Below are 288,358 nucleotides of genomic sequence, written 5' to 3'. Positions count from 1 at the left end.
ATTTGAATCAGCTGTATATAAATATATAAACATACATTGTAACTTTACGAAGGTTTATTCACGTACAGCTATCTAGCATACAGCGTCTACAGCTACATCCGAGGGAATGTGACCTTCCTAGATGCTCTAGTGATGACTTCGTAACTAGGCAACGATAAATAACAACAAAAGATTAGCCATACTGCTGTAGGTACAGTAGCTATGTTGCAGATTGCATTACATTCTCAGTACATAGTCATCAATCATACAAGGACAAATTACTGAGAGACACAAATTACTTAAAGTGGGTTTTTATTCATGAGCCTTTTGTCTTTTGTAAAACCTCGTTAGAATGACATAACTACCATGGACACAGCAGAGATGAAAGGTTAATTATCCTACTCTTTGATCACACTGTTCATGCCCGACTGTGCAGGCCAGGGGGGGGGGGGAACTACACTAGCATCAACCTTCCCGCGTTATAAATGATTCAGTCTGTCAAATTGTGTAAACATCCATACTTCATTTCAATGAATTTAAAATAAACGTTATTACATCCACTGCCTCAGCCTCTGTCCATCTGGTCTGACAGCACAGCAGTCCTGTGAAACATGATACCAAGAGCAGAGTTATGTTCATTGAAGTTATTGTAGGTGGGATCCTAACTTGAGATCTGTGTGCAAATCATGTTGTAATATCCGTGGGAGATTTCAGACAGATTTGTTGAAATGATTCAGCACGTCTGGCAGGCTCCAAATCCAACATCAACATAATTTCGTGACTTAGAAGTCTGTAAGAGAAACATATCAGACACAAGCGTGTTTAACATTCAATTGATATGTGCATTTACACAACAACAAAATCGTTTAAAACATTCCAGGAGACTTTGGGACCAGGCTGTGGCTTCCATGACGGATATTGGTATATAGTTTAGTCACATCTTTCACCAGCCGTTTCTGGAAAAGCACGAGGCTTCTCACCTCGGTGAATATAGTTGTCGTTCACACAAGAATTTATACAAGCATTTATACTTGGTTTGAGCCATTCCCTGGCCTCTGCACCTGTAAGGGGTTGGTGTAGGCAGTTTGGGGAAAAAAGATTGTTGTCATTGTGACCGTGGACGTGGTTAGCTCCCGATGTCCACTTTGCCACCATCTCCTCACCAACCAGTATAGGTAGTTCATTAGGGACTTGTTGCCTGTGCAGTCCCCCCCCAACCCACTGATTAGGGACTTGTTGCCTGTGCAGTCCCCCCCAAACCACTGATTAGGGACTTGTTGCCTGTGCAGTCCCCCCCAACCCACTGATTAGGGACTTGTTGCCTGTGCAGTCCCCCCCAACCCACTGATTAGGGACTTGTTGCCTGTGCAGTCCCCCCAACCCACTGATTAGGGACTTGTTGCCTGTGCAGTCCCCCCCCAACCCACTGATTAAGGACTTGTTGCCTGTGCAGTCCCCCCAACCCACTGATTAGGATTTGTTGCCTGTGCAGTCCCCCCCCAACCCACTGATTAGGGACTTGTTGCCTGTGCAGTCCCCCCCCAACCCACACTTTCTGAACCATGAACATTGAACAACTACATACTGTACATTTAGCCACATGCCACCAGTAGTAGTAGTAGTGGTTGATGTCAGGCCTCTCCTCCCTCGGGTACTTCTGGATCCAGGTGTGTTGAACTGTGACTATGGAGCCGATGTTGACATCTGTCTTCTCCAGAGCAGCGATGCTCCTCAGCAGTCCATCCTTCTCTAGTCTCAGGCTAATGACAACCTCGTTGGCTCTGTGAAAGAGATGAATTAACATTGTTTTGTCAAATGTTTCCCTCAATCTTTTTCTTAGGTTGGGCACAGAGGACAAACACAAATCAGTATTCAGTACAGGATGACCGTAGAAGGTCGATTCAGATATGGTCTGCAATTCTAGCGCATTCAGGAATGGAAACAGAAATTAAGCACATGAAAAAGTAGTTCAGCATAACATGAAATGTTTTGGATGACAATAGAACATATTTTGCTCTGTTTGAAGAAGAACGCAATAGCTATCGTCAGGTGGGGTCGTGGGGTTGTCCTGCAGGGGAGTCGGACATATGCTCCTGACTCTTCCTAGTCCTGATGAGGTCACAACGAGGGCAACACGCCTGACTCTTCCTAGTCCTGATGAGGTCACAGTGAGGGCAACACGCCTGACTCTTCCTAGTCCTGATGAGGTCACAGTGAGGGCAATACGCCTGACTCTTCCTAGTCTTGATGAGGTCACAACGAGGGCAATACGCCTGACTCTTCCTAGTCCTGATGAGGTCACAGTGAGGGCAATACGCCTGACTCTTCCTAGTCCTGATGAGGTCACAGTGAGGGCAATACGCCTGACTCTTCCTAGTCCTGATGAGGTCACAGTGAGGGCAATACGCCTGACTCTTCCTAGTCCTGATGAGGTCACAGTGAGGGCAATACGCCTGACTCTTCCTAGTCTTGATGAGGTCACAGTGAGGGCAATACGCCTGACTCTTCCTAGTCCTGATGAGGTCACAGTGAGGGCAATACGCCTGACTCTTCCTAGTCCTGATGAGGTCACAGTGAGGGCAATACGCCTGACTCTTCCTAGTCTTGATGAGGTCACAGTGAGGGCAATACGCCTGACTCTTCCTAGTCCTGATGAGGTCACAGTGAGGGCAATACGCCTGACTCTTCCTAGTCCTGATGAGGTCACAGTGAGGGCAATACGCCTGACTCTTCCTAGTCCTGATGAGGTCACAGTGAGGGCAATACGCCTGACTCTTCCTAGTCCTGATGAGGTCACAGTGAGGGCAATACGCCTGACTCTTCCTAGTCCTGATGAGGTCACAGTGAGGGCAATACGCCTGACTCTTCCTAGTCCTGATGAGGTCACAGTGAGGGCAATACGCCTGACTCTTCCTAGTCTTGATGAGGTCACAGTGAGGGCAATACGCCTGACTCTTCCTAGTCTTGATGAGGTCACAGTGAGGGCAATACGCCTGACTCTTCCTAGTCTTGATGAGGTCACAGTGAGGGCAATACGCCTGACTCTTCCTAGTCTTGATGAGGTCACAGTGAGGGCAATACGCCTGACTCTTCCTAGTCTTGATGAGGTCACAGTGAGGGCAATACGCCTGACTCTTCCTAGTCCTGATGAGGTCACAGTGAGGGCAATACGCCTGACTCTTCCTAGTCTTGATGAGGTCACAGTGAGGGCAATACGCCTGACTCTTCCTAGTCTTGATGAGGTCACAGTGAGGGCAATACGCCTGACTCTTCCTAGTCCTGATGAGGTCACAGTGAGGGCAATACGCCTGACTCTTCCTAGTCCTGATGAGGTCTCTCATTCTGCACTGATATGGGCAGTGACCATGTAACGCTTTTACAACATACAGAACGGCGCTGGTTATCAAGGGGCAAAGTATTGACACATTTTTTTTTTTAATTAAGAGACGAGCTTAAAGTTTTCTTTACTAAGAAAGCCTAAATTTTGTCCCACAAAATTAAAGTTATGATTAAGAAGTTAAGAAGGAGCTCTTTTCTGTCTGCATTAACAAGGACAACACACAGGTCTTTCCATCATTGATTTTTTTTGTGTGCAAATGAACTCAAGCCTACGGACAATGTCAAATGTGATCTAACGAAGCACCTGAGTGAGCTGGGTGCGAATTATGCAGGTAATTTCCCAAAACGGATCACACAAACAACTGGATTCGTTATTGCTTTCATGCCCTGGCCGCAAGTCCACTTACCGATATCTGAACAAGAGAGCCTCATCGAAATTGCAACAAGCGGTTCTGTGAAAATTGAATTTAATCAGAAGCCACTGCCAGATTTCTGGATAGTGCTGCGCTCGGAGTTTCTTGCCTTGGCAAATCGTACTGTTAAGACACTAATGCCCTTTACAACCACGTACCTGTGTGAGAGAGGATTCTCTACACTCACTATCATGACAACTAAATACAGGTGAGTTATGTGCATCCTTTCCAGCACACCCTTCTCATTAACCTGTAGTTATTCACAATTTTTGATGAACAAATAAGGTTTTATATGTAAGATGGTTAAATAAAGAGCAAAATGATTGATTATTATTATTATATTACTATTTGTGCCCTGGTCCTAAAAAAACTCACACTCATTCTTATGTTTAATAAATGTATCGTATTGTGTGTGTGTGGCAGGCTTACAATGATGGCAAAAAACAACATTTGACAGTGCCCTGATCCTGGTGCTAGAGGGGGTACAGCTGACCCTGGTGCTAGAGGGGGTACAGCTGGAGGTTGAATGTTTGAAAGGGGTACGGAACTATAAAAAGATTGGGAACCACTGTTCTCGTGCAAACCGGACAGGAGTGGAAAAGCTGCAGAATGTACTTCTCACCATGTGAACAGGGACTGTTCAGGGACAGGGACTGTTCAGGGACAGGGACTGTGAACAGGGACAGGGACTGTGAACAGGGACAGGGACTGTGAACAGGGACTGTTCAGGGACAGGGACTGTGAACAGGGACAGGGACTGTGAACAGGGACTGTTCAGGGACAGGGACTGTTCAGGGACTGTGAACAGGGACTGTGAACAGGGACTGTTCAGGGACAGGGACTGTGAACAGGGACTGTTCAGGGACAGGGGCTGTGAACAGGGACTGTTCAGGGACAGGGACTGTTCAGGAACAGGGACTGTTCAGGGACTGTTCAAGGACAGGGACTGTTCAGGGACAGGGACTGTGAACAGGGACTTTTCAGGGACAGGGACTGTTCAGGGACAGGGACTGTTCAGGGACTGTGAACAGGGACTCTGTGATAGTGAGTTGCCGGTATGACGTCTGCATGTAATACTTTGGCACATAAATTAATTGATCAAACATTTACTCATAAATGACCAAACACAAGCTCACTACAGTGTATCTTACTGTTCCCCTTCGCCGATAGTGTCCGTGTCATCATCATGGTAATAACTGGAGTCGTTGCTGCCTTTTTACTGGAATGTGAGGGTTTTAGTTACCGCTGCTGCTGCATCGTAAGACACACTCTTACATAAGACACTGTATCTGACACACTCTTACATAAGACACTGTATCTGGCACACTCTTACATAAGACACTGTATCTGGCACACTCTTACATAAGACACTGTATCTGGCACACTCTTACATAAGACACTGTATCTGACACACTCTTACATCTGACACACTCTAACATAAGACACACTCTTACATAAGACGATGTATCTGACACACTCTAACATAAGACACACTCTTACATAAGACACTGTATCGGATACACTCTTACATAAGACACACTCTTACATAAGACACTGTATCTGACACACTCTTACATCTGACACACTAACATAAGACACACTCTTACATAAGACACTGTATCTGACACACACTTATATAAGACACACTCTTACATAAGACACACTCTTACATAAGACACACTCTTACATAAGACACACTCTTACAAAAGACACTGTATCTGACACACTCTAACATAAGACACACTCTTACATAAGACACTGTATCTGACACACTCTAACATAAGACACACTCTTACATAAGACACACTCTTACATAAGACACACTCTTACATAAGACACTGTATCTGACACACTCTTACATAAGACACACTCTTACATAAGACACTGTATCTGACACACTCTTACATCTGACACACTCTAACATAAGACACACTCTTATATAAGACACACTCTTACATAAGACACTGTATCTGACACACTCTAACATAAGACACTGTATCAGACACACTCTTACATAAGACACTGTATCTGACACATACTTATATAAGACACACTCTTACATAAGACACACTCTATTATAAGACACACTCTATTATAAGACACACTCTATTATAAGACACACTCCTGCGTTTTGGATGAAACTGGGTGGCTGTAAATGCAGAAACACAGATTTTGTAGTCTCTCAGTGGTACTCCGAACACGACATGCAGCTCTTTGGGATGATAAACAGGCAAAATGACAGGTTTTGATAACATAGTAAACTGTAGGCTACAGAAATTAGACAGTTAATTATCTCATCCCCAGTTGGACAGCCCAGTCAAACAGTCTTCCCCTAAGACATTCCCTACCCAGAGTGCAGCCTGTTACTCTCATACTCTCCTAATCCAGCTGGACATGAACCCTACCTCAGATAGTTAATTACCTAATTAACACATTATATGCCTGTATTTGAGATAATCTGAATGTCAAGTACGTCAGTAACAACAGTAACATGAGAGAACATTACATCTGAGTGTGGTGAAAGGGAATAACCAATGACCTAATTATTCTGATTGTGTTGTTATGAACACCTCTGTTTTTAACTTGAGCTTTACTCACCTTTGCTCCTCTGTTGTGGGGAGGCTTGAGCAGAGAAATCACAAGCCTGCGGCAGGTGCGTCTGGCAAATGATCTCTCTCTCTTGTTCTAGAAAACCTGTAAATACATTGCAACCTAGCGAGTTTTGAATACGTTTTGCCATAAAACAAATTATTTGGCAGCTAGCTAGCTAACTTGAACTGAACTCACTTCAGTCGGATGTTTTGATAGAATACATTTATCACAGCTAGCTAGTAATGTTAGCTAGCTAGCTACTTGCACAAGCATTTCATGTAATGATGTGATGTTATCTAGCTAGAAGAAACAAGTCTAGAACAGACATTTGATCAGCTAACAAGCTAGCTGAGAAGCTTACACAAAATAATTTGTTTTATGGCCATCTCATCTGGTTTGCGCTTTGTGGGACTATCATTTGTTTTTAAACAGGACAATGGTGCAACACACCTCAGGCGTAAGGGCTATTTGACCAAGAAGGAGAGTGATGGAGTGCTGCATCAGATGACCTGTCCTCCACAATCGCCTGACCTCAACCCATTTGAGATGGTTTGGGATGAGTTGGACTGCAGAGTGAAGGAAAAGCAGCCAAGTGCTCAGCATATGTGGGAACTCCTTCAAGACTGTTGGAAAAGCATTCCAAGTTAAGCTGGTTGAGAGAATGCCAAGAGGGTGCAAATCTGTCATCAAGGCATTCTCTCAACCAGCTTAACTTGGAATGCTTTTCCAACAAAAAAAAGAGCTGTTGTGTGTGTATAGGTGGCAGGGAAGTCAGGCGCAGGAGAATCAAACTCAAATCAAATCAAATTTATTTGTCACATACACATGGTTAGCAGATGTTAATGCAAGTGTAGCGAATTGCTTGTGCTTCTAGTTCCGACAATACAGTAATAACCAACGAGTAATCTAACTAACAATTCCAAAACTACTATCTTATACACACAAGTGTAAAGGTATAAATAATATGTACATAAAGATATATGAATGAGTGATGGTACAGAGCGGCATAGGCAAGATACAGTAGATGGTATCGAGTACAGTATATAAATATGAGATGAGTATGTAGACAAAGTGGCATAGTTTAAAGTTGCTAGTGATACATGTATTACATAAAGATGCAGTAGATGATATAGAGTACAGTATATACATATAGGGTATGTAAACATTATATTAAGTAGCATTGTTTAAAGTGGCTAGTGATATATTTTACATCAATTTCAATCCATTTCCATCAATTCCCATTATTAAAGTGGCTGGAGTTGAGTCAATGTGTTGGCAGCAGCCACTCAATGTTAGTGGTGGCTGTTTAACAGTCTGATGGCCTTGAGATAGAAGCTGTTTTTCAGTCTCTCGGTCCCTGCTTTGATGTACCTGTACTGACCTCGCCTTCTGGATGACAGCGGGGTGAACAGGCAGTGGCTGGGGTGGTTGTTGTCTTTGATGATCTTTATGGCGTTCCTGTGACATCGGGTGGTGTAGGTGTCCTGGAGGGCAGGTAGTTTGCCCCCGGTGATGCGTTGTGCAGACCTCACTACCCTCTGGAGAGTCTTGCGGTTGTGGGCGGAGAGCCTTACGGTTGTGGACGTAGCAGTTGCCGTACCAGGCGGTGATACAGCACGACAGGATGCTCTCGATTGTGCATCTGTAGAAGTTTGTGAGTGCCTTTGGTGACAAGCCGAATTTATTCAGTTTGTCCGTGATGTGTACGCCGAGGAACTTAAAACTTACTACCCTCTCCACTACTGTCCCGTCGATGTGGATAGGGGGGTGCTCCCTCTGCTGTTTCCTGAAGTCCACAATCATCTCCTTTGTTTTGTTGACGTTGAGTGTGAGGTTATTTTCCTGACACCACACTCCGAGGGCCCTCACCTCCTCCCTGTAGGCCGTCTCGTCGTTGTTGGTAATCAAGCCTACCACTGTAGTGTCGTCCGCAAAATTGATGATTGAGTTGGAAGCGTGTGGGTAAACAGTCATGGGTAAACAGGGAGCACAGGAGAGGGCTCAGAACGCACCCTTGTGGGGCCCAAGTGTTGAGGATCAGCGGGGTGGAGGTGTTGTTACCTACCCTCACCACCTGGGGGCGGCCCGTCAGGAAATCCAGTACCCAGTTACACAGGGCGGGGTCTCGAGCTTGATGACAAGTTTGGAGGGTACTATGTTGTTAAATGCTGAGCTGTAGTCGATGAATTCTCACATAGGTATTCCTCTTGTCCAGATGGGTTAGGGCAGTGTGCAGTGTGGTTGAGATTGCATCGTCTGTGGACCTATTTGGGCGGTAAGCAAATTGGAGTGGGTCTAGGGTGTCAGGTAGGCTGGAGGTGATATGGTCCTTGACTAGTCTCTCAAAGCACTTCATGATGACGGAAGTGAGTGCTACGGGGCGGTAGTCGTTTCACTCAGTTACCTTAGCTTTCTTGTGAACAGGAACAATGGTGGCCCTCTTGAAGCATGTGGGAACAGCAGACTGGGATAAGGCTTGATTGAATATGTCCGTAAATACACCAGCCAGCTGGTCTGCGCATGCTCTGAGGACGCGGCTGGGGATACTGTCTGGGCCTGCAGCCTTGCGAGGGTTAACACGTTTAAATGTTTTCCTCACGTTGGCTGCAGTGAAGGAGATTCCGCGGGTTTTGGTTGCGGGACGTGTCAGTGGCACTGTATTGTCCTCAAAGTGGGATTTTTTAAAATTTAATCTGCCTGGGAGCAAGACATCCTGGTCTGTGACGGGGCTGGCTTTCTTTTTGTAATCTGTGAGTGACTGTAGACCCTGCCACATACCTCTTGTGTCTGAGCCGTTGAATTGCGACTCTACTTTGTCTCTATACTGACGCTTAGCTTGTTTGATTGCTTTGCGGGGGGAATAGCTACACTGTTTGTATTCGGTCATGTTTCCGGTCACCTTTCCCTGGTTAAAAGCAGTGGTACGCGCTTTCAGTGCCATCAATCCACGGTTTCTGGTTTGGGAATGTTTTAATCATTGCTATGGGAACGACATCATAAATGCACTTTCTAATGAACTCGCTCACCGAATCAGCGTATTCATCAATGTTGTTGTTGGATGCAGTGCGGAACATATCCCAGTCCACGTGATGGAAGCAGTCTTGGAGCATGGAATCAGATTGGTCGGACCAGCGTTGAACAGATCTGAGCGCGGGAGCTTCTTGTTTTAGTTTCTGTCTATAGGCAGGAGGCAACAAAATGGAGTCGTGGTCAGCTTTTCCGAAAGGAGGGCGGGGGAGGGCCTTATATGCAGGTGAACAGAAGGACTTGAGTTCCTGTATGTTGTTATGGTCACACCACGTCTCGTTAACCATAAAGCATAAAGCATACGCCCCCGCCCCTTCTTACCAAAAAGATGTTTGTGAAGAATGCGTGAAGAAACCAGCTGGCTGCACCGACTCCGATAGCGTCTCTCGAGTGAGCCATGTTTCTGTGAAGCAAAGAACGTTGCAGTCTCTGATGTCCCTCTGGAATGCTACCCTTGCTCGGATTTCATCAACCTTGTTGTCAAGAGACTGGACATTGGTGAGAAGTATGCTAGGGAGTGGTGCACGATGTGCCCGTCTCCGGAGTCTGACCAGAAGACCGCTTCGTTTCCCTCTTTTACGAAGTCGTTTTTTTGGGTCACCGGCTGTGATCCATTCTGTTGTCCCGGGTGGAAGGCAGAACACAGGATCCGCTTCGGGAAAGTCATATTCCTGGTCGTACTGATGGTGAGTTGACACTGCTCTTATGTTCAGTAGTTCTTCTCGACTGTATGTAATGAAACCTAAGATGACCTGGGGTACTAATGTAAGAAATAACACGTAAAAAAACTAAAACCTGCAAACGGCGCCGGAACTGAATGTAAGTTAATAACCTGGCTACATAGGGTCAGAAGGATAGTAGATGGGACAATAAATTAATTAATAACAATAAACGAAACATAACTCCAAACACTAAATGTAACTATAAACAAAATGGGTACGAGGACCCGTCGCACACCAATACAACACTGAATAACAAACAATCTCTGACATGAGGGGAAACAGAGGGTTAAATACACAACAGGTAATGAATGGGATTGAAACCAGGTGTGTAGGAAGACAAGACAAAACAAATGGAAAATGAAACATGGATCGATGATGTCGAGAAGACCGGTGACGTCGACCGCAGAGCACTGCCCAAACAAGGAGAGGCTTCGACTTCGGCAGAAGTCGTGACAACAGCCAATCCAGTAGGTGTTAGCCAAACAAATTATTAACTGCAATGGAAAAATAATGAATATGCTCTTATGGCACAATTTATGTTAAATTGACTTTTAGTTTGTTTTCATGCGTTTGCTGTTTGCCTACTGTACAATATGGTTTGACTCTAGTGCCACAAATCTGATTACTATCTAAAGACATGTTATTACACTTTCATTCTAAAACAACTATTTATTTTAAATATAAAAATATTTTAAATATAAATATAACATTTTGGGGATTGTGAAAAGGGCTTAATGAAATACAGTTTATTATTTACGTCAGTAACGACAGCCACTAGTCGACTTGTTCTTTCGACCAATCAATTTAAAATGTGTATTTTTCTATATATAGACACATCCTATGTGTTTTAATCAAATCAATAATTTCCCGGGAGCTTGTCTTGATGCTTTAAGTGTTTGATGAAATAATGAAAGACACACAAATAGCTAGGAGTCAGAACGCTTTTGATTGTGGCGGGCCCAGACTCAGACTTGCTGTGTTAAAAAGACAGAATGACTCACAAGCACCCGTTGTCTCTCTCTCTCCTCCCTGCTACAGCGACCACCACAGAACATCAGTGTGTATAGTGCTGTCTCTCTCTCCTCCCTGCTACAGCCACCACCACAGAACATCAGTGTGTATAGTGCTGTCTCTCTCTCCTCCCTGCTACAGCCACCACCACAGAACATCAGTGTGTATAGTGCTGTCTCTCTCTGTCTCTGTCTCTGTCTCTGTCTCTGTCTCTGTCTCTGTCTCTCTCTCTCTCCCTCTCTCTCTCTCTCTCTCTCTCTGTCTCTCTCTCTCTCTCTCTCTCTCTCTCTCTCTCTCTCTCTCTGTCTCTTTCTCTCTCTCTCTCTGTCTCTCTCTCCTTCTCTCTCTCTCTCTCTCTCTCTGTCCATGTTGCTGAAGCTGCACCATAATTACAGCCATTTCTGACAACAACAACAAAAAACATTCCCTATTCCCTCACAACCCTTGTGCTCTTGGGCGCTCTTACCCTTACAGCTTGATGGTGCTTCTACAAGGCTGCTATACTAAGTCTACTAATGAGGCGGCAGGGTAGCCTAGTGGTTAGAGTGTTGGACTAGTAACTGAAAGGTTGCAAGTTCAAATCCCCGAGCTGACAAGGTACAAATCTGTCATTCTGCCCCTGAACAGGCAGTTAACCAACTGTTCCTAGGCCGTCATTGAAAATAAGAATTTGTTCTTAACTGACTTGCTTAGTTAGAGTGATGGACTGTGTCATCCCCACAACCTCCAGAATTGATCAGTCCACTCAGACAGCAGCCAATCAGACTGGTGTCTTAGAGTGATGGACTGTGTCATCCCCACAACCTCTACAATGGATCAGTCCACTCAGACAGCAGCCAATCAGACTGGTGTCTTAGAGTGATGGACTGTGTCATCCCCAGAATGGATCAGTCCTCTCAGACAGCAGCCAATCAGACTGGTGTCTTAGAGTGATGGATGACCCAAATCTAGACCGTGTGTGTGTGTGTGTGTGTGTGTGTGTGTGTGTGTGTGTGTGTGTGTGTGTGTGTGTGTGTGTGTGTGTGTGTGTGAATATCTATTGATTGGCTCTGACACCCTCCGATAGACACGTCTGTGTCACATGCTTTGTTTTTCTCCGATTTCAACCTGCACATCAAATTCAACGGAGGCTTTTGTCTGATGTTTTGGACTGTTTGGTTCTTGAAATAATACATATAAATTGTAATAATCCTATTTTACACACATTTAACACAATAGAGCTTTGTTTCAACGTGCTATTTAGTAAAACATATATATTACTGTATATTCTCTGACGTGCTGTGATGTTTGTTCTGAAATGCAGGCAATACTAATTAATGTTTATAACACTGTGTCTTTATTGTGTGTAGGAAAGGGAGGGGGTGGGATTGTAGAGAAGGCAAACAAATATATAAGCAACATTGAAATTAGGATGACACTGAAAATAACCCAAGGATTACATAAATGACCCAGCTGCTGGGTCAATCCCCCCAACCCAATGTTCTGGGTTGATGTCACAACCCAACACACTGGGTTGTGTTAACCCAGCAGTCTAGTTCAGTGGAGGCTGCCGAGGCTCATAATAAAGGATGGTACGGAGCGAATGGAACGGCATGTGTTTTGATGTATTTGATACCATTCAACTGATTCCACTCCAGTCATTACCATGAACCCATCCTCCCCAATTAAGGTACCATCAACATCCTGTGGTCTAATTTACCCAGCAGTTGGGTTTTAACTTCATCAACAACTCTGCAGAGGATAAAGCAATAGTATTAGCAGGACACTTTGGAGGAAAGGTGCTCCCATGTGACAAAAAGGAATCGATGACAACACTTGTTGGTGTGTAAAGCATAAACCACACGTTCATTATTTAATTGATCTCCAACATGATTGAAACTACATTTATTGATCTCACATTATTTCTGTATTTTCTAGAGGTACGTGTAGTCAGGCTGTCTTCCTTCAGGAGTCTGTGGAGAAAATGGCTGCCTCACATCTCCAGCACTAAGCCCAGGACAGACCTGTGCTGGCAGCGCCAGAGGAACCACTATCAGGTCTTCAGATCTGCCAATCTGCCAGAAGCTGTTAAGTCAGCCAAGCTGAAGAACCAAGAGCAGCATCTCCTGCTGGTTCAGAGTGAGCGGTCTGTCTACCAGAAGATGGTTGCTGACTGCTAGACCACCTGTCAAGACCTGCAGTTGTCTCTGGGGCCCCTACTGAACCAGCAAGCAAAGACATCAGGATGAATTAAAGCTTTGATTTTGATCAACAAGTAAACAACATTTCCTCCTTTATACTGAAGACAGCAACCTCTCCCTCAATATGAGCAAGACAAAAGAGATGATCGTGGACTACAGGAAAAGACAGGCCGAACAGGCCCCCATTAATGTCCTCCTTTATACTGAAGACAACAACCTCTCCCTCAATATGAGCAAGACAAAGGAGATGATCGTGGACTACAGGAAAAGACAGGCCAAACAGGCCCCCATTAATGTCCTACTTCATACTGATCAGTAGCAAGATGGTCCCGAAGAGGATGGATGACGTCTTACATGCTCCCAACCAATTGTGCTATTTTGTTAGTATTTTACGTTGTTTGTAACTTATTTTGTACATAATGTTGCTAACTTCTGGACCTCAGAAGTGCGATTACTCATCACAAACTGGAAGAAGCCTTTTCAACAACATTTCCTTCAGAAAGGCCAGAGTGACCCTATGTAGCCAGGTCCCATCTACTATCCTTCTGACCCTATGTAACCAGGTCCCATCTACTATCCTTCTGACCCTATGTAGCCAGGTCCCAACTACTATCCTTCTGACCCTATGTAGCCAGGTCCATCTACTATCCTTCTGACCCTATGTAGCCAGGTCCCATCTACTATCCTTCTGACCCTATGTAACCAGGTCCCATCTACTATCCTTCTGACCCTATGTAGCCAGGTCCATCTACTATCCTTCTGACCCTATGTAGCCAGGTCCCATCTACTATTCTGACCCTATGTAGCCAGGTCCCATCTACTATCCTTCTGACCCTATGTAACCAGGTCCCATCTACTATCCTTCTGACCCTATGTAGCCAGGTCCCAACTACTATCCTCCATCTGACCCTATGTAGCCAGGTCCATCTACTATCCTTCTGACCCTATGTAGCCAGGTCCATCTACTATCCTTCTGACCCTATGTAGCCTGGTCCCAACTACTATCCTTCTGACCCTATGTAGCCAGGTCCATCTACTATCCTCCTGACCCTATGTAGCCAGGTCCATCTACTATCCTCCTGACCCTATGTAGCCTGGTCCCAACTACTATCCTTCTGATTGTGGCTGCTTTGTGTGATGTATTGTTGTCTCTACCTTACTGACTGTTGTGGCTGCTTTGTGTGATGTATTGTTGTCTCTACCTTACTGACTGTTGTGGCTGCTTTGTGTGATGTATTGTTGTCTCTACCTTACTGACTGTTGTGGCTGCTTTGTGTGATGTATTGTTTTCTCTACCTTACTGACTGTTGTGGCTGCTTTGTGTGATGTATTGTTTTCTCTACCTTACTGACTGTTGTGGCTGCTTTGTGTGATGTATTGTTGTCTCTACTGACTGTTGTGGCTGCTTTGTGTGATGTATTGTTGTCTCTACCTTGTGGCTGACTGTTGTGGCTGCTTTGTGTGATGTATTGTTGTCTCTACTGACTGTTGTGGCTGACTGTGTGATGTATTGTTGTCTCTACTGACTGTTGTGGCTGCTTTGTGTGATGTATTGTTGTCTCTACTGACTGTTGTGGCTGCTTTGTGTGATGTATTATTGTCTCTACTGACTGTTGTGGCTGCTTTGTGTGATGTATTGTTGTCTCTACTGACTGACCGTTGTGGCTGCTTTGTGTGATGTATTGTTGTCTCTACTGACTGTTGTGGCTGCTTTGTGTGATGTATTGTTGTCTCTACCTTACTGACTGTTGTGGCTGCTTTGTGTGATGTATTGTTTTTTGTGTGATGTATTGTTGTCTCTACCTTACTGACTGTTGTGGCTGCTTTGTGTGATGTATTGTTGTCTCTACCTTACTGACTGTTGTGGCTGCTTTGTGTGATGTATTGTTGTCTCTACTGACTGTTGTGGCTGCTTTGTGTGATGTATTGTTGTCTCTACCTTACTGACTGTTGTGGCTGCTTTGTGTGATGTATTGTTGTCTCTGACTGTTGTGGCTGCTATGTATTGTTGTCTCTACTGTGTTGTGGCTGCTTTGTGTGATGTATTGTTGTCTCTACCTGTACTGATGTATTATTGTCTCTACTGACTGTGTGGCTGCTTTGTGTGATGTATTGTTGTCTCTACTGACTGTTGTGGCTGCTTTGTGTGATGTATTGTTGTCTACTGACTGTTGTGGCTGACTGTTGTGTCTGTTGTCTGTGATGTATTAATGACTGTTGTACCATGTTGATGTATTGCTACCATGTTGCTGCTTTGTGTGATGTATTGTTGTCTGACTGTGTGCCACCAATGTTTGTACCATGGTGCTACCATGTTGCTGTTATGTTGTGCTGCTGCCATGTTGAGGTGCTACCATGTTGTTGTTATGTTGTGCTGCTGCCATGTTGAGGTGCTACCATGTTGTTGTTAAGTTGTGTTGCTGCCATGTTGAGATGCTACCATGTTGTTGTTATGTTATGATGCTACTATGCTGTGTCCCAGGACTCCCCGCAGGACTTTTGCCTTTCGGTAGGTCGTCATTGTAAGTAAGAATTTGTTCTTTAACTGACTTTCCTAGTTAAATAAAGGTTAAATAAATACAATAAAAATAAAGTATTTATGTTTTTAATAAATTTGCTAAGAATTCTTTACCTGTTTTCGCTTTGCTATTGTGTGTAGATTGAAAAGGGAACAAATTATTGAATCCATTTTAGAGTAAGGCTGTAATGTAACAGAATGTGCAAAAAGTCAAGGGGTCTGAATACTTTCTGAATGCACTTTAATTATTGTATAATACCTAATCTTTGTCACGCTCACTGGCCAGATGGTGTGGTGTTTAAGATTTCCCTTCACTGGAACTAAGGGGCCTGGACCATGAAAAAGTCCCAGACCATTATTCTTCTTCCAACGAACTTTACAGTTGGCAGTATGCATTTGGGCAGGTAGCGTTCTCATGGCATCTTCAAAACCCAGATTCGTCGGTCGGACTGCTAGATGGTGAAGCGTGGTTCATCACTCCAGAGAACGCATTTCCACTGCTCCACAGTCCAATGTTGGCGATCTTTACACCACTCCAGTCGACGCTTGGCATTGCGCATGGTGATCTTAGGCTTGTGTGGTGCTGCTCGGCCATGGAAACCCATTTCATGAAGCTCCCGATGAACAGTTCCTTTGACGTTCCAGAGGCAGTTTGGAACTCGGTAGTGAGGGTTGGAACCCAGGACAGATGATGTTCCAGAGGCAGTTTGGAACTCAGTAGTGAGGGTTGGAACCCAGGACAGATGATGTTCCAGAGGCAGTTTGGAACTCGGTAGTGAGGGTTGGAACCCAGGACAGATGATGTTCCAGAGGCAGTTTGGAACTCGGTAGTGAGGGTTGGAACCCAGGACAGATGATGTTCCAGAGGCAGTTTGGAACTCAGTAGTGAGGGTTGGAACCGAGGACAGATGATGTTCCAGAGGCAGTTTGGAACTCAGTAGTGAGGGTTGTAACCGAGGACAGATGACGTTCCAGAGGCAGTTTGGAACTCAGTAGTGAGGGTTGGAACCGAGGACAGATGACGTTCCAGAGGCAGTTTGGAACTCAGTAGTGAGTGTTGTAACCCAGGACAGATGATTTTACGAGTTTCTGCGGTCCCATTCTATGAGCTTGTGTGTTCTACCACTTCCTGGCTCAACTGTTGTTGCTCCTAGATATTTCCACTTCACAATAATAGCATTTACAGTTGACCAGGGCAGCTCTAGCAGGGCAGAAATTTGAATTACTAACTTGTTGGAAAGGTGGCATCCTATGACGGTGCCACATTGAAAGTCACTGATCTCTTCAGTAAGGACCATTCTACTGCCAATGTTTAGCAATGGAGATTGCATGGATGTGTGCTCGATTTTATATACACCTGTCAACAACAGGTGTGGCTGAAACAGTCGAACCCAATAATTTGAAGGTGTCCACATACTTTTGTATGTTAGTGTATCTACCTCAATTACCTTGTACCATTGCACAGGGACTCAGTACTGGTACCCCGTGTGTATATAACCATGTTATTACCTTGTACACCTGCACATTGACTTAGTACTGGCTTCAGCTCAGTGGGCTAACACCGTCTATAACAGAGCTGAAGGCTTCAGCTCAGTGGGCTAACACCGTCTATAACAGAGCTGAAGGCTTCAGCTCAGTGGGCTAACACCGTCTATAACAGAGCTGAAGGCTTCAGCTCAGTGGGCTAACACGTCTATAACAGAGCTGCCTCAGTCCTCCTAATGAGGTACTGTAATGTAGTAATTGTACAGTAGCTTTTCAAGACATTTTCCCGTGCGCAGGGATTGCTGCGCATGTCGGCTCAAGCCTGCACTACCTTTAAATGGCTCTTACAGTGCACTGTGCTACAATTTGCCTTGGATTGAATCCCGGCCTGGGTCCTGGCCTTAATTGTCAGGTCTATATTTGAGTTGAGATGTAGGCCGACCAGCACCTCTCCTACTTTAACTCCAGTTTGACAAGAGCATTTAAAAAAAAAAAATTCACGTGATACATCTGGCGTATGCCATTTAAAGCTACTGCTGACATTTAAAGCTACTGCTGACACACACGGTCCAATGAAAGTTTTCATTTAATGAAGAACAAACCGGGAAAGAGGAATAGAATGTCAGTGAAAGGTGTTTCCTGCTCATTAAAAAGCAACAACACTGTCAACTACTGAGGTAGTGCCGAGTGTGTGCGTGTGTTAGTGTGTCAGTTCTATTGTCAGTTCCACACTCACTGCTGCTGCTAGGATAGACTGCTACTCCAACCACCCTCACTGCTGCTGCTAGGATAGACTGCTACTCCACCCACCCTCACTGCTGCAAGGATAGACTGCTACTCCAACCACCCTCACTGCTGCAAGGATAGACTGCTACTCCACCCACCCTCACTGCTGCTGCTAGGATAGACTGCTACTCCACCCACCCTCACTGCTGCTGCTAGGATAGACTGCTACTCCACCCACCCTCACTGCTGCAAGGATAGACTGCTACTCCAACCACCCTCACTGCTGCTGCTAGGATAGACTGCTACTCCACCCACCCTCACTGCTGCAAGGATAGACTGCTACTCCACCCACCCTCACTGCTGCTAGGATAGACTGCTACTCCAACCACCCTCACTGGTGCTAGGGTAGACTGCTACTCCAACCACCCTCACTGCTGCTGGGATAGACTGCTACTCCAACCACCCTCACTGCTGCTGGGATAGACTGCTACTCCAACCACCCTCACTGCTGCTGCTAGAATAGACTGCTGTTCCAACCACCCACCCTCACTGCTGCTGCTAGGATAGACTGCTACTCCAACCACCCTCACTGCTGCTAGGATAGACTGCTACTCCAACCACCCTCACTGCTGCTAGGATAGACTGCTACTCCAACCACCCTCACTGCTGCTGGGATAGACTGCTACTCCAACCACCCACCCTCACTGCTGCTAGGATAGACTGCTACTCCAACCACCCTCACTGCTGCTAGGATAGACTGCTACTCCAACCACCCTCACTGCTGCTAGGATAGACTGCTACTCCAACCACCCTCACTGCTGCTGGGATAGACTGCTACTCCAACCACCCTCACTGCTGCTAGGATAGACTGCTACTCCAACCACCCTCACTGCTGCTAGGATAGACTGCTACTCCAACCACCCTCACTGCTGCTAGGGTAGACTGGTACTCCAACCAGCCTAACTGCTGCTGCTAGGATAGACTGCTACTCCACCCACCCTCACTGCTGCAAGGATAGACTGCTACTCCACCCACCCTCACTGCTGCAAGGATAGACTGCTACTCCAACCACCCTCACTGCTGCTGCTAGGATAGACTGCTACTCCACCCACCCTCACTGCTGCAAGAATAGACTGCTACTCCACCCACCCTCACTGCTGCTAGGCTAGACTGCTACTCCAACCACCCTCACTGCTGCTAGGATAGACTGCTGCTCCAACCACCCTCACTGGTGCTAGGATAGACTGCTACTCCAACCACCCTCACTGCTGCTGCTAGAATAGACTGCTGTTCCACCCACCCACCCTCACTGCTGCTGCTAGGATAGACTGCTACTCCAACCACCCTCACTGCTGCTGGGTTAGACTGCTACTCCAACCACCCTCACTGCTGCTAGGATAGACTGCTACTCCAACCACCCTCACTGCTGCTGGGATAGACTGCTACTCCACCCACCCTCACTGCTGCTAGGATAGACTGCTACTCCAACCACCCTCACTGCTGCTGCTAGGATAGACTGCTACTCCGCCCACCCTCACTGCTGCTAGGATAGACTGCTACTCCAACCATCCTCACTGCTGCTGGGATAGACTGCTACTCCAACCACCCTCACTGCTGCTAGGATAGACTGCTACTCCAACCACCCTCACTGCTGCTGCTGGGATAGACTGCTACCAACCACCCTCACTGCTGCTGCTGGGATAGACTGCTACTCCAACCACCCTCACTGCTGCTGGGAGAGACTGCTACTCCAACCACCCTCACTGCTGCTAGGATAGACTGCTACTCCAACCACCCTCACTGCAGCTAGGATAGACTGCTACTCCAACCACCCTCACTGCTGCTGCTGGGATAGACTGCTACTCCAACCACCCTCACTGCTGCTGCTGGGATAGACTGCTACTCCAACCACCCTCACTGCTGCTGGGATAGACTGCTACTCCAACCACCCTCACTGCTGCTAGGATAGACTGCTACTCCAACCACCCTCACTGCTGCTGGGATAGACTGCTACTCCTACCACCCTCACTGCTGCTAGGATAGACTGCTAAACCAACCACCCTCACTGCTGCTGCTAGGATAGACTGCTACTCCAACCACCCTCACTGCTGCTGCTAGGATAGACTGCTACTCCAACCACCCTCACTGCTGCTGCTGGGATAGACTGCTACTCCAACCACCCTCACTGCTGCTGGGATAGACTGCTACTCCAACCACCCTCACTGCTGCTAGGATAGACTGCTACTCCAACCACCCTCACTGCTGCTAGGATAGACTGCTACTCCAACCAGCCTCACTGCTGCTAGGATAGACTGCTACTCCAACCAACCTCACTGCTGCTGGGATAGACTGCTACTCCAACCACCCTCACTGCTGCTAGGATAGACTGCTACTCCTACCACCCTCACTGCTGCTAGGATAGACTGCTAAACCAACCACCCTCACTGCTACTGCTAGGAGAGACTGCTACTCCAACCACCCTCACTGCTGCTGCTAGGATAGACTGCTACTCCAACCACCCTCACTGCTGCTGCTGGGATAGACTGCTACTCCAACCACCCTCACTGCTGCTGCTGGGATAGACTGCTACTCCAACCACCCTCACTGCTGCTGCTGGGATAGACTGCTACTCCAACCACCCTCACTGCTGCTGGGATAGACTGCTACTCCAACCACCCTCACTGCTGCTGGGATAGACTGCTACTCCAACCACCCTCACTGCTGCTGGATAGACTGCTACTCCAACCACCCTCACTGCTGCTGGAATAGACTGCTACTCCAACCACCCTCACTGCTGCTGCTGGGATAGACTGCTACTCCAACCACCCTCACTGCTGCTGCTGGGATAGACTGCTACTCCAACCACCCTCACTGCTGCTGCTAGGATAGACTGCTACTCCAACCACCCTCACTGCTGAAGGGATAGACTGCTACTCCAACCACCCTCACTGCTGCTAGGATAGACTGCTACTCCAACCACCCTCACTGCTGCTGCTAGGATAGACTGCTACTCCAACCACCCTCACTGCTGCTAGGATAGACTGCTACTCCAACCACAACCACTGATGCTGGGATAGACTGCTACTCCAACCACCTTCACTGCTGCTGCTGGGATACACTGCTACTCCAACCACCCTCACTGCTGCTAGGATAGACTGCTACTCCAACCACCCTCACTGCTGCTAGGATAGACTGCTACTCCAACCACCCTCACTGCTGCTGCTTCGATAGACTGCTACTCCAACCACCCCCACTGCTGCTGCTGGGATAGACTGCTACTCCAACCACCCTCACTGCTGCTGGGATAGACTGCTACTCCAACCACCCTCACTGCTGCTAGGATAGACTGCTACTCCAACCACCCTCACTGCTGCTGGAATAGACTGCTACTCCAACCACCTCACTGCTGCTGCTGGGATAGACTGCTACTCCAACCACCCTCACTGCTGCTGCTAGGATAGACTGCTACTCCAACCACCCTCACTGCTGCTAGGATAGACTCCTACTCCAACCACAACCACTGCTGCTGGGATAGACTGCTACTCCAACCACCCTCACTGCTGCTGCTGGGATAGACTGCTACTCCAACCACCCTCACTGCTGCTAGGATAGACTGCTACTCCAACCACCCTCACTGCTGCTGCTGGGATAGACTGCTACTCCAACCACCCTCACTGCTGCTGGGATAGACTGCTACTCCAACCACCCTCACTGCTGCTGGGATAGACTGCTACTCCAACCACCCTCACTGCTGCTGCTGGGATAGACTGCTACTCCAACCACCCTCACTGCTGCTGCTAGGATAGACTGCTACTCCAACCACCCTCACTGCTGCTGCTGGATAGACTGCTACTCCAACCACCCTCACTGCTGCTGCTGGGATAGACTGCTACTCCAACCACCCTCACTGCTGCTGCTAGGATAGACTGCTACTCCAACCACCATCACTGCTGCTGCTGGGATAGACTGCTACTCCAACCACCCTCACTGCTGCTGCTGGGATAGACTGCTACTCCAACCACCCTCACTGCTGCTAGGATAGACTGCTACTCCAACCACCCCACTGCTGCTGCTGGGATAGACTGCTACTCCAACCACCCTCACTGCTGCTGGGATAGACTGCTACTCCAACCACCCTCACTGCTGCTGGGATAGACTGCTACTCCAACCACCCTCACTGCTGCTAGGATAGACTGCTACTCCAACCACCCTCACTGCTGCTAGGATAGACTGCTACTCCAACCACCCTCACTGCTGCTGCTTCGATAGACTGCTACTCCAACCACCCTCACTGCTGCTGCTGGGATAGACTGCTACTCCAACCACCCTCACTGCTGCTAGGATAGACTGCTACTCCAACCACCCTCACTGCTGCTGGGATAGACTGCTACTCCAACCACCCTCACTGCTGCTGGGATAGACTGCTACTCCAACCACCCTCACTGCTGCTGATGAGATAGACTGCTACTCCAAACCACCCTCACTGCTACTGCTAGGATAGACTGCTACTCCAACCACCCTCACTGCTGCTGGGATAGACTGCTACTCCAACCACCCTCACTGCTGCTAGGATAGACTGCTACTCCAACCACCCTCACTGCTGCTAGGATAGACTGCTACTCCAACCATCCTCACTGCTGCTGGGATAGACTGCTACTCCAACGACCCAAACTGCTGCTAGGATAGACTGCTACACCAACCACCCTCACTGCTGCTGCTGGGATAGACTGCTACTCCAACCACCCTCACTGCTGCTGCTAGGATAGACTGCTACTCCAACCACCCTCAGTGCTGCTGCTAGGATAGACTGCTACTCCAACCACCCTCACTGCTGCTGCTGGGATAGACTGCTACTCCAACCACCCTCACTGCTGCTGGGATAGACTGCTACTCCAACCACCCTCACTGCTGCTAGGATAGACTGCTACTCCAACCACCCTCACTGCTGCTAGGATAGACTGCTACTCCAACCACCCTCACTGCTGCTGCTTCGATAGACTGCTACTCCAACCACCCTCACTGCTGCTGCTGGGATAGACTGCTACTCCAACCACCCTCACTGCTGCTGCTAGGATAGACTGCTACTCCAACCACCCTCACTGCTGCTAGGATAGACTGCTACTCCAACCACAACCACTGCTGCTGGGATAGACTGCTACTCCAACCACCCACCTCACTGCTGCTGCTGGGATACACTGCTACTCCAACCACCCTCACTGCTGCTAGGATAGACTGCTACTCCAACCACCCTCACTGCTGCTGCTGGGATAGACTGCTACTCCAACCACCCTCACTGCTGCTGGGATAGACTTCTACTCCAACCACCCTCACTGCTGCTGGGATAGACAGCTACTCCAACCACCCTCACTGCTGCTAGGATAGACTGCTACTCCAACCACCCTCACTGCTGCTGGGATAGACAGCTACTCCAACCACCCTCACTGCTGCTAGGATAGACTGCTACTCCAACCACCCTCACTGCTGCTAGGATAGACTGCTACTCCAACCACCCTCACTGCTGCTGCTTCGATAGACTGCTACTCCAACCACCCTCACTGCTGCTGCTGGGATAGACTGCTACTCCAACCACCCTCACTGCTGCTAGGATAGACTGCTACTCCAACCACCCTCACTGCTGCTGGGATAGACTGCTACTCCAACCACCCTCACTGCTGCTGGGATAGACTGCTACTCCAACCACCCTCACTGCTGCTAGGATAGACTGCTACTCCAACCACAACCACTGCTGCTGGGATAGACTGCTACTCCAACCACCCTCACTGCTGCTGCTGGGATAGACTGCTACTCCAACCACCCTCACTGCTGCTAGGATAGACTGCTACTCCAACCACCCTCACTGCTGCTGCTGGGATAGACTGCTACTCCAACCACCCTCACTGCTGCTGGGATAGACTGCTACTCCAACCACCCTCACTGCTGCTGGGATAGACTGCTACTCCAACCACCCTCACTGCTGCTAGGATAGACTGCTACTCCAACCACCCTCACTGCTGCTAGGATAGACTGCTACTCCAACCACCCTCACTGCTGCTAGGGTAGACTGCTACTCCAACCACCCTCACTGCTGCTGCTTCGATAGACTGCTACTCCAACCACCCTCACTGCTGCTGCTGGGATAGACTGCTACTCCAACCACCCTCACTGCTGCTGCTAGGATAGACTGCTACTCCAACCACCCTCACTGCTGCTAGGATAGACTGCTACTCCAACCACCCTCACTGCTGCTGGGATAGACTGCTACTCCAACCACCCTCACTGCTGCTGCTGGGATAGACTGCTACTCCAACCACCCTCACTGCTGCTAGGATAGACTGCTACTCCAACCACCCTCACTGCTGCTGCTGGGATAGACTGCTACTCCAACCACCCTCACTGCTGCTGCTTCGATAGACTGCTACTCCAACCACCCTCACTGCTGCTGCTGGGATAGACTGCTACTCCAACCACCCTCACTGCTGCTGCTAGGATAGACTGCTACTCCAACCACCCTCACTGCTGCTAGGATAGACTGCTACTCCAACCACAACCACTGCTGCTGGGATAGACTGCTACTCCAACCACCCTCACTGCTGCTGCTGGGATACACTGCTACTCCAACCACCCTCACTGCTGCTAGGATAGACTGCTACTCCAACCACCCTCACTGCTGCTGGGATAGACTGCTACTCCAACCACCCTCACTGCTGCTAGGATAGACTGCTACTCCAACCACCCTCACTGCTGCTAGGATAGACTGCTACTCCAACCACCCTCACTGCTGCTGCTTCGATAGACTGCTACTCCAACCACCCTCACTGCTGCTGCTGGGATAGACTGCTACTCCAACCACCCTCACTGCTGCTGCTGGGATAGACTGCTACTCCAACCACCCTCACTGCTGCTAGGATAGACTGCTACTCCAACCACCCTCACTGCTGCTGGGATAGACTGCTACTCCAACCACCCTCACTGCTGCTGGGATAGACTGCTACTCCAACCACCCTCACTGCTGCTAGGATAGACTGCTACTCCAACCACAGCCACTGCTGCTGGGATAGACTGCTACTCCAACCACCCTCACTGCTGCTGCTGGGATACACTGCTACTCCAACCACCCTCACTGCTGCTAGGATAGACTGCTACTCCAACCACCCTCACTGCTGCTGCTGGGATAGACTGCTACTCCAACCACCCTCACTGCTGCTGGGATAGACTGCTATTCCAACCACCCTCACTGCTGCTGGGATAGACTGCTACTCCAACCACCCTCACTGCTGCTAGGATAGACTGCTACTCCAACCACCCTCACTGCTGCTAGGATAGACTGCTACTCCAACCACCCTCACTGCTGCTGCTTCGATAGACTGCTACTCCAACCACCCTCACTGCTGCTGCTGGGATAGACTGCTACTCCAACCACCCTCACTGCTGCTGCTAGGATAGACTGCTACTCCAACCACCATCACTGCTGCTGCTGGGATAGACTGCTACTCCAACCACCCTCACTGCTGCTGCTGGGATAGACTGCTACTCCAACCACCCTCACTGCTGCTAGGATAGACTGCTACTCCAACCACAACCACTGCTGCTGGGATAGACTGCTACTCCAACCACCCTCACTGCTGCTGCTGGGATACACTGCTACTCCAACCACCCTCACTGCTGCTAGGATAGACTGCTACTCCAACCACCCTCACTGCTGCTGCTGGGATAGACTGCTACTCCAACCACCCTCACTGCTGCTGGGATAGACTGCTACTCCAACCACCCTCACTGCTGCTGGGATAGACTGCTACTCCAACCACCCTCACTGCTGCTAGGATAGACTGCTACTCCAACCACCCTCACTGCTGCTAGGATAGACTGCTACTCCAACCACCCTCACTGCTGCTGCTTCGATAGACTGCTACTCCAACCACCCTCACTGCTGCTGCTGGGATAGACTGCTACTCCAACCACCCTCACTGCTGCTAGGATAGACTGCTACTCCAACCACCCTCACTGCCTGCTGGGATAGACTGCTACTCCAACCACCCTCACTGCTGCTGGGATAGACTGCTACTCCAACCACCCTCACTGCTGCTGATGAGATAGACTGCTACTCCAAACACCCTCACTGCTACTGCTAGGATAGACTGCTACTCCAACCACCCTCACTGCTGCTGGGATAGACTGCTACTCCAACCACCCTCACTGCTGCTAGGATAGACTGCTACTCCAACCACCCTCACTGCTGCTAGGATAGACTGCTACTCCAAACATCCTCACTGCTGCTGGGATAGACTGCTACTCCAACCACCCAAACTGCTGCTAGGATAGACTGCTACTCCAACCACCCTCACTGCTGCTGCTGGGATAGACTGCTACTCCAACCACCCTCACTGCTGCTGCTAGGATAGACTGCTACTCCAACCACCCTCAGTGCTGCTGCTAGGATAGACTGCTACTCCAACCACCCTCACTGCTGCTGCTGGGATAGACTGCTACTCCAACCACCCTCACTGCTGCTGGGATAGACTGCTACTCCAACCACCCTCACTGCTGCTAGGATAGACTGCTACTCCAACCACCCTCACTGTTGCTGGGATAAACTGCTACTCCAACCACCCTCACTGCTGCTGCTGGGATAGACTGCTACTCCAACCACCCTCACTGCTGCTGGGATAGACTGCTACTCCAACCACCCTCACTGCTGCTAGGATAGACTGCTACTCCAACCACCCTCACTGCTGCTAGGATAGACTGCTACTCCAACCACCCTCACTGCTGCTAGGATAGACTTCTACTCCAACCACCCTCACTGCTGCTAGGATTGACTGCTACTCCAACCAGCCTCACTGCTGCTAGGATAGACTGCTACTCCACCACCCTCACTGCTGCTAGGATAGACTGCTAAACCAACCACCCTCACTGCTACTGCTAGGAGAGACTGCTACTCCAACCACCCTCACTGCTGCTGCTGGGATAGACTGCTACTCCAACCATCCTCACTGCTGCTGGGATAGACTGCTACTCCAACCACCCTCACTGCTGCTAGGATAGACTGCTACTCCAACCACCCTCACTGCTCCTGCTGGGATAGACTGCTACTCCAACCACCCTCACTGCTGCTGGAATAGACTGCTACTCCAACCATCCTCACTGCTGCTGCTGGGATAGACTGCTACTCCAACCACCCTCACTGCTGCTGCTAGGATAGACTGCTACTCCAACCACCCTCACTGCTGCTGCTGGGATAGACTGCTACTCCAACCATCCTCACTGCTGCTGGGATAGACTGCTACTCCAACCACCCTCACTGCTGCTAGGATAGACTGCTACTCCAACCACCCTCACTGCTCCTGCTGGGATAGACTGCTACTCCAACCACCCTCACTGCTGCTGGAATAGACTGCTACTCCAACCATCCTCACTGCTGCTGCTGGGATAGACTGCTACTCCAACCACCCTCACTGCTGCTGCTAGGATAGACTGCTACTCCAACCACCCTCACTGCTGATGGGATAGACTGCTACTCCAACCACCCTCACTGCTGCTAGGATAGACTGCTACTCCAACCACCCTCACTGCTGCTAGGAAAGACTGCTACTCCAACCACCCTCACTGCTGCTGCTTCGATAGACTGCTACTCCAACCACCCTCACTGCTGCTGCTGGGATAGACTGCTACTCCAACCACCCTCACTGCTGCTGCTAGGATAGACTGCTACTCCAACCACCGTCACTGCTGCTGCTGGGATAGACTGCTACTCCAACCACCCTCACTGCTGCTGCTGGGATAGACTGCTACTCCAACCACAACCACTGCTGCTGGGATAGACTGCTACTCCAACCACCCTCACTGCTGCTGTTGGGATAGACTGCTACTCCAACCACCCTCACTGCTGCTAGGATAGACTGCTACTCCAACCACCCTCACTGCTGCTGCTGGGATAGACTGCTACTCCAACCACCCTCACTGCTGCTGGGATAGACTGCTACTCCAACCACCCTCACTGCTGCTGGGATAGACTGCTACTCCAACCACCCTCACTGCTGCTAGGATAGACTGCTACTCCAACCACCCTCACTGCTGTTAGGATAGACTGCTACTCCAACCACCCTCACTGCTGCTGCTTCGATAGACTGCTACTCCAACCACCCTCACTGCTGCTGCTGGGATAGACTGCTACTCCAACCACCCTCACTGCTGCTAGGATAGACTGCTACTCCAACCAGCCTCACTGCTGCTAGGATAGACTGCTACTCCTACCACCCTCACTGCTGCTAGGATAGACTGCTAAACCAACCACCCTCACTGCTGCTGCTAGGATAGACTGCTACTCCAACCACCCTCACTGCTGCTGCTAGGATAGACTGCTACTCCAACCACCCTCACTGCTGCTGCTGGGATAGACTGCTACTCCAACCATCCTCACTGCTGCTGGGATAGACTGCTACTCCAACCACCCTCACTGCTGCTAGGATAGACTGCTACTCCAACCACCCTCACTGCTCCTGCTGGGATAGACTGCTACTCCAACCACCCTCACTGCTGCTGGAATAGACTGCTACTCCAACCATCCTCACTGCTGCTGCTGGGATAGACTGCTACTCCAACCACCCTCACTGCTGCTGCTAGGATAGACTGCTACTCCAACCACCCTCACTGCTGATGGGATAGACTGCTACTCCAACCACCCTCACTGCTGCTAGGATAGACTGCTACTCCAACCACCCTCACTGCTGCTAGGAAATACTGCTACTCCAACCACCCTCACTGCTGCTGCTTCGATAGACTGCTACTCCAACCACCCTCACTGCTGCTGCTGGGATAGACTGCTACTCCAACCACCCTCACTGCTGCTGCTAGGATAGACTGCTACTCCAACCACCGTCACTGCTGCTGCTGGGATAGACTGCTACTCCAACCACCCTCACTGCTGCTGCTGGGGATAGACTGCTACTCCAACCACCCTCACTGCTGCTAGGATAGACTGCTACTCCAACCACAACCACTGCTGCTGGGATAGACTGCTACTCCAACCACCCTCACTGCTGCTGTTGGGATACACTGCTACTCCAACCACCCTCACTGCTGCTGGAGAGACTGCTACTCCAACCACCCTCACTGCTGCTGCTGGGATAGACTGCTACTCCAACCACCCTCACTGCTGCTGGGATAGACTGCTACTCCAACCACCCTCACTGCTGCTGGGATAGACTGCTACTCCAACCACCCTCACTGCTGCTAGGATAGACTGCTACTCCAACCACCCTCACTGCTGCTGGGATAGACTGCTACTCCAACCACCCTCACTGCTGCTGGGATAGACTGCTACTCCAACCACCCTCACTGCTGCTGTTGGGATAGACTGCTACTCCAACCACCCTCACTGCTGCTAGGATAGACTGCTACTCCTACCACCCTCACTGCTGCTAGGATAGACTGCTAAACCAACCACCCTCACTGCTGCTGCTGGGAGACTGCTACTCCAACCACCCTCACTGCTGCTGCTAGGATAGACTGCTACTCCAACCACCCTCACTGCTGCTGCTGGGATAGACTGCTACTCCAACCATCCTCACTGCTGCTGGGATAGACTGCTACTCCAACCACCCTCACTGCTGCTGCTAGGATAGACTGCTACTCCAACCACAACCACTGCTGCTGGGATAGACTGCTACTCCAACCACCCTCACTGCTGCTGTTGGGATACACTGCTACTCCAACCACCCTCACTGCTGCTAGGAGAGACTGCTACTCCAACCACCCTCACTGCTGCTGCTGGGATAGACTGCTACTCCAACCACCCTCACTGCTGCTGGGATAGACTGCTACTCCAACCACCCTCACTGCTGCTGGGATAGACTGCTACTCCAACCACCCTCACTGCTGCTAGGATAGACTGCTACTCCAACCACCCTCACTGCTGTTAGGATAGACTGCTACTCCAACCACCCTCACTGCTGCTGCTTCGATAGACTGCTACTCCAACCACCCTCACTGCTGCTGCTGGGATAGACTGCTACTCCAACCACCCTCACTGCTGCTAGGATAGACTGCTACTCCTACCACCCTCACTGCTGCTAGGATAGACTGCTAAACCAACCACCCTCACTGCTACTGCTAGGAGAGACTGCTACTCCAACCACCCTCACTGCTGCTGCTAGGATAGACTGCTACTCCAACCACCCTCACTGCTGCTGCTGGGATAGACTGCTACTCCAACCATCCCTCACTGCTGCTGGGATAGACTGCTACTCCAACCACCCTCACTGCTGCTAGGATAGACTGCTACTCCAACCACCCTCACTGCTCCTGCTGGGATAGACTGCTACTCCAACCACCCTCACTGCTGCTGGAATAGACTGCTACTCCAACCATCCTCACTGCTGCTGCTGGGATAGACTGCTACTCCAACCACCCTCACTGCTGCTGCTAGGATAGACTGCTACTCCAACCACCCTCACTGCTGATGGGATAGACTGCTACTCCAACCACCCTCACTGCTGCTAGGATAGACTGCTACTCCAACCACCCTCACTGCTGCTAGGAAAGACTGCTACTCCAACCACCCTCACTGCTGCTGCTTCGATAGACTGCTACTCCAACCACCCTCACTGCTGCTGCTGGGATAGACTTCTACTCCAACCACCCTCACTGCTCCTGCTAGGATAGACTGCTACTCCAACCACCCTCACTGCTGCTGCTGGGATAGACTGCTACTCCAACCACCCTCACTGCTGCTGCTGGGATAGACTGCTACTCCAACCACCCTCACTGCTGCTAGGATAGACTGCTACTCTAACCACCCTCACTGCTGCTAGGGGATAGACTGCTACTCCAACCACCCTCACTGCTGCTGCTTCGATAGACTGCTACTCCAACCACCCTCACTGCTGCTGCTGGGATAGACTGCTACTCCAACCACCCTCACTGCTGCTGGGATAGACTGCTACTCCAACCACCCTCACTGCTGCTGGGATAGACTGCTACTCCAACCACCCTCACTACTGCTGTTGGGATACACTGCTACTCCAACCACCCTCACTGCTGCTAGGATAGACTGCTACTCCTACCACCCTCACTGCTGCTAGGATAGACTGCTACTCCAACCACCCTCACTGCTGCTGCTGGGATAGACTGCTACTCCAACCATCCTCACTGCTGCTGGGATAGACTGCTACTCCAACCACCCTCACTGCTGCTGGGATAGACTGCTACTCCAACCACCCTCACTGCTGCTGTTGGGATACACTGCTACTCCAACCACCCTCACTGCTGCTAGGATAGACTGCTACTCCTACCACCCTCACTGCTGCTAGGATAGACTGCTACTCCAACCACCCTCACTGCTGCTGCTGGGATAGACTGCTACTCCAACCATCCTCACTGCTGCTGGGATAGACTGCTACTCCAACCACCCTCACTGCTGCTAGGATAGACTGCTACTCCAACCACCCTCACTGCTCCTGCTGGGATAGACTGCTACTCCAACCACCCTCACTGCTGCTGGAATAGACTGCTACTCCAACCATCCTCACTGCTGCTGCTGGGATAGACTGCTACCCCAACCACCCTCACTGCTGCTGCTAGGATAGACTGCTACTCCAACCACCCTCACTGCTGATGGGATAGACTGCTACTCCAACCACCCTCACTGCTGCTAGGATAGACTGCTACTCCAACCACCCTCACTGCTGCTAGGAAAGACTGCTACTCCAACCACCCTCACTGCTGCTGCTTCGATAGACTGCTACTCCAACCACCCTCACTGCTGCTGCTGGGATAGACTGCTACTCCAACCACCCTCACTGCTCCTGCTAGGATAGACTGCTACTCCAACCACCGTCACTGCTGCTGCTGGGATAGACTGCTACTCCAACCACCCTCATTGCTCCTGCTAGGATAGACTGCTACTCCAACCACCCTCACTGCTGCTGCTGGGATAGACTGCTACTCCAACCACCCTCACTGCTGCTAGGATAGACTGCTACTCCAACCACAACCACTGCTGCTGGGATAGACTGCTACTCCAACCACCCTCACTGCTGCTGTTGGGATACACTGCTACTCCAACCACCCTCACTGCTGCTAGGAGAGACTGCTACTCCAACTACCCTCACTGCTGCTGGGATAGACTGCTACTCCAACCACCCTCACTGCTGCTGGGATAGACTGCTACTCCAACCACCCTCACTGCTGCTAGGATAGACTGCTACTCCAACCACCCTCACTGCTGCTAGGATAGACTGCTACTCCAACCACCCTCACTGCTGCTGCTTCGATAGACTGCTACTCCAACCACCCTCACTGCTGCTGGGATAGACTGCTACTCCAACCACCCTCACTGCTGCTGTTGGGATACACTGCTACTCCAACCACCCTCACTGCTGCTAGGATAGACTGCTACTCCAACCACCCTCACTGCTGCTAGGATAGACTGCTACTCCAACCACCCTCACTGCTGCTAGAATAGACTGCTACTCCAACCACCCTCACTGCTGTTGCTGGTATAGACTGCTACTCCAACCACCCTCACTGCTGCTGGGATAGACTGCTACTCCAACCACCCTCACTGCTGCTACGATAGACTGCTACTCCAACCACCCTCACTGCTGCTGCTGTTATAGACTGCTACTCCAACCACCCTCACAGCAGGTAGCCTAGTGGTTAGAGTGTTGGGCCAGTAACCAACAGGAAGCCTAGTGGTTAGAGTGTTAGGCCAGTAACCAGCAGGTAGCCTAGTGGTTAGAGTGTTAGGCCAGTAACCAGCAGGTACCTAGTGGTTAGAGTGTTGGGCCAGTAACCAGCAGGAAGCCTAGTGGTTAGAGTGTTGGGCCAGTAACCAGCAGGAAGCCTAGTGGTTAGAGTGTTGGGCCAGTAACCAGCAGGAAGCCTAGTGGTTAGAGTGTTGGGCCAGTAATGAGCAGGAAGCCTAGTGGTTAGAGTGTTGGGCCAGTAACCAGCAGGAAGCCTAGTGGTTAGGGTTTTGCGCCTGTAACCAGCAGAAAGCCTAGTGGTTAGTGTTGGGTCAGTAACCAGCAGGTAGCCTAGTGGTCAGCAGGTAACCAGCAGGTAGACAAAAGCACTCACAAATTTCTACAGATGCACAATCGAGAGCATCCTGGCGGGCTGTATCACCGCCAGGATATCGATACCATCTACTGTATCTTGCCTATGCTGCTCTGTACCATCACTCATTCATATATCCTTATGTACATATTCTTATCCCCTTACACTGTGTATAAGACAGTAGTTTTGGAATTGTTAGTTAGATTACTTGTTGGTTATTACTGCATTGTCGGAACTAGAAGCACAAGCATTTCGCTACACCCGCATTAACATCTGCTAACCATGTGTATGTGACAAATAAAATTTGTTTTTCTTTACTTTTTCTTATACACAGTGTAAGGGGATAAAGAATATGTACATAAGGATATATGAATGAGTGATGGTACAGAGGAGCATAGGCAAGATGCAGTAGATGATATCGAGTACAGTATATACATATGAGATGAGTATGTAAACAAAGTGGCATAGTTAAAGTGGCTAGTGATACATGTATTACATAAGGATGCAGTCGATGATATAGAGTACAGTATATACGTATACATATGAGATAAATAATGTAGGGTAGGTAAACATTATATTAGGTAGCATTGTTTAAAGTGGCTAGTGATATATTTTACATCAATTTGTCATCAATTCTCATTATTAAAGTGGCTGGAGTTGAGTCAATGTGTTGGCAGCAGCCACTCAATGTTAGTGGTGGCTGTTGAACAGTCTGATGGCCTTGAGATAGAAGCTGTTTTTCAGTCTCTCGGTCCCAGCTTTGATGTACCTGTACTGACCTCGCCTTCTGGATGGCAGCGGGGTGAACAGGCAGTGGCTCGGGTGGTTGATGTCCTTGATGATCTTTATGGCCTTCCTGTGACATCGGGTGGTGTAGGTGTCCTGGAGGGCAGGTAGTTTGCCCCCGGTGATGCGTTGTGCAGACCTCACTACCCTCTGGAGAGCCTTACGGTTGTGGGCGGAGCAGTTGCCGTACCTGGCGGTGATACAGCCCGACAGGATGCTCTCGATTGTGCATCTGTAAAAGTTTGCGAGTGCTTTTGGTGACAAGCCGAATTTCTTCAGCACCCTGAGGTTGAAGAGGCGCTGCTGCGCCTTCTTCACAACGCTGTCTGTGTTGGTGGACCAATTCAGTTTGTCTGTGATGTGTACGCCGAGGAACTTAAAACTTACTACCCTCTCCACTACTGTTCCATCGATGTGGATGGGAGGGGGTGTTCCCTCTGCTGTTTCCTGAAGTCCACAATCATCTCCTTAGTTTTGTTGACGTTGAGTGTGAGGTTATTTTCCTGACATCACACTCCGGGGGCCCTCACCTCCTCCCTGTAGGCCGTCTCGTTGTTGTTGGTAATCAAGCCTACCACTGTAGTGTAATCCGCAAACTTGATGATTGAGTTGGAGGCGTGCTTGGCCATGCAGTCGTGGGTGAACAGGGAGTACAGGAGAGGGCTCAGAACGCATCCTTGTCAGGCCCCAGTGTTGAGGATCAGCGGGGTGGAGATGTTGATACCTACCCTCACCACCTTGGGGCGGCCCGTCAGGAAGTCCAGTACCCAGTTGCACAGGGCGGGGTCGAGACCCAGGGTCTCGAGCTTGATGACGAGCTTGGAGGGTACTATGGTGTTAAATACTGAGCTGTAGTCGATGAACAGCATTCTCACATAGATATTCCTCTTGTCCAGATGGGTTAGGGCAGTGTGCAGTGTGGTTGCGATTGCGTCGTCTGTGGACCTATTGGGGAGGTAAGCAAATTGGAGTGGGTCTAGGGTGTCAGGTAGGCTGGAGGTGATATGGTTCTTGACTAGTCTCTCAAAGGACTTCATGATGACGGAGGTGAGTGCTACGGGGCGGTATTCGTTTAGCTCAGTTACCTTAGCTTTCTTGGGAACAGGAACAATGGTGGCCACCTTGAAGCATGTGGGAACAGCAGACTGGTATAGGGATTGATTGAATATGTCTGTAAACACACCAGCCAGCTGGTCTGCACATGTTCTGCGGACGTATCTAGGGATGCCGTCTGGGCCTGCAGCCTTGCAAAGGTTAACACGTTTAAATGTTTTACTCACGTCGGCTGCAGTGAAGGAGAGTCCGCAGGTTTTGGTAGCGGGCCGTGTCAGTGGCACTGTATTGTCCTCAAAGCGAGCAAAGAAGTTATTTAGTCTGTCTTGGAGCAAGACATCCTTGAAGGGGATTTGGTTTAAAATTTGGTTTAAAATGTGTGTAATGGGGGAATGTGAGTATGTTTGTTTTTAAAATCCGCTTTTTAAGTAACATAAAACAAAATATGAAGTTGTAACTTGGATTTTTTATATTTTTAAAACATGCCCCCATCGTGTGACTAACAGAAATGTAATAATGTGTCCCTGAACAAAGGGGGGGTCAAAATCAAAAGTAACAGTTATTATCCGGTGTGGCCACCAGCTGCATTAAGTTCTGCAGTGCATCTCCTCCTCATGGACTGCACCAGATTTGCCAATTCTTGCAGTGAGATGTTACCTCACTCTTCCACCAAGGCAGCTGCCAGTTCCCAGACATTTCTGGGTGGAATGGCCCTAGCCCTCACCCTCCGTTCCAACAGGTCCCAGACGTGCTCAATGGGATTGGGATCCGGGCTCTTTACTGGCCATGGCAGAACACTGACATTCCTGTCTTGCAGGAAATCATGCACAGAACGAGCAGTATGGCTGGTGGCATTGTCATGCTGGAGGGTCATGTCAGGATGAGCCAGCAGGAAGGGTACCACATGAGGGAGGAGGAAGTCTTCACTGTAACGCACAGCATTGAGATTGCCTGCAACGGCAACAAGCTCAGTCCGATGATGCTGTGACACAACGCCTCAGACTATGACGGACCCTCCACCTCCAAATCGATCCCGCTCCAGAGTACAGGCCTCGGTGTAACGCTCATTCCTTCAATGATAAACGCGAATCTGACCATCACCCCTGGTGAGACAAAACCGCGACTCGTCAGTGAAGAACACTTTTTGCTAGACCTGGCTGGTCCAGCGACGGTGGGTTTGTGCCCATAGGCCACGTTGTTGCCGGTGATGTTTGGTGAGGACCTGCCTTCCAACAGGCCTACAAGCCCTCAGTCCAGCCTCTCTCAACCTACTGCGGACAGTCTGAGCACTGATGGAGGGATTGTGTATTCCTGGTGTAACTCTGACAGTTGTTGTTGCTATCCTGTACCTGTCCCGCAGGTGTGATGTTCAGATGTACTGTGTTGTTACACGTGGTCTGCCACTGCGAGGACGATCCGCCCTGTCTCCCTGTAGTGCTATCTTAGGCGTCTCACAGTACGGACATTACAATTTATTGCCCTGGCCACATCCGCAGTCCTCATGCCTCCTTGCAAGCATTCCTAAATCACGTTGATGAGGATGAGCAGGGACTCTGGGCATCTTTCTTTTGGTGGTTTTCAGAGTCAGTAGAAAGGCCTAAGTTTTCATAACTGTGACCTTAATTGCCTACCGTCTGTAAGCTGTTAGTGTCTTAATGACCGTTCCACAGGTGCATGTTCGTTAATTGTTTATGGTACATTGAACAAGCATGGGAAACAGTGTTTAAACCCATTACAATGAAGATCTGTGAAGTTATCTGGTTTTTACGATTTATCTTTGAAATCTTTCTTTTTTTGATGAGTTTATTTTTCAGGTTGAGTCTAACAGGAAGTTGTAAAATAGTGAACTACTTTTTCAATGAAGTGTTACATTTCCTTTTTAACTGATTACTTTGAGCACTGTGTGATGGATGCTATGGCCCTTCGGCGGTATGTGAGGGAGAGGAGAGGAGAGGAGGAAGGGAGAGCAGAGAGGAAGGGAGAGCAGAGAGGAAGGGAGAGCAGAGGAGAGAGGAGAGGAGAGGAAGGGAGAGCAGAGGAGAGAGGAGAGGAGAGAGGAAGGGAGAGGAGAGGAGAGAGAAGGGAGAGCAGAGGAGAGAGGAGAGGAGAGAGGAAGGGAGAGGAGAGGAGAGGAGAGGAAGGGAGAGCAGAGCAGAGGAGAGAGGAAGGGAGAGCAGAGGAGAGGAGGAAGGGAGAGCAGAGGAGAGAGGAGAGGAGAGGAGAGGAGGAAGGGAGAGCAGAGGAGAGAGGAGAGGAGAGGAAGGGAGAGCAGAGCAGAGCAGAGGAGAGAGGAAGGGAGAGCAGAGGAGAGGAGGAAGGGAGAGCAGAGGAGAGAGGAGAGGAGAGGAGGAAGGGAGAGCAGAGGAGAGAGGAGATGAGAGGAGAGGAAGGGAGAGCAGAGCAGAGGAGAGAGGAAGGGAGAGCAGAGGAGAGGAGGAAGGGAGAGCAGAGGAGAGAGGAGAGGAGAGGAGGAAGGGAGAGCAGAGGAGGAGAGAGGAGAGGAGGAAGGGAGAGCAGAGGAGAGAGGAGAGGAGAGGTCTTCGGGGTCTTCGGTGTGCAGTCTTCGGGTGCAGTCTTCGGGGTGCAGTCTGCAGTCTTTGGGGTGCAGTCTTCGGGGTGCAGTCTGAAGTCTTTGGGGTGCAGTCTGAAGTCTTCGGGGTGCAGTCTTCGGGGTGCAGTCGGAAGTCTTCAGGGTGCAGTCTTCGGGGTGCAGTCTTCGGGGTGCAGTCTTCGGGGTGAAGTCTGAAGTCTTTGGGGCGCAGTCTGACATATCTGTGTGATCTAAACCCTGTTATTGCTTTAGAGTTACGGAGTATGAATTCATGGAAATATATTCTGTCTCTAAAGTCAAATTAAACAACTAGGTTATACTTCGTGGAGTAACTTTACACCATTTCAGGAAGTTATTTAAATGTCTGGTGCGTAGCAACAACAGGACATTGCTATGAAAAAAATATGTGTATTACTTGGTTATTATTTTAGGACTATTTAAAATTTCATAAAGGAAGTAGCACTACGTTATCTCTACAATCCCATACTATCTTTAGTAATCCTATTACTCCTGCCTAACTACGCTGCAGATCTGCTAAATCATTTTACTATATAGTTCTTTACAGTAGACAAGGCATACTTTCACAAACTGTTCCTATGTCTCCTTATCCTTGTTGTGTTGTGTACATTCCTCTCTCATTCAGTCTATGCAGTCTGTGTGTATCTAACCTAATTTAGCAGGCGTAAAAATTCATCCATGTCTATCCGAGCCGGAAAAAAACAGGCGCAGTGGATTAAGGTCCTTGTAGTTAATTACCACGTTTCTGTGCTGAACTAGGTTGAATATTTGCTTAATGAAAACTACAACTCCCTTCAGTCCAGTATCCCACAGAGCTCTGGACTTGATATATCTCATGAATGATTTGATTTTTCTCTAGAGAAACGACACGTTGGGAAAACAAACTAAATGGAATTTAAGTAATTGAACCGACAACAGCCAATTAGCTGTTCAATACCCCCAAAAAAAAAAACAACAACATTTAAATACCGAATTGGTAAAAATTATGTTAGGTTAATGTTAGGGTAAGGGTCAAGGTTAGGGTTAAAGTAAGGGTCAGTTTTAGAATTTGGCTAGTCGTTTTTCTAGTCGTTTTGCAGGTCAGCATCTATCCCCAGTAACACAGATATTTCTGGGGGTCGTAAGACCTCAAGAGGAATAAGAAAGTGAGGTGAACCAGATCATCCTATGATTCTCCTTGAAGAAACCTTTTAAAAATAACTAATGGAATCTGGGGACCTCCTCCTCTCTCCTCTCCTGCGCTCTCCTTTCCTACCCCCTCCCCCACTCTGCTTTCGTCTCTATCTGCTCTCTCTTCCTCTACTCCCCCTTTCCTCTCCTCCCCTCCGCTCTCCCTTTCTCTCCCCTTTCCTCTCCTCTCCCACTCCCCCTATCCTCTCCTCCGCTCTCCTTTCCTCTCCTCTGCTCTCCCTTCCTCTTCTCTCCTCTCCTCTTCTCTCCTCTCCTCTCTCCTCTGCTCTCCCTTCCTCTCCTCTCCTCTCTCTCCTCTGCTCTCTCATCTCCTCTCTCCTCTCCTCTCTCTCTCTCTCCTCTCCTCTCTCTCCTCTCCTCTCCTCTCCCTCTCCTCTCCTCTCTCTCTCCTCCTCCCTCTCCTCTCCTCTCCTCTCCTCTCCTCTCCTCTCCTCCTCTCCTCTCCTCTCCTCTCCTCTCCTCTCCTCTCCTCTGCTCTGGTCTCCCTTCCTCTGCTCTGGTCTCCCTTCCTCTGCTCTCCTCTCTCCTCTGCTCTCCTTCCTCTCCTCTCCTCTCCTCTCCTCTCCTCTCCTCTCCTCTCCTCTCCTCTCCCTCTCCTCTCCTCTCCTCTCCTCTCCTCTGCTCTCCTCTCCTCTCCTCTCCTCTCTCCTCTCCTCTCCTCTCCTCTCCCTCTCCTCTCTCCCTCTCCTCTCCTCTCCTCTCCTCTCCTCTCCTCTCTCCTCTCCTCTCCTCTCCTCTCCCCTCCTACTCACATATCTCTCTGTGTGTGTTGTTTTTCTCCCTTCCCAGTAGACCTTGCCTTGGACACCCTATAATATAATACTGACACTCTTGTTTCCTCTCGCTCCCCCTCTCTCTATCCCTCTCTCTGTCCCTCACACTAGTCTCGCTCCCCCTCTTTCTATCCCTCACACCATCTCTCTCTATCCCTCTCTCTATCCCTCACACTATCTCTCTCGCTCTCCCTCTCTCTATCTCTCTCTATCCCTCTCTCTGTCCTCACACTATCTCTCTTTCTCTCTATCCCTCACACTATCTCTCCCTCTCTCTATCCCTCACACTATCTCTCCCTCTCTCTATCCCTCATCCCTCACACTATCTCTCTCGCTCTCCCTCTCTCTATCTCTATCTCTATCCCTCTCTCTATCCCTCACACTATCTCTCCCTCTCTCTATCCCTCTATGTGGTGCGCAGGATGTCGATGGTTTAATAAATGTTTTTGAGGTGTATTGGGGAGCGACCTCTCAGAGGTCTTTCTGGAGTCCTTTAAGAACTCAGTTACCAGCCAGCTGCCAGCGAGTACTGTCACTACTGCCGAAGAAGGAGGACTTAGCTCTACTGAAGAACTGGAGGCTGGTGCTGTTGCTATGCCTAGATTACAAAATATTGTCCAAGTGTTTGGCTTATGGCTTTAAAAGTTGTTTGGACACCATAGTTCACAGACACCAGGCATACCGTGCCTGAGTGGAAAATAATGGATGACATTTTTGTTTTGAGAGATGTTTTAGACATGACTAGGATGTCTTCTCAGGATCTGGGACTCATTTAGATAGACCATGAAGAAGCTTTTAATAGTGTCACGCCTATCAATCTATCAATCAATCAAATGTATTTATAAAGCCCTTCTTACATCAGCTGATGTCGCAAAGTGCTGTACAGAAACCCAGCCTAAAACCCCCAACAGCAAGCAATGCAGGTGTAGAAGCACGATGGCTAGGAAAAACTCCCTAGAAAGGCCAAAACCGAGGAAGAAACCTAGAGAGGAACCAGGTTCTGAGGGGTGGCCAGTCCTCTTCTGGCTGTGCGGGTGGAGATTATAACAGAACATGGCCAAGATGTTCAAATATTCAAAGATGACCAGCATGGTCCAATAATAATAATCACAGTGGTTGTCAAATGGCTCAAGTCCTCCGAGAGAAAGAGAGAGAGAGAATTAGAGAGAGCGTACTTAAATTCACACAGGACACCGGATAAGACAGGAGAAATACTCTAGATATAACAGACTGACCCTAGCCCCCCGACACATAAACTACTGCACCATAAATACTGGAGGCTGAGACAGGAGGGGTTGGGAGACACTGTCGCCCCGTCCGACGATACCCCCGGAAAGGGCCAAACAGGAAGGATATAACCCCACCCACTTTGCCAAAGCACAGCCCCCACACCACTTGAGGGAAATCTTCAACCACCAACTTACCATCCTGAGACAAGGCCGAGTATAGCCCACAACTTACCATCCTGAGACAAGGCCGAGTATAGCCCACAAAGATCTCTGCCACGGCACAACCCAAGGGGGGGGGGGGTGGCACCAACCCAGACAGGATGATCACATCAGTGACTCAACCCACTCAGGTGACCCACCCCTCCCAGGGACGGCATGGAAAGGGCCAGTAAGCCAGTGACTCACCCCTCCCAGGGACGGCATGGAAGAGCACCAGTAAGCCAGTGACTCAGCCCCTGTAATAGGGTTAGAGGCAGAGAATCCCAGTGGAGAGGGGAACCGGCCAGGCAGAGACAGCAAGGGCGGTTCATTGCTCCAGTGCCTTTCTGTTCACCTTCACACTCCTGGGCCAGACTACACTCAATCATATGACCTACTGAAGAGATGAGTCTTCAATAAAGACTTAAAGGTTGAGACCGAGTCTGCGTCTCTCAAATGGATAGGCAGACCATTCCATAAAATGTAGCTCTGTAGGAGAAAGCCCTGCCTACAGCTGTTTGCTTAGAAATTCTAGGGACAATTAGGAGGCCTGCGTCTTGTGACCGTAGCGTACGTGTAGGTACGGCAGGACCAAATCAGAGAGATAGGTAGGAGCAAGCCCATGTAATGCTTTGTAGGTTAGCAGTAAAACCTTGAAATCAGCCCTTGCCTTGACAGGAAGCCAGTGTAGAGAGGCTAGCACTGGAGTAATATGATCAAATGTACTGGTTCTAGTCAGGATTCTAGCAGCCGTATTTAGCACGAACCAAAGTTTATTTAGTGCTTTATCCAGGTATCCGGAAAGTAGAGCATTGCAGTAGTCTAACCTAGAAGTAACAAAAGCATGGATTCATTTTTCTGCATCATTTTTGGACAGAAAGTTTCAGAATTTTGAAATGTTACGTAGATGGAAAAAAGTTGTCCTTTGACACAATCTTGATATGTTCGTCAAAAGAGAGATCAGGGTCCAGAGTAACGCCGAGGTCCTTCACAGTTTTATTTGAGACGACTGTACAACCATTAAGATTAATTGTCAGATTCAACAGGAGATCTCTTTGTTTCTTGGGACCTAGAACAAGCATCTCTGTTTTGTCCGAGTTTAAAAGTAGAACGTTTGCAGCCATCCACTTCCTTATGTCTGAAACACATGCTTCTAGCAAGGGCAATTTTGGGGCTTCACCATGTTTCATTGAAATGTACAGCTGTGTGTCATCCGCATAGCAGTGAATGTTAACATTATGTTTCCGAATGACATCACCAAGAGGTAAAATATAAAGTGAAAACAATAGTGGTCCTAAAACAGAGCATTAAGGAACACTGACATTTACAGTTGATTTGTTGGAGGACAAACCATCCACAGAGACAAATTGATTTCTTTCCGACAGATAAGATCTAACCCAGGCCAGAACTTGTCCGTGTAGAGCGATTTGGGTTTCCAATCTCTCCAAAACAATGTGGGGATTTATGGTATCAAAAGCAGCACTAAGGTCTAGGAGCACGAGGACAGATGCAGAGCCTTGGTCTGAAGCCATTAAAAGGTCATTTACCACCTTCACAAGTGCAGTCTCAGTGCTATGATGGGGTCTGAAACCAGACTGAAGCATTTTGTATACATTGTTTGTCTTCAGGAAGGCATAGGGTCCAGTATGCAGCTTGAAGGTTTAGAGGGCATAATTATTTTCATCAATGTGAAGAGATATAGTACAAAAAAAATGAGTGTCTCCCTTGATCCTAGTTCCTGGCAGAGTTGTGCAGACTCAGGACAACTGAACTTTGGAGGAATATGCAGATTTAAAGAGGAGTCCGTAATTTGCTTTCTAATGATCGTGATCTTTTCCTCAAAGAAGTTCATGAATTTATCACTGCTGAAGTGAAAGCCATCTTCTCTTGGGGAATGCTGCTTTTTAGTTAGCTTTGTGACAGTATCAAAAATAAATTTTGGATTGTTCTTATTTTCTTCAATTAAGTTGGGAAAATAGGATGATCGATCAGCAGTGAGGGCTCTTCGATACTGCTTTTTAGTTAGCTTAGAACATTGAAATGTTGTTGGGAATGTTGTTTTTTGTTAGCTTTGCGACAGTATCAAAAATACATTTAGCATTGTTCTTGTTTTCCTCAATTAAGTTGGAAAAATAGGATGATCGAGCAGCAGTGAGGGCTCTTCGATACTGCACGGTACTGTCTTTCCAAGCTAGTCAGAAGACTTCCAGTTTGGCATTGTGCCATTTCCATTCCAATTTTCTGGAAGCTTGTTTCAGAGCTCGGGTATTTTGTGTACCAGGGAGCTAGTTTTTTATGACAAATATTTTTTGTTTTTAGGGGTGCGACTGCATCTAGGGTATTGCGCAAGGTTAAATTGAGTTCCTCAGTTAGGTGGTTAACTGATTTTTGTATTCTGACGTCCTTGGGTAGGCAGAGGGAGTCTGGAAGGGCATCTAGGAATCTTTGGATTATCTGAGAATTTATAGCACGACTTTTGGCTATCTGTTTAGAACCATGGAAGCTTCTGATATAGTGTCATGGCTATCTGTTTAGAGCCATGGAAGCTTCCGATAAACAGATAGTCATGACAATCTGTTTAAGATTATGGAAGCTTCTGATAGAGTGTCATGACTATCTGTTTAGAACCACGGAAGCTTCTGATAGAGTGTCATGACTATCTGTTTAGAACCACGGAAGCTTCTGATAGAGAGTGTCATTGCTATCTGTTTAGAACCATGGAAGCTTCTGATAGAGTGTCATGACTATCTGTTTAGAGCCATGGAAGCTTCCGATAAACAGATAGTCATGACAATCTGTTTAAGATTATGGAAGCTTCTGATAGAGTGTCATGACTATCTGTTTAGAACCACGGAAGCTTCTGATAGAGAGTGTCATTGCTATCTGTTTAGAACCATGGAAGCTTCTGATAGAGTGTCATGACTATATGTTTAGGACCATGTAAGCTTCTGGCCTGGGTACTGGGTTTAGGTCATTGGTCAAGTTATTATTGGTGATCCATCTAAATCCATTCCATTTCATCCATTTCCACACTTTGGAAAACAGAGAAATTCCTCTCCTTCCCTACCCAAGCAAGTCATACTGAACTCTGACATCAGTATTTAAAAAAAAAGAGATGCCTTTAATCAACATTTTATGTCTGCCATTTTTGTTTTATTTGAAAGAAATATTGGTTTAATATACCCGGGTCAGTCAGTAAACTGCTCGTCCTTCTCCCGGTCCCCAGTCGACTTGATAGAGGACCAGACAAACCCCCCAGTGAATCCTTGTACTCTCTGGAGCAGCTGTCTACTTTTGATGTATTGGAACAACTACTTACGATCGATGTTAAATTATCTGCTGATATGATTGATTCCTTCTTATTACAGCTTTCTGCTCCATTGATTGCTGAAGCATTAACACATATTTTTTACTTGACAGTTATATAGAGTTCATCCCTAGAGTTTGGAAGGAGGCCCATTTACTTCCTCTACATAAAGGTGGCAACCCGAGTGATCTAAATAATTATCGTCCCATTTCCAAACTCTCTGTTGCCGAGCAACAATCCTGGAATTATTGATTAATACTCAGCTTAGATCCCTTTAACTGCTACATATCGTCTGAATGTAAACCAGGACATAGTACCACCTCTGATACTGCTACATATCGTCTGAATGTAAACCAGGACATAGTACCACCTCTGATACTGCTACATATCGTCTGAATGTAAACCAGGACATAGTACCACCTCTGATACTGCTACATATCGTCTGAATATAAACCAGGACATAGTACCACCTCTGATACTGCTACATATCGTCTGAATATAAATCAGTCAGGGTTCAGACCAGGACATAGTACCACCTCTGATACTGCTACATATCGTCTGAATATAAACCAGTCAGGGTTCAGACCAGGACATAGTACCATCTCTGATACTGTTACATATCGTCTGAATATAAACCAGTCAGAGTTCAGACCAGGACATAGTACCATCCCTGATACTGCTATGGTTTTAAATGTCATACATTGTTTAGATACAAAGAAACACTGTGCTGCCCTTTTCATTGACCTGTCCAAGATTGTCAACAAGGCTGGATCACACCTTACTTAGAAACTCTCTACAATTGGCTTAGGTCGCGCTGCTTGTAGCTGGTTTCAGAATTATTTAAAAGACAGAACACAGTGTGTACTTACTGATGGTGTTAAAATAAGATTTCTAGACGCAAAACGTGTCCCGCAGGGTTCGATTCTTGGTCCTGTTCTTTTCACTATTTATATTAACAGCATTGGTCTGTACAAAACTGTAACTTTCATCTGTAAGCAGATGCCACTGTTGTATACACTACTGCCCCTATGGCAGCTCAGGCTCTGTTGACTCTTCAATCTGCTTTTACTACCTTGCAGAAAGCCTTGGTTGACCTGAAGTTGGTACTAAATGCTGGGAAAACCAAGTACATGTTATTTTCCAAATCATGTAATAATGTAGCTGATGATTTGTGCATAAGTACGTTAGATGGTGCCCCCATTGATCGTGTCACCGCCTATACATTTATGGGCATCTGGATTGACTAAAAGCTATCTTTTAAAAAGCATCTGGAATGACTAAAAGCTCTCTTTTAAAAAGCATCTGGAATGACTAAAAGCTCTCTTTTAAAAAGCATCTGGAATGACTAAAAGCTATCTTTTAAAAAGCATCTGGATTGACTAAAAGCTCTCTTTTAAAAAGCATCTGGAATGACTAAAAGCTATCTTTTAAAAAGCATCTGGATTGACTAAAAGCTCTCTTTTAAAATATGGATTGACATCTGGATTGACTAAAAGCTATCTTTTAAAAAGCATCTGGATTGACTAAAAGCTCTCTTTTAAAAAGCATCTGGAATGACTAAAAGCTATCTTTTAAAAAGCATCTGGATTGACTAAAAGCTCTCTTTTAAAAAGCATCTGGAATGACTAAAAGCTCTCTTTTAAAAAGCATCTGGAATGACTAAAAACTATCTTTTAAAAGCATGTTGACAAGTCAGTCAAGGAATTAAGAATGAAGTTGGGCATCTTCTATAGGAATAGGGCCTTTAATAAAATATTAGAGATCATTCAGTCGACATGTATTCCTGTTATAGATTATGGTGATATTATATGCATGAATACAGCTCCCAGTGTTTTGAAGCCAATGGACATGATTTATCATAGCGCACTTCGTTTTATAACATCTGACAGTAATGCCACTCACCACTGAATCGTTTATCATGGAGTTGGTTGGACCTCACCACTGAATCGTTTATCATGGAGTTGGTTGGACATCACCACTGAATCGTTTATCATGGAGTTGGTTGGACCTCACCACTGAATCGTTTATCATGGAGTTGGTTGGACCTCACCACTGAATTGTTTATCATGAGATTGGTTGGACCTCACCACTGAATCGTTTACCATGGAGTTGGTTGGACCTCACCACTGAATCGTTTACCATGGAGTTGGTTGGACCTCACCACTGAATTGTTTATCATGGAGTTGGTTGGACCTCACCACTGAATCGTTTACCATGGAGTTGGTTGGACCTCACCACTGAATCGTTTACCATGGAGTTGTTTGGACCTCACCACTGAATATGTTTATCATGAGGTGGTTGGACCTCACCACTGAATCCTTTACCATGGAGTTGGTTGGACCTCACCACTGAATCGTTTACCATGGAGTTGGTTGGACCTCACCACTGAATTGTTTATCATGGAGTTGGTTGGACCTCACCACTGAATCGTTTACCATGGAGGAGTTGGTTGGACCTCACCACTGAATCGTTTACCATGGAGTTGGTTGGACCTCACCACTGAATCGTTTATCATGGAGTTGGTTGGACCTCACCACTGAATCGTTTACCATGGAGTTGGTTGGACCTCACCACTGAATCGTTTATCATGGAGTTGGTTGGACATCACCACTGAATCGTTTATCATGGAGTTGGTTGGACCTCACCACTGAATCGTTTACCATAGTTGGTTGGACCATGAATCGAGTTGGTTGAACCTCACCACTGAATTGTTTATCATGGAGTTGGTTGGATCTCACCACTGAATCGTTTACCATGGAGTTGGTTGGACCTCACCACTGAATTGTTTATCATGAGGTTGGTTGGACCTCACCACTGAATCCTTTACCATGGAGTTGGTTGGACCTCACCACTGAATCATTTACCATGGAGTTGGTTGGACCTCACCACTGAATTGTTTATCATGGAGTTGGTTGGACCTGACCACTGAATCGTTTATCGTTTACCATGGAGTTGGTTGGACCTCACCACTGAATCGTTTACCATGGAGTTGGTTGGACCTCACCACTGAATCGTTTATCATGGAGTTGGTTGGACCTCACCACTGAATCGTTTACCATGGAGTTGGTTGGTTGGACCTCACCACTGAATCATTTATCATGGAGTTGGTTGGACCTCACCACTGAATCGTTTATCATGGAGTTGGTTGGACCTCACCACTGAATCGAATTTATCATGGAGTTGGTTGGACCTCACCACTGAATCCTTTACCATGGAGTTTATCATGGAGTTGGTTGGACCTCACCACTGAATCCTTTATCATGGAGTTGGTTGGACCTCACCACTGAATCGTTTACCATGGAGTTGGTTGGACCTCACCACTGAATCGTTTACCATGGAGTTGGTTGAACCTCACCACTGAATTGTTTATCATGAATTGTTTATCATGAGTTGGTTGGACCTCACCACTGAATTGTTTATCATGAGGTTGGTTGGACCTCACCACTGAATCGTTGGTTGGACCTCACCACTGAATCGTTTACCATGGAGTTGGTTGGACCTCACCACTGAATTGTTTATCATGGAGTTGGTTGGACCTCACCACTGAATCGTTTACCATGGAGTTGGTTGGACCTCACCACTGAATCGTTTATCATGGAGTTGGTTGGACCTCACCACTGAATTGTTTACCATGGAGTTGGTTGGACCTCACCACTGAATCGTTTACCATGGAGTTGGTTGAATCGTTTACCTCACCACTGAATCGTTTATCATGGAGTTGGTTGGACCTCACCACTGAATCGTTTACCATGGAGTTGGTTGGACCTCACCACTGAATCATTTATCATGGAGTTGGTTGGACCTCACCACTGAATCGTTTATCATGGAGTTGGTTGGACCTCACCACTGAATCGTTTATCATGGAGTTGGTTGAATCGACCTCACCACTGAATCCTTTACCATGGAGTTGGTTGGACCTCACCACTGAATCCTTTATCATGGAGTTGGTTGGACCTCACCACTGAATCGTTTATCGTTTACCATGGAGTTGGTTGGACCTCACCACTGAATCGTTTACCATTGAGTTGGTTGAACCTCACCACTGAATTGTTTATCATGGAGTTGGTTGGACCTCACCACTGAATTGTTTATCATGAGGTTGGTTGGACCTCACCACTGAATCGTTTACCATGGAGTTGGTTGGACCTCACCACTGAATCGTTTACCATGGAGTTGGTTGGACCACCACTCACCACTGAATTGTTTATCATGGAGTTGGTTGGACCTCACCACTGAATCGTTTACCATGGAGTTGGTTGGACCTCACCACTGAATCACCACTGAATTTATCATGGAGTTGGTTGGACCTCACCACTGAATCGTTTACCATGGAGTTTTGGACCATGGAGTTGGTTGGACCTCACCACTGAATCGTTTACCATGGAGTTGGTTGGACCTCACCACTGAATCGTTTATCATGGAGTTGGTTGGACCTCACCACTGAATCCTTTACCATGGAGTTGGTTGGACCTCACCACTGAATCGGAGTTTATCATGGAGTTGGTTGGACCTCACCACTGAATCGTTTATCATGGAGTTGGTTGGACCTCACCACTGAATCGTTTATCATGGAGTTGGTAGGACCTCACCACTTAATCGTTTATCATGTAGTTGGTTGGACCTCACCACTGAATCATTTATCATGGAGTTGGTTGGACCTCACCACTGAATCCTTTACCATGGAGTTGGTTGGACCTCACCACTGAATCATTTATCATGTAGTTCAACCAAGTGTACCCATGATCCCACATACGCTGAGCACTTATTGATGGCTTTTCCTTCACTGTGCAGACCAATTCACCTCAAACCATCTCAATTGGGTTGAGGTCGGGTGATTGTGGAGTCCAGGTCATCTGATGCAGCACTCCATCACCTTCCATTGTCATAAATTAGCTGTGTTGAAAAACAAATGATAGTCCCACTAAGCGCAAACCAGATCGCAGAATTGCAGAATGCTGTGGTAGCCATGCCTGTTAAGTGTGCTTGTCACCATCACACCTCCTCCTCCATGCTTCACGCTGGGAACCACATAAGCGGACATAATCCATTCATCTACTCTGCCTCTCACAAAGGCTTGGCGGTTGGAACCAAAAATATCAAATTTGGACTCATTCGACCAAAATGACAGATTTCCACCGGTCCATTGCTCGTGTTTCTTGGCCCAGGCAAGTCTCTTCTTCTTATTGGTGACCTTTAGTAGTGGTTTCTTTGCAGCAATTTGACCAATAAGGTCTGATTCACACAGTCTCCTCTAAACGTTGATGTTGAGATGTGTCTGTTACTTTAACACTGTGAAGCATTTATTTTGCTGCAATTTCTGAGGCTGTAATGAACTTATCCTCTGCAGGTAACTCTCTTCCTTTCCTGTGGCGGTCCTCAGAGACAGTTTCATCATAGCGCTTGATGGTTTTGGCAACTGCACTAGAAGAAACTTTCAACGTTGTAATTTTCCGGATTCACTGACAATGTCTTAAAGTAACGATGGACTGTCGTTTCTCTTTGCTTATTTGAGCTGTTCCATAATATGGACTTTAACTTTAACTTTACCAAATAGGGCTATCTTCTGTATACCACCCTACCTTGTCACAACACAACTGATTGGCTCAAATGCATTAAGAAGGAAAGAAAGTCCACAAATGAACTTTTAACAACAAAAAAATAACTGTTAATTGAAATGCATTCCAGGTGACTACCTCATGAAGCTGGTTGAGAGAATGGCAAGAGTTTGAGAAGATGTCATCAAGGCAAAGGGTGGCTATTTGAAGAATCTCAAATATAAAATATGTTTTAATTTGTTTAACCCTTTTTTGGTTACTACATGATTCCATATGTGCTATTACATAGTTTTGATGTCTTCACTATTATTCTACAACATATAAAATAGTAAAAATAAAGAAAAACCCTGGAATGAGTAGGTGTTTCCTAACATTTGACTGGTACTGTACATATAGGTAGGGATAAAGTGACTAGGCAAGATAATAAACAGTAGTAGAAGCATGTGTGATGTGTCAAAAGACTGAAAATGATCATTTGAATTCTAGTGATATTATGTCTGATTTCACAAACTGTGTAAAGTTTGTTTAGGTAGGTATAATCTAGAGCCAAGCCTGTTGATTTTCAATCTCAGGGTATGCTGCTATTGACCCACTTGTTGAATTATGCAAGAGAACGGGACAACAACAGTAATTAACAAGGCAGTACAGACAGTACAGGCAGTACAGACAGTACAGGCAGTACAGGCAGTACAGACAGTACAGGCAGTACAGGCAGTACAGACAGTACAGACAGTACAGACAGTACAGGCAGTACAGACAGTACAGGCAGTACAGACAGTACAGACAGTACAGACAGTACAGACAGTACAGACAGTACAGGCAGTACAGACAGTACAGACAGTACAGGCAGTACAGACAGTACAGACAGTACAGACAGTGTAGACGTTTTCGTGTGAAGACCGATTTTTTCCAGGGCGAACGGGGGATTGAGATGCAAATCAGAGAGCTGTAGCTCTTTCCAGGGTGACACGGGGGACAAACAGATTGAGATGCAGCCCATGGTGTATCTCAATGTGACAAACAGAGCTGTAGCTCTTTCCAGGGCGACTGTAGCTCTTTCCAGGGTGACGGGGATTGAGATGCAGCCCATGGTGTATCTCAATGTGACAAACAGAGCTGTAGCTCTTTCCAGGGTGACAGCCCATGGGGTGACAAACAGAGCTGAGATGCAGCCCATGGTGTATCTCAATGTGACAAACAGAGCTGTAGCTCTTTGCCAGGGTATCTCAATGTGGCAAACAGAGCTGTAGGGGTGATTGAGATGCAGCCCATGGTGTATCTCAATGTGACAAACAGAGCTGTAGCTCTTTCCAGGGTGACACGGGGGGGATTGAGATGCAGCCCATGGTGTATCTCAATGTGACAAACAGAGCTGTAGCTCTTTCCAGGGCGACACGGGGGATTGAGATGCAGCCCATGGTGTATCTCAATGTGACAAACAGAGCTGTAGCTCTTTCCAGGGCGACACGGGGGATTGAGATGCAGCCCATGGTGTATCTCAATGTGACAAACAGAGCTGTAGCTCTTTCCAGGGCGACACGGGGATTGAGATGCAGCCCATGGTGTATCTCAATGTGACAAACAGAGCTGTAGCTCTTTCCAGTAGGCAGCTCTTTCCAGGGCGACACGGGGATTGAGATGCAGCCCATCTCAATGTGACAAACAGAGCTGTAGCTCTTTCCAGGGCGACACGGGGATTGCGACACGGGGCTGTAGCTCTTTCCAGGGCGACACGGGGATTGAGATGCAGCCCATGGTGTATCTCAATGTGACAAACAGAGCTGTAGCTCTTTCCAGGGCGACACGGGGGATTGAGATGCAGCCCATGGTGTATCTCAATGTGACAAACAGAGCTGTAGCTCTTTCCAGGGCGACACGGGGGATTGAGATGCAGCCCATGGTATATCTCAATGTGACAGTTTTAAACAGCTTAAACACAATGTTCCATACCGGTGTGTCAATAGAAGGGGTTATTCATGGCTGCGATAGGGTGGATCAACAACATTGTAGTTACTTACTTAATGACAGAGTGAAAAGAAGGTACAGAATAAGGCGGCAAGTCAATAAAGTAAAATTTCAAAAAATGTGGGAAAATTACTTTAAGTTGTAAGTCAAAAAATGTGGGGGAAAAAATTACTTTGTTGTAAGTCAAAAGCTTTACGTTCGGGGGAAATCCAACACAACACATCACTGAATACCACTATTCATATTTTCAAGATGCATCATGTTATGAGCATGCTTGCCATCGTCAAGGACTAGGGAGGTTTTTCGGATAAAAAATAAATGGAATTTAGCTAAGTACAGGCAAAATCCCAGAGAAAAACCTGGTTCAGTCTGCCTTCAAACAGACACTGGGAGACAAATAAATTCACCTTTTTTAGCAGGACAATATGGTTCTCCAGCGTATCCTGGAGCCCCGTGTACTATCTGTCTCTTGTGCATCTGGGTCATATCCTGAGTCGTGATACAATAACCTAAAACACACTGGAGTTGTTGTTCCTGAGTGGCCTACTTACAGTTTTGACTTTAATCAACTTGAAAATATATGGCAAGACTTAAATGGCTGTCCAGCAATGATCAGGAACCAACTTGACAGAGCTTGAAGATTTTTAAAAAAGAGAATAATGTTAAAATAGTGTACAATCCAGGTGTGCAAAGCTCTTAGAGATTACTCAGAAAGACTCACATCTGTGTATACTGTATTCTATACCATCTATTGCATCTTGTCTATGCCGCTCGGTCAACGCTCATTCATATATTTATATGTACAAATTCGTATTCCATCCCTTTACTTAGATTTGTGTGTATGAGGTAGTTGTTGGGGAATTGTTAGATTACTTGTTAGATATTGTCAGAACTAGAAGCACAAGCATTTCGCTACACTCACATTATCATCTGCTGACCATGTGTATGTGACCAATACAATTTGATTTGATTTGAGCTGTAATAAATCAAATCAAATCAAATCAAATTTTATTTGTCACATACACATGGTTAGCAGATGTTAATGCGAGTGTAGCGAAATGCTTGTGCTTCTAGTTCCGACAATGCAGTAATAACCAACAAGTAATCTAACTAACAATTCCAAAACTACTGTCTTATACACAGTGTAAGGGGATAAAGAATATGTACATAAGGATATATGAATGAGTGATGGTACAGAGCAGCATAGGCAAGATACAGTAGATGATATCGAGTACAGTATATACATATGAGATGAGTATGTAAACAAAGTGGCATAGTTAAAGTGGCTAGTGATACATGTATTACATAAGGATACAGTCGATGATATAGAGTACAGTATATACGTAAGCATATGAGATGAATAATGTAGGGTAAGTAACATTATATAAGGTAGCATTGTTTAAAGTGGCTAGTGATATATTTACATCATTTCCCATCAATTCCCATTATTAAAGTGGCTGGAGTTGAGTCAGTGTCATTGACAGTGTGTTGGCAGTAGCCACTCAATGTTAGTGGTGGCTGTTTAACAGTCTGATGGCCTTGAGATAGAAGCTGTTTTTCAGTCTCTCGGTCCCAGCTTTGATGCACCTGTACTGACCTCGCCTTCTGGATGATAGCGGGGTGAACAGGCAGTGGCTCGGGTGGTTGATGTCCTTGATGATCTTTATGGCCTTCCTGTAACATCGGGTGGTGTAGGTGTCCTGGAGGGCAGGTAGTTTGCCCCCGGTGATGCGTTGTGCAGACCTCACTACCCTCTGGAGAGCCTTACGGTTGAGGGCGGAGCAGTTGCCGTACCAGGCGGTGATACAGCCCGCCAGGATGCTCTCGATTGTGCATCTGTAGAAGTTTGTGAGTGCTTTTGGTGACAAGCCGAATTTCTTCAGCCTCCTGAGGTTGAAGAGGCGCTGCTGCGCCTTCTTCACGATGCTGTCTGTTTGAGTGGACCAATTCAGTTTGTCTGTGATGTGTATGCCGAGGAACTTAAAACTTGCTACCCTCTCCACTACTGTTCCATCGATGTGGATGGGGGTGTTCCCTCTGCTGTTTCCTGAAGTCCACAATCATCTCCTTAGTTTTGTTGACGTTGAGTGTGAGGTTATTTTCCTGACACCACACTCCGAGGGCCCTCACCTCCTCCCTGTAGGCCGTCTCGTCGTTGTTGGTAATCAAGCCTACCACTGTTGTGTCGTCCGCAAACTTGATGATTGAGTTGGAGGCGTGCGTGGCCACGCAGTCGTGGGTGAACAGGGAGTACAGGAGAGGGCTCAGAACGCACCCTTGTGGGGCCCCAGTGTTGAGGATCAGCGGGGAGGAGATGTTGTTGCCTACCCTCACCACCTGGGGGCGGCCCGTCAGGAAGTCCAGTACCCAGTTGCACAGGGCGGGGTCGAGACCCAGGGTCTCGAGCTTGATGACGAGCTTGGAGGGTACTATGGTGTTGAATGCCGAGCTGTAGTCGATGAACAGCATTCTCACATAGGTATTCCTCTTGTCCAGATGGGTTAGGGCAGTGTGCAGTGTGGTTGAGATTGCATCGTCTGTGGACCTATTTGGGCGGTAAGCAAATTGGAGTGGGTCTAGGGTGTCAGGTAGGGTGGAGGTGATATGGTCTTTGACTAGTCTCTCAAAGCACTTCATGATGACGGATGTGAGTGCTACGGGGCGGTAGTCGTTTAGCTCAGTTACCTTAGCTTTCTTGGGAACAGGAACAATGGTGGACCTCTTGAAGCATGTGGGAACAGCATTCTGGTATAGGGATTGATTGAATATGTCCGTAAACACACTGGCCAGCTGGTCTGCGCATGCTCTGAGGACGCGGCTGGGGATGCCGTCTGGGCCTGCAGCCTTGCGAGGGTTAACACGTTTAAATGTCTTACTCACCTCGGCTGCAGTGAAGGAGAGACCGCATGTTTTCATTGCAGGCCGTGTCAGTGGCACTGTATTGTCCTCAAAGCGGGCAAAAAAGTTATTTAGTCTGCCTGGGAGCAAGACATCCTGGTCCGTGACTGGGCTGGATTTCTTCCTGTAGTCCGTGATTGACTGTAGACCCTGCCACATGCCTCTTGTGTCTGAGCCGTTGAATTGAGATTCTACTTTGTCTCTGTACTGACGCTTAGCTTGTTTAATAGCCTTGCGGAGGGAATAGCTGCACTGTTTGTATTCAGTATACATGTTACCAGACACCTTGCCCTGATTAAAAGCAGTGGTTCGCGCTTTCAGTTTCACACGAATGCTGCCATCAATCCACGGTTTCTGGTTAGGGAATGATTTAATCATTGCTATGGGAACGACATCTTCAACGCACGTTCTAATGAACTCGCACACCGAATCAGCGTGTTCGTCAATGTTGTTATCTGACGCAATACGAAACATCTCCCAGTCCACGTGATGGAAGCAGTCTTGGAGTGTGGAGTCAGCTTGGTCAGACCAGCGTTGAACAGACCTCAGCGTGGGAGCCTCTTGTTTTAGTTTCTGTCTGTAGGCAGGGATCAACAAAATGGAGTCGTGGTCAGCTTTTCCGAAAGGGGGCGGGGCAGGGCCTTATATGCGTCGCGGAAGTTAGAGTAACAATGATCCAAGGTCTTTCCACCCCTGGTTGCGCAATCGATATGCTGATAAAATTTAGGAGTCTTGTTTTCAGATTAGCCTTGTTAAAATCCCCAGCTACAATGAATGCAGCCTCCGGATAAATCGTTTCCAGTTTGCAGAGAGTTAAATAAAGTTTGTTCAGAGCCATCGATGTGTCTGCTTGGGGGGATATATACGGCTGTGATTATAATCGAAGAGAATTCTCTTGGTAGATAATGCGGTCTACATTTGATTGTGAGGAATTCTAAATCAGGTGAACAGAAGGATTTGAGTTCCTGTATGTTTCTTTCATCACACCATGTCACGTTGGCCATAAGACATACGCCCCGCCCGTCTTCTTACCAGAAAGATGTTTGTTTCTGTCGGCGTGATGCGTGGAGAAACCCGCTGGCTGCACCGCCTCGGATAGCGTCTCTCCAGTGAGCCATGTTTCCGTGAAGCAAAGAACGTTACAGTCTCTGATGTCCCTCTGGAATGCTACCCTTGCTCGGATTTCATCAACCTTGTTGTCAAGAGACTGGACATTGGCAAGAAGAATGCTAGGGAGTGGTGCACGGTGTGCCCGTCTCCGGAGTCTGACCAGAAGACCGCCTCGTTTCCCTCTTTTTCTGAGTCGTTTTTTTGGGTCGCTGCATGGGATCCACTCCGTTGTCCTGTTTGTAAGGCAGAACACAGGATCCGCGTCGCGAAAAACATATTCTTGGTCGTACTGATGGTGAGTTGACGCTGATCTTATATTCAGTAGTTCTTCTCGACTGTATGTAATGAAACCTAAGATGACCTGGGGTACTAATGTAAGAAATAACACGTAAAAAAACAAAAAACTGCATAGTTTCCTAGGAACGCGAAGCGAGGCGGCCATCTCTGTCGGCGCCGGAAGTAGTCCGGCCAAATGTTGAAGTAGATGCCAAATGTTGACTCAGGAGTGTGAATACTTATGTAAATGAGATATTTCTGTATTTAATGTTCAATAAATGTGCAAAAATGTCTAAAACATGTTTTCTCTTTGTAATTATGGGGTATTGTGATGTCATGATGGAGTATTGTGATGTCATGATGGGGTATTGTGATGTCATTATGGGGTATTGTGATGTCATTATGGGGTATTGTGATGTCATTATGGGGTATTGTGATGTCATTATGGGGTATTGTGATGTCATGATGGGGTATTGTGTGTAGATGGGTGAGATAAAACGTTTTATTTGATCCATTTTGAGTTCAGGCTATAATACAACAAAATGTGGAATAGGTCAAGGGGTACTTTCTGGAATGTATGAACCATTGTTGTAACAGGTATATTGACATAAAACATGTCTATTTTACTGCAAAGTCCTTGGGAAGTGTTGCAGGGAAGAAAACAACATACCTATTTGAAAGTTAAATAAATGAGCAGCTCAGTAGAAGCTTATGCTAGAAGAGGTCCCTGTTTTAGATGATCTCAATAAGCAATGCTGCCATCTTGTGGCTAAACTGAGTATAGACACAAAATAAATTGATATGGATATTATTTATCCAATGTCAAACCTCTATCTTGGTTTTGAGACATTTATCTCCACAGGTTCACTTCAAAACCCCACAAGGGATCTACACAATAACTGTCCCCAAATCATCTATTGATTTGTACTGTAGTTGACTCACCAATTGAAATTGTCCTGATTTGCCTATTCCCAGCATGCCTTGGTCTAGTTTTTCAGATTTTGCTGTAGAAACAAGAAACAACTGCACCTAGTAGAGATGTTTAATTTATTTATTACCTATATTTGAAATGTCTTCTTCAGCCAAGATCAGTCATTTAAGATTGTATAATTTAAATTCAAAACCATTTCAGAGATTGTACAGTCTTCAGTAACAGAATATAGAAACACCAATCCTCTACTCCTATCCTGCGGGCTGAAGCTCATTGAAGAGATCACGTCACTCAACCAATCACCTCAGGGAAGGTTTAGACCAGGAACCAATCACTGCCCTAGCAGTGCATCCTGATCTGCATGAGTGACATCACAGAGAATTCAGGTTGTTTTCCAGCACTGCTGGTGGATGCCGTCACTGCCCTGGAAACGCGCATGGCTGTTGTGTGACGTTGGAGTACATCTAGACTACTAAGGGGACTGAGCCTCATAGACTATATCAATATGTTAATGTATATAAAGGGGACTGAGACTCATAGACTATATCACTATGTTGTTATTGTATATAAAGGGGACTGAGCCTCATAGACTATATCACTATGTTGTGAGTGTATATAAAGGGGACTGAGCCTCATAGACTATATCACTATATTGTTAATGTATATAAAGGGGGACTGAGACTTATAGACTATATCACTATGTTGTTAGTGTATATAAAGGGGACTGAGCCTCATAGACTATATCACTATGTTGTTAGTGTATATAAAGGGGACTGAGCCTCATAGACTATATCACTATGTTAGTGTATATAAAGGGGACTGAGCCTCATAGACTATATCACTATGTTGTTAGTGTATATAAAGGGGACTGAGACTCATAGACTATATCACTATGTTGTTAGTGTATATAAAGGGGACTGAGCCTCATAGACTATATCACTATGTTAATGTATATAAAGGGGACTGAGACTCATAGACTATATCACTATGTTGTTATTGTATATAAAGGGGACTGAGACTTATAGAATATATCACTATGTTGTTAGTGTATATAAAGGGGGACTGAGCCTCATAGACTATATCACTATGTTGTTAGTGTATATAAAGGGGACTGAGCCTCATAGACTATATCACTATGTTAATGTATATAAAGGGGACTGAGCCTCATAGACTATATCACTATGTTGTTAATGTATATAAAGGGGACTGAGCCTCATAGACTATATCACTATGTTGTTAGTGTATATAAAGGGGGACTGAGCCTCATAGACTATATCACTATGTTGTTAATGTATATAAAGGGGACTGAGCCTCATAGACTATATCACTATGTTGTTAATGTATATAAAGGGGACTGAGCCTCATAGACTATATCACTATGTTGTTAATGTATATAAAGGGGACTGAGCCTCATAGACTATATCACTATGTTGTTAGTGTATATAAAGGGGACTGAGCCTCATAGACTATATCACTATGTTGTTAGTGTATATAAAGGGGACTGAGACTCATAGACTATATCACTATGTTGTTAATGTGATATAAAGGGGGGGACTGAGATTCATAGATATAAAGGGGACTATATCATATCACTATGTTGTTAGTGTATATAAAGGGGACTGAGCCTCATAGACTATATCACTATGTTGTTGAGTGTATATAAAGGGGGGGACTGAGACTCATAGACTATATCACTATGTTGTTAGTGTATATAAAGGGGACTGAGACTCATAGACTATATCACTATGTTGTTAGTGTATATAAAGGGGACTGAGACTCATAGACTATATCACCATGTTGTTAATGTATATAAAGGGGACTGAGCCTCATAGACTATATCACTATGTTGTTAGTGTATATAAAGGGGACTGAGCCTCATAGACTATATCACTATGTTGTTAATGTATATAAAGGGGACTGAGCCTCATAGACTATATCACTATGTTGTTAGTGTATATAAAGGGGGACTGAGATTCATAGACTATATCACTATGTTGTTAGTATATATATAAGGGGACTGAGACTCATAGACTATATCACTATGTTGTTAGTGTATATAAAGGGGACTGAGACTCATAGACTATATCACTATGTTGTTAGTGTATATAAAGGGGACTGAGACTCATAGACTATATCACTATGTTGTGAGTGTATATAAAGGGGACTGAGCCTTATAGACTATATCACTATGTTGTGAGTGTATATAAAGGGGACTGAGCCTTATAGACTATATCACTATGTTGTTAGTGTATATAAAGGGGACTGAGACTCATAGACTATATCACTATGTTGTTAGTGTATATAAAGGGGACTGAGCCTCATAGACTATATCACTATGTTGTTAGTGTATATAAAGGGGACTGAGCCTCATAGACTATATCACTATGTTGTTAGTGTATATAAAGGGGACTGAGCCTCATAGACTATATCACTATGTTGTGAGTGTATATAAAGGGGGACTGAGCCTCATAGACTATATCACTATGTTGTTAGTGTATATAAAGGGGACTGAGCCTCATAGACTATATCACTATGTTGTTAGTGTATATAAAGGGGACTGAGCCTCATAGACTATATCACTATGTTGTTAGTGTATATAAAGGGGACTGAGACTCATAGACTATATCACTATGTTGTTAGTGTATATAAAGGGGACTGAGACTCATAGACTATATCACTATGTTGTTAGTGTATATAAAGGGGACTGAGCCTCATAGACTATATCACTATGTTGTTAGTGTATATAAAGGGGGGGACAGACTCATAGACTATATCACTATGTTGTTAGTGTATATAAAGGGGACTGAGACTCATAGACTATATCACTATGTTGTTAGTGTATATAAAGGGGACTGAGACTCATAGACTATATCACCATGTTGTTAATGTATATAAAGGGGACTGAGCCTCATAGACTATATCACTATGTTGTTAATGTATATAAAGGGGACTGAGCCTCATAGACTATATCACTATGTTGTTAATGTATATAAAGGGGACTGAGACTCATAGAATATATCACTATATTGTTAGTGTATATAAAGGGGACTGAGCCTCATAGACTATATCACTATGTTGTTAGTGTATATAAAGGGGACTGATATAATATCACTATGGGGGGGACTGAGACTCATAGACTATATCACTATGTTGTTAGTGTATATAAAGGGGACTGAGCCTCATAGACTATATCACTATGTTGTTAGTGTATATAAAGGGGACTGAGACTCATAGACTATATCACTATGTTGTTAGTGTATATAAAGGGGACTGAGACTCATAGACTATATCACTATGTTGTTAATGTATATAAAGGGGACTGAGCCTTATAGACTATATCACTATGTTGTTAATGTATATAAAGGGGACTGAGCCTCATAGACTACATCATTTCTGAAGATGTGTGATTTCAAAATGAGGGGTGCTGTAGTTCTGCTGGGGTGGTGTTGTTGTTGTTGGGCATGGGCTGAGGGAGAGTGGTGTTGTTCTGTCTGTCTGGGGCATGGGCTGAGGGAGACAGGGGTGGTGGTGTTGTTGTTGGGCATGGGCTGAGGGAGAGTGGTGTTGTTCTGTCTGTCTGGGGCATGGGCTTTGGGAGACAGGGGTGGTGTTGTTGTTGTTGGGCATGGGCTGAGGGAGAGTGGTGTTGTTGTTCTGAATGGGGCATGGCCTCAGGGAGAGTGGTGTTGTTGTTCTGTATGGGGGATGGCCTCAAGGAGAGTGGTGTTGTTCTGTCTGTCTGGGGCATGGCCTCAAGGAGAGTGGTGTTGTTGTTCTGTATGGGGCATTGCCTCAGGGAGAGTGGTGTTGTTGTTCTGTATGGGGCAGGGCCTCAGGGAGAGTGGTGTTGTTGTTCTGTATGGGGCATGGCCTCAGGAAGAGTGGTGTTGTTGTTCTGTATGGGGTAGGGCCTCAGGGAGAGTGGTGTTGTTGTTCTGTATGGGGCATGGCCTCAGGAAGAGTGGTGTTGTTGTTCTGTATGGGGCATGGCCTCAGGGAGAGTGGTGTTGTTCTGTATGGGCCATGGCCTCAGGGAGAGTGGTGTTGTTGTTCTGTATGGGGCATTGCCTCAGGGAGAGTGGTGTTGTTGTTCTGTATGGGGCAGGGCCTCAGGGAGAGTGGTGTTGTTGTTCTGTATGGGGCATGGCCTCAGGAAGAGTGGTGTTGTTGTTCTGTATGGGGCAGGGCCTCAGGGAGAGTGGTGTTGTTGTTCTGTATGGGGCAGGGCCTCAGGGAGAGTGGTGTTGTTGTTCTGCACGGGACGTGTAACTCTAACAGATTCCATCCCATTATTAACCCCTCCAACAAAAAACTAAGGAATACTGTTCATAAAGTTATCAAATTATTCTTTCTCCCACAAGGGGGAGACATTGTGTAGACTTTACAATAAGCAGTTATTCACCCATAGTTATGGTTGAGTTTGCCAGTTTTTGGTCAGCCTTTTCTCATTCGAGTGTTTGTGTAAATTATTTAAAATAAAAAGCTGCTTATCACCTGGCAATTAGGCAATGTAAAGGCCTACCAGTTCTGTCCGAGTTAGACTCTGGCTCTCTCTCAAAAGGTCTACCAGTCCTGTCCGAGTTAGACTCTGGCTCTCTCTCAAAAGGCCTACCAGTCCTGTCCGAGTTAGACTCTGGCTCTCTCTCAAAAGGCCTACCAGTCCTGTCTGAGTTAGACTCTGGCTCTCTCTCAAAAGGCCTACCAGTCCTGTCCGAGGTTTAGACTCTGGCTCTCTCTCAAAAGGCCTACCAGTCCTGTCTGAGTTAGACTCTGGCTCTCTCTCAAAAGGCCTACCAGTCCTGTCTGAGTTAGACTCTGGCTCTCTCTCAAAAGGCCTACCAGTCCTGTCCGAAAAGGTCCGAGTTAGACTCTGGCTCTCTCTCAAAAGGCCTACCAGTCCTGTCTGAGTTAGACTCTGGCTCTCTCTCAAAAGGCCTACCAGTCCTGTCTGAGTTAGACTCTGGCTCTCTCTCAAAAGGCCTACCAGTCCTGTCTGAGTTAGACTCTGGCTCTCTCTCAAAAGGCCTACCAGTTCTGTCTGAGTTAGACTCTGGCTCTCTCTCAAAAGGCCTACCAGTCCTGTCTGAGTTAGACTCTGGCTCTCTCAAAAGGCCTACCAGTCCTGTCCGAGTTAGACTCTGGCTCTCTCTCAAAAGGCCTACCAGTCCTGTCCGAGTTAGACTCTGGCTCTCTCTCAAAAGGCCTACCAGTCCTGTCCGAGTTAGACTCTGGCTCTCTCTCAAAAGGCCTACCAGTCCTGTCCGAGTTAGACTCTGGCTCTCTCTCAAAAGGCCTACCAGTCCTGTCTGAGTTAGACTCTGGCTCTCTCTCAAAAGGCCTACCAGTCCTGTCCGAGTTAGACTCTGGCTCTCTCTCAAAAGGCCTACCAGTCCTGTCTGAGTTAGACTCTGGCTCTCTCTCAAAAGGCCTACTAGTCCTGTCTGAGTTAGACTCTGGCTCTCTCTCAAAAGGCCTACCAGTCCTGTCCGAGGTCCGAGTTAGACTCTGGCTCTCTCTCAAAAGGCCTACCAGTCCTGTCTGAGTTAGACTCTGGCTCTCTCTCAAAAGGCCTACCAGTCCTGTCTGAGTTAGACTCTGGCTCTCTCTCAAAAGGCCTACCAGTCCTGTCTGAGTTAGACTCTGGCTCTCTCTCAAAAGGCCTACCAGTCCTGTCCGAGTTAGACTCTGGCTCTCTCTCAAAAGGCCTACCAGTCCTGTCTGAGACTCTGGCTCTCTCTCAAATGTTCTGATTTGGCTGTGTTTATTTCCCATCGATGTTCACTCTTGCACCGATAAAAAGTGCAGTTTTTCCTGCCTTTCAGGCTGCAGCCACCATCAGCCACAGTTTCTCTCTTGTCAGATCCTCCGTGAACCTCAATATTTGCTTGATAATGAACTCACAATTCTTCGCTTGCCTCCAGAGAAGATCCCGTGTAGATATGTTGGTGAACCGGATGATGGTTGTCCTCGGTCTCTTGTCTTGATCCTTGAATCTTCCCAAATGATGGACGATGTCTACATTTTCCCTAAGTTTGGCTTTTGATTAGGGAATGACAGCAGATGTCAACAACTCTGGAATGTCAGCTCCACAGATGTCAACAACTCTGGAATGACAGCTCAACAGATGTCAACAACTCTGGAATGTCAGCTCCACAGATGTCAACAACTCTGGAATGACAGCTCCACAGATGTCAACAACTCTGGAATGTCAACAACTCTGGAATGACAGCTCCACAGATGTCAACAACTCTGGAATGACAGCTCCACAGATGACAACAACTCTGGAATGACAGCTCCACAGACGTCAACAACTCTGGAATGTCAGCTCCACAGATGTCAACAACTCCACAGATGTCAACAACTCTGGAATGTCAACAACTCTGGAATGACAGCTCCACAGATGTCAACAACTCTGGAATGACAGCTCCACAGATGTCAACAACTCTGGAATGTCAACCACTCTGGAATGACAGCTCCACAGATGTCAACAACTCTGGAATGTCAACAACTCTGGAATGACAGCTCCACAGATGTCAACAACTCTGCAATGACAGCTCCACAGATGTCAACAACTCTGGAATGTCAACAACTCTGGAATGACAGCTCCACAGATGTCAACAACTCTGGAATGTCAACAACTCTGGAATGACAACTCCACAGATGTCAACAACTCTGGAATGACAACAACTCTGGAATGTCAGCTCCACAGATATCAACAACTCTGGAATGTCAGAGCCACAATTCTGGAATGTCAGCTCCACAGATGACAACAACTCTGGAATGTCAACTCCACAGATGTCAACAACTCTGGAATGACAGCTCCACAGATGTCAACAACTCTGGAATGTCAGCTCCACAGATGTCAACAACTCTGGAATGTCAACAACTCTGGAATGTCAACAACTCTGGAATGTCAACAACTCTGGAATGACAGCTCCACAGATGTCAACAACTCTGGAATGTCAACAACTCTGGAATGTCAACAACTCTGGAATGTCAACAACTCTGGAATGACAGCTCCACAGATGTCAACAACTCTGGAATATCAACAACTCTGGAATGACAACTCCACAGATGTCAACAACTCTGGAATGACAATTCCACAGATGTCAACAACTCTGGAATGACAGCTCCACAGATGTCAACAACACTGGAATGTCAACAACTCTGGAATGTCAGCTCCACAGATGTCAACAACTCTGGAATGTCAGCTCCACAGATGTCAACAACTCTGGAATGACAGCTCCACAGATGTCAACAACTCTGGAATATCAACAACTCTGGAATGACAACTCCACAGATGTCAACAACTCTGGAATGACAACAACTCTGGAATGTCAGCTCCACAGATGTCAACAACTCTGGAATGACAGCTCCACAGATGTCAACAACTCTGGAATGACAACTCCACAGATGTCAACAACTCTGGAATGACAGCTCCACAGATGTCACAACTCTGGATCAGTCAACAACTCTGGAATGTCAACAACTCTGGAATGTCAGCTCCACAGATGTCAACAACTCTGGAATGTCAACAACTCTGGAATGTCAGCTCCACAGATGTCAACAACTCTGGAATGACAGCTCCACAGATGTCAACAACTCTGGAATATCAACAACTCTGGAATGACAACTCCACAGATGTCAACAACTCTGGAATGACAACAACTCTGGAATGTCAGCTCCACAGATGTCAACAACTCTGGAATGACAGCTCCACAGATGTCAACAACTCTGGAATGTCAGCTCCACAGATGACAACAACTTTGGAATGTCAACTCCACAGATGTCAACAACTCTGGAATGACAGCTCCACAGATGTCAACAACTCTGGAATGTCAGCAACTCTGGAATGTCAAGATGTCAACAACTCTGGAATGTCAACAACTCTGAATGTCAACAACTCTGGAATGACAGCTCCACAGATGACAACAACTCTGGAGTGACAGCTCCTCAGATGTCAACAACTCTGGAATGTCAGCTCCACAGATGTCAACAACTCTGGAATGTCAACAACTCTGGAATGACAGCTCTACAGATGTCAACAACTCTGGAATGTCAACAACTCTGGAATGTCAACAACTCTGGAATGACAGCTCCACAGATGTCAACAACTCTGGAATGTCAGCTCCACAGATGTCAACAACTCTGGAATGACAGCTCCACAGATGTCAACAACTCTGCATTTGATGACCTACTTTACTCCATTCATCTTTCCCTTTATGCTGACTAGTCTCCCAATCCCTGCCGCTGAAAAAAACACCATGCTTCACCGTTGGAATGGTTCCTCCAGATCTGCACTTGGCACTCAGGCTAAAGAGTTCAATCTCTCTCAACCATGTGTATGTGACAAATAAAATTTGATTTGATTTGATTTGATTTGAATCTTTGTTTCAGAAAATGATAACTTAAAAATTATAAAAGATATTCCCAAAAAATGATGTAAGCACACTGGACCTGACCAGTCTACACATTTTAAAGTTTAAACTGCAGTTTTAGCTTGAACTGTGTAAAAGGAGAAGCTAAATAATATTAATAATAATAACTAGATGTATAATTGAAGTCGGAAGTTTACATACACCTTAGCCAAATACATTTAAACTCCGCTTTTCACAATTCCTGACATTTAATCCTAGTAAAAATTGCCTGTCTTAGGTCAGTTAGGATCACCACTTTATTTTAAGAATGTGAAATGTCAGAATAATAGTAGAGAGTGATTTCTATCAGCTTTTATTTCTGTCATCACATTCCCATTGGGTCAGAAGTGTACGTACACTCAATTACTATTTGGTAGCGTTGCCTTTAAATTGTTTAAAGTCAAATGTTTTGGGTAGCCTTCCACAAGCTTCCAACAATAAGTTGCGTAAATTTTGGCCCATTCCTCCTGACAGAGCTGGTGTAACTGAATCAGGTTTGTAGGCCTCCTTGCTCGCAGACGCCTTTTCAGTTCAGCCCACAAATATTCTATGGGATTGAGGTCAGAGCTTTGTGAAGGCCACTCCAATACCTTGACTTTGTTGTCCTTAAGCCATTTTGCCACAACTTTGGAAGTATGCTTGGGGTCATTGTCCATTTGGAAGACCCATTTGCGACCAAGCTTTACTTTCCTGACTGATGTCTTGAGATGTTGCATCAATATGTCCACATAGTTTTCTTTACTCATGATGTCCTCTATTTTGTGAAGTGCATCAGTCCCTCCTGCAGCAAAGCACCCCCCCCACAACATGATGCTGCCACCCCTGTGCTTCACGGTTGGGATGGGGTTCTTTGGCTTTAGCATCCCCCTTTTTTCTCCAAACATAATAATGATCATTATAGCCAAACAACAGTTCTCTTTTTGTTTCATCAGACCAGAGGACATTTCTCCAAAAAGTACGATCTTTGTCCCCATGTGCAGTTGCAAACCAGCCTAGGTTTTTTATGGCTGTTTTGGAGCAGTGGCTTTTTCCGTGCTGAGTGGCCTTTCAGGTTATGTCGATATAGGACTCGTTTTACTGGACTCGTTTTACTGTGGATGTAGATACTTTAGTACCTGTTTCCTCCAGTATCTTCACAAGGTCCTTTACTGTTGTTCTGAGATTGATTTGCACGTTTTGCGCCAAAGTACATTAATCTCTAGGAGACCGAACGCGTCTCCTTCCTGAGCGGTGTGACGGCTGCGTGGTCCAATGGTGTTTATACTTGCGTACTATTGTTTGTACAGATGAACGTGGTACCTTCAGGCGTTTGAAAATTGCTTCCACGGATGAACCAGATTGTGGAGGTCTACAATTAGTTTTATATGGTCTTGGCTGATATCTCTTGATTTTCCTATGATGTCAAGCAAAGAGGCATTGAGTTTGAAGGTAGGCCTTGAAATACATCCACAGGTACACCTCCAATTGACTCAAATTATGTCAATTTAGCCTATCAGAAGCTTCTAAAGCCATGACATAATTTTCTGGAATTTTCCAAGCTATTTAAAGCACAGTCAACTTAGTGTATGTAAACTGCTGACCTACTGGAATTGTGATACAGTGAATTATAAGTGAAATAATCTGTCTGTAAACAATTGTTGGAAAACTTACTTGTGTCATGCACAAAGTTGATGTCTTAACCGACTTGCCAAAACTATAGTTTGTTATTAACAAGACATTTGTGGAGTGGTTGAAAAACAAGTTTTAATGACTTCAACCTAAGTGGTAAACTTCTGACTTCACTGTAATTGTACATGAAGTACAATTGTTGGGACTTGCTTTATCTCCTTAAAATATTTATGTAAAATATTAGAGGTATAAAAAGTTTGACTTTACTATTTAAGGCAAAGCATTTACATATAGTCAAAGTTTAATGAAGAAAAATGTTTTGTTAGGTTACTCCTGATAGACTACTACATAAAGCATATTCATTTTGGATTTCGGCGCACTTAGATCACAAAAATGTCTAAACTACATTTGAAAGAAGAAATACAGAGGACAAAGTGATATTCAGGATCAACACTCTTAGGAGAGAATCAAAAGAACAGTGTGAATGAAGTTAGACTCACTTTTGTACCTTTATTTAACTAGGCAAGCCAGTTAAGAAGCATTTTTCTATTTACAATGACGGCATACATGGGAACAGTGGATTAACTGGTCTAGGAACAGTGGGTAAACTGGTCTAGGAACAGTGGGTCAACTGGTCTAGGAACAGTGGATTAACTGGTCTAGGAACAGTGGATTAACTGGTCTAGGAACATTGGGTCAACTGGTCTAGGAACAGTGGGTAAACTGGTCTAGGAACAGTGGGTCAACTGGTCTAGGAACAGTGGATTAACTGGTCTAGGAACAGTGGATTAACTGGTCTAGGAACATTGGGTAAACTGGTCTAGGAACAGTGGGTCAACTGTTCTAGGAACAGTGGATTAACTGGTCTAGGAACAGTGGGTCAACTGGTCTAGGAACAGTTGATTAACTGGTCTAGGAACAGTGGATTAACTGGTCTAGGAACAGTGGGTCAACTGGTCTAGGAACAGTGGGTCAACTGGTCTAGGAACAGTGGGTAAACTGGTCTAGGAACAGTGGATTAACTGGTCTAGGAACAGTGGATTAACTGGTCTCGGAACAGTGGATTAACTGGTCTAGGAACAGTGGGTTAACTGGTCTAGGAACAGTGGGTAAACTGGTCTAGGAACAGTGGATTAACTGGTCTAGGAACAGTGGGTCAACTGGTCTAGGAACAGTGGATTAACTGGTCTGGGAACAGTGGATTAATTGGTCTAGGTACAGTGGGTTAACTGGTCTAGGAACAGTGGATTAACTGGTCTAGGAACAGTGGATTAACTGGTCTGGGAACAGTGGATTAACTGGTCTGGGAACAGTGGATTAACTGGTCTGGGAACAGTGGATTAATTGGTCTAGGTACAGTGGATTAACTGGTCTAGGAACAGTGGGTCAACTGGTCTAGGAACAGTGGATTAACTGGTCTAGGAACAGTGGGTAAACTGGTCTAGGAACAGTGGATTAACTGGTCTAGGAACAGTGGATTAACTGGTGTAGGAACAGTGGGTTAACTGGTCTAGGAACAGTGGGTAAACTGGTCTAGGAACAGTGGGTAAACTGCCTTGTTCAGGGGCAGAACAACAGATTTTGACCTTGCCAGCTCGGGGATTTGATCCAGCTGGCCCAATGGTTACTGGCCCTATTGATAGCTAGCTGTAGAATAGGTTTGTATGTAGACCTACTGATAGTAAGCTGTTGACCTACTGATAGCTAGCTGTATAATAGGTTTGTATGTAGACCTACCGATAGCTAGCTGTAGAATAGGTTTGCATGTAGACCTACTGATAGCTAGCTGTAGACCTACTGATAGCTAGCTGTAGAATAGGTTTGTATGTAGACCTACTGATAGCTAGCTGTAGAATAGGTTTGTATGTAGACCTACCGATAGCTAGCTGTAGAATAGGTTTGCATGTAGACCTACTGATAGCTAGCTGTATAATAGGTTTGTATGTAGACATACTGATAGCTAGCTGTATAATAGGTTTGTATGTAGACCTACCGATAGCTAGCTGTAGAATAGGTTTGCATGTAGACCTACTGATAGCTAGCTGTAGACCTACTGATAGCTAGCTGTAGAATAGGTTTGTATGTAGACATACTGATAGCTAGCTGTAGACCTACTGATAGCTGTAGAATAGGGTTGTATGTAGACCTACTGATAGTAAGGTGTAGACCTACTGATAGCTAGCTGTAGAATAGGTTTGTATGTAGACCTACTGATAGATAGCTGTAGAATAGGTTTGTATGTAGACCTACTGATAGCGAGCTATAGAATAGGTTTGTATATAGACCCACTGATATCCAGCTGTAGACCTACTAATAGCTAGCTATAGACCTACTAATATCCAGCTGTAGACCTACTGATAGCTAGCTGTAGAGTAGGTTTGTATGTAGACCTACTGATAGCTAGCTGTAGAATAGGTTTGTATTTAGACCTACTGATAGCTATCTGTAGAATTAGTTTGTATGTAGACCTACTGATAGATAGCTGTAGACCTACTGATAGCTAGCTGTAGAATAGGTTTGTATGTAGACCTACTGATGGCTAGCTGTAGACCTACTGATAGCTGTAGAATAGGTTTGTATGTAGACCTACTGATAGCTAGCTGTAGAATAGGTTTGTATGTAGACCTACTGATAGCTGTAGAATAGGTTTGTATGTAGACCTACTGATAGCTAGCTGTAGAATAGATTTGTATGTAGACCTAGTGATAGCTAGCTGTAGAATAGATTTGTATGTAGACCTAGTGATAGCTAGCTGTAGAATAGATTTGTATGTAGACCTAGTGATAGCTGGCTGTAGACCAACTGATACAGTGGGGCTAGCTGTATTTCTGTCTCATTAATAAACTCTTTAGGCTGAAAGGACATTTCCTGAAGTAAATCTGGTGTGTTTTCTAGCTTGTTTTAAAGTATGTTAGCTGTATAGTAGGTTTTGAAATATGTTATAATGGTGGTGAATGGTTATAGTTGAGAAAGTAGGTAGATAAAAAATATTGATTAATGTATTGATCGATTGATAGGATATGAAAGCCTGAACATGTGAACGTTGTTTTGGTGTCCTGAGCTTGAACGATTCAAGTGTCACAATTATATATATATATATATATATAATTATTATATGCTAATATGCTAATGTAGGCTAATTTAAGTAGTTGTAATTTGTAGTGCAGACTATAGATAGCTAACTATACCCAGGACCAGAGCTAGGCCAGGGCTAGTGCAATTCAGGGCAGTAGTTGTGGTCAGTAGTTTTGGTCAGTAGTTGTGGTCAGTAATTATGTAGTTGTGTTGCAAGTTATTTGGGCCCTAAAGTATGAATGTGGACAGACAGGAAACACACAGACAGGGAACACACAGACAGGGAACACAAAGACAGGAAACACACACAGATAGGAAACAGACAGACAGGGAACACACAGACAGGAACACACAGACAGGGAACACACAGACAGGAAACACACAGACAGGGAACACACAGACAGGAAACAGACAGACAGGAAACACACAGACAGGAAACACACAGACAGGAAACACACAGACAGGAACACACAGACAGGAAACACACAGACAGGAAACACACACAGATAGGAAACAGACAGACAGGAACACACAGACAGGAAACACACAGACAGGAAACAGACAGACAGGAAACACACAGAGAGGAAACACACAGACAGGAAACACACAGACAGGGAACACACAGACAGGAAACAGACTGACAGGAAACACACAGAGGAAACAGACTGACAGGAAACAGACAGACAGGAAACACACCGTTGAGGAAACAGACAGACAGGAAACACAGACAGACAGGAAACACACAGACAGGAAACACACAGACAGTTGAGGAAACAGACTGACAGGAAACAGACAGACAGGAAACACACCGTTGAGGAAACAGACTGACAGGAAACAGACAGACAGGAAACACACCGTTGAGGAAACAGACTGACAGGAAACAGAACAGACAGACAGGAAACAGACAGACAGGAAACAGACACGTTGACAGGGAACAGACAGACAGGAAACAGACAGACAGGAAACACACCGTTGAGGAAACAGACTGACAGGGAACACACACAGACAGGAAACAGACTGACAGGGAACAGACAGACAAGAAACACACAGACAGGAAACACACAGACAGAAACAAAGACACATTTTTGACAGAAATATGACCTCCAATGCTATTAAAAGTATTAAAATCAAAAGGATTTTGAGGATTTGGGTTTTAGGAAATTATGAGCCTTTCCAAAAATAGAGCTTTTGCTGGTTAAAGGTCGTAGCCGCTCCGATGACATCACAAATCATGGCCTTCCCGCTAATCCGCCCGGCGATAGGGGGCATTAACTGTGATTGGGCAAAGATGGAATGCTAAATACAGGCCTGGCATTAGTTAGGGTGTTAGCTGTAAATTATACCATACCATTGAGAGAGAGAGAGAGACAGAGAGAGAGAGAGAGAGAGACAGAGAGAGAGAGAGAGAGAGAGAGAGAGAGAGAGAGAGACAGAGAGAGAGAGAGACCTTAGACTATTCTCTGAAGAATGAAAACAGAGACAGCAGAGACAGATTTTGAGAGACAGAATTGAGATAACATTTAATGGATCTGGCCAGGAAGCTAATCCTGAAGACAGAGAGACCATCAGAGACAGAGAGAGAGACAGAGAGAGAAGTATCAGAGAGAGAGACAGAGAGAGATTTTGAAAGAGAGAGAGCTGATGTAGAGAATCAGAGAGCTGATGAGAGTGTCCTGGGGATAATCATGAGAGAGAGAGCTGATGTAGCTTGATAATCATGAGATGAGACATTCTTAGAGAGAGAGAGAGAGAGAGAGGATAATCATGAGAGAGACAGAGAGAGAGCTGATGTAGCTTGTGTCCTGGGGGAGAGATGGGGGACAGAGACCTTACACTATTCTCTGAAGAATGAAAACATCTGACAGCAGTGCACAGTTCATTTTGAGTGAAGTTGCTTCATCAATTGGGGATAACATTTAATGGATCTGGCCAGGAAGCTAATCCTGAAGACAGACGCTTTACCATCATTGACAGGTGATCAGTAGATCTTGCTAGCGCTGACCCTAAGTAATCAGAGTTGGATGAGTCTGATCACGGTGAGCCAACATTTTGTTGTGGGGGGGGGATGGGGGGTATTCTTATCATAGAGCTGATGTAGCTTGTGTCCTGGGGGATAATCATGATGATGGGGGGGGATATTCTTATCATAGAGCTGATGTAGCTTGTGTCCTGGGGATAATCATGATGATGGGGGGGGTATTCTTATCATAGAGCTGATGTAGCTTGTGTCCTGGGGGATAATCATGATGGGGGGTATTCTTATCATAGAGCTGATGTAGCTTGTGTCCTGGGGGATAATCATGATGATGGGGGGTATTCTTATCATAGAGCTGATGTAGCTTGTGTCCTGGGGGATAATCATGATGATGGGGGGGGTATTCTTATCATAGAGCTGATGTAGCTTGTGTCCTGGGGATAATCATGATGGGGGGGTATTCTTATCATACAGCTGATGTAGCTTGTGTCCTGGGGGATAATCATGATGGGGGGGTATTCTTATCATAGAGCTGATGTAGCTTGTGTCCTGGGGATAATCATGATGATGGGGGGTATTCTTATCATAGAGCTGATGTAGCTTGTGTCCTGGGGATAATCATGATGGGGGGGTATTCTTATCATAGAGCTGATGTAGCTTGTGTCCTGGGGGATAATCATGATGATGGGGGGGGATATTCTTATCATAGAGCTGATGTAGCTTGTGTCCTGGGGGATAATCATGATGGGGGGGTATTCTTATCATAGAGCTGATGTAGCTTGTGTCCTGGGGGATAATCACTATGATGGGGGGTATTCTTATCATACAGCTGATGTAGCTTGTGTCCTGGGGGATAATCATGATGATGGGGGGGGTATTCTTATCATAGAGCTGATGTAGCTTGTGTCCTGGGGGATAATCATGATGGGGGGGTATTCTTATCCCACCTTAAATCTCCTTCTGTCTTTCTACTGTCATCAAGCTGTAATGATACACATTTTAGAAAATTAAACATCTACTCCTTCTGCACAGTTTCCCAGGCAACCACAGCTTTCCCAAGGCAACGGAGACAGGCTTCTGGGTCTCCTCTTCAACGAGGTCATCCTTAATCCAGCGCTGTACGTGGGGAAGCTGTGCAAGCTGTCCATCCCAGGACCCCTGTCTGCCCAGTGAGAGAGGCCTGATCTGTCCATCCCAGGACCCCTGTCTGCCCAGTGAGAGAGGCCTGATCTGTCCATCCCAGGACCCCTGTCTGCCCAGTGAGAGAGGCCTGATCTGTCCATCCCATGACCCCTGTCTGCCCAGTGAGAGAGGACTGATCTGTCCATCCCAGGACCCCTGTCTGCCCAGTGAGAGAGGACTGATCTGTCCATCCCAGGACCCCTGTCTGCCCAGTGAGAGAGGCCTGCTCTGTCCATCCCAGTACCCCTGTCTGCCCAGTGAGAGAGGACTGATCTGTCCATCCCAGGACCCCTGTCTGCCCAGTGAGAGAGGCCTGAGAGGACTGATCTGTCCATCCCAGAGAGGACTGATCTGTCCATCCCAGGACCCTGTCTGCCCAGTGAGAGAGGACTGATCTGTCCATCCCAGGACCCCTGTCTGCCCAGTGAGAGAGGACTGATCTGTCCATCCCAGGACCCCTGTCTGCCCAGTGAGAGAGGCCTGATCTGTCCATCCCAGGACCCCTGTCTGCCCAGTGAGAGAGGAGGTCAAAGCTGTATTTGTCTCCCGATTCAATCTTGGGGGTGACTGAAGCCAAGTGGGTGACTGAAGCCAACGGGGGTGACTGAAGCCTAGTGGGTGACTGAAGCCAAGGGGTGACTGAAGCCAAGTGGGTGACTGAAGCCAAGTGGGTGACTGAAGCCTAGTGGGTGACTGAAGCCAAGGGGGTGACTGAAGCCTAGTGGGTGACTGAAGCCAAGGGGGTGACTGAAGCCTAGTGGGTGACTGAAAGCCTGGTTGATTGAAGTGGGATACATGGGTCTCCCTCCTCTCCCGGCTCCCCTCCCATCAATCTCTATAGTAGTTTGCATTTCCTAAAGCCTAAGTTATTCACTTCTACATGGTATTTGTATTTATTACGGATCTCCATTAGTTCCTGCCAAGGCAGCAGCTACTCTTCCTGGTGTTTATGATGGATCCCCATTAGTTCCTGCCAAGGCAGCAGCTACTCTTCCTGGGGTATATTATGGATCCCCATTAGTTCCTGCCAAGGCAGCAGCTACTCTTCCTGGTGTTTATGATGGATCCCCATTAGTTCCTGCCAAGGCAGCAGCTACTCTTCCTGGGGTTTATTATGGATCCCCATTAGTTCCTGCCAAGGCAGCAGCTACTCTTCCTGGGGTTTATTACAGATCTCCATTAGTTCCTGTCAAGGCAGCAGCTTCTCTTCCTGGGGTTTATTATGGATCCCCATTAGTTCCTGCCAAGGCAGCAGCTACTCTTCCTGGGGTTTATTATGGATCCCCATTAGTTCCTGCCAAGGCAGCAGCTACTCTTCCTGGGGTTTATTACGGATCTCCATTAGTTCCTGTCAAGGCAGCAGCTACTCTTCCTGGGGTATATTATGGATCCCCAGTATTCCTGCCAAGGCAGCAGCTACTCTTCCTGGGGTATATTATGGATCCCCATTAGTTCCTGCCAAGGCAGCAGCTACTCTTCCTGTGGTTTATTATGGATCTCCATTAGTTCCTGCCAAGGCAGCAGCTACTCTTCCTGGGGTATATTATGGATCCCCATTAGTTCCTGCCAAAGCAGCAGCTACTCTTCCTGGGGTTTATTATGGATCCCCATTAGTTCCTGGGGTTTATTATGGATCCACCATTAGTTCCTGTCAAGGCAGTAGCTACTCTTTCTGGGGTTTATTATGGATCCCATTAGTTCCTGGGGTTTATTATGGATCCCCATTAGTTCCTGCCTAGGCAGCAGCTACTCTTCCTGGGGTTTATTATGGATCCCGATTAGTTCCTATCAATGCAGCAGCTACTCTTCCTGGGGTTTATTATGGATCCCCATTAGTTCCTGTCAAGGCAGCAGCTACTCTTCCTGGGGTTTATTATGGATCCCCATTAGTTCCTGTCAAGGCAGTAGCTACTCTTCCTGGAGTTTATTATGGATCCCCATTAGTTCCTATCAAGGCAGCAGCTACTCTTCCTGGGGTTTATTATGGATCCCTATTAGTTCCTGTCAAGGCAGCAGCTACTCTTACTGGGGTTTATTATGGATCCCCATTAGTTCCTGGGGTTTATTATGGATCCCCATTAGTTCCTGTCAAGGCAGCAGCTACTCTTCCTGGGGTTTATTATGGATCCCCATTAGTTCCTGTCAAGGCAGTAGCTACTCTTCCTGGGGTTTATTATCGATCCCCATTAGTTCCTATCAAGGCAGCAGCTACTCTTCCTGGGGTTTATTATGGATCCCCATTAGTTCCTGTCAAGGCAGTAGCTACTCTTCCTGGGGTTTATTATGGATCCCCATTAGTTCCTGTCAAGGCAGCAGCTACTCTTCCTGGGGTTTATTATGGATCTCCATTAGTTCCTGTCAAGCAGCAGCTACTCTTCCTGGGGTTTATTATGGATCCCCATTAGTTCCTATCAAGGCAGCAGCTACTCTTCCTGGGGTTTATTATGGATCCCCATTAGTTCCTATCAAGGCAGCAGCTACTATTCCTGGGGTTTATTATGGATCTCCATTAGTTCCTGTCAAGCAGCAGCTACTCTTCCTGGGGTTTATTATGGATCCCCATTAGTTCCTATCAAGGCAGCAGCTACTCTTCCTGGGGTTTATTATGGATCCCCATTAGTTCCTATCAAGGCAGCAGCTACTATTCCTGGGGTTTATTATGGATCCCCATTAGTTCCTATCAAGGCAGCAGCTACTCTTCCTGGGGTTTATTATGGATCCCCATTAGTTCCTGTCAAGGCAGTAGCTACTCTTCCTGGGGTTTATTATGGATCCCCATTAGTTCCTGTCAAGGCAGCAGCTACTCTTCCTGGGGTTTATTATGGATCCCCATTAGTTCCTATCAAGGCAACAGCTACTCTTCCTGGGGTTTATTATGGATCCCCATTAGTTCCTATCAAGGCAGCAGCTACTATTCCTGGGGTTTATTATGGATCCCCATTAGTTCCTATCAAGGCAGCAGCTACTATTCCTGGGGTTTATTATGGATCCCCATTAGCTGCCAATGTCTCTATTTTGGTTTGGTCAGGATGTGAGTTGGGGTGGGTATTCTATATTCTAGTATTTGTATTTCTATGTTTTGGCCGGGTAGGGTTCTCAATCAGGGACAGCTGTCTATCGTTGTCTCTGATTGAGAACCATACTTAGGCAGCCCTTTTTTCCACCTGTCTTGGTGGGAAGTTAACTTTGTTTGTGGCACATAGCCTTTAGCTTCACTGTTGTTTTTGTATTGTTTATTGTTTTTGTCGGCGTCATCCTAATAAAAGGAATATGTATGCTCACGATGCTGCGCTTTGATGTCTCACCATTTTGTCTCACCTTTATTTCTCATGAGTGTTTACGTTGATCAATATCTTGGCTATGCTGGCCTACTGTAAATGATCAAATAAATGTCTGATCAATACATACAATTGTGAATACATTGTCATTTATAATGATAATGCAGAGACGACAATACATTTTACGGTTCACTTATTGTATACTGTTTTCATGTACATTCCCTTTATGTCTAAGCTTCTAAGGCTTCTCAAGCTTTACTCATTCTGCTGAGGAAGTGTATCAGTAAAGTGTAATTAGTTACAAAACAGTAGAAATGCACCTGTGTGTTGCTGCTGTTTTGTCTCATATCCAACAATCCATGACCAGCGCTGTTGACCATGAGAACATTTTGCCAGAGAAGATGGGTTGAGACATATTATTTAATATTTAGTTATGCTGGTGTTGCTGTTCTGTCTGTCTAGGGAATGGGCTCAGGGAGAGAGTGGAGTGGTCAGAGGAAGTTTGAGTGAAAGACAAGGGACTGAAGCTACAGAGACAAACCACAAACAGAAGACAGTGGCCAGACCACCACCACCCCTGACATTTGGACTGAGCTGAAAGAGGTGAGAGACATGGTGATGGAGCAGAGAGCGGAGCTGAGGAACATGGAGGCTATACGGTCTGAAGGAGCTGAGAGACATGGTGGCTATACGGTCTGAAGGAGCTGAGAGACATGGTGATGGAGCAGAGAGCAGAGCTGAGGAACATGGAGGCTATACGGTCTGAAGGAGCTGAGAGACATGGTGATGGAGCAGAGAGGAGAGCTGAGGAACATGGAGGCTAGATGGTCTGAAGGAGCTGAGAGACATGGTGATGGAGCAGAGAGCGAAGCTGAGGAACATGGAGGCTATACGGTCTGAAGGAGCTGAGAGACATGGTGGCTATACGGTCTGAAGGAGCTGAGAGACATGGTGATGGAGCAGAGAGCAGAGCTGAGGAACATGGAGGCTATACGGTCTGAAGGAGCTGAGAGACATGGTGATGGAGCAGAGAGCGGAGCTGAGGAACATGGAGGCTATACGGTCTGAAGGAGCTGAGAGACATGGTGATGGAGCAGAGAGCAGAGGAACATGGAGGCTATACGGTCTGAAGGAGCTGAGAGACATGGTGGCTATACGGTCTGAAGGAGCTGAGAGACATGGTGATGGAGCAGAGAGCAGAGCTGAGGAACATGGAGGCTATACGGTCTGAAGGAGCTGAGAGACATGGTGATGGAGCAGAGAGCAGAGCTGAGGAACATGGAGGCTATACGGTCTGAAGGAGCTGAGAGACATGGTGATGGAGCAGAGAGCAGAGCTGAGGAACATGGAGGCTATACGGTCTGAAGGAGCTGAGAGACATGGTGGCTATACGGTCTGAAGGAGCTGAGAGACATGGTGATGGAGCAGAGAGCGGAGCTGAGGAACATGGAGGCTATACGGTCTGAAGGAGCTGAGAGACATGGTGGCTATACGGTCTGAAGGAGCTGAGAGACATGGTGATGGAGCAGAGAGCAGAGCTGAGGAACATGGAGGCTATACGGTCTGAAGGAGCTGAGAGACATGGTGATGGAGCAGAGAGCGGAGCTGAGGAACATGGAGGCTATACGGTCTGAAGGAGCTGAGAGACATGGTGATGGAGCAGAGAGCAGAGCTGAGGAACATGGAGGCTATACGGTCTGAAGGAGCTGAGAGACATGGTGGCTATACGGTCTGAAGGAGCTGAGAGACATGGTGATGGAGCAGAGAGCGGAGCTGAGGAACATGGAGGCTATACGGTCTGAAGGAGCTGAGAGACATGGTGATGGAGCAGAGAGCAGAGCTGAGGAACATGGAGGCTATACGGTCTGAAGGAGCTGAGAGACATGGTGATGGAGCAGAGAGCAGAGCTGAGGAACATGGAGGCTATACGGTCTGAAGGAGCTGAGAGACATGGTGGCTATACGGTCTGAAGGAGCTGAGAGACATGGTGATGGAGCAGAGAGCGGAGCTGAGGAACATGGAGGCTATACGGTCTGAAGGAGCTGAGAGACATGGTGGCTATACGGTCTGAAGGAGCTGAGAGACATGGTGATGGAGCAGAGAGCAGAGCTGAGGAACATGGAGGTTATACGGTCTGAAGGAGCTGAGAGACATGGTGATGGAGCAGAGAGCGGAGCTGAGGAACATGGAGGCTATACGGTCTGAAGGAGCTGAGAGACATGATGATGGAGCAGAGAGCAGAGCTGAGGAACATGGAGGCTATACGGTCTGAAGGAGCTGAGAGACATGGTGATGGAGCAGAGAGCAGAGCTGAGGAACATGGAGGCTAATCTGAAGGAGCTGAGAGACATGGTGGCTATACGGTCTGAAGGAGCTGAACATGGTGATGGAGCAGAGAGCAGAGCTGAGGAACATGGAGGCTATACGGTCTGAGGAGCTGAAGACATGGTGATGGAGCAGAGAGCGGAGCTGAGGAACATGGAGGCTATACGGTCTGAAGGAGCTGAGAGACATGGTGATGGAAATGCAGAGCTGATTGGAGGCTATACGGTCTGAAGGAGCTGAGAGACATGGTGATGGAGCAGAGAGCAGAGCTGAGGAACATGGAGGCTATAATAAGGAGCTGAAGACATGGTGGCTATTTTCTGAAGGAGCAAGAGACATGGTGATGGAGCAGAGAGCGGAGGGTGGAGAGCAAAGCTGAGGAACATGGAGGCTAATCTGAAGGAGCTGAGAGACATGGTGATGGAGCAGAGAGGAGAGCTGAGGAACATGGAGGCTAGATGGTCTGAAGACAATGAGAAGGTGATGGAGCAGAGACAATGAGGAACATGGAGGCCAGACGGTCTGAAGGAGCTGAGAGACATGGTGATGGAGCAGAGAGCGAAGCTGAGGAACATGGAGGCTATACGGTCTGAAGGAGCTGAGAAACATGGTGATGGAGCAGAGAGAGAAGGGTGGAGAGCAGAGCTGAGGAACATGGAGGCCAGAAGGTCTGAAGTTGGTGTCATCATTAATTGTGGATCTGAGTCTCACTGAGACTGAACTGCAGACAAGACAATAGAGAGGACAATAGAGAAGACAATAGAGAAGAAACTAGAGAAGACACTAGAGAAGACGATAGAGAGGACAATAGAGAAGACACTAGAGAAGACACTAGAGAAGACACTAAAGCTCGTCCAGGTGGGATGCCTGGTGGCGCCCAAGCGGGCACACCTGTCACCTTCGTTACGCGCATCAGCGCTTCATTGGACTCATCTGTACCCCATCTGCAATCACGTTTTGATTGCCTTCTCTATATCTGTCTGTTCCTCTGTTTCATCCTGGTGTCAGCATTAATGTCGTTATGTTTTTCATGTCCAGACGCTGTGCTGTCCTGTTTCATGTCTGTTTATTAAATGTTCACTTCCTGTAATTGCTTCCTGTAATTGCTTCCTGTAATTGCTCATCTCCAAGCGTCTTTCCTTGATGATATTTGCACTATAGTTGCATACTATAGCTGCACTGAGTAAACCTCTAAATGTTCTCCAATATTCTACCCGCTAAAACCTGCTACCATGCTCACAAACAGGGATGTAAACAAATTGTGCATAACGTTTGAGATAAAAAAAACGTTTTTTTTGTGCGTATGGAAAACATCTGGGTTCTTTGATTTCAGCTCATGAAACATGGGACCAACACTTTACATGTTGAGTTTATATATTTGTTCAGTATAATGTACATAATAATAAAAAGGATTAATGTAATCACTTCGAAATTCAGGCTGTAACACAACAAAATGTGGAAAAAGTCAGGGGTGTGAATACCTTCTGAAGGCACTGTACCTAACTACCTAGCTAGCCTACCTCAATACTTGGCTTGGAAACACAATTTAATTTCAAATGAAGGCAAATAATTAGTAGGAAAACCTTTTGTCATCATTGTAATGTCACCAGATTGACCGTAGATGCTGTATAACTTTAGCCAGCTAACTAAGATTGAGATGACCACTATATTTTAGCTAGCTATCACTGCTAGCTATTTTTCATTAACTTTGCTAGTAACAGTAATGGCAAAATTGACATCTTCTAAAGTACATTTTATGACATCATAATATGGCAAAGTTGTTTCCTACTAATTACTATCGTATTTCCATGACGCTCTAAGTTAGTGTAATTTAGACGAAAGAGTCACATTAGCGTATGAGGTGCAACTTGTGTCTAGGGCACAATTACATTTTGGCTGCAGTAGCTGACTCATGTAGCTAACTCGTGTAGCTAACTCGTGTAGCTAACTCGTGTAGCTAACTCGTGAAGCTAACTCATGTAGCTAACTCGTGTAGCTAACTTGTGTAGCTAACTCGTGTAGCTAACTCGTGTAGCTAACTCGTGTAGCTAACTCATGTAGCGAACTCATGTAGCGAACTCATGTAGCTAACTCATGTAGCTAACTCATGTAGCTAACTCATGTGTTTCTGCAACAGTGTACCGCTGTACCAATAGCAGCAACAAACTCAAACTAACCCAGGGTCAAAACACATCACAGTTAGTCGCATAGTGTAGCGGCGTCAGCGGCCTGAATCCAATCTGAAGCCTGTCAGTCTAAGTCAGCAAAGCGTAGAATTAGCTTCCAAACGAGATTAAGTTATTTCTCGAGCTAGGTTTAAAATTGAGGGATGATGACAATGGTTGACTGTGTTTTTCTGTTAGACAAAGTGCCCAGCTGGGTGCCAGACTAATCCCCTGGTCATGAATGGATAATGATGGATAACATAACATGTCTAGCAATGAGGTCGGAATGGTTTAGCAACCTGCACAAATGTTTTATTCACTGTTCACTTGCTATTTTCACAGCTTGTCAGGCAAGACCTCAGAATAAAAGTGTGTTATGTGACCACAAGTACTCCTCCGTTGCTCCCAGTCTCCTATGAAAAGGCATCATGAGGCCTCTGATAGTGACCTGAGTTACTGCCCTGAAGACACTGATGATGAACAATGACAGGTAATGTGTGTTTATGTGAAAAGTTGTATTAAAAAATACCCAGTTTGATAAACTAGTAGGTGAATTCCCAAGCCAAACAGATACAACAAGAAGAGTAATTTTGGAAAGTTCATTTGCAAAAATCTTTGTTCTTTCTTTAGAACAAAATGCAATTTACCAAAAGTATTCACACTCCACATTGTGTTGTGTCACAGACTGAATAAATAGACACCATTATGTCAAAGTGGAATTATTTCCCCAAATATATCCAAATGAGTTAAAAATCCTTTTTTTCTCCACTTCCTGTCTGACTGACTTGCCCAAAGTAAACTGCCTGTTACTCAGACCCAGAAGCCAGGATATGCATAGAGTCGGTACCATTGGATAGAAAACAATTTGAAGTTTTGTAGAAACGTTAAAATAATTTATGCGACTATAACACAATTGATGTGCCAAAAACCGAAAGAAAACCTTTTTTTGAAGTCCCAGGCTCGTATAGTGGAAAGATATTGGTCCTATGCAATTCCAGCTCCCAGATTGCAATTCCTTTGGCTTCCACTAGATGTCACCAGTCTTTGTTCAAGGTTTCAGACTTGTTTCTTCCAAAACGGGGAAGAATTTTGAGTTTTGGTACTAGGAGTCAGAGTTGTAAATCAGTCTGTTGGCACGCAACGAAAAGGAGGCGCACTAAATGTACTTTTCTATTGAACATACTTCTTTCCGTATGAAATATTATAATTAATTAATTTAATTTAATTAATTACATGTTTCGGGTACCTGAGGATTAGATAGAAACATAGTTTGACTTGTTTGAACAAAGTTTAGCGGTAGCTTTTTGGATTCCTTTGTCTGCATGATGAACAAGTGTATTACTGAAATCGATGGCGCCAACTAAACATACTTTTTGGGATATAAAGACTGATTTTATCTAACAAAACGACCATTCATGATGTAGCTGGGACCCCTGGGATTGCAAACAGAGGAAGATTTTCAAAAAGTAAGTGAATAGTAATCTATAATTATTATAATTATCAATAGCCTTGTTCAAGCATTGTCCCTACATACGTGATCCAGGGAACAGCCCAGCTAGTAGATTACCTATCAACTAGACTCTATAACATCATCCTTTTGAATAGAAAATGCAAACATAATGGCACAACATTAAGTCAAGTCATAACAATTGAAAAATCATTACATTTTCTTTTTTCTTCAGTTGTCATCTTCCTCTTTTTTTTCCTTAAAAAAAAATTATAACTTCATATGGCTGCAGGGGCAGTATTGAGTAGCTTGGATGAAAAGGTGCCCACTGTAAACGGCCAGCTCCTCGGTCTCAGTTGCTTATATATGCATATTATTATTCATATTAGATAGAAAACACTCTAAAGTTTCCAAAACGGTCAAAATATTGTCTGTGAGTATAACAGAACTGATATTGCAGGCGAAATCCTGAGGAAAATCAAAGCAGGAAGTGGCTTCTATTTTGAAAACTCCATGTTCCATAGCCTGCCTTTGCATCCAATTAAAGGGATATGAACCAGATTCCTTTTCCTATCGCTTCCTCAAGGTGTCAACAGTCTTCAGACATAGTTTCAGGCTTTTATTTTGAAAAATGAGCCATAATGATGACATTAAGTGGTCACATGAGTTTTGCTTGCGCAACAGAATTTGGACAGCCATTGTTTTCCCCTCTCCTACTGTGAAAGACATTTGCGGTTGATATATTATCGATTATATATTTTAAAAACAACCTGAGGATTGACTATAAAAAACGTTTGACATGTTTCTGTGGACATAATGGAAACTATTTGGAATTTTCATCTGCGTTGTCGTGACCGCTCTTTCCTGTGGATTTCTGAACATAACGCGACAAACAAACGGAGGTATTTTGGATATAAAAATCATCTTTATGGAACAAACGGAACATTTGTTGTGTAACTGGGAGTCTCGTGAGTGAAAACATCTGAAGATCATCAAAGGTAAACGATTAATTTGATTGCTTTTCTGATTTTTGTGACCGAGCTACCTGATGTTAAGTGTACTTAATGTTTTATCGTGCAATCGATAAACTTACACAAACGCTTGGATTGCTTTCGCTGTAAAGCAGAATTTCTAAATCTGACACAACAGGTGGATTAACAAAAGGCTAAGCTGTGTTTTCCTATATTGCACTTGTAATTTAATGAATATAAATATTTATAGTAATATTTATTGTATGTAGCGCTATGCTATTCAGCGGTTGTGGATGACACTTATCCCGATAGGGGGATTGCAGCCATAACACGTTAACAGTGGACAAGCCACAGGATAGGTGTCCCTAAACCGGGACAGTTGTTGCTCAATATGTGATGTGTGACTAGAATGTGACTAGAATGACATTGTAAACAACAGCCAACTTTCCGGGACATAGACATGTCTTACATGGGCAGAAAGCTTAAATTATTGTTAATCTAACTGCAGTGTCCAATTTACAGTAGCTGTCACAGCAAAACGTACCATGTTATTGTTTGAGGAGAGTCGACAACAACACAACCCTTTTATCACGGCAACTGGATTGATGCATTCACCTCTGAAGGTAAATAATGTACTTATGTAACAGAACTTTAGACCGTCCCCTCGCCCATACCGCGAACCAGGGACCCTCTGCACACATCAACAACAGTCACCCATGAAGCATCGTTACCCATCGCTCCACAAAAGCCGCGGCCCTTGCAGAGCAAGGGGAACTACTACTTCAAGGACTCAGAGCAAGTGACGTCACTGATTGAAATGCTATTTAGCGCACACCGCTAACTAAGCTAACCGTTTCACATCCGTTACACTTACATTCAGTAATCTTGCTCTGATTTGTCATCCTGATGGTCCCAGAGATAAAATGTAGCGTAGTTTTGTTTGATAAAATCCATTTTTATATTCAAATGTAGGAACTGGGTTCTACAGTTTGAACCCCTGTTGTCTCTTACTCCACACCCACCCCATCTAAATGTGTGAAGGTCAGTAACTTTTCTGTAGATAAGCTAATGATCCATCATTGATGACATTCCTGGGAGTGTGTAAATGAAAATGTTGTATTACCATATCCATTTTTGTATGTTCTCTATAGTTATGTATTTGAAAATTTATAAATGGACCAATTCGGCACATTTGGGAAATCTCCTGGCAGACTTAATACAAAAAATATTGTGTAGTTGTGTAATTCTTCACTGGATCCGTGGTGAAACTTTGCACACACACACACTGCTGCCATCTTGTGTTAGACATCTAAATGACACCTAGAATCCTACATCACTGTCTAGCCTGTCTCTTGCATATCAAAGATAATGCAAGAAGAAGGCATTTCTGCCAAAAAAACAATTTTGCTAAAAGAAAAAAGGTTTAGGTTCAAACGGTTCTCCTGTGAAGTCGTGACTAGTTTCCTGAAATGGGTCATATATATCTAATAAGTGGCAACCAGGGCCTGCTGCTGGCTTGATGCTGAAAAAAACATCTTGCCTCCGACTGGCAGCAGTAGTGTCGCCGGTCAGGAGGCGGGCAGGGGGAAGGCTGACTGGGTTGTGTGACCCAAGCAGCCTACCGCGAGTGCCACGTCAATGAGGCCAATTGACAAAAATAATTGTCACACGTCGATCAACCACTCTGGAGGGACGCCAAGTGCTCATTGTTAACTGGGAATATAGTCTAGGCCTTAGGCCTACGGTTGATATTGCGTTGTAGGCTTGAACATTTTGAAGTGTGGCTGTGTTAACCGGTCAAGGGGCGCTCTTTGGAAATGGGGATGGATACAAGCAGAATGGAGTAGTGCACTGCAGGAAGGCCTATGTGAATTGTGAATAATGCAAAAGCAGAACGGGAAAAGCCTCACCAGTAGACCAGTAACAAACCTTTATTGATAGGCTCCTTGGCCAATGCATGGCCAGGATTAGAAAGAAGCATTGCTGCTAAACCAGCTTTCACTATAGTAGGGCAGCGGTAGACAACCTGGTCCTAGAGTGCCGTAGGCACTTCATATTTTTGATTCAACTGGCCTGGAAGACCCGGTGTACTGAACTGATAAATTAGCTCAGTTTGTCAGGTGTGGTGCTTAGTTTCATCACACACTCTCAAACACATAGATCCCCTGAACGCAGCTCACTTTCCAGCTCACTTTCCAGATCCCAGTCACCTGAATTCTGTTCACCTGTTCACAAACCTGTATGTTATTATCACACACTATTTAGTTCAGTTCATAGCACCCCGTCACTGTGAGGTTTTGTTTGTTTTGTGACACACGTCTTTCAGAGCTCAGTTTTCCTCTGTGCTTTACTCCTCCTGTGTATTTACTCCTCCTGTGTATTTACTCCTCCTGTGTATTTACTCCTCCCCTGCCTCACTAACCATGCCTTTCGCTTAATTCCTGCCTGTACTGTTTCCTATTTCCTGTTACCAACCTTATTGCCTGATCTCCCGGACTACGTTACAAGCCTTTACCCTGCCTGTACTGTTTCCTATTTCCTGTTATCAAACTATTGCCTAATCTCCCGGACTACGTTACAAGCCTTTTCCCTGCCTGTACCGTTGCCTTGTTGGACCCCCTGTGTATGACCTTCTTCCTGCCCCTGGACCCAGCTACCTGCCTCCTCCTGTGTGTGACATTCTTCCTGCCCCTGGACCCAGCTACCTGCCTCCTCCTGTGTATGACCTTTTGCCTGCCCCTGGACCCAGCTACCTGCCTCCTCCTGTGTATGACCTTCTTCCTGCCCCTGGACCCAGCTACCTGTCCCTGGACCCAGCTACCTGCCTCCTCCTGTGTATGACCTTCTTCCTTCCCCTGGACCCAGCTACCTGTCCCTGGACCCAGCTACCTGCCTCCTCCTGTGTGTGACCTTCTTCCTGCCCCTGGACCCAGCTACCTGCCTCCTCCTGTGTATGACCTTCTGCCTGCCCCTGGACCCAGCTACCTGCCTCCTCCTGTGTATGACCTTCTTCCTGCCCCTGAACCCAGCTACCTGTCCCTGGACCCAGCTACCTGCCTCCTCCTGTGTATGACCTTCTTCCTGCCCCTGGACCCAGCTACCTGCCTCCTCCTGTGTATGACCTTCTGCCTGCCCTGGACCCAGCTACCTGCATCCTCCTGTGTATGACCTTCTGCCTGCCCCTGGACCCAGCAACCTGCCTCCTCCTGTGTATGACTTTCTGCCTGCCCCTGGACCCAGCTACCTGCCTCCTCCTGTGTATGACCTTCTGCCTGCCCCTGGACCCAGCTACCTGTCCCTGGACCCAGCTACCTGCCTCCTCCTGTGTATGACCTTCTTCCTTCCCCTGGACCCAGCTACCTGTCCCTGGACCCAGCTACCTGCCTCCTCCTGTGTGTGACCTTCTTCCTGCCCCTGGACCCAGCTACCTGCCTCCTCCTGTGTATGACCTTCTGCCTGCCCCTGGACCCAGCTACCTGCCTCCTCCTGTGTATGACCTTCTTCCTGCCCCTGAACCCAGCTACCTGTCCCTGGACCCAGCTACCTGCCTCCTCCTGTGTATGACCTTCTTCCTGCCCCTGGACCCAGCTACCTGCCTCCTCCTGTGTATGACCTTCTGCCTGCCCCTGGACCCAGCTACCTGCATCCTCCTGTGTATGACCTTCTGCCTGCCCCTGGACCCAGCCCCTGGACCCAGCAACCTGCCTCCTCCTGTGTATGACTTTCTGCCTGCCCCTGGACCCAGCTACCTGCCTCCTCCTGTGTATGACCTTCTGCCTGCCCCTGGACCCAGCTACCTGCCTCCTCCTGTGTATGACCTTCTGCCTGCCCCTGGACCCAGCTACCTGCCTCCTCCTGTGTATGACCTTCTGCCTGCTCCTGGACCCAGCTACCTGCCTCCTCCTGTGTATGACCTTCTGCCTGCCCCTGGACCCTGCTACCTGCCTCCTCCTGTGTATGACCTTCTGCCTGCCCCTGGACCCAGCTACCTGCCTCCTCCTGTGTATGACCTTCTGCCTGCCCCTGGACCCTGCTACCTGCCTCCTCCTCCTCCTGTGTATTACCTATGACCTTCTTCCTGCCCCTGAACCCAGCTACCTGTCCCTGGACCCAGCTACCTGCCTCCTCCTGTGTATGACCTTCTTCCTGCCCCTGGACCCAGCTACCTGCCTCCTCCTGTGTATGTCCTTCTGTCTGCCCCTGGACCCTGCTACCTGCCTCCTCCTGTGTATGACCTTCTGCCTGCCCCTGCACCCAGCTACCTGCATCCTCCTGTGTATGACCTTCTGCCTGCCCCTGGACCCAGCAACCTGCCTCCTCCTGTGTATGACCTTCTGCCTGCCCCTGGACCCAGCTACCTGCCTCCTCCTGTGTATGACCTTCTGCCTGCCCCTGGACCCAGCTACCTGCCTCCTCCTGTGTATGACCTTCTGCCTGCCCCTGGACCCAGCTACCTGCCTCCTCCTGTGTATGACCTTCTGCCTGCTCCTGGACCCAGCTACCTGCCTCCTCCTGTGTATGACCTTCTGCCTGCCCCTGGACCCTGCTACCTGCCTCCTCCTGTGTATGACCTTCTGCCTGCCCCTGGACCCAGCTACCTGCCTCCTCCTGTGTATGACCTTCTGCCTGCCCCTGGACCCTGCTACCTGCCTCCTCCTGTGTATGACCTTCTTCCTGCCCCTGAACCCAGCTACCTGTCCCTGGACCCAGCTACCTGCCTCCTCCTGTGTATGACCTTCTTCCTGCCCCTGGACCCAGCTACCTGCCTCCTCCTGTGTATGTCCTTCTGTCTGCCCCTGGACCCTGCTACCTGCCTCCTCCTGTGTATGACCTTCTGCCTGCCCCTGGACCCAGCTACCTGCCTCCTCCTGTGTATAACCTTCTGCCTGTCCCTGGACCGAGCTACCTGCCTCCTCCTGTGTATGACCTTCTTCCTGCCCCTGCACCCAGCTACCTGCCTCCTCCTGCGGTCCCTTACAGTAACACCTGCTGCGCCCTGCGCTTGAAACCAGCTCTCTGTCTCCCATCGTGTTCATTACAGCTGGATTATCAAGACTACTTTGCAGACTGTTGGGGAATAATCAGAATTAGGGGGTAACATAGGTAAGATGTTTTATATTCATCATATGTTTGTAAGTTACTTCTCATCAGAATGTTATTTTTGTATAATACTGTGGCGGGGTTGCAGTATCTGTTCTATGTCAAGACCAAGTTGTTTGGGCCGCAGAGAGGGGAGAGGTCAAGGTTTCATCATGTGTAAACATATCTTTTGCTCCAGTCACTCCCTACTTTTCCCATCGGGGAGAGGAGGATGGCAGTGTCTGGAATCATTCTATGCTCCCCGTGAGCTTGTCCAGGATTGGTTGTATTTAGAATTGGTTGTATCTAAATGACAATTTGATATATATCATAGGGTGGGGGTAATGTCTTGGTACCATTTTGTACCAAGGACGAAATAAGAGCTTTGTTTAGGAGACCAAACTGAAGGATAATTTATAGCCAACTCTGTCTGGCTAGGGGATACTCCTCTCTGAAGTAAAGTCTTTCTTTGTATAAGTTCCTAAGACCTGTGGTTTGTCATGTCGTCTAGGGGGGGTGGATCTTTGCTATAAAGGAACTAAGTTGAAATGTGTAAGGGACTCTCAGAGAATTCATTGATAGACACTGAATTGATCTGAGAGTCACAGGGTTGTGATAGAGCTCATATAATTAAAGATGGACTTTGTGATAACTAACTCTGACGTGTGTGTGGTTTGCTCTCATGATTTGGTAAATAGAGGAAATTTCCACGACAAGACGCATTGGGCAGGACGAAAAAAACCCAGCCTTCTTTGAGAGGAGGGCTATGCTTGGTTTAAAAAAAAACATTTCTAAATACAGGCTTTACAGGCCCCCCAAAAAACGCATCTCTTGTTCCATGTGCATACGGGCACTGTGCATCATGGCTGGATAAGTTGCTCTTCTGTTGTCAAAATCCAACCTTGTTACCGCTATAACCGACTTTGGGTTGGTTTTAAAGAGCGAATGCCTTTAAAAAGCGACTTCTTGTTTTTAAAAATGGCATATGTGGCAGAGTCAGAAACATCTATTCTCGTGTCAAAATGTACTTCTACTGTAAGTATAAATAGGATAATTTTGGTCATACAGTCAGTCTCGTCCAAAACTGAGATTTGCTATATAATAGGAAAACATTGTATGTGACTGAATGAAGGGTACTGTAACAGATGTCCTTGGTGTGTTTTAATACTGTCCACAGCTGGCAGCACCCAATTAATAATATATTCAGAGCACAGCTGCATGTGACCCTAATAATGGTCCATTTGGATTGACATTCCATATCCCTATGGGGCTATATAGGGACCGTCAGTGAATTACACACTGTACATGGGACAAAATGTTAAAAGGGTAATAGCTCCACATATCAATGACTTCAAAATCTCAAATGAACTATAAACTGTAGAAAGTCAAATATTCAAAGCATTTTGTATTTTTATTTTCAAACAATACAAAACATACACATATTGAAAGCATTTAATGAGACAAAAAAAATGGTGCAATTTATTGACAGTCCCTAACTATCCCCAGAGATTTTTTTTATTGAAAGAAATATAAAACGAGCCCAAATCAAAGTGCAGTCACCCTTTAAATATGTATTGCATCAACAGGACGTTTTACATACAGGACGTTTTAAATAGAGGATGTTTAAATAGAGGATGTTTAAATAGAGGATGTTTTCAAATACATGATGTATTGCATCTAAAGGATGTTTTAAATAGAGGATGTTTTCAAATACAGGATGTTTTAAACACATCATGTATTGCATCTAAAGGATGTTTTAAATAGAGGATGTTTTAAATAGAGGATGTTTTCAAATACAGGATGTTTTAAACACATGATGTATTGCATCTAAAGGATGTTTTAAATAGAGGATGTTTTAAAATACAGGATGTTTTAAATAGAGGATGTTTTAAATAGAGGATGTTTTCAAATACAGGATGTTTTAAACACATGATGTATTGCATCTAAAGGATGTTTTAAATAGAGGATGTTTTCAAATACAGGATGTTTTAAATAGAGGATGTTTTAAATAGAGGATGTTTTAAATAGAGGATGTTTACATACAGGATGTAGCACATAGAAGGATATATACAGTGCATTCAGAAAGTATTCAGATCCCTTGACTTTTTGCACATTTTGTTACGTTAGTCTTTTAAAACGGATTAAATTGTTTTTTTTTCCCCCTCAGGTCCGGGCTCTGGCTGGGCCACTCAAGGACATTTAGAGACCCGAAGCCACTCCTGCATTGTCTTGGCTGTGTGCTTAGGGTTGTTGTCCTGTTGGAAGGTGAACCTTCGCCCCCAGTCTGAGGTCCTCAGCGCTCTGGAGCAGGTTTTCATTGAGGATCTCTCTGTATTTTGCTCTGTTCACCTTTCCCTTGATCCTGACTGGTCTCCCAGTCCCTGTCGCTGAAAAACATCCCCACAGCATGATGCTGCCACCACCATGCTTCACCGTAGGGATGGTGCCAGGTTTCCTCCAGACGTGATGTTTGGTATTCAGGCCAAATAGTTCAATCTTGGTTTCATCAGACCAGAGAATCTTGTTTCTCTTGATCTGAGAGTTCTTTAGGTGCCTTTTGGCACATGCAGGCTGTCATGTATTTGTATTTATTATGGATCCCCATTAGTTCCTGCCAAGGCAGCAGCTACTCTTCCTGGGGTTTATTATGGATCCACATTAGTTCCTGCCAAGGCAGCAGCTACTCTTCCTTTTTTAAAATTTTTTTTTTCACCTTTATTTAACCAGGTAGGCTAGTTGAGAACAAGTTCTCATTTGCAACTGCGACCTGGCCAAGATAAAGCATAGCAGTGTGAGCAGACAACACAGAGTTTACATGGAATAAACAATTAACAAGTCAATAACACAGTAGAAAACAAAGGGGGGAGTCTATATACAATGTGTGCAAAAGGCATGAGGAGGTAGGCGAATAATTACAATTTTGCAGATTAACACTGGAGTGATAAATGATGAGATGGTCATGTACAGGTAGAGATATTGGTGTGCAAAAGAGCAGAGAAGTAAATAAATAAAAACAGTATGGGGATGAGGTAGGTGAAAATGGGTGGGCTATTTACCAATAGACTATGTACAGCAGCAGCGATCAGTTAGCTGCTCAGATAGCTGATGTTTGAAGTTGGTGAGGGAGATAAAAGTCTCCAACTTCAGCGATTTTTGCAATTCGTTCCAGTCACAGGCAGCAGAGTACTGGAACGAAAGGCGGCCAAATGAGGTGTTGGCTTTAGGGATGATCAGTGAGATACACCTGCTGGAGCGCGTGCTACGGATGGGTGTTGCCATCGTGACCAGTGAACTGAGATAAGGCGGAGCTTTACCTAGCATGGACTTGTAGATGACCTGGAGCCAGTGGGTCTGGCGACGAATATGTAACGAGGGCCAGCCGACTAGAGCATACAGGTCGCAGTGGTGGGTGGTATAAGGTGCTTTAGTGACAAAACGGATGGCACTGTGATAGACTGCATCCAGTTTGCTGAGTAGAGTGTTGGAAGCCATTTTGTAGATGACATCGCCGAAGTCGAGGATTGGTAGGATAGTAAGTTTTACTAGGGTAAGCTTGGCGGCGTGAGTGAAGGAGGCTTTGTTGCGGAATAGAAAGCCGACTCTTGATTTGATTTTCGATTGGAGATGTTTGATATGAGTCTGGAAGGAGAGTTTGCAGTCTAGCCAGACACCTAGGTACTTATAGATGTCCACATATTCAAGGTCGGAACCATCCAGGGTGGTGATGCTAGTCGGGCATGCGGGTGCAGGCAGCAATCGGTTGAAAAGCATGCATTTGGTTTTACTAGCGTTTAAGAGCAGTTGGAGGCCACGGAAGGAGTGTTGTATGGCATTGAAGCTTGTTTGGAGGTTAGATAGCACAGTGTCCAATGACGGGCCGAAAGTATATAGAATGGTGTCGTCTGCGTAGAGGTGGATCAGGGAATCACCCGCAGCAAGAGCAACATCATTGATATATACAGAGAAAAGAGTCGGCCCGAGAATTGAACCCTGTGGCACCCCCATAGAGACTGCCAGAGGACCGGACAGCATGCCCTCCGATTTGACACACTGAACTCTGTCTGCAAAGTAATTGGTGAACCAGGCAAGGCAGTCATCCGAAAAACCGAGGCTACTGAGTCTGCCGATAAGAATATGGTGATTGACAGGGTCGAAAGCCTTGGCAAGGTCAATGAAGACGGCTGCACAGTACTGTCTTTTATCGATGGCGGTTATGATATCGTTTAGTACCTTGAGTGTGGCTGAGGTGCACCCGTGACCGGCTCGGAAACCAGATTGCACAGCGGAGAAGGTACGGTGGGATTCGAGATGGTCAGTGACCTGTTTGTTGACTTGGCTTTCGAAGACCTTAGATAGGCAGGGCAGGATGGATATAGGTCTGTAACAGTTTGGGTCCAGGGTGTCTCCCCTTTGAAGAGAGGGATGACTGCGGCAGCTTTCAATCCTTGGGGATCTCAGACGATATGAAAGAGAGGTTGAACAGGCTGGTAATAGGGGTTGCGACAATGGCGGCGGAAAGTTTCAGAAATAGGGGGTCCAGATTGTCAAGCCCAGCTGATTTGTACGGGTCCAGGTTTTGCAGCTCTTTCAGAACATCTGCTATCTGGATTTGGGTAAAGGAGAACTTGGAGAGGCTTGGGCGAGGAGCTGCCGGGGGGGCGGAGCTGTTGGCCGAGGTTGGAGTAGCCAGGCGGAAGGCATGGCCAGCCATTGAGAAATGCTTATTGAAGTTTTCGATAATCATGGATTTATCGGTGGTGACCGTGTTACCTAGCCTCAGTGCAGTGGGCAGCTGGGAGGAGGTGCTCTTGTTCTCCATGGACTTCACAGTATCCCAGAACTTTTTGGAGTTGGAGCTACAGGATGCAAACTTCTGCCTGAAGAAGCTGGCCTTAGCTTTCCTGACTGACTGCGTGTATTGGTTCTGGACTTCCCTGAACAGTTGCATATCCCGGGGACTGTTCGATGCTATTGCAGTCCGCCACAGGATGTTTTTGTGCTGGTCGAGGGCAGTCAGGTCTGGGGTGAACCAAGGACTGTATCTGTTCTTAGTTCTGCATTTTTTGAACGGAGCATGCTTATCTAAAATGGTGAGGAAGTTACTTTTAAAGAATGACCAGGCATCCTCAACTGACGGGATGAGGTCAATGTCCTTCCAGGATACCCGGGCCAGGTCGATTAGAAAGGCCTGCTCACAGAAGTGTTTTAGGGAGCGTTTGACAGTGATGAGGGGTGGTCGTTTGACTGCAGCTCCGTAGCGGATACAGGCAATGAGGCAGTGATCGCTGAGATCCTGGTTGAAGACAGCAGAGGTGTAGTTGGAGGGCCAGTTGGTCAGGATGACGTCTATGAGGGTGCCCTTGTTTACAGAGTTAGGGTTGTACCTGGTGGGTTCCTTGATGATTTGTGTGAGATTGAGGGCATCTAGCTTAGATTGTAGGACTGGCGGGGTGTTAAGCATATCCCAGTTTAGGTCACCTAACAGAACAAACTCTGAGGCTAGATGGGGGCGATCAATTCACAAATGGTGTCCAGGGCACAGCTGGGAGCTGAGGGGGTCGGTAGCAGGCGGCAACAGTGAGAGACTTATTTCTGGAGAGAGTAATTTTCAAAATTAGTAGTTCGAACTGTTTGGGTATGGACCTGGAAAGTATGACATTACTTTGCAGGCTATCTCTGCAGTAGACTGCAACTCCTCCCCCTTTGGCAGTTCTATCTTGACGGAAGATGTTATAGTTGGGTATGGAAATCTCTGAATTTTTGGTGGCCTTCCTGAGCCAGGATTCAGACACAGCAAGGACATCAGGGTTAGCAGAGTGTGCTAGAGCAGTGAGTAAAACAAACTTAGGGAGGAGGCTTCTGATGTTGACATGCATGAAACCAAGGCTTTTTCGATCACAGAAGTCAACAAATGAGGGTGCCTGGGGACATGCAGGGCCTGGGTTTACCTCCACATCACCCGCGGAACAGAGAAGGAGTAGTATGAGGGTGCGGCTAAAGGCTATCAAAACTGGTCGCCTAGAGCGTTGGGGACAGAGAATAAGAGGAGCAGGTTTCTGGGCATGGTAGAATATATTCAGGGCATAATGCGCAGACAGGGGTATGGTGGGGTGCGGGAACAGCGGAGGTAAGCCCAGGCACTGGGTGATGATGAGAGAGGTTGTATCTCTGGACATGCTGGTTGTAATGGGTGAGGTCACCGCATGTGTGGGAGGTGGGACAAAGGAGTTATCAGGGGTATGAAGAGTAGAACTAGGGGCATCATTGTGAACTAGAACAATGATAACTAACCTGAGCAACAGTATACAAGGCATATTGACATTTGAGAGAGACATACAGCGAGGCATACAGTAATCACAGGTGTTGAATTGGGAAAGCTAGCTTAAACAGTAGGTGAGACAACAGCTAATCAGCTAGCACAACAACTGCAGGTAAAATGGCGTTGACTAGGCAACGGGGCCGACAGATAAAACATAAACAAGCAGAATGGAGTACCGTGATTAATGGACAGTCCAGAGTGCATCAGCTATGGAGCCAAGAGATCAGTGTCCAGGGGGCAGCGGTGGATGGGGCAGGGAAGCTGGACTGGCAAGTGTTATCCAGGTTGAAAAAAAGTTAACAATGACTAAATAGCTTGTAGCTAGTTAGCTGGTTAGCTTCTGGAGGTTCTTGAGTGTGTTCTAAAAATTAAAAATAATAGCGATTCCATATCACATTGGGTGAGGCAGGTTTCCGGAAAGGTATAAACAGATTAAAAATCAAGAAGAGATAGAAAGTAAATATGGGTCCGGTGAGTGTTTGGGACGCGGCGATTCAGACGGTTAGCAGGCCTGTGCTAACAAGCTAACAGTTCGTAGGCCCGGGCTAGACAAGCTAGCAGTTAGCAGGCCTGTGCTAACAAGCTAACAGTTCGTAGGCCCGGGCTAGACAAGCTAGCAGTTAGCAGGCCTGTGCTAACAAGCTAACAGTTCGTAGGCCCGGGCTAAACAAGGTAGCAGTTAGCGGACCGGGGCTAGACAAGCTAGCAGTTAGCAGGCCGAGTTTAGCAAGCAGGGAGATAGCGAGGGCTAGAGAGTTGGCCTTTGAGGGACGTCGCGATGGGGTGAGTCTGTTTATTCCTCTTCATGCGGTGACATCGATAGACCGGTCGTGGGCCCGGGTATTGTAGCCCAGGAGTATGCTACGGTGGTAGTACAGGTGCGCTGGCCGGGCTAGCTTCACGCTAAGTGGGTGGAAGCGCTAGCCAGGAGTAATCATCCGGGGTTGCGGTTTAGCTAGATAGCTAGTTGTGAAGATCCAGCTGAAAAATGTTGCGGTGGGAATCCAGGGATGAATCCGGGGATGAAAAATAAATAGGTCCGTTATGCTCTGGTTAGAGTCGCGTTGTTCGAGCTGGCGAGAGCTTTCCGAGCTAAAGGTTAGCTTAGCTGATGACCGGTTAGCTGAAGACCGCTAGCATAGCTGGTGGTTAGCTATGCTAGCTTCAGTTGAGGGGTTCCGGTTCCGAAGTAAATATAAATACTTTAGGAAAAATAGCTACATTGGGTGAGGCGGGTTGCAGGAGAGTATTTGGAAGTATTTGGAAGCTTAGGATTAGCAAAATGTTTTTGAAGAAAAATATGTAAAAAACTAAAAATAGACGATATATACAAGGGACACGACGAGACAGGACGACTTACTGCTACGCCATCTTAGTTCCTGCCAAACAGCAGCTACTCTTCCTGGGGTTTATCATGGATCCCCATTAGTTCCTGCCAAGCAGCAGCTACTCTTCCTGGGGTTTATTATGGATCCCCATTAGTTCCTGTCAAGCAGCAGCTACTCTCCATGGGGTTTATCATGGATCCGCATTAGTTCCTGCCAAGCAGCAGCTACTCTTCCTTGGGTTTATTATGGATCCCCATTAGTTCCTGTCAAGCAGCAGCTACTCTTCCTGGGGTTTATTATGGATCCCCATTAGTTCCTGCCAAGGCAGCAGCTACTCTTCCTGGGGTTTATTATGGATCCCCATTAGTTCCTGCCTAGGCAGCAGCTACTCTTCCTGGGGTTTATTATGGATCCCCATTAGTTCCTGCCAAGGCAGCAGCTACTCTTCCTGGGGTTTATTATGGATCCCCATTAGTTCCTGCCAAGCAGCAGCTACTCTTCCTGGGGTTTATTATGGATCCCCATTAGTTCCTGCCAGCAGCTACTCTTCCTGCAGCAGCTACTCTTCCTGGGGTTTATTATGGATCCCCATTAGTTCCTGCCAAGGCAGCAGCTACTCTTCCTGGGGTTTATTATGGATCCCCATTAGTTCCTGGGGTTTTCCTGGGGTTTATTATGGATCCCCATTAGTTCCTGCCAAGGCAGCAGCTACTCTTCCTGGGGTTTATTATGGATCCCCATTAGTTCCTGTCAAGGCAGCAGCTACTCTTCCTGGGGTTTATTATGGATCCCCATTAGTTCCTGTCAAGGCAGCAGCTACTCTTCCTGGGGTTTATTATGGATCCCCATTAGTTCCTGCCAAGGCAGCAGCTACTCTTCCTGGGGTTTATTATGGATCCCCATTAGTTCCTGCCAAGGCAGCAGCTACTCTTCCTGGGGTTTATTATGGATCCCCATTAGTTCCTGCCAAGGCAGCAGCTACTCTTCCTGGGGTTTATTATGGATCCCCATTAGTTCCTGCCAAGGCAGCAGCTACTCTTCCTGGGGTTTATTATGGATCCCCATTAGTTCCTGCCAAGGCAGCAGCTACTCTTCCTGGGGTTTATTATGGATCCCCATTAGTTCCTGCCAAGGCAGCAGCTACTCTTCCTGGGGTTTATTATGGATCCCCATTAGTTCCTGCCAAAGCAGCAGCTACTCTACCTGGGGTTTATTATGGATCCCCATTAGTTCCTGCCTAGGCAGCAGCTACTCTTCCTGGGGTTTATTATGGATCCCCATTAGTTCCTGCCAAGCAGCAGCTACTCTTCCTGGGGTTTATTATGGATCCCCATTAGTTCCTGCCAAGGCAGCAGCTACTCTTCCTGGGGTTTATTATGGATCCCCATTAGTTCCTGCCAAGCAGCAGCTACTCTTCCTGGGGTTTATTATGGATCCCGATTAGTTCCTGGGGTTTATTATGGATCCCCATTAGTTCCTGCCAAGGCAGCAGCTACTCTTCCTGGGGTTTATTATGGATCCCCATTAGTTCCTGTCAAGGCAGCAGCTACTCTTCCTGGGGTTTATTATGGATCCACATTAGTTCCTGTCAAGGCAGCAGCTACTCTTCCTGGGGTTTATTATGGATCCCCATTAGTTCCTGCCAAGGCAGCAGCTACTCTTCCTGGGGTTTATTATGGATCCCCATTAGTTCCTGCCAAGGCAGCAGCTACTCTTCCTGGGGTTTATTATGGATCCCCATTAGTTCCTGCCAAGGCAGCAGCTACTCTTCCTGGGGTTTATTATGGATCCCCATTAGTTCCTGCCAAGGCAGCAGCTACTCTTCCTGGGGTTTATTATGGATCCCCATTAGTTCCTGCCAAGGCAGCAGCTACTCTTCCTGAGGTTTATTATGGATCCCCATTAGTTCCTGTCAAGCAGCAGCTACTCTTCCTGGGGTTTATTATGGATCCCCATTAGTTCCTGCCTAGGCAGCAGCTACTCTTCCTGGGGTTTATTATGGATCCCCATTAGCTCCTGCCAAGACAGCAGCTACTCTTCCTGGGGTTTATTATGGATCCCCATTAGTTCCTGTCAAGGCAGCAGCTACTCTTCCTGGGGTTTATTATGGATCCCCATTAGTTCCTGTCAAGGCAGCAGCTACTCTTCCTGGGGTTTATTATGAATCCCCATTAGTTCCTGCCAAGCAGCAGCTACTCTTCCTGGGGTTTATTATGGATCCCCATTAGTTCCTGCCTAGGCAGCAGCTACTCTTCCTGGGGTTTATTATGGATCCCCATTAGTTCCTGCCAAGCAGCAGCTACTCTTCCTGGGGTTTATTATGGATCCCCATTAGTTCCTGGGGGGTTTATTATGGATCCCCATTAGTTCCTGCCAAGGCAGCAGCTACTCTTCTTTTATTATGGATCCTGGGGTTTATTATGGATCCCCATTAGTTCCTGCCAAGGCAGCAGCTACTCTTCCTGGGGTTTATTATGGATCCCCATTAGTTCCTGTCAAGGCAGCAGCTACTCTTCCTGGGGTTTATTATGGATCCCCATTAGTTCCTGCCAAGGCAGCAGCTACTCTTCCTGGGGTTTATTATGGATCCCCATTAGTTCCTGCCAGTTCTTCCTGGGGTTTATTATGGATCCCCATTAGTTCCTGCCAAGGCAGCAGCTACTCTTCCTGGGGTTTATTATGGATCTCCATTAGTTCCTGCCAAGGCAGCAGCTACTCTTCCTGGGGTTTATTATGGATCCCCATTAGTTCCTGTCAAGGCAGCAGCTACTCTTCCTGGGGTTTATTATGGATCCCCATTAGTTCCTGTCAAGGCAGCAGCTACTCTTCCTGGGGTTTATTATGGATCCCCATTAGTTCCTGCCAAGGCAGCAGCTACTCTTCCTGGGGTTTATCATGGATCCCCATTAGTTCCTGCCAAGCAGCAGCTACTCTTCCTGGGGTTTATTATGGATCCCCATTAGTTCCTGTCAAGCAGCAGCTACTCTTCCTGGTGTTTATTATGGATCCCCATTAGTTCCTGCCAAGGCAGCAGCTACTCTTCCTGGGGTTTATTATGGATCCCCATTAGTTCCTGCCAAGGCAGCAGCTACTCTTCCTGGGGTTTATTATGGATCCCCATTAGTTCCTGCCAAGCAGCAGCTACTCTTCCTGGGGTTTATTATGGATCCCCATTAGTTCCTGCCAAGGCAGCAGCTACTCTTCCTGGGGTTTATTATGGATCCCCATTAGTTCCTGCCAAGGCAGCAGCTACTCTTCCTGGGGTTTATTATGGATCCCCATTAGTTCCTGCCAAGGCAGCAGCTACTCTTCCTGGGGTTTATTATGGATCCCTATTAGTTCCTGGGGTTTATTATGGATCCCCATTAGTTCCTGCCAAGGCAGCAGCTACTCTTCCTGGGGTTTATTATGGATCCCCATTAGTTCTTGCCAAGGCAGCAGCTACTCTTCCTGGGGTTTATTAGGGATCCCCATTAGTTCCTGCCAAGGCAGCAGCTACTCTTCCTGGGGTGTAATATGGATCCCTATTAGTTCCTGCCAAGGCAGCAGCTACTCTTCCTGGGGTTTATTATGGATCCCCATTAGTTCCTGCCAAGGCAGCAGCTACTCTTCCTGGGGTTTATTATGGATCCCCATTAGTTCCTGCCAAGGCAGCAGCTACTCTTCCTGGGGTTTATTATGGATCCCCATTAGTTCCTGCCAAGGCAGCAGCTACTCTTCCTGGGGTTTATTATGGATCCCCATTAGTTCCTGCCAAGGCAGCAGCTACTCTTCCTGGGGTTTATTATGGATCCCCATTAGTTCCTGCCAAGCAGCAGCTACTCTTCCTGGGGTTTATTATGGATCCCCATTAGTTCCTGCCTAGGCAGCAGCTACTCTTCCTGGGGTTTATTATGGATCCCCATTAGTTCCTGCCAAGGCAGCAGCTACTCTTCCTGGGGTTTATTATGGATCCCCCTTAGTTCCTGTCAAGGCAGCAGCTACTCTTCCTGGGGTTTATTATGGATCCCCATTAGTTCCTGTCAAGGCAGCAGCTACTCTTCCTGGGGTTTATTATGGATCCCCATTAGTTCCTGCCAAGCAGCAGCTACTCTTCCTGGGGTTTATTATGGATCCCCATTAGTTCCTGCCTAGGCAGCAGCTACTCTTCCTGGGGTTTATTATGGATCCCCATTAGTTCCTGCCAAGCAGCAGCTACTCTTCCTGGGGTTTATTATGGATCCCCATTAGTGCTCCTGGGGTTTATTATGGATCCCCATTAGTTCCTGCCAAGCAGCAGCTCCTGGGGTTTATTATGGATCCCCATTAGTTCCTGCCAAGGCAGCAGCTACTCTTCCTGGGGTTTATTATGGATCCCCATTAGTTCCTGCCAAGGCAGCAGCTACTCTTCCTGGGGTTTATTATGGATCCCCATTAGTTCCTGTCAAGGCAGCAGCTACTCTTCCTGGGGTTTATTATGGATCCCCATTAGTTCCTGTCAAGGCAGCAGCTACTCTTCCTGGGGTTTATTATGGATCCCCATTAGTTGGGGTTTATTATGGATCCCCATTAGTTCCTGGGGATTATTATTGATCCCCATTAGTTCCTGCCAAGGCAGCAGCTACTCTTCCTGGGGTTTATTATGGATCCCCATTAGTTCCTGCCAAGGCAGCAGCTACTCTTCCTGGGGTTTATTATGGATCCCCATTAGTTCCTGTCAAGTCAGCAGCTACTCTTCCTGGGGTTTATTATGGATCCCCATTAGTTCCTGTCAAGGCAGCAGCTACTCTTCCTGGGGTTTATTATGGATCCCCATTAGTTCCTGTCAAGGCAGCAGCTACTCTTCCTGGGGTTTATTATGAATCCCCATTAGTTCCTGCCAAGCAGCAGCTACTCTTCCTGGGGTTTATTATGGATCCCCATTAGTTCCTGCCTAGGCAGCAGCTACTCTTCCTGGGGTTTATTATGGATCCCCATTAGTTCCTGCCAAGCAGCAGCTACTCTTCCTGGGGTTTATTATGGATCCCCATTAGTTCCTGGGGTTTATTATGGATCCCCATTAGTTCCTGCCAAGGCAGCAGCTACTCTTCCTGGGGTTTATTATGGATCTCCATTAGTTCCTGCCAAGGCAGCAGCTACTCTTCCTGGGGTTTATTATGGATCCCCATTAGTTCCTGTCAAGGCAGCAGCTACTCTTCCTGGGGTTTATTATGGATCCCCATTAGTTCCTGTCAAGGCAGCAGCTACTCTTCCTGGGGTTTATTATGAATCCCCATTAGTTCCTGCCAAGCAGCAGCTACTCTTCCTGGGGTTTATTATGGATCCCCATTAGTTCCTGGGGATTATTATTGATCCCCATTAGTTCCTGCCAAGGCAGCAGCTACTCTTCCTGGGGTTTATTATGGATCTCCATTAGTTCCTGCCAAGGCAGCAGCTACTCTTCCTGGGGTTTATTATGGATCCCCATTAGTTCCTGTCAAGGCAGCAGCTACTCTTCCTGGGGTTTATTATGGATCCCCATTAGTTCCTGTCAAGGCAGCAGCTACTCTTCCTGGGGTTTATTATGGATCCCCATTAGTTCCTGCCAAGGCAGCAGCTACTCTTCCTGGGGTTTATTATGGATCCCCATTAGTTCCTGCCAAGGCAGCAGCTACTCTTCCTGGGGTTTATTATGGATCCCCATTAGTTCCTGCCAAGCAGCAGCTACTCTTCCTGGGGTTTATTATGGATCCCCATTAGTTCCTGCCAAGCAGCAGCTACTCTTCCTGGGGTTTATTATGAATCCCCATTAGTTCCTGCCAAGCAGCAGCTACTCTTCCTGGGGTTTATTATGGATCCCCATTAGTTCCTGGGGTTTATTATGGATCCCCATTAGTTCCTGCCAAGGCAGCAGCTACTCTTCCTGGGGTTTATTATGGATCTCCATTAGTTCCTGCCAAGGCAGCAGCTACTCTTCCTGGGGTTTATTATGGATCCCCATTAGTTCCTGTCAAGGCAGCAGCTACTCTTCCTGGGGTTTATTATGGATCCCCATTAGTTCCTGCCAAGGCAGCAGCTACTCTTCCTGGGGTTTATTATGGATCCCCATTAGTTCCTGCCAAGGCAGCAGCTACTCTTCCTGGGGTTTATTATGGATCTCCATTAGTTCCTGCCAAGGCAGCAGCTACTCTTCCTGGGGTTTATCATGGATCCCCATTAGTTCCTGCCAAGCAGCAGCTACTCTTCCTGGGGTTTATTATGAATCCCCATTAGTTCCTGCCAAGCAGCAGCTACTCTTCCTGGGGTTTATTATGGATCCCCATTAGTTCCTGGGGTTTATTATGGATCCCCATTAGTTCCTGCTAAGGCAGCTGCTACTCTTCCTGGGGTTTATTATGGATCCCCATTAGTTCCTGCCTAGGCAGCAGCTACTCTTCCTGGGGTTTATTATGGATCGCCATTAGTTCCTGCCAAACAGCAGCTACTCTTCCTGGGGTTTATCATGGATCCCCATTAGTTCCTGCCAAGCAGCAGCTACTCTTCCTGGGGTTTATTATGGATCCCCATTAGTTCCTGCCAAGCAGCAGCTACTCTTCCTGGGGTTTATTATGGATCCCCATTAGTTCCTGCCAAGCAGCAGCTACTCTTCCTGGGGTTTATTATGGATCCCCATTAGTTCCTGCCAAGCAGCAGCTACTCTTCCTGGGGTTTATTATGGATCCCCATTAGTTCCTGCCAAGGCAGCAGCTACTCTTCCTGGGGTTTATTATGGATCCCCATTAGTTCCTGCCAAGGCAGCAGCTACTCTTCCTGGGGTTTATCATGGATCCCCATTAGTTCCTGCCAAGCAGCAGCTACTCTTCCTGGGGTTTATTATGAATCCCCATTAGTTCCTGGGGTTTATTAATTAGCAGCAGCTACTCTTCCTGGGGTTTATTATGGATCCCCATTAGTTCCTGGGGTTTATTATGGATCCCCATTAGTTCCTGCCAAGGCAGCAGCTACTCTTCCTGGGGTTTATTATGGATCCCATTAGTTCCTGCCAAGGCAGCAGCTACTCTTCCTGGGGTTTATTATGGATCCCCATTAGTTCCTGTCAAGGCAGCAGCTACTCTTCCTGGGGTTTATTATGGATCCCCATTAGTTCCTGTCAAGGCAGCAGCTACTCTTCCTGGGGTTTATTATGGATCCCCATTAGTTCCTGCCAAGGCAGCAGCTACTCTTCCTGGGGTTTATTATGGATCCTCATTAGTTCCTGCCAAGGCAGCAGCAGCTACTCTTCCTGGGGTTTATTATGGATCCCCATTAGTTCCTGCCAAGGCAGCAGCTACTCTTCCTGGGGTTTATTATGGATCCCCATTAGTTCCTGCCAAGGCAGCAGCTACTCTTCCTGGGGTTTATTATGGATCCCCATTAGTTCCTGCCAAGGCAGCAGCTACTCTTCCTGAGGTTTATTATGGATCCCCATTAGTTCCTGTCAAGCAGCAGCTACTCTTCCTGGGGTTTATCATGGATACCCATTAGTTCCTGCTAAGGCAGCTGCTACTCTTCCTGGGGTTTATTATGGATCCCCATTAGTTCCTGCCTAGGCAGCAGCTACTCTTCCTGGGGTTTATTATGGATCGCCATTAGTTCCTGCCAAACAGCAGCTACTCTTCCTGGGGTTTATCATGGATCCCCATTAGTTCCTGCCAAGCAGCAGCTACTCTTCCTGGGGTTTATTATGGATCCCCATTAGTTCCTGTCAAGCAGCAGCTACTCTTCCTGGGGTTTATCATGGATCCGCATTAGTTCCTGCCAAGCAGCAGCTACTCTTCCTGGGGTTTATTATGGATCCCCATTAGTTCCTGCTAAGGCAGCTGCTACTCTTCCTGGGGTTTATTATGGATCCCCATTAGTTCCTGCCAAGGCAGCAGCTACTCTTCCTGGGGTTTATTATGCATCCCCATTAGTTCCTGCCAAACAGCAGCTACTCTTCCTGGGGTTTATTATGGATCCCCATTAGTTCCTGCCAAGCAGCAGCTACTCTTCCTGGGGTTTATTATGGATCCCCATTAGTTCCTGCCAAGGCAGCAGCTACTCTTCCTGGGGTTTATTATGGATCCCCATTAGTTCCTGCCAAGCAGCAGCTACTCTTCCTGGGGTTTATTATGGATCCCCATTAGTTCCTGCCAAGCAGCAGCTACTCTTCCTGGGGTTTATTATGGATCCCCATTAGTTCCTGCCAAGCAGCAGCTACTCTTCCTGGGGTTTATTATGGATCCCCATTAGTTCCTGCCAAGCAGCAGCTACTCTTCCTGGGGTTTATTATGAATCCCCATTAGTTCCTGCCAAGCAGCAGCAGCAGCTAAAGGCTACTTCCTGGGGTTTATTATGGATCCCCATTAGTTCCTGCCAAGCAGCAGTTCTACTCTTCCTGGGGTTTATTATGAATCCCCATTAGTTCCTGCCAAGGCAGCAGCTACTCTTCCTGAGGTTTTTTATGGATCCCCATTAGTTCCTGCCAAGCAGCAGCTACTCTTCCTGGGGTTTATTATGAATCCCCACTAGTTCCTGCCAAGCAGCAGCTACTTTTCCTGGGGTTTATTATGGAAAATCAAAATCAAAATTAAGGCAGATCATAACATTTGAAAAACATTGTAATACATTCACAGATTTCACAACACACTGTGCCCTCTGGCCCTACTCCACCACTACCAAATATCTACAGTAGTAAATCCATGTGTATGTGTGTATATAGTGCGCAAGCTATCGTGTGTCTGTAATCATATGTCTGTGCTGCTTCGTGTTGCTTCACAGTCCCAGCTGTTCAATAAGATGTTTTTTAATGTTTTTTAAAATCCAATTGTACTGCTTGCATCATTTACGTGATGTGGAAAGAGTTCCACATCAAATAACAGTACATTTCACAACAGTTGTGCCTTTTACTGAGGAGTGGTGGAGTGCTGCAGTGATGGTTGTCCTTCTGGAAGATTCTCCCATCTCCGCAGATGAACTCTGGAGCTCTGTCAGAGTGACTATCGGGTTCTTGGCCACCTCCCTGACCAAGGCCCTTCTCCCCCAATTGCTCAGTTTGGCCGGGCGGCCAGCTCTAGGAAGAGTCTTGGTGGTTCCAAACGTCTTTAATTTAAGAATGATGGAGGCCACTGTGTTCTTGGGGACCTTCAATGTTGCAGAAATGTTTTGGTACCCTTCCCCACGTCTGTGCCTCGACACAATCCTGTCTCGGAGCTCTACGGACAGTTCTTTCAACCTCATGTCTTGATTTTTGCTCAGACATGCACTGTCAACTGTGGGACCTTATATAGACAGTAGCCTTTCCAAATCATGTCCAATCAATTCAATTTACCACAGGTGGACTCCAATCAATTTGTAAAACATCTCATGGATGATTAATGGAAACAGGAAGCACTTGAGCTCAATTTCGAGTCTCATAGAAAAGGGTCAGAATATTTATGTAAATAAGGAAAATTATTTATGTTTTTGCAAAAATGTCTAAAAACTAAAAAAGTTTTTTTTGTGTAAATGTTTTATTGAATTCATTTTAGAGTAATGCTCTAACGTAACAAAGGGGAAGGGGTCTGAATACTTTCTGAATTTACTGTCTGTGGGAGTCACAACCAGCAACAGTATATATGGGTCACGCCAGTGTTACGACAGTGTTATGACACGTTATCTCAGCCGTTATGACCACATTATGACACGTTATCATGTTATGACCACATTATGACACGTTATCTCAGCTGTTATGACCACATTATGACACGTTATCATGTTATGACCACATTATGACACGTTATCTCAGTCGTTAAGACCACATTATGACACGTTATCTCAGCTGTTATGACCACATTATGACACGTTATCTCAGCTGTTATGACCACATTATGACACGTTATCTCAGCTGTTATGACCACATTATGACACGTTATCTCAGCTGTTATGACCACATTATGACACGTTATCTCAGCTGTTATGACCACATTATGACACGTTATCTCAGCTGTTATGACCACATTATGACACGTTATCTCAGCTGTTATGACCACATTATGACACGTTATCTCAGCTGTTATGACCATCATTATGACACGTTATCTCAGCTGTTATGACCACATTATGACACGTTATCTCAGCTGTTATGACCCCTATGACCTGTTATCTCAGCCTGTTATGACCACATTATGACACGTTATCTCAGCTGTTATGACTTATGACACGTTATCTCAGCCGTTATGACCACATTATGACCATCTCAGCTGTTATGACAATCTCAGCTGTTTGACCACATTATGACACGTTATCTCAGCTGTTATGACCACATTACACACGTTATCTCAGCTGTTATGACCACAGTGGTATCTCAGCTTTATGACCACATTATGACACGTTATCTCAGCTGTTATGACCACATTATGACACGTTATCTCAGCTGTTATGACCACATTATGACTGCTATCTCAGTTATGACACGTGTCTCAGGTTAAAATTATGACCGTTATCTCACATGACTCAACGTCTCAACCAATTATGACACTTATCTCAGCTGATGATGATCTCAGCTTGACCACATGGACTCAGCCGTTATGACCACATTATGACAGTTATCTCAGCTGGACCACATTATGACCCTCAGCCATTATGACCACATTATGATGGAACAGTTATCTCAGCTGGAGACCACATTATGACACGTTATCTCAGCTGTTATGACCACATTATGACACGTTATCTCAGCTGTTATGACCACATTATGACACGTTATCTCAGCTGTTAACCACATTATGACACGTTATCTCATGACACATTATGACAGCGTTATCGTTATGACCACATTATGACACGTTATCTCAGCTGTTATGACCACATTATGACACGTTATCTCAGCTGTTATGACCACATTATGACACGTTATCTCAGCTTATGACACGCTGTTATGACCAAATGACCACATTATGCACGTTATCTCAGCTGTTATGACCACATTATGTTATCTCAGCTGTTATGACCACATTATGACACGTTATCAGATGACACATTATGACTACACGTTATCTCAGCATGACCACATTATGACACGTTATCTCAGCTGTTATGGCTTATCTCAGCTGTTATGACACCACCTCAGCTGTTATGACCACATTATGACACGTATCTCAGACATTATGACACGTTATCTCAGCCCCACATTATGACACGTTATCTCAGCCGCCACATCTCTCAGCTGTTATGGGTTATCTCAGCTGTCTGACCACATTATGACGCATCACTTATCTCAGCTGGACCAATTACTTATCTCAGCTGTTATGACCACATTATGACACGTGCCACTTATGACCAGCTGATGACCACATTACATCTCAGCCCGATGACACGTTATCTCAGGTTATGACCAGGCTCATAAAGATTATGACAGGACAACATTACCACCTCAGCTGTTAGACCACTGCCTGTTATGACACCCCACATTATGCTGCTGTCATGACACGATATCTCAGTTATGACCACATTATGACACGTTATCTCAGCTGTTATGACCACATTACAGGTGACATCAAATCTGGGATGACCACATTATGACTGATCTCAAATGACACACGTTATCTCAGCTGTTATGACCATTATGACTGTTATCTCAGCTGTTACATTATGACACGTTATCTCAGCTGTTATGACCATTATGACACGTTATCTCAGCTGTTATGACCACATTATGACACGTTATCTCAATCTCAGCTGTTATGACCACATTATGCCATCTCAGCCGTTAATTAATGCTGTTATGACCACATTATGACACGAATCTGATGGGACCACATTATGACATTATCTCAGTAAACATTATCACTTATCTCACTTTAACCACAATGACTACCTTATATAATGTTTATCATACCCATTATGACATTATCTCAGCTGTTATGACCATATGACACGTTATCTCAGCTGTATGATTATGACTGTACTCCATTATCATCTTATCTCAGCCTTATGACCACATATGACATGATCACTTATCTCAGCTTTATGACCACATTATGACACGTTATCTCAGCTGTTTGACCACATTATGACACGTTATCTCAGCTGTATGACCATTATGACACGTTATCTCAGCTGTTATGACCATTATGACTATCTGTATCTTATGACACTTATCTCAGCTGTTATGACCACATTATGACACGTTATCTCAGCTGTTATGACCACATTATGACACGTTATCTCAGCTGTTATGACCACATTATTATGCTACCACATTATTTATCCCCCACATTATGACACTTATCTCAGCTGTATACCACATTATGACACGTTATCTCAGCTTTTGACCACATTATGACATTATTCAGCTGTTATGACCATTATGACACGTTGTTAGTTAGATTATGACTTATCTCAGTTATTACTCAGCATCTCAGTCGGAACTAGAAGCACAAGTTATCTCAGCATGACCACATTATGACATCTGTTATCTCAGCTGTTGTGACAAATTAAACGTTATCTCAGCTGTTATGACCACATTATGACACGTTATCTCAGCTGTTATGACCACATTATGACACGTTATCTCAGCTGTTATGACCACATTATGACACGTTATCTCAGCTGTTATGACCACATTATGACACGTTATCTCAGCTGTTATGACACGTTATCTCAGCATTATGACACGTTATCTCAGCTGTTATGACCACATTATGACACGTTATCTCAGCTGTTATGACCACATTATGACACATCTCCACATTATGTTATCTCATTATGCTTATCTCAGCTGTTATGACCACATTATGACACGTTATCTCAGCTGTTATGACCACATTATGACACGTTATCTCAGCTATTATGACCACATTATGACACGTTATCTCAGCTGTTATGACCACATTATGACACGTTATCTCAGCTGTTATGACCACATTATGACACGTTATCTCAGCCAGTTGTTATGACCACATTATGACACGTTATCTCAGCCGTTATGACCACATTATGACACGTTATCTCAGCTGTTATGACCACATTATGACACGTTATCTCAGCTGTTACCACATTATGACCACATTATGACACGTTATCTCAGCTGTTATGACCACATTATGACACGTTATCTCAGCTGTTATGACCACATTATGACACGTTATCTCAGCTGTTATGACCACATTATGACACGTTATCTCAGCTGTTATGACCATCATTATGACACGTTATCTCAGCTGTTATGACCACATTATGACACGTTATCTCAGCTGTTATGACCACATTATGACACGTTATCTCAGCTGTTATGACCATTATGACATTATCTCAGACACGTTATCTCAGCTGTTATGACCACATTATGACACGTTATCTCAGCTGTTATGACCACATTATGACACGTTATCTCAGCCGTTATGACCACATTATGACACGTTATCTCAGCTGTTATGACCACATTATGACACGTTATCTCAGCTGTTATGACCACATTATGACCACATTATGACACGTTATCTCAGCCGTTATGACCACATTATGACACGTTATCTCAGCTGTTATGACCACATTATGACACGTTATCTCAGCTGTTATGACCACATTATGACACGTTATCTCAGCTGTTATGACCACATTATGACACGTTATCTCAGCCGTTATGACCACATTATGACATCGTTATCTCAGCTGTTATGACCACATTATGACACGTTATCTCAGCTGTTATGACCACATTATGACACGTTATCTCAGCTGTTATGACCACATTATGACACGTTATCTCAGCTGTTATGACCACATTATGACACGTTATCTCAGCCGTTATGACCACATTATGACACGTTATCTCAGCTGTTATGACCACATTATGACACGTTATCTCAGCTGTTATGACCACATTATGACACGTTATCTCAGCTGTTATGACCACATTATGACACGTTATCTCAGCTGTTATGACCACATTATGACACGTTATCTCAGCTGTTATGACCACATTATGACACGTTATCTCATGCCACATTATGACTCACCATTATGACACGTTATCTCAGCTGTTATGACCACATTATGACACGTTATCTCAGCTGTTATGACCACATTATGACACGTTATCTCAGCTGTTATGACCACATTATGACACGTTATCTCAGCTGTTATGACCACATTATGACACGTTATCTCAGCTGTTATGACCACATTATGACACGTTATCTCAGCTGTTATGACCACATTATGACATCTCGTTATCTCTCAGCTGTTATGACCACATTATGACACGTTATCTCAGCTGTTATGACCACATTATGACACGTTATCTCAGCTGTTATGACCACATTATGACACGTTATCTCGTTATGACCACATTATGACACGTTATCTCAGCTGTTATGACCACATTATGACACGTTATCTCAGCCGTTATGACCACATTATGACACGTTATCTCAGCTGTTATGACCACATTATGACACGTTATCTCAGCTGTTATGACCACATTATGACATGACACGTTATCTCAGCTGTTATGACCACATTATGACACGTTATCTCAGCTGTTATGACCACATTATGACACGTTATCTCAGCTGTTATGACCACATTATGACACGTTATCTCAGCTGTTATGACCACATTATGACACGTTATCTCAGCTGTTATGACCACATTATGACACGTTATCTCAGCTGTTATGACCACATTATGACACGTTATCTCAGCTGTTATGACCACATTATGACACGTTATCTCAGCTGTTACACGTTATCTCAGCTGTTATGACCACATTATGACACGTTATCTCAGCTGTTATGACCACATTATGACACGTTATCTCAGCTGTTATGACCACATTATGACACGTTATCTCAGCTGTTATGACCACATTATGACACGTTATCTCAGCTTATGACACGTTATCTCAGCTGACCACATTATGACACGTTATCTCAGCTGTTATGACCACATTATGACACGTTATCTCAGCTGTTATGACCACATTATGACACGTTATCTCAGCTGTTATGACCACATTATGACACGTTATCTCAGCTGTTATGACCACATTATGACACGTTATCTCAGCTGTTATGACCACATTATGACACGTTATCTCAGCTGTTATGACCACATTATGACACGTTATCTCAGCCACATTATGACCACATTATGACACGTTATCTCAGCTGTTATGACCACATTATGACACGTTATCTCAGCTGTTATGACCACATTATGACACGTTATCTCAGCTTATGACAAAGTTATCTCAGCTGTTATGACCACATTATGACATGTTATCTCAGCAGCTGTTATGACCACATTATGTTATCTCAGACTGTTATGACACATTATGACACGTTATCTCAGCTGTTATGACCACATTATGACACGTTATCTCATGACATGACCACATATCTCAGCTGTTATGACCACATTATGACACGTTATCTCAGCTGTTATGACCACATTATGACACGTTATCTCAGCTGTTATGACCACATTATGACACGTTATCTCAGCTGTTATGACCACATTATGACACGTTATCTCAGCTGTTATGACCACATTATGACACGTTATCTCAGCTGTTATGACCACATTATGACAAGTTATCTCAGCCGTTATGACCACATTATGACACGTTATCTCAGCTGTTATGACCACATTATGACACGTTATCTCAGCTTATGACCACATTATGACCACATTATGACACGTTATCTCAGCTGTTATGACCACATTATGACACGTTATCTCAGCTGTTATGACCACATTATGACACGTTATCTCAGCTGTTATGACCACATTATGACACGTTATCTCAGCTGTTATGACCACATTATGACACGTTATCTCAGCTGTTATGACCACATTATGACACGTTATCTCAGCTGTTATGACCACATTATGACACGTTATCTCTCAGCTGTTATGACCACATTATGACACGTTATCTCAGCTGTTATGACCACATTATGACACGTTATCTCAGCTGTTATGACCACATTATGACACGTTATCTCAGCTGTTATGACCACATTATGACACGTTATCTCAGCTGTTATGACCACATTATGACACGTTATCTCAGCTGTTATGACCACATTATGACACGTTATCTCAGCTGTTATGACCACATTATGACACGTTATCTCAGCCACATTATGACCACATTATGACCACATTATGACACGTTATCTCAGCTGTTATGACGACATTATGACACGTTATCTCAGCTGTTATGACTACATTATGACACGTTATCTCAGCCGTTATGACCACATTATGGCACGTTATCTCAGCTGTTATAACCACATTATGACACGTTATCTCAGCTGTTATGACCACATTATGACACGTTATCTCAGCTGTTACGACCACATTATGACACGTTATCTCAGCTGTTACGACCACATTATGACACGTTATCTCAGCTGTTATGACCACATTGTGACACGTTATCTCAGCTGTTATGACCACATTATGACACGTTATCTCAGCTGTTATGACCACATTATGACACGTTATCTCAGCTGTTATGACCACATTATGACACGTTATCTCAGCTGTTATGACCACATTATGACACGTTATCTCAGCTGTTATGACCACATTATGACACGTTATCTCAGCTGTTATGACCACATTATGACACGTTATCTCAGCCACATTATGACACGTTATCTCAGCTGTTATGACCACATTATGACACGTTATCTCAGCCACATTATGACACGTTATCTCAGCTGTTATGAGACCCAGCATTATAACATGTTATGACACTTGTCATAACCATGTCATAACATAAACCACTACAACGATGTCCATTAATTATAATCCACATACTATTTCACATTTCCTGTTGCTGCAGGAAATGCAGGAAATATTTTTTCTACTGTAGCAAACTGGCTCAAATTAAGATCCTCCATCTTTAGTTACAAAGCAGTTCCCTGTCTGTAGATATGGTCTGGTATTCATGTAGTTAGAAAGAAGTTCCCTGTCTGTAGATATGGTCTGGTATTCATGTAGTTAGAAAGAAGTTCCCTGTCTGTAGATATGGTCTGGTATTCATGTAGTTACAAAGAAGTCCCCTGTCTGTAGATATGGTCTGTCACCCTATTCCCTACATAGATCACTACTTTTGACAGGGGCCCATAGGGGTAGTGCACTATTTTTGACCATGGCCCATAGGGGTAGTGCACTATTTTTGACCATGGCCCATAGGGGTAGTGCACTATTTTTGACCATGGCCCATAGGGGTAGTGCACTATTTTTGACCATGGCCCATAGGGGTAGTGCACTATTTTTGACCATGGCCCAGAGTATTAGACCTCAGGATAAGACCCAGATGCAAACAGTTCAAAATAACAAAAGCTTATTGCAAAAACAGGGGTCAGGGTCAGGGCAGAGGTCTGTAATGCAGGGTGGAGTCACAAGGTACAGAAGGGCAGGCAGGCTCAGGGTAAGACCCAGATGCAAACAGGGTGGAAATCACAAGGTATTGCAAAAGGGCAGGGGCCCAAGGTCAGGGCAGAGGTCAGTAATGCAGGGTGGAGTCACAAGGTACAGACAGGGCAGGCAGGCTCAGGGTCAGGGCAGAGGTCAGTAATGCAGGGTGGAGTCACAAGGTACAGAAGGGCAGGCAGGCCCAAGGTCAGGGCAGAGGTCAGTAATGCAGGGTGGAGTCACAAGGTACAGACAGCAGGCAGGGTCAGGGCAGAGGTCAGTAATGCAGGGTGGAGTCACAAGGTACAGAAGGGCAGGCAGGCCCAAGGTCAGGGCAGAGGTCAGTAATGCAGGGTGGAGTCACAAGGTACAGACAGCAGGCAGGCCCAAGGTCAGGGCAGAGGTCAGTAATGCAGGGTGGAGTCACAAGGTACAGAAGGGCAGGCAGGCCCAAGGTCAGGGCAGAGGTCAGTAAATGCAGGGTGGAGTAACAAGGTACAGAAGGGCAGGCAAAAAAGGCAAAACCGGGAAAATGAGAAAACAGGAGTATGGGAAAAACGCTGGTAGGCTTGACGAGACAAGGCAAACTGGCAACAGACAAACAGAGGGCACAGGTATAAGAACACAGGGGATAATGGGACAAGTGGGCGACACCTGGAGGTCAGTGGAGACAAGCACAAAGACAGGTGATACAGATCAGGTTGTGACAGGTGTACTTATTTCAGCAGTTTGAGTTTGGGTTTTAAGTAGTTTTGGACTATTCTGTTGTAATGTTGCTCCTGAATCACTATGAGAAACGTAATAGTTGATTTTGAATGTATTCTATTTACTTTTTGATACAGATCAGGGCGTGGCACATAGGCGTAGGTCACTACTTTAGACCAGGACCCATAGGGGTAGTGACCAGGACCCATAGGGGTAGTGACCAGGGTCCATAGGGGTAGTGACCAGGACCCATAGGGGTAGTGTACTACATTAGACCAGGACTCATAGGGGTAGTGACCAGGGTCCATAGGCGTAGGTCACTACTTTAAACCAGGACCCATAGGGGTAGTGACCAGGACCCATAGGGGTAGTGTACTACAAAAGACCAGGACCCATAGGGGTAGTGACCAGGACCCATAAGGGTAGTGTACTACAAAAGACCAGGACCCATAGGGGTAGTGACCAGGGTTCATAGGCGTAGGTCACTACTTTAAACCAGGACCCATAGGGGTAGTGACCAGGACCCATAGGGGTAGTGACCAGGGTCCATAGGGGTATTGACCAGGACCCATAGGGGTAGTGACCAGGACCCATAGTGGTAGTGACCAGGGTCCATAGCGGTAGTGACCAGGACCCATAGGGATAGTGACCAGGACCCATAGGGGTAGTGACCAGAACACATAGGGGTAGTTACCAGGATCCATAGGGGTAGTGACCAGGACCCATAAGGGTAGTTACCAGGACCCATAGGGGTAGTGACCAGGACCCATAGGGGTAGTGTACTACTTTAGACCAGGACCCATAGGGGTAGTGACCAGGGTCCATAGGGGTAGTGACCAGGGTCCATAGGGGTAGTGACCCGGACCCATTGGGGTAGTGACCAGGGTCCATAGGGGTAGTGACCAGGGTCCATAGGGGTAGTGACCAGGACCCATAGGGGTAGTGACCAGGGTCCATAGCGGTAGTGACCAGGGTCCATAGGGGTAGTGACCTGGACCCATAGGGGTAGTGTACTCCTTTAGACCAGGACCCATATGGGTAGTGACCAGGGTCCATCTTCTGCACATCAATCACTCCAGTGTCTAATTGGTATATTGTAATTACTTCACCACCATGGCATATTTATTGCCTTGCTTCTCTTTTTTTTAACCTCATTTGCACACACTGTATATAGATTTTCTTCAACTGTATTATTGACTGTATGTTTTGTTTATTCCATGTGTAACTCTGTGTTGTTGTATGTGTCAAACTGCTTTGCTTTGTTCTTGGCCAGGTCGCAGTTGTAAAGGAGAACTTGTGCTCAACTGGCCACCTGATTAAATAATGGTGAAATATAAAAAATAAGAAATCCCGTCAATACAGGACTAAGATTGAATCCTGCTACACCGGCTCTGATGCCTGCCGGATGTATGCAGGGCTTGAAAACTATTACAGACTACAAAGGGAAACCCAGCCGTGATCTGCCCAGTGAAGTGAGCCTACCAGACGAGTTGAATGCCCTTTATGCTCGCTTCGAGGCAATCACCACTGAAGAATACATGAGAGCACCAGCTGTTCCGAAGGAAAGATATTCCAAAAATTAACTTTTAACAAGGCACACCTGTTAATTGAAATGCATTCCAGGTGACAACCTCATGAAGCTGGTTGAGAGAATACCAATAGTGTTTAAAGCAGACATTAAGGCAAAATGTTGCTATTATGAAGAATCTGAAATATAAATTGTAGTTTGATTTGTTTCACACTGTTTGTATTATTACATGATTCCATATGTGTTATTTCATAGTTTTGACGTCATCACTATTATTCTATAACATATACAATAGTAAAAATAAAGATAAACCCTTCAATGAGTAGGTGTGTCCAAACTTTTGACTGGTACTGTACATGTTTCCAACAGACCACGTAGACCCTGTGCCCAAGAAAGTGAAGGTAACCTGCCTAAATGATTACCGGCCCGTAGCACTCAGGTCGGTCACCATGAAGTGCTTTGAAAGGCTGGTCGTGGCTCACATCAACACCATCATGCCAGAAACCCTAGACCCACTCCAATTCAAATACCGCCCCAACAGATCCACAGATGATGCAATCTCACACTCCACACTGCCCTTTCCCACCTGGACAAAAGGAACACCTATGTGAGAATGCTGTTCATTGACCCATCACTAAGCTAAGGACCCTGGGACTAAACATCTCCCTGTGCAACTGGATCGTGAACTTCTCAACTCTATTTCTTGAACTTCATTGTTGGTTAAGGGCTTGTAAGTAAGCATTTCACAGTAAGGTCTACAACTGTTGTATTCGGCGCATGTGACAAATAAAATGTGATTTGACTGTATTTGATTGATTTGTTACCAGTTACTATGTGTTTAACATTGTTACCGGTCACTATTTGCACTGAGGTAAGAGTTGTTTATTATACAATATAAAAAACAAACATTTTCAAGACAAGTAACACAACGATCTATCAAACCTAATACTTTCTGTCATTTAAAAAAATGGTTTCTCTACCATCTTATCTGACAGTAAAGAGCCGGTGTAGCTGTGTCTTCCCACAGGGGTGACTTTATGTCTGTCTCCCAGAGGACAGGAGAGAATTAGTTGTGTGTGTCTCACAGCTCACAGATGTCCCTCTACCTTTCTCTGTCTCAATCTTCCATAGTGGACAGGTCAGAATATAGCTCTCTGCCCCAGACAGTGGGCAGGTCAGTCTATATCTATCTGCTCAAGACAGTGGGCAGGTCAGAATATAGCTCTCTGTCCCAGACCGTGGACAGGTCAGTCTATATCTATCTACCCCAGACAGTGGGCAGGTAAGTCTATATCTCTCTGTCCTCACAGTTGACAGGTCAGTCTATATCTATCTGCCCCAGTCAGTGGACAGGTCAGTCTATATCTGTCTGCCCCAGTCAGTGGACAGGTCAGTCTCTCTGTCACACATTGTCTCTTCTACAGTGGACCGGTCAGTCTCTGTAAATCTCAGAGGCCGGTGAACTTGTCACTCTGCCAGGTCCCGTTGGTCTTGTTCAGAGAGGTGCTACTCCCATGTTTACTCTCTCCTGAGGCCTTCATGGCCAGGTCTGCTGCGTCAGCCATCGGCTGCTTGTCCTCTGCCTCCGTCTCCCGGTGGTAGAAGTAGTTGAAGTTGGACACGATGACGGGGACGGGTAGGGCGATGGTCAGCACGCCAGCGATGGCGCACAGCGTCCCCACCATCTTACCGCCCATGGTGATTGGGCACATGTCCCCATAACCCACCGTAGTCATGGTGACCACGGCCCACCAGAAGCCATCAGGGATGCTGACGAACTGTGTGCTGGGCTCGTCCACTTCAGCAAAGTAGATGGCACTGGAGAAGAGGATGACTCCGATGAAGAGGAAGAAGATGAGCAGGCCCAGCTCCCGCATGCTGGCCTTCAGGGTCTGGCCCAAGATCTGGAGCCCCTTGGAGTGTCTGGACAGCTTGAAGATCCTGAATACCCTGACTAGACGGATGATACGAAGGATGGCCAGGGACATGTTCTGGCTGGAGTTCTGGTCCGGGGTGGTGACCAGCTCTGTTACCAAGGTGACGAAGTACGGGATGATGGAGACAATGTCGATGATGTTCATGAGGTTGTGGAAGAAGTTGCTCTTGGAGGGACAGACCACGAAGCGCACAACCAGCTCAAAGAAGAACCAGACGATGCAGGCCGTCTCGATGATGAAGAACGGGTCGGAGAACGTGGAGGTGATGGTTTTGGGTGTGGCCGAGGGCGAGGGCGGGAACAAGGACCCGAGGCCGCCCAACGATAGGTTCCCATTGAAAGGCATCAGATGCGTGACGGTGGTGGGTAGGACCGGGTCCAGGGTGTTATCCCTGAACTCCGGCAGCGTCTCCATACAGAAGATGATGATGGAGATAACGATGACAAACACGGAGACCAGCGCTACGCCGCGTGCCGCGTTGGAACTCTCGGGGTACTCGAACAGCAGCCAAAACTGCCGGTATATCTCGTTGGTCGGGAGAGGGATCTCCACTTCCTTGATGAAGCCCTCATCCTCTCTGAACTGCTCCATGGCGTCGCTCCCCAGCTCATAGAAGACGATCTCATCAGCAAACACATCCAGTGGAACGTTGGCCGGCCGACGGATCTTCCCTCCTGACTGGTAGTAGTACAGGATGCCATCGAAGCTGGGCCGGTTCCTGTCGAAGAAATACTCATTCCTCATGGGGTCAAAGTAGTCCATCCTCTTCATAGGGTCCCCCAGAAGGGTCTCAGGGAACTGGTCGAGGGTTTTGAGCTGCGTCTCGAATCGTAGCCCGGCAATGTTGATGATGACCTTCTGGTCTCCGTCGTCTAGACCTGTCTTGTCCACAAACACATCCTCGCAGCACTCCTTAGCCAGCCGGCTGAAGATGGTCTCGCTCTGCATATGGGTCTCGCTACTCAGCAGCAACTTCCAGTTGGAGATCATGCTGGCACAGCTAGGACGCCCCCTCCTGCTGTGGGGTGGCATGACGGGTGATTGGGGCACATCCAGAGTATTGGGGGAGGGGTACGGGCAGGGGGAGGTATTCCTCCTGTGGGAGGAGTGTTCGGAGAGGTAGTGGTGCTGGGGAGTGGATGTGAGGTTGGGTTGAGGGGAAAGGAGGTGGTGGGAGCCGTGGATGGAGCAGTTTTCGTGGAGCATGTCGACCGTCAGGGTTGTGGTCTCGTCCAGGTTGTCTGGGTTACCCAGCTCATCTTCCAGACTTCTGTCTATGTCGTCCAGACTCTCAAAGTCCACTAGAGCCGCCTCCATGGCTGTTACTGCTGGGGGGAGGGCTACTACAACTGCTTATACTGCTGCCACTACTACTACTACTACTACTACTAATACTAATACTACTGTTGCTGCAAGTACACCTAGACCCTGGTCCTTAAAACATGTCCCAGGACACTCAGACGACTAGAGGTGTAGACCAGGGTAGACTAGTCCAAGAGACCTAGACCTTTAATACAGGTTCCAGAGAGAGGGAGGACAGGAGGTATAGACCAGGGTAGGCCCCTCCCGGTAAGTCTAGTCCAGGAGTGTTAGATCCAAGCCCTCTGTCCAGGTGAGAAGATCCACAGAACGGTAGACCTCAGCTGCCTATCAGAGGGCCAGTGTCTTCAGGCCAGTGTCTTCAGGCCAGTGTCTTCAGGCCAGTGTCTTCAGGCCAGTGTCTTCAGGCCAGTGTCTTCCCTGAGATGGAAGCAGTCTTGAGGGTCACAGGGCGATGGGCTTTCCAGCAGTCAACAGATGCTTCATCACCTCTGCGACACACCCTCTCCTTCTCATACCTGCAGTGGGTGGTGGGGGGGAGAAAGAGAGAGAGAGAGCATGTTAGTTTGTGTGTCTGACATCTGCAGCACATTCACTGACAGCCCTGTCATCACCGGTTATAATCGCTTGACACTGAAACCCTGATGCTTGGCACACACACAGGCACATTCATCACAAAACCCACTGATATTACCAATTACATCAATTATTTTTTCATTGGCAAAATTAGAAAACTTAGGCATGACATGCCAGCAACTAACGCTGACACTACACATCCAAGTATAACAGATACAATTATGAAAGACAATAATTCAGACTGATAAACAGCTTCAAATACTATCAGACTGTTGAACAGCTTCTATTACCATAAGACTGTTGAACAGCTTCTATTACCATCAGACTGTTAAACAGCTTCTATTACCATCAGACTGTTGAACAGCTTCTATTACCATCAGACTGTTGAACAGCTTCTATCACCATCAGACTGTTGAACAGCTTCTATCACCATCAGACTGTTGAACAGCTTCTATCACCATCAGACTGTTGAACAGCTTCTATTACCATCAGACTGTTGAACAGCTTCTATTACCATCAGACTGTTGAACAGCTTCTATTACCATCAGACTGTTGAACAGCTTCTATTACCATCAGACTGTTGAACAGCTTCAATCACCATCAGACTGTTGAACAGCTTCTATTACCATCGGACTGTTGAACAGCTTCTATCACCATCAGACTGTTGAACAGCTTCAATCACCATCAGACTGTTGAACAGCTTCAATCACCATCAGACTGTTGAACAGCTTCTATCACCATCAGACTGTTAAACAGCTTCAATCACCATCAGACTGTTAAACAGCTCCTATTACTGTAGATGGCTGTGACTGACAGAGCTCCCTGTAGATGTCTGTGACAGAGAGCTCACTGTAGATGTCTGTGACTGACAGAGCTCACTGTAGATGTCTGTGACAGAGAGCTCCCTGTAGATGTCTGTGACAGAGAGCTCACTGTAGATGTCTGTGACTGACAGAGCTCACTGTAGATGTCTGTGACTGACAGAGCTCACTGTAGATGTCTGTGACTGACAGAGCTCACTGTATACGGCTGTGACTGACAGAGAGCTCACTGTAGATGGCTGTGACTGACAGAGCCCAGTAACTATGGTTACTATATCTTATATTCTGTCCTACTCTAGGTCACTCTACTACCGATGAATCCCTCTTTCTCTCTCCTCTCTCGCGGGCTCCCTCTCTCTATATTCCTCTCCTTCCCCCTCTCTCTCTCTGAACCCCCCCTCTCTCTCTCCCAGTTCCCCCTCACCCCTGCTCTATCCCTCACTCTCTTCTCCTCCCCCTCAGTGAGGATTAATGTGGTCTCATTTACAGAAAGATGCCGTTAGATTTTGGAAGCCAGATCCAGCAGGGTAAAACACCACCATCTGCTGTCCCCGGACCTCTCCATTATATACCACAGCGGCGTATGTAGAAATTGTGGCTAGGCATGAGTAAAAGTGACTTGGACAACATTTTCCAGCCGATATACAGCAACAATACCCTGACATATTTCAGTGAAAATGAGTGCAATCACATTGCATTACATAATCCCCTATACAGTGGACTTTGAGGTTCTGGACCGGTTCCAACCATATTTCTGTGAACAGAGTAACATCAATAGCTGTACACTCCCTAAAAGCACTGGTTGTCCAGATTCATATATGCTGTTGCAAGCGCAGCTGTCAGGTTCATAGACCAAGGACATCATCTATTTGGATAGGTAGCGTCACGTCACATTTTCTGGCCTATCCGTACAAAGGGACAATTTCCTGTGCATGTGAACCTCGTATCTGCGCCGCAATAGTGCATATGAAACGGGAGCGTTCTTATTTTAGCTCAGTGAACGGGAGTCGAGCGGATGAATCAATAGCAGTTTCATCTCAGATGGATTTACAGCTGTCAAGATGGGAAAATATACAAAATCATTTAGTAGAATTTAAACAAGACCACTTTCTCTTTTTGTTCTTAAAGCTGAAGTTGTAACAAAGTTGAAAGGAGTCTGCACACACTTGAATGGTGGCTCTGCGCCGTTCAATGACATTATCGATCATAGTCTGCTGATGGTTATGTGTTATGGCTTTTCACCCCCTACTATATTGTGAATAAAGAGCTACCTTTCTAACAGAACACAGAGGGTGTTCTTTAATGGAAGCCTCTCCAACATAATCCAGGTAGAATTAGGTATTCCCCAGGGCAGCTGTCTAGGCCCCTTTCTTTTTTTCAATCTTTACAATACAGGGTTACTCCAAGCAGTTTAGTCACCGTCACCATCCTCAATTCCACATTATTTATTACAAGATTCAGTTAAGATTGTAATGAAGTTGCAAGGAGTTTGTGTGGACGTTTGGTAGAAATGTCTCTCTCATCAGTTAGATGAAAGTGTCACTAAGTATGATCATATTTATTTGACTGTTATAAGACATGTGAAATCTACTGTACGATGTTTATCAATGTGATTGTTTCAATATTTATTTAGCATTTCAGAAATGTTCTCACGGATCCCTACGGAGCTGTGTCCTTACGAACACCTGATCCCCATTTCCCTGATTGTAACTGTATGGTTTCCATTGGGCTGTTGGTTTTATTTTTTATTCCAATGTGTCACACCCTGACCTTATTGATCCTTTTTTATGTCTCTATTTTGGTTTGGTCAGGGCGTGAGTTGGGGTGGGCATTCTATGTTTTGTTTTATGTTTTCTATTTGTGTGTGTTTGGCCGGGTGTGGTTCTCAATCAGAGGCAGCTGTCTATTGTTGTCTCTGATTGAGGACCATATTTAGGTAGCCTTTTCCCACCTGTGGTTTGTGTGTAGTTGTTTTTTTTTGTGTCTGCACCAGACAGAACTGTTTTGGTTTCGTTCGTTCTCTTTGTTGTTTTTTGTTATTCAGTGTTCAGTTCTATTAAAATATCATGAGCACCTACCACCCTGGTTCTTCAAACAGCAAAAACAATGTCAGTCGGTCGTGTGAGTACCTGTGTTGTTTTGGCTTTCATGCCGTGCAGATGATTACGGATCTCGTCCCGTGTGATAATCATTGTGCGATTGTGTATTTATTCGAAACTCGGAACTGGGAACTCAGGAAAAAAAAACGAGCTCCGACTGGAAAAAACACCCATTTTGAACGGTCTTCCAAGTTGAAATTCGGGAACTAGAGCGTCTTTCTAGAGCTCCAACCTGAAGATCACTGACATGATTCAGCTTTGTTTTCCTCAGAGTTTGCAGTTGTCTTGAAAGCACCATAATGTCAGAGAATGCCAGACTTTGATGAAACATTTTGATAATACAATTTTGTTGTGTCCTATGTAATCCATTACAGTTACTTGTCCAAAATTGTAATCAGTAACAAAGTATTCAGATCCTTTCCCCTTTTCCACATTTTGTTACTGTCACGACTCCGACCGAAGGACACTCCCCTTCACGTTCAGGTGGCGCTCAGCGGTCGTCATCGCCGGCCTACTAGCTGCTACTGATTATTTCCTCCCCCTCCTTATGTGTTGATTGTGTGCACCTGTTTTGAGTTAGGTAGTAGGCTTTATTAGTCAGCCGGCCCGCAGGGTTCCTTGTGCGGGATTAATTATTGTGATTGTCTGTTCGGTGTACTTGTGTGCACGTCTATTGGGTTTTGTGTTTTCCCATTTTGTGGGTTTTCCCTGGACGGTTTAAGTCCCCCTGTTTGGGGTATTTGTTTGTTCAGTACGCCCTGTGTTTTTGTGAGGGTTGGCTTATGTTCAGCGTTTATTCAGTGCATTAAAATAGCACTCCCCTGAACTCTCTGCTTCCTGCGCCTGACTCCTCACCCACTACACTCAGACCGTTACAGTTACGTTATAGCTTTATTCTAAAATTGATGAAATCGTTTTTTTCCCTCATCGATCTACACAGAATACCCCATAATGACAAAGCAAAAATATCACATTTTTAAAATTATTCAGACCCTTTACTCAGTACTTAGTAAAAGCATCTTTGGCAGCTTTTCCAGCATCAAGTCTTCTTGGGTAAGACGCTACAAGCGTGGAACACCTATATTTGGGGAGTTTCTCCCATTCTTCTCTGCAGATCCTCTCAAACTCTGTCAGGTTGGATGGGGAGCGTTGCTACACAGCTATCTTTATGCTCTCTTCAGAGATGTTCAAGTCCAGGCTCCGGCTGGGCCATTCAAGGACATTTAAAGACTTGTCCCGAAGCCAAGCCTGCGTTGTATTGGCTGTGTGCTTAGAGTCATTGTCCTGTTGGAAGTTGAACCTTCACCCTAGTATGAGGTCCTGAGTGCTCTGGAGTAGGTTTTCATCAGGGATCTCTCTGTACTTTGCTCAGTTCATCTTTCCCTCGATCCTGACTAGTGTCCCAGTCCCTGAAGCTGAAAACCATCCCCACAGCATGATGCTGCCACCACCATGCATCACCGTAAGGATGGTGCCCGGTTTCCTCCAGACTTGACCGTTGGCATTCAGGACAAATAGTTCAATCTTGGTTTCATCAGACCAGAGAATCTTGCTTCTCATAGTCTGAGTCCTTTAGCTACCTAAAGCCTGTTATGGCTGCGATCCCCATACAGGGATCAACATCAGGGGAGATTTCAGAGTGACAACTACAAATACAACGTCGTAACATTAAACATTCTTGAAAATGAAAGTGTCTTACATCCTTCAAAAGATTAGGATCTTGGTAATCCAAATATGATCTGAAAGTCCTTTAGCTGTTAAACGTCAAGCTGTCATGTGCCTTTTACTGGGGAGTGGCTTTCGTTGTACTTCTGAAAGATTCTCCCATCTCCACAGAGGAACTCTAGATCTCTGTCAGAATGACCATCGGTTTCTTGGTTACCTTCCTGACCAAGGCCCTTTTCCCCCGATTGGTCAGTTTGGCCGGGCGGCCAGCTCTAGGACGAGTCTTGGTGGTTCCACATTTCTTCTATATATGAATGATGGAGGCCACTGTGTTCTTCCCCAGATCTGTGCCTCGACACAATCCAGCCTCAATTTCGAATCTCATAGCAAAGGGTCTGAACTCTTCTGTAAATAAGGTATTTTTGTTTTTTATTTTAAATACATTTGTAAAAAAAAACACCAAAAAAACGGTTTACTCTTTCTCATTATGGGGTATTGTGATGTCAGTACAGGGCATTGTGATGTCAGTACGTGGCATTGTGATGTCAGTACGGGGTATTGTGATGTCAGTACGGGGCATTGTGATGTCAGTTTGGGGTATTGTGATGTCAGTATGGGGTATTGTGATGTCAGTTTGGGGTATTGTGATGTCAGTATGGGGTATTGTGATGTCAGTACAGAGATGTCATTGTGATGTCAGTTTGGGGGGTATTGTGATGTCAGTATGGGGTATTGTGATGTCAGTATTGGGGTATTGTGATGTCAGTTTGTGATGTCAGTTTGTATTGTGATGTCAGTTTGGGGTATTGTGATGTCAGTATGGGGTATTGTGATGTCAGTATGGGGTATTGTGATGTCAGTATGGGGTATTGTGATGTCAGTATGGGGTATTGTGATGTCAGTATGGGGTATTGTGATGTCAGTATGGGGTATTGTGATGTCAGTATGGGGTATTGTGATGTCAGTATGGGGTATTGTATGGGGTATTGTATGTAGATTGATGAGGAAAAACATTACTTTTTAGAATAAGGCTGTAATATAACAACATTAGGAAAAGGTAAAGGGTTCTGAATACATTCCGATGTAAATAAACTGAAGGACACTATCAGGCCATCACCATTAAGTACACAGAGACAGAGGCTGCTACTCTCTGTTATTATCTATGCATAGTCACTTTAAATAACTCCACCTGCATGTACATATTACCTCAATTACCTCAACTAACCGGTGCCCCCCGTACATTGACTCTGTAGCCCCACTATTGTTATTTTACTGCTATTCTTTAATTATTTGTTATTTTTAACTCATACTTTTTTTTGTTGGTATTTTCTTAAAACTGCGTTGTTGGTTATGGGCATGTAAGTCACCATTTCACTACACCTGTTGTATTCGGTGCATGTGACAAATACAATTTGATTTGATTTGATTTTGATGCAGAGATGGATGGAATATTGATAGATTCCTACAGAGTAAATGCTGATTGATTTACATTAACAAAATTAAAGATGGCCAGTAGATTAAATACAAATCTAAAGTTAACAGTAGACTATGTAGTTCCTACTGTAACTGACTTGGTCCATGATTAAACTACTGTAACTGACTTGGTCCATGATTAAACTACTGTAACTGACTTGGTCCATGAGCAAATCCATCAGCTTTCTGACTGACCACATACCATCTCTGTTTTAACAGACAAGCTACTCCACTAAACTTTTGTACTTTTGTCCTCCTTTTAACAAAACTAAATATAGCAGCCGTTAAACCGTATAATTGCAGCGGCGCACGGGCTCTTATCTCTCACTCTTATCTCCCTCGTGCAACAACAGCTGGTCGGGAAAAGACTCCCGGCAAAGAGGAGAGTAGAGCTCAAGACGAAGTATCAACACACACAGTACCAAACACACAGCCAGCTCTACTTGTTGTCTGACACACAAACACACACACAGGAACAGGAGAGTGCTCAACCAGAGCCTGAGCACCTGCCCTTTTGCCCTCCTATGAAAATGAGTCCACTCTGTGGATTTAAAAAAATGTATGAATGAGTTTTTAAATGTCATTTTGATTCTCTTTTCATTTTCAATGAATTGTACAAAACACAACAGACAACCTACCCGTTGATAGACCAAGTATGGCGCGTCTTCCCAAACTTTGTTTCCGGGGTCCTGAAACGTTCCCGGTCCTGTTGTCCGCTGCACCTGGAGAGGCATGTCGGCTGTTGAGCGAGTGTGTTCCGTTCTGTCTGTGTTGATGGGGTGGCTGGCTAGCGGCAGGTATCACCCCCGGGCTTAGCGTGCGGACAGAAGGCTCAGCGGAAGCGGCCAGGGCAATCACCCGCGAGACAGATGTGAGGGTGACATAACCACAACAACATGATTACAATTAATTTGGCCAATTCCCTGGTTGGAGGGAGATACAAATCCTCTCACCATCCGGCCATCCCTCTGGAGAGAGAGAGAGATAGTGAGAGAGAGTTAGAGATGGAGAGAGGGAGGGAGAGAGAGAGAGAGAGTTGGAGATGGAGAGAGGGAGAGAGAGAGTTAGAGATGGAGAGAGGGAGAGAGAGAGATAGGGAGAGATAGAGAGTGATAGAGAGTGATGGAGAGAGAGAGTTAGAGAGGGAGAGAGAGATAGAGGGAGAGATGGAGAGATATGGTGAGAGGGAGAGAGGGAGAGAGAGATGGTGAGAGAGAGTTAGAGAGGGAGAGAGAGAGATAGAGAGAGGGAGAGATAGAGAATGATGGAGAGAGAGAGTTAGAGATGGAGAGAGATAGAGGGAGAGATATGGTGAGAGGGAGAGAGGGAGAGAGATGGTGAGAGAGAGTTAGAGATGGAGAGAGAGATCGTGAGAGAGAGTTTGAGATGGAGAGAGGGAGAAAGAGAGAGAGAGGAAGAGATAGAGAGTGATGGAGAGAGAGAGTTAGAGAGGAACCAGTGAAGAACAAACACCATTGTAAATACAACCCATATTTATGCTTATTTATTTTACCTTGTGTACTTACACCATTTATACATTGTTACAACACTGTATATATATATATTATATATATATATATATATATATATATATATATATATATATATATATATATATATATATATATTATATATATAATATGACATTTGTAATGTCTTTATTGTTTTGAAACTTCTGTATGTTAGAGAGCAGAGCAGAGCAGAAGTCACGATCAGATGAGCTCCTGCATTTCTCAGCATTTTCTTTAAAAAAAGATAGATTAGGAGTTAGATAAACTTGGATTTTTTGTCAGGAACACATACGGGATTCTACCCTCTACAACATAACCCCCACTTCAAATCAAAACTTAAAACCTACAACCTGATTTTGGACGGAATTACGGAATCACCTGGAAGGTTCCCTACAACCAAGGATTATTACTCTGTACAGCAAATTCTCTGGAAAACAACAGAAACCTGAAAACACCATCCAACCTGGAACTGAGTGAGTAATGTTTAGTCTGAAACTATATTCTATTTCCAAAAGCCAAGAAGAAAAATACACAACATTACTTTATAAGGACTGAATGCTAACATAATTCTGCCAAGCTTGATACAGCTTCAACTAGCACTGATGTGTCAAGTGAGAGGTGTTAAAGCCCTTTAGCCCAACAATGGCAGGAGAGTCACACAGTCTACCCCAACCAAATGGAGAGGCCTTAGATGCTCCCTCCTGCTGTTCAGAGGTACAGTTCCCTGTGCATGTAAAGAATGATAAGGCAAGAAAATATTACAAAATTAAGCTCCTTATGGAAAATCAAGAGACACTTTTTGCTGACTATTACAAAAATGGGAACATCAGCAACCTTATCTTCCACACAAACCATCCCCTGGCATGGCACAGTGCTATATTAGCACACTACCCCTTTGTTAAGAGATGGGGGGTTAACAAGGGGTAGACACTCAGGATACTAGACAACGAGGACTCTGAGTCAGCTAATATAAACCTCTATAAGTCCGGAACAGTAATGGAACAGGGTAACCCCAAACAGTTTCAGCTGGACTTTCACCAAATTAAAGAATTAGCCCAGCAGGAGAAGCTCTTCCTTGATAAAGATACCCCCACACCGAGCCGGTCAGACCAGACCTCTTCATTATATAACCCCACAGATGAGCAACACCCAGCGGACAGTCAACCTCCCAGCACAGATTACTACTCCCTCATTGAAATGAAGGATAAATTCACTCAGCTGGAGGTAAGGCAGGTAGAGCTGGAACAGCAGGTGATTACACTCCAGTCAGCACAGACCCAGACAACAGTCCATCACAACAACACCCCTCAACCAGACCCGGAGCTGGAGGTGGTCAGAGACATATCTGCACTCTGGACATTGGTGAGACAACTACAACAGGAGAAAGAGGAGCAGAACAGAGCACTTAAAGAGAGGATCAGACTGCTGGAGGAGAGGTTGAGGGGGGTGGAGGAGAGAGTGAGGGGGATGGCGTGTGACAGAGAACAACCCACTAGAGAGGTGGCCAAACCCACAGAGAAGCCAGCAGAACAGCCCACCTCAGCACCCGACAAAAGTCTCGACACCACAGCAGAGCAGTCCACACCAGACCCTGACCATAGAGTCGACATCACAGCAGAACAGACAAATGAAGAACCCGAAGCCCAGCGGCTCTCACCCCCTCTGAGCACCCCCCCCTGTCAGCCACCCTGATAGCCCTTCTGACAACCCCCCCCACACCCACTGAGGACAAACACAAGACAGATTGTACTCCTTATGGACTCAAATGGGAAATATATAGAAGAAAAAAAACTTTTTCCCAAACACAGTGTGTCTAAACTCTGGTGTCCAAACACCCAGCGCGCCCTAGACCTTCTGTCTGAGGGCCAACTAGGCTCACCTATCCACATAATAATACACACAGGCACAAACGACCTGAGAGCACAGCAGCAAAGGGTGGCCACAGCACTGAAGGGAGTGATTAAAAAAGCTTCTACTTTCCCCAACGCACAAGTTGTTATCTCCACCCTGCTGCCACAAAATAACTTAGATAGAAAAGACTTCTTCTACTTTCCCCAACTTTTTGCCTTGACAGGAAGCCAGTGTAGGGAGGCTAGCACTGGAGTAATATGATAAAATTTTATGGTTCTAGTCAGGATTCTAGCAGCCGTATTTAGCACTAACTAAGTGCTTTATCCAGGTAGCCGGAAAGTAGAGCATTGCAGTAGTCTAACCTAGAAGTGACAAAAGCATGGATAAATTTTTCTGCATCATTTTTGGACAGAAAGTTTCTGATTTTTGCAATGTTACGTAGATGGAAAAAAGCTGTCCTTGTAACAGTCTTGATATTTTCTTCAAAAGAGAGATCAGGGTCCAGAGTAACGCCGAGGTCTTTCACAGTATTATTTGAGACGACTGTACAACCATTAAGATTAATTGTCAGATTCAACAGAAGATCTCTTTGTTTCTTGGGACCTGGAACAAGCATCTCTGTTTTGTCTGAGTTTAAAAGTAGAACGTTTGCAGCCATCCACTTCCTTATGTCTGAAACACATGCTTCTAGCGAGGGGCAATTTTGGGGCTTCACCATGTTTCATTGAAATGTACAGCTGTGTGTCATCCGCATAGCAGTGAAAGTTAACATAATGCTTTTGAATGACATGCCCAAGAGGTAAAATATATAGTGAAAACAATAGTGGTCCTAAAACGGAACCTTGAGGAACACACAAAACTTACAGTTGATTTGTCAGAGGACAAACCATTCACAGAGACAAACTGATATCTTTCCGACAGATATGATCTAAACCAGAACTTGTCCGTGTAGACCAATTTTGGTTTCCAAAGAATGTGGGGATTTATGGTATCAAAAGCAGCACTAAGGTCTAGGAGCACGAGGACAGATGCAGAGCCTTGGTCTGATGCCATTAAAAGGACATTTACCACCTTCACAAGTGCAGTCACAGTGCTATGATGGGGTCTAAAACCAGACTGAAGCATTTCGTATACATTGTTTGTCTTCAGGAAGGCAGTGAGTTGCTGCGCAACAGCCTTTTCTAACATTTTTGAGAGGAATGGAAGATTCGATATAGTCCGATAGTTTTTTATATTTTCTGGGACAAGGTTTGTCTTTTTCAAGAGAGGCTTTATTACTGCCACTTTTAGTGAGTTTGGTACACATCCGGTGGATACAGAGACATTTATTATGTCCAACATAGGAGCGCCAAGCACAGGCAGCATCTCTTTCAGTAGTTTAGTTGGAATAGGGTCCAGTATGCAGCTTGAAGGTTTAGAGGCCATGATTATTTTCATCATCAGATACTCAACTAGTCTAAAGAAGGCCAGTTTATTGCTTCTTTAATCAGTACAACAGTTTTCAGTTGTGCTAACATGATTTCAAAAGGGTTTTGAAATGATCAATTAGCCTTTTAAAATTATAAACCTGGATTAGCCAACACAACGTGCCATTGGAACACAGGAGTGATGGTTGCTGCTAATTGTCCTCTGTACGCCTATGTAACAGGGTTATATTGGTGATTCCCCTTGCCACTTTATTGTTAAGCCAATGGGTTTTTGGTTTGAGTTTGTCTTGTCTTCACCTACTCAACATGGCATCTTATTGGCTGGTTTGCGTAGCTTGCTTACGAGGGGGGATGTTCCAGTTAGAATCGTTCCAGTGAACAAGCACCAAACCAGCGGTAAGTTGTTGGTTGCAAAGCACTGTACATCAAAAGTGATTTTTATACTCCCAAGTGATGATTTAAATGTACAATTTATATCAAATTGTTTGTAAATGTTATTCGAACATCACACATAAGATGCAGCGGTTTTTGGAGAATATTTGTTGTGCATTTTGTTGTAAAGAATTCAGTACTAGCTAGCAACTTACTGTGTCTGGTGGGGGGGTTCATATATTTTGTACAGTGCGTGAGTGCAGAGTTGGATGGTGAGACGTGCATTGCATGACGTGCAATTTTGTGCCATTCCTAACAGGTACATTGTTAAAGATATTATATTGTATATTGTAATTGTATTATTTTGGTAACTAGACCAGTGAACAAGCACCAAACCAGCGTGCGTGAGTGCAGAGTTGGATGGTGAGACGTGCATTGCATGACGTGCAATTTTGTGCCATTCCTAACAGAATAAAGCTACATGACTGGTGCTACATGTTGGAGTTCCGTTTCGATGACTGATTGTACATAACGCAAGACGAGTACTGTTACACCTATGTAGATATTCCATAGAAAATCTGCCGTTTATAGCTACTATAGTCATTTACAACATTAACAATGTCTACACTGTATTTGTTATCAATTTGATGTTATTTAATGGACAAAAATGTGCTTTTCTTTCAAAAACAAGGACATTTCTAAGTGACCTCAAGCTTTTGAACGGTAGTGCATATAGTCAATGATAGGTTTCGAGGAGACTCCTATGGTAGGTACACCTATAGCTCATCTCTTGGCAGTAGTACTGTAGACTACTTTATCACTGACCTCAACCAAGAGGCTCTCAGAGTGTTCACAGTCAGCCCACTGACACCCCTGTCAGATCACAGAAAAATCACTGTCTACTTTAACAGAGCAATACTCAATCATGAGGCATCAAAGGAACTACATGATATTAAGAAATGCTATAGATGAAAGGAAAGTAGTGCAGAAACCTACCAAAAAAACAATTAGGCAACAACAAATTCAATCCCTTTTAGACAATTTCCTGGGTAAAACGTTCCACTGTAATAGTGAAGGTGTAAATTTGGCAGTAGAAAACTTAAACAGTAAATTTGACCTCTCAGCTTCCCTATCAAATCCCCAAAATTGTAACAGAAAACCACAAAAAACTAAAAACAATGGCAAATGGTCCCAATACACAAAAGTGAAGACAAATTTGACCCTAATAACTATCGTGGGATATGTCAACAGCGACCTTGGGAAAATCCCATGCTTAATCATTAACAGCAGACTGGTAAGTTTCCTCAATGAAAACAATGTACTGAGCAAATGTCAAATGGTCTTTTTACCAAATAACCTCATGACAGACCACGTATTCACCCAGCACACCCTAATTGACAAATAAACAAACCAAAACAAAGGCAAAGTATTTTAATGGTTTGTTGATTTCAAAAAAGTTTTCGATTCAATTTGGCATGAGGGTCTGCTGTACAAACTGATGGAAATTGGTGTTGGGGAAAAACATATGACATTATAAAATCCATGTAAACAAACAACAAGTGTGCATTTAAAATAGGCAAAAAAACACACAGCAGGGCGAAGGGCTTGTGAAGAAGGCAAGGGGGAAGGACGGGTGAGGGAGGGATAAAGAGGAGGAGGGGGTGAAGAGGGAGAGGAGGGGCCTACCACCACCAATATGACACTAGATGTGTTACCACCACCAATATGACACTAGATGAGTTACCACCAATATGACACTAGATGAGTTACCACCAATATGACACTAGATGTGTTACCACCAATAGGACACTAGATGAGTTAGCACCAATATGACACTAGATGTGTTACCACCAATATGACACTAGATGTGTTACCACCAATAGGACACTAGATGAGTTAGCACCAATATGACACTAGATGTGTTACCACCATTATGACACTAGATGTGTTACCACCACCAATATGACACTAGATGTGTTACCACCACCAATATGACACTAGATGTGTTACCACCAATATGACACTAGATGTGTTACCACCAATATGACACTAGATGTGTTACCAGCACCAATATGACACTAGATGTGTTACCACCACCAATATGACACTAGATGTGTTACCACCAATATGACACTAGATGTGTTACCACCTATATGACACTAGATGTGTTACCACCACCAATATGACACTAGATGTGTTACCACCGATGTGACACTAAATGCATTACCACCAATATGACACTAGATGTGTTACCACCAATATGACACTAGATGTGTTACCACCTATATGACACTAGATTTGTTACCACCAATATGACACTAGATGTGTTACCACCAATATGACACTAGATGTGTTACCACCAATATGACACTAGATTTGTTACCACCAATATGACAATAGATGTGTTACCACCTATATGACACTAGATGTGTTACCACCACCAATATGACACTAGATGTGTTACCACCACCAATATGACACTAGATGTGTTACCACCAATATGACACTAGATGTGTTACCACCAATATGACACTAGATGTGTTACCCACACCAATATTACACTAGATGTGTTACCACCACCAATATTACACTAGATGTGTTACCACCACCAATATGACACTAGATGTGTTACCACCAATATGACACTAGATGTGTTACCACCACCAATATGACACTAGATGAGTTACCACCAATATGACACTAGATGTGTTACCACCAATATGACACTAGATGAGTTGCCACCAATATGGCACTAGATGTGTTACCACCAATATGACACTAGATGTGTTACCACCAATATGACACTAGATGTGTTACCACCAATATGACACTAGATGTGTTACCACCAATATGACACTAGATGTGTTACCACCAATATGACACTAGATTTGTTACCACCAATATGACACTAGATGTGTTACCACCTATATGACACTAGATGTGTTACCACCACCAATATGACACTAGATGTGTTACCACCGATATGACACTAAATGCATTACCACCAATATGACACTAGATGTGTTACCACCACCAATATGACACTAGATGTGTTACCACCAATATGACACTAGATGTGTTACCACCACCAATATGACACTAGATGTGTTACCACCAATATGACACTAGATGTGTTACCACCAACAATATGACACTAGATGTGTTACCACCACCAATATGACACTAGATGTGTTACCACCAATATGACACTAGATGTGTTACCACCACCAATATGACACTAGATGAGTTACCACCAATATGACACTAGATGTGTTACCACCAATATGACACTAGATTTGTTACCACCAATATGACACTAGATGAGTTACCACCAATATGACACTAGATGTGTTACCACCAATATGACACTAGATGTGTTACCACCAATATGACACTAGATGTGTTACCACCAATATGACACTAGATGTGTTACCACCACCAATATGACACTAGATGTGTTACCACCACCAATATGACACTAGATGTGTTACCACCACCAATATGACACTAGATGTGTTACCACCAACAATATGACACTAGATGTGTTACCACCACCAATATGACACTAGATGTGTTACCACCTATATGACACTAGATGTGTTACCACCACCAGTATGACACTAGATGTGTTACCACCAATAGGACACTAGATGAGTTAGCACCACCAATATGACACTAGATGTGTTACCACCATTATGACACTAGATGTGTTACCACCACCAATATGACACTAGATGTGTTACCACCACCAATATGACACTAGATGTGTTACCACCAATATGACACTAGATGTGTTACCAGCACTAATATGACACTAGATGTGTTACCACCACCAATATGACTCTAGATGTGTTACCACCAATATGACACTAGATGTGTTACCACCACCAATATGACACTAGATGTGTTACCACCAATATGACACTAGATGTGTTACCACCACCAATATGACACTAGATGTGTTACCACCAATATGACACTAGATGTGTTACCACCACCAATATTACACGAGATGTGTTACCACCACCAATATGACACAAGATGTGTTACCACCAATATGACACTAGATGTGTTACCACCTATATGACACTAGATGTGTTACAACCAATATGACATTAGATGTGTTACCACCACCAATATGACACTAGATTTGTTACCACCGATATGACACTAAATGCATTACCACCAATATGACACTAGATGTGTTACCACCAATATGACACTAGATGTGTTACCATCACCAATATGACACTAGATGTGTTACCACCACCAATATGACACTAGATGTGTTACCACCAATATGACACTAGATGTGTTACCACCAATATGACACTAGATGTGTTACCCACACCAATATTACACTAGATGTGTTACCACCACCAATATTACACTAGATGTGTTACCACCACCAATATGACACTAGATGTGTTACCACCACCAATATGACACTAGATGTGTTACCACCACCAATATGACACTAGATGAGTTACCACCAATATGACACTAGATGTGTTACCACCAATATGACACTAGATGAGTTGCCACCAATATGGCACTAGATGTGTTACCACCAATATGACACTAGATGTGTTACCACCAATATGACACTAGATTTGTTACCACCAATATGACACTAGATGTGTTACCACCTATATGACACTAGATGTGTTACCACCACCAATATGACACTAGATGTGTTACCACCGATATGACACTAAATGCATTACCACCACCAATATGACACTAGATGGGTTACCACCAATATGACACTAGATGTGTTACACTAGATGTGTTACCACCACCAATATGACACTAGATGTGTTACCACCAATATGACACTAGATGTGTTACCACCACAAATATGACACTAGATGTGTTACCACCAATATGACACTAGATGCATTACCACCAATATGACACTAGATGTGTTACCACCAATATGACACTAGATGTGTTACCACCAATATGACACTAGATGTGTTACCACCACCAATATGACACTAGATGTGTTACCACCAATATGACACTAGATGTGTTACCACCACCAATATGACACTAGATGTGTTACCACCAATATGACACTAGATATGTTACCACCACCAATATGACAATAGATGTGTTACCACCACCAATATGACACTAGATGTGTTACCACCAATATGACACTAGATGTGTTACCACCAATATGAAACTAGATGATTTACCACCAATATGACACTAGATGTGTTACCACCAATATGACACTAGATGAGTTACCACCAATATGACACTAGATGAGTTACCACCAATATGACACTAGATGTGTTACCACCAATATGACACTAGATGTGTTACCACCAATATGACACTAGATGTGTTACCACCAATATGACACTAGATGTGTTACCACCAATATGACACTAGATGTGTTACCACCACCAATAGACACTAGATGTGTTACCACCACCAATATGACACTAGATGTGTTACCACCACCAATATGACACTAGATGAGTTACCACCAATATGACACTAGATGTGTTACCACCAATATGACACTAGATGTGTTACCACCAATATGACACTAGATGTGTTACCACCAATATGACACTAGATGAGTTACCACCAATATGACACTAGATGTGTTACCACCCCAATATGACACTAGATGTGTTACCACCACCAATATGACACTAGATGGGTTACCACCACCAATATGACACTAGATGTGTTACCATCACCAATATGACACTAGATGTGTTACCACCAATATGACACTAGATGACCACCACCAATATGACACTAGATGAGTTACCACCAATATGACACTAGATGTGTTACCACCAATATGACACTAGATTTGTTACCACCAATATGACACTAGATGAGTTACCACCAATATGACACTAGATGTGTTACCACCAATATGACACTAGATGTGTTACCACCACCAATATGACACTAGATGTGTTACCACCACCAATATGACACTAGATGTGTTACCACCAATATGACACTAGATATGACACTATGATAGATGTGTTACCACCACCAATATGACACTAGATGTGTTACCACCACCAATATGACACTAGATGTGTTACCACCAATATGACACTAGATGTGTTACCACCACCAATATGACACTAGATGTGTTACCACCAATATGACACTAGATGTGTTACCACCAATATGATGTGTTACCACCAATATGACACTAGATGTTACCACCAATATGACACTAGATGTGTTACCACCAATATGACACTAGATGTGTTACCACCAATAGGACACTAGATGTGTTACCACCACCAATATGACACTAGATGAGTTACCACCAATATGTCACTAGATGTGTTACCACCAATATGACACTAGATGTGTTACCACCAATATGACACTAGATATGTTACCACCAATATGACACTAGATGTGTTACCACCAATATGAAACTAGATGATTTACCACCAATATGACACTAGATGTGTTACCACCAATATGACACTAGATGAGTTACCACCAATATGACACTAGATGAGTTACCACCAATATGACACTAGATGAGTTACCACCAATATGACACTAGATGTGTTACCACCAATATGACACTAGATGTGTTACCACCAATATGACACTAGATGTGTTACCACCAATATGACACTAGATGTGTTATAGACACTAGATGTGTTACCACCACCAATATGACACTAGATGTGTTACCACCACAATATGACACTAGATGAGTTACCACCAATATGACACTAGATGTGTTACCACCAATATGACACTAGATGTGTTACCACCAATATGACACTAGATGTGTTACCACCAATATGACACTAGATGAGTTACCACCAATATGACACTAGATGTGTTACCACCAATATGACACTAGATGTGTTACCACCACCAATATGACACTAGATGTTACCACCAATATGACACTAGATGTGTTACCACCAATATGACACTAGATGTGTTACCACCACCAATATGACACTAGATGTGTTACCACCAATATGACACTAGATGACCACCAATATGACACTAGATGTTTACCACACCAATATGACACTAGATGTGTTACCACCACCAATATTACACTAGATGTGTTACCACCAAATATGACACTAGATGTGTTACCACCAATATGACACTAGATGTGTTACCACCACCAATATGACACTAGATGAGTTACCACCAATATGACACTAGATGTGTTACCACCAATATGACACTAGATGAGTTGCCACCAATATGGCACTAGATGTGTTACCACCAATATGACACTAGATGTGTTACCACCAATATGACACTAGATGTGTTACCACCAATATGACACTAGATGTGTTACCACCAATATGACACTAGATGTGATACCACCAATATGACACTAGATTTGTTACCACCAATATGACAATAGATGTGTTACCACCTATATGACACTAGATGTGTTACCACCACCAATATGACACTAGATTTGTTACCACCGATATGACACTAAATGCATTACCACCAATATGACACTAGATGTGTTACCACCAATATGACACTAGATGTGTTACCATCACCAATATGACACTAGATGTGTTACCACCACCAATATGACACTAGATGTGTTACCACCAATATGACACTAGATGTGTTACCATCACCAATATGACACTAGATGTGTTACCACCACCAATATGACACTAGATGAGTTACCACCAATATGACACTAGATGTGTTACCACCAATATGACACTAGATGTGTTACCACCAATATGACACTAGATGAGTTACCACCAATATGACACTAGATGTGTTACCACCAATATGACACTAGATGTGTTACCACCACCAATATGACACTAGATGTGTTACCACCACCAATATGACACTAGATGTGTTACCACCAATATGACACTAGATGTGTTACCACCAACAATATGACACTAGATGTGTTACCACCACCAATATGACACTAGATGTGTTACCACCACCAATATGACACTAGATGTGTTACCACCAATATGACACTAGATGTGTTACCACCACCAATATGACACTAGATGTGTTACCACCAATATGACACTAGATGTGTTACCACCTATATGACACTAGATGTGTTACCACCACCAATATGACACCAGACTAGATGAGTTACCCACCAATATGACACTAGATGTGTTACCACCATTATGACACTAGATGTGTTACCACCACCAATATGACACTAGATGTGTTACCACCACCAATATGACACTAGATGTGTTACCACCAATATGACACTAGATGTGTTACCAGCACCAATATGACACTAGATGTGTTACCAGCACCAATATGACACTAGATGTGTTACCACCACCAATATGACTCTAGATGTGTTACCACCAATATGACACTAGATGTGTTACCACCACCAATATGACACTAGATGTGTTACCACCAATATGACACTAGATGAGTTACCACCAATATGACACTAGATGTGTCACCACCAATATGACACTAGATGTGTTACCACCAATATGACACTAGATGTGTTACCACCAATATGACACTAGATATGTTACCACCAATATGACACTAGATGTGTTACCACCACCAATATGACACTAGATGTGTTACCACCAATATGAAACTAGATGATTTACCACCAATATGACACTAGATGTGTTACCACCAATATGACACTAGATGTGTTTCCACCAATATGACACTAGATGTGTTATCACCACCAATATGACACTAGATGTGTTACCACCACCAATATGACACTAGATGTGTTACCACCAATATGACACTAGATGTGTTACCACCAATATGACACTAGATGTGTTACCACCAATATGACACTAGATGTGTTACCACCACCAATATGACACTAGATGTGTTACCACCACCAATATGACACTAGATGTGTTACCACCACCAATATGACACTAGATGTGTTACCACCAATATGAAACTAGATGATTTACCACCAATATGACACTAGATGTGTTACCACCAATATGACACTAGATGAGTTACCACCAATATGACACTAGATGTGTTACCACCAATATGACACTAGATGAGTTACCACCAATATGACACTAGATGTGTTACCACCAATATGACACTAGATGTGTTACCACCAATATGACACTAGATGTGTTACCACCAATATGACACTAGATGTGTTACCACCAATATGACACTAGATGTGTTACCACCACCAATAGGACACTAGATGTGTTACCACCACCAATATGACACTAGATGTGTTACCACCAATATGACACTAGATGAGTTACCACCACCAATATGACACTAGATGTGTTACCACCACCAATATGACACTAGATGTGTTACCACCAATATGACACTAGATGAGTTACCACCAATATGACACTAGATGTGTTACCACCAATATGACACTAGATGTGTTACCACCACCAATATGACACTAGATGTGTTACCACCAATATGACACTAGATGTGTTACCACCAATATGACACTAGATGTGTTACCCACACCAATATTACACTAGATGTGTTACCACCACCAATATTACACTAGATGTGTTACCACCACCAATATGACACTAGATGTGTTACCACCACCAATATGACACTAGATGTGTTACCACCAATATGACACTAGATGTGTTACCACCACCAATATGACACTAGATGAGTTACCACCAATATGACACTAGATGTGTTACCACCAATATGACACTAGATGAGTTGCCACCAATATGGCACTAGATATGACACTAGATGTGTTACCACCAATATGACACTAGATGTGTTACCACCAATATGACACTAGATGTGTTACCACCAATATGACACTAGATGTGTTACCACCAATATGACACTAGATTGGTTACCACCAATATGACACTAGATGTGTTACCACCACCAATAGGACACTAGATGTGTTACCACCACCAATATGACACTAGATGTGTTACCACCAATAGGACACTAGATGTGTTACCACCACCAATATGACACTAGATGTGTTACCACCAATATGACACTAGATGTGTTACCACCACCAATATGACACTAGATGTGTTACCACCAATATGAAACTAGATGATTTACCACCAATATGACACTAGATGTGTTACCACCAATATGACACTAGATGTGTTACCACCACCAATATGACACTAGATGAGTTACCACCAATATGACACTAGATGTGTTACCACCAATATGACACTAGATGTGTTACCACCAATATGACACTAGATGAGTTACCACCAATATGACACTAGATGTGTTACCACCAATATGACACTAGATGTGTTACCACCACCAATAAGACACTAGATGTGTTACCACCAATATGACACTAGATGTGTTACCACCAATATGACACTAGATGTGTTACCACCAATATGACACTAGATGTGTTACCACCACCAATATGACACTAGATGTGTTACCACCACCAATATGACACTAGATGTGTTACCACCAATATGACACTAGATGTGTTACCACCACCAATATGACACTAGATGTGTTACCACCAATATGACACTAGATGTGTTACCACCAATATGACACTAGATGTGTTACCACCACCAATATGACACTAGATGTGTTACCACCAATAGGACACTAGATGAGTTAGCACCACCAATATGACACTAGATGTGTTACCACCATTATGACACTAGATGTGTTACCACCACCAATATGACACTAGATGTGTTACCACCACCAATATGACACTAGATGTGTTACCACCAATATGACACTAGATGTGTTACCAGCACCAATATGACACTAGATGTGTTACCAGCACCAATATGACACTAGATGTGTTACCACCACCAATATGACTCTAGATGTGTTACCACCAATATGACACTAGATGTGTTACCACCACCAATATGACACTAGATGTGTTACCACCAATATGACACTAGATGAGTTACCACCAATATGACACTAGATGTGTTATGACACTAGATGTGTTACCACCAATATGACACTAGATGTGTTACCACCAATATGACACTGATGTGTTACCACCAATATGACACTAGATGTGTTACCACCACCAATATGACACTAGATGTGTTACCACCAATATGAAACTAGATGATTTACCACCAATATGACACTAGATGTGTTACCACCAATATGACACTAGATGTGTTTCAATATGACACTAGATGTGTTACCCACCAATATGACACTAGATGTGTTACCACCACCAATATGACACTAGATGTGTTACCACCAATATGACACTAGATGTGTTACCACCAATATGACACTAGATGTGTTACCACCAATATGACACTAGATGTGTTACCACCAATAATAGACACTAGATGTGTTACCACCAATATGACACTAGATGTGTTACCACCACCAATATGACACTAGATGTGTTACCACCAATATGAAACTAGATGATTTACCACCAATATGACACTAGATGTTACCACCAATATGACACTAGATATGACACTAGATGTGTTACCACCAATATGACACTAGATGAGTTACCACCAATATGACACTAGATGTGTTACCACCAATATGACACTAGATGTGTTACCACCAATATGACACTAGATGTGTTACCACCAATATGACACTAGATGTGTTACCACCAATATGACACTAGATGTGTTACCACCACCAATAGGAAACTAGATGTGTTACCACCACCAATATGAAACTAGATGTGTTACCACCAATATGACACTAGATGAGTTACCACCAATATGACACTAGATGTGTTACCACCACCAATATGACACTAGATGTGTTACCACCAATATGACACTAGATGAGTTACCACCAATATGACACTAGATGTGTTACCACCACCAATATGACACTAGATGTGTTACCACCACCAATATGACACTAGATGTGTTACCACCAATATGACACTAGATGTGTTACCACCAATATGACACTAGATGTGTTACCACCAATATGACACTAGATGACACTATGACACTAGATGTGTGTTACCACCAATATGACACTAGATGAGTTACCACCAATATGACACTAGATGTGTTACCACCACACAATATGACACTAGATGTGTTACCACCAAATATGACACTAGATGTGTTACCACCAATATGACACACCACCAATAGGACACTAGATGTGTTACCACCACCAATATGAAACTAGATGTGTTACCACCAATATGACACTAGATGAGTTACCACCAATATGACACTAGATGTGTTACCACCAATATGACACTAGATGTGTTACCACCAATATGACACTAGATGTGTTACCACCAATATGACACTAGATGAGTTACCACCAATATGACACTAGATGTGTTACCACCACCAATATGACACTAGATGTGTTACCACCACCAATGACACTAGATGTGTTACCACCACCAATATGACACTAGATGGGTTACCACCAATATGACACTAGATGTGTTACCACCACCAATATGACACTAGATGTGTTACCACCACCAATATGACACTAGATGGGTTACCACCAATATGACACTAGATGTGTTACCACCAATATGACACTAGATGTGTTACCACCAATATGACACTAGATGATTACCACCAAATATGACACTAGATGACACCATAAATATGACACTAGATGTGTTACCACCAATATGACACTAGATGAGTTACCACCAATATGACACTAGATGATTTACCACCAATATGACACTAGATGTGTTACCACCAATATGACACTAGATATATGACACTAGATGTGTTACCACCAATATGACACTAGATGTGTTACCCACCAATATGACACTAGATGTGTTACCACCACCAATATGACACTAGATGTGTTACCACCAATATGACACTAGATGTGTTACCACCAATATGACACTAGATGTGTTACCACCAATATGACACTAGATGTGTTACCACCACCAATAGACACTAGATGTTACCACCAATATGACACTAGATGTGTTACCACCAATATGACACTAGATGTGTTACCACCAATATGAAACTAGATGACACTAGATGATGTTACCACCAATATGACACTAGATGAGTTACCACCAATATGACACTAGATGTGTTACCACATATGACACTAGATGAGTTACCACCAATATGACACTAGATGTGTTACCACCAATATGACACTAGATGTGACCACCAATATGACACTAGATGTGTTACCACCAATATGACACTAGATGTGTTACCACCAATATGACACTAGATGTGTTACCACCACCAATAGGACACTAGATGTGTTACCACCACCAATATGACACTAGATGTGTTACCACCAATATGACACTAGATGAGTTACCACCAATATGACACTAGATGTGTTACCACCAATATGACACTAGATGTGTTACCACCAATATGACACTAGATGTGTTACCACCAATATGACACTAGATGTGTTACCACCAATATGACACTAGATGTGTTACCACCAATATGACACTAGATGTGTTACCACCACCAATATGACACTAGATGTGTTACCACCAATATGACACTAGATGAGTTACACACTAGATGACCACCAATATGACACTAGATGTGTTACCACCAATATGACACTAGATGTGTTACCACCAATATGACACTAGATGTGTTACCACCAATATGACACTAGATGTGTTACCACCAAATATGACACTAGATGTGTTACCACCACCAATATGACACTAGATGTGTTACCACCAATATGACACTAGATGTGTTACCACCAATATGACACTAGATGTGTTACCACCACCAATATGACACTAGATGTGTTACCACCAATATGACACTAGATGTGTTACCACCAATATGACACTAGATGTGTTACCACCAATATGACACTAGATGTGTTACCACCACCAATATGACACTAGATGTGTTACCACCACCAATGACACTAGATGTGTTACCACCACCAATATGACACTAGATGTGTTACCACCAATATGACACTAGATGTGTTACCACCAATATGACACTAGATGTGTTACCACCACCATATGACACTAGATGGGTTACCACCAATATGACACTAGATGTGTTACCACCACCAATATGACACTAGATGTGTTACCACCAATATGAAACTAGATGATTTACCACCAATATGACACTAGATGTGTTACCACCAATATGACACTAGATGAGTTACCATAATATGACACTAGATGTGTTACCACCAATATGACACTAGATGTGTTACCACCAATATGACACTAGATGATGACACTAGATGTGTTACCACCAATATGACACTAGATGTGTTACCACCAATATGACACTAGATGTGTTACCACCAATATGACACTAGATGTGTTACCACCAATATGACACTAGATGTGTTACCACCAGATATGACACTAGATGTTTACCACCAATATGACACTAGATGTGTTACCACCAATATGACACTAGATGTGTTACCACCAATATGACACTAGATGTGTTACCACCAATATGACACTAGATGTGTTACCACCAATATGACACTAGATGAGTTACCACCAATATGACACTAGATGTGTTACCACCACCAATATGACACTAGATGTGTTACCACCACCAATATGACACTAGATGTGTTACCACCAATATGACACTAGATGTGTTACCACCACCAATATGACACTAGATGTGTTACCACCACCAATATGACACTAGATGGGTTACCACCAATATGACACTAGATGTGTTACCACCACCAATATGACACTAGATGTGTTACCACCACCAATATGACACTAGATGTGTTACCACCAATATGACACTAGATGTGTTACCACCAATATGACACTAGATGTGTTACCACCACCAATATGACACTAGATGTGTTACCACCAAATATGACACTAGATGTGTATGACACAGATGTGTTACCACCAATATGACACTAGATGTGTTACCACCACCAATATGACACTAGATGTGTTACCACCAATATGACACTAGATGTGTTACCACCAATATGACACTAGATGTGTTACCACCACCAATATGACACTAGATGTGTTACCACCAATATGACACTAGATGTGTTACCACCACCAATATGACACTAGATGTGTTACCACCAATATGAAACTAGATGATTTACCACCAATATGACACTAGATGTGTTACCACCAATATGACACTAGATGAGTTACCACCAATATGACACTAGATGTGTTACCACCAATATGACACTAGATGAGTTACCACCAATATGACACTAGATGAGTTACCACCAATATGACACTAGATGTGTTACCACCAATATGACACTAGATATGACACCAATATGACACTAGATGTTACCACCAATATGACACTAGATGTGTTACCACCACCAATATGACACTAGATGTGTTACCACCAATATGACACTAGATGATTACACCAATAGACACTAGATGTTACCACCAATATGACACTAGATATGACACTAATATGATAGATGTGTTACCACCAATATGACACTAGATGAGTTACCACCAATATGACACTAGATGTGTTACCACCACCAATATGACACTAGATGTGTTACCACCAATATGACACTAGATGTGTTACCACCACCAATATGACACTAGATGTGTTACCACCAATATGACACTAGATATGTTACCACCACCAATATGACAATAGATGTGTTACCACCACCAATATGACACTAGATGTGTTACCACCAATATGACACTAGATGACACTAGACACTGATGTTACCACCACCAATATGACACTAGATGTGTTACCACCAATATGACACTAGATGTGTTACCACCACCAATATGACACTAGATGTGTTACCACCACCAATATGACACTAGATGTGTTACCACCACCAATATGACACTAGATGTGTTACCACCAATATGACACTAGATGTGTTACCACCAATATGACACTAGATGTGTTACCACCAATATGACACTAGATGTGTTACCACCACCAATATGACACTAGATGTGTTACCACCAATATGACACTAGATGTGTTACCACCACCAATATGACACTAGATGTGTTACCACCAATATGACACTAGATATGTTACCACCACCAATATGACAATAGATGTGTTACCACCACCAATATGACACTAGATGTGTTACCACCAATATGACACTAGATATGTTACCACCAATATGACACTAGATGTGTTACCACCAATATGAAACTAGATGATTTACCACCAATATGACACTAGATGTGTTACCACCAATATGACACTAGATGAGTTACCACCAATATGACACTAGATGAGTTACCACCAATATGACACTAGATGTGTTACCACCAATATGACACTAGATGTGTTACCACCAATATGACACTAGATGTGTTACCACCAATATGACACTAGATGTGTTACCACCACCAATATGACACTAGATGTGTTACCAGACACTAGATGTTACCACCACCAATATGACACTAGATGTGTTACCACCACCAATATGACACTAGATGAGTTACCACCAATATGACACTAGATGTGTTACCACCAATATGACACTAGATATGACACTAGATGTGTTACCACCAATATGACACTAGATATGACACTAGATGTGTTACCACCAATATGACACTAGATGTGTTACCACCACCAATATGACACTAGATGTTTACCACCAATATGACACTAGATGTGTTACCACCAATATGACACTAGATGTGTTACCACCACCAATATGACACTAGATGTGTTACCACCAATATGACACTAGATGTGTTACCACCAATATGACACTAGATGTGTTACCACCACCAATATGACACTAGATGTGTTACCACCACCAATATGACACTAGATGTGTTACCACCAATATGACACTAGATGTGTTACCACCACCAATATGACACTAGATGTTTACCACCAATATGACACTAGATGTGTTACCACCAATATGACACTAGATGATTGCAATATGGCACTAGATGTGTTACCACCAATATGACACTAGATGTGTTACCACCAATATGACACTAGATGTGTTACCACCAATATGACACTAGATGTGTTACCACCAATACCACCACCAATATGACACTAGATGTTACCACCAATTACCAGATGTGTTACCACCAATATGACACTAGATGTGTTACCACCAATATGACACTAGATGTGTTACCACCATATGACACTAAATATGACACTAGATGTGTTACCACCACCAATATGACACTAGATGTGTTACCACCACCAATATGACACTAGATGTGTTACCACCACCAATATGACACTAGATGTGTTACCACCACCAATATGACACTAGATGTGTTACCACCAATATGACACTAGATGTGTTACCACCAAATATGACACTAGATGAGTTACCACCAATATGACACTAGATGTGTTACCACCAATATGACACTAGATGTGTTACCACCAATATGACACTAGATGAGTTACCACCAATATGACACTAGATGACCACCAATATGACACTAGATGTTTACCACCAATATGACACTAGATGTGTTACCACCAAATATGACACTAGATGTGTTACCACCACCAATATGACACTAGATGTGTTACCACCACCAATATGACACTAGATGTGTTACCACCAATATGATGATGTTACCACCAACAATATGACACTAGATGTGTTACCACCACCAATATGACACTAGATGTGTTACCACCACCAATATGACACTAGATGTGTTACCACCAATATGACACTAGATGTGTTACCACCACCAATATGACACTAGATGTGTTACCACCACCACTAGATATGACACTAGATGTGTTACCACCAAATATGACACTAGATGTGTTACCACCAATAGGACACTAGATGATTAGACCACAATATGACACTAGATGTGTTACCACCAATATGACACTAGATGTGTTACCACCACCAATATGACACTAGATGTGTTACCACCACCAATATGACACTAGATGTGTTACCACCAATATGACACTAGATGTGTTACCAACCAATATGACACTAGATGTGTTACCACCCAATATGACACTAGATGTGTTACCACCACCAATATGACACTAGATGTGTTACCACCAATATGACACTAGATGTGTTACCACCAAATATGACACTAGATGTGTTACCACCAATATGACACTAGATGAGTTACCACCAATATGACACTAGATGTGTTACCACCAATATGACACTAGATGTGTTACCACCAATATGACACTAGATGTGTTACCACCAATATGACACTAGATGTGTTACCACCAATATGACACTAGATGTGTTACCACCAATATGACACTAGATGTGTTACCACCAATATGACACTAGATGTGTTATGACACAGATGTGTTACCACCAATAGACACTAGATGTGTTACCACCACCAATATGACACTAGATGTGTTACCACCACCAATATGACACTAGATGTGTTACCACCAATATGACACTAGATGAGTTACCACCAATATGACACTAGATGTGTTACTATGACACTAGATGTTACCACCAATATGACACTAGATGTGTTACCACCAATATGACACTAGATGTGTTACCACCAATATGACACTAGATGTGTTACCACCACCAATATGACACTAGATGTGTTACCACCAATGACACTGATGTGTTACCACCACCAATATGACACTAGATGGGTTACCACCAATATGACACTAGATGTGTTACCACCAATATGACACTAGATGTGTTACCACCACCAATATGACACTAGATGTGTTACCACCAATATGACACTAGATGTGTTACCACCAATATGACACTAGATGTGTTACCACCAATATGAAACTAGATGATTTACCACCAATATGACACTAGATGTGTTACCACCAATATGACACTAGATGAGTTACCATAAATATGACACTAGATGTGTTACCACCAATATGACACTAGATGAGTTACCACCAATATGACACTAGATGAGTTACCACCAATATGACACTAGATGTGTTACCACCAATATGACACTAGATGTGTTACCACCAATATGACACTAGATGTGTTACCACCAATATGACACTAGATGTGTTACCACCAATATGACACTAGATGTGTTACCACCACCAATATGACACTAGATGTGTTACCACCAATATGACACAAGATGAGTTACCACCAATATGACACTAGATGTGTTACCATGACACTAGATGTGTTACCACCAATATGACACTAGATGTGTTACCACCAATATGACACTAGATGTGTTACCACCACCAATATGACACTAGATGTGTTACCACCACCAATGACACTAGATGTGTTACCACCACCAATATGACACTAGATGGGTTACCACCAATATGACACTAGATGTGTTACCACCACCAATATGACACTAGATGTGTTACCACCACCAATATGACACTAGATGGGTTACCACCAATATGACACTAGATGTGTTACCACCACCAATATGACACTAGATGTGTTACCACCACCAATATGACACTAGATGTGTTACCACCAATATGACACTAGATGTGTTACCACCAATATGACACTAGATGTGTTACCACCACCAATATGACACTAGATGTGTTACCACCACCAATATGACACTAGATGTGTTACCACCAATATGACACTAGATATGTTACCACCACCAATATGACACTAGATGTGTTACCACCAAATATGACACTAGATGTGTTACCACCAATATGACACTAGATGTGTTACCACCAATATGACACTAGATGTGTTACCACCACCAATATGACACTAGATGTGTTACCACCAATATGACACTAGATGTGTTACCACCAAATATGACACTAGATGTGTTACCACCAATATGACACTAGATGTGTTACCACCACCAATATGACACTAGATGTGTTACCACCAATATGACACTAGATGTGTTACCACCACCAATATGACACTAGATGTGTTATATGACACTAGATGTGTTACCACCACCAATATGACACTAGATGTGTTACCACCAATATGACACTATGATAGATGTTACCACCAATATGACACTAGATGTGTTACCACCAATATGAAACTAGATGATTTACCACCAATATGACACTAGATGTGTTACCACCAATATGACACTAGATGAGTTACCACCAATATGACACTAGATGAGTTACCACCAATATGACACTAGATGAGTTACCACCAATATGACACTAGATGTGTTACCACCAATATGACACTAGATGTGTTACCACCAATATGACACTAGATGTGTTACCACCAATATGACACTAGATGTGTTACCACCACCAATAGGACACTAGATGTGTTACCACCACCAATATGACACTAGATGTGTTACCACCACCAATATGACACTAGATGTGTTACCACCAATATGACACTTACCACCAATATGACACTAGATGTGTTACCACCAATATGACACTAGATGTGTTACCACCAATATGACACTAGATGTGTTACCACCACCAATATGACACTAGATGTGTTACCACCAATATGACACTAGATGAGTTACCACCAATATGACACTAGATGTGTTACCACCAATACACTAGATGTGTTACACCACCAATATGACACTAGATGGGTTACCACCAATATGACACTAGATGTGTTACCACCACCAATATGACACTAGATGTGTTACCACCACCAATATGACACTAGATGGGTTACCACCAATATGACACTAGATGTGTTACCACCACCAATATGACACTAGATGTGTTACCACCACCAATATGACACTAGATGTGTTACCACCAATATGACACTAGATGTGTTACCACCACCAATATGACACTAGATGTGTTACCACCAATATGACACTAGATGAGTTACCACCAATATGTCACTAGATATATGACACTAGATGTGTTACCACCAATATGACACTAGATGTGTTACCACCAATATGACACTAGATGAGTTACCACCACCAATATGACACTAGATGATGTTACCACCACCAATATGACACTAGATGTGTTACCACCAATATGACACTAGATGAGTTACCACCAATATGACACTAGATGTGTTACCACCAATATGACACTAGATGTGTTACCACCAATATGACACTAGATGTGTTACCACCAATATGACACTAGATATGTTACCACCAATATGACACTAGATGTGTTACCACCACCAATATGACACTAGATGTGTTACCACCAATATGAAACTAGATGATTTACTAGAATATGACACTAGATGTGTTACCACCAATATGACACTAGATATGTTACCACCAATATGACACTAGATGTTTACCACCACCAATATGACACTAGATGTGTTACCACCAATATGAAACTAGATGATTTACCACCAATATGACACTAGATGTGTTACCACCAATATGACACTAGATGAGTTACCACCAATATGACACTAGATGTGTTTCCACCAATATGACACTAGATGTGTTACCACCAATATGACACTGGATGTGTTACCACCACCAATAGGACACTAGATATGACCACCAATATGACACTAGATGTGTTACCACCACCAATAAGACACTAGATGTGTTACCACCAATATGACACTAGATGTGTTACCACCACCAATATGACACTAGATGTGTTACCACCAATATGACACTAGATGTGTTACCACCACCAATATGACACTAGATGTGTTACCACCACCAATATGACACTAGATGTGTTACCACCAATATGACACTAGATGTGTTACCACCACCAATATGACACTAGATGTGTTACCACCAATATGACACTAGATGTGTTACCACCAATATGACACTAGATGTGTTACCACCAATATGACACTAGATGTGTTACCACCAATATGACACTAGATGTGTTACCACCAATATGACACTAGATGTGTTACCACCACCAATAGGACACTAGATGTGTTACCACCAATATGACACTAGATACCACCACCAATATGACACTAGATGTGTTACCACCAATATGACACTAGATGAGTTACCACCAATATGACACTAGATGTGTTACCACCAATATGACACTAATACCACCAATAAGACACTAGATGTGTTACCACCAACTAGATGAGTTACCATATGACACTAGATGTGTTACCACCAATAGGACACTAGATGTGTTACCACCACCAATATGACACTAGATGTGTTACCACCAATATGACACTAGATGAGTTACCACCAATATGACACTACCAATATGACACTAGATGTGTTACCACCAATATGACACTAGATGTGTTACCACCAATATGACACTAGATGTGTTACCACCAATATGACACTAGATGTGTTACCACCACCATGACACTAGATATGAAACTAGATGATTTACCACCAATATGACACTAGATGTGTTACCACCAATATGACACTAGATATGACACTAGATGATGTTACCACCACCAATATGACACTAGATGTGTTACCACCAATATGACACTAGATGTGTTACCACCAATATGACACTAGATGATGACACTAGATGTGTTACCACCAATATGACACTAGATGTGTTACCACCAATATGACACTAGATGTGTTACCACCAATATGACACTAGATGTGTTACCACCAATATGACACTAGATGTGTTACCACCACCAATAAGACACTAGATGTGTTACCACCAATATGACACTAGATGTGTTACCACCAATATGACACTAGATGTGTTACCACCACCAATATGACACTAGATGTGTTACCACCACCAATATGACACTAGATGTGTTACCACCACCAATATGACACTAGATGTGTTACCACCAATATGACACTAGATGTGTTACCACCAATATGACACTAGATGTGTTACCACCAATATGACACTAGATGTGTTACCACCAATATGACACTAGATGTGTTACCACCAATATGACACTAGATGTGTTACCACCACACAATATGACACTAGATGTGTTACCACCACCAATATGACACTAGATGTGATGTGTTACCACCACCAATATGACACACCAATATGACACTAGATGTTTACCACCAATATGACACTAGATGTGTTACCACCAATATGACACTAGATGTGTTACCACCAATATGACACTAGATATGTTACCACCAATATGACACTAGATGTGTTACCACCAATATGACACTAGATGTTTACCACCAATATGACACTAGATGTGTTACCACCAATATGACACCACCAATATGACACTAGATGTGACACTTACCACCAATATGACACTAGATGTGTTACCACCAATATGACACTAGATGTGTTACCACCAATATGACACTAGATGTGTTACCACCAATATGACACTAGATGTGTTACCACCAATATGACACAGATAGTTACCACCAATATGACACTAGATGAGTTACCACCAATATGACACTAGATGTGTTACCACCAATATGACACTAGATGTGTTACCACCAATATGACACTAGATATGACCACCAATAGATAGATGTTACCACCAATATGACACTAGATGTGTTACCACCACCAATAGGACACTAGATGTGTTACCACCACCAATATGACACTAGATGTGTTACCACCAATATGACACTAGATGATGTTACCACCAATATGACACTAGATGTGTTACCACCAATATGACACTAGATATGACACAGATGTGTTACCACCAATATGACACTAGATGTGTTACCACCAATATGACACTAGATGTGTTACCACCACCAATATGACACTAGATGTGTTACCACCAATATGACACTAGATGTGTTACCACCACCAATATGACACTAGATGTGTTACCACCAATATGACACTAGATGGTTACCACCAATATGACACAATATGACACTAGATGTGTTACCACCAATATGACACTAGATGTGTTACCACCAATATGACACTAGATGTGTTACCACCAATATGACACTAGATGTGTTACCACCACCAATATGACACTAGATGTGTTACCACCAATATGACACTAGATGAGTTACCACCAATATGACACTAGATGTGTTACCACCAATATGACACTAGATGTGTTACCACCAATATGACACTAGATGTGTTACCAGACACTAGATGTTTACCACCACCAATAGGACACTAGACACTAGATGTTACCACCAAATATGACACTAGATGTTACCACCAATATGACACTAGATGTGTTACCACCAATATGACACTAGATGTGTTACCACCAATATGACAATATGACACTAGATGTGTTACCACCAATATGACACTAGATATGTTACCACCAATATGACACTAGATGTGTTACCACCACCAATATGACACTAGATGTGTTACCACCAATATGAAACTAGATGATTTACCACCAATATGACACTAGATGTGTTACCACCAATATGACACTAGATGAGTTACCACCAATGAATGCTGCCCACAAGGTGTGCTGCAGTATGACGCAACTTTTAAAGGAGGAACCTTTGTAGAGACAAAATTAAAATAAAAGGGTCAAATGACATAGTCCGTGAAGTCATTTTGTTAGCTATTTAGTTAGCTATTTAGCAGTCTTATAGCTTGGAGATAGAAGCTGTTCCTGTTGGTGTCAGACATGATGCATCGGTACCGCTTGCCGTGCAGAAGCAGAGAGAACAGTCTATGGCTTGGGTGGATGGAGTCTTTAACGATTTGGGGCCTTCTTTTCACACCGCCTGATATAGAGCTCGGCCTCAGTGTTGTACTGGTCTGTCCACACCACCATCAGTAGCTCCATGCGATCGAGGGTGGTGTTCTTTTCATACTAAGCAGTGATATAGCCAGCCAATACGCTCTCAATGGTACAGCTATAGAGTTTTTGAAGATTTGAGGGCCCATGCCAAACCTTTTCAATCTCCTGAGGATGAATAGGCTTTATCGCGCCTGTGAACGTGTGTGTGTGGACCATTTTAAGTCCTTAGTGATTTGGACACAGAGGAACGTGAAGCTATCGACCCACTCCACTGCAGCCCCGTCGATGTGGATAGGGGTGTGCTCGCCCCCCCCCATTTCCTGTAGTCCAAGATGAGCTCCTTGGTCTTATTGACGTTGAGGATGAGGTTGTTATTCCAGCACCACACTGTAAGGTCACTGACCTCCTTCCTATAGGCTGTCTCATTGTCGCCGGTGATCAGACCTACCACCGTTGTGTCGTCAGCAAACTTGATGGTGTTGGAGTCATGAGTGGCCACACAGTCATGGGTGAACAGGGAGTACAGGAGGGGACTAAGCACACACGCCTGAGGGGCCCCCGTGTTTAGGGTCAGCGTGGCGGAGATACTGTTGCCAATCCTCACCACCTGGCATCGGCCCGTAAGGATATTCAGGATCCAGTTGCAGAGAGAGGTGTTCAGTCCCAGGGTCCTAGCTTGGAGGGGACTATGGTGTTGAAAGCTGAGCTGTAGTTGATGGACAGCATCCCCACATACGTAGGTGTTTTTTTTGTCCAGGTGGGAAAGGGCAGTGTGGAGTGCGTTTGAGATTGCATCATCTGTGGATCTGTTGAGGCGGTATGCAAATTGGAGTGGGTCTAGGATTTCTGGGATAATGGTGTTGATGTGAGCTATAATCAGCCTTTCAAAGCATTTCACGGCTACAGACATGTGTGCTACAGCTCGGTAGTTATTTAGGGAGGTTAACTTAGTGTCCGTGGGCACAGGTACTATGGTGGTCTGCTTGAAACATGTTGGTATTACAGACTCAGACAGGGAGAGGTTGAAAATGTCAGTGAAGACACTGGTCATCCGTCTGGCCAGCAGCCTTGTGAATATTGATCTGTTTATAGGTCTTACTCACTGGCTGCGGAGAGCATGATCACACAGTCGTCCAGAACAGCTGATGCTCTCATGCATGTTTCTGTGTTACATGCCTCGAAGCGAGCATAGAAGTTATTTAGCTCCTCTGGTAGGCTCATGTCACTGGGCAGTCCTCGGCTGTGCTTCCCTTTGCAGTCTGTAATAGGTTGCAAGCCCTGCCACATCCAACGAGCGTCGAAGCCGTTGTAGTATGATTCGATCTTAGTCCTATATTGATGCTTTAACTGTTTGATGGTTTGTCAGAGGGCATAGCGGGATTTCCTATAATCTTCTGGGTTAGAGTCCCGCTCCTTGAAAGCAGCAGCTCTACCCTTTAGCTCAGTGCAAATGTTGCTTGTAATCCATGTCTCTCTGACATTTACAACATTGTTTCAATATTAAAAATTCCATCTCCAGCTGTCCCATAGTAATGGTTGTGTAGGGGCGGGGGTCAGGACGAGACAGACCGGCAGGCAGCGTTTCTCAGCCAGTCGAAATCATGAATCTGATGTCATGTCTTTGCTAATATGGCAAACATTTGCTATAGTCGCTAACCAACAACTGTAGCGATGTATTTGAGAGACAAGTGCTCATTGTGCAAATGTATTCATGTTTTCAATAAACATTTGGAGACTAGATACAGTTTACATGTTGTTACCAGTCAATGATGTCTGTTTTGCTCCATAGTTGTGCACACATCGGTTTTGTTTCTGAACAACCAACCCATCTATACATGGGATGGTTCTTTGACAAACCATACAAAAATCCCAAACCAAAAATGTTTGGGCCCTCCAGGACCAGATTGGAATAGCCCTGCTGTAGGGTGTTGAACCTTACTTGCATATTTTCCAGGGTGCCTTTTGAGTGAATTTTAGAGTTACCAGTACCACCCATGACTGTGTTTGCTAGTGACAGAGAGATGGTTGTAGAATTCATTCAATATTCAGTCCAGTGGCCTTCACCAAGTGAGTTCCCAACTGAATATAGTTTAGGAGGTCTTCTTTTAATGACCTAGTTCTACCCTAATAAAGTGGCCTGAAAATCCTTGTTTACATTCCACATCAGGCCTGCAGGTCACATTATGATGGCTTGCAAAGTGATGTGTAATTCCTATTGGAATTCAGTAAAAGTGGGGATAACCAACATTTAGAATTGTTATTCACCCGCAATCTACATTCAGAATGACTGCCAGAGTTGAGAAGACTAAGGTATGAGAGTGCCTTAAACATTTAAAATAGAACAACTATTTCAGTAACGGGTGCAATAAGTAAAAGTTAGTTATTTCTATTTGAGTAGCATAAGATCAATTAATAAATCATTAGACAACGGGTGGGTCTAATCCTGATGCTGATTGGTTTAAAGCACATTCCAGACGGCGTCTGCTCCACAAGTTACCACCGGCTAAATCTATGATGTTAAAAGGCCTATTTACTCTGTTCCATCTGCCTGCGCAATCCACTGTCTCATCAGCACAGCCAGGCAAATTATAAACTCCACTATAAAAAGCATCTAGACATTATCTCACATTTCATTTAGACTAACATTTTGTTTTCAACAGTGGAGATTTGTATAAACCTTGCCATCTGTCTCCGACATTGCAACAGTGTTTCAATATTCAAATTCGATCTCCAGCTGTCCCATAGTAATGAATGTGTACAGTGGCTTGTGAAAGTATTCACCCCCTTTGCATTTTTCCTATTTTGTTGCCTTACAACCTGGAATTAAAATATATTTTTGGGGGGGTTTGTATCATTTGATTTACACAACATGCCTATCACTTTGAAGATGCAAAATATGTTTTATTGTGAAACAAACAAGAAATAAGTAAGATAAGAGTGATAAATGATCAGATGGTCATGTACAGGTAGAGATACTGGTGTGCAAAAGAGCAGAAAAGTAAATAAATATAAACAGTATGGGGATGAGGTAGATCAATTGGGTGGGCCATTTACCGATGGACTATGTACAGCTGCAGCGATCAGTTAGCTGTTCAGATAGCAGATGTTTGAAGTTGTTAAGGGAGATAAAAGTCTCCAACTTCAGCGATTTTTCAATTCGTTCCAGTCACAGTCAGCAGAGAACTGTAACGAAAGGCGGCCAAATGAGGTGTTGGCTTTAGGGATGATCAGTGAGATATACCTGCTGGAGCGCGTGCTATGGGTGGATGTTGCCATCGTGACAAGTGAACTGAGATAAGGCGGAGCTTTACCTAGCATGGACTTGTAGATGACCTGGAGCCAGTGGGTCTGGCAACGAATATGTAGCGAGGGCCAGCCAACTAGAGCATACAGGTCGCAGTGGTGGGTGGTATAAGCTGCTTTAGTAACAAAACGGATGGCACTGTGATAAACTGTATCCAGTTTGCTGAGTAGAGTATTGGAAGCTATGTTGTAGATGACATCGCCGAAGTCGAGGATTGGTAGGATAGTCAGTTTTACTAGGGTAAGTTTGGAGGCGTGTTGCGGAATAGAAAGCCGACTCTAGATTTGATTTTAGATTGGGGATGTTTGATATGAGTCTGGAAGGAGAGTTTACAGTCTAGCCAGACACCTAGGTACTTATAGATGTCCACATATTCTAGGTAGGAACCATCCAGGGTGGTGATGCTAGTGTGGCATGCGGGTACAGGCAGCGACCGGTTGAAAAGCATGCATTTGGTTTTACTAGCGTTTAAGAGCAGTTGGAAGGAGTGTTGTATTGCATTGAAGCTCGTTTGGAGGTTAGATAACACAGTGTCCAAGGAAGGGCCAGAAGTATACAGAATGGTGTCGTCTGCGTAGAGGTGGATCAGGGAATCGCCCGCAGCAAGAGCAACATCATTGATATATACAGACAAAAGAGTCGGCCCGAGAATTGAACCCTGTGGGACCCCCATAGACACTGCCAGAGTACCTTGAGTGTGGCTGAGGTGCACCCGTGAGCGGCTCGGAAACCAGATTGCACAGCGGAGAAGGTAAGGTGGGATTCGAGATGGTCAATGTTTGTTGACTTGGTTTTCGAAGACCTTAGATAGGCAGGGCAGGATGGATATAGGTCTGTAACAGTTTGGGTCCAGGGTGTCTCCCCCTTTGAAGAGGGGGATGACTGCGGCAGCTTTCCAATCCTTGGGGATCTCAGACGATATGAAAGAGAGGTTGAACAGGCTGGTAATAGGGGTTGCGACAATGGCTGCGGATAGTTTCAGAAATAGAGGGTCCAGATTGTCAAGCCCAGCTGATTTGTACGGGTCCAGGTTTTGCAGCTCTTTCAGAACATCTGCTATCTGGATTTGGGTAAAGGAGAAGCTGGAGAGGCTTGGGCGAGTAGCTGCAGGGGGGGGGGAGCTGTTGGAGTAGCCAGGTGGAAGGCATGGCCAGCCGTTGAGAAATGCTTGTTGAAGTTTATTTAATTTATCGGTGGTGATCGTGTTACCTATCCTCAGTGCATTGGGCAGCTGGGAGGAGGTGCTCTTGTTCTCCATGGACTTTACAGTGTCCCAGAACTTTTTGGAGTTAGCGCTACAGGATGCACATTTCTGCTTGAAGAAGCTGGCCTTTCCTGACTGACTGCGTGTATTGGTTCCTGACTTCCCTGAACAGTTGCATATCGCGGGGACTATTCGATGCTATTGCAGTCCGCCACAGGATGTTTTTGTGCTGGTCGAGGGCAGTCAGGTCTGGAGTGAACCAAGGGCTATATCTGTTCTTAGTTCTGCATTTTTTGAACGGAGCATGCTTATTTAAAATGGTGAGGAAGTTACTTTTAAAGAATGACCAGGCATCCTCAACTGACGGGATGAGGTCAATATCCTTCCAGGTCGATTAGAAAGGCCTGCTCGCATAAGTGTTTTAGGGAGCGTTTGACAGTGATGAGGGGTGGTCGTTTGACTGCGGACCCATTGCGGATACAGGCAATGAGGTTGAAGACAGCGGAAGTGTATTTGGAGGGCCAGTTGGTCAGGATAACGTCTATGAGGGTGCCCTTTTTTACAGATTTAGGGTTGTACCTGGTGGGTTCCTTGATGATTTGTGTGAGATTGAGGGCATCTAGCTTAGATTGTAGGACTGCCGGGGTGTTAAGCGTATCCCAGTTTAGGTCACCTAACAGAACAAACTCTGAAGCTAGATGGGGGGCGATCAATTCACAAATGGTGTCAGGGCACAGCTGGGAGCTGAGGGGAGTCGGTAGCAGGCGGCAACAGTGAGAGACTTATTTCTGGAGAGAGTCATTTTTAAAATTAGTAGTTCGAACTGTTTGGGTATGGACCTGAAAAGTAAGCCTGCAAAGTAATGTCAATCTCTGCAGTAGACTGCAACTCCTCCCCCTTTGGCAGTTCTATCTTGACGGAAAATGTTATAGTTGAGTTTGGAAATCTCAGAATTGTTGGTGGCCTTCCTAAGCCAGGATTCACACACGGCAAGGACATCAGGGTTAGCAGAGTGTGCTAAAGAAGTGAGTAAAACAAACTTAGGGAGGAGGCTTCTGATGTTGACATGCATGAAACCAAGGCTTTTTCGATCACAGAAGTCAACAAATGAGGGTGCCTTGGGACATGCAGGGCCTGGGTTTACCTCCACATCATCCGCGGAACAGAGCAGGAGTAGTATGAGGGTGCGGCTAAAGGCTATCAAAACTGGTCGCCTAGAGCGTTGGGGACAAAGAATAAAAGGAGCAGATTTCTGGGCATGGTAGAATATATTCAGGGCATAGTGCGCAGACAGGGGTATGGTGGGGTGCGGGTACAGCGGAGGTAAGCCCAGGCACTGGGTGATGATAAGAGAGGTTGTATCTCTGGACATGCTGGTTGTAATGGGTGATGTCACCACATGTGTGGGAGGTGGGACAAAGGAGGTATCAGAGGTATGAAGGGTGGAACTAGGGGCTCCATTGTAAACTAAAACAATGCTAACTAACCTGAACAACAGTATACAAGGCATATTGACATTTGAGAGAGACATACAGCGAGGTATACAGTAATCACAGGTGTTGATTGGGAGAGCTAGCTAAAACAACAGGTGAGACAACAACAGCTAATCAGCTAGCACAACAACAGCAGGTAAAATGGCGTTGACTAGGCAGAGAGGGTCGGATTAACTACACACAGAGCCTGAGTTCGCGGCTGGGGACGACAGATAAAAACATAAACAAACAGAATGGAGTATCGTGATTAATGGACAGTCCAGCAGGCATCACCTATGCAGCCAAGTGATCACAGTGTCCAGCAGGCATCAGCTATGTAGCCAAGTGATCACAGTGTCCAGGGGGCAGCAGTAGATGGGACAGGGAAGCCGCCACTACGCTAGCGACACAGCGTTTAAAGTTAGTAGCCCGGGGGTGGTAGGGGGGGTTGGCAGGGAGATGTATCACATTGGGTGAGGCAGGTTACCGGAAGGTATAATCGAATTAAAAATCGAAAAGAGATTGAAAATAAATATGGGTCCAGTGAGTGGTTGGGCTGGCTGGGGACACGGCGATTCAGACAGTTAGCATGCCTGTGCTAACAGTTAGTAGGCCGGGGCTAAACAAGCTAGCAGTTAGCAGACCGGGGCTAAACAAGCTAGCAGTTAGTAGACCGGGGCAGGCTAGCAGTTTGCAGGCCAAATTAGCAAGCAAGCAGATAGCAAGGGCTAGAAAGTTATCCTTTGGGGGATGTCGCGATGGGTTTAAGTCTGTTTATGCCTCTTCATGCGGTTACATCAATAGACCGGTCGTGGAATTAGTAGGGTTCCAAGTAGCTCTAGGTAGCTAAGCAGGCCTAGCTGGTTAGCATAATGGGCCTTCAGCGGGCGTCGCGCCGGAGTCCTCGGGCAGATTATGCCGGTATTCCAGTCGTAGGGGATCTGCTGGGTTCCATGCCTCAAACTGGCTGTAGAAGGGGTCCGGATATTGTAGCCCAGGAGTAGTCCGGGCTAGCTTCAAGCTAAGTGGATGGAAACGCTAGCCAGGAGTAGTCATGTGGGTTGCGGTTAGCTAGTTGTGAAGATCCAGATGAAAATGTTCCGTTTGCAGTGGGAATCCGGGGATAAAAATAAAAGGTCCGTTATGCTCTGGTTAGAGTCGCAATGTTCGAACTGGCGAGAGCTTTCCGAGCTAAAGGTTAGCTGATGACCACTAGCAATGGTTTGCTGACTGATAGCTGGTAGTTAGCTGGCTAGCTTCAGTTGAGGGGTTCCAGATCCGAAGTAAATATAAATACGTTAGAAAAAAAAGCAGATCCACGGTACATTGGGTGAGGTGGGTTGCAGGAGAGTATTTAGATGTTGAGGTATGGCAAAATATTTTAAAAGATATGCAAAGAAAAATATGTAAAAACGATATATACAAGGGACAAGACAGGACAAGACGTCTGACTGCTACGCCATCGGCGGTGAAGTGTTGCAGACTCTGGGGCCTTTCAGAACAGGTGTATATATACTAGTGTATATATACTGAGATCATGTGACACTTAGATTGCACACAGGTGGACTTTATTTAACTAATTATGTGACCCAAAGATTGGAAAGCAGCTGCGGTCATCCCCCTCTTCAAAGGGGGGGACACTCTTGACCCAAACTGCTACAGACCTATATCTATCCTACCGTGCCTTTCTAAGGTCTTCGAAAGCCAAGTCAACAACAAACAACCGACCATTTCGAATCTCACCATACCTTCTCTGCTATGCAATCTGGTTTCAGAGCTGGTCATGGGAGCACCTCAGCCACGCTCAAGGTCCTAAACGATATCTTAACCGCCATCGATAAGAAACATTACTGTGCAGCCGTATTCATTGATCTGGCCAAGGCTTTCGACTCTGTCAATCACCACATCCTCATCGGCAGACTCGACAGCCATGGTTTCTCAAATGATTGCCTCACCTGGTTCACCAACTACTTCTCTGATAGAGTTCAGTGTGTCAAATCGGAGGGTCTGCTGTCCGGACCTCTGTCAGTCTCTATGGGGGTGCCACAGGGTTCAATTCTTGGACCGACTCTCTTCTCTGTATACATCAATGAGGTCGCTCTTGCTGCTGGTAAGTCTCTGATCCACCTCTACGCAGACGACACCATTCTGTATACTTCCGGCCCTTCTTTGGACACTGTGTTAACAACCCTCCAGGCAAGCTTCAATGCCATACAACTCTCCTTCCGTGGCCTCCAATTGCTCTTAAATACAAGTAAAACTAAATGCATGCTCTTGAACCGATCGCTACCTGCACCTACCCGCCTGTCCAACATCACTACTCTGGACGGCTCTGACTTAGAATACGTGGACAACTACAAATACTTAGGTGTCTGGTTAGACTGTAAACTCTCCTTCCAGACCCATATCAAACATCTCCAATCCAAAGTTAAATCTAGAATTGGCTTCCTATTTCGCAACAAAGCATCCTTCACTCATGCTGCCAAACATACCCTTGTAAAACTGACCATCCTACCAATCCTCGACTTTGGCGATGTCATTTACAAAATAGCCTCCAATACCCTACTCAACAAATTGGATGCAGTCTATCACAGTGCAATCCGTTTTGTCACCAAAGCCCCATATACTACCCACCATTGCGACCTGTACGCTCTCGTTGGCTGGCCCTCGCTTCATACTCGTCGCCAAACCCACTGGCTCCATGTCATCTACAAGACCCTGCTAGGTAAAGTCCCCCCTTATCTCAGCTCGCTGGTCACCTTAGCATCTCCCACCTGTAGCACACGCTCCAGCAGGTATATCTCTCTCGTCACCCCCAAAACCAATTCTTTCTTTGGCCGCCTCTCCTTCCAGTTCTCTGCTGCCAATGACTGGAACGAACTACAAAAATCTCTGAAACTGGAAACACTTATCTCCCTCACTAGCTTTAAGCACCAACTGTCAGAGCAACTCACAGATTACTGCACCTGTACATAGCCCACCTATAATTTAGCCCAAACAACTACCTCTTTCCCAACTGTATTTAATTTGTATTTATTTATTTATTTTGCTCCTTTGCACCCCATTATTTTTATTTCTACTTTGCACATTCTTCCATTGCAAAACTACCATTCCAGTGTTTTACTTGCTATATTGTATTTACTTTGCCACCATGGCCTTTTTTGCCTTTACCTCCCTTCTCACCTCATTTGCTCACATTGTATATAGACTTGATTATACTAGACTTGATTATACTATTATACTGTATTATTGACTGTATGTTTGATTTACTCCATGTGTAACTCTGTGTCGTTGTATCTGTCGAACTGCTTTGCTTTATCTTGGCCAGGTCGCAATTGTAAATGAGAACTTGTTCTCAACTTGCCTACCTGGTTAAATAAAGGTAAAATAAAATAAAAAATAAAAAAACATCTGAAGGTAATGGGTTGCACCAGATCTTGTTTACGGGCTTCATAGTAAAAGGGGTGAATACATATGCATGCACCACTTTCCCATTTTTTATGTTTTAGAATTTTTTTAAACAAGTATTTTATTTCATTTCACTTCGCCAATTTGGACTATTTTGTGTATATTCATTACATTAAATCCAAATAAAAATCCATTTAAATTACAGGTTGTAGTGCAACAAAATAGGAAAAACGCCAAGAGGGATGAATACTTTTTCAAGGCACTGCATAGAATAATGTAGTAATCAAGTGGCCACCATCTGCCTTGATGATATAAATACATCATATGCTGATGCTACTCTGCTCTTTATTTTACTCTCTTTATCTATCCTGATGCCTAATCACTTTACCCTGCCTTCATATTCATACAGTATCTACCTCAAATACCTCATACCCCAGCACATTGATTTAGTACTGGTACAACCTGTATAAAGCTCCATTCTTGTGTATTTTATTCCTCTTGTGATACTAGTTTTATTTGTATGATAATTTTTTAACTCTGCATCGTTGGGAAGGGCTCGTTAGCAACCATTTCATGGTAAAGTCTACACCCGTTTTATTCGGCACATGTGACAAATAAGCTTTGATTGGATTTGACACACTCTTTCTAACTCCCAAACACACAGTCTTCTTACATACACACACACACTTGCTCACTCACTCACGGCAGCCTGAAACTAGGAGCTCCATTCGACTCAACTACAATTTAATTTGCTTTGGAAGAGATGAGATAGAGCATCAAATTATAGCTAACAAGGAAAATCTATCACCTTGGGTTGAGATAAGCTGAAAGCTAGTCAACTCTGATTGATTCCAGCACCACAGCCGCCAGGATGGAATTTGACAGATAACTGCAAGTGAAGTGGAGAGAGAATGAGAAGGAGGGAGAGAAGGAGGAGGAGAGGGGGTATATGGGGTGGTAAAGAGGGAAGAAGGTAGGGGAAAAGTAGCATAACTAATGGAGTACAGGCAGGCGGTGAAGTGAATGATAAGGCAGACATACAGAACGAGAGGGGGAGGCTGAGAGAGATGCAAAGTGAGAGGTTGAGGGAAACAAATGAGGGATGAGGATAGAGGGAGAGAGATAGAGAGAGGGTTAGACAGAGGGTTAGACAGTGAGAGGCAGAGGGAGACAGAGAGAAAGAGAGACGTGTCTGAGGGAGCGATAGTGGCATATTCAGCTGCAGGTTTGTTTATTCTTGCCGTGGAGTGTGTTTGCTCCTGTCGGCATGGCGATGGCTAGGGACGGCAAAGAAAATCACAGCTATTCCATGGGAGCTCCTCATCAGTTGATGGGTAAATCTGGCAGATAAGAGGAGTGCCGCTATCAGCAGTCTCAAAACAGGTGTGTGTGTGTGTGTGTTTGCAGAGGTTGACAGTGTCACATAAATGCTGCATACCTCAATCTATACAAGCAGTGCCCATGTGAAATCTCCACAATAGATGCTTTAAGGTCACAGGAGGTTGCTGAGGGGAGAACGGCTTATAATAATGGCCAGAACTAAGCAAATGGAATGGCATCAAACACTTGAAAACCAAGTTTGATGTATTTGATACCATTCCACTGATTCCGCTCCAGCCATTACCACGAGTCCGTTCTCCCCAACTAAGGTGCCACCAACCTCATGTGATTTAGGTTTATTGGATAAGCTATGTGGGCTCAGGGCAAACAGCCACATAGCTACAGTACATCAGTGAGATGGATTTAAACCTGATCTACAGTAGAGTGCATCAGAATGCAGCCCCCACTGGGGCATCTCATCAGCAGCCCTTGCTCTCTGCTTAATATGGCAAGGTGATCCCCGAGGGGAACTCCACCCCCCCATTCAGCTGAAAAGGTGGCGCAAGGAATTCAAAATATTCTTTAGAAATATTTAACTTTCACACATTAACAAGTCCAATACAGCAAATTAAAGATAAACATCTTGTTCATCTACCATCATGTCTGATTTTTAAAATGTTTTACAGCGAAAACACAACATATATTTATGTTAGATCACCACCAAATCAAAGGAAAAACACAACCATTTTTTCCAGCCAAAGATAGAGTCACAAAAGCAGGATTAGAGATAAAATGAATCACTAACCTTTTGAAAATCTTCACCAGATGACACTCATATGACATGTTACACAATACATTTATGTTTTGTTCGATAATATGCATATTTATATCCACAGATCTCGGTTTACATTGACGCCATGTTCAGAAATGCCTCCAAAATATCCGGAAGAATTATAGAAAGCTACGCCAGAAAACAGAAATACTCATCATAAACTTTGACTAAAGATACATGTTCTACATATAATTAAAGATACACTGGTTCTTAATGCAACCGCTGTGTCAGATTTTCTAAAAACGTTATGAAAAAAGCCTACCATGCAATAATCTGAGACGGCGCTCAGACGTAAAACTATTTCTCTGCCATGTTGGAGTCAACAGAAATACGAAATTACATCATAAATATTCCCTAACATTTGATGATCTTTCATCAGAATGCAGTGCAAGGAGTCCTAGTTCCACAATAAATCATTGTTTTGTTCCATGTTGTCCAATACTAGTGTCCACTTAGCTGCATTTGCTACCACTTTCAGCTCACGTGCCCAAAAGCTGACGCTGGTCCAGGACAACTCGCACGAAAAGTTTAAAAATATATATTCCAGGTCGAATAAACTGGTCAAACTAAGTAGAGAATCAATCTTCAGGATGTTATTTTCATATATATCCAATAACGTTCCAACCGGATCATACGTTTTCATCTGCAGCCAAATGGAACGACGGTGGCACCCACAGAGAAATGCGACACAGGGAAATTGCATTCTGCCAAGACCGTGACTATTTCCCCTCCCATTCGGTCAAAGTTCACACCAGAAGCTCCATTCCACGTTCTACTGAATGAGGACATCCAGTGGAATGCGTAGGAAGTGCTACCAGATCAATATCTTGTTTGGAAAGAAAGGGCCGATGACGTCAAATTTGACCCACATTCAGAATTTCACTTCTTGTTTGGAAGATTGCCTGCCCTATGAGGTCTGTTATACTCACATACATAATTCAAACAGTTTTAGAAACGTCAGAGTGTTTTCTATCCAATAGTAATAATAATATGCATATATTAGCAATCTAGGAGGGAGTAGGATGCAGTTCACTATGGGCACGCAATTCATCCAAAGTGAAAATACTGCCCCCTATCCCCAACAAGTTTTAACCCCAGCTCAGCTCAACTTCAAATCAAATTATACTGGTCACATGCGCCGAATACAACAGGGGTAGACTTTACAGTGAAATGCTTAATTACGAGCCCATTCCAGACAGTGCAGAGTTAAAAAGTAAGACAAATATAATTTAAAAAAAAAATAGTAACCCAATAAAAACACTAACAAACTCATATACAAAGAGCACCAGTACCAAGTCAATGTGCAGGGATATGAGGTAGTTGAGGGAATCGAGGTAGAGTGACAGAGTGACCTCTAGCCTTGTCCTCATCAACACTCACACCTGTGTTAATGAGAAAATCACTGACATGATGTCAGCTGGTCCTTTTGTGGCATGGCTGAAATGCAGTGGCAATGTTTTTGGGGGATTCAATTAATTTGCATGGCAAAGAGGGACTTTGCAATTAATTGCAATTCATCTGATCACTCTTCATACCATTCTGGAGTATATGCAAATTGCCATCATACAAACTGAGGCAGCAGACTTAGTGAAAATGAATATCTGTGTCAATCTCAAAATGTTTGGCCACTACTGTATATGTGTGAGTGAGTGTGGTGTCAATATGCATGTGTGTGTGTGTGTTTTGTGTGTGAGCTTATGTGGTATGTGTGAGTGTGTGGGTAAAGTCTAGTGAGTGTGCATAGAACCAGTGCAAGGGAGTCAGTGCAAAACAATACAAATAAATAAATAAAAAGTAAAGGAGTTCAATGTAAATGGTCTGGTAGTCATTTCATTAACTGTTCAGCAGTCTTACAGATTTGCGGTAGAAGCTGTTCATGTGTCTTTTAGTCCCAGACTTGCCACTCCGGTACCGCTTGCCGCGTGGTAGCAGAGAGGATAGTCTACGACTTGGGTGTCTGGAGTCTTTGACCATTGTTATGGCCTTCCTCTTACACCGCCTGATTTAGAGGTCCAGGATGGCAGGGAGATTGGCGCCAGTGATGTACTTGGCTGTACGCACTATCCTCTCTAGCGCCAATGTGGTCGGATGCCGAGCAGTAGGCGATGATGCAGCCAGTCAAGATTCAATCAATGGTGCAGCTGTAGAACTTTGAGGATCTAAAGGCCCACGCCAAATCTTTTCAGCCTCCTGATGGGGAAAAGGTCGTACCCTTTTCACGACTGTATTGGTGTGTTTGGACCATGATAGGTCCTTAGTGATGTGGACACCGAGGACCTTGAAGTTCTCAATCAGCTCTACAACAGCCCAGATGAAGTGAATGGGTGCGTGTTCGACCCTCTGTTTCATGTAGTCCACGATAAACTCCTTTGTCTTGCCCACATTTAGGGAGAGGTTGTTGTCCTGGCAATCAGACAAGCTTACCACTGTCATGTCGTTGGCAAACTTAATGATGGTGTTGGAGTCATGCGTGGCCATGCAATCGTGGGTGAACAGGGAGTACAGAAGGGGACGGAGCATGCACCCCTGAGGGGCCCCCTTATTGAGGGTAAGGGTGGAAGATGTGTTGTTGCCTACCCTCACCATCTGTGGGTGACCCTATTGTGTTAAATGCTGAGCTGTAGTCAATGAAAAGCATTCTCACGAAGGTGTTCCTTTTGTCCAGGTGGGAAAGGGCAGTATGCAGTGCAATAGAGATGGTGTCATCTGTGGATTTGTTGGAACAGTATGAGAGTTGTAGTGAGTCCAGGGTTTCAGGTATGATGGTGTTGAGCCATGATCAGCCTTTCAAGCATTTCATGGCTACAGATGTGAGTGCTATGGGTCAGTAGTCATTTAGACAGGTTACCTTGGCGTTCTGAGGCTCAGGGACTATGTGGTTTGCTTGAAACATATTGGTATTACAGATTGGGTGTCAAAGAGACATTGAAAAGGTAAATGAAGACACTTGTCAGCTGGTCAGTGCATGCTCTGAATTAGCATCCTGGTAATCCATCTGGCCTGCGGCATTGTGATTGTTAACCTGTTTAAAGGTCTTACTCACTTCACACCATTATCCCAGAAACCCTAGACCCACAATTTGCATACAGACCCACAGATATGTATGCAAATCCACAGATCTAACAGATCCACAGATGATTCAATCTCTATTGCATTCCACACTGCCCTTTACCACCTGGACAAAAGGAACACCTATGTGAGGATGCTATTAATAGACTACTGCTCAGTGTTCAACACCATAGTGCTCTGAAAGCTCATCAATAAGCTAAGGACCCTGGGACTAAACACCTCCCTCTGCAACTGGATCCTGGACTTCCTGACGGACCGTCCCCAGGTGGTAAGGGTAGGTAACAACACATTCGCCATGCTGATGCTCATCACAGGGGCCCCTCAGGGGTACGTGCTCAGTCCTCTCCTGTACTCCCTGTTCACTCATGACTGCACGGTCAGGCACAACACCATCATCAAGTTTGCCGAAGACACAACAGTGGTAGGCCTGACCACCAACAACGATGAGACAGCATATAGGGAGGAGGTCAGAGACCTGGCCGTGTGGTGCCAAGCCAATAATCTCTCTCTCAACGTGATCAAGACAAAGGAGATAATTGTGGACTACAGGAAAAAGAGGACCGAGCACGCCCCCATTCTCATCGACAGAGCTGTAGGGGAGCAGTTTGAGAGCCTCAAGTTCCTTGGTGTCCAAATCATCAACAAACTAACATGGTCCCAGCACACCAGGACAGTCGTGAAAAGGGCACGACAAAACCTATTCCCCCTCAGGAGATGGAAAAGATTTGGCATGGGTCCTCAGATCCTCAAAAGGTTCTACAGCATTATAGAGATAATGGGGGTCAAATTAGCAAGATGAATAAATAAATACAGTATTGGGATGAGGTAGTTGGATGGGCTATTTACAGATGGGCTATGTACAGGTGCAGTGATCTGTGAGCTGAATTCCACCGTCTCCATCCGGATCGCCCTGCACCTCGCGCGTCAGGGGGCGGGGGGTACTGTCACAGAACATGTTCCAGTATGTGATAGCAAAATAGTCCTGTAGTTTAGCATCTGCTTCATCTGACCACTTTTTTATAGACTGAGTCACTGGTGCTTCCTGCTTTAATTTTTGCTTGTAAGCAGGAATCAGGAGGATAGAGCTGTGGTCGGATTTACCAAATGGAGGGCGAGGGAGAGCTTTGTACGCGTCTCTGTGTATGAAGTACAGGTGATCTAGAAATGTTTCCCTCTGGTTGCACATTTAACATGTTGATAGAAATTTGGTAGAACTGATTTCAGTTTCCCTGCATTAAAGGTTGAATGTTTGAAGGGGTACGGCACTATAAAAAGTTTGGGAACCAGTGCTGTAGGGAATAGGGTGCTATTTCAGTCTGATGTTCAGGTCCAATTAGTGGGGTCCAATCTTCACTTATTCATCTTTCCATGGGTTTATTTTTTCTGTCCCTTGTTCATTTTATTTTCTTCTTGTCTTTTTCCACAAAAAAAGAGAACACTCCAGGTTAAATGATTATAGAACTCTTATTTTCTCTCTGTGGATAAATCGTTCTCCCCGCTGTCATCACGAGCAAATGGATTCCTGAAGAAATAGAAAAAGGGGCCTTTATAATTGGCTGTGGGTGACGAGACACAGTTCATTAACGTGCCATGCGTTCACAGTGGTGTGTGGGGGTCTGTGCATGTATTTGTGTGTGTGTGTGTGTGTGCTTGCATGCATGCGTGTGTGTGGAGACCACCAGTCTGGGGAAGTTAGAGCTGCTACTCTGAGATACTATCTAATCTCTGACCCTGCATCTCAAAGACACAGAGAAGAGAGAGAACATTATATATATTACAGGTAGAGGTAGTGAGATATTGAGAAATGATAGAGGAGCAAAGTGACATGTAGAGATAATAAAAAAATAAATGCGCTTGGATGGAACCAATAAGAGGTGAATCCATGTGTGTGACTGGCATTCAATGAGCGCTTCCAGAATAATTCAGAATAGAGTCAAATACATTTTCTCACTCACACACAATTAAGTTTTTTTCTTGAACATGCTAGTAGTATGTACACCAGAGGTGGGCAAAATAAGTCATATGTCGATTAACAGCGCCCACGGTGGATTTAGCAACAACAAGAACAATTGTCACTAAATGTGCTGCTTAGTTCATAGAACCGCGGTTACGTGAGTAACCTCCGATGTACGCCATATCAGCGGTTTCTGGATCTAGCTTTTGATTGGTTGGAGTTATTAGCTCTTATTAACCCATTCCTGAAAGCTAAGACTCTCAGGAACACGCACGTGTCACGATGCTACGAAACACAATTGATACTTAGTGATCTTCCCTGATGTTTTCCTGAACTTTCTAATATATTTATGATGCATTTATTTCCTTTTTGATACAAAAATAACAATAATACACCTTTACAATATTTAAGTAATTTGACATATTTTGTTATTAGCCTCTTGAACATAAACTTGTTTGTAGTTTGTATCTAGAATTGTTAGAAAAGCCATAAAATGAAGACAATTCGAATTGGTCTATATTGCTATTATTGCCCACCCCTGGTGTACATGCTAGTAATGTGTACATGCTAGTCTGTAGGAGGACATATGCTGAATGTATGATACTGCACAGCATCTGCAACTTGACTGATTAAGGAGGATAGTCATTACTTTTTGCCACAGATGTTGTTGCCATAGTACTGTATTAATAATTTTATGATAGATTCATTCAGATGTTTAATAACCTCTTTTCTTTTAACAGGAACTGTTACCCTTTATCAACATTTCTGGTTTCACATTAGTGTAAATATAAGGAATTTAACAAAATATCTCATTTCCATCCATAGTTTGTAATTCAGCCCCACATCTCATACCGCAGCTTTTCTTCTCATCCCTTTGAATCTTTAACCAATATCTAATTATCTTTTCCTTGTGACTCCATCCCTCCATCCTCTCCTCTAGGGAGTGAACAGTATGTTTCAGGTGTTCCTAACGGGGAACAACTCGGATCACTTCACCATTTCACCCACAGCGGTGCAGGGCCGTGCTGACATCAGGATGAGGGTGGACGTGCCTTTGGACTACGAGAACATCCAAAGATACAGCTTCTCTGTAAGTTCACTCTGAACACACAAGCGTGCTCGCACACAGACACGAATGCACACACGCAAACTTGCTTACGGCATGTTTTTATCTCTGTTACAAACAAACTATCAGTAACATGTACTGTAACAAGCATGGCATCTACTGTATGGAGCACAGTAAGCAAAGACACTATGGGCGAGTGTCCCTGGAATCAGATTAAAACCTCTTAAGCCGACCCCCTACTTTTTCGAACATTCTGTTAAAAATCGCGCAACATTTTGGCGTCCTGCTACTCATGCCAGGAATATAGTATATGCATATGATTAGTATGTGTGTATAGAAAACACTCTCACGTTTCTAAAACTGGTTAAATCACGGCTGTGACTATAACAGAACGTCTGTTTCATCGAAAAGCGCAGGAAAATCTGATCACTGGAAATGGAAAAAAATATCCATGCGCCACTTCAACCCATTGTTAAAGGTGAACCGTATTAAATGAGGCCGAGGTTGCAGTACCTACAGCTTCCACAGGATGTATAGAGTCTTCTCATTTGATTCGGATTTGATTCTTGGTAGAACCGACCAAAGGGAACCGATTCCCTCCGACCACCAACTTGATGCATTGGCTCGGTGTTTTTCCGGACATTTTTTCCAGACGACCAGCTATCGAATTTACATCGCCTCCTGATAATTTTTATAGCTTATTAACGTGTACTAATACCTAAAGTTGCATTAGAAAGGTATTTCGAAGTGTTTTGTGAAAGTTTATCGTCGACTTTTTAACTTTAAAAAAATGACGTTACGTTATGAAACGCTATTTTTTTCCGTTTATCACACAGTCTTCATAGATCGATATCTAGGCTATATATGGACCGATTTAATCGAAAAAAAAGACCCAGTATTGATTATGGGACATCAAGGAGTGCCAACAAAGAAGATGGTCAAAGGTAATGAATGTTTTATATTTTATTGTGCGGTTTGTGTAGCGCCGACTATGCTAATTCTTTTGTTTACATCCCCTACGGGTCTTTTGGGGTGTTACATGCTATCAGATAATAGCTTCTCATGCTTTCGCCGAAAAGCATTTTAAAAATCTGACTTGGTGCCTGGATTGACAACGAGTGTAGCTTTAATTCAATACCAAGCATGTGTATTTTAATGACCGTTTGCGTTTTAACTAATACTATTAGCGTTTAGCGTAGCGCATTTGCATTTCCAGAGCTCTAGTTGGGACGTCTGCGTCTCAAGTAGGATCAAGAGGTTTTAAAGGGGTGTTTGCTACATACATTTTTTTACTTTTGCATTTATGACTCAAATAACCATTTCAAATAACCATTTGAGTTGAGATTCTTTGCAGTTCACAAAAGGATTCTTTGCTCTTTTAGTGATAATTCAAATGTAGCTATTTTTGTGCAACCATGAGAGTGGCCAGTTTATCGAATGTGTTGTGTTATGCCATTACATATTATACATTACCAGTGATAGTGTCTTGTGAAATGATCACTTAAGAGCCTTGTGCCAATTGAGAGTGGTTGACTTAATCAGTCAGTAATTCTCAATTCTCTTTATAGCTGTAGCTTACTTCAACTTGTCAATTAACACAATAATATCTCTGGATGTATTTTATATATGTTTTTTTTACCCCTTTTTCGCCCAAATTTTGTGATAGCCAATTGGTAGTTGCAGTCTTGTCCCATCGCTGCAACTCCTGTACGGACTCGGGAGAGGCGAAGGTCGATAGCCATGCGTCCTCCATAACACGGCCCTGCCAAGCCACACTGCTTCTTGACACACTGCTCGCTTAACCCAGAAGCCAGCCGCACAAATGTGTCGGAGGAAACAACGTACAACTGCCAACTGTGTCAGCATGCATGCGCCCGCCACAGGAATCGCAAGAGCGACAAGGACATCCTGGCCGGCCAAACCCGCAGCTAGCCCGGATGACGCTGGGCCAATTGTGCGAAGCCTCATGGGTCTCCCGGGCTCGGCCAACGGGGACACAGCCCGGGATCGAACCCGGGGCTGTAGTGAAGACCTAGTGCCCTAGACCGCTGGATTTTTAACTATATAATATGGCTGACCAGAACAAAAAACCCTGTATGGTTCTTCAATAGGCTCTACAAAGAACCTTTCAATGGTTCTTTATGAACCAACCATAAAGAACCATAAAAAAGGTTCATATAAAGAACCATAACAAGGGTTCTATAAATATATATTTTTAAAGTTCTATGTTGTCCCAAAAAGGGTTGCAACCATAGTGGAATCCTTTTTTTGGTGCAATGTAGCAACTTTTTTAAATGGTTCTTTATAGAATCTTAGGTTCTTTATAGCACCAATTAGAATCTTATGAGCATGGTTCTTTATTGAACCTTCAAAAAAGGGTTCACTATATCACAAAAAGATTATGCTATGGTTACAAGCCTAAGATCCCCTATCTGGTACTTGTTAGAACCATAATTTTTTTAGAGTGTACACTCCCCTCCTCTAAGGTGAAGGGTTGAGTAACCGGGTGGTAGCCGGCTAGTGATGGCTATTAAACAGTCTGATAGCCTTGAGATAAAAATAGCTTCTAAGTCTCTCTGTACCAGCTTTGATGCATCTGTACTAACCTCACCTTCTGGGTGGTAGTGGGGTGAACAGGCAGTAGCTCGGGTGGTTGATGTCCTTGATTATCTTTTTGGATTTCCTGTGACATCGGGTGCTGGAGGGCAGTGTGCCCCTGGTGATGCATTGGGCAGACCGCAACACCCTCTGAAGAGCCCTGCGGTTGCAGGCGGTGCAGTTGCCATACCAGGCGGTGATGCAGCCCGACAGGATGCTCTCAATTGTGCATCTGTAAAGGTTTGTGAGGGTTTTAGGGGCCAAGCCGAATTTCTTCAGCCTCATGAGGTTGAAGAGGTGCTGTTCCGCCTTCTTCACCAGACTGTCTGTGTGGGTGGACCATTTCAGATTGTCAGTGATGTGTATGCCAAGGAACTTGAAGCTTTTCACCTTCTCCACTGCGGTCCTGTCAATGTGGATAAGGGCGTGCTCCCTCTGCTGTTTCCTGAAGTCCACGATCAGCGCCTTAATTTTGTTGACATTGAGGGAGAGGTTATTTACCTGGCATCACTCTGCCAGGGCCCTCACTTCCTCCCTGTAGACTGTTTTGTCATTGTTGGTAATCAGGCCTACTACTGTTGTGTTGTCTGCAAACTTGATGATTGAGTTGAAGGCATGCGTGGCCACGCTGTCATGGGTGAACAGGGAGTACAGGAGGGGGCTTAGCACACACCCTTGTGGCCCCTTGTGTTGAGGATCAGCGAAGTGGAGGTATTGTTTCCTAACACCTGGGGCACCCTGTCAGGAAGTCCAGGACCCAGTTGCACGGGGTGGGATCCAGACTCAGGGCCCCGAGCTTAATGATGAGCTTGGAGGGTACTATGGTGTTGAAGGCTGAGCTATAGTCAATGAACAGCATTCTTACATAGATTTTCCTCTTGTCCAGATGGGATAAGGCAATGTGCAGTTCGATGGCGATTGCATCGTCTGTGGATCTATTGGGGAGGTATGCAAATTGAAGTGGGTCTATGACAGGAGTACTAGGGGATGATAGTAATTTAGTTCAGTTACCTTTGCTTTCTTGGGTACAGGAACAATGGTGGACATCTTGAAGCAAGTGGGGACAGCAGACTGGGATAGGGAGAGATTGAATATGTCCGTAAAACACTCCAGCCAGCTGGTATGCGCATGCTCTGAGGACGCGGCTAGGGATGCCGTATGGGCCGGCAGTCTTGCGAGGGTTAACACACTTTAACATCTTACTCAAGCAAGCCACGGAGATGAATGAATTCAACAACAACATCTATGTCCCGAACAAATACAGTCGTGGATGGTAACTCTACAATTCACTCAAAGTCGAAAAGCAAGGAGCACTGGGAAATTATATTGGAGGCATGTCGTAGTTACACAAAATGTTCAAGCTGATCCAACTCAAATCTGGACCCCCTACAGGGTGACAGTGACTCTATTAGTTTGAGTTATGATAACAAAATCACTTTAAGTAACTGTTCTCATATATATTAAGTGCAATGGGCTTCCTCAAATGTTTTCAGTAATGACAGCATAATGGGGTTTACAGTGTATTGCTATAAATACAGTATAGGATCATCTGACTAATGCCACCTCAGGTGGAACACGTTGTCATGTGTGCTCCCTCTCCGGCCTCTAGGTCACCAGGCTGCTCGTTATGGCGCACACCTGTCACCATCGTTACGCACGTCTCCAGACTCACCTGGACTCACCTGGATCACCTCCCTGATTACCTTCACTATATATGTCACTACTTTCGGTTCCTTCCCCAGGCATTATTGTTTCTGTTCCAGTGTCATGTCTGTGCGTTGTTTATGTTTCTTATTTTGTGTTTAGTTGCGTTTATTTATTAAAACACTCACTCCCTGAACTCTCAGACCGCTTGTTACACACGTACTGTACATACAGTAGATTTGTACTGAAAGCCAATCATTGGCTTGTGAGAAATGTACTGTATGTTTTGGTTCTATTCTCATGAGATTGTCCCTGTAATGACTGTATACAAACTAAGAATAATGCAGCCACATTTCACTTATGCGACAATGCCATAGCAGACGACACTGTCTAGCTCAGGCTTTAAAAAGCAGCACTCAGTGCTGCAGACTTGGTTGAGCATTTAAATGTATATTGTGTTACTTCACCACCACTATTTACCAAAACATTTGATATTGTGTTTTGGATCCTTAAAACCGAATAAAGTTTAAAGTATGACATGTTTTAAACTCATTTCAGTCTGTTAATTAAGTTCAAAACAAAGTACATGAGCATATGCATAGAAAGTGGATACGCATGGATGCATGTCACAATGGTAAAATGTAAAAACAACTGTAGTTAGCAAAATAGTGTAGAAATGATTGCTAACTAGCGAAGCATATTGGCTGACTGTGGGGCAAAACAATTCACTTATTTACCATTAATAAGCCACCGCAGATCTATTTGCTGGCAAATGCAACACTGTACTAAAATTGCCCAGGTGTCTCCAGTAATGTTTACTTTTTGATGTTCTATGACGTCTCCACTTCCTTCCTACCCTATGTCTAGAACATTGATGTCTTCAAGTGATCAGAGACTCTACTCTATCTTTTTCAGCTATATGCCAATGAGTCCATGTCCGAACATGTGGGTTTTGCCCGTATCTACATTGACCTGATCAATGAGAATGACAACCGGCCCATCTTCCTTAAATCCCTGTATAACATCAGTCTGCCTGAGAACACACCCAGAGGAACCTCCCTCCTACGCATCCAGGTAAGGTTATCACTGCAACACGCTAGCTACAACACACTGTAACAAACACTCCCTGAAGCACACTGTCTCATGCTGTTATATGGCGTCTGTTATGCTGTAACACACATTGCCTAGCAGTGGAGACTCCTCAGAGGAGCAAGGAGAGGACCATCGTTCTCAGTAAATTTCATATATTTTTTTTAATGTTAACTTCAAAAAGTTTTCCTTTTTAAATAAAACTATACTAAACATAATCACGTCACCAAATACTTTATTAAAACACTATTTTGCAATGAAGGTAGTAGCCTTCACAGTAGCCTCAACAGCACTCTATTGGGTAGCACAAAGGTGTAACCAGAGGACAGCTTAGCTTCCGTCCTTCTCTGGGAACATTGACTTCAATACAAAACCTAGGAGGCTCATGGTTCTCACCCCTTTCCATAGACTTACACAGTAACTATGAAAACTTCTGGGGGACGTCCTCCAACCTATCAGAGCTCTTGAACTGACATGTTGTCCACCCAATCAAAGGATCAGAGCATGAATCTAGTACTGAAAGCATAATGTACAGCTAGCTAGCACTGCAGTGCATTAAATGTGGTGAGTAGTTGACTCAAAGAGAGAGAAAGACAATAGTTGAACAGTTTTGAACAAATTAATTTCTTCATAAATGAAGGAGAAGCAAGAGAGGGAGAGATTGTGTTTTTTTCCACAATCAGTTTCACTTACTTAGCTAGCAAATGCAGCCAGCTAGTTTAGCCTACTCAAACACACTGCTCAAACAGAGGGATGCTATGTTAGGTAGCTGGTTATGACTATCCAACACAACACTTCCAAGTCAAGGTAAGCTTAATGACAAAGCGAAAACAGGTTTTAATAAATTTTAGCAAATTTATAAAAATAAAAAAGTGAAATAACTTTTTACATAAGCACTCAGACCCTTTGCTATAAGGCTTGAAATTGAACTCAGGTGCATCCTGCTTCCATTGAGCATCCTTGAGATGTTTCTACAACTTGATTGGAGTCCACCTGTGGTAAATCCAATTGATTGGACATGATTTGGAAAGGCACACACTTGTCTATATAAGGTCCCACAGTTGACAGTGCAAGTCAGAGCAAAAACCAAGCCATGAGATCAAAGGAATTGTCCGTAGAGCTCAGAGATAGGATTGTGTTGAGGCACAGATCTGGGGAAATGGTACCAAAACATTTCTGGGGCATTGAAGGTCCCTAAGAACACAGTGGCCTCCATCATTCTTAAATGAAAGAAGTTTGGAACCACCAAGACTCTTCCTAAAGCTGTCCGCCTGGCCAAACTGAGCAATCGGGAGAGAAGGGAGGTGAGCACTCCACCAATCAGGCCTTTATGGTAGAGTGGCCAGAGAGTGGCCAGACGTAAGCAACTCCTCTGAATGCCAAGCGTCACATATGTAGGAAACCCGGCACCATTCCTACAGTGAAGCATGGTGGTGGCAGCATCATGCTGTGAGGATGTCTTTCAGCAGCAGGGACTGGGAGACTAGTTGGGATCAAGGGAAAGAGGAACGAAGCAAAGTACAGAGAGATCCTCGATGAAAAGCTGCTCCAGAGTGCTCAGGGCCTTAGACTGGGGTGAAGGTTCACCTTCCAGGACAACAACCCTAAGCACACAGACAAGACGATGCAGGAGTGGCTTCGGGACAAGTCTCTGAATGTCCTTGAGTGGCCCAGGCAGAGCCCGGACTTGGACATATGTGGGAAGTCCTTCACTGTTGGAAGACTGTTGGAAAAGCATTCCTCATGAAGCTGGTTGAGAGAATGCCAAAAGTGTGCAAAGCTGTCCTCAAGGCAATGGGTGGCTACTTTGAAGAATCTCAAATATAAAATATATTTTAATTTATTTAACACTTTTGTGCTCACTACATAATTGCATATGTGTTATTTCATAGTTTTGATGTCTTCACTATTTTATAATGTAGGAAAAACCCTTGAATGAGTATGTGTGTTTAAACTTTTGACTGGTACTGTAGCTCTAGTCGATGCTGTTGGTTCCTTGATTGTGCGGGGACGGCTCACAGTTCACCTACAATTATAGTGAATTTGTATTTGATTTTGAATAGGGAAATTTTTATATTTTCACAATTACTTGGGTGGCACTAACTTAAGCTATACAGAATATCTCACCACCATGCATTTCCATCTCCTACTCTATCTCCTTTATTCCTTTTTCAAGTGTGCTGAGGAGCTGTCAACAGTTTAGTGAAATATAGTAGAAAGAGGAGGAAGGGAAGCGCTACTAAGATACATAATAGTAAATGTTGGTAGATAGAAGGTGCTCTTTGGTAAAAGGGGTAAATTGGTCATCAAAAAGAAAGGAGGACCAAGGTACTCTTTAGTATGGCATGTTCAATAGAAACAAAGTTTTTTTTAAACCGACACGTTTCGTCTGCATGGCCTTCGTCAGGGAGTACAAAAAAATAATAATACAATGTCCTCTCTTGAACAGCTTTTCCAATTAGCCCTAATCGAAGAGGGAGTGGTTACAAAACTGATTACACACACCTAGTAAACAATACTATACACATTAAAAGGTGAAATACTGTAGCTAGGCTATCATAAAAATACAACTCCAAGCTAGAAGTATCAGAACACTTAGAAAGGTAGTTCTAACCTTAAATATGACTGGGAGAAGTCTCAAGAATAAGAAAGCAATATATTCCATAGTACACTAGAACACAGCAAAACATGAACAACAACAGTCTAAACATAGTTGAGGGCAATTGAGCAAAATTTCCACTAGTAGACAGCAAATTAACCTATCACGAACCTACAGGAAGGGTGAGAAATCCATATCTTCATTTAAACCAGGGTATTTTGTGGCCTGTAGTTTGTAAATCCCAAAACTTTCCCTTTGGTTTAACTGTTTAAGACCTTTTCACCTTTTCTAATAGAGGCTGGAATATGATCAATACCCATAGCTTGTAGGGAGGCAGGGTTGCCATGGTGTAAGGACTTGTAGAGCCTTGCCATGGGGTAGTCTTCATTGCCTACCCGTATGGCGTACTTGTGTTCTGCTAAGGGGTCTTGAAGGCGTCTCTTTGTCCATCCAATGTAGAACACCTTGCACTGTGGACATTCCAATCTATAGATGACATGAGTGGTTTTGCAGTTAATGAAATGATTGACGTAATACTCCATTTTGGAAGCTGTGTCAATAAAATACTTATTCTGTGCAATATTTCTGCAATGGTTGCAATGGTTACAATTAAAAGAGCCCTTGGGTTTGTGGTCAAGCCAAGTTTTTTGAGAGCCACCCGGAAGATAACTGTGGACTAATTTGTCATTTAGGGTAGGACATCGCTTAAAGCTTATGACTGGTGGCTCAGTAAAGACTTGGAGTAGTAGCGTATCACTTTGGATGATGCCCCAATTATTTTGTATTATTGTTTTGATGTTCTCTGCTTCAGTGCTGTATTTTGTAACAAAATACACTCTCTCTGATGTATCACGAGGCACTCCCCTTCACAACAAGTTCTCTCTGTCAATTAATCGTGCCCTTATACCTGCATCTTTCAGGACCTGAACGCTGTAGGCCCGATTCAAGAAGTGATTCTCCAATTCAGCAGATTTGACACTGTAGTCTGTTTCCTGATCACAAATTCTGTGGACTCTTTGGAATTGGACATATGGAATATTCTCTTTTAGCCTTTTGGGGTGAAAGCTGTCTGCCCTCAGAATGGTATTCCCATATGTAGGCTTCCTAAAGATTGATGTGTGCAAACAACCTTTGTCATTTTTACTAATGTCGAGGTCCAAAAAATGAATGTTATCCTTGCTGTACCCCATAGTTAGTTTGATGTTAGGGTTAATGCTGTTAAGGTATTGGTGGAAGGAAATAAGTTCATCCTTTGAGCCTGACCAAAACAGGCAAACATCATCAATATATCGTCCCCACCATATAATCCGGTCAAAGAAATGGATATTAGAAGGATTCAAAATGAAGTAATTTTGCCATTTACCCAAGTACAAACCAGTGTAGGAAGGGCTGTAAGCAAGCTCCCATGGCACATCCTTTGACCTGTTTAAATATATGGTCCTGAAAGGTAGAGATGTTATGATTAAGAGTCCATTCAGTCAGTGAGACAATGAATTCTGTAGGAGGCATCTCAGTTTCGGTAGGGTACTCAAGAAATGGTGCATAGCTGCGAAACCTTGTTCATGCTCAATGGTGGTGTATAGAGACTCCACATCCATGGTGACTAAAAAGGAAGCTGTACCTATATTGTTCAATTCCTTAATTTTGTTCAACACATCTGTGGTATCTTGAAGATGGGCTGGGAGTGACGTCAGAAAAGGCTTAATAAAGTAATCAATGTACTTAGAGATGGGTTCTGTCAGACTTTCATTACCACTAATGACTGGTCTGCCTGGGGGTTTTCGAGATTTTTGGAAGAAGGTTAAAAGAAGCCAGACTGCCATTGAAAATAGATGTGAACTCATTGTCTGAAATGTAGCCATTCTCCTTAGCTTCTGTGAGGATCCCTTTCAATTCAGTTTTTAGGTCCTCTGTAGGGTTGAAGGTAAGATTGGTAGAATTCATCATTGTCTAATTGACGGTAGGCTTCTGTCACATATTTGTCTTTACTCCACACTACTGTAGCACCACCTTTGTCTGCTTTTTTAACCACAATCCGTTCATTTTTGGACAATGATTCAACTGTATCCCTCTCTGTCTTAGAAAGATTACGTCGTGTTTGGTTGGGGTCAATTTTACCCTTAAACAGATTATCCACATCAAAATTCACTTTCTTGGCAAATGTATTTAGTGTGGCATTCTGGACGATGGCATTCTGTACAGTATATACATATGAGATGAGTAATGTAGGGTATATAACATAAAGTGGCATAGTTTAAAGTGGCTAGTGATACATGTATTACATAAAGATGGCAAGATGCAGTAGATGATATAGAGTACAGTATATACATATACATATGAGATGAGTAATGTAGGGTATGTAAACATATTACTTGGCATTGTTTAAAGTGGCTAGTGATACATTTTTTACATCAATTTCCATATTTCCATTATTAAAGTGGCTGGAGTTGAGTCAGTATGTTGGCAGCAGCCACTCAATGTTAGTGGTGGCTGTTTAACAGTCTGATGGCCTTGAGATAGAAGCTGTTTTTCAGTCTCTCGGTCCCTGCTTTGATGCACCTGTACTGACCTCGCCTTCTGGATGGGGTGAACAGGCAGTGGCTCGGGTGGTTGTTGTCCTTGATGATCTTTATGGCCTTCCTGTGACATCGGGTGGTGTAGGTGTCCTGGAGGGCAGGTAGTTTGCCCCCCGGTGATGCGTTGTGCAGACCTCAGTACCCTCTGGAGAGCCTTACGGTTGTGGGCGGAGCAGTTGCCGTACCAGGCGGTGATACAGCCCGCCAGGATGCTCTCGATTGTGTCAATCGAACACTTGTTGAGAATAGCCTCCCATTTATCTCTAAATGCAGTTTTACCTTGTGCTCCATTAGCTGGAAACTTCATAATATGGAGGCCTCTGGGGATTAGGCCTTTCCTCCAATAGTCAGGCAAGGTGATAGAATTGAGGTCAAGTTTGGTATCTTTCTCCATAAGGTGTTGCAAGTCTCTGTAAGCCTTGTTTAAGTCCATTCCAGGATTCTCTGTGGCTGTCATCTCATCTAGCAATGAGGTAGTGGTAATAATCCTTTGGCCCTCTTCATGGGAATAGGAAAATATTGTAGCCTCTTGGGTAAAATCCATAGTTTGAGTTGTAAAATGTCCTAAAAAAACACAGAAAGAAATGACTGTGGAGCTGCTTCCTCTAAGTACCACCAAGTGCTATGCTTAACTAGTAGAAAGAGGAGGAAGGGAAGCGCTACTAAGGTACACAATAGTACATTTTGGTAGATAGAAGGTGCTCTTTGGTAAAAGGGGTAAATTGGTCATCAAAAAGAAAGGAGGACCAAGGCACTCTTCATATAATTAATTAAAATGCCTTTAATAGAAACAACGTTTTTTTTAAACCGACGCGTTTCGGCTGCATGGCCTTCGTCAAGGAGTACAAAAAAAAAGAATACAATGAGTTTAGTGAAATAAGTTTAGTTGCGAATATATGTTACTATCTATGTATCCGAAACAGCCTTCACTTGGTTTCCCAAATTAAAGACTGGGTAGCTGCAGAAAGAGGCTTGGAGAGCCCATGGGCGGAATATCACCTGTCGCGCAGTAAGAGCATGCTCTTCAAACAGTGGTTGATGCATGAAGTGAAATAGGGGCTCTTATATTTATAGTGTAGCATATTTATTTATGCTCCACTATAAAACCGAGGTAAGCGGAAAGCGTGCAGCCTCCATTCACTATTCAAGTGCATACAGATGACATTCCTTTTTTCCCCTGTTCCTGCCCATTTGATAAAGGGCCATTCTAAATTGAATATATTTTACATATTAGTAGAGACAAGATTAACTTGAAAATAGTCTGATGGGTGAAAATATGATCACTTGATGAGAGAAAAGTTGTGCAGCCTGAGGCAAGGAACAGAGCGCACACTTTCTCAAATCATTGATAGCTTATAGTCGCATCATGCAGACCATATATGTTCTGATTTCTAAGACATTCTAATGTTTGTATCAGTCACAACTAAAGTTGACAAATAACTCTAAATCTTGCATATAGGACCTGTTTCAAATGATGACTTTGAAGCCAGATAGCAACTTCATTTGCGTACTTGCTTAGGAATGGGAAAAATATCCTTTCTATTTATTTCAGCTAAGTTCAATTATATTCTTCTTACTATAAAATCATATAATATAATGGAATGGAACTTATAAACATATATTTTCAGATAAGGAAATAAGCCTACAGCCTATGGCATGGAGCTTAGCCAGATAACATACAGTAGGCCAACTTGTATTCGGTTCTTTTGAAATACATTTTCTTCATATCATAATGTTTCTTTAGACATGATCAAAAGAAACAATGAATTTTTTGTGATGGTGTATATTCAATTGATTTATTGTACTTTTTTAAATGTACACTGAACGAAAATATAAACGCAACATGCAACCATTTTAAGGATTTTACTGAGTTACAGTTCACATAAGGAAATCAGTCAAATGAAATAAATGTATTAGGCCCTAATCTATGGATTTCACATGACTGGGAATACAGATATGCACCCGTTGGTTGCAGAGAACTTTTAAAAAAGTAGGGGCGTGAATCAGAAAACCAGTCAGTATCTGTTTGTAACCACCATTTGCAGGGCGAAACAAATCCTTCCCGTAGAGTTGATCAGGCTGTTGATTGTGGCCTGTGGAATGTTGTCCCTCTCCTCTTCAATGGCTATTCGAAGTTTCTGGATATTTGCGGGACCCGGAACATGCTGTCGTACACGTAGATCGATAGCATCCCAAACATACTCAATGGGTGACATGTCTGGTGAGTATGCTGGCCATGGAAGAACTGGGACCTTTTCAGCTTTCAGGAATTGCGTACAGATTCTTGCAACATGGGGCCGTGCATTATCATGCTGAAACATGAGGTGATGGCGGCGGATGAATGGCACGACAATGGGTCTCGTCACAGTATCTCTGTGCATTCAAATTGTCATAGATGAAATGCAATGGTGTTCTTTGTCCATAGCTTATGCCTGCCCATACCATAACCCCGCCACCACCGTGGGGAACTATGTTCACAACGTTGCAATCAGCAAACCGCTCGCCTACTTGCTCTCTGCCATCTGCCCGGTACAGTTGAAAATGGGATTCATCCTTGAAGAGCACACTTCTCCGGCGTGCCAGTGGACATCGAAGGTGAGCATTTGCCCACTGAAGTTGGTTACAATGCCAAACTGCAGTCAGGTCATGTTTCTGTGCAAATCCACAGTTTCATCAGCTGGTCTCAGACGATCCCGCAGGTGAAGAAGTAAGATGTGGACATCCTGGGCTGGCGTGGTTAAACTTGGTCAGCGGTAGTGAGGCCAGCTGGACGTACTGCCAAATTCTCTAAAATGACGTTGGTGGCAGCTTATGATAGAGAAATTAACATTACATTTTCTGGCACAGCTCTGGTACACATTCCTGCAGTCAGCATGCCAATTGCACACTCCCTCAAAACTTGAGACTGTGGCTTTGTGTTGTGTGACAAAACTGCACATTTAGAGTGGCCTTTTTTTGTCCCCAGCACAAGGTGCATCTGTCAAATGATCAGGCTTGGAACCCCTTACAAAATACTTTTAAACTGGCACAACTTGTCCAATTGGTGTTTTTAAATCATTGATGAAGGATTTTGAGGCTGATTCCCTGACCTGTCAATGTTTTTAATTTGCTGTTTTATGATTTTATTATACTCTTGTGAATTCTTTTTTTTTTACTATATTACCTGTAATTTTTCATGTTGGCTGTCTGTTATTGTGTAATGACTTGGTACTGCCTATCTTGGCCAGGATGCTCTTGAAAAAGAGATTTCAAATCTCTATGAGCCCTTCCTGGTTAAATAAAAGTTAAATATATATATATTTTGCCACACCTTTCAGGTGGATGGATTATCTTGGCAAAGGACACATGCTCACTAACAGGGATGTAAACAAATTTGTTCACAAAATTTGAGAAAAGTACATTTTTTGTACGTATGGAAGATTTCGGGAATATTTTATTTCAGCTCATGAAACATGGAACCAACACTTTACTACTAGCTACTGTAGCTAGCTAAAAACATACGTGGGCGTGCATCATCTGCATCCTAGTACCTCCTTGCCTTTACCCTCTACGTTTAATCCATACCAAGGACAGAGGTCACCATCATCTATATCCTGACCTAGCAGTGAGAAGGTTACTTAGAACGGGTCCCAAATGACACCCTATTCCCTACATAATGCATTATTTTTGACCAGGGCTCATTTGGGATGCATACCCAGTTATCAGCACAGAGTCCACATAATAACTCTGGATTATTATTCATTGCCATTAATTTCAATGACAGTAACTCACACACACACACACACACACACACACACACACACACACACACACACACACACACACACACACACACACACACACACCTGATACAGTAGATGAAAGAAGTGCACACACACCTGATACAGTAGATGAAAGAAGTGCAAAAAGAATACTGTGGAAAATCTATACTGTTTATAGACTGTGCTCATGAAATTGAGTTTGTGACACGTACGCCCCGGTAATCTACTACATGATAAGTTTTCTTGGCGATGTTTGCAGTGTGTAGGGTCACAGAAAAAAGAAAGAAAGACAGACAGAGACACACACACTCTCACTATCTCCCACCCCACCCCCCCACCACCACACACACACACACACACACACACACACACACACACACACACACACACACACACACACACAGAGTGGCTGGCCATCTCCTCTGACTAAACAGATGTTTCTCCCAAGCCTCCAGGCTCTGTCCATAAATACCTGTTCGAGCTCAGACAGCTTTATGGCTGACACACACACACAGTCCTGTGTCACCCTGCCTTATCATTCACTGCCTTCCCTCAAGGTCAGCACATGGCCAGAGCAGAGAATCATCACGCTAAAGCCCAACAGACAGCATCACACAGTCATCACATGTGTGTGCAAGTGCATGTGTTCATGTGAATGTACATGTAAAGCCCTGTACAAGATTCACGTGCGTACATACACTACCGTTCAAAAGTTTGGAGTCACTTAGAAATGTCCCTGTTTTTTAAAGAAAAGCACATTTTTGGTACATTAAAATAACATCAAATTGATCAGAAATACAGTGTAGACATTGATAATGTTGTAAATTACTTTTGTAGCTGGAAACAGCTGATTTTTAATGGAATATCTACATAGTTGTACAGAGGTCCATTATCAGCAACCATCACTCCTGTGTTCCAATGACACGTTGTGTTAGCTAATCCAAGTTTATCATTTTCTAAGGCTAATTGATCATTAGAAAACCCTTTTGCAATTATGTTAGCACAGCTGTAAACTGGCGTGCTGGTAAAAGAAGCAATAAAACTGGCCTTCTTTCAACTAGTTGAGTATCTGGACCATCAGAATTTGTGGGTTCGATTACAGGCTCAAAATGGCTAAAAACAAAGACCTTTCTTCTGAAACTCGTTAGTCTAGTGAAGATGCGACTCTGGGATGCTGGCCTTCTAGGCAGAGATGCAAAGAAAAATCCATATCTCAGACTGGCCAATACAAATAAAAGATTAAGATGGGCAAAAGAACACAGACTCTGGACAAAGGAACTCTGCCTAAAAGGTCAGCATCCCGGAGTCGCCTCTTCACTGTTTTCATTGAGACCGGTGTTTTGCGGGTACTATTTAATGAAGCTGAGGACTTGTGAGGTGTCTGTTTTAGATGTTGACCGATTAATCGGAATGGCCGATTAATTAGGGCCGATTTCAGGTTTTCATAACAGTCAGACATCTGTATTTTTGGACACTTTTTTACACCTTTATTTAATTGGGCAAGTCAGTTAAGAACACACTCTTATGTTCAATGACGGCCAGGGAACGGTGGGTTAACTGCCTTATTCAGGGGCAGAACGACAGATTTTTACCTTGTCAGATCGGGGATTCAATTTTGCAACCTTACGGTTAACTAGTCCAAAGCTCTAACCACCTGCTTTACATTGCACTCCACGAGGAGCCTGCCTGTTACGCAAATGCAGTAAGAAGCCAAGGTAAGTTGCTAGCTAACATTAAACTTATCTTATAAAAAACAATCAATCATAATCACTAGTTAACTACACATGGTTGATGATATTACTAGTTTATCTATCCTGTCCTGCGTTGCATATAATCGATGCGGTGCACATTCGTGAAAAAGGACTGTTGTTGCTCCAACGTGTACCTAAACATAAACATCAATGCCTTTCTTAAAATCAATACACAAGTATATATTTTTAAACCTGCATATTTAACATGAATGTATTTTAACTAGGGAAAATGTGTCACTTCTCTAACAACAGAGTCAGGGTATATGCAGCAGTTTGGGCAACATGGCACGTTGCGAACTGTGTGAAGACTATTTCTTCCTAACAAAGACAGCCAACAGGGGATGATATAACAAAAGCGTATTTGCGGAAAAAAGCACAATCGTTACACGACTGTAGCTAACCATAAACATCAATGCCTTTCTTAAAATCAATACACAGAAGTATATATTTTTAAACCTGCATATTCAGCTAAAATAAATCCAGATTAGCAGGCAATATTTAACTAGGTGAAATTGTGTCACTTCTCTTGCGTTCATTGCACGCAGTCAGGGTATATGCAACAGTTTGGGCCGCCTGGCTCGTTGCGAACTAATTTGCCAGAATTTTACATAATTATGACATAACATTAAAGGTTGTGCAATGTAACAGGAATATTTAGACTTATGGACGCCACCCGTTAGATAAAATACGGAATGGTTCCGTATTTCACTGAAATAAACGTTTTGTTTTCGAGTTTCCAGATTTGACCATATTAATGACCTAAGGCTCGTGTTTCTGTGTGTTTATTATATTATAATTAAGTCTATGATTTGATATTTGATAGAGCAGTCTGACTGAGCGGTGGTAGGCACCAGCAGGCTCGTAAACATTCATTCAAACAGCACTTTCGTGCATTTTGCCAGCAGCTCTTTGCAATGCTTCAAGCATTGCGCTGTTTATGACTTCAAGCCTATTAGCTCCCGAGATTAGGCTGGTGTAACCGATGTGAAATGGCTAGCTAGTTAGCGGGGTGAGCGCTAATAGTGTTTCAAACGTCACTCACTCTGAAACCTGGAGTGGTTGTTCCCCTTGCTATGCATGGGTAATGCTGCTTCGAGGGTGGCTGTTGTCGATGTGTTCCCAGGTAGAAGCGAGAAGAGGGACGGAAGCTATACTGTTACACTGTCAATACTAAAGTGCCTACAAGAACATCCAATAGTCAAAGGTATATGAAATACAAATGGTATAGAGAGAAATAGTCCTATAATTCTTATAACTACAACCTAAAACTTCTTACCTGGGAATATTGAAGACTCATGTTAAAAGGAACCACCAGCTTTCATATGTTCTCATGTTCTGAGCAAGGAACTTAAAAGTTAGCTTTCTTACATGGCACATATTGCACTTTTACTTTCTTCTTCAACACTTTGTTTTTGCATTATTTAAACCCAATTGAACATATTTCATTCTATATTTGAGGCTAAATTGATTTTATTGATGTATTAAGTTACAATAAGTGTTCATTCAGTATTGTTGGAATTGTCATTATTACAAATAAAATAAAAGTTTAAAATCGGCTGATTAATCGTTATCAGCTTTTTTTTGGTCCTCCAATAAATCGGTATCAGCGTTGACAAATCATAATCGGTCGACCTCTCGTCTGTTTCTCAAACTATACACTCTAATGTACTTGTCCTCTTGCTCGGTTGTGCACGAGGCCTACCACTCCTCTTTCTATTCTGGTTAGCAATGATCCCCAACATCTTAATAGACCTTGAAGAATTATGAAAATATTAGAGACTCACCCAAGAAGACTTACAGTGGAATAGCTGCTAAAGGTGTTTCTAACATGTATTGACTGTATTGAATACTTATGCAACGAGTATATTTTAGTTATTTCATTTCTATCAAACAAAACAAAAATATTTCTACCACTTTGACATTAGAGTATTTTGTGTAGATTGTTGACAAAAAATGATAATTAAATCAATTTTAATCCCAGTTTGTAACACAATAAAATGAATGGTGGTCAGGCCGAATAGATATAATCATTTATACAACGCAAATTGAAAGGCACTTTTCACAGTGATTTTAAAAATCACCTGAAATTTTATTGAAATGTCTTGTTTAGGCAATTATTTATGATTCAACTGATTATGGTTTATGTATGTACAGCCCTTACCCAATGCATTACTCCATTGCCCCCCCTCCACACCCACACACACATAAACACATTCATGCATGCACACACACACAGAAATACACACAGACTGTTTAATATTTATCTGCTGCTGTGTTACTTATTATTATCAATATTTATTGTGATTAAGTCTCTGTCCGGTTCTATCTTTCTCTCCATCTGTCTCTTTCTCTCCCTGGAGAATTTAGACTGGCATCTCCTATCAGTAAAATTGCTCATTGTTTTTTCTCTTCCATGGGTTTGAGTGTGTTTGTATTCTTTCATTTCTTATTTATTGCCTCCAATCATATTTTCAGTTCCTCTCTTTCCTTTAGCCATTGTAGCACTAATGGATTTCAGGGCCTGTCAATGTGTTTGAGAGAAACAGTGGGTGTTTGGAAAATGTTTATTCACAATGGCCATTTTCTTCTCACTATTTGTCCTATTATCCTGTTCTCCTCTCCAGTCCTTCAGTATTTTACCCTTCCTTCTCTAGAAATAGGAAAATCACTCGTACATCTGAAGATACCTGTTGCAGGTGAATGGGAAATATTACACTGTAAAATGTACTTTCCGCTGTAAATTTCCAGCATTATACTGGCATCAGAGTTGCTAGGTTAATACTGTAATTAGGCTTTACTGCAGGGATGCTGTAAAATGTTTTACATTAAGAAATATTATACAATTACTTGTAATGAATGAATGCATTTAATTAATTTAAGAGAAGCAGGATTTGTATTTTATAGTATTTTACTGTAATTACATGAGATTGGTGCAAGCAGGTACTGTGTGTGTGTGTGTATATATATAACACACACACAGTACCAGTCAAAAGTTTGGACACACCTACTCATTCAAGGCTTTTTTTTTATTATGAAGACATCAAAACTATGAAATAACACATATGGAATCAGGTAGTAACCAAAAAAGTGTAAAACAAATTATATTTTATATTCTTCAAAGTAGCCACCCTTTGCCTTTTAGACAGTGTAGCATTCTCTCAACCAGCTTCATGAGGTAGTCACCTGGAATGCTTTTTCAACAGTTTTGAAGGAGTTCTCACATGTGCTGAGCACTTGTTGGCTGCTTTTCCTTCACTCTGCGGTCCAACTTATCCCAAACCATCTCAATTGGATTGAGGTTGGGTGATTGTGGAGGCCAGGTCATCTGATGCAGCACTCCATCACTCTCCTTCTTGGTCAAATAGCCCTTACTCGGCCTGGAGGTGTGGTTTGGGTCATTGTCGTCTTGAAAAACAAATGATAGTCCCACTAAGCTGAAACCAGATGGGATGGCGTGCAAATTGCTGTGGTAGCCATGCTGGTTAAGTGTGCCTTGAATTCACAATGTAACTCCAAGTCAATCACACTTCTGTGAAATCAAACTGTCCACTTAGGAAGCAACACTGATTGACAATAAATTTCACATGCTGTTGTGCAAATTGAATAGACAACAGGTGGAAATTGTAGGCAATTAGCAAGACACCCCCAATAAAGGAGTGGTTCTGCAGGTGATAACCACATACCACTTCTCAGTTCCTATGCTTCCTGGCTGATGTTTTGGTCACTTTTGAATGCTGGCGGTGCTTTCACTCTAGTGGTAGCATGAGACGGAGTCTACAACCCACACAAGTGGCTCAGGTAGTGCAGCTCATCCAGGATGGCACATCAATGTGAGCTGTGGCAAGATGGTTTGTTGTGTCTGTCAGCGTAGTGTCGAGAGAATGGAGGCGCTACCAGGAGACAGGCCAGTACATCAGGAGACGTGGAGGAGGCGGTAGGAGGGCAACAACCCAGCAGCAGGACCGCTACCTCCGCCTTTGTGCAAGGAGGAGCAGGAGGAGCACTGCCAGAGCCCTGCAAAATGACCTCCAGCAGGCCACAAATGTGCATGTATCTGCTCAAACGGTCAGAAACAGACTCCATGCGGGTGGTATGAGGGCCCGACGTCCACAGGTGGTTACAGCCCAGCACCGTGCAGGACGTTTGGCATTTGCCAGAGAACACCAAGATTGGCAAATTCGCCACTGGCGCCCTGTGCTCTTCACAGATGAAAGGAGGTTCACACTGAGCACATGTGACAGACGTGACAGTCTGGAGACGCCGTGGAGAACGTTCTGCTGCCTGCAACATCCTCCAGCATGACCGGTTTGGCGGTGGGTCAGTCATGGTGTGGGGTGGCATTTCTTCTGGGGGCCGCACAGCCCTCCATGTGCTCGCCAGAGGTAGCCTGACTGCCATTAGGTACCGAGATGAGATCCTCAGACCCCTTGTGAGACCATATGCTGGTGTGGTTGGCCCTGGGTTCCTCCTACTGCAAGACAATGCTAGACCTCATGTGGCTGGAATATGTCAGCAGTTCCTGCAGGAGGAAGATATTGATGCTATGGACTGGCCTGCCCGTTTCCCAGACCTGAATCCAATTGAGCACATCTGGGACATCATGTCTCGCTCCATCCACCAACGCCATGTTGCACCACAGACTGTCCAGGAGTTGGAGGATGCTTTAGTCCAGGTCTGGGAGGAGATCCCTTACGAGACCATCTGCCACCTCATCAGGAGCATGCCCAGGTGTTGTAGAGAGGTCATACAGGCACGTGGAGGCCACACACACTACTGAGCCTCATTTTGACTTGTTTTAAGGACATTACATCAAAGTTGGATCAGCTTGTAGTGTGGTTTTCACTTTAATTTTGAGTGCGACTCCAAATCCAGACCTCCATGGGTTGATAAATTTGGTTTCCATTGATCATTTTTGTGTGATTTTGTTGTCAGCACATTCAACTATGTAAAGAAAAAATTATTTAATAAGAATATTTCATTCAGATCTAGGATGTGTTACTTTAGTGTTCCCTTAATTTTTTTGAGCAATGTACAGTATATACACACAAAGATGACAAATTGAATATGCTTTAATGGCATGAATAACAAGGTCAATGTTGACAAAGCAAAGTGATACACACAAAGATGACAGTATATTGACAGCAATAAAAATAGTAGCTATATTTAAAAACAAAAAATAATTGTCAATGTTTAAATTGAAAAAATATATATATCTTTTTTTTCAATTCTAAACGTTGACCATTCTTTTTCTTTTTAAATATAGCTACTATTTTTATTGCTGTCAATGTTACTGTCATCTTTGTGTGTATCACTTTGCTTTGTCAACATTGACCTTGTTATTCATGCCATTAAAGCATATTCAATTTGGATATGAATTTCAATTTGAGAGAGAAAGATGGACTGCTCTGTTGGCTGCATCTTCGTCACAGCTGTGTGCTCTCCACCACACTGCTTGACAGATACTGGACATCTTTACTGGTGTGTATGCGTGTGCTCCCACGCGTGCGTATGTTGGTATTGGTGCATTTTATGTAGTTGCGAAGCTATTGACTCTATATTACGGACATGATGGTGTGTGCATGTGCGTGTGAATTGCTGTTTGTGTGGAGGTGTTTAGATGTGTGGCGCCAGGAGGAGAGGGGATTGTCTGTGTTTGGAGGGTAGTGTCTGCTTGACAGCAGGCCTGGTAGACCATAATTGGTTTCCCTTTCCACACCCCCCATTCCTCAGAGCCCGGCAGAAAAGTAATTTTAGGAGCTCAGTAATTCAAATTCCTGGTCATATAAGCCATAAAAGCAACGCTCCTCGACCTGAGATGGTATGGCCTGATTATCTGTGTTCCTCTCTAACTCTCTGTCATCAATGAGTGGAAGCTTTCACCTCCAAATATTTTAAAACCGACCTACACAAACGGAGGACGAAGAACTAGGAAGTGTGAATGTGGGATTTTATGCTCTGTCAATGGCTGGAGAGTGAAAGACATTAGCGTTAGAGGAATGGTTCAGTCATGACTGGAGATTATGTTGGAGGGCCTCGCTTGAGATGTTTGATTCTTTGAGGGGTAGATCAACTAAGCAAATAGCAGGTGGATTTGTGTGGAGGAACCACAAACACAATCACTTAGATGTATATATCTCACACACACACACACACACACACTTCTCTCTCTATCAATTCAATGGGGCTTTATTGGCATGGAAAAAAAGTGTTTACATTGCCAAAGCAAGTGAAATGAACAATAAACAAAAGTGATAAGCCGCAAAACAACATAAACAAAAATATATTAGAAATGAACAGTAAACAACGCACTGAAAAGTCTCAAAATGGTGAAGACATTATTATTATTATTTTTACCTTTATTTAACTAGGCAAGTCAGTTAAGAACAAATTCTTATTTTCAATGACGGCCTAGGAACAGTGGGTTACCTGCCCTTTTAAGGGCAGAACGACATATTTTTACCTTGTCACATCGGGAAATCTATCTTGCAACCTTCCAGTTACTAGTCAAACGCTCTAACCACTAGGCTACCTGCCTCCACACATTTCAAGAGTCATGGCAGTGGGCCACACATCTGCTGCTGTGGTTGCATACTGCGGTATTCGCCTAAACAACAGATATGGGAGTTTATCAATGTTAGATTTTTTTTTCGAATTCTTTGTGGGTAGGTGTGATCTGTGGGAAATATGTATCTCTACTGTGGTCAGACATTTGGCTGGAGGTTAGGAAGCTCAGATTCCATCTCATTTTGTGGGCAGTGTGCACATAGCCTGTCTTCTCTCGAGGGCCAGGTCTACCTATGACGACTTCTCTACATAGCAAGACTAGGCTCACTAAGTCTGTACATAGTTAGTCACACTGGTCAGGTATTCTGCCACTGTGTAATCTCTGTTTTGGGCCATATAGCATTCCAATTTGCTCTGTTTTTTGGTTGATTCATTCCAGTGTGTCAAATAGTTATCTTTTTGCTTCATCATAATTTGGTTGGGTCTAATTGTGTTGCTGTCCTTGGGCTCTTAAATTCTCTCTCTCTCTCTCTCTCTCTCTCTCTCTCTCTCTCTCTCTCTGTCCCACCTTTCTAGACATCTATGTTGAGGTTTGATATGCTCTTAGCATGCTTGCCAACAAATAAAGGGTCAGAGAGAGAGAGAGAGCGAGAGAGAACTGAGAAAAGCACAATGTACAGACTCGGTGAACACGTTGGACATAGAGACCGGCCGTCACAGGCTGATCAGGCTACCCAGAGAGGACAGGCTGTGCACTCTGCCCTCAGAGAAAGTTTGAGATAGATCTGCATTTCCTCTTACACTGTGAGAAATATGCAGACATATGGGCAATTTTATTCCCCAAAACGTAAAACAGATACATGCCACACCCGTAGGGACAGCCTGTGGACCTGCCAACCAGAGCAATAACATTGCTACCTGTGTCTTTATCAATACTTAATTATTGTCCTCATTCATTGTTACTGTGTTGTCCTGTTAATCATTAAGGAAAGTTTTTGTTCAATTATGTGCACACATAATCATAGAGCATGAGGGGCAATCTGCAATTCAAACAATAACAAAGCGGCTACCCCGCCTCTGTTGTAGGAAATAGATGGGGACGGAGAAATGTAACCACTCATCTTCATAGAAAGAGCTATGGACGCAAGGACTGGCAAACAATGATTTCAAAATTATAGTTTTAATAATGTTTTGAGGCTAACAATTGAGTAAAACAAGCTTATTTGGGGTTCTGGTGGGGTATGACAGTTGAACTAGGCTCATGAGGCATTTATAGTTATTAAAGTTATATATTCTTCAAGAATCAATCGGTATAAGTCATTATTTTAAAAGCTCACAAATTGAAATAGCAATCACAGATGGACCCTTTTAATAAAATCTAACAATGAAATAAATTGGGATTTTTTTCTCCTTACTTTTGAATTGAAGGTAGGAGTGGAGACTTAAATTAGAACTGACAGCCTTTTAGCATCATCAAATCTATTCATATACACCCCCAGGAAGAATATGAGATTTGTTTTTCTTCTGACAAGTGAGCACTTAGATATGGTCATTTTCACATTTTCATAAATTCATAGAATGTTTGGGAATGACATATAGTATGGCATTTGTGAAAATTCTATAGCATTATAGTGGGAAAGCGGCCATGCGTTTGAGCAATTAATAGACGGTGCAGTAAATAAAACCTAATAAAAACATCTGTCTAGTCCAGGACCGGAGTCTTCACAGACGGGTGAGCCATAGTCAATCAGAGCTACAGTAGGTCTTTATGCAAATAAGCCATTTGCCTCATGGGCCTTCCATAATTCACTTCGAACTGGACTGTGTTTTCAGGCAGTAGCAACAGCACAACTTTGCCAATAGAACGCATTAGCCAAAAGCCACAAAATACACCTGAATGGATTTCTGCAAATATGTAAATACCAGAGGAGGCTCTTACATTTGGGAACTTTACAGTCCTATCTATTGATCAAACAACCATGAAAAGGTAGACTCTCTCCCTCAGTTATGCACATCAACAACAACAAGATCAACAACTAAAGCTAGCCAGAGCGAGATGAGCCAAAATCTAACTAGGGAACATTAGATAAACTCTCTCAAACTTTTTCAGCGAGTTAGCCCTCAAAATTGCACTGATAAACAATGGAGGAATAGTAGCCTGCTCTTCCTACAGTTTACCTGCCAATGCATGCTTGTCCCAACCCTCGTTTTGGCAACTGAATGGGAACTTGCCTGCCCGTCCATTTGATCGCTGCCAAATACATTTGATTGACAACTAAGGGTGCGTTCGTAAATTGCCTTCAGTGTGTCAGAGTGCGCTCTGCGTCGTTCGTAAATTCAGAGCGTTGTCAGATTGTCTGTTCGTAAGCGCACATTGCACCATTGACACTGGATGCGCTGCTCTGGCGGAGGAGTAGGGTTGATCAACTAGCTAACCAAATGACACCTGCATCTCTAGCTGTAGCCACCGATAAATGATATGAGGGGGGGAAAGTGTCACTCACCTACTTCTCCAATGACTTGACTGCGGTCAAATAATGACATGACATCCTCCCAACAGCTTAAGCTCTGTTTTTAGCTTGCTAAATAAATGTATATATAAATAGATAGGCTAGACTATTAGCCACATTATGACTGACTTGTGATCATTAACTTTGCTAGTATAATTGTATTGTAGCGACCCGCACAGACAGCTGTGTGTTATGTGTTAGGCTAGTAGGTGGTTTTGTTGTACTTACCAGTACCCAGTGTCCGACATGCCAATCAACCTGCTATCTTCCAATCACGGGAATGCCTGGCATGTTCTGATGCCGGGCATCCTGGCGGTTGGCGGAGTGGCGTGGAGGGGGGTTGGGCAGGGGGATGGAGCATTGGAAGATAAAACCAGGTTTAGCCTTTGTTCTCTCTCTTTCGTCTGGGCTTCACAAGAGAAGGTCACGATTGGCTTGTGGGTTATCTTTCATTTTTTTGGCGTGGGCTAGGGCCAAACAGTAGCCTGTGTAAAGTTGGTTTAATAAACCGTCGATTCGTAAACTCAACCCTCTGTCTGGACAATTGTTCCTTTATGATCTAGTCAGGCCATTACATTGGTGTCAGAAGTAAAAATGTTGATAAAAGTTAGTCAGCTAGCTAGCTGAATTATGTGGCTAGCTACCGCAGGTGAGAACGGGGGTTGAAAATGCTTTGAGGGAATACAAAAGGGAAGGTAGGGAACGATTATGGCCATTTTAGGGGGTGGTCGGATGAAGAAAGGCCACTGGAGTTGGCTTTATGCCTCACGGATGTAGCTCTGGCCTGTTTGATATTGATTAGCCCCGAGGACAGACATGATTATGGTGCTTTAGTGGGAGCACTGAGGAGGCGCTATGGACAGTTGTGTACAGCCCGGGCTACTGCGCTCCAAACTGAGTAATAGACGCAGGCAGCCTGGAGAGCCTCTACAGGTGCTAGCTAATGACACTGAGAGCCTCTCTAGCACGGGACCAGTTCATACAGGCGCTCTCTCCTACGGAGCTGCTTATACAGACCCAGCTGGCTCATCCTGAGTCATTGCTGATAGCCTTGGAGATGGCTTTGGAGAGGGAGCTGGTGTGGGCTGGGGCTTCAGCTGGGGCTCTGGTGGGGGTGCAGGGAGACAGACCCTCTGTGCGAGCTAGGGGGCAGAGCAGCCCGGAGACTGAAAAGCCTGCATGGGTGGCTGAAATGACAGAACTCATGGTGCTGTGTCGCTACAGGCGGCACAAAACACACGCCCTGGTCCCAGGGTCTGCTGGAGTTGTGGCCAGCCAGGCCATCTGCGCTGATATTGCCCCATGTCCCCCAGAGCTCAGGGAAATGGCTCGGAGTCCGCATAGACCGGGTAGTTCAGACCCCTTGCTTTCCATCCCAACCACCATCTTCTTCAGGAGGAGCCCACCAGCACAGACGGGGAAGCAAGGCTCTACTTCCCCCAGAAGCAGACGAGGGCAAGCGGATGGAGCCTGTTGTTGTGGTGGGCCGGACCTGTGTTGGGGACTTTGGTCGGGGACTTTTGTCATGTCACTGTGGAGCGGGTGCCCTGCTCTGCCCTGGTGTACACTGGGTCCACAGTAACCCTGGTGAGGCCAGATATTGTGCCAGGTTGGACTCAGTGTGAGCCCACAACTGTGCAGCTCCGCACAGTCACAGGTGAGCTGGTATACCTCGACGACATCCTGGCCCATGGCAGCTCCTTCCAGTCAGCCCTGGGGGCGCTACGGCGTGTGCTGAAGAAGGTGGCTGCCGCAGGTCTGAAGCTCCACCCCGAGAAGTGCCACTTCATGAGGAGAGAGGTGTCATTTTTGGGTCACCGAGTGGAGAAGGAGGGGATCAGCACCATGGAGGACAAGGTGGGGGCTGTCAGAGACTGGCCCACACCCACCGACCAGCGTCAGCTAAAGAGCTTCCTGGGCCTTGCCTTGTACTACAGGAGGTTTGTACGGGGCTTCTCAAGCGTCGCTGCGCCCCTGAACCACCTGCTGCCAAAGGACAAGGCTTTCACTTGGACAGTGGAGTGTGAGGAGGAGTTCAACACCCTGAAACGTGCACTGATCGAGGCCCCCGTGCTCGCCCCCCCTGACCTCACCTTGCCGTTCATCCTGGACACAGACGCGAGCAATGTGGGCATGGGTGGGGTGCTGGCCTAGGTGGGGCCAGAGGGGGAGAGAGTGGTGGCGTACTTCAGAAAAACATTTGACAAACATGAGCGCCGCTACTGTGTCACCCGGCGGGAGCTCTTGGCTGTTGTGGCTTCCATCAAACACTTCAAGTACTACCTGGGTGGCCTGCCCTTTACTGTAAGGACTGACCACTCTGCTCTCCAGTGGCTCATGTCGTTCAGAGAGCCAGAGGGGCAGGTGGCACGCTGGTTGGAGGAGCTTCAGCCGTATGACTTCGCAGTGGTGCACAGGGCAGGGGCACGCCACTCCAACACCGACGCCACGTCCCGTCGGCCCTGTACTGCAGACGGCTGCCGCCACTGTGAGTAGAGAGAGTGACGGGAGAGAGAGCTGTGTGCAGAGGGGGTCTGTGCCACAGTGTGTCGGGCGAGCGGGCCTGTCTGCTGTGAGCTGCAGACTGTCGACGTGGCTGAATGGGGGCAGCAGCAGGGACGGGACACAGACCTACAGCCAGTGCTACAGTGGGTAGAGGCGCAGATGAGGCCACCATGGGAAGAGGTGACAGCGCTCTCACTCGCGTCCAAAGGGTTGTGGTCAAAGTTTGAGAGACTGCAGCTGGCTGGTGGCGTGCTACAGCGGGCATGGAAGGAGTCAGCTATGGGAGAGGAGAGGTGCAGGTGGTGGTCCCAAAAGCATTGTGGGAGGCTGTGCTCCAGAGTACTCATGGGGGGGTGGAGACTGGACACTTTGGGGTCACAAAAACACTCTGCCGCCTCCGTCAGGGCTTTTACTGGGGGCAGCACAAGAGGGATGTGGAGGACTTTTGTCGCCTCTGTGACAACTGCACAGTGAGAAAGGGCCCCCCTATGGCACCCTATTCACACAGCACTATGTAGGAAATTGGGTGTCATTTGGGATTCAGCCTTAGCGTTTTTAGGGGGTGTACTGTAGGACCATCTATTGAATATCCAGTGGGGTGTTATGCTTAAATGTGTTCCTTGGTCTTGTCATGTGTCCCTGTGTGTGTCACTGTCACCCAAAGACTGCTGGTGCCTTTCCCTTCTCCTCTCTCTTCAATCTGCATACAAACATTGAATAATATCACTTTCTTCCCTCTCCTCAGGCTATAGACGGTGACTTTGGTACGTTTGGGACAGTGCGGTATTACTTCAGTGATGAGCCTGAACAGTAAGACACACCTAAATACACAGACTGAGAAACCATATAAATGAACTCTCCTACCTTTTATCAAAGGGCATGATAGTATTTTAATTTAAATAAGTCTAATTTGTTGAATGCTGTGTATTGTTATTGTCCTGTCACATGCCTCTCCCCCAGGTTTTCATTGGACCCTGAGACAGGCTGGGTGCATCTGTGGGGCAATCTGGACTATGAGCTGATGCGTCGATTCACTCTGACCGTGCTGGCCCGGGACGGTGGTGGAGAGGAGACCACGGGCAGGCTGTGGGTCAACGTCCTGGATGTCAATGACAACACACCCCTTTTCCAGAAGGAGGCCTACATGGGCTCACTGAGAGAGAACGAACAGGCCGCCCAACAGGTGGCCCGAGTCAGGGTAGGTGAAGACACACACATAAAACCACACAGACACACATAGACAGATGGACACAAGCACACACGGACACACACACATAGATAGACAGATAGACATAAACACACACACACACACCAGGGCAGGAGGAGGAGGGGGAGGTCTAAGTTGTGACACAAAGGATACACCCTGAGACCCATATCAAGTTGACTTTTGCTTTGATGTCATTTTTCTCTTCATTTTTACCCAAGCCGATTGCCCTCTTCGATTTCAGATACACAGTTTAAGTGGAGCTTGTCTATGTGTGTGTGCATGCGCGTGTGTGTGTGTGCATGTGTCCATGCACACATACTGTGCCTTCGGAAAATATTCAGAACCCTTAACTTTATCTACATTTTGTTATGTTACAGCCTTATTCTAAAATTGATCACATAGTTGTTTTCCCTCATTAATCTACATACAATTCCCCATAATGACAAAGCAAAAACAGGTTTTCAGACATTTTTTCTAAATATCACAGTTTGTCCTTTAAAAGTTGCAGCTTGCGGCACCGGAGCTTGCGTGGTGCCGCGGAATCCTATGGCACATTATTTAAGTGCTAACCACTGGTACAATTAATGCTAGTTAGTGCTAGTTTGACCACCAGAGAGCATCTTTGAGAAGCATTTGATAGCCTTCAATAGTGTCTGTACTAGAGAATTGAAAAAAAATGTTTTTTGTAAGAACATAGTAGATGGGACAATTTTTATACATTTTGCTCAATAATTGTATTAATATTATGGTGTTTCTATTCCAATTGTATAATTGTAGTCTAACCAATACCCAAACGGAGATTCGGTCAAAATAAAAATGTCCAGTCACCATGCTTGTCTCAGAGCTGTGCAAAACGGAGCTAAATAGTTGTAGGCTATTGCTTCAAATCTTATTGCTTCTGACTTCAATATACTCTTTAAATAATTAAGACCTACTGCACTTTTAACAGCATATTACTCAACACTAGTGAGATTCAAGTTGCCTACAGTAATATCGAAAAATATGACATGACTCTCCGTCAATAATTACATATAGAGGAATGGAGGATATTTCTGTAATTTAGTGTTTTGGGGCAGCAGGTGGCCAAGTGGTTAGAAAGTTGGGCCAATAACCGAAAGGTTGCTAAGATCGAATCCCTGAGCTAACAAGGTAAAAAACTTTTGTTCTGCCCCTGAACAAGGCAGTTAACCCACTGTTCCTAGGCCATCATTGTAAATAAGAATTTGTTCTTAACTGACTTGCCTAATTAAATTAAAAAATAGAATCAAAATTATTCCATAGTAATTTGTTATGGATCCTTAACTAAATAAACATTGGCATTTTGAAATACTATTTTTATAATTATTTTATTAACGAAAGCGGAAAGATGCCTCTCTTAGTTACATTGTTTTAGTTTGAATGTGCAGACTGGCACTAAGAACAGTGGGAACGTTTCCCTCGTCAGCGCTTTATTAGTGCAATTCCCCTTAAAGTGTTAAAGTGCTTCCCAGTGTGGCGGGGGACCACGCCCCCTTTCCCTTCCTCCTCCTCCCTTCCCCATGGGCTAGCTCCCGTCTTCTGTGCACGGCTCTGCAGCCCATCCCATGCCCCCTGCTCTCGTGCCTTGAACCTCACGCGCTTTCAGTGGATACAGCTGGAGAACTGCAAGGCAATCCCATTGTGCGCCACTCGGGAGCCATGACCAATATGACCAATATATAATCTCCTGCTAATAACAGGGTTAATAACATATCTGTGAGAATATCCAAGGGGCTTTTATATCATTCTAAATTAACAATAAAAATAATAATAATCGCTTTGTGTAAAAAATAATATTTTGGAGATGTTTTTGTTTTCAAATCAGGTAAAATGAGCGAGAAAAGAGCCATTCTTGAACATGGGGTAAGACATTGTTACTAATTTGTAAATAAAGCCAGTTTGTTATTTCAAATTCTTTATTTCTATTTTTAGAGGGGGAGAAACCAAAACCTACAGTCATCTCAGGGGTCTCCCAGTTGAGGCCCGCACAGGTATTGAACCAGCATCTGTAGCAACACAGCTTGTACGGCAATGCAGTGTCTTAGACAGTTGCACCATTCAGGCGCTGTACAATGTGATGGGTCAGGAGTGGGCTACACTAGAGCAAAATAATCCTAACATAATTAAAAAATAAAAACTTGTGTAACAACAGTGTAACAACAGTTTTAGTAAGCAATACTGAAATTGTGCACAATTATCAGTTTCTATTTAGGTTTATGTCGCCCATTCAGTTAGAGACACAAAAGCATAATCAGTGCTCTAACTCCCCCTTGCCCTGGTCTGTAGCAATGAAGTGGTGACGCAGGGTACAGTACTAAACCACATATTACCTCTAAATACCGCAGCATAATCGCAAAACTTCTATAGGAGCAACCACTGGAAGTATTCAGACACTTTACTCAGTACTTTGTTGAAGCACCTTTGGCAGCGATTACTGCATTGAGTATTCTTGGGTATGATGCTGCAAGTTTGGCACATCTGTATGGGAGTTTTTCCCATTCTTTTCTGCAGATCCTTAAGCTCTGTCAGGTTGGATGGGGAGCGATGCTGCACAGCAATTTTCAGTTCTCTCCAGAGATGTTCGATTGGGTTCAATTCCAGGCTATGGCTGGGCCACTCAAGGACATTCAGTGACTTCTGTGTTGTCTTGCCTGTGTGCTTAGGGTCGTTGTCCTGTTGGAAGGTGAACCTTCGCCCCAGTCCAAGGTCCTGAGCACTCTGGAGTTTCCCACATCCCACAGCATGATGCTGCCACCACCATGCTTCACTGTAGGGATTGATCCCTGTTTCTTCCAGATGTGGCTCTTGGCATTCAGGCCAAAGAGTTCGATCTTGGTTTCATATGACCAGAAAATCTTGTTTCTCGTGGTCTGAGAGTCCTTTAGGTGCCTTTTGGCAAACTCCAAGCATGCTGTCATGCACCTTTTACAAAGGAGTGGCTTCCGTCTGGCCACACTACCATAAAGGCCTGATTGTTGGAGTGCTGCAGAGATGGTTGTCCTTCTGGAAGGTTCTCCCATCTCCACAGAGGAACTCTAGAGCTCTGTCAGAGTGGCCATCGAATTTCTGGTCACCTCCCTGACCAAGGCCCTTCTCCCCCGATTGCTCAGTTTGGCCGGGCAGCCAGCTTTGTGGTGCCACACTTCTTTCATTTAAGAATGATGGAGGCCACTGTGTTCTGAGGGACCTTCAATGCTGCAGACATATTTTGTAACATTCCCCAGATTTGTGCCCCGACACAATCCTGTCTCGGAGCTCTACGGACAATTCCTTAGACCTCATGGCTTGGTTTTTGCTCTGACATGCACTCTTAATTGAACTGTGGGACCTAATATAGACTGGTGTGTGCCTTTTCAAATCATGTCCAATCATTTGAATTTACCCAAGGTGGACTCTAATCAAGTGGTAGAAACAGGATGAACCTGAGCTCAAATTCGAGTGTACATTTTCAGCCTATTCCCCATTTAGTGCTTTACCTTTGGGTCATCCTATTCCCTATTTAGTGCACTACTTTTGACCTTGGTTAAAAGTAGTGCACTAAATAGGGAGTATGATGGCATTTGGGACTTGGCACAGCTCAGCATGTTTCAGGGTCTCCCGCCATGCTTTATTTGCCGTGTGTGTGTGTGTGTGTGTGTGTATGTGCACGTGCGGGAATGTGTATGTGAGCTGGGACTGAACGGTCTATTTGCTGTATTTGATTAGACGGAGCTAACCTTAAACACTGGCTATTAATATGATGCCTGAGAGAAATAAGGAAGCCAGCAAGTGGAAATTGTGCGTGTCAGCGATTATGGATTTGCCAATGACCAGACCCCCAAGCCTCTGAAAACCCTGGATCTAAGAGAGAGAGAGAGCAAGGGGTACTGTGAACCCAAAAGGAAAGGAGTGAGAGATGATAGGGAAGGGGATACTCTGACACAAAGCACACAAAAGATTTTCTCCCTTTCAGCCCCACACACATAATCCCTTTCTCAGTACAAATAATGCCTTTTCTTTCCCAGAGTCTCTGTTTCCCTGCTTCCGTCTCTCCTTTCCTCTCCCTATCTTTTCCTCCTCCTCCTCTCTTTGTTTATCTTTCACCCCTCTCAGTTGGTTGGAGGGTTATGCCTTATCATAAAGTATTTGAAGAGATAGTGAGCAAGAGAGAGCGAGAGAGAGGTGCGAAGGTGAGCAAGATAGATTAAGAGATATAGAGATGGGCCCTAGGAAGCTCCAATGACTGTTAATGCCTCAGGATTAATATTCTATCCATTCCAGCTGGAGTTCTGAGTGTTGTTGTTGTTTGGATTAATTTAGAATGGGACACAGAGAGAGAGAGAGAGAGAGAGAGAGAGAGATAGACATTATATAGAATATTATATATTATAATATTAAAAAGTCACACCAAATTAAATGGATAGTTTGTCACTTAAAACATTACAAGACTGAGAAGAGTAATTAAGCTTTAAGCACTCAAAAAGATATGTCTAATCACCTACTTCCATGTCAAGAAGTGGGTCCATGTATGTCTGAGCGGGTTGTATGAGTGGAGGCTTGGAGATGCTAAACGTGTTTCTGTTAATTGGCATGGGACATTCACACTTCTGGCTTTTCCCTGTTTGCTCTGCTGCTTCGCTGGTGTTTATTCAATATTAAATATGCAGTCCAGGATCTTAAGAACAACGTAATGTATAGTTCAGATTGGATTCCTAACATATCATGCGAATTGCACCCCAAAAAGTTGATGACGTAGTATACAATTTGATGGCATAGTACACATAAAACAGGGACCACTTTTGGCTTGTGAGCACCACTCTCAAAACTTCTGGCTGAAATTATACAAAGTTTGAGAGTTCATCTTTAACACTGGTATGCTAATAATGGGCCTAAATTCTAATCTACCCAATAACACACTGACTGACAGCCTGCTGTCTTATCCACAGGCTTTAACACTGTAACACTGATACTGTACCATCTGTGCATCCAAACTCCTACAAACATCGTCTGTCTCATTCAAGTGTAATAATTTTATCGCTGACTCACTCGCTCACTCACTCGCTCACTCGCTCACTCACTCGCTCACTCACTCACTCACTCACTCACTCACTCACTCACTCACTCACTCACTCACTCACTCACTCACTCACTCACTCACTCACTCACTCTTTCTCTACCTCCCTCTCCAAACCCCCTCCCCCTCGCCCTCTCCTCTCCACCGCTCCTCTTCCTCTATCCCCCCTCGCTTTTCCCCCTGTCAAATTGAAATAGAAACGGCTTTATTGGCATGACAAACATTGAGTAAATATTGCCACATCAATGTTACAACTGCACTTGAGTTAAATACATTGTAATAACAAAATTCTAAAAATAATAACTTGTAATCACTATCTTTCTCTCTCAGGCAACAGATGAGGACTCTCCCCCTAACAACTTCCTGACCTACACCATCACATCAGTGTCTGCGTTCCGTGGTTACTTCAGAATCACCATGGTGGAGGGCTACGCAGGTCAGCATACACACACAGGCACACGCATACACGCAAATAAACACAGACACATGCACACATTGAATTTATACTTGTTTTGAGTAATCTCAATACCTTCAACAAAACCTTTACCAATTTATATTTTTGTCCGGCCATAATGCACATTTACATTTTACATTTTAGTCATTGTCCTAAGCGACATAGTGCATTTATCCTAAGATGTCTAGGTGGGACAACCACATATCTAGGCTTCCATCCAATTGGGACAGATTTTAATGTGAATACTCTAGAATCCTCAGGAAGAAAATATGCAAATTTTCCCACTCGTGATGTATTTCCACCAAATTGATTTTCTTGTGGATATAAATCAGTGCGTGATGATGTAGTGCACACAAAATGCAATTTTTCACTTACAGTGGGGCAAAAAAGTATTTAGTCAGCCACCAATTGTGCAAGTTCTCCCACTTAATTAAAAAGATGAGAGAGGCCTGTAATTTTCATCATAGGTACACTTCAACTATGACAGACAAAATTAGAAAAATTCCAGAAAATCACATTGTTGGACTTTTAATGAATTTATTTGCAAATTATGGTGGAAAATAAGTATTTGGTCAATAACAAAAGTTTATCTCGCTACTTTGTTATATACCCTTTGTTGGCAATGACAGAGGTCAAACGTTTTCTGTAAGTCTTCACAAGGTTTTCACACACTGTTGCTGGTATTTTGGCCCATTCCTCCATGCAGATCTCCTCTAGAGCATTGATGTTTTGGGGCTGTTGCTGGGCAACACGGACTTTCAACTCCCTCCAAAGATTTTCTATGGGGTTGAGATCTGGAGACTGGCTAGGCCACTCCAGGACCTTGAAATGCTTCTTACGAAGCCACTCCTTCGTTGCCCGGGCGGTGTGTTTGGGATTATTGCCACATTTCATCTTCAATGCCCTTGCTGATGGAAGGAGGTTTTCACTCAAAATCTCACGATACATGGCCCCATTCATTCTTTCCTTTACACGGATCAGTCATCCTGGTCCCTGAAAAACAGCCACAAAGCATGATGTTTTCACCCCCATGCTTCACAGTAGTAGATATGGTGTTCTTTGGATGCAACACAGCATTCTTTGTCCTCTAAACACGACGAGTTGAGTTTTTACCAAAAAGTTATATTTTGGTTTCATCTGACCATATGACATTCTCACAATCTTCTTCTGGATCATCCAAATGCTCTCTAGCATACTTCAGACACGTCTGGCACTGCAGGGTTTGAGTCCCTAGCGGTGTAGTGTGTTACTGATGGTAGGCTTTGTTACTTTGGTCCCAGCTCTCTGCAGGTCATTCACTAGGTCCCCCCGTGTGGTTCTGGGATTTTTGCTCACCGTTCTTGTGATCATTTTGACCCCACGGGGTGAGATCTTGCGTGGAGCCCCAGATCGAGGGAGATTATCAGTGGTCTTGTATGTCTTCCATTTCCTAATAATTGCTCCCACAGTTGATTTCTACAAACCAAGCTGCTTACCTATTGCAGATTCAGGTCTACAATTTTGTTTCTGGTGTCCTTTGACAGCTCTTTGGTCTTGGCCATAGTGGAGTGTGACTGTTTGATGTTGTGGACAGGTGTCTTTTATACTGATAACAAGTTCAAACAGGTGCCATTAATACAGGTAACGAGTGGAGGACAGAGGAGCCTCTTAAAGAATAAGTTACAGGTCTGTGAGAGCCAGACATCTTGCTTGTTTGTAGGTGACCAAATACTTATTTTCCACCATAATTTGCAAATAAATTCATTAAAAATCCTACAATGTGATTTTCTGGATTTTTTTTCTCATTTTGTCTGTCATAGTTGAAGTGTACCTATGATGAAAATTACAAGCCTCTCTCATCTTTTTAAGTGGGAGAACTTGCACAATTGGTGGCTGACTAAATACTTTTTTGCCCCACTGTAAGTTTTCATGTTCCGAATAAAAATCTAAATTTCAATAGTTTTCCATCTCATTTTTAACTCTAACAATAGTTTTGCCTTAAATTTGTATTTACCTTTAGTTAACTAGGCAAGTCAGTTAGAACAAATTCTTATTTTTAATGACGGTCTAGGAACAGTGGGTTAACTGCCTGTTCAGGGGCAGAACGACAGATTTGTACCTTGTCAGCTCGGGGATTCGGTTAGTAGTCCAACGCTCTAACCACTAGGCTACCCTGCCGCCCTAAATAACACTAGGCTGTGCGGGTATGATGAAATTATTGTCGATTAGAGCGAGAATATTTTTATTTGTTAAATGGCAGTCAAGAATCTATCATCATGTCAGCAGAATAAGACCTTCAATATTTATTGGAATTATTATTATTATCAAGATCAAAGCGCACTTTCACCATCCTGTGAAGTTCATCTTATTTCATTTGTAGCCTAATAAACTGCTTGCTTTCCAAGTCGTAGTGGGAGGACCACACACCATATCATTGCGTGACTCCAAGTGTAAGGGGTGCGTAATCAGTGGCAGGGAAGTCAGACGCATGAGAGCAGAACTTGGTAATAGCCGGAGCAGTTTAATAGCAAAACCCACGGCATAAAAATAACAAGAATAATTGGGTACAAAAACCTGTCACGCACCGAACAACACGTGCACAAGCACTTACAATAAACAATCCCACACAAAGACATGGGGGGAGCAGAGGGTTAAATACACAACAAATGATTGAGGGAATTGAAACCAGGTGTGAGGAAAAACAAGACAAAACACATGGAAAATGAAAAGTGGATCGATGATGGCTAGAGACCGCCGAGCACCGCCCGAACATGGAGAGGACCCGATTTCTGCTGAAGAACTGCCTGTTTTCATCACAGCTGTGGTGATTGTTTTTTATATGGAATGACTTTACTGACATAAAAACTGTGGATGGAAACGTGGTTAGTGTAAGTACATTCTTCTTAAATAAAGCAGCTCTCAGCTGTGGGTTTATTTAAAATAGTATTTGAAGATGTTGGTTTTCAGAAGATGGGCAGGGACTCTGCTGTCCTAGCTTCAGGGGGAAGCTGGTTCCATCATTGGGGTGCATGGACAGAAAATAGTTTTCCCTGGGCTTAGTATGGTTGGGAGAGCCAAGAGACCAGAAGTGGCAGAACGGAGTACTCAGGTTGGGGTGTACGGTTTGAACATAGCATGAAGGTAGGGTGGGGCAGTTCCTCTTGCTGCTCCGTAGGCAAGTACAGTGGTCTTGTAGTGGATGCAAGCTTTGATTGGAAGCTAGTAGATTGTGCAGAGGAGAGGAGTGACATGGAAGAACTTGGGAATGATGAACACCAGGTGGCTTGTGACGTTCTGGATGAGTTTTGGGAATCTCAGACGATACGAAAGAGAGGTTGAACAGGCTAGTAATAGGGGTTGCAACAATTTCGGCAGATAATTTTAAAAAGAGAGGGTCCAGATTGTCTAGCCCGGCTGAACATCAGCTATCTGGATTTGGGTGAAGGGGAAATGGGGCCGCTTGGGCGAGTTGCTGTGGGAAGTGCAGGGCTGTTGACCGGGGTAAGGGTAGCCAGGTGGAAAGCATGGTCAGCCGTACAAAAATGCCTTTTGAAATGCTCAATTATAGTGGATTTATCGGTGGTGACAGTGTTTCCTAGCCTCAGTGCAGTGGGCAGCTGGGAGGAGGTTCTCATATTCTCCATGGACTTTACAGTGTCCCAGAACTTTGAGTTTGTGCTACAGGATGCAAATATCTGCTTGAAAAAGCTAGCCTTAGCTTTCCTAACTGCCTGTGTATATTTGTTCCTGACTTCCCTGAAAAGTTGCATATCATGCTAATTCGATGCTATCATTCGATGCTATCAGGCTATTCAATGCTAATGCACAATGCCACAGGATGTGTTTGTGCTGGTCAAGGGCATTCAGGTCTGGAGAGAACCAAGGGCTATACTTGTTCCTGTTCTACATTTTTTGAAAGGAGCATGCTTTATTTAAGATGGTGAGGAAGGCAATTTAAAGAATGACCAGGCATCCTCTACTGGCGGGATGAGATCAATATCCTTCCAGGATACCCGGGCCAGGTCGATCAGGAAGGCCTGCACGCTGAGCGTTTGACAGTGGTTGGAGCGTTTGACAGTGGTGAGGGGTGGTCGTTTGACTGGAGACCCATTACGGATGCAGTCAATGAGGCAGTGATCGCTGAGATCTTGGTTGAAAACAGGTGTATTTGGAGGGCAAGTTGGTTATGATGATACAGTGCCTTGCGAAAGTATTCGGCCCCCTTGAACTTTGCGACCTTTTGCCACATTTCAGGCTTCAAACATAAAGATATAAAACTGTATTTTGTTGTGAAGAATCAACAACAAGTGGGACACAATCATGAAGTGGAACGACATTTATTGGATATTTCAAAACATTTTAACAAATCAAAAACTGAAAAATTGGGCGTGCAAAATTATTCAGCCCCTTTACTTTCAGTGCAGCAAACTCTCTCCAGAAGTTCAGTGAGGATCTCTGAATGATCCAATGTTGACCTAAATGACTAATGAGGATAAATACAATCCACCTGTGTGTAATCAAGTCTCTGTATAAATGCACCTGCACTGTGATAGTCTCAGAGGTCCGTTAAAAGCGCAGAGAGCATCATGAAGAACAAGGAACACACCAGGCAGGTCCGAGATACTGTTGTGAAGAAGTTTAAAGCCGGATTTGGATACAAAAAGATTTCCCAAGCTTTAAACATCCCAAGGATCACTGTGCAAGCGATAATATTGAAATGGAAGGAGTATCAGACCACTGCAAATCTAACAAGACCTGGCCGTCCCTCTTAACTTTCAGCTCATACAAGGAGAAGACTGATCAGAGATGCAGCCAAGAGGCCCATGATCACTCTGGATGAACTGCAGAGATCTACAGCTGAGGTGGGAGACTCTGTCCATAGGACAACAATCAGTCGTATATTGCACAAATCTGGCCTTTATGGAAGAGTGGCAAGAAGAAAGCCATTTCTTAAAGATGTCCATAAAAAGTGTTGTTTAAAGTTTGCCACAAGCCACCTGGGAGACACACCAAACATGTGGAAGAAGGTGCTCTAGTCAGATGAAACCAAAATTGAACTTTTTGGCAACAATGCAAAACATTATGTTTGGCGTAAAAGCAACACAGCTCATCACCCTGACCACACCATCCCCACTGTCAAACATGGTGCTGGCAGCATCATGGTTTGGGCCTGCTTTTCTTCAGCAGGGACAGGGAAGATGGTTAAAATTGATGGGAAGATGGATGGAGCCAAATACAGGACCATTCTGGAAGAAAACCTGATGGAGTCTGCAAAAGACCTGAGACTGGGACGGAGATTTGTCTTCCAACAAGACAATGATCCAAAACATAAAGCAAAATCTACAATGGAATGGTTCAAAAATAAACATATCCAGGTGTTAGAATGGCCAAGTCAAAGTCCAGACCTGAATCCAATCGAGAATCTGTTGAAAGAACTGAAAACTGCTGTTCACAAATGCTCTCCATCCAACCTCACTGAGCTCGAGCTGTTTTGCAAGGAGGAATGGGAAAACATTTCAGTCTCTCGATGTGCAAAACTGATAGAGACATACCCCAAGCGACTTACAGCTGTAATCGCAGCAAAAGGTGGCGCTACTGTCACGCCCTGGTCTTAGTATTTTGTGTTTTTCTTATTTATTTGGTCAGGCCAGGGTTTGACATCGGTTTATTTTGTGTTGTGTTTATGTATATGGGTTTTTCGTAGGTATTGGGATTGTGGCTGAGTAGGGGTGTCTAGCATAGTCTATGGCTGCCTAAGGCGGTTCTCAATCAGAGTCAGGTGATTCTCGTTGTCTCTGATTGGGAACCATATTTAGGTAGCCTGGGTTTCACTGTGTGTTTGTGGGTGATTGTTCCTGTCTCTGTGTTAGTTGTCACCAGACAGGCTGTATAGGTTTTCACATTTCCGTTTGTTGTTTTGTATTGTTCGTTTTCATCGTTATTTAACATGTATCGAACTAACCACGCTGCATTTTGGTCCGACTCTCCTTCGACGGAAGAAAGCCGTAACAGCTACAAAGTATTAACTTAAGGGGGCTGAATAATTTTGCACGCCCAATTTTTCAGTTTTTGATTTGTTAAAAAAGTTTGAAATATCCAATAAATGTCATTCCACTTCATGATTGTGTCCCACTTGTTGTTGATTCTTCACAAAAAAATACAGTTTTATATCTTTATGTTTGAAGCCTGAAATGTGGCAAAAGGTCGCAAAGTTCAAGGGGGCCGAATACTTTCGCAAGGCACTGTAGCTGCGATGATCCAGGTGAAGAAAAAAAGGTTCAGAGCTTGCGGTAGGAATCCGGAGATGTTGGGGTTTCCGTTCAGGCGACTGTTCAGAAGACGGATCAGCAGGGCTCCTCTGTATGGTGGGTATAGTAGCCAAAGTATGGTGCTGTACAACGTGTCCTCACAGGTGTGCCTGGCATGGATCTCATTCCGCTCCCTCTTCAACGCTTCATTCTCGCCCTGACTCGCTCCGACAATGACGAGTGACTCGCTGGACCAATACATCAGCTGTCGCACGTATCTCTGCCCTCAGAGAATGTTTCTCTTTCTGCTGGTCTGCCTTCAGTGACTTGAATCTCGGTCTTCCAAGTTTGAATCTGATCCATGTGCATCAGAACAAAATATTCCTATAACATTTCCAAATAAAAATCGGATTGATTTATCAAGACTCGCCCCCATGCTCTGTCATTCAGTGATATTCCCATAGTAATGTGCTATGTATCCATCCAGATGTGGTTAGAAAACAGTGTATTTGGTGGGCTATGCAAAAGAGATGAGAGAAGTGACATGCCTCACAAACATCCATTAATACATTTCAAGTCCCTAAACTCAGCAAGAGTCTATTTTCCTGCTGATAGTTGAAATAAACAACTGCATTTTGAAAGTGTTTTTATCATTATTTTATTAACGAAAGCATGTTGAAGCATGTTGATGAACATATACTGTATGCTTTATCCGACATTGTGCAGGTTGGAGTTAGAAGGTTTGGACTTAGAGATGTAAAACTTTATAGTACTTAATACATTTTAAGTCGGGATGATTTGTTTCACACATCTAGCTGAGCTATTAGACTATTCTTTTGTAAAGGTATGACAAGTCTATTGTCCTGCTAATAGCCCATCATGGAAACGTTGTTTGCAGAATTCACAGCCTGCTGAACTTGTGAAAAACAAAATGCCTCCAGCTGTCTATCACTACTGTAAATACAAACACACTGATTCAGACTCTCTAGTTCAACTGTAAATCGAGGTGAACCCTGCTCGCAGCGCCAACTGTTAGGTTCTAAATAAACGGAGTAAAAACTGACGGACGACTAATAAAGCTGAAACCAAGTTTATTCACCCACTGTGTCACACAGCTGCATAAGACAAAGACATGTTCCCACCAGCACAAGTATTTATACCCCCTTTAGGTGGAGTCGTCTCCTTTTCTCTAAACATTACATATTTGTTGCTAGGCAGGAAGTTATGTGATGTGAGTAATAAACTGTTTCTTCTCCTTTCATGAGACCTGACCTGACCTCGGCCCCCATTCTTCTCTAATCCACAGCTGTCCACCCTTATCAGTGACCGCAACCATGTGATAGCCTTTTCCCTTACTTAGTAACTCTGGTGTAGCATGTATTTCAAATTACAACCCAACACATTGTATAGAGAGAATAGGAGAGGTCCTAGAACCGAGTTCTGGGGGACACCTGTAGTGAGATAATGTTGTGCAGACACAGATCGTCTCCACGAGCAGACAGCAGTTCACACACCAAGTAGGCTACTGGGAAGACAGCCTCTTAAAGTAGATGGCCCTAGCTAGCAAAAAGACAGTACTAGACAACAACAGATAAGACAGAAATTATACTTATCACTCCAGGAGTCCTCTAGCTATAGATTGAAGCACATTCATTTTGGTATTTGGCAATTAACATTATTAGCAGTTCTACATTAGGAGTTGTACATTGTTTTAATGTAACCAAAATATAAAGTTGCTGTATTATCTCTCTCTCTCTCGTCCTGTCCTGTCCTCAGTGATCAGTGTGAACAGCCCTCTGGACTACGAGATGGTCCCTGAAGGAATGATCTACCTAACTGTGATGGCTAAAGACGGCGGGAACCCATCCCTTAACAGCAGTGTCTCTGTCACCGTCGAGCTGTTTGTCAGTACATCACCCAACTTTATGCTTTCTAATGGTTTCAACCAACACTCATGCATGCAACAATCATGTAGGTTTCATCCAACACTCACTGACTTCACTTTGAATTGATCCCAATCCTGTCATGTACTACTGTTGCAAACAGGTTAAGGATTAGCTATTTTTTTCAATTTTCACCTAAAATGACGTACCCAAATCTAACTGCCTGTAGCTCAGGCCCTGAAGCAAGGATATGCATATTCTCGGTACCATTTGAAGTTTATGGAAATGTGAAAGGAATGTAGTAGTGTATATAACACAATAGAGCTGGTAAAATATAATACAAAGAAAAAAACATCACATTTTTTGTATTTTTTTTGTACCATCATCTTTAAAATGCAAGAGAAAGGCCATAATATATAATTCCAGCCAGGTGAAATTTAGATTTTGCCCACTAGATGGCTGACCCAATGAACCATTGCATTTCTGTTAAAAATGTTGTGTCAAGGCTGCCCAAATTAGCCTAATTTGTTTATTAATAACTTTTCCATGTTAAAAATTGTGCACTCTCCTCAAACAATAACATGGTGTTCTTTCACTGTAATAGCTACTGTAAATTGGACAGTGCAGTTAGATTAACAAGATTTTAAGCTTTCTGCCAATATCAGATGTCCTGGGAAATTGTCTTGTTACTTACAACCTCATGCTAATCTCATTAGCCTACCTTAGCTCAACCGATCCGTGGAAGGGACACCAATCCCGAAAAAGTTTTAATTAAAGATTTTCCACTTTTATAATACATTTTGGTAATACATTTTTTTTAGTTTACACACTCCAGGTTATGTCATACATGATGGATCATAAGCTTCCCTACAGAAAATACACTAACTTTCATACATCTAGATTGCCGGGTGGGTAGGCGGGGTGTGGAGCCAGAGACAGCAGTGGGGTCAAACTGTACAACCCAGTTTTTACATTTGAATATAGAAATAGATATTTTTCATACAAAACTACACTCAATATTATCTCTGGGACCCTCAGGATGACAAATCAGAGCAAGATTACGCAATCTAAGTTCAGTATTTACCTTCAGAGGTGATTGTATCAAACCAGTTGCCTTGATGAAAGTGTTTTGTTGTTACGCAATTTCCTCAAACAATAACACTGGCTCTCTTTTCTGTAATAGCTACTGCAAATTGGACACTGTAGTTAGATTAACAAGAATTTAAGATTTCTGCCTATATATATTCCTATGTCCCAGAAAGTTGGCTGTTGTATACAAAGTTTTTTAGTCACATTATGAGATATTGAGCAACAACCGTCCTGGTTTAGGGACACCGATTCCGTAGTATAGGTTAACTATTAGTACAATCTAAAGAGCCCTAACCATTTCACTCAACTCCGCAAAAGCAGTGACGGATCATCGTTTTTACATTTAGTTCTACGTACTTTTGTGTTGCTCAAATTTTGTAACGGACCGTATACGACCCTACGTCACTCTGTTTAAGTGTGTGTAGCGGCCTACACTGCTCTGGGGTGAAGTTTCCCCTTGCTACAGATCCAGGATCAGGTTCCCCTCCCCAATCCTGACCTTGACCATTAGCGGGGAAAATGCAAAACTGCCATCTAGGGGTAACGTCACCCTACTCGCATAAGTGTTGTATCTTACATTAAGATACACTGTAGTGCCTGGACTATCATTAAATGTGAAGACCAGCTTATCAAATCATTCTCTATATGTAATTTAATTATGCGATTAAACTAATCATGTAACTTTAATTACCTAGGAAGTTGGGGCACCACAGGAATATGTTGTTTATAGAGTCTCAATTCCCGAATATAACTCTTAGAATATGTTCATATCTTATTGAGTACAGTCTTGTATTAATGTATTTTATTACCTCATCTGTTCTCATTACTGAACATCGCAAACCCAAGCCTCCCTAGCCTCCATAATGAATCAGCAATATACATTGGCTTAATGATTTATTTACTATCTAACTAAACAAATCACAGAAATACATAAACAAAGAATACAGTTATCAGTTACTAACACAATGCATTGATAAGTCCCTAGTGGGCTAAATGTGTATGACGGCTTAATAGACAATGGAAAGGGGTGGGATACAGGTAAAAGCTGGAAAGACAACATGGATTCACTACACACAGTAGATCATTATATTAATTGAAATGCTAATCCTTTGCACAATGAATGGCCCCTCATTTGATAACTAATTCCAATGTATATATTTATGCCCGTATGTCGTTGTTGTCTTCTCTGTTGGAATCGCCGGTCCGTCTGCTGGAGAGTCAGTTCATCAGAGAGTCTCTGGTTAACTTCCCCAGAAGTCACAATGTCTTTCGTAGTTGGCATTTTCTCAGCAGCTCTGGATAGTGTCTGTTGTAATGGTACGTCAGGCATACAGATGGTTGTTGCATAGAATAGATGCTTCCGCGGTTGTCGGTATTCTCGTACTAGACTTACGCAATTTCCAGCTGCAGACTAGTAATTCTACGTCTAGGATTTGTTCTTATTCTGTAGTGATCGATAGTCTCAGAGTTGAACCATTTCCAGCTGTGTAGCCAACACTACACGTTGTCTGGTCTCCTGGGCCTATAGAGTTGTAGTTCTTAGGGATCGGCATCCCGTCAACGGGAAAGTTGTAAAATCATGCAGAGCTTTGTTTCACCATCGCAGATTTGAGAGAAATAACAATAGTCGGCACATATAAGTGTCTTAAATCGGCTGAAAGATTAAATTGTTGTTACTATAATTGCACTGTCCAATTTACATTAGTTATTACTGCGAAATAATGCCATGCTATTGTTTGAGGAATGCGCCTAACAACAAAACACTTTTTTCATCTCGATAGGTTTGATAAATTCAATTCTGAAGGTGAAATTTGTACTTACATTCTAAAATTGTCAGAGATATGTGTATAGGTGGCAGGGAAGTCAGGCGCAGGAGAGTCAAACGGAGTATAAAATGGAGTCTTTTAATAAATGTCCAAAGTAACATGCTCCATAACACTAATAAGAAAAATAAATATAAACAAATATGGGTACGAAGACCCGTCGCGCACCTATACAAAAATCACTACACTGACAATAAACAATCTCTGACAAAGACATGAGGGGAAACAGAGGGTTAAATACACAACAGGTAATGAATGGGATTGAAAACAGGTGTGTGGGAAGACAAGACAAAACCAATGGAAAATGAAAAATTGATCAATGATGGCTAGAAAACCGGTGACATCGAACGCCGAGCACCGCCCGAACAAGGAGAGGCAACGACATCGGCAGAAGTCGTGACAGTACCCCGCTCCAGCCGCGCGTCGACACCGGCCTCGGGGACGACCCGGAGGGCGAGGTGCAGGGCGATCCGGATGGAGACGGTGGAATTCTGATAACATGGAAGGATCTAACACGTCGTCAACCGGAACCCAGGATCTCTCCTCCGGCCCGCAACCCTCCCAGTCCACGAGGACTTGAAGGCCCCTCGCCCGACGTCTCGTATCCAAAATGGATCGAACAGAGTACGCCGGGACCCCCTCGATGTCTAGAGGAGGCGGAGGAACACGCACTTCAGCCTTGGGATATGCAGCGTCTACCAGGAGATATATCGCACAATCCCCCCGTCGATGGGGTGGTAATTGATTCGCCTTCGATCCATTTGGCGAGAGCCAAATCGGCATATTCAGAGGGAATGCGCACTGTGGAGACCTGGTCTGGACTTTCCACCGTAGTAGCACCAACGGAAACCCCTAAACACCTACCTGAGCACTCTCGCGACCACCCCGTGAGAGCCCTTTGTGGCCAAGAAACAGTGGGGTTATGGCAAGCTAACCAGGGTAGGCCTAGCACCACAGAATACGCAGGAGAATCAATAAGGAAAAGACTAATCTTCTCCTTGTGACCCTCCTGCGTTATCATACAGAAAGGTGCGGTTACCTCCCTGATAAACCCTGACCCTAATGGTCGACTATCTAAGGCATGAATAGGGAAAGGCATATCCACAGGAACAATAGGGATCCCTAAACTATGAGCTGGCTAGAAGACCGGTGACGTCGAACGCCGAGCACCGCCCGAACAAGGAGAGGCAACGACTTCGGTAGAAGTCGTGACAGAAATCTTGCTCTGATTCGTCATCCAAAGGGTCCCAGAGATAACATGAAGTGTTGTTTTGTTAGAGAAAATAATTTTTCATATCCTAAAAAGGTCCATATAGCATGCACGATCGATTTTGTATTTCCACTCGTTCAATTTGAAAAGAAAGGAATCTATGAAAATCTCACCCTAAACGTTGTTTCAGCGAGTCAAATCACCTTCATATGTATTCCTTATAGATCCTAGACTGTAACTAGACTTCACTATATCATTAAGGGTGTAGTATATCCTACAGGACACAATATTTTGTCAGAGATCGGCACCTTCATGTCACGCCGATGACACGGCGGTCTTCACTTGAACGACTCTATCTTTGTCAAATAAGCACCAATCGGGGTCAAACGGAGCTAGCTAGATAGCTAATGAGCTGGGCTTTCACAGGACACCCTGTGTCTGTTCGAAAATGTAGGTGCCTGCCTTTTGCGACAAGCATGCCTTTTCCTTTTGGACAAAAATGATATGAATATTCACAGTTATTAAGTTATGAAAACTGGTTGTTTTGCAAATGTTGAACTTATAATATGGCTACTAATACTGGAAAAGCTAAATCACAGTCCAAGTATACAGATTTTAAGATATTCTTGCAGAAAAATGTAATATGAATGCAAATGTCTCTTTCACGATTTGCCCATATGTACCTGGGTGACATCACACTAAATGTCCTGTAGCTCGCTCATACTTCAAATTAACCATTTGAAATGGACATACACTGCTCCCATCATCGGAATTACAAGCAGAGTGATGGCTGGGTGAAAAAAAGGTTGTTTTTTTCTTTGAATTGTCTTCTACCAGATCTATTGTGTTATATTATCCTACATTCAATTCACATTTCCACAAACTTAAGAGTTTCCTTTCAAATGGTATCAAGAATATGCATATCCTTGCTTCAGGGCCTGAGCTATAGGCAGTTAGATTTGTGATCACTACATCTGCTGGATTTGGATACTGCTTTTGAGCAGATTTCTGCAGCATTAGTAAAGATGTGATCAATACATATGGATAATTTCATTCCTGTGCTATTTGTAAATAACCTGGTAGGTTGACTGATAAGCTGAACCAGGTTGCAAGCACTGGTTACATTTTGAAGCTTTTTCTTGAGTGGGCCGCTTGATGAAGGCCAGTCAATATTTAGCTTATCCAGAAAATATACCTCTGATGATATCACATACATTATCAAGCATTTCACACATATTATCCAGATACTGACCGTTAGCACTTGGTCTATAGCAGCTTCCCACAAGAATGGGCTTTAGGTGAGGCAGGTGAAAATCTGTAGCCATATTTCTTCAATAGCATTTGATATGAGATCGTATCTAAGCTTTACAGGAATATGACTCTGAACATAAATGGGAACACCTCCACCATTGGCATTCCTGTATTTTCTGAAGATGTTGAAACCATGTATTACTGCCACTGAATCATCAGTTATTATCTGAGTGAGTTTCAGAGAGTCAGTATATGAATGTTATCTGTTACTAGCAAGTTATTAATTCCATGAACCTTGTTTGTTAGGCTACATATGTTAATGTGGGCTGCACACAGTGGTCTTCCTACTAGGGCAAACATATTCCTACTCTGGTGAACTAGCATCAGTGCTAACATATATCTCAGGTTCATAGGTGCATGAGTACTGCATACAATAGCTGTACGATTGGCAGAGGCTTTCAGGGGAGTTAGAGGGACATAAATTATGTTACTTCATTATGACAGCCAATGCCCCTGGGAAAATGTACATTTTCATGAGCACAGCAACACAATGGTAGGGATTATCTGGGTTGGGTCACTGACAAGTAACTTTTTCAATGCAACCTTGAAATGCGTGGACATGGTCCAGAAGCCAAGATGATTTGGATGGACTCTGTCATTCCTGTAGAGCGTCTACTGTTTCCATAAGGTGTCAAAGTTATCTATAAAAGTAATGCCAACAGAGCAACAGTAATCTTTTAGCCAGGTGTGTAATGCCAGTAGCTTGCTGAGTCTTTCACAGCCACAGCCCAGCAATGGTAACAGGCCTGAAATAATTGACCGCTTTTTGGAATCTTTCAGAGCTCAAATCAGTTCTTTATAATTCATTTTTAGCAGTTCCGAGCTAGCCCCTATAATGTAGTTTGACCCCACATGGACTATGACAGCGTCAGTCCCCGGCAGTTGTTGTAGAATGGTAGGATGCAGCCTTGTAATGTCCTGTATTCGTGCTCCAGGATAGCACATAGTTTCTCACTATAGAGCTGGTGATGACGACAGCAGGTGAAATGGCTGAGGTGGTCCGGCCGTTCTTTCGCCTCGAGTGGTTTAGAAGACGGATGGGAGGTGTGTCCCGATGGACCCGAGCCAGCCATAGAATCCATTGTGGCTAATGAAGGGGCCAGAGTCACGATCCGATGAGGGGGAGCTCTGAAGATCTGAACCTGAGGTAGAAGCCACCGGAGATGGAGACAGAACAAAGCATGCAGGTACCTCAGGATCCGATGTCGAAGTGGAAGCCCGCAAGGATGAAGGTGCCGGAACCTCTGGATCCAGGGAGGCAAGATTTTTGAAGTCTGTATCCGGTCCGGCCTTCTCATCGCAAAGGAGGCCCCTATTGCCAAAGGCCACTGCTTTCGAATTCCACTGCGAGTGACGTGCCTCCACGGCTGGTTGGTAGGGTCAAGAATAGGATCATCTACTAAGTCATCCAGAAGCAACCTACTAACTCCATTCTCCAGGGAAGAGGGAGACATCTTCTGGGAAGGATCCCTGTAGAGCAGTGGCCAGTCGGCTGTGGAGAGACAAGATGGCGGCGACACTCCCACCAGACCAGAGCAGCATCCAGCTACTGGAGTAAGCAGCATCCAGCTACTGGAGTAAAAGAGAAAGAGAAAGTAGGCAGGCATAGATTCCCCAGTAGCTTGTGTAAGTTTGCCAGTTATTTAAATTCCCCAGATTAGTCCTCTGCAAGCAAACAGTTGTTACATTGAAAGCCCAGACGGTCGACATTGTCCTAGAATACAACAAAATAAACACAGCTCCTGCAGCGTTGAAAACGTTTGTTAGTTACCTCCATTTAAACTACAGGCTAGCTAGGCTGGCTGGGCTTCGGTGTCTCTGTTCTTGACAGGAAGTGTTGTAGAAACAAGCAGTACATTGCAGTGAGCCAAAACACCGGTCAAGAAGTTAGGGAGCATACATCCTTACATAGAGAAACACATTCGAGAAAATCATATAGAAGTGTTTAACCCCATACATTAACAGTTAATAAACCATAGCTACATAGACAATTAACCACAAACACTTTCATATCTGTCACTATTTCTGGAGTGTCCCCTGCTGTGGCAGGTGCTATAGAAGGTTAACACTGACAACTGACACTCAGGCTACTATTTATCCCTTGTGCTGCACTACAAAAGCCCTGTGTGTGATGCTTCCACACAGTGATAACCCCATGTTGTCGTCGGTTTGTGTGTGTGTGTGACCCTCTCTTCCACTGAATGACAGACAGACACAGACAGACAGACAGACAGACAGACAGACAGACAGACAGACAGACAGACAGACAGACAGACAGACAGACAGACAGACAGACAGACAGACAGACAGACAGAGCGAAGGGGGATACTTAGTCAGTTGTACAACTGAATGCATTCAACTGAAATGTGTCTTCTGCATTTAACCCAACCCCTCTGAATCAGAGAGGTGCGGGTGGCTGCCTTAATCGACATCCACGTCATCGGTGCCCGGGGATAGCCGAACAGCTCTGGACTTCACTCTCTCTGTGCATCTCATCACATGGATTCTCCCATTATGTAACATGCAGATGCTACTGCTGGGATTCATACCTCATCTTGTATCAGAGACTTTTCAAATAGATTAATACATAGTATACCTACACACTAACAAATACACACACAAACACTGTAAGCTGGGTGTCTAAATCCCTGCTGGTACAATATGTTGGTAATCAGAACCATAATAAAGAAACAGAGAAGTGTCACAGCAAAATATTCATGGCTGGATAAAGACACTATCCCTCTCGAATCTATACAGACCCCAGAGAGAACTACAATAAATCAACAACATCCTACTACTACTACTGAGCAAGAGACTCAGAATGCTAAAACAAATAGACTTCCACACAATACATATACACACAAAGAAACAGACTACATATCGTAATGCGTTTGTGTATTGTGTTTAAGTGTTATACTTTTTGTTGTATGTCTTTGCTCGCCTTCTCCCATAGGATGAGAATGACAACCCGCCAAAGTTCAGCAAGCCGTCCTACCTCGTCAAGATCCCTGAGAACATAATTGCAGGTGAGTTGGAGTCATATAAATATAATAACTTTATTAGGTAACAATTTATTACGACTACATATCCATAGTGCTTTTATTACACATATATAAGCATTTCATGAACGTGTTTTAACAGATCCCAACCGCTTTATTAAAGGTTAATGTATATCCATTGCATATCCATAGAGCAGTCATGCTATGCAATAGCTCATATTTAGGTATCTTAATTGTTGCATCATTACAATGACAGCGTAGTGTCATCATTATGGCTGTTCTCAAAATGTGTGCTTCTGCCATAACAGTGTTCGTGAATATGTGAAAAGATGGTAACATGTTACAATATGTTGCCCCTATTACTATGTGGCTACACGGTAGTACTTACAATGTAACAATCTTTAACAATCAACTCTGTAATTACAATGTTGTTAAAGGGACAATCATGTATTTACAATGTACTTACCCAGGAGCAAGCAACTTAATGTGAAGTGAAGTGACATTTTTAATTACTTCGTAGTTACAATGCAACAACCTTTGCAGAGACAATAGGCTAACCAGGAGAAATAAGGAAACAGAAGAAAACATTTCAGTGTGAATTTTTTTTAATTGATTTGACTCATATTCAAACCATTAAAATTAAATTCCCAATTTTGTCATGGTCTATGGACCCCCTGAAGTAGCCTTGGCCACCCCCTGGCGTACCCATGTATAAAACTCTAGTACCACCTTTGCCTGCTGCATGACCCAGCTGCGCTTCAGCTTCAGCTCACAGAAAGATGGCCTGACATTTTCCTGTAGAAATTCTCTGATACAGTGCAGAATTTCTGGTTCCTTCTATTAAGGAAAGTCGTCCAGGTCCTGAGGCACCAAAGCATCCACGCACCATCACACTACCACCACCATGCTTTGCTGTTGGTATAAGGTTCATAGTATGGAATACAGTGTTTGGTTTTCACCAGGCATAATGGGACGCATGTCATCCAAAAATATATATGGTTGATTTGTGCATGATTTTTTTATTATGTTACTTGGATTGACGCACCGGTGCATCAGTCAACTCTAGGGGGTTAAAGTCGTATATAGTAACCCCAGGTGTAAAATAGTAAATAATGGCTAATTCTCAGAAAGTATTAAACTGTCAAGAGAAGTAAAACAAGGTTGTCCACTATCAGCATATCTATTTATTATGGCCATCGCAATGTTCGCTATTAAAATCAGATCCAACAATAATATCAATGGGCCAGAAATCCAGGGCTTAAAAATAAAGGTGTCATTGTACGCTGATGATTCATTTTTTATTTTAAATTGACAATTTAATCCCTGCACATTCTCATAGAGGATCTAGATCATTTTTCTAACCTATCTGGATTATACTCAATGCACAAAGTAGATGTCCTAGCCGTGCACAAAGTAGATGTCCTAACCTACTTGCCAAAACTATAGTTTGTTAACAAGATATTGGTGGAGTGGTTGAAAAAGTAGTATTAAGGACTCCAAACTAAGTGTATGTAAACTTGTGACTTCAACTGAATGTTATGTCAGAAAAAGTATGTTTTAAATTATTCTGTCTTTGTTAAAAACAAGTTGTCATTCAATAGGCTCTGATTGGTATAAGGTTCTTGTCATTCAATAGGCTCTGATTAAATTTCCAATATCCTCACCATGGTGGAAATTCTGTAATTCTGTATTCTAAAATGTATTAAATAGTTGTTTCCCCTCATCAATCCACACACAATACCCCATAATAACAAAGAAAAACATTTTTGGGAAGTTTTTGCAAATTAAATTCCAAAACTGAAATATCACATTTACATGTATGATGCTGCCACCTCCATGGTTCACCATAGTGATGGTGCCAAGATACTCTTGTTTCTCATGGTCTGAGAGTCTTTAGGTGCCTTTTTGCAAACTCCAAGCGGGCTGACATGTGCCTGTTACTGAGATGTGGCTTCCGTCTGGCCACTCTACCATAAAGGCCTGCTTGGTGGAGTGCTGCAGATCCAGTTCCTGTTGTCTTTCTGGAAGGTTATCCCATCTTCACACAGGAGCTCTGGAACCTTGTCAGAGTGACCAACGGGTTCTTGGTCAACTCCCTGACCAAGGCCCTTCTCCCCCGATTGCTCAGTTTGGCTGGGTGGCCAGCTGTAGGAATAGTCTTGGTGGTTCCAAACTTCTTCCATTTAAGAATGATGGATGGCACTGTGTTCTTGGGGACCTTCAATGTTTGGTATCATGTTTGGTACCCTTCCCCAGATCTGTGCCTCGACACAATCCTGTCTCAGATCTCTACGGACAATTCCTTCGACCTCGTGGCTTGGTTCTTGCTCTGACATGCACTGTCAATTGCATACACCTATATAGATATAGGTGTATGCCTTTCCAAATCATGTGCAATCACTTGAATTTACCACAGATGGACTCCAATCAAGTTGTAGAAACGTATCAAGGATGATCAATGTAAACAGGATGCACCTGAGCTCAATTTCTTGTCTCATAGCAAAGAGTCTAAATATTTATGTAAAAGTATTTTTTTATTTAGTATTCAAAAAAATGAAAGTCCATTTTAGAATAAGGCTGTAATCTAACAAAATGTGGAAGAAGACAAGGGGTCTGAATGTCTTTCAAAGGCACTGTATATGCCATTTATTTGACGGTCCTACTGCATTCTGTCCCCTACCAAGTATTTGTTTTACTTTTGGTGCCAACAAGAATGACGTAAGATAGTACCCAATAAAACTAGCTTGATTGAGCCTCCGCCATGTATTTCTCACTAAGTCAGGATATTGAAGCCTCCATATTTGTACTAGTTCCAAAATATCCATAATATTTGTGATTTCCTTAACCCTCCTGCTGTGTTCTGGTCAAATTGGACCGATTTACAAGTTCTTTCTCTGAAAAATGTAGTTCATTTAATCTGATTGTCATAAAATTCCATGACTTTGTCCACACAGGGCATCTGAACACACAAAATACAGTTTGATGATTTTCATTACATTTTGGGTGTTTTATTTAACTTTTGTACACCTCTGGTGGTCCCGGTCAAAAATGACCAGTCATTAGAAATAAATGGGTGTGACTACAATTTGTGTATAAAATTGAGTTCAGGCACATGCCCATTCATCAAAATGGATACACTTGCTCTCCCAGACCCCCACATGCATGTGTGTTCGAGGACAATAACACACACACACACACACCTCACCCCCCTTCTTGGCTTCCATGGCAACCCCCACAGGAACCTTTAGAATGGAATAGAATCTTTCCCCCACGGGAACCACACCAGTTGGCATTCTCACAATCAATCGCAAAATTGTTTCAATAATATATAGAACTTGTCTTGTAGCTCTGTTATATAAAGATTTTTTGAGGCCTTGCTCACAATTCATTCTGTGGCAGCACAATGACCAAACAATATACTGTATGTGAGGCTCTTTATCAAATATTTGATCATGACACTGGTGAGGAGGAGAGAGTCCTTGTTAAAACCTGTTAGGGATAGGTGTCCCGCTCGCTGGACACCTGTCGACATTGGAGGGCTCCGCAATTCAAATAAATAATCATAATATTTAACATTTCTGAACATACAAGTTTATTATATCATTTAAAATATTAAATTATTGTTAATCTAACTGTGCTGCCCGATTTACAATGGGCTTTACAGCGAAAGCATACCATGCGATTGTCTGAGGACGGTGCCCATCGTATTTTTCAACCAGCACAGGCTTCATAAAATCACAAATAGCGATTAAATAAATTACTTACTTTTGAAAATCTTCCTCTGTTTGCAATCCCAACGGTCCCAGCTACAATGTGAATGGTCGTTTTGTTAGATAAAATCGTTCTTTATATCGCAAATATTCAGTTTAGTTGGTGCCATTGATTTCAGTAATCCACTCGCTCAACATGCAGACAAAGGAGTCCAAAAACCTACCACTAAACTTTGTTCAAACAAGTCAAACTATGTTTCTATTTAATCCTCAGGTATCCTAAAATGTAAATAATCTATAACATTTCATAAAGAAATAAGTACGTTCAATAGAAAAGTAAAATTAGTAAGCACGCGTCCTCTTCCTCGCTCGCCAACAGACTGATATTGTAACCTGGAGTCTTTGTACAAACACTCAAAATCCTTGCTCGTTTTTGAAGAAACAAGCCTGAAACCTTAAACAGACTGTTGACATCTAGTGGAAGTCATAAGAATTGCCATCTCGGAGCTGGAATTGCATAGGACCCAAAGCTTCCCATTATAAGAGCCTGGGACCTCAAAAACAAAATATTTCTGGTTGGTTTTTCTTTGGAATTTCACCTAACATATCAATTATGTTATAGTCTAGCACTAAGATTAAACTTTGACACAAAGTAGTCTGTGATAAATAGCACAATATGTTCCATCTGAGTATTTGTTATTGTCAAAATAATCCATACATTATTATTTTTGTTTTACTCATAAACGAGTTGTCAATGAGGTCAGGTCAATGAGGCCTACTGGCCATAAATAGCAATTAGAAGTTCAAAACTTGTAATGTTCATAAGAACTTAAGTTGATAAAAAGATCTAACACAACATTAGGTATAATATATGTATTATTATGGATTTATAATCAGCTAAAATGGGGTAGTCATTTTGGACTGGGAACACATCATTAATTAACATGAAAGTAACACAAAAGGAAGTGCATGAGGATGATAGTTTTTGTGTGGTTTCCTTTACGGTCCATTGAGTTATTTAAAACCATATTAGAATTTCCCACCATAATAATTGAGTCGATTATTGTTTGTAGGCTTGATAAATTGTTATATATATTTTTAAAGAAGCGTGGATCATAATTTTTTGCACTGTATAGATTAATGAGCCAAATCTGTTTATGGTCCAATAACATAATTTAAAGGATCCATCTTCATTGCGGATCTGTTGTGACAAATTTCAGGTTTGGATCAAAATTGTTGTTAATTAATATCATCACCCCTTTTGAGTTATTTTGCCCATGGGAGAAGTATCTCCAAAGTTGTTGAATGAGTTTCCTGTAGTAAACAGTATATATTTATATTCCTTCTCTTTTAGCCAGGTAAATACTGATCCTCTTTTCTTATTATCTGCTAAGCCAGTACAATTATAACTGGCTATACTTATTTTACCACTTACCATAAAGAGATATACATTTCAATTCTATTTATCCTAATATATAGTACCAGTCAAAAGTTTGGACACACCTACTCATTCAAGGGTTTTACTTTATTTCTACTATTTTCTACATTGTGGGAAAATAATGCAGACATCAAAACTATGAAATAACACATGAAATCATAAAGTAACCAAAAAAGTGTTTAAAAAATTAATTATATTTGAGATTCTTCAAAGTAACCACCCTTTGCCTTGAGGACAGCTTTGCACACTCTTGTTATTCTCTCAACCTGCTTCACCTGGAATGCTTTTACAACATTCTTGAAGGAGTTCCCACATGCTGAGCACTTGTTGGCTGCTTTTCCATCACTCAGGGGTCCAACTCATCCCAAACCATCTCAACTGGGTTGAGGTTGGGTGATTGTGGAGGCAAGGTCATCTGATGCAACACTCCATCAATCTCCTTCTTGGTCAAATAGCCCCTACACAGCCTGGAGGTGTGTTGGGTCAATGTCCTGTTGAAAAACAAATGATAGTCCCACTAAGAACAAACCATATGGAATTGCGTATAGCTGCAGTATGTTGTGGTAGCAATGCTGGTTAAGTGTGCCTTACGTTCTAAATAAATCACTGACGGTGTCACCAGCAAAGCACCCCCATACCATCACACTTCCTCCTCCATGCTACATGATGGGAACCACACATGCAGAGATCCTCCATTCACCAACTCTGAGTCTCCCGAATTTGGGTTCATCAGACCAAAGGACAGATTTCCACCAATCTAATGTCCATTGCTCGTGTTTCTTTGCCCAAGCAAGTCTCTTCTTATTGATGTACTTTACTAGTGGTTTATATTCATAAATTCAACCATGAAGGCCTGGTTCACACAGTCTCCTCTGAACGGTTGATGTTGAGATGTGTCTCTTACTTGAACTCTGTGAAGCATTTATTTTAGGTGCAATCTGAGCTGCTGGTAACTCCAATGAACTTCTCATCTGCAGCAGAGGTAACTCTGGGTCATCCTTTCCTGTGGCGATCCTCATGAGAGCCAGTTTCATCATAGCGCTTGATGGTTTTTGCGACTGCACTTTAAACTTTAAAAGTTCTTGAAATGTTATGTATTGACTGACCTTCATGTCTTAAAATAAAGATGGACTGTCATTTCTCTTTGCTTATTTGAGCCGTTCTTGCCATAACATGGACTTGGTCTTTTAACAAATAAGGCTATCCTCTGTATACCACCCCTACCTTGTCTGCTTGAGAGAAAGTCAAGAGTGTGCAAAGTTGTCATCAAGGCAAAGGGTGGCTACTTTGAAGAATGAGGCAAATAGGGCAAATGGTGGTCACATCAGATACACACTGTATCTGTATTCCCAGTCATGTGAAATCCAGGTGTAATGCATTTATTTCAATTGACTTATTTCCACATATGAACTGTAACACACTAAAATCTTTGAAGTTGTTGCCTTTTGTGTTCATATTTTTGCTCAGTCTCTTATACAGTGAAAAGCTATTGCCGCTTCGGCGCCATCATTTTGACTATTGAAGTGAAAAAAAAAGTTTAAAATGTCAGATTTCATTAAACCCTGTTTCTGGTTGATGACAACAGCCACGCACATACGACAACAGGTTGTTAGAAAGGTATTGACACAGGTTATTATTAATAGGAATACAAGGCTGTTTGCGGATGCTACAGAAAGGCAATCGACAACCGCTAAGGTTTCTAAAGGGATTTTAACAATGTTATTTCATTATTTTAAGACGTACGTTGTACCTTTGCACATGACAAACCTTTATAAACACAGCAAGTCTTAACTCAATGGCGCTAGAGCAAATAACGTACATTTTACGGGTTCAAATCAAATCTCATTTGTCACATGCACCGAATACAACAGGTGTAGACCTACAGTGACATGTTTACTTACAAGCCCTTAACCAACAATGCAGTTTTAAGAAAAATAAGGGTTAAGTAAAAAACAGAGAAGTAAAAAAAAAATTGTACAAATAAAATGGTACAAATAATTAAAGAGCAGCAGAAAAAAAACAATCGTGAGGCTATATACAGGGGGTACCGGAACAGAGTCAATGTTAAGAAGTCTTTTGGACCTAGATTTGGCGCTCCGATAACGCTTGCCATGTGGTAGCAGAGAGAACAGTCTATGATTAGGGAGTCTGGAGTCTTTGACAATTTTTAGGGCCTTCCTCTGACACTGCCTGGTTTACGGTCCTGGATGGCAGGAAGCTTGGCCCCACTGATGTACTGGGCCATACACACTACCCTCTGTTATGCCTTGCAGACGGAGGCCGAGCAGTTGCCATACCAGGCAGTGATGCAACCAGTGCTCTCGATAGTGCAGCTGTATAACTTTTGAGGATCTGAGGACTCATGCAAAATATTTTCAGTCTCCTGAGGGGGAATAGGTTTTGTCGTGCCCTCTTAACGACTGTCTTGGTGTGTTTGGACCATTATAGTTTGTTGTTTATGTGGACACCAAGGAACTTGAAGCTCTCAACCTGCTCCATTACAGCCCCGTCGATGAGAATGGGGGCATGCTCAGTCCTCCTTTTCCTGTAGTGCACAATCATCTCCTTTGTGTTGATCACGTTGAGGGAGAGGTTGTTGTTCTTGCACCACACAGCCAGGTCTCTGACCTCCTCCATATAGGCTGTCTCATCATTGTTGGTGATCAGGCCTACCACTGTTGTGTCATCGGCAAACTTAATGATGGTGTTGGAGTCGTGCCTGGCCATGCGTTCATCAGTGAATAGGGAGTACAGGAGGGGACTGAGCACACACCCCTGAGGGGCCCCTGTTTTGAGGATCAACGTGGCAGATGAGTTGTTACCTACCCTTACCACCTGGGGGCGGCCCATCAGGAAGTCTAGGTTTCAGTTGCAGATGGAGGTGTTTAGGCCCATGTTCCTTAACTTAGTGATGCGTTTTGAGGGCAATATGGTGTTGAACTGTAGTGAACAGTATTCTCACATAGGTGTTTGTTTTGTCCAGGTGGGAAAGGGCAGTGTGGAGTGCAATTGAGATTGTGTCATCTGTGGATCTTTTGGGACGGTATGCAAATTGGAGTGGGTCTTGGGTTTCTGGGAGTAGATGTAGATGTGAGCCATGACCAGCTTTTCAGCGTGAGTGTTACGGGGCAGTAGTCATTTAGGCTGGTTACCTTCACTTTCTTGGGCACAGGTGTGTCTTATAATGTATTTTTAAGTTACCAATAACCTCCATCACATCACGAGGATCAAATTAAAACATAGAAGGGAAATGTATCTTAATGTAATTCAAGGGATTTCCATACATTTTCTCAAATTTCTTTGACAGAGAGGAACCCACATTCATCTGAAAAATATTTAAATTCACATGAAATAACATCAGGATCACTCTAGATCTTATTTCCAACAATACATTGAGATGAGATAGTTGAATATGCCCTTTTCTTACTCAACAGTTGATTGATGATCGTCCAAGTTGACGTTGTATTATTTAAGGATTTTTGGAATATGTTAGTAAAATATATTTTTATGGATATCCGAAGTAGGTGACAAAATTTGTGAGAAACTTTTTATACAACTAGTTTTTTTTACTGAGGATTATTTAGACTGGTTGTAAACCAAGGTTTCCAGAACCCTTCCACTGTTCTCATACATGGTTTAATTAAGGGTAAGCAGTGGTGAAATACAGAATTGAAAGATATGAGAAAAGTTTGGTAAGCAGACTCCACATCGGCCTGATTAGCAACATTTTCCGATGAAATATAATCAATCAAATCAATTAAAGTGCTCACAATATTAAATATTCTACATGTAATGCTACTAATCATTCCCGTCTGTTCATTTCCAGCTGCTAAAAATGTCAGTATAAAGTATACCTGTATTAGCCACATTATTCAAAGAATTTGTAAAAATATTGCCAGTAAGGGTGGCAGATGAACTGCTCACTGTTGTGGGCTTACAGATGAGGGGATACAGATAGCTGGACTATAAAGTATTCAAAAAGTCAGATGCCAGTGAGTGGTTCACACTTTGCCAGTGAGTGGTTCTCACCTCTGTCCAGTATCTGTGTTCTTTTACACATCATAATATTTTAATTTTATTGGCCAGTCTGAGACATGGCTTTTTCTTTGCTACTCTGCCTAGAAGGCCAGAATCCTGAAGTCACCTCTTCACTGTTGACGTTGAGACTGGTGTTTTGTGGTTACTGTTTAATGAAGCTGCCAATTCATGCCAGCTGTTTAATGAAGCTGCCAGCTGTTTTCAGGAGTTTTCAGTTTTCAGCTTGCAAAATATTTTTCTAGTGATCAATTAGCCTTTTAAAATGATTAACTTGGATAAGCTAACACAACGTGCCATTGGAACACAGCCGTGATAGTTGCTGATAATGGGCCTCTGTACGTCTATGTAGATATTCCATAAAAAATCAGCCGTTTCCAGCAACAATAGTAATTTACAACATTGCAGTTCTGATCAATTTGATGTTATTTTAATGGACCAAAAATGTGTTTTACTTTCAATAACAAGCACATTTCTAAGTGACCCCAAATACAATTAAACTCAGTTTTTCACAATTCCTGACATTTAATCCTAATAAACATTCCCTGCATTAGGTCAATTAGGATCACCACTTTCTTTTAAGAGTGTGAAATGTAAGAATAACAGTAGAGAGAATGATTTATTTCAGCTTGTATTTATTTCATCACATTCCCAGTGGGTCAGAAGTTTACACACACTCAAATAGTATTTGGTACCACAAGCTTCCCACAATAAGTTGGCTGCATTTTGGCCCATTCCTCCTGACAGAGCTGGTGTAACTGAGTCAGGTTTGTAGGCCTCCTTGCTCTCACACGCTTTTTCAGTTCTACCAACACATTTTCTATGGGATTGAGGTCAGGGCTTTGTGATGGCCACCAGTACGTACAAAAAATATATGGTAATACAAGATTGGACCTTTCTGGCACAGGCGTTCCGCTAGCAACCTCGACCATATCCGGTGAAATTGCAGAGCGCGAAATTAAAATTACAGAAATAGAAATATTTAACATTCATGAAAATACAAGTTTCATACATCAAAATAAAGCTTAACTTCTTGTTTATCCAGCTGCTGTGTCAGATTTCAAAAAGGCTTTACGGCGAAATCAAACCATGCGATTATCTGAGGACAGCGCCCCGCACACAAAACCATGAAAAACATTTTTCAACCAGGCAGGTGCGTCACGAAAGTCAGAAATAGCGCTATAATAAAAGCCTTATCTTCTTCTGTTGGCACTCCAAAAGCTCCCAGCTACATCACAAATTGTCCTTTTGTTTGATAAAGTCCTTCTTTATAACCCCAAAAACTCAGTTTAGCTGGTGCCTTCTTCATTCAATAATCCAACAGTTTCCCTAATTCAAAATGTATACAAAATGAATCCCAAACATTACCAATAAAATTCTCCAAACAAGTCAAACAACGTTCATAATCAAGCCTCAGGTACCCTAATATGTAAATAAAGGAGAAAATTTAAGACAGAGAATCGGTATTGTCTTCATCGGAGATAAACAACAAAGAACATTCTCTCATCCACGCGCATGAAAACACTACAGCCAAAATGGGTGCCACTTAGAAAAACTACAATTCCGGCTCATTTTTCCAAAAACAAGCCTGAAACTCTTTCTAAAGACTGTTGACATCTAGTGGAAGCCCTAGGAACTACAATCTGGGAGTATTTAGCCTCATAATAAACATGACAGCCATTGAAAACAGTGGTAGGCTGAATTTATTTTGGGGGGAGATGGTTTGTCCTCGGGGTTTCACCTGCCATATCAATTATGTTATACTCACAGACATTATTTTAACAGTTTTAGAAACTTTAGAGTGTTTTGTATCCAAATCTACCAATTATATGCATATCCTAGCATCTGGGCCTGAGTAACAGGCAGTTTACTTTGGGCACGCTTTTCATCCGGATGTCAAAATACTGCCCCCTAGTCCAAAGAGGTTTTAAAAGCACAGTCAACTCAGTGTATGTAAACGTCTGACCCACTGGAAGTGATACAGTGAATTATAAGTGAAATAATCTGTCTGTAAACTATTGTTGGAAAAATTACTTGTGTCATGCACAAAGTAGATGTCCTAACCATCTTGCCAAAACTATAGTTTGTTAAAAAGAAATTTGTGGAGTGGTTGAAAAACTAGTTTTAATGACTCCAACCTAAGTATATGTAAACTTCCGACTTCAACTATGTATCCTGTAGGTTCTAAACATGCCTTTTAATGACAGAAAAATGTGGAAGAAATGTTCCAGTATGCTTCAGTTTGATACGTGTTTAAATGTCACTGGGCTATTGGCGCCACTTTTCTTTGTTACAATGGGTATCATGGCCAGACTCCCCTTCTCCTGAACTTCATATTCCTGGCTGTTAAAGATGGTTGTAAGAGTTGTAAAAGATGGTCAGCTGATCGCCAGAGCATCTGTCTTTTGTCTTCTGACCTACCTCAGGGCCACTCAGAGTCCTAAAAGGAGAAAGGGAGAGCAGTTTATTTGTTAGAACACAAAGAACAAATAAACTCTCATGGACGGGGCTGTAGTGGAGCAGGTTGAGAGCTTCAAGTTCCTTGGCGTCCACAACACCAACAAACTAATATGGTCCAAGCTCACCAAGACAGTCGTGAAAATGGCACGACAAAACCTATTCCCCCTCAGGAGACTGTAAAGATTTGTCATGGGTCCTCAGATCCTCAAAAGGTTTTACAGCTGCACCATCGAAGGCATCCTGACGGGTTGTATCACTGCCTGGTATGGCAACAAGCTTTCTGCTATCCAGGACCTCTATACCAGGCGATGTCAGAGGAAAGCCCTAAAAGTTGTCAAAGACTCCAGCCACCCTAGTCATAGACTGTTTTCCCTGCTACCGCACGGCAAGCGGTGCCAGAGCGCCTAGTCTAGGTCCAAGAGGCTTCTAAACAGATTCTAACCCCAAGCCATAAGACTTCTGAACATCTAATCAAATGGCTACCCAGACTATTTGCATTGCCCATTCTCCTCTTCTACGCTGCTGCTACTCTCTGTTATTATCTATGCATAGTCACTTTAATAACTCTACCTAAATGTACATATTACCTCAATTACCTCGACACCGGTGCCCCCACACATTGACTCTGTACCGGTACCCCCTGTATTTAGCCCAGCTATTGTTTTTTTTACTGCTGCTCTTTAATTATTTGTTATATTCACCTCTTACTTTTTTTGGTATGCGCTTGTAAGTAAGCATTTCACTGTTAGGGCTACACCTGTTGTATTCGGCGCATGTGACGATTATAATTTGATTTGGTTTTGATAGTCTCTAACAATGGGTGTCATTGTCCCAAAGGCGGGAATGCAGGTGGTCTGCTTATCGGTATGCTTATCGTGGACAGATTTTGAACGGGGGAGGTTATAGAGACACACCTGGTTCCCAATTTGATGATGTATGTCTTGCAGTGAGAGTCAATTGTATACAAACGGATTTACTTCAATCAGTTCAGTCAGTAGTCCTGATGATCTCTTCCAAATCTAGCTTGTTTATGCTTGTAGCTAGAAACTTCAGGGAGAATTTGAAACTTGTCTGCCCAAGTTGGGACTTGGGAGAGTGTTCAGAATAATTTGTTGGTTATTTTTTTTAAATAAAATCTAAACAGTAATGGCGTAGTTGCACATTTTCAGTGAAAATCACTACAATAAATGTGCTTTAGCTGTCACCCTGGGCTGATATTGGCTACACTATCTAGCTATTTCTCTCTACCAATATTGTATACACTATCTAGCTACTTCCCTCTCCTTAGCGAGAGTGAAGGACACTGTGCCCCGTGTTGTTGTGTTGCCGCAAGCTGGTTTCAAGATGGTTTCTACCAATATTACAAGTTATTTGTCGTGTAGGCTGCTAGCCTACTCAAAATTAAGTCAAGTGGGAAAGAACAAGTTGAACACGTTAGCTCCTGCTAACGACATGTGACAGCCTACAGCTGCCCGGCGGGAAGCAATTGCTGACCAGTGGGAAGAAACTCCCGTTGGTAACCACCTCGATACAATACTGTTGCATGGATCATTTGCATTTATTTTGCAATGGATTGTCGTTACGTTAGCTAATTGACATGTTACGGTGACATCCAGATGATGTCCAATTTATTTCACCCTCGCCCACCGAAATAAACATAATTTTATATGTCATGAATGCATTACGTAGTCAAATTAAATCCCTTTATTACATAAACAATTATATATCTACGGTTGGAGTCACTCACAGAAGACAGCTGGGTTGTGTCTAAAAACTACCCTTCAAAAACCCTGCTTCCTCCATCCTCCAATGCGCTTTGGGAGAGAGGCCAGGAGTGGTGGAAACAAGGATAATAAGTCACATTTTCAGACTGGTGTTACACTTAGGTCAATGGCTAAAACTGGGTGTCCATTCATTCCTTCCGTTCAATTCAAACAGCTTTGACATACTGTAGATCATTACAATGGCCCTGTACAATAATAATAGACTAGTTTAATGGCCAAACCTCACCCTATCACTTCTTATCCTTTACCTTGAGTTTCAATGATATTCCTTTCTTTGCTTTGGGTCGTTTTTTATGTCACAACTTGTATCCCCTCTTGTCTCATATTTTCTTATGTAGTTTAATATATTATTTTTAAGTGCTTAGCAGGCCAGTGCAGTTAAATTACTATCACTCTTCATTCTCATGCATGTATTCAGAGTATACAATAGTTTTGTTTCCAATCACTGGAGGAATTGAGATAAGTGACTATTCCTTCGTCCGCCAGAGCTGCTGCAGAGCTTGGTAAATGTGTCAGACACACACACACACACACACGCACACGCAGACACACACACACACACACACACACACACACACACACACACACAGACACACACACACACACACATTGAAGTGCCAATTTGAAAGCAAAGTGGACTGTGGGGGTGGACCGTGGAGCTAACTTAACTAGCTAACCATGGGGCTTTGGACCTAGCCTCTCATCACCTTCCCTGGATATTTATCAGGGCTCTTCCATGCGTGGACCATAATACCAAACAAGCTGCTGATAATCCACTAATCCATAAACCGACTCAGTGCCAGCTGAGTGTGAGAGAGTGGAGGTTGAAAGATGCCTCTCTCACTGATCCCCCCCTCTTGCTCCCCCTCTCTTTCACTCCTCATATACATTTGTACACCTGACTCTTGATATCCCTTCCTATTTCTTCCCCTCTTTCTCACTCACTCCTTCACTCTCTCTCTTCCTCAGGGGCGACGGTTGTGTTTGTGAATGCCACTGATCTGGACGCCTCCCGGGAGTTTGGACAGGCCTCACTCATCTACTCCCTACAGGGCTCCTCCCAGTTCCGCCTCAACACACGCTCAGGTGAGTGTGTTTGCGTGTGTGTGCAAGGCGTAACTTTGTGTTGGTTATTGTGGTGGTAAGGGTCAATGGGTTTCGGTGTCAACACCCCTCTCAGATGTTTTGGTAACAGCTGTGAAATTGTTATTTCTGGTGAATTTTGAGGGGAAAATGTCTCAAAAAATGTCCTGATAAATTGGTCAGTATACCCCAATCACAACTGAAACACCATATTTTTTCTATATCACTTAAACCGGTGTTCTTAATGTTAACTGTTCAGAAAGTCACCACCACACTCCATCTTTAATTACATTTAAATAGATGGGTTGGCTGACAACGTCACAAAAACGTAGTGAGCGTTTCCATGGGGCAGTAGTCTGTGTGTTGTTGTGATTCTGGATGGCCAGATTGATAGCAAGAATGACAAGAAACTGCCATTTGGGGAATTGTACGTGGCTCGTTTCAGCTTGTTTCATCTTGTTATTGATACTATGTCTTGTTTTGAGGTGTTTTTTTATGTCAATGCTAATATGGCTAAGCTAGCTCACCAACAACTGTAACGATGTATTTGAGAGACAACAAGTGCTCATTGTGCAAATATATTCATGTCTTCAATTAACCTTGGAGACGAAATATGGCTTACAGTGGTCAAACATTTACGCCAACCCCATCTGTTTTGCCCCATAGTTGCGTACATCTCAGTTTTGTTGATAAACAATCAACCAGTATATGCCAAAACCCATTATTCTCTTGGTGTACCCTTCACCACGCTTGGCTAGTAACTTGTATGGTCTTGAATAACTAATTTCTTATACCAAATTAACTTAAAAGGAGTCAAGGCAATCTGACTCCAGAAATGTCTTACTTGGTTACACAATTTAATTGCAGTATTAATTAATAAAATAGTGAGTGAGAGTCAAAATATAACTCTTCAATATGGATCAAGCAATATACTTTAAAATAAACCAATCAGTATGGCATCATACAAAAATACGTAGCAAAAAAATGTCATTCACCATCAACCTTATACAAAGATAGTGGAACAGAAAGGGTCAGATCTACAGTCTCAATTCACTTAAATGCACCAAATACATTTTGGGCATATTGTTTTCCTATCTTTGGTATCCAGCTTCACCTGGTGGATATGACAGACGGCATCATAATTCAATCTGTTTTGCGCCATGGTTAAGCACAGCCATGTCTTCTACCTCCATGACAACCAAATTAAATCCAAATTCAGGCAACAACATTTGCTAAAGCAAATGGGTTACACTCAGCAAAGATGAGAAGTTGAACCGATAGTTCCAATCTGTGTGCGATATAAATTGCTGTGCAAAGTGCTTTACCAGACAGCCTGACAACTACAATTCCAAATTGTCACATGATGATCTGTTCGTTCTCTCCCTGTGCCTCAACATGGTTGTGCTCTCCCTCTCTCTACTGACTGTCTCTGACCCCTGCCATGACAACCAAATTAAATCAGAAGGCAGGCAACAAATGTTTTGTTATAGCACTTGGGCTACAGTCAACAAAGATGAGGAATTGAACTGATAGTGCCTTATAACTCCAATTCTCACCTGATTACATGTTAGTCCTCTGCCTGCCTCAACATGGGTGGTGCTCTCTCTATCACTCTTTCGATTGCCTATCTTTGAATCCTGCCATATGACCAAATACCATTATCATATGACAAAGATGGCTGGCCATAATAATTAGCTTTTTAACATGAATTAAATTCTGTTTTTATTAGCTGAACTATTTATTTACTTTCCGGCAATAGGTATAGCTAGCTATCTGACTGCATAGTGCCAGTCTATTATGAATTGTAGAGTGTAGTGAGCTAGCTAGCTATGTAGCCATTCATTCATTTACTTAAAATCCTCTGCACTCCCCACAAAAATTGTATGTCCTGCACTTCCATCCTCATTTTATGAGGCATGTCTTACCTTGTTTCAAAGTAGCCTTGCCAAAATCAGGTCATAGAAATGTTAAGGGGATTTATTTTATAAACACTTCCTTACGCAATTGAAACCAGCATTTCTTTCATATTGTATTGGTTTTCAAATCAACATAATTTCATTGTCCAGCAGCTAAAGACGTAATCCTAGTCATATTAGCAACCCATGCTAATGTTTGCTTCTTTTAGATATCCCCTCTTTCTACATTTGTAACAGATGTTTTAATTTCTGTCACATAAAATCGCTCACATGTGCAGTGCGCTTTTTAGAACAGTGTGTTCCCGCTAATTGCATTATGGAATATTCGTGCATATCCTACTGCCGTGTGTGCATTTCTGCGCTTATAATATGAAGAAGTTAATCAACAATTTAAGCTAAAGGGTCTGATCTGTTGCATCAGCCTCATTGCTTTAAAAAAAAATAATGTAGTGGTTCTATGAATTTTGGATCCAGAGTCTGTTTTGAATCATCTCAGACAGGCGATTAATTTCGAGCCCTGTAGCTACATCTCCTCAGCGAACACTACAAAGAGAGAGAGTGTAGTGTGTGCTGCAGAACTGTTACTTCAGACCAAAGCAATGCATTGGCTGGCTGCCTCTGGGAACCGTGCGCAACCAAAAGCGGCAGGGGATCCGATCTTAAAATGAGGAACTGAGTCACTGTGGTGCAAAGCAATTAAGAACGTGCCGTAAGCTCACTCCACAGCTAGCTTGAAATGTTGCGGATGGAGCCATCCAATCAGTACCTTTGGGTGGCTCAAACCGTTGGTCCGTTTGAGGAAGCAAAGCTGTTAGCAGAACACTTAACCCCGTTACACTAGAGAGCGAGTGTGCATGTTTGTATGTGACTAGTCATGCGCGTCTGTGTGTTTCTGTACATGCTGTGGTGTGTCTGATGTGTGTTTTACCTATGCATTACTTGTGCGTTTCAGGAGAGATAACCACTACAGCCTTACTGGACAGAGAGCTGAAGTCAGAGTACATCCTGATTGTCAGAGCTGTGGATGGAGGGGTGGGGCCACTGCAAAAGACTGGCATTGCCACGGTAACCACCTCCATTCTCACACATCTTCATGCTTCTTATTGCTCTCAGATCATTTAGATGCTTCTCTCTCTCTTTATCTCTCTTTTTCTCGCTCTCTCTTTCTCTCCCTTTCTGTCTCACTCCATTTCTCTCTCTCTCCCCCTCTTCTCTATCTCAAAGACTTTAACTGAACTCAGAACAGTCATTAACCCTTTCTACTCCTCCCTCCAGGTGAACATCACCATCCTGGACATAAATGACAATTCCCCCATGTGGCGAGACGAGCCCTACCACGCCAACGTGGTGGAGATGAGCCCCATCGACACTGATGTCATCTCTGTGAGTTCAGCTTGCCTTGATCTTTGACATTTAATGCCCTGACCCCCTGAAATGAACTATGGCTTACAGTAGATATGAAGAAATTAGCACGTTTTTTTGTGGTGAGCAGACTCCATGAGACAGACAGACCGCTGCCTTGTCCATAGCAATTCAATTGAAAGTAAGATTTTTCAACCACTTTACACTTTTTTGTGGATAGGATTTTTCCTGTTCTCTTTCATCTGTGGTTTGGCAGTTAGCCTAGTGGTTAGAGCGTTGGACTAGTAAGTGCAAGGTTGCAAGATCGAATCCCTGAGCTGACAAGGTAAAAATATGTTGTTCTGCCCCTGAACAAGGCAGTTAACCCAGTGTTCCTAGGCCATCATTGAAAATAACAATTTGTTTGTAACTGACTTGCCTAGTAAATTGGAACCTTAAACAAATTTCAATTATTATTCCTTTGATTGGATATGACTGCAGGGTATTTTGGAGGAAATAAATTGACTGTGCTGTACAATGTGTAGCCAGAGATAACATACTAAATAGATAAGGGATAAAGAGACACTTCTACAGGTAGTGCAGAGTCTGCTGACAGACAAATAAATACTCGATACAGCCTAACCTACTGTGCTTGAACAGAAAGACGACAACTCAACTGTGAGACGTACAATACATGAGGTTTAGAATTTGGGGGCGAGTGACATTTCTACATGTAGTAACGTGTTTGGGTAACGGAAAGACTTGATTGCAGTGAGCATATGTTTACCTAACCCGCTATGTTCTGACAGTAAGTGGAAAAATACAACAAGTGTCCAACAGTGCAAATTAACTCCTGGACATACAGTACCAGTCAAAAATTTGGACACACCTACTCATTCAAGGGTCTTTCTTTCTTTTAATATTTTCTACATTGTAGAATAATAGTGAAACCATCAAAACTATGTAACCAAAAAAATGTTAAACAAATCAAAATATATTTTAGATTTTAGATTCTTCAAAGTAGCCACCCTTTGCCTTGATGACAGCTTTGCACACGCTTGGCATTCTCTCAACCAGCTTCACCTGGAATGCTCTTCCAACAGTCTTGAATGAGTTCCCACATATGATGAGCACCTGTTGGCTGCTTTTCCATAACTCTGTTGTCCAACTCATCTCAAAACATCTCAATTGGGTGATTGTGGAGGCCAGATCATCTGATGCATCACTCTTCTTCTTGGTCAAATAGCCCTTACACAGCCTGGAAGTGTGTTGGGTCATTGTCCTGTTGAAAAACTGAGGAAGCAAACCAGCATGTCGCTGCAGAATCCTGTGGTAGCCATGTTGAATTCTAAATAAATCACTGGCAGTGTCACCAGAAAAGCACCCCACACCATCACACCTCATCCTCCATGCTTCACGGTGGGAACCACACATGTGGAGATCATCCTACTCATTGTCTCACAAAGACAGTGTTTTGACTCATCAGACCAAAGGACAGATTTCCACTGGTCTAATGTCCATTGATGGTGTTTCTTGGCCAAAGCAAGTGTTTTCTTCTTATTGGTGACCTTTAGTAGTGGTTTCTTTGCAGCAAAAAGGCCGGATTCACGCAGTCTCCTCTGAAAAGTTGATGTTGAGATGTGTCTGTTACTTGAACTCCATGAAGCATTTATTTGGGCAGCAATCGGAGGTGCATTTAACTCTAATGAACTTATCCTCTGCAGCAGATGTAACTCTGGGTCCTCCTTTCCTGTGGCGTTCCTCATGAGAGACAGTTTCATCATAGCGCTTGTGTCACGCCCTGACCTTAGAGAGCCTTTTTTATGTCTCTTTTTGGTTTGGTCAGGGTGTGATTTGGGTGGGCATTCTATGTCCTTTATTTCTATGATTTGTGTTTCTATGTGTTGGCCGGGTATAGTCCTCAATCGGGGACAGCTGTCTATCGTTGTCTCTGATTGGGAATCATACTTAGGTAGCCATTTTTCCCTCCTTTCAGTGTGGGTAGTTATCTTTGTTAGTGGCACTTAGCCCTGTAAGGGAACTTCCCCCTGAAATTGACAAAAATTAATGGGAACATATTTGCACTGTAACAACAATATACAACAAACAACAATACAAACAACAAACAACAATATACACGGAGTATGCACGGTGTCCAATGCCATATGGCAAATGCCAAGTGTAACACTGCAAAATGAACATACTTTTGTCATATTTGATTATCATAATTTGTTTTTTGCTTGTCCATAAGGCATATGTTTTGTCCATTTGCAATATGATTTCATAGGAAGTCAAAAATCACTTTTTGGGGGGCCAAATGCCATAAGAAATGTCCAAATGCTATATGAAAGATTTGAAAGTGCCAAATCAGGAGGTTATGTCCATTTGCCATGTACCATCACAAATTTGACAAGCTCAAAAATACTGCAGAAATGCTAAATTGACTCGCCTGATGAACTCGGGATGGCCGGGCAGTGATAGTGGTTCCTCTCCATCCCTCGTTGTGTTGATTTCATCATGTCCATTTGGTGATGTTTTTTCACTGTTGAATCATACTGCAAATGCATGTGCATTTGCAATATGTTTCAATGGGCATTTACCATCACAAATTTGTCATGCTCAAAAATACTGCAGAAATGCTAAATTGACTGGCCTGATGAACTCGGGATGGCCGGGCAGTGATAGTGGTTCCTCTCCATCGCTCGTTGTGTTGATTTCATCATGTCCATTTGGTGATGTTTTTCACTGTTGAATCATATTGCAAATGCACTGTGCATGCACAGTTCCAAGAGTGTATGTAAGCTTCACGGTTGTTTTTCGTTTTTGTCTTGTTGGCAACATTTTAAATAAAAAGAGAAATGTACGCTCACCACGCTGCACTTTGGTCTAATTCCAATGACACCCGTGATAGCTTGAGGGTTTTTGCAACTGCACTTAAGAACTCAAAGTTCTTGAAATGTTTCGTATTGACTGACATTCATGTCTTGAAGTAATGATGGACTGTTGTTTCTCTTTGATTATTTGAGCTGTTCTTGCCATAATTTATACAACGGGTGGGTCTGATCCTGAATGCTGATTGGTTAAAACCGCATTCCAGCCGGTGTCTATTTCACAAGTTATGTTCATTTACTCTGTTCCATCTCACTGCGCAATCCACTGTCTCATCAAGCCTGCCAGGAAATGTAAACTTCATCTCCACTATAAAAAGCATCGAGACATTATCTCAACATCAAACAGCTAAAGCAAGGAAAATATATCACAAACAGCCACCCTCCCATCACCAATAAGGACATGGCCCACCTCCAAAACTCCCAGGCTTTGAATCCCGATACACCAACCAAGGGTTCTAGTTCAGAAAGTGTGGTTCGGCCTCCAGTTACATCTGGGTCGAAGAGGAAAATAGGGGAACAGACAACTAAAGCCCAACTCATTCCTTGTAAAAACAGATGAGAACGGTCTATGGTATATTGTTTGTTGTGTTATTCCTAAGTTGCACACATAATTAGGCTACTGGAAAACAATATTATAACAATGCATTCTCGCTCTCAGATACGCCACTCTCGCATATAACAAGGCCACAAACAATCATCTGGACCCAAGGGAGAGGGACATGGAGTCCAAGAGGGGATGCATGTTCGAGCAGCCAGGGAACCCACTATGCCCGGTGGCATCACTGGAGAAATATCTATTGAAATGCCCGGAGAATGCCCTTACATTTTATCTCCACCCACTTCTACCCAAGATCTGCACTGCAGCGGGAACAACTACATACACAAATCACAGCATCAGGACCACGACAGTCCAGAAACTGGCCAATTCTGGTTTGTAAGCAAGGGAGAATATGTCAGTGAGTGGGCATCGTTGCGAAAGTTCGCTCCATAGCTTCTGGCGTCCGTCACTGACAGACAGAAAACGCTGGAGCAACATCCTGGCCAAAAACAAAGACAACACTGCAGCACCATCAACACCCAAAAGGCTGAAGCAAGGCAGCAGAAGTAGTAGCACAGACTCCAACAGATATTTCAACCAATGCACAATCCAGGGGAATGTACAGATAAATATGACATAGAATAAGTCGCTATAGCTATGTCAGCTGTGGTGGATAACAAAGAGAGTGTATGGATTGATTTATCAATATCAGCTCAAATGAATGTCATGGATTGTCTTGACAAGGGAGCACATTTTCTCTGCCAGGCAAAGTCATGCATCATAAGCTCATTGTTATGGATATATTGAAATAAATCTAACTAGAAAACAGCTTAAACAAGAGCAAATTCAGCTATTTTGCTGATATTCTGGCTGCACTTTTTGACGTGAATGTAAATTAGCTGTAGTTGGCTAGCTAGCAAGGAAGGGATAAGAACATTGCCAGTCAGTATGGCAATGGAGCATTTAGACCGAACGACTGGGTCGCGTCCAAAGATACAGAACAAAAAGAACAAAAAATTGGGTCATGTTTCCAGCAACCCTAGATTTGTGTCGGGACTATATCTTGTGGAAGGATGAAATAGTATGAATACATTTAACAAAATAACATTTTTTTAAAATTAAAATATGTTGATCATTATTTTATTATGTTGGTAACCCATTGTATAAAAGTGATAATGATCGAGAAGCCAGTGTTTGTTGGATATATTGGCACATTATTATCCCTCCCTTATTGTCCTGCTGGTGTCTTTGGCAACGTGTTGTCACTGCTGAACACCTGATTGTCCATTATTATCAAGGTGCCGGTCAGTGTAATTAAGGGAGTCCGATTGCTAATTAAAATGTAGCCTGCAGTCAAATGCATTGCAAATTACCCTGCTGCTGGGCTGGTAGGGAAGAGAGAAAAGTAATCACAGTGGAACGAGAGATGAAGAGAAAAAGAGACTGGTGGTTGGCAATGAAATGTTTATCTTTCTGCTTTTCCCTCTCTCTTCACCTCCTGCATTATGGTGGAACTGGAGACAATAGAGAGATGGAGAGGAAGAGAAATAGAACAAGTAGTAGTACAGTGGTTCTCTCTGTAAAAGTTGTGTCATACTGCAACACACCTTGCGGGCTGCAGCAGAATTCTATAAGACGTTATTTAATTGTCAGCCATTGTTGCTATTAATGCTACTTAGTGCTAGTTTGACCACCAGAGGCCATCTTTGAGAAACATTTGACTTTTTGTAGTGTTGGCTGTACTAGAGCAGTGGTTTCCAAAAAAGTCCTATACCCCTTCAAACATTCAACCTCCAGCTACATACCCCCTCTAGCGCCAGGGTCAGCGCACTCTCAAATGTTGTTTTTTTCCATCATCGTAAGTCTACCACACACACACATGTATTGAACATGAGAATGAGTGAGGTTTTGTCACAACCCGGCTCGTGGGAAGTGACAAAGCACTCTTACAGGACCAGGGGACAAATAACAACATAATAATTATCAATAATTTTGCTCTTTATTTAGCCATCTTTCATATAACACCTTATGTGTTAATTAAAAAATATTGAATAACTCACCACAGGTTAATGAGAAGGGTGTGCTTGAAAGGATGCACATAAATCTGCAATGTTGGGTTGTATTGGAGAGAGTCTCCGTCTTAAATAATTTTCCACATATAGTCTGTGTCTGTATTAAGTTTTCATGCTAGTGGGGGCCGAGAATCCACTCTCACATACACTACCGTTCAAAAGGTTGGGGCAACTTAGAAATGTCCTTGATTTAGAAAGAAAAGCACATTCTTTTGTCCATTAAATTAACATCAGATTGATCAGAAATACAGTGTTGTAGTGAGTTGCGCGTACTGGCGGCAGAGAAGGCAGGTGTACCGGATTGACAACGGTGTCGTTTTAATATCCGTCAACAGAACAATACAATAAATGGGTCAAACAAAACCTGGTAAATACCAGCATACCGTGCATAAGCACTACAAGAAACAATTACCGACAAGGACATGAGGGGGAACAGAGGGTTAAATACACAACATGTAATTGATGGAATTGGAACCAGGTGTGATGGAAGACAAGACAAAATCAATGGAAAATGAAAAGTATGTCAGCTGTGGCTAGAAGGTCGGTGACTTCGACCGCCGAACGCCATCCGAACAAGGAGAGGGACCAACTTCGTCAGAAGTCGTGACAAGTGTAGACATTGTTAAGGTTGTAAATGACTATTGTAGCTGAAATGGCCGATTTTTAATAGAATATCTACAGTACATACAGAGGCCCATTATCAGCAACCATCACTCCTGTGTTCCAATGGCACGTTGTGTTAGCTAATCCAAGTTTATAATTTTAAAAGGATAATTTATCATTAGAAAACCCTTTTGCAATTATGCTAGCACAGCTGAAAACGGTTGTGCTGATTAAAGAAGCAATACAACTGGCCTTCTTTAGACTAGTTGAGTATCTGGAGCATCTGCATTTGTGGGTTCGATTACAGGCTCAAAATGTCCAGAAACAAAAACCTTTCTTCTGAAACCCGTCAGTCTATTCTTGTTCTTAGAAATAGTCCATGCGAGAAATTACCAAGAAACTTAAGATCTCCTACAACGCTGTGGACTACTCCTTTCACAGAACAGGGCAAACTGGCCCTAACCGGAATAGAAAGAGGAATGGGAGGTCCGGTGCACAACTGAGCAAGAGGACAAGTGCATTAGAGTGTCTAGTTTGAGAAACAGACACCTCACAAGTCCTCAACTGGCAGATTCAGTAAATAGTACCCACAAAACATCAGTCTCAACGTCAACAGTGAAGAGGCGACTCTGGGATGCTGGCCTTCTAGGCAGAATTCCTCTTATCCAGTGTCTGTGTTTTTTGCCCATCTTAATATTTTATTTTTATTGGCCAGTCTGAGATACGTCTTTTTCTTTGCAACTCTACTTAGAAGGCCAGCAACACGAAGTTGCCGCTTCACTGTTGACGCTGTGACTGATGTTTTGCGTGAGCAACTGCTTGCACACGCGTTGCCACTCCCCTCTGTCTCCCTGTCATGGCTTTTGCACCATCAGTACAGATTCCAAAACATCTTGACCACCAAAATCCATTTGATGTCGCAAAGCTGTCCAGTACTTTTAAAATATCCTCTCATGTTGTCCTGGTTTCCAGAAGAGGATGTCTTCCTTATTTGACCCCCCCCATAAATGTAACGGACATATACCAGAAGCCGTGTCAGGCCCGCCATGTCTGTTGACTTATCCAGCTATAAGGCATATAATTCACTGGCTTGTGTGTGAAGTAGTAAATGTTTCAAAATGTTTCTCAGCCATGTTTTGAAACAATTACTGCTTCTCATACAAATCGGTGAATTATATGTGTTACAGCCATGTCACTGATGCTATGTGAAACAGTGTTGTTTGATGAAGTCATTGTCTGTATAGTTTTGGGGGCCTTCTCCCCCAGCATTGTCCCAGCCATATCCATGGCAGCAGGAAGAATTAAGTCCTCCACGATAGTATGGGGCTTGCCTGTCCTAGCCACTCTAATTGTAGGCTAACCAATACCAAAATGGAGACTCAGTGAAAATAAGATAAAAGACCAGTCCCCATGCTTATCTCAAATCAGCGCAAAACTGTATAGTTGACCACACACGGGTGGGCTATTGCTTCAAATCCTATTATAGCAATTGGATGATGGCGGGCCAGAACATAATAAGTGTATAATATTAGCACAATTAATTGGCCTACACTACAAATGTTTAACACATATGATTAGTTCATAATACATTCTAAGCATAGTACTTTCAGTGGCCTTCTCGCCCCATATAGGGGCCCGATGCAGAAACATTGAATCGTTAACTGCAAGCTGAACACACAGCTTTTGTATGGACATATTCTGTTACTTGAACGGGTTCATTCTGCAGTTACAAGGAACATGGAAACAGTCGCGGACAAGATGGAGGAATTTGAGGCCTTTACTAGGAAGCTTGAGTAGTTCTATTTGGACTGTCACGCCCTGGTCTTAGTTATCTTTGTTTTCTTTATTATTTTGGTTAGGTCAGGGTGTGACATGGGGGATTTATGTGTTTCCTGGTCTAGGGGTTTTGTATGTTTATGGGGCTGGGCCCTTTCTAGGTAGTTTTGTATGTCTATGGTTGCCTAGATTGGTTCTCAATTAGAGGCAGCTGTCTGTCGTTGTCTCTGATTGGGAACCTTATTTAGGCAGCCATGTTCTTTGGGTATTTTGTGGGTGATTGTCTTCTGTCTTTGTGTCATTGCACCAGATAGGACTGTTTCGGTTTTCACATTTGTTGTTTTGTATTTTGTAGTGTTCTTGGTTATCGTCTATATTAAACATGTTGAACACTAACCACGCTACATTTTGGTCCTCCTCTCCTTCAACGGAAGAAAACCAGTACAGAACCACCCACCAAAACAGGACCAAGCAGCATGGTGACAGGCAGCGGCAGGAGGAGCAGCGCAATCAGGACTATTGGACTTGGGAGGAGATCCTAGATGGGAAAGGACCCTGTGCACAGCCAGGAGAATATCGCCGCCCCAAAGAAGAGCTGGAGGCAGCGAAGGCGGAGAGGCGCTGATGAGGAGGCAGCACGGCGGAGCGGATGGAATCCCGAGAGTCAGACCCAAAAATTTCTTGGGGGGTGGCACACAGGAAGTGTGGCGAAGCCAGGTAGGGGACCTGCGCCACCGTGTTATGCTGTTGAGCGCACGGTGTCTCCAGTACGGGTGCATAGCCAGGTGCGATACATACCAGCACCTCGTATCGGCCGGGCTAGAGTGGGCATCGAGCCAGATAAGGTTGGGACGGCTCGGTGCTCAAGAGCTACAGTGCACCTGCACGGTCCGTTCTATCCAGTGCCACCTACACGCACCAACCCTCCGGTGGCAGCCCCCCGCACCAGGCTTCCTGTGCGTGTCCAGAGCCCAGTACTCCCTGTTCTTCTTCCCCGCACTCGCCCTGAGGTGCGTGTCCTCGGCCCAGTACCACCAGTGCCGGCAGTCTCCCGCCTGTCCAGAGCTGCCAGAGTCTCCCGCCTGTCCAGAGCTGCCAGAGTCTCCCGCCTGTCCAGAGCTGCCAGAGTCTCCCGCCTGTCCAGAGCTGCCAGAGTCTCCCGCCTGTCCAGAGCTGCCAGAGTCTCCCGCCTGTCCAGAGCTGCCAGAGTCTCCCGCCTGTCCAGAGCTGCCAGAGTCTCCCGCCTGTCCAGAGCTGCCAGAGTCTCCTGCCTGTCCAGAGCTGCCAGAATCCGCCAGAGCCGCCATTCAGCCAGGATCCGCCAGAGCAGCCATTCAGCCTACGATGTGGCCCAGAAGTCAATTGACAGCATGTCAGGGCAGATTGCACAGGTCTTGAAAAAGAGGGATCAACACTGCAAATATTCACTCTTTGCATCAACTTCATGTAATTGTCAATAAAGGCCTTATACACTTATGAAATGCTTGTAATTATACTTCAGTATTCCATAGTAACATCTGACAAAAATATCGAAAGACACTGAAGCAGCAGACTTTGTGAAAACTTTTGGCCACGGCTGTATGTTCATAGGGAGGAAGTGAAGAGAAGGAGAAAGACAAACAAAATTCTCATTTCCAACACCTCCACTCGTTCTTTCCTCGCCTCTTTATCGCTCCATTCCTCTCTTGTTCCACGATGATGGATAAAGTGCTCAAATTAAAGACAGATACACATGGAGAGAGTGAAGAGAGGGAGAGCATCCAAGAAAGACTATTGCAGTGGTTGCTCAACTAAAAGTTTTGAGATTTATGCTGAGGGACATATTATTCATTTGTGGTTTAGTACAGTGCTCTGTGTCACTGATTCACTGCTCCAGACCAGTGCAAGGGTTAGAACACTGATTATGCTTACTGGAAAATACAATACAAGAGGCAAGTGGAAGAAAAACACAGCATTCAGAGGTCAAGACAGAGCTTGATAAATCAATGAGATTTTTATTTTCACTGAATCCCCATTTGTGTTTTGGTTAGACTACAATTACGGTGTGGAAATGTTAGGATTGTTTTGCTCTTACTGTATCTGGTACTGTAGCCTACTCCCGACCGGTCACGTTGAACAGAGCCATTATGGGCTATTAGCAGGACAATAGATACTTTGTGCAAGGAAATTTGGGGTGGCAGGGTAGCCTAGTGGTTAGAGCGTTGGACTAGTAACCGGAAGGTTGCAAGTTCAAATCCCCGAGCTGTCGTTCTGCCCCTGAACAGGCAGTTCAGGGGCCACTGTTCCTAGGCTGAAAATAAGAATTTGTTCTTAACAGTGCCTAGTTAAATAAAGGTAAAAAAAATGTGTCAGCATGGTCTAAGACAGTGCATCGGAGTGCAAACTGCATTACTACAGATGCTGGTTCAATACCTGTGCTGGCTGCAACCCATGAGGTGACGGTAGGCTTCTCTCCCTCTAAAAACAGAAATAAATTAACAAACTGACTTTATTTGCAAATTGGTAAGAATGTCTCACCCCATGTTCAAGATTGTGCTTTTTCTCGCTCACTTTTGGTTATTTGAAAACATAATATTTTCCAAAATATTGTTATTTTTTAAACAAGCCATAGAAAGTTGGCAATTTCAGTTTAGTCCATCAGAAAAGACAGAACAAATAATACAACAAATATTGTGGTTAAACTCAAATATACTATATATTGATATTTAATATATTGATCAAAAAATACCTTATCAATTGGAACCTTTAACAAGTGGAAAGGGGGGAAAGTATTATTATTATGAACCCTGTTTTTCACAAGCGTAGCAGGCTATGAGTTCTGCAAAGTTTCTGGGATGGGCTATCAGCAGGACATTATATATTGGTCATATTGGTCATGGCTCCCGAGTGGTGCAGTGGTCTAAGGCACTGCATCGCAGTGCAAGATGCATCACTATAGTCCCTGGATCGGATCTAGGCTGTATCACATCCGACGGTGATTGAAAGTCCCATAGGGTGGTGCACAATTGGCCCAGCTTCATCTGGGGGTAGGCTGTCATTGTCAACAATGATTTGTTCTTAACTGACTTGCCAAGTTAAATAAAGGTTCAATCATATTTGGGGATGCAATTTTGTAATGTGTTTTGTTTGGTAAATTATTTTGTAAATATTAACTCACATTTGTAGTGCCACTAAATAGACAATGAAAAAAATACACTTATTTTTTTGTTTCTACTTCATCAGAACAAGCTGTAACTGGACTGTAGCATATTACTTACTAAAGCTGTTGTTAAAAAGGTTTTGTAAGTTATTCTAAGAGAAATGAAAATTACCTGGATGCCATGTACAGTATCATAGTTTCTAAAAGGAAAAATATTACCACAGTCTCTTGCGCATGTCATTTTCCTTTCATAATGCATCCTTATTTACAAAGCGATTATTATTATTATTGGATATTCTCACAGCGCACATTTGCAAATCACAAACTCTAAAAGTAATTGGAAAGGTAGATACAAATGATTTGTGACATTGTGGTTACAATAAAGAATGTAAACAAGATGTAAACAAGATGCTGTGTTTTTATTTACAGTAGTGATGGACAGCTGGAGGCAATTTGAAAACAGGTTTTCACAAGTGTCCTGCAGCACTGTAGCAGCTGTAGCCCATCATGCGAACAAGGTTTCCTATTGTAAGGACTTTAGACTCTTCATAGCATAGCTACTGTATGTGTGAAAATCCCCCAATTTGCATGCTTAAGTGTTACATTTCTAACTCAAGACCTCATGCAACAAATAATATTTCATTTATCTGTTATTTTACCAGGTAAGTTGACTGAGAACATGTTCTCATTTGCAGCAACGACCTGGGGAATAGTTACAGGGGAGAGGAGGGGGATTAATGAGCCAATTGTAAACTGGGGATTATTAGGTGACCATGATGGTTTGAGGGCCAAATTGGGAATTTAGCCAGGACACCGGGGTTAACACCCCTACTCTTACGATAAGTGCCATGGGATCTTTTAATGACCTCAGAGAGTCAGGACACCCGTTTAACGTCCCATCCGAAAGACGGCACCCTACACAGGGCAGTGTCCCCAATCACTGCCCTGGGGCATTGGGATATTTTTTAGACCAGGGGAAAGAGTGCCTCCTACTGGCCCTATAATAAATAAAATAATACAACAAATATTGTGGTTAAACTTAAATATACTAATTGGTTTAAAAAACTTTATCAAAAACTTTATCAATCACGTACAAGCGCAATGATATCCTTGGGCATGCTGTAGTCTTCAAATAAGGTGGACATATTGTCCCTCAGCTGCTTGATGAAATCTTCCATCACCTCTGTGACAATGCTGCGGCCTGGTCCCTCTGCCTGTTGTTTCTTCAGTGTGCTGAAGTGCAGTAGCCATCCAGATGACAAGTCCATGTAACGGTTTTCTTCCGTTGAAGGAGAGGAGGACCAAAATGCAGCGTGGTTAGTGTTCAACATGTTTAATATAGACGATAACCGAGAACACTACAAAATAGAAAACAACAAATGTGAAAACCGAAACAGTCCTATCTGGTGCAATGACACAAAGACAGAAGACAATCACCCACAAAATACCCAAAGAACATGGCTGCCTAAATATGGTTCCCAATCAGAGACAACGACAGACAGCTGCCTCTAATTGAGAACCGATCTAGGCAGCTATAGACATACAAAACTACCTAGGAAGGTGCCAGCCCCATAAACATACAAGACCCCTAGACCAGGCAAAACAAATAAATCCCCCATGTCACACCCTGACCTAACCAAAATAATAAAGAAAACAAAGATAACTAAGGCCAGGGCGTGACAGTACCCCTCCCCCCCCCAAAGGTGCGGACTCCCGGCCGCACACCTAAATCCATAGGGGAGGGTCTGGGTGGGCGTCTGTCCACGGTGGCGGCTCTGGCGCGGGACGTGGACCCCACTCCACCATAGTCTTTGTCCGCTTTAGTCTCTTCCTAGGAACGGCGACCCTCGCCGCCGACCTCCGGACTGAGGGGTAGCTCAGGACTGAGGGGCAGCTCAAGACTGAGGGGTAGCCCAGGACTGAGGTGTAGCCCAGGACTGAGGGGTAGCCCAGGACTGAGGGGTAGCTCAGGACTGAGTGATAGCTCAGGCTGGTTGACGGCACTGGCAGCTCCTTGCTGATGTAAATATTTTTGTCAGATGTTACTATGGAATACTGAAGTATAATTACAAGCATTTCATAAGTGTCAAAGGCCTTTATTGACAATTACATGAAGTTGTTGCAAAGAGTGAATATTTGCAGTGTTGATCCTTCTTTTTCAAGACCTGTGCAATCTGCACTGGCATGCTGTCAATTCACTTCTGGGCCACATCCTGACTGATGGCAGGCCATTCTTGCATAATCAATGCTTGGAGTTGTCAGAATTGTGGGTCTTGAGGATTGACCACAAGTTCCCATTGGGATTAAGGTCTGGGGAGCTTCCTGGCCATGGACCCAAAATATAGATGTTTTGTTCCCCGGGCCACTTAGTTATCACTTTTTCCTTATGGCAAGGTGCTCCATCATGCTGGAAAAGGCATTGTTCATTACCAAACTGTTCCTGGATGGTTGGGAGAAGTTGCTCTCGGAGGATGTGTTGGTACCATTCTTTATTCATGGTTGTATTCTTAGGCAAATTGTGAGTGAGCCCACTCCCTTGGCTGAGAAGTAACCCCACACATGAATGGTCTCAGGATGCTTTACTGTTGGCATGACACAGGACTGATGGTAGCACTCACCTTGTCTTTTCCGGATGCCCTAAACAATCGGAAAGGGGATTCACCAGAGAAAATGACTTTACCCCAGTCCTCAGCAGTCCAATCCCTGTACCCTTTGCAGAATATCAGTCTGTCCCTGATGTTTTTCCTGGAGAAAAGTAGCTTCTTTGCTGCCCTTCTTGACACCAGGCCATCCTCCAAAAGTCTTCGCCTCACTGTGCGTGCAGATGCACTCACACCTGCCTGCTGCCATTCCTGAGCAATCTCTGTACTGGTGGTGCCCCGATCCTGCAGCTGAATCAACTTTAGGAGACGGTCCAGGCGCTTGCTGGACTTTATTGGGCGCCCTGAAGCCTTCTTCACAACAATTGAACCACTCTCCTTGAAGTTCTTGATGATCCGATACATGGTTGATTTAGGTGAAATCTTACTGGCAGCAATATCCTTGCCTGTGAAGCCTTTTTTGTGCAAAGCAATGATGACAGCACGTGTTTCCATGCAGGTAACCATGTTTGACAGAACAATGATTCCAAGCACCTTTTGAAGCTTCCAGTCTGTTATTCAAACTCAATCAGCATGACAGAGTGATCTCCAGCCTTGTTCTCATCAACACTCACACCTGTGTTAATGAGAGAATCACTGACATGATGTCAGCTGGTCCTTTTGTGGCAAGGCTGAAATGCAGTGAAAATGTTTTTGGGGGATTCAGTTCATTTGCATGGCAAAGAGGGACTTTGCAATTAATTGCAAATCATCTAATCACTCTTTATAACATTCTGGACTGTATGCAAATTTCCATCATACAAACAGAGGCAGCAGACTTTTCCCTTTTGTTGGATGCACTTTTTCATAGTGTTGGATTTCCCTTACGTTGGTGCTCTGACGGTACTCACCCTCGTCCCCCTTGCCCCCCTCTGACCAAAGGGTTGATGTGTGCCACCTGCTGAGCGCAGTGAGCAGATGAATTTAGTCGCAGTGCCCTGGGGAAAGGCTAGAGCCCTACAACACACACACACACACACACACAGTCAGACGGTTTTCAACCACCCCCCCCTCCCACACACATGCACACACATACTCACACACACAATTGGTCATCTAATCTCTAATGAGGTTACTTAACCTAATTAAAAAACAAAATGATATTTCCTGCTGATATCTATGTAAGTGGAGGCCACAGTTCAATAGACAAGGCTAATGTTATAATTGTATGTTCTCTCCTAAGACTTAGATTGATTAATTTAAATGGACTTTGGGGCTACCTATGAATAAGTTTTCCCCTCACCCTTAAATCTCCTTCCACTACTGTCCACAATTTTTTTCTTTCTCTTTTTCTCTCTCTCCCTCTCTCGCTCCTCTCTTTCAAATTTTTTTATGACGTGAATAATGTGCCCAAAGTAAACTGCCTGTTGCTCAGGCCCTGATGCCAGGATATGCATATAATTGGTACCATTGGAAATAAAACACTTTGACGTTTGTTGAAATGTTAAAATAATGTAGGAGAATATAACACAATACATATGGTAGGAGAAAATCCAAAGAAAAACCAACCGGAAATGTTTTTTCTTTGAGAGACTATCCTCTTAGGGCATACTGGAAATAGCTCCCTGGGTGCAATTCCTATGGCTTCCACAGGGTGGCAGAAGTCTATGTTCAAGGTTTCAGGCTTGTAACTACCAAAACTAATAAGATATATTAGTTTTTGTACAGAGACAAAGTCTTGGAAATTTGTGTTTGTGCGCGCCATGAAGACAAGATGCACCTGCTAAAATTGGTTCCCTATTGAACATACTTATTTCCGTAAGAAATTGAGTAGAAACATATTTTGACTTGTTGAAACAAAGTTTAGGGGTAGATTTTCCGATTCCTTTCTCTGCATGTTGAACGAGTGGATTACTCAAATCGATGGCGCCAACTAAACTGACTTTTTGGGATATAAAGAACGATATCTAACAAAACGACACTACATGTTATAGCTGGGACCTTTTGGATGACAAATCAGAGGAAGATTTTCAAAAAGTAAGTGAATATTTAATCGTTATTTGTGAATTTATGAAACCTGTGCAGTTGGAAAAATATTTTGAAGTGGGGCGCTGTCTTCAAACAATCGCATGACATGTTTTCGTTGTAATAGCTACTGTAAATCGAACAGTGCAGTTAGATTAACAGGAATGTAAGCTTTCAACCGATAATAGACACCTATATGTACCTAAATGTTTAATATCCATCATTTTTATGATTATTTATTTGAATTGCACGCCATCCAGTTTCACTGGAAGTTGTCCTGCTAGCGGGATGCCTCGGCTTAATTAACCAATGTACGGCTCAGAGATGTCTTATCTACCTAGTCCTTTAATAATTCAAGACCTGCAAAACCTTTGTTCCTCTATTGACCAATTAACCAGTTTCCAGCGTTTTCTTCGTCAGTGCGGTGAATAATTGATCAGCTCTTTAAAAAAATCATGCCGCAATCTCGGCCCAGCGTATACATTACCTATCACGTTAGATATTAGGTTGTTGTGCGGTGCTGGTGGGGATTGTCAGATTTTCCCCCACTAAGACTCATTCCTTCTTTCTTTCATCATTCCTCCTCTCTCCCCTCCCTCCTCCTTTCTCTCATCTCCCTCCTCTCCCCACTTTCCCTTCCCCCTCATACCTCCCCCCCCATACATCCTTCCAGGTGCTAGCGATAGACCCAGATGTTGGGGACAATGGGACAGTGGTGTACAGCATCAGCCCAGAGAACCCCTTCTACACCATCAACAGCAGCACAGGCAAGATCAGGACCAGCGGGGCCGTGCTGGACAGAGAGAGGTCCAACCCAAAAGACATCCTGCTCATGAGGACCATCATCGTGTCTGCTGTCGATCGTGAGTCCCACACCAGGCCAGAACTCTGCTTGTTGGTTGGTCGGTTGGTTTGTTGTTCTGTGTGTCTGGCTGGCTAGCTGTTTATCTGGGACTGAGACCGTGTGTGTGTGTGTGTGTGTGTGTGTGTGTGTGTGTGTGTGTGTGTGTGTGTGTGTGTGTGTGTGTGCGCGCGTGCGCACGCGCGACTGTCTGGGGCTGAAGAGTCTGTCAATCTCTCAGCCTGTACTATCGAAATTACAGTGTGCGTTCATATATGAGTCTCTACTTTAAAGAGTAACTGCCCCAAAAAACCACTTCTCATTTAGAAAAAGGCTTATGTGGCATCGGTATCAGTCAGAAACATGTATTCTAATTTCAAAATTGACTACAAAGTTTAAATAGGATAATTTGGGTTATAAAGTCATTCTCGTCCAAAACTGAGATTTACGAAATGATAGGCAAAAATGCTATGTCAAGGAATGAAGGGCACCGTTTATTTCAATCCTGCCCAAATGCCCACAGCTGGCAGCACCAAAGTAATCATCAATTCGGAGCGCAGCTGCATGTGACCCGATCGTAATGACCATGGTCAATTTGGTTGACATTCGATATCCCCATGGGGCTATTAGGGACCATCAGTAAATTACACAATATTTTGAATGTCAATGGCTCCAAATTTATGTGACTTAAAAAACTCAAAAATTGTAGAAATTAAAATACTAAATGCATTTAAATGAAGCCCAAAAAAAGTTAAATATGAACTTTGGCCCATTTACATTGTGTAATTTAATGATGGTCCCTAACTAGCCCCAGGCTATCCAATGTCAAACCAACTTTGCCACGGTTGTACCCCAGCCGGCTGAAGCTAAGTTGGCTATCACTAGCTAGTCTAGGCCCCCTCTGGTAAAACTTTTATTGGAGTTTTGTGCTCCTGTAAATGCTGTGTTTGTACCTCTGGCGCCCACTCCAGTTGGCAGACCTCCACTGCGTTCCTCAGTCAGCACCACGGTGTACGTCAACTTGCTGGACCTTAATGACAATGACCCCATCTTCCTTAACCTGCCCTTTGTGGCCGAGGTGCCAGAGGGCCTGCCTAGTGGATCCTCTGTGTTCAAGGTCAGTACACCATTACAATATGTCATTAGAGTTAGATGCTTGTGTAATTGTTTCAGATGAATCAGATGGAAGTGTGTGAGGGCTAATTAAATTGTTTCTTTGTTTCTGTTTTCCCCTGTCTGTCATGTCCTCCTCTCACTTCTATTCTCCCCACCACTTCCATATCTTTGTCCCGCTCTGTCCCCTCTATCTCTTATCCCCACATCTCATCTTACTCTCCCCCTCTCCCTTCTCCCCTTTCCTCTCATTTCCTTTACTCTCCTCTCCTTCCCTTCCATCCTTTCATCTGCTCCTCCTCCTCTCCTCTCTCCCTCTCCTCTCCCTTCCTCTCTCTCTCTCTCTCTCTCTCTCTCTCTCTCTCCCCCTCTCCACTCCCTTCCTCCTCTCTCCCTCTCTCTCAATTCATATCTCCTCTCCTTCATCAGATCCAGGTGGAGGACCCTGATCAGGAGGAGAATGGTATGGTTACCATGGGGCTACTGGTGGGCATGCCACGCGTTGATTTTTATCTCAACACCACCACGGGTGTGCTGTACTCAACGGCAACTCTGGACCGCGAGCAGATTAGCCTGTACCACCTGAGGATCGTGGCGTACGACCAAGGGCAGAACCCACGCACCTCCACCAGCACCCTTACCATCACAGGTTTGCAAGCATCAGGGCCTGTAATCACTTACTGTCTCAGAGTATGTGTGCTGATCTAGGATCAGTTTTGCCTTTCAGATCATAATGACTAAGACAGGGGGACCTGATCCTAAATCACCACTCCTACTTTGAGACGCTTTGTGAATACAGGTCATGGCTGGTCCAACATTCAAATGTTATACCATATTAAAAATTGATTAAAGACAGTATTTTGCTTAGTATAGCACTACCTGCTGGTCAGAAGCATATATTTTAGAAGCACTGGGAGAAGAATGACCATCTGTTAAATGTGTTGCTTGTCGTGTCTGCCTATTGAGCATGATAACAGTTATTTTACAAGAGACAATGTGTCTCTCTGTCTCTCTTTGTCTGTCTGTCTGCTTGCCTGTCACTCTGTGTCCCTCAGTCCTAGATGCCAACGACGAGACCCCCACCTTCTTCCCCAAGGTGTACAACGTGTCCCTGCAGGAGAGCGTCGCCAGGGACCATGTGGTGGCTCGCCTCAACTGCTCCGACAATGACGCTGGCCTTAACGCCGAGCTCAGCTACTTCATCACAGGTCAGAGGTCAAACTAAGGCCATGGCAGACTGTGTGTGTGTGTGTGTGTGTGTGTGTGTGTGTGTGTGTGTGTGTGTGTGTGGTTGGTTGGCAAGACGTAGAGTTGTATTATGTGAATGTGCTACTACTTTTTTATGTGTATGTGTGTGTGCATGCATGCTTGCATTCATTCATGTGTATAAGTGAATAGCCGAGATATAGGTACATGTAATACTCCACCATCTGTGTGTTGTGTTCTGCAGGTGGTAACCAGGATGGTAAATTCAGTGTTGGCTTCAGAGATGGAGTGGTTCGGACTGTGGTTGGCTTGGACAGAGAGACACAGGCTACATACTCACTGGTCATAGAGGCTATCGGTAAGTCCTAGCCCGATAAGAGCATTTTTCATCTTTCTTTCTACTCTGTGTATATAGACCTTTTGTACATCTGTGAGATTGAGAAGTGAGAAGTGATGCATGCAAGTCTTGTTGTGCAACGGTCTCTGTTCCTTTTCATAATCATTAAACTATTGAAGTAAAGAAACACTCCATGTGTAATCTCCCAGCAATTTGCAATTTCTCCCAGCAATGTACTTAGTGAAAAAGACAGTTGCTTTTCATGGTCTTATCAAAGAGAGACCAAGAAGGCTTGCATCCCACATGCCAACCTATTCCCTATTTAGTGCACTACTTTTGACCAGGGTACATAAAGCTCTAGTTAAAAGTAGTGGACTTTTCTAAGGAATAGGATGTCATTTAGGATGCAGCCAACGCCTGAGGTTTCGTGTTGTTGCTGAAACTGTTGAGTTTATCTGAGTTGTTCTGGGATGACCATGTGTGTGCTGATAGGGCCGTTCAGACCCCTCACTGTGAGTATGTATTTAGAGGGGGGGGGATTCAGAGAAGAGACTACTCATGTAACTACCTCAGAAGTGATTGAGCATGGCTGAACTTTGAGTATCCCACTGGTATGTTCTAAAAAATGGGGTTTACAAAGACTCAGACTTTGTCCATTTTTGGTTTCTATTGTATGGTTTTAATGATTAAGGTTTCATTTATTTACACCAAATAAAATAGGTGATAAACAAAAATACAGATTTCTTTTTATGGGGTTTACAAAGGCTCAGACGGTGTCCATTTTTGGTTTCTATTGTATGGTTTTAATGATTAAGGTTTCATTTATTCACACCAAATAAAATAGTTGATAAACAACAATACAGATAAAAACAACAATAAAAAACAGTGTCCAGATGTGTTTGGAAGCCAAAGGGCTTGTATAAAAACAACAATAAAAAACAGTGTCCAGATGTGTTTGGAAGCCAAAGGGCTTGTATAAAAACAACAATAAAAAACAGTGTCCAGATGTGTTTGGAAGCCAAAGGGCTTGTATAAAAACAACAATAAAAACAGTGTCCAGATGTGTTTGGAAGCCAAAGGGCTTGTATAAAAACAACAATAAAAAACAGTGTCCAGATGTGTTTGGAAGCCAAAGGGCTTGTATAAAAACAACAATAAAAACAGTGTCCAGATGTGTTTGGAAGCCAAAGGGCTTGTATAAAAACAACAATAAAAAACAGTGTCCAGATGTGTTTGGAAGCCAAAGGGCTTGTATAAAAACAACAATAAAAAACAGTGCCCAGATGTGTTTGGAAGCCAAAGGGCTTGTATAAAAACAACAATAAAAAACAGTGTCCAGATGTGTTTGGAAGCCAAAGGGCTTGTATAAAAACAACAATAAAAAACAGTGTCCAGATGTGTTTGGAAGCCAAAGGGCTTGTATAAAAACAACAATAAAAAACAGTGTCCAGATGTGTTTGGAAGCCAAAGGGCTTGTATAAAAACAACAATAAAAAACAGTGTCCAGATGTGTTTGGAAGCCAAAGGGCTTGTATAAAAACAACAATAAAAAACAGTGTCCAGATGTGTTTGGAAGCCAAAGGGCTTGTATAAAAACAACAATAAAAAACAGTGTCCAGATGTGTTTGGAAGCCAAAGGGCTTGTATAAAAACAACAATAAAAAACAGTGTCCAGATGTGTTTGGAAGCCAAAGGGCTTGTATAAAAACAACAATAAAAAACTGTGTCCAGATGTGTTTGGAAGCCAAAGGGCTTGTATAAAAACAACAATAAAAAACAGTGTCCAGATGTGTTTGGAAGCCAAAGGGCTCGTATAAAAACAACAATAAAAAACAGTGTCCAGATGTGTTTGGAAGCCAAAGGGCTTGTATAAAAACAACAATAAAAAACAGTGTCCAGATGTGTTTGGAAGCCAAAGGGCTTGTATAAAAACAACAATAAAAAACAGTGTCCAGGTGTGTTTGGAAGCCAAAGGGCTTGTATAAAAACAACAATAAAAAACAGTGTCCAGATGTGTTTGGAAGCCAAAGGGCTTGTATAAAAACAACAATAAAAAACAGTGTCCAGATGTGTTTGGAAGCCAAAGGGCTTGTATAAAAACAACAATAAAAAACAGTGTCCAGGTGTGTTTGGAAGCCAAAGGGCTTGTATAAAAACAACAATAAAAAACAGTGTCCAGATGTGTTTGGAAGCCAAAGGGCTTGTATAAAAAACAATAAACAATACATAAGTAAAACAAAAGAAAGGTTTGTTTAAACAGATAACAAAATTCACTAATCATAAATGTACAAATGAACCGATCAGTGTCCACAAAAACTTACAAACAGTATATGTTTTGTTTAAATGTGTGTGTGCATGTGTTTATGTGTGGATGTGAGTGTGTGAGAGTTGGGCTATATGGAGGAGATTACTGAGTAGTTTGGTTCATGAGGCTAACCCAGAGTATTCGCTTGAAGTTATTGAGGGATGAGGAGGTTTTGGCAATGTGAATATAAGAATTCTAGAGTATGGTACCTCTATATCTGATAGAGAATTGACTACAGTATGTGAGGTGAGGCAGTGGAGAGGATGAAGTTTATCGCAATGTTTTGTGTTTATATTCATGGATTTCAGAATTAACCCTGAAGAATCCATTGAAAGGTAAACTGTCAGGGAGGTACAGTATTTGTAGATGAAAATGATCATTGGCATACATAAATGTCGTAAATAGACAAGATATTGAGTTTCTTAAACAAAGGTGCAGATGGAGCTATGTAATTAGAGGAGTTGGCTAGCCTTGCAAATTTACTTTGTATGATGAGTAATTTGTGTAGGTAGGAGGCATATGTACTGGCCCAGACAATTTTACAGTAAATGAGATATGTGTAAATTAAGCTATAGTAAAGTGTTAGGAAGCAAGCCTGATTAACCAAACCACTAATCTTTCTGATAATACCAACAGATTTCATCACTTTGCTACAGACAAATTGAATATGATCTTTCCATGACAACTTTTCATCAATTGGAACTCAGAGGAATCTAGAGGATGTGACTTGCTCCATTTCATTCGCACCAATTGATTGGATTATAGTTAGTTTTACTTGCAAAGATTGCAAAGATCTTGACTTACTTACTTCATTAGTCCACTGTTGATACACATATTCAAAGTATGTTCACGACCAAGTTTCTCTCAAACTGACTGACATATACACACAGTGTTAGTTTTGTAATGTGTAAATGTGTGTATCCCTCAGACAATGGTCCAGCAGGCAGCAGGAGGACAGGCACAGCCACAGTGTTTGTAGAAGTACTGGACGTGAACGACAACAGACCCATCTTCCTCCAGAACAGCTACGAGACCAGCATACTGGAGAATGTCCCCATAGGATCAAGCATCCTGCAGGTACACAGCCAGGCTGGCACACACGCGTCACATATATACACGTGCACATGATTGCAGGTACGCACGCACACACACTCATGCATACATGCACACAGACACACACAAACACGTGCACACATAGACATACATATACACACAAGCATACACATGGTTACACACATGGATATACCTACACACACACACAATATTATGCACTTCAGGAAATCAAACTTGAGAAAGCTTTTTATTTTCTAAAACAAACTACATTTTAATACAATAAAATAATAACACAAACTGTTCTACACTCTTAGAAAAAAAGGTGCTATCTAGAACCTTAACATTTTCTTCGGGTGTCCACTTAGGATAACCCTTTGAATAAACCTTTTTGGTTAGAACCGCTTTGGTAGAACCGTTTTGGTTCCATGTAAAACCCTATTTTGTTCCAGGTAGAACCCTTTCCACAGACCGTTCTACTTGGAACCCAAAAAGTTTCTACTTGGGAACAATCGAATAACACTTTTGGAACCCTTTTTTTTGTAACACTTTTGGAACCCTTTTTTTGTTTTTTTTGTAGCTAATACAACAATCAAAATGTACGAAACAATTCACATCTTCCACGTAGGCTGTTATCCCTTTTGGAAGAACCTTGGGCTTGCACCTGCTTCTCTTGTCATTAACAACATGGCCCAAACAACCTTTACTCCACCAGTCCATGTGGTTATCTTGAATTGGGGGTTTGATCAGAAGTTCGTGTCATTGTTTAGTTAACAGTACATCCATGGACATGCAGGACTGTGGTCAAGTCTAAGTGCTTTGGTCAAATTACAGTCAAAGCGGTCATCTCCATGACCGGGCCTGCATTCATCTCACGGTCAGAGCGTAGTCATATCTCTGTAACATAGTCAAACAGGCAGGGCATGGTAAGGTGGGTGAGCTGCTGTGGTCAGGTTGCTGTCTGGTTGGGGAGCAGTGGGTGCTGCACTCGGGCCTGCGCTGGGGCGGTCGTCTGAATGAGGAGGTGAACGACCGCTGTACAGAGTCCAGTCGCTTCCACAGCTTGAGCTGGGGCTCCGATGACAGAGAAGGCCCGCAGACCAGGGACACGCCTGAACTACAACACCCAACTGAGTCCTCCTCTGTCTGGGCTGATGACCCACAACACACGGCCAGGATAGCACAGACAGCCAGGAGCAGGGAGAGGCCTAACACCACCATGATGGTCAGCAATGGGTTGTGAGGCTCTGATGGCAGGGGGGAGGAAGAGAGGGAGGTGGGCAGGCTGGATAGGTTGAAAAGTAGTGGTGATTTTGTAAAAGAAACGGTGGAAGAGATGTTGACCGCTAGATCACTGGTGGTGTTCATAGTCGCCAAGTTCTGGAATGGAGAGAAGTCATGACAAAGGAGGTTAGATGAGAAGTGTGTAGACATCTGTGTGTGTGGGTGCGGTCCGTGTGTGAGTGTGTGCGTGTGTGCGTATACACCAGTCTCTTTCAGAGTGCCACAGCAGCTTTCTTAATATGGGAAGTCTTGCCTTATTGTCCAAGCTAAACCAAGCTGACTTGGGCTTTTTTAGGAGGGGTTATTACCATCATATCCTGAAGGAGATGTAACACACACACACAAATGTCATAGTCTTTAATTCGGTAGAGACAATGCGTGCCTTGTCGGTTTAGGGGAAAACACATCGGGACGTGAAATTAGTTTTAAGACCAAATGCCAGCAAATCTGTGTGGAAAGGCCACTGGAGCAGACATCATCTCGTTAGTCACCAACACCCAACACACACTCGCTCACACATTCACACTCACACACACACTCTCAGACGCAAAATATTGAATACAAAATATATTACAGTATACGCACGTCCACAAACAAACCACAAACTCCAGAGAGTTCAGACATCTCTCACTGTCCAACATCCACTTACTCTCCCACACTGACTGTGACTCCATACTTAGATGCATGCACTGATACTGACCCAAACACACATTCACCTAAGTGGGCATAACACATATAAGCATATGTCAGCAAACACACACACACACACACACACACACACACACACACACACACACACACACACACACACACACACACACACACACACACACACACACACACACACACACACACACACACACACACACACACACACACACACACACACACACACACACACACACACACACACACACACACACACTTTACCTTTTTCAGTCACATCCAGCATCTGTGAGTCAAACTTTTTCCTTGCTTCCACGTTCCTTTTCTCCCTCACACTGCCTTTTCAAGAGAGCGTTAGGGAATGCACAGAGAAGAAGAGGGGACAGATAGGACAAGGGGGTAACAGGACAGTGGTCAAAACATAGTCTCTTTGTTTTCCACTGGGAGAGCCTAAAACAATGGTCCATTTCCAACACCGTCTAAGAGCTTAGAAAATGATCTCCCAATACTAACACTGCAAATGCTTAAATTTACAACATCTGGGCTTAGTAACACAAACTGGGAAGCTCTGCACCCCTTTTATAGCCAAAGTGGTGCAGTCCACTATGTAATACCCTACTCATCAATCTGACCCTCTACTCTCTTTTCCCCCGTCTCACCCCTTCCCCCCCCTCTTTCTCTTCTCCTCTAAATCTCTTTATAAAGTGGGTGGGTGGTGGGTGGGTTGGGTGGGTGGGTGGGTGGGTGTGTTTGTGAACATGTTTTGTGTATGGGTGTGGGTGTGCATGCATGCTTGTGCACGCATCTGTCAAGGAATATCCACAGGTCCTACAAGCAGGGTAAGATCAGGGTCTGCTCAGTCTCATCTTGCTTCAACATCTCTGTGCCTATTTTAGTTCAGAACTCCAGTCAGAAGTCATGGTTGGATTCAGTATATTCTACTCAGCTCAGCATGCCTCACTAGTTATCTCTGTTGAGCCATGCTGTCTCTGATGTGTTTTTGTCTTTGGCTGCTCTGGCTCCATGCCTGCCTTTCAGAGAGAGAGAGAGAACAAGAGAGATGATGTAGACTGGTAGACGTAGAGAGAGAGATGGGGTAGGGAGGGACATCTCCATTGTGGACTCGTTGCCAGGGCCATGGTGCAGTTGTTGTGTCAACCATGGGACTACACAGAATTTGGAGGGGGTGGGTCACTTACATATTAATATGTGTGTGTGTGTATATGAATGTCAGCATCTGTATGTGTCTGTGTGCATGCATGCCTGTGTTCGCACACATGTATGTGTGTGTACATATGTGTAAATGTTTATGTACTGTAGCTATGTAGGCCTATTGGTGTGTGGTGTCAAGTCACTGTGGTTGTACATGAGTATAATGGCTGCATATATCTGTGCTATTAACATGTGTTTGTGTCTGCAGGTGCAGGCCACAGATTCAGACCAGGGGGAGAACGGCAGGGTTCTGTACAGGATCCTCTCTGGTGAGTACAACTTCTTCCATCCTTTTCCCAGTTGCCAGGTGGTGATACTTTTGACACCTACTCTCAGGCCTCACTGCACACAAACAACTAAACACAAAAGACTGTCAACACTGCAAGCTAATTATAACCTTCATGCATAATCATAACTTTATTTGTATAAGTCATACGGTATTAGATATTTAACTGCTCAATGACTCATTTAAAAGATGCAATGTCAAGTGGGTAACACTTGATTTGGATAGATTCATTTTACAATGTTGGTGATATTCTAGTATTAATATTTGAATGTACTTTATATCAATACCCTCATGACCATCCTGCATGCAATCACTCTCAACCCCCAGCTAACCTCTCCATTTCTCCGTCTCTCACACCCCCTCCCTCTCTGTCTCTCTCTTCACCTCTCTCTATCTCTCTCCCCCATCTCCCTCTCTCTCTCTCTCTCTCTCCCACGCCCCCCCCCCCCAATCTCTCTCTCTCTGTGTTTCTATCTGTGTGTGTCTCCCTATCTCTCTCTGCATGTGTAGGCAACAGTAAGGGTCTGTTCAGAATTAATGAGCTGTCGGGGCTTGTGATGCGGGGCCAGAGGGCTCTGGACAGAGAGAGCAGCAGCTCCCACGTGCTGGAAGTGGAGGCCTACAACAGTGACCAGGGCAGGATGAGGAGCTCCGTACGGGTAAGGAGAGTAGGAGGGATGATGAGGGAGGAGATGGAGAGGGTGGACAGGGATCAATGAGAGACAAAAATCAAGGGAGGGAGGGAGAGGGGACAGGGCTGGACATGCAGGTCTACAACAGTGACCAGGGCAGGATAATGAGCTGCGTGTAAGTGAGGAAGGGACAAGGGAGGGTAATGGGAGACTGGGGAGAGAACATAGGATGGGACAGGGCTGGATGTGAGGAGCTCTATACTGTTGAGAAGGGGAGGGGAGGAGAGGGGACAAGGCAGGGGAAGGGAGAGGGGATAGGGCTGGAGGAGTCTTGGATCGTTCTACCAATTTGGTACCTTTTGAGAAGTGTAACTTGGTAAAAAAAATGAAGCCCCTAAATAAGATCTGGTGCAACCAATTACCTTCAGAACTCACATAATTAGTTAAATAAAGTCCACCTGTGTGCAATCTAAGTGTCACATGATCAGTCACATGATCTCAGTATATATATACCTGTTCTGAAAGGCCGCAGAGTCAGCAACACCACTAAGCAAGGGGCACCATGAAGACCAAGGAGCTCTCCAAACAGGTCAGGGAAAAAGTTGTGGAAATGTACAGATCTGGGATGGGTTCTAAAAAAATATCCGAAACTTTGAACATCCCACGGAGCACCATTTAAATAATTGATTAAAAAAATGGAAAGAATACGGCACCACAACAAACCTGCTAAGAGAAGGCCACCCACCAAAACTCACAGACCAAGCAAGGAGGGCATTAATCGGAGAGGCAACAAAGAGACCAAAGATAAGCGGAGATTGGAGTATCTGTCCATAGGAGCACTTTAAGCCGTACACTCCACAGAGCTGGGCTTCACGGAAGAGTGACCAGAGAAATGCCATTGCTTAAAGAAAAAAATAAGCAAACATGTTTGGTGTTTGCCAAAAGAGGGAGACTCCCCAAACATATGGAAGAAGGTACTCTGGTCAGATGAGACTAAAATTGAGCTTCATGGCCATCAAGAAAGACGCTATGTCTGGCGCAACCCCAACACCTCTCATCACCCCAATCACCCCACCATCCCCACAATGAAGCATGGTGGGGGCAACATCATGCTGTGGGGATGTTTTTCATTGGCAGGGACTGGGAAACTGGTCAGCACTGAAGGAAAGATGGATGGCACTAAATAAAGGAATATTTTTGAGGGGTACCTTTTCAGTCTTCCGGAGATTTGAGACTGGGACTGAGGTTCACGTTCCAACAGGACAATGACCCTAAGCATACTCTCATGTGGTTTAAGGGGAAACATTAAAATGTTTTGGAATGGCCTAGTCAAAGCCAGACCTCAATCCAATTGAGAATCTATGGTAGGACTTAAAGATTGCTGTACACCAGCGGTGTAACGGTTATCTTTAGTTGAAGGAGAGGCGGACCAAAATGCGGCGTGATGATGATTCATGTTTGTTTAATGAAGAAAAAACTATACATGAATAAACTACCAAAATAATGAAATGTGAAAACCTAAACAGTCCTATCTGGTGCAAACACAGAGACAGGAACAATCACCCACAAACACACAGTGAAACCCAGGCTACCTAAATATGGTTCCCAATCAGAGACAATGACTAACACCTGCCTCTGATTGAGAACCATATCAGGCCAGACATAGAAATAGACAAACAAGACATCCAACATAGAATGCCCACTCAGATCACACCCTGACCAACCAAAACATAGAAACATACAAAGCAAACTATGGTCAGGGTGTGACAAGCGGAACTTGAAGAAGCTGGAGCAGTTGTGCCTTGAAGAATGGAAAAAATATCCCAGGGGCTAGGCTAGATGTGCCAAGCTTATAGAGACATACCCCAAGAGACTTGTAGCTGTAATTGCTGCAAAAAGTGGTCTACAAAGTATTGACTTTGGGGGGGGGTAGTCATGCCCGCTCAAGTTTTCTGTTTTTTTGTCTTATTTCTTGATTGTTTCACAATAAAAAATATTTTGCTTCTTCAAAGTGGTAGGCATATTGTGTAAATCAAATGCTACAAACCCACCCAAAATATATTTTCATTCCAGATTGTAAGGCAACAAAATAGGAAAAATGCCAAGTGGGGTGAATACTTTTGCAAGCCACTCACGACTCTAACTCCATCATAAAGTTTGCTGATGACACAACGGTGTTAGGCCTGATCACTAACGGGGATAAGACAGCCTGTAGCCAACTCATTCCGTGGAGGGCCGAGTGTCTGCAGGTTTCACTCCTCTCTTGGCTTGATTGATAAAAAGGTCACTGATTAGTAAGGAACTCCCCCTCGTTTTCTAGGTCTTAATTGAAAGGAAAAAACAGCAGAAACTTGGCCCTCCATGGAATGAGTTTGACATTCCTTGCCAACAGAGAGGAGGTCAGAGACCTGGCAGTGTGAGCCCAGGACAACAACCTCTAACTCAACGTCAGCAAGACCAAGGAGCAGATCGTGGACTACAGGAAACATGGGGGTGCACACCCCCATCCACATCGGCAGGGACACAATGGAGAGGGTGATGAGTTTCAAGTTCTTCTGTGTCCACATCACTGAGGACTTAACATGCACTCTCACACCAGCACAGTTATGAAGAAGGCACAGCAGTGCCTCTGCTCCCTCAGGAAGCTGAAACGATTTGGCATGGCCCTGCAGATCTTCAGGAACTTTTACAACTGCACAATCGAGAGCATCCTGACTGGTTGTATCAGAGTCTGGAATGGCAACTGCACCACCCAGTGCATCACTGGGGGCGAGTTCCCAGCCATCCAGGATGTACATGCCAGGCGGTGTCTGAGAAAGGGCCGGAAAATTGCTAAAGAGTCTTCTCCATGCTCCTAGAGTGGTCTTGTTAAGTGTAGTGTGCCAAAATCTTTTTGCCTGATTCTTCCTTGACTAGACTACTGATGTTACACAAAATTCAAAAGGCAGGAAGGCACATTTCCACGTGACCAAATTCAACGTTTATTTACCGTTTTATAAACATCTATGTGCTTTTACAAAGAAAGAAAACATGTAGGGAATGAGTTTTATATGTATATATCCATAGCTACATCTATCGTAACTAGAATTGGATGATAATGGTGATCATATCAACTAGTTATCTATTCCAACTGATTGATTGGTGGCGACATTTGGTTCATAGTTCAATGGTTGTGAATTCTAATCCCAAATGGTGTAAATCCTTTATTTACAATATTCATCCCGTGAACACACACTTCTAATTCTGAAAGTGAAAGCATATCTGTGAGAGGGGTCTCCCTGGTAGTAGTTGTAGGTTTTTATAAAGTACCCAAGACTAATCTGTGAGTTAATTTGACCTATCGGAAAAATACCTACTGGGTAAATACTGCAATGTGGTTTGGATTGAATTGAGCCTCTAATTTTCCTTTTCACGGTGATTAATGCAGTTTTTTGCACCCCATGGGGGATTCAAATTTACACCACAAGTGGCAATCGATGTCAGGAATTCCTTATCACTGTGAACTAACTGTCTAGAGCTGTATTTGCTCGTGATCCATGTAAGTGTATTATTAGAGCATGCCTGCAAACTTCTGGTAAGTATAATTTAGTGATAAAGTGTTGGGATCAGGTGCAACAATGCTTTCCACCCCCATAATTAATATTTATTAATCAAAATGTACTGGGGGGGAGGGGCAGTTAAATCTCAAAACAAAATGCACCCCCCTCCCCAAAGTAGAAAATATTTTCACATGACCCTCCTCTTGCACTGTAAAATAAATGTAACACCCCCCCTCCTCATAGAATTAACTCAAAATTAACTCAAAATGTTTAAGACCACAAATAACAATAACTGTAGCGACCCTGTGTTTATAAACTTGGATATTGACTTTGCCACTACAACATGCTATTGTGGCACATTCAATGCCACGCAGGGCTGTGGGTCAGAACGTTGAGGGTTCGCCGACCACCAAAGACGAGTTCGCTCTCCCTGCCTGTTTTATTACTTCGTGATCAGAGCCGGCTGGAGACAATGATCAGCTTGGGGGAAATCAGATATTCTACAGCCAGCGTCATCAATACACAAGGGATGTCGGCCAAATCAGACACATTGTATTTGGTACAAATCATTCCCTAAGTTCTCGACCTCAGCTGAATCAGCTGTTGAACAAATTGAGGAGACTAAATTACTTGGTGTTACCTTAGATTGTAAACTGTCATGGTCAAAACATTTTGATTCAATGGTTGTAATGACAGGGAGAGATCAGTCTGTAATAAAGAGATGCCCTTCTTTTTTGACACCACTGTCCACAAAGCAAGTCGTGCTGGCTCTAGTTTTATCTTAAGGTATCTTGATTATATATATCATATATGGTCAAGTGCTGCATATGAAGACCTAGTTAAGCTGAAGTTGGCCCAGAACAGAGCCGCACATCTTGCTCTTCATTGTAATCAGAGGCCTAATATTAATACTATGCATGCCAGTCTCTCTTGGCTAAGAGTTGACCCTCTTAAAACAATTCCATATGTTAGCTTAGTAGAAACCCAGCCCCCGGCCCTTAGGTCTTTTTAAGGGCACTTGATTTAATATAACAGGCTTTTAAAATTCAATATTGGTGCTCAATTTCGTCTTAAAATATCAACGGGATGCAAAAAGCACTCATTTTGTGTAACAACAAAAGTGACCAAGGCAAGATGAGGAGCTCTGTACGGGTGAGGCGGGAGAGGGAGGATATAAATATAGGGAATAGAGATAGAGGGGAGGGGAGAGGGGACATGGCAGAACATAGAAGATGAGACTGTAAGGGTCATACATAGGGCATGAAAAAGGAGAGAATGTGAGGCAGGATTTAGAAAATAACAGAGGAGAAGGTAGTGTATTGGGAGAGAAGAGGGTGTGGGACAGGACATACAGTATAGTGCTAGGGTAGAGTCTTTTGCAAAAGGGAAAGGGCTGTAGTGGGCAGTAAGGAGGACACCTGTGAGCATCTTGTGAGCAGTTGTCCAGCTACCTCTCTGACTCCCAGTGTCTCTGTCACCCACTACAGGTGATAGTGTATGTGGAGGATGCCAATGACGAGGCACCAGTGTTCACCCAGCAGCAGTACAACCGCCTGGGTCTGAGGGAGACCGCTGGCATTGGCACCTCTGTCATCGTAGTACGAGCTACAGACCCCGACACTGGTGAGTGTTGTAGTGTAACATGATGTACTATAGTACCCATAACCCTCTGTACAAGCTGGTTTTATTGATAATATATACATTATAATGTACACTGTATATTGATAAGGAAACGGAACAACAATATGTTAGCTTTATTTACTAAAATAAAACCGAATATTCTGTACAGAGCATTATGGGTACTGTAGTACATAGATCGGTATGTGTAGCAATGCATGACTATATACTTTAAAAAATGTTTTTACATGTATCATTTTTTGTCTTCTTTCTCTTGCTTTGCCTCCCTTTGCCCAACCTCCTTCCCTCTATGATTTTCCCTGTCTCTCCCTCTCCTCCCCTCTATCCTGCCATTCCTTCATACAGGTGACGGCGGGGCGGTGGCCTACGCCCTGGACTCCGGCTCCGACCGTAAGTTTGATGTGGATGTGAGCACGGGCCTGGTGACCACTGTAGACTACCTAGACTACGAGACCAAGACCAGCTATCTGATGAACGTGTCGGCTACCGACCAGGCGCCACCATTCCACCGTGGCTTCTGCATGGTCTATGTGACCTTACTTAATGAGCTGGACGAGGCGGTGGCGTTCTTCTCTGCGGGCTACGAGGTGTCACTCCTGGAGAACATTGCCACAGGAACGGAGGTGGTGCAGGTGCAGGCACAGTCGGCGGACAACCTCAACCAGCTGTCGTATCGCTTTGACCCGGACACATCGCCAGCCGCCCTTGCCCTCTTCAAGATCGACAGTATCACGGTGAGTCGGTGGACAGCCTGGGGTGTAACACCGTATTAGCATGCCTCACTCTTATTGGACAGTTGGGTTAAGGTCAATTCCATTTCAATTCAGGAAGTAAAAAGCAAATCCAATTAGGATTTTCCCTTGAAAGCATTCTTCTTGAATTGACTGAATTGAAATGGAATTTAAACCCAACCCTGTTGCATACTATACACTGCTAAGCATATATATTTAAAACTAGGATAAATCAGGTTGTTTGTTAATTTGTTTTACTCCTTTCTCCCTCTCTTGCTCTCTCCTTCTCCCTGTCCATCCCCAGGGCCGTATCACAGTCACAGGGCTGCTGGACAGGGAGAAGGGGGACCTCTACACCCTGACTGTAGTGGCTGACGATGGGGGACCCAAAAAAGACTCCACTGTGGTATGGCAGTCGCTTCTTTTTTTCTTAATTTCTTTTTCTTCTTGTTTGGACAGTAGTTGCTTTTAATTCCCGGTTGTCAGGTCTCATCTGTTTTCAATAATAAACCGCGACACGATGTTGTTATCTGTTTTGTTGTAGAAATGGTCAGTTAATGACAATCTGTATTTTCACCTCGTTACTGCTATCTCATGGGGAAATTGCAGAAGGTAGGTGTTGCTTAGGATTACTGTTTTAATTCAAAGTTTTAATTCAAAGCTTAATGAAGTGTATGTATATGTCACAAAAGTATTTTTCTATTATTTTTCAAAAGCATACCATGTAAATCAAATTCAATTCAAAGTTTTGTAGCATCTTGGCCCTCTTGTCAATGCCAATCCCTCATTGGCTTTGTCTATACATGTGACAGGTGTCAATCACCATACAGGATGAGAATGACAACAGTCCAGAGTTTGATATCACATCTGATTCATTGGTGGAGATTCCAGAGAACACACCCATCGGGAAGAGAGTGGCTGTGGTGCTTGGGCGCGACAAAGATGCCGGGAAAAATGGACTGGTGAGGAGAGAGAGAGAGAAGAGAAGAGAGAGAGAGGGAGAAGCTCTTCACCTGCTCTCCCTGCTGTCTTTCAACTCACTCCATCCCCTCCTCTTTGTCTCGCTCTCTAAGGTGTACTTCAGGCTGGTGGCAGGGAACATGCAGGATGTGTTTGAGATCCGGACAGTGAACCACACCTATGGAGAGATCTACGTCAACTCCCCTCTGGACCGAGAGTCTGTTGACCGCTACCTGCTCAAGGTTAGACACCTGGGTCAGATTCTATAACCATGTTTCCAACGTCATACCATTTAAAAAAAATCATGACAGCTCTGATGGAAACAGGCATTTCGGTACAATTTTGTAAATGCCAACAGATCATTTGTTCATTTGATGTGATCTTTTTGTGTTGGTAAAGTTAATTATGCGAGAAATGCCGATGGAAATGCCTTTATGAGCAAATATTGATATGTTAGTCATCATATCACAAGAACCTTGGAGTCACGTGATGATATGGTGTGTGGTCCTCCCACTACGACTCTGGAAACCATGCAGTTTATTAGGCTACAGATGAAATCAATTACGATGACCTTCATAGGGTGGTGAAAGTGCATGGTGATCTTGATCATCTTTTCCGATAAATATTGAGGGTCTTATTCTGGTGACATGATGATCGATGCTTGATTACCATTTGACAAATACAAATATTCTTGCTCTTATCCATAATAATCTCATGTAGACTAGCCTACCCGCACAACCAGCACAGGCACTCCAGATTGAATTTAACTAGGCAAATTGGTTAAGAACAAATTCTTATTTACAAGGACAGCCCACTCCTTCCTACCCATCGGGGTTTTGAAACCCGGTCTCCCATGTGCCCTGCCCACATGACACAGGGATTCTTTCGCTAAATAACCAAGTACTGTACTGCCGACCGTCATATAGTACAGCGCCATATTTTCCGTTCCATCGTCACAGAAACCCAGAGAGTTTTTCTTGGAAGAGAAACACCATAATATTAATCTAATTAATTAAGCAAGTACCAGTCAAAAGTTCAGACACACCTACTCATTCCAGGGTTTCTCTTTGTTTTTACTATTTTATATATTGTAGAATAATAGTGAAGACATCACAACTATGAAATAACACATATGGAATCAGTTAAGAACACATCTTATTTAGAAGGACAGCCTACTCCTTCCTCTCCATCTGGGAATTGAACCCTGGTCTCCCACATGCCCAAATGCTGTAGTACAGACATGGCCTGCTCTCCCTCATGTAAGGAATTAGGCACTTTCGCATGTTTACTACAGTATGTATTGTAGGCTGTGTTTACTTGTTGGACTGCACAATAGCCTAAAAACAAACGCAGGTGGCTTATAGTACTGTATTTTGTCATCAGCATCTTTATGCTTTCGTAATGACAAATAATATTTAAAAATGCAGATGTTGATTTAGTTATGGATCGATAACGAATTACTATGGGAATAAATATAACTGATTTACAGAAATATTGGAATAAAGTTGTCTAATGAAGTCAAACAATTTACAATCATTTTATGCTGTAGCCTACAACCGTCACGTTGTACAGAGCCATACTTTCCGTTCCATCCTAATGGAAACCCTGAGTATTTAGTTTTTCATGGAATAGAAACACCAGAATATTTATGAAATGAATTAAGCCAAATTTCTTAAAATCAAGCCCATATACTATGTAAATTTCAAAAAATGTTTGAAATTCTCTGGTAATGCCAATATGGAAGACTATCAAATAGGCTTCTCAAAGATGCCCTCTGGTGGTCAAACTAGCACTAACTCCCATTAACAGAAAAAATGGCTGACAATTAGATAATGTGACACAGAATGCTGCATCAGCCTCAAGGTGTGCTGCAGTATGATGCAACTTTTAAAGGAGCATCCACTGTACCTGTACTGTAACTGCTAGCTGTTGACTAGAGCACACATGTCAAGACCAGAGAAGGCATATTTGCTAGTTAACGCAACAGTTTTTATGACAAAACTATCGGTAGAGTTGAAAATGCAATGGAATACATTGAAATACATATATTCAGTGCATGATAACTTAAGTGGAAAAAGTACATTTTGTTTGCACTACGCATTTATCCACCAGTGGTGTTTCCAAAAAATGTACTTTCGCTTAAGTTTTCATGTCTTTATGCAGATTCTACAAAATTTGCATGACAATCTGTCGCCAATTAGATGGAAACCTAGCTATTAAGGCACAAGGTAGCAAAACATTATGTAGTGGAAAATGAAATGATAGCTTCTTATTAGACAACTTGAGATTGTCCCTTCCTGTTTGAGTCTATTTTCTTCCATTTCGTGCCTAATGAACGCTACCCCTTACTGTTAAAATGCCACATTCTGGCTTCTCAGTCAGGAACCATATCACAATTGTATGTGCTCAAGCTACATAGGATGAATATCAAATATTATTATACAGCATGTCAGCACATGAGCATGTTTTCATTTTGAAATGAATGTTTTGCCGGTGGGTGTGCATCCATACGTTGTGCACACATAACATACAGTAATCCCATTGCAGTGTACTGTATATCCATATGTTTATTAATACAAACACTGTTTAAAACTGAAAAATATGGGAAATTCAAAGCTAATTTGACCTACGCATTAACATTGTTTTTCAGCATACGCAGCTTAGAGGAGGACAGTATGTTTGCTAGAGGACAGTATGTTTATTGATCTACTGTACTTCAACAACAGATGTACTCACATTGGATTGGTTGATTAGGATTCCAAACTTCTCTCAAACCGCTTTATACTCTTAGAGTAGATTTATCCCATTAACCTGTTATGGCTGCAATCCTGATATCGGGATCGATATGACAACTACCAGTGAAAATAGAGGGCGCCAAATTCAAACCACAGAAATCTCATAATTACAATTCCTAAAACATACATGTCTTATATCATTTTAAAGCTATTCTCGTTGTTAATCCCACCAAAGTGTACGATTTCCAATAGGCTTTTCAGCGAAAGTACTACAAAAGATTATGTTAGGTCTCCACCAAACCACAATAAGCACAGCCATTTTCCAGCAAAATATAGCATTCACAAAAAGCATAAATAAAGATAAAATGAATCACTAACCTTGAATTATCTTCATCAGATGACACTCATAGGACTTCATGTTACACAATACATGCATGTTTTGTTTGATAAAGTTCATATTTACATTTAAATCTGAGTTTACATTGGCTATTTAGATTCACTAGTTCCAAAAACATCAAGTGATTTTGCATAGCCACATCTTTTCAACAGAAATACCCATCATAATTGTAGATGATAATACAAGTTATACACATGGAATTATGGATATACAGTATATACCTCTCCTCAATGCAACCGCTGTGTCAGATTTTTTTTAAAGTTCACAGAAAAAGCAACCCATGCAATAATCTGAGACGGCACTCAGAACAGTAGCCAAATTAGCCTCCATGTTGGAGTCAACAGAAACCAGAAAATACATAAATGTTTCCTTACCTTTGATGAACTTCATCAGAATGCAGTCCTATAAATCCCAGGTCCACAATAAATGCTTGATTTGTTCGAAATGTCCAAAGGTTCCGTAACAGTCAGTAGAAACATGTCAAACGATGTACTGAATCAATCTTTAGAATGTTGTTTACATATATCTTGAATAACGTTCCAACCGGAGAATTAGAATGACTTCAGATGAGCGATGGTACGCAGGTCCTTCATCTGTGAACGCGCCTGGTGAAAACATGGTCCACTCATGGCTGTGGTGACTATTTCCTGTGTCAATCGACCTCCCTTCACATTAGAGTCATCAGACAAAGTTTTATTGACTGCTGACATCTAGTGGAAGGCGTAGGAAATGAAAACTTATCCATATCTCACTGTAATTTCAATGAAACCTTGGTTGAAAATCTGCCACCTCCAGAAAAAAAAACAGGAAGTGGAATTTCTCAGGTTTTTGCCTGCTATATGAGTTCTGTTATACTCACATACATAATTCAAACAGTTTTAGAAACTTCAGAGTATGTTCCATCCAATACTAATGATAATATGCAAATATTAGCAACTATGACTGAGGAGCAGGCCGTTTGATATGGGACCTTTCATCCAAGCTACTTTTCATCCAAGCTACTTTTTATGGCTGCCCCTGCAGCCATAAAAAGTTAATGTACTTGGTAATGTAAACTTATTTTTGATGTAAGACACACATGCAATCTTGGAATCTTGACGTATACCCATTGGTTCTTGAAGGGGCAATCTAGACTTCAAAACAATAACAAACCCAACACTGTGCCACTCTTTCAGTAAAAAGGAACATGGGTAATGAAATGTAACCACCTTAAATTCACCAATAGAGCTATGGATACAAAAAATACAATTTTAACCATATTCAGAGGTTAAACAGTGTTTGTTTGTTTAAAATTAATTAATTGTACAAACAATTGAGTAGAACAAGCATACAGTGCCTTTGGAAAGTAAAGTGGATTGTGAAAGTATTCACCCCTTGGCATTTTTCCTATTTTGCTGCCTTACAACCTGGAATTAAAATAAATATTTTTGGTGGTTTGTAGCATTTGATTTACACAACATGCCTACCACTTTGAAGATGCACAATTGTTTTCTTGTGAAACAAACAAGAACTAAGACAAAAAAACAGAAATCTTGAGCGTGCAAAACTACCGCAAAGTCAATACTTTGTAGACCCACCCTTTGCAGCAATTACAGCTGCAAGTCTCTTGGGGTATGTCTCTTTAAGCTTGGCACATCTAGTCACTGGGATTTTTGCCCATCCTTCAAGACAAAACTGCTCCAACTCCTTCAAGTTGGATGGGTTCAGCTGGTGTACAGCACTCTTTAAATCATACCAGAGATTCTCAATTCGATTGAGGAATGGGCTTTGACTAGGCCATTCAAAGACATTTAAATGTTTCCCCTTAAAACATGCGAGTGTTGCTTTAGCAGTATGCTTAGGGTCATTGTCCTGCTGGAAGGTGAACCTCCGCCCCAGTCTCAAATCTCTGGAAGACTGAAACAGGTATCCCTCAAGAATTTCTCTGTATTTAACGCCATCCATCATTTCTTCAATTCTGACCAGTTTCCCAGTCGCTACAAATGAAAAATATTCCCACAGGATGATGCTGCCACCACCATACTTCACTGTGGGGATGGTGTTCTAGGGAGATGTGAGACGTTGGGTTTGCGCCAGACATAGCATTTTCCTTGATGGCCAAAAAGCTCAATTTTGGTCTCATCTGACCAAAGTACCTTCTTCCATATGATTGGGGAGTCTCCCACATGCCTTTTGGCGAACACCAAACGTGTTTGCTTATTTTTTTCTTTATGCAATGGCTTTTTTCTGGCCACTCTTCAGTAAAGCCCAGCTCTGTGGAGTGTAGAACGGCTTAGAGTGGCTCTGTGGACAGATACTCCAATCCCCACTGTGGCGCTTTGCAGCTCCTTCGGGGTTATCTTTGGTCTCTTTGTTGCCTCTCTGATTAATGCTCTCCTTGCCTGGTCCGTGGGATTTGGTGGGCAGCCCACTCTTGGCAGGTCTGTTGTGGTGCCATATTCTTTCCATTTTTTAATAATGGATTTAATGGTGCTCAGTAGGATGTTCAAAGTTTCTGATCTTTTTTATAACCCAACCCTGATCTGTACTTCTCCACAACTTTGTCCCTGACCTGTTTGGAGCACTCCATGGTCTTCATGGTGCCGCTTGCTTGGTGGTTCCCCTTGCTTGGTGGTGCCCCTTGCTTAGTGGTGTTGCTGACTCTGCAGCCTTTCAGAACAGGTGTATATATACTGAGATCATGTGACAGATCATGTGACACTTAGATTGCACACAGGTGGACTTTATTTTACATATGCATATGCACCCACCACTTTTCTGTTTTTTAGGTGGGGAGGGATTCTTTGAAACAAGTATTTTTTTAAATTTCACTTCACCAATTTTGACTATTTTGTGTATGTCCATTAAATTATATCCAAATAAAAATCCATTTAAATTACAGGTTGTAATTCAACAAAATAGGAAAAACGCCAAGGAGGATGAATTATTTTGCTAGACACCAATCAGACCCCTTGACTTTTTTCACATTTTGTTAGGTGACAGCCTTATTCTAAAATTGATAACATGATTTTTCCCCTCATCAATCTACACAGAATACCTTATAATGACAAAGCAAAAACAGGTTGTTAGAAATGTTTGCTAATTTATATAAGCTATAAATGAAATATCACATTCATATTACTTTTCAGGCCCTTTACTCAGTACTTTCTTGAAGCACCTTTGGCAGCAATTACATTCTCAAGTCTTCTTGGGTATGACGCTACAAGCTTGGCACTCCCTATATTTGGGGAGTTTCTCCCATTCTTCTCTGCATATCCTCTCAAGCTATGTTTGGTTTGGTGGCGAGCGTTGCTTCACAGCTATTTTCAGGTCTCTCCAGAGATGTTCGATCAGGTTCAAGTCCAGGCTCTGGCTGGGCCACTCAATGACATTCAGAGACTTGCCCGATGCCACTGTTGCGTTGTCTTGGCAGTGTGCTTAGGGTCATTGTCCTTTTGGAAGGTGAACCTTCGCCCCAGTCTGAGTTCCCGAGCACTCTGGAACAGGTTTTCATCAAGGATCTCTCTGTACATCTTTGGCTTGATCCTGACTAATCTCCCAGTCCCTTACACTAAAAAACACCCCCACAGCATGATGCTACCACCACCATGCTTCACCGTACGAATGGTGCCAGGTTTACTCCAGATGTGACGCTTGGCAATCTTGGTTTCATCAGACCAGAGAATCTTGTTTCTCATGGTCTGAGAGTCTTTAGCTGCCTTTTGGCAAACTCCAAGCAGGCTGTTTTACTGAGGAGTGGCTTCCATCTGGCCACTCTACCATAAAGGCCTGATTTGTGGAGTGCTGCAGAGATGGTTGTTCTTCTGGAAGGTTTTCCCATCTCCACATAGAAACTCTAGAGCTCTGTCAGAGTGACCATCGGGTTCTTGGTCACCTCCCTGACCAAGGCCCTTCTCCCCCAATTGCTCTGTTTGGCCGTGCAGCCAGCTGTAGGAATAGTCTTGGTGGTGCCAAACTTCTTGCATTTAAGAATGATGGAGGCTGCTGTGTTCTTTGGGACCTTCAAATGCTGCAAAACATTTTTGGTACCCCTTCGCCAGATCTGTGCCTCGACACAATTCTGTCTCCGAGCTCAACGGAAAATTCCTTCGACTTCATGGCTTGGTTCTTGCTCTGACATGCACTGTCAATTGTTGGACCTTATCTTGACAGGTGTGTGCCTATCCAAATCATGTCCAATCAATTGGATTTACCACAGGTGGACTCTAATCAAGTTGTAGAAACATCTCAATGATGATCAATGGAAACAGGATGCACATGAGCCCAATTTCGAGTCTCATAACAAAGGGTCTGAATACTTATGTAAAAAATGTATGTTTTTTATTTGTAATAAATTTGAAAAATATTCTAAAAACCTGTTTTCACTTCGTGATTATGGGGTATTGTGTGTAGACTTCTGAGGATTGAAAATTATTTAATAGATTTTAGATTAAGGCTGTAACGTAACAAAATGTGGAAAAATTCAAGGGGTCTGAATACTCACTGTATATTTTGGATTTATTTTGCATTTATTATATATACACATACAAATGTTTTATAACACCCACTCAAAGGTTGTTTCTATATTTTTACTATTTTCTACATTGTAGCTGGTTGAGAGAATGCCACAAGAGTGTGCAAAGCTGTCATCAAGGCAAAGGGTGGCTATTTGAAGAATCTCAAATATAACATATGTTAGGGTTTGTTACTATTTGATTCCATACAGTATGTGTTATTTAATTGTTTTGATGTCTTCACTATTATTCTACAATGTAGAAAATAGTCAAATTATAAGAAAAGCCCTTGAATGAGAATTGTTTTATGGAAACGGAGGAGGCACAAGTTTGAACTGTGGGGCCCCATTTAGCCCTCTCGTGGAGCGCATCCAGATTGTTACTACCAATATTACAATCAATGTTTTGTGTAGTCTGCTGTTTTTCTCCAAATAAAATAGAGATGGGCGAAATCTATTGCCGGCGGCATGTGATAGGCTACAGCTGCGGGAAGTAACTGACTTTGGCATTCACACCTATGTAATGGAATTTGCAGTTCTCCTTCAAAATAAAGGTTCCCCATTGAAAGTGAAGCAAACAGATACAAATAGTGGAATCATGCCATAGTTGGACTAGATAATGCTAAACAAGGTTGGAATGTTGTTATATAAATTAAACAAAAGACAAAAATTGGTTCAATTGACACAAAAAAAGAAAATAGCTTTTCAAATGTTAGCAGCATAGCTCATATTAGGGAGCTTAGTTCCCTCCTGTACCTCTCCATTAATGTGATCAAGGAGGGCTGAGCATGCCCCCATTCTCATTGATGGGGCTGTAGGGGAGCAGGTTGAAAGCTTTAAGTTCCTCAGTGTCCACATCACCAACAAACTATCATGGTCCAAACATACCAAGGCAGTCGTGAAGAGGGCATGACAATGCTTATTCCCCCTCAGGAGTGAAAGGATTTGACATGGGTCCCCAGATCCTCAAAAAATACTACAGCTGCAGCATCGAGAGCATCCTGTCCATGTTGCATCACCGCCTTGTATGGCTGCTCGGGCCTCCGCCCACAAGGCGCTACAGAGGGTACTGCGTACAGCCCAGTACTACACTGGGACCAAGCTTCCTGCCATCCAGGACCTCTATACCAGGCGGTGTCAGAGGAAGACCTTCAAATTTCCAAAGACTCCAGCCACCCTAGTCATAGATTTTTCTCTCTGCTACCACACTGCAAGCAGTACCGGAGTGACAAGTCTAGGTCCAAAAGGCTTCTTTACAGCTTCTATCCCCAGGCTATAAGATTGCTGAACAGCTAATCAAATGGCTACCCTGACTATTTGCGCTGCTTCTGCTACTCGCTGTTTATTATCTATACATAGTCACTTTACCCCTACCTACATGTACATATTACTTCAATTAGCTTGACTAACCTGTACCCCCCTCACATCGACTCGGTAACGGTACCCCCTGTATAGAGCCTCATTATAGTTTCTCTTTTATTTTTTACTTTAGTTTATTTAGTAAATATTTTCTTATTTTCCTAAAAACTGCATTGTTGGTTAAGGGCTTGTAAGTAAGCATTTTACGGGATGCAATCAGCTTTCAGTTGTGATAGCATAATGCAAACGGGTTTTCTAATGATCAATTCACCTTTTAAAATTATAAACTTGGATTAGCAAACACAACGTGCCATTGGAACACAGGAGTGATGGTTGCTGATTATAGGCCTCGACGCCTATGTAGACATTCCATTAAGAAATGTGCCATTTCCAGCTACAATAGTCATGACCCCAAACTTTTGAACAGTAGTGTACATACAGCGGAGAACTATGCTCATGGAAATGTGAATTCTTTGCACATGGATGGCCGCTCATTCGAAATAATTGCAATGTACATATTTACGTTTGTATGTCTTTGCTGTCTTTCCATTGAAAACACTTGATCCGTCTGGGGAGTAATCGATAGAAAGTCTCTGGTTTGTCCCCCAGAGATCAAAGTATTTTTTAGTTGTAACTCTGTTACATCGATATGTCAGATGTACCAAGGGTCATTTGATATGGAAAAGTCCTTTAGAATGGATCTTTCAGAGTGCCACCCGGTGGTTCTCGGTCGCGTTTACCAGACTAATTACTTCAACAGCTACAGACGGAATATTCCTGTGTAGTCTTTATCTTCTTAACTCAAGAACATTTCAGTGTTTCAAAGTTTATTAACCATTCATGACACCCGGGTCACATCATTTGCCTGCTTGGTCTCTAGTTTTAAATAATTTCTCAGCCATGTAGCCACCGCTTCACGCTGTATGGTCTAATGTAAATTGTGTCACGATTCATTTTTATGCATTCTGGGAAAAAGGGGCGTTCCCTCCTTTTTGTCGTAATGTCTGTGTTCACGTGGACGTGGCCACTGACTTGGTTATTAAGACAGTTAGAAGGCTAACATCACATTACATCTTCTCACAAATAGTTTAATATTTAATCATACAAGTTTCATAACATCTAGATGTGAATCTGATTACTAGGAAATATACAGTGGGGCAAAAAAGTATTTAGTCAGCCACCAATTGTGCAAGTTCTCCCACTTACAAAGATGAGAGAGGCATGTAATTTTCAAACAAAATGAGGAAAAAAAATCTTGAAAATCACATTGTAGGATTTTAAATGTATTTGCAAATTATGGTGGAAAATAAGTATTTGTTCACCTTCAAACAAACAGGATTTCTGACTTTAAGAGGCTCCTCTGTCCTCCACTTATTACCTGTATTAATGGCACCTGTTTGAACTTGTTATCAGTATAAAAGACACCTGTCCACAACCTCAAACAGCCACACTCCAAACTCCACTATGGCCAAGACCAAAGAGCTAGACCTGAATCTGCAATAGGTAAGCAGCTTGGTTTGAAGAAATCAACTTTGGGAGCAATTATTAGGAAATGGAAGACATACAAGACCACTGGTAATCTCCCCTGATCTGGGGCTCCACGCAAGATCTCACCCCGTGGGGTCAAAATGATCACAGGAACGGTGAGCAAAAATCCCAGAACCACACGGGAGGACCTAGTGAATGACCTGCAGAGAGCTGGGACCAAAGTAACAAAGCCATCAGTACCATCAGTTACCATCAGTAACACACTACGCCGCCAGGGACTCAAATCCTGCAGTGCCAGACGTGTCCCCCTGCTTAAGCCAGTACATGTCCAGGCCCATCTGAAGTTTGCAAGAGAGCATTTGGATAATCCAGAAGAAGATTGGGAGAATGTCATATGGTCAGATGAAACCAAAATATAACTTTTTGGTAAAAACTCAACTCGTCGTGTTTGGAGGACAAAGAATGCTGAGTTGCATCCAAAGAACACCATACCTATTGTGAAGCATGGGGATGGAAACATCAGGCTTTGGGGCTGTTTTTCTGCAAAGGGACCAGGACGACTGATCCGTCTAAAGGAAAGAATGAATGGGGCCATGTATCGTGAGATTTTGAGTGAAAACCTCCTTCCATCAACAAGGGCATTGAAGATGAAACGTGGCTGAGTCTTTCAGCATGACAATGATCCCAAACACACCGCCCGGGCAACGAAGGAGTGGCTTCGTAAGAAGCATTTCAAGGTCCTGGAGTGGCCTGGTCAGTCTCCAGATTTCAACCCCATAGAAAATCTTTGGAGGGAGTTGAAAGTCTGTGTTGCCCAGCAACAGCCCCAAAACATCACTGCTCTAGAGGAGATCTGCATGGAGGAATGGGCCAAAATACCAGCAACAGTGTGTGAAAACCTTGTGAAGACTTACAGAAAACGTTTGACCTCTGTCATTGCCAACAAAGGGTATATAACAAAATATTGAGATAGACTTTTGTTATTGCCCAAATACTTATTTTCCACCCTAATTTGCAAATAAATTCATTGAAAATCCTACAATGTATTTTCTGGAGAAAAAAAAAATCTCATTTTGTCTGTCAGTTGAAGTGTACCTATGATGACAATTACAGGCCTCTCTCATCTTTTTAAGTGGGAGAACTTGCACAATTGGTGGCTGACTAAATACTTTTTTCAGTACATATTCAGAGATACAGCTATGCTTCTCTACTGTCCTTAGTTACATCACCAATTAGTATTGAATTCGGCAGGATTGTTCTTTAAGGACCCACAGACTATTTAATTGTTTGGAATACAGAAATATTGTTTCATTATTCCACCTTTTGATGTTACCGTTTTGGAAGGAGGAATCTCCTTGTAACAAAAAGGTTTGTTTCCCCTCAATACTGCCAAATGCAAAGTTTCTACACGGTATTTACGACCGGTCATAAAACTGGTGGGGGAGGAAAATCTAGCGCCTATGATCCTCACCCAATAGAGCAAGTTATGACAGCATCTTCCTGTTGGTGCAGTAGGCAAATTGGATTGGGCCCAGTGTGCCTGGCATGCTGACCTTGATGTGAGCCATGACCAGCCTCTCAAAGCACTTCATGATGACGAGGTGAGCATGACTGGGCAATAGAAATTTGGGCATGTCACTTTGTTTTTCTTGGTCACTGGGACGATGGTGGTCTCCTTAAACCAGGTGGGGAACACAGCCTGGGACAGGGACAGGTTGAAGATGTCCGAGAAGATGCCCGCCAACTGGCCAACACACACTCTGTGGATGTGACCAGGGATGCCATCTGGGTCGGTGGTTTTGTGAGCCTCGGAGAGCGAAAGAACCTGGTCATCCGGAGCAGGGAGAGTCTTCATGGATGGCTCAGTATTGTCTGCCTTGAAGCAAGCACAGAATGTTTTAAGCTCATCTGAGAGGGAGGTTTGGTGGGCACCGTAAATCTGGATTTTCCTTTGTAGTCTATGACAGGGTGTAGTCCTTGCCACATTTGACGCAAGTCTGAATGGTCGAACATCAATTCAAGTTTGAGTCTGTATTGTCTCTTTGCGTCCCTAATGGATTTGCGGAGCTCGTACCTGCTTGCCTTGAACGGTCACATGCCACCGAGTCATCGGGGTTCCAGGGTTTTGGTTGGGGTATGTCCAGATTGTTATTGAGGGTAAAACGTCACCAACACATTTCTTAATGAGGCCTGTGACTGACAATGTATAGTCCTCAATGTTGCTAGATGAGTGCTGGTTGGGTGGATTTAAAAAAATATTCCAATCAGTATTCCTAAACAATCATACAGCATTGAGTCTGCCTCCTCTGTCCAGCGCCTTACTAATCTTCTTTGTTGGTAACTTGCTGATTGTAGGTGGGGAGTAGGAACAGAGAGATGTGATCTGATTGGCCGAAGTGTGAGAGGGGAATGGCTTTGTGTATACATGGCCGATCATCTTTGTGGGGAAAGATTCATGTTGGTGATTACTTGGAGAAAATGTGTTTTAGACGGGCTTGGTTAACCTTTCTAGGGTAGGCGTTCTGCACGCGGAACCCCTCGACAACATTCCGCTGAAAAGGCAGCGCACGAAATTCAAAATATTTTTGGGGAAATATGTAACTTTCACACATTAAGAAGTCCAATACAGCAAATGAAAGATAAACATCTTGTTAACTTCTTGGATATAGGGGGCGCTCTTTTAATTTATGGATAAAAAAACGTGCCTGTTTTAAGCGCAATATTTTGTCATGAAAAGATCCTAGACTATGCATATAATTGGCATCTTTGGAAAGAAAACACTCTAAGATTTCCAAAACTGCAAAGATATTATCTGTGAGTGCCACAGAACTCATGCTACAGGCGAAACCAAGATGAAACTTCAACCAGGAAATGGGCAGAATTTTTGAAGCTCTGTTTCCCATTGTCTCCTTATATGGCTGTGAATGCGCCGGGAATGAGCCTGCCCTTTCTATCGTTTCTCCA

General features: G+C 43.8%; 2 protein-coding genes and 1 long non-coding RNA gene across 3 annotated transcripts; 1 reads left to right on the top strand and 2 right to left on the bottom strand.

The window, feature by feature from the left end:
• Positions 1-86,269: 86,269 nt before the first annotated feature.
• Positions 86,270-87,940, bottom strand: LOC121845598. The gene is made up of 3 exons (XR_006082630.1): positions 87,884-87,940; positions 86,762-86,857; positions 86,270-86,366 (listed from the first exon to the last, which is right to left on the bottom strand). It is a non-coding gene; the product is annotated as an uncharacterized LOC121845598 (long non-coding RNA).
• Positions 87,941-116,690: 28,750 nt separating this feature from the next.
• Positions 116,691-119,445, bottom strand: LOC112238759 (potassium voltage-gated channel subfamily A member 10-like). The gene has a single exon (XM_024407300.1). It carries the CDS (start codon positions 118,935-118,937, stop codon positions 117,132-117,134), a length of 1,806 nt encoding a protein of 601 aa, XP_024263068.1. The 5' UTR covers positions 118,938-119,445; the 3' UTR covers positions 116,691-117,131.
• A 38,131-nt stretch (positions 119,446-157,576) lies between these two features.
• Positions 157,577-275,383, top strand: LOC112223275 (cadherin-23). The gene is made up of 24 exons (XM_042317137.1): positions 157,577-157,603; positions 172,797-172,946; positions 178,080-178,238; positions 201,205-201,269; positions 201,420-201,657; positions 207,068-207,173; positions 215,195-215,322; positions 223,688-223,760; positions 238,130-238,246; positions 241,112-241,224; positions 241,435-241,542; positions 257,797-257,986; positions 258,936-259,081; positions 259,507-259,726; positions 260,133-260,285; positions 260,528-260,641; positions 263,854-264,002; positions 267,346-267,406; positions 267,934-268,082; positions 273,082-273,217; positions 273,578-273,966; positions 274,268-274,369; positions 274,776-274,925; positions 275,037-275,383. Exons 1-24 carry the CDS (start codon positions 157,577-157,579, stop codon positions 275,190-275,192), a joined length of 3,399 nt encoding a protein of 1,132 aa, XP_042173071.1. The 3' UTR covers positions 275,193-275,383.
• The last annotated feature ends 12,975 nt before the right edge of the window (positions 275,384-288,358 follow it).

This window comes from Oncorhynchus tshawytscha, unplaced genomic scaffold (genome assembly GCF_018296145.1).
Source record: "Oncorhynchus tshawytscha isolate Ot180627B unplaced genomic scaffold, Otsh_v2.0 Un_scaffold_15173_pilon_pilon, whole genome shotgun sequence".
Classification (NCBI taxonomy): Eukaryota; Metazoa; Chordata; class Actinopteri; order Salmoniformes; family Salmonidae; genus Oncorhynchus; species Oncorhynchus tshawytscha.
Note: the sequence above shows the minus strand (reverse complement) of the source record. Positions and strands in the feature narration are given on the sequence as shown.

What these genes read in the sequence shown, in the direction of transcription:
- LOC112238759 (XM_024407300.1), bottom strand. Translation starts at nt 118,937, where the DNA reads ATGGAGGCGGCTCTAGTGGACTTTGAGAGTCTGGACGACATAGACAGA.
- LOC112223275 (XM_042317137.1), top strand. Translation starts at nt 157,577, where the DNA reads ATGACTGCCAGAGTTGAGAAGACTAAG. An exon ending in CTGTCACCGTCGAGCTGTTT is followed by an intron (nt 215,323 to 223,687) that starts GTCAGTACATCA and finishes CTTCTCCCATAG; the next exon opens with GATGAGAATGACAACCCGCC. An exon ending in CAGCACCCTTACCATCACAG is followed by an intron (nt 259,727 to 260,132) that starts GTTTGCAAGCAT and finishes TGTGTCCCTCAG; the next exon opens with TCCTAGATGCCAACGACGAG.